Source organism: Sciurus carolinensis, chromosome 1, assembly GCF_902686445.1.
Source record: "Sciurus carolinensis chromosome 1, mSciCar1.2, whole genome shotgun sequence".
Taxonomy (NCBI): domain Eukaryota; kingdom Metazoa; phylum Chordata; class Mammalia; order Rodentia; family Sciuridae; genus Sciurus; species Sciurus carolinensis.
Window position 1 is genome coordinate 112356586 of NC_062213.1, and position 208203 is coordinate 112564788.

The 208203-nt window shown below is 38.3% G+C and overlaps 5 protein-coding genes and 2 pseudogenes across 5 annotated transcripts; 4 read left to right on the top strand and 3 right to left on the bottom strand.

Moving 5' to 3' along the window:
* Positions 1–2089: 2089 nt before the first annotated feature.
* Positions 2090–41885, top strand: Aknad1 (AKNA domain containing 1). The gene is given in 17 exon segments (XM_047562154.1): positions 2090–3076; positions 6186–6225; positions 6389–6534; positions 6631–6693; positions 12400–12454; positions 12457–12529; positions 16836–16992; positions 18648–18666; positions 18669–18853; positions 27946–28037; positions 31845–31942; positions 36108–36230; positions 36321–36422; positions 38654–38734; positions 40816–40851; positions 40854–40945; positions 41690–41885. Coding segments are annotated over 17 exon segments (2484 nt in total). The 3' UTR covers positions 41825–41885.
* Positions 41886–49161: 7276 nt separating this feature from the next.
* Stxbp3 (syntaxin binding protein 3) lies at positions 49162–112171 on the bottom strand. The gene is made up of 19 exons (XM_047517949.1): positions 112027–112171; positions 98554–98603; positions 97914–97995; positions 93707–93783; positions 90638–90716; positions 88955–89055; positions 84185–84339; positions 82277–82367; positions 78877–79001; positions 74767–74862; positions 74576–74633; positions 62535–62600; positions 61319–61399; positions 60016–60154; positions 59577–59683; positions 58585–58677; positions 56827–56912; positions 51710–51861; positions 49162–50383 (listed from the first exon to the last, which is right to left on the bottom strand). The coding sequence occupies exons 1-19, from the start codon at positions 112073–112075 to the stop codon at positions 50289–50291; spliced, it is 1782 nt and encodes a 593-aa protein (XP_047373905.1). The 5' UTR covers positions 112076–112171; the 3' UTR covers positions 49162–50288.
* On the top strand, positions 63022–64916 carry LOC124989002 (eukaryotic initiation factor 4A-I-like; annotated as a pseudogene).
* Positions 112172–116698: 4527 nt separating the features above from the next.
* On the bottom strand, positions 116699–145454 carry Fndc7 (fibronectin type III domain containing 7). The gene is made up of 13 exons (XM_047519032.1): positions 145392–145454; positions 144872–144890; positions 139229–139483; positions 137918–138178; positions 134856–135113; positions 133352–133606; positions 130946–131203; positions 129527–129781; positions 127219–127473; positions 124489–124749; positions 121310–121339; positions 116910–116971; positions 116699–116824 (listed from the first exon to the last, which is right to left on the bottom strand). Exons 1-12 carry the CDS (start codon positions 145452–145454, stop codon positions 116940–116942), a joined length of 2202 nt encoding a protein of 733 aa, XP_047374988.1. The 3' UTR covers positions 116699–116824; positions 116910–116939.
* LOC124960313 (60S ribosomal protein L36a-like) lies at positions 118584–118880 on the top strand (annotated as a pseudogene).
* A 10376-nt stretch (positions 145455–155830) lies between the features above and the next one.
* On the bottom strand, positions 155831–164043 carry Prpf38b (pre-mRNA processing factor 38B). The gene is made up of 6 exons (XM_047529809.1): positions 163484–164043; positions 160644–160712; positions 160210–160361; positions 159846–159906; positions 157382–157605; positions 155831–157038 (listed from the first exon to the last, which is right to left on the bottom strand). The coding sequence occupies exons 1-6, from the start codon at positions 163760–163762 to the stop codon at positions 156183–156185; spliced, it is 1641 nt and encodes a 546-aa protein (XP_047385765.1). The 5' UTR covers positions 163763–164043; the 3' UTR covers positions 155831–156182.
* Positions 163440–199211, top strand: Henmt1 (HEN methyltransferase 1). The gene is made up of 10 exons (XM_047529946.1): positions 163440–164088; positions 179203–179937; positions 180539–180648; positions 180752–180847; positions 184719–184847; positions 187075–187187; positions 188112–188246; positions 196083–196262; positions 196775–196952; positions 198477–199211. The coding sequence occupies exons 4-10, from the start codon at positions 180827–180829 to the stop codon at positions 198900–198902; spliced, it is 1182 nt and encodes a 393-aa protein (XP_047385902.1). The 5' UTR covers positions 163440–164088; positions 179203–179937; positions 180539–180648; positions 180752–180826; the 3' UTR covers positions 198903–199211.
* The last annotated feature ends 8992 nt before the right edge of the window (positions 199212–208203 follow it).

The window sequence follows — 208203 nt, forward strand, 5'->3', positions numbered from 1 at the left end:
TATGCCTCCCTCAGTGTAAGCATGAGCCTCTAAAAGTGGTTTGAGGTAGTCCTATAGGGATATTTTCCCCTTCGCCTCTGAACAGAGTACTTTTTGATTGAGTTCTTCAACACTGGCATCTACCTATGAACTAAGATTTCTATATAATGTTTTGCAGATGCCTTTACCACATTTAGTTTGTACTAATTTTTCTTGGAGAACTCAGCTCAATTTTTTTGTTGTTGTTCCAACATATTATTTTTGCTTTTGAGGTTAACTAATAAATCACAAGTTGACAGACTTATAAAAATTTGGATGAGGAAGGACCTTGGAGATCCATTCTCCCAAACCCATCATCAGATGGGTAAGGGAGGGTGGCCAGTGTCTGCGGTCATCCTGGGCTAGAAGACTTCAGAGCCTGGCCAAGAATTCAGGCAAGACAGCCTCAGTCACTCCACCTACAACTGGAGATAATTCTATGACTTCTAAGGAGTTGTACTAAAAGTTCACAAATCATGAGGAGACATTTAAGTGGGTGTTTTCATTTTTCTTTTTAAAAAAGAAAAAAGGACTCATACCAAATGGCAGCTGGCAGCTCTGACCCTTTTCAGGAGCATCCCTGAGACACTGCTGCCACCACACTGCCATCTGCACTATGGCAGCTGGCCAGCCTTGCTTAGGGAAAGGCAGCCTCTGACCAGGTTCCCGCCTGGTCTCTAATTAGAAGAGGGACATTTGGCTGCAGACTGACCTCCAGGTGTTCAAAAAACCTATTTGTTCTCCCTTGTCAGATTTCGGTCCATCTTCTGCTCTTCTCAGACACACAAGGGAAAATCAGAGGGAGGGGACCAGAATGCCTGGAAGCACAAGTGAAAAAAGCACCAGAATGAGGGGCAGCATGAAGGGAACTAGAAGACAGGCACAGGAAAACCAGTACCGCACCATCTCACTTACAATGTGGAATCAAAAAAATCGATCCCAAGAAGCAGCAAGCAAAATGGTGGTTACCAGAGGCTGGGGCAGCAGGGGGAGGCAGGGGTCGGGTTAGTGCAAAGTTAGGATAGGAAGAACGTCCAGGCGTTCTCTTGCATAGCAGGGTGACTGTGGTTAACAATGGTGTGTTGTATATTAACTTGAAATCACTAGAAGAGAGGATTTTAAATATTCTACCACAAAATAATCATGAATGTTTGAGGGGATAAACATGCTAATTAGCCTGATTTGATCATTCGATTTGATGGAATGATCATTTGATACTTTACATACTTATATTAAAACATCACATTGAACTGGGTGCGGTGATGCACACCTGTAATCCCAGTGGCTCTGGAGGCTGAGGTAGGAGGAGCAAGAGTTCAAAGCCAGCTTCAGCAACTTAGCGAGGCCCTGAGCAACTCAGTGAGACCCTGTCTCTAATAAAATCTAAAAAGGGGCTGGGTATGTGGCTCAGTGGTTGAGAGCCCCTGGGTTCAATCCCTGGTTAAAAAAAAAAAAAGGTGGGGTGCTGGGTATGTGGGAATGTGGCTCTGTAGTAAAGTACCTCTGGGTTTAATCCTCAGTACCAAAAAAAAAAAAAAAAAAAAAAAAAAAAAAATCCATCCCTTACTTACATTCCAAATTCCTATTCAGGGAGATCAAACTCAAAAAATATTCCCTAAGGGAGAATGATAAAGACTTGGTCGTTACCATAAACCAAATGTTTCCTTCAAAATTTAATGAATGAAGACTGAGGAGGGAGCTCAGTGGCAGAGCAAGCACAAGGCCCTGAGTTTGATTCCCACCCCTGAAAAAAAAATGAAAATTATAACATAGTCCTATTTTCCCTTCTTATTACATAGTATTTAGGATGAATTAGTTCTTGGCTGAGTTTTCTGCCTTCATGTTTATAACTGAATTTCTCTAAATGAAAAGCATCCATTTTGTTTTGGTATAGACATCAAAATAATCATAGTTTCTTTACATTATTGTAATATATTTAACAATGTGGCTGTTCTGATTTCCCATAGAAGAAGTTGCACAATGAAGACAATCAATGAAAACAAGAAGACCTATCATGACAAGAACAACAGGACCAGGCAGCAGAGGTCAAGAAACAGCAGGCTACCCAATCATGGACGAAAATGATTTTTCAGAAGATACAACTTATAAGCAACAGGAGGATTTACCTTATGATGGTGATCTCTCCCAAATGCACATATGCAATGAATACAAATTTACTTCAAATAATGTTACCCTTGATGTTATTCCCATAGGAGCTGACCCTCAAATAAACCCTTCACATGCTGAGACATACAGAAATACAGCCATGGCCATGACGTGGGATAAAATTACTGAAAAAGCTGCCAACAAAAAGTGCGATAAAGAGAATAAATGCACCATGTCTCTTCATGTTCCAGTTAATAAAGGAGCGACTTCAAAGTCAAACATTTCTGATACTTTACTCCATAATCTTTCCAAAGAGCAATTATTAAGAGGTCAAGGTATTAACTTTGAAACTTTCCCAGAGACATCTAATGCTAACTGTTTTGATGAAGCAGCTATTATTAAAAATATTATTTCATGTTATGTTAAGAATTCTTGCCCCAAATCACAAACCATAGAATTCACGGACCAACTCAACCCCAAAAGAGATGTTGAAAAAAGTATTAAGCCCAGTTGTTCTTCCATCATGACAAAAGAAAATACTTGTGATTTAGAAAAGCCAGTTGTGACTACAAATAGCAACCATCAAGAAAATTTAAATTTTCTAACTAAAATCAAGGATGCAAATGATAAACAAAAAAATTGCCAAGGGCAGACACCCCAGAAGCAGTTGACAGAAAAAGCAAGTTCAAGCAATGGATTCCAATATGGACAAGGTCAAGTTCATTACCAGCTGCCAGATTTCTCTAAAGTTGCTTCCAAAGTGAAAATCCCTAAAAATCACATAATTAATAAGTCACTTACAATAGCTAAACAAGTCAGTTTTTCTCCTAAATTGAGAAATAAAACATCAATTGTGCAAGATATTTTAGAAACCGTGTTTAGGTCAAATTATGTTGAAAAACAACATCCAGAGCAGAAAGGAGAGAATACAAAACCTTCACAACAAACACAGGTAAGTGAAAATAGCCTCCTGTAAATATATATTGGAACCGCTGGTCATCTCTATCAGGGTGGGTTTTTGGAGGGCACGTGGAGCTTAGTTCTGGTTCTGAGGTCTCATTCCCATGGTCCCAGAATGAGTGACAACCTTTCAGAAGCTCAGTGAGAGCTTCATGAGAAGAATCATGGAACAAATGCATAAAGATAAGCAAGCAGGTGAAATTCATATTCCTCAAGCGGAGTATCCCCTTTTGTTTCTGACTTCATCCCAACCTTCTAAACTCAGCATCTCCCCTGGGAATCCTCTTTGGTTACCTGGCTGGTCCTAAACCTCTTTCAGGCTCTGAATTTGCTGAGCTCCTACCTTGCATGGAGCATCCCATCTCTTCTTATCAAAGACCTGCTGGTTTTCATGGCCTCCTCCAATTTCCCCTGGATCATGTAAATTTTCAAATCTGCCAAGTCACAATTATTTCTATCCTTGCTTATTTAGTACTTCTGTCAGAGCTTTTATCTCAGCCTGATGTGGATCATAATAATTTGAATGTAACTGTTTCTCCCACTAGAGTTTAAGACTCCAGAGTGCAGCAACATTATCTTCATCTTTCCATTGTCTAACTTCCATATAAGCCATACAAACTTCAAACTTGTTACATCGGTAACCACATAGTACAAAACTTTGTTAATGCTTAATCTATGCTCTATCCCTTTTTCCATATCCCATTTTCTCATCCCTTACCCAACTTCCCAACGTGATGAGGCTCAGGATCTCACAATTTGAGGATAATTAGTAAGGTAAATTCACATTAATAATTAAAGTAGGCTGGGTGCTATGGCACTCACTATAATCCCAGTTACTCCAGACGTTGAGGCAGGAGGATTGCAAGTTCAAGGCCAACCTTGGAAACTGAGCAATACCCTGTCTCAAAATAAAAAATAAAAAAGATTGTGGCTATAGATCAGTGATAGAGTGCTTGCCTACCATGTGTGAGACCTGGGGTTTAATCCTTAGTACTGAAAAAAAATAAAATAAAATAAAACCCAGAAAGATCAAATTGGATATTTTAGTTCTTTGACACTTTTCCAGGACAGTATAAAATTTCTTTTCATCCTTATATGAAGGGCATCCTGGGCTGAATAGCAATATCTGTCGGTTTCTATTTCTATCCATCATTCAACCCAACACTGGGAAATTTGAATAGGAACCTCCTACACACACATCTGGAGCCAGCAGCCCACTTGGTTGTGATAGCAATCCTTCCCTAAGTCTTGGAGAAATCTATACCTCTCTGGTATTGGGAAATCTCAGGGTTACTTGTTCTTTTTTTAAAGAAATTTAATTGGTGTATTACATAATAGGAGGGATTCATTATGCTATATTTGTATATGCACATAATTTGATCAATCTCATTCCCCAGTACCTTCCCTTTCCCTTCCTCCTCCCTCCCCCAATCTTCTTTACTTATCTTCCTTCTGTTATCATTTTATTTAGGACATTATGATTATATAACTAAGAGGGATTCATTATGGTATGTTTATATGGGGATATAGCATAATTTGATAGATTTTGTTTCCCAGTATTTCCCCTTACCATACTCTCCACTCCCTTTTCTAACCCCTTCCTCTACTGTATTGATCTCCCTTCTATTTTCATGAGATCCCAATTTTTTATTCCTTTTTTTTTTTTAATCTCTCTCTCTCTCTAGTTTCCACATACAGGAGAAAGCACGACCGTCAACTTTCTGAGTACAACTTATTTCACTTAGCACGATATTCTCCAGTTCTATCCATTTACCAGCAAATGCCATAATTTCATTCTTCTTTATGGCTGAGTAAAACCCCATTGTGTATATATATCACATTTTCCTTATCCATTCCTCTACTGATGGACATCTAGGCTTGTTCCATAACTTGGCTATTGTGAATTGTTCTGTTATAAACATGTGTATGCATGTATCACTATAGTATATGGATTTTAGTTATTTTGGATATAAATACAAAGGAGTAGTATAGCTAGATAGTATGGTGGTTCCATTCCTAATCTTTGAGGAATTGCCATATTGCTTTCCAAAGTGGTCATACTAATTTTCAGTCCCACCAACAAAATATAAGTGTACCATTTTCCCACACGTCCTTGTCAGCAATTGTTATTTGTATTCTTCATGACTGCCTTTCTAACTGGAGTGAGATGAAATCTCAGGGTAGTTTTGACTTACCATTCTCAGGTTCCTGTCATGCTTGGGGGATAACAATATTGTTCTTAGTTCTCAGTGTCCCATAGTTAGTAGGAACGGAATGGAGATCCGGCTCATCTTTCTCTGGCAATGAGAGATTGAGATCAGGCATCTGATTTTTTTTTTTCCAGTGCTGTCAGTTCAGGCTGGAGAACTGAATGCTATAGGTTTCATATTCAGCCTGCACTGGAGATATTCATAATGACCAGAGCCTACTTTGACCACTGTCATTTCATTCTCTGGCCTCTGTGTATTTCTGAGCTTTATACTGGGAGCAGTGGGAAGACCCTCAAGGTGATTCACTGTGAGATTAAAACCTCTGTCCAGTAAGCCTGTGGTGAGCAGAAAACAACCACTATCTTAACACCTATTTTGGAATACAATGCACATTATAATTCCTAGAATGTGTCTGGTGTTAGCAAAAGCACCACAACAGAGTTGGTGCAAAGATCAACAATGGTTCATGCATATAGAGCTGACAGTCTAATTTTAGGTGAAATGTTTGAGTGTTCTACCTTTTAGTATCAAACGCTATCATAGTGACAGCTAAGATGTATTGCTGAATGATATTCATTCTGATACATGCCTGATGTAATGGTAAATATTTCACATTTAATTCTTATAGTAGATTCTATTACTATCTCCATTTTACTGTCAAGAAATTTGATGCTTGTAGTGATGAGGCAATTGTTTGCGTCACCCAGCAAATTAGTGTCATAGTGGAAGCCAACCCCAGCATCATGGTCCCAGCTCCTGATCACAGTACTGGGCTGCCTCTGTGATGACCAGAACACATCAGTCATCATGGAGGCAGCCCACTGTTCATTCTGATTAATGGTGTAATGGTTAATTGCAATGGTAATGTTTTCTTATTCTTTAACTATGCAGGTGGAGCCTACAGTAAACAACCACCAAGACTTTCTTACAGGTACTAGTGTTTTAAAACTTCTTTGATTTATATATGTGTTTTGAAAATTTCTGTTAAAATAAATAGCAAGTGGTGATAACTGCTATAGACTTGTTTTCAGTACTTAATAAGACTGAGCTGAGTTGAGATGCACAGATACCAAAAATCGTTCTTTCTTATGTAGGAATAAAAACTGAGACAAATTGCTTGAAGTTGTCATCAACCGCTCAGAAAGAGCCTTCCTCAAGTACTTACATATTTCAAAGACTATCCCAAGGGAAGCAGATGTGTCAGAAGTTAAAAGAACAGACTGATCAACTGAAGACTAAGGTAATATTTTTAAAGCTTGTTATAAACTTTAGGAATAACCAAATTTAAACACTAGAGACCATGCCATTAATGAAATATTATGTGTTTTTACTGCAGGTACAAGAATTTTCCAAAAAAATAAAGCAAGACTCTTTCTGCCATCCAAAAGACAGAAGAATGGTAAGCTAGCAGCTTTTAAACTATTTATTAGAGAATTTGACGTGGGTAATTTTTTCTACAGTGGTGGGAGTGGAATGTTCTGGTAGGAAATGTTTGACTGAAGATTAAGCTGTCTTAGTTTATAGGACTAAAAGAACTTAGAATTCTGTTTCTATAAGAATCTGGCTCTCTTTCCTTTCCAGAGGATCTATCACTTACCTCACCAGTCAACTCATAATAAATCTGGGATCATGGTATGCTCAAGAGAAGAACATGAAAGCCATTACAAAGAGCAAGCTTGTCCATAGTTCATGGGTCCTGGTGGACTTAGGTTATAAAAATTGCCAGTATCTGGCAACTCAATATAGGAGACTTTGAAAACTTAAGATTAAACTTGAGGCAATGCTTTTCAGGTCAAAATCTTTTACTTTCACATCCTTGCTTGTTATTACATTTAATCACTAATTTATGTTGTCACCCTAACAGCCTTGTTATCAGTGCCAGGGTCATGGGAAACATACATGGAACAATGAGGCAAGAGGCCAAGCTGGGAGAACCAGAGATGGGCTGAAGCGGAAGATGTAGTTCAGGCCATTGAGTCAGCAGCACGGCAGGTAGTGAGAAGCCCTGATGTGGGCAAGAGCAAGGTGCAAAGCAGGCTATGCAGTGGAAACCTAAAAGTATGGGCTAAACCCAGGAGAACCAGATGCTAAAAGACACCATTGATTATCCATTTACTCATCATATTAATTAAATCATTCGTTCCTTCAAAACCATGCATCAGGCACTTTTTTTTATGTCCCAGAGCCTGCCCCAGGCCTTAGGGATTTGGAAATTCAGAAACTCTTTTTTCAAGTGGCTTATAGTCTCTTACAAACAGGTTGGTGAACAGATCATTAAAACGCAACTTGAGAAAAATTACAGATGATACTCATGGCAGCCTAGCAGAAGCCCACCCTGACCATTGAAGGCCTTTGGAAAGTTTTTTGGAAGTGACTTTTGCCTTGGTATTGCAAGAGGAATAAGGGTGAGTTTGGCAGAATAGGAGGCAAAGAAGTCTTCTGGAAGAAAGAAAACCACAGATGCAATAGTGTGAGGCCAAAATACTGCCTCTAGTGTGTAATTTGTCAGATGGAGCTCAGTAATCATGAAAGGCCTTTAAGCCATGCTCAGGAGATCAGATTTTATCCTGAGTTTGCGTGATGCAGCAACATCAAAGGATTTAAAATCGAGAAATGGCAAGCACTAAGCACTATGTAGGCATAGATTGGTTAGGAAATCACAATGCAAGACAAGTTTTGAGATCTTAAAGGCTGGTGAGAAAGATGAAGAGGGGGACAAATCTATGTGTTTAAGGTAGTGGTGGCAGATTCAAGGGGTGAATAAAGAAAGGGAGGAGGCTTGGATGAGTTCCAGATTTCTGGCTTGAGTAACCAAGGTTAGGAATAAAAGTGGAGAATCCAGTTCAGAGGGGCATGGAAGGTAGGCAGGAGGCAGGACATCAAGTATAGTTTGGACACTTTTGAGTAAGAGGTTCCTAGAGGATATTCAAGTGAGGAGATCCGGTAGGCAGTGTGATGGGTCTGGCCCTCAGAAGCATTTGGGCCAGAAATGTAGGTTTGGCATAGTTGTGAGTTGAAGTAGTAGGGTGGTTGAGGTTGTCCAAGTGAAGCAGGACTATTGGGAAGTGAAGAGGGTCAAGATAGAGTCACCATTAATAGCAACCAGAGGGCAAGGGAAAGAAGAGAGGTCCAAAAAGGAAAGTGAAGATCAGGAGCCATCTGAAGAGGAAGAGCTGTTGAAGCCCAAGAAAAGAGGTTTTTAAGAAGTGAGGAGTTAGGGCTGGGGTGTGACTCAGTGTTAGAATGCTTGCCTAGCACAGGTGAGGCACTGGGTTCAATCCTTAGGACCACATAAAAATAAGTAAATAAAAATAAAGGTATTGTGTCCATCTACAACAACAACAACAACAACAACAAAGATATGAGGAGTTGGGTCACACCATCAAGCGTTCAAGGAATGAAGGAAAATAAGATGTACATTGGGCTGGAGATGTAGCTCAGTGGCAGAGCACTTACCTAGCATGTGCAAGGTCCTAGGTTCAATCCCCTTAACACAAAACAAAAAAGAAAGAAAAGTTGAAAAATCGTCTATTTAAAAAAGAAATGTGTATTGGACTTGGCAACAAGAGGCTCGAAGTGTCCTTGGCAAGCCTGGTTTCAATAGGGTGGTGGATCTGGAAGGCATATTGCAAGGGCTAAGTATTAATTGAGAGATAAAAGAGATCTCTAAAAGACAAGAGTATGGGCAACCGGCAGAACACAGAAATTTAGAGGGTTGAACAGAACAGAACTGGTTTAAGGCAACAGGCTTCAGAGGCCTCGACTCAGGAAGTTTCTTCTGATGGTAGAGGGTAAGTAGAAATTCCTGTTGGGATAGGGAGAACAAAAGATGGCTCCTGACAGTGTCAGCCTGTGGTCTGAGTTCCAGGCCCATTTGGGTCAGTGTTGGAAGAAGGCCAGACAGGGTAGAACCACCCTACTCAGCTTGAGTAGCACAACATAGTTGAAAGCATTTGGATTTTGGAGCAGACATCCTAGTTCTACTTATTGGTTATACATCTTAGACATGTTGTAGCATGTCTCCCATCTCACAGTTGTTCTGAAAATTAAAAGAGATATACTTATGACTAGAAAACTGTGCCCTGTCTTCTGAAATATAACATGATTTGAATTCCAAGATCCTCAATTAGAATTAGCAATTGGTTTTCTTTTCTTCTTATCCTCTTTCCTTTGAACATCTGATTCCCTCTCATGACTTTAACTGCTATTTGCATGCTACCAATTCCTAAACCACTGGTCCTAGCTTTTTAAAAAAATATTTCTAGTTGTTGGTGGACACAATACCTTTATTTTATTTATTTATTTTTTTGCGGTGCTGGGTATTTTATTTACTTTTATGTGGTGTTGGGGATTGAACCCAGTGCCTCACACGTGCTAAGCAAGCACTCTACCACTGAGCCACAATCCCAGCCCCTAGCTTTTCATCTTTAGTTCCAGCACTGGTGTGTCTTTTTGGGTATCCTGCTCTCCCTGCAACTCTAGTCCAGCACTGATATCTTCACTCAAACTTGCTAGCCTTCTCCAATTCCTCATTTTACTCAATTCTATCACATTCTTCCCACCTTCCAACCCAGAAACTCTAGTTTGTTAGATTTACAGTATCAGGGTCCTGGCAGGGACTAGATGGCTGGCTCAAATGAAGTAACTGAGGAGAGTTTAATAAAGGAATTCTTTTACAACAGTGTTAAGGGAAAGCAATAAAGGATGAGAAAGCCTCTCATGGAAGGAATGTGGGGAGCTGCTTCACCTGCAGACCTGAAGGAGCAGAGGAAAACCAGGCCCTGGAGCCTAAAGGGAGAGCTATAGCTGTAGGAGTAGCTAACAGGTTCTGTGGCTTTTGATAGACTGACATTAGCCAATCCATGATGATACAGGAAGGAGGAAATCAGAGAAATAATGACTCCCATTCCTACCTCATTGTCTCTAACTCTCTCCTACTGCTGTGTTCTGTTGGCTGGAAAGATCTGAAGCCAGGATAGAAAAGGACCTGTTGATACTGTTGACTCAAAGTTAGCCTCCTTACTGGGGCACAGAGAAAGAAAGAGGATGAATACCGGGAGGAAATGAAAAACAGCCACCAAACTCGTCACTATGTTTCTAAACTCTTGTCTATTCATTAATATTAACAAGAATGCATAATAGTAGTAACCACTATCTTTTGTATACGTATAGATAGTACCTGCCTTAGGATGATTTAATAATTTTTCGAGTTTATGATGATGCAAAGTGATACACATTCAGCAGAAATCATGCTTTGAATTTTAATTAATTAATTAATTAATTTTTGGTACCAGGATTTGAACCCAGGGGCGCTTAACCACTGAGCCACATCCCCAGTCCTTTTTAATATTTGATTTAGAGAAAGAATCTCACTGATTTGCTTAGGGCCTCCCTGAGTTGCTGAGCCTGACTTTGAACTTATGATTCTTCTGCCTCAGCCTCCTGAGCTGCTGGGATTACAGGCATGGGCCACGGTGCCCAGCCCACGCTTTGATTTTTGAGTTTGGATCTTTTCCTGGCTAGGGACATGGAATGAGGGTCCTCTCTCAGATGTTGGGCAGTGAGAGACAGCCACAGCTCCCAGTTAGCCTGCAATCACGAGGGTAGTTGGCCAGTACTGTGCAGTGTTTTGTGTTCAACAAAGTGCATGAGACATTCAACACTTTCCTTATAAAATAGATTTTGGGTTAGGTGATTTGTTCCAACTGTAGGCTGATGCAAGATTCTGAGTACATTTAAGGTAGGCTGGGCCAAGCTATGATGTGGTGAATGCTTTTCTGCTTGTGATATTTTTGATTTTCAATTTACAATGATTTTTTTCAGGATGTAACCCCCTTGTAAGAGAGGAACATTGGTACTATGCTCCTGGCATGATTATCTTATTTAATTTTCAGAAGGTGGGAGCTATTATAGTAATTTTATAGATGAGAAACTGAAGTTTCAAGAGTTCAAGTTAATTCAAATAATTCAATGAGTAGGGACAGAGTCTGAACTTGAATGCTGTTTTGTCTGCCTTGTGTCCCCATTGTGCAATATTTCTGCCCTTGGCAATACAGCTCCACTCTATCCCTTAATCTTCATTTTCATGAATACTGCCTCGTCTAGGCTCTCCTGAGCATCTTTAAACCAGACTTCAGTCTCACTTCCTCCATTGTGCCTTGGGAAAGTAGTCTAATACACAGTCTCTTTTCTCAGCGGAATAAAATCATTCAGACCAGACTGTTTCTGAGACAGTTTTTGAATCTCACATCTCTGGCCCAGGGCCAGACATAAGCAGGGCTCGGGGAATGTTTAGTGCCTGGGGATCTGGGGCTGAAGCCTCTACATATCTTCAAGACAGGACCCTGACCTGCACAGTTTAAATACTCATTTGCACAAAGCTGCACGTGGTAACCTCTGCAAGACCCACTTACTGCTCTGGCTAAATCTTGCTATTCCCTCCCCATTTCACCTTCTAGCTGCCATGAACTGAAACCCAGACTCTCTAACTTCAGATCCTTTTTAAGATCTGTGTGGCTTCAGACATAATTTCTAGAACTCCAGTTTCCTCCTCTGCAAAACCAGGATAACGAGGTCTCCTTTGCAAGATTCACAACATTGATGTGAAGATTAAATAAGATAAAGTGCTTTATAAGTGAAAGACATTGTGCAAAATTCAGGATTATGAATGTGCCACTCAGGAGGTTCAGAGGCCTCCAAGTGGATTCCGAAGGAGAAATCAAAAGTGACTGTATTTTTCAGCCATGTGCTGTGAGAAAGTTGCAAGTGCCAAGATGACTCTTGGGTCGTCTGTATTTAGATTCCAACAAAAACTACTGATGGTGCCAGGAGATGGAAGCTTCATTTGACACGACTATAGGGTACATTTACATTGCGTTTTGTTTTTTGGGTTTTTTGTTGTTGTTGTTTTACATAGATTTTAGTTGTAGGTGAACACAGTACTTTTTTTTTCTATGTGGTGCTGAGGATCGAACCCAGGGCCTCACACATGCTAGGTAAGTGTTCTACCCCTGAGTCACAACCCCAGCCCTTACATTGAGTTTTTGAGAAAACAACTACACGAACAGCTTACAGGTGAATGATTCCAGTTACTTCACTGCTACAGGTCCTAGAGAAACTTCAGGGACAACTTGAAGTGCTGGAACAGGAGTTTCTGGCCACCAGAAGCATCTGGCCTTGCAGGAGCAAATCCACAAGCATGAATGCCTAACTATTGATGACTTTGATCCAGGCAGGTCAGGCTTACACCTACTATGCAAGCTGTGAGGACCCAAGGTGGCCCCTTTCAGGTGGGATTCTAAAGTAGCCCCTGGCTTTGAGAGCTACTGGTCTAGGGTCAGCAAGAACTGTGTCACCAAAGGAAAAAAAAGCGACCATCCTCTCTTGCCACAGTAACTTGGAACTCCTGTGGTGTGTAAGGTGCTGTGCTGGGCATCAACCAAGGATACCAGTTGTCTCCTGGTACAGAGGTACTGTGCCACCACTTTGCATTGTGTTGGAGGATATTTTAATTGGTTCTGAGACCCAGAGGAACACAAGAAAATCCCCCAAGAGCTCTTGTGTTCATTACGGAGGGCCTCTCCTCTCCTGCACTCCTCAGCTCTTTCCTATTTCTCTCCACTCCTACCTTTGCATCCCTGCCTGGTTCTTGCCTTCTGTCCCTTTTTTTACCCCCTTCCTTTTCCATCCACTGACAGTTCTGAAGGGCGGTGGCAGGAGAGGATCATTGGTTGAGGTGAAAGACCTACAATATCCTGATAATGGAAAACTTAAAGCTTAAACAATTCCTGAGTTAATTCACGTTAGAAACTTGGATGCACACTCATATTGAAATTTCCAGCTGGCCATTTTTATGGAATCATTCTCTTCTCTCTTCACTCCAAGTAATTTTAAGATCCATTCCAGAACTCCAGGTTAAGATTATTTCCATTGAATTTCCTGATATGAATTAAAAGAAACCATTGAGCAGGCTTAATATTTGTAAAGTTCAACTCTTTCTACTCACAGCATTTTAATGTGGAATCATTCTCGATGCCAAAATATTTTAATGATTTGTGTTTCAGAACTAACATCCTGAAATGTTTTTTCCTGAGGTACAATTTACCTTTTTCAAAATGAATGGAACCTCTGTCTGCCTTTATTTCAATACTATATAATTAGCAGGGATGGGTTTTTAATATTGGATTTTTTCCCCAATGGCTTTTTATCCCTCTAGGGGAAAAACATCTCTACATTCTTCTGCTTTTTTTTTTTTTTAATTAATAGAGTTAAGTCATTTATTTTCCAAGGAATCTCTTGGCTGTCATTTTCAAGACAGGCCTCTGTGTGCATTGAGACTGAAGTTATGCAATGCCTTATTTATATCCTACTTACAACCACACTGTGCCTGGCACAAGAATAAATCAAAAGGGTTTTAACTGCAATTATATCCCATATATGGGAGAAGTTTTCAACACTGGGGCAAGGGAGGGACCCAGCCTTTCCCAAAACTCCCTTGGAGCCACCTCAGGACAAACAAAGGCTGATCAGTTCAAGACTGGTCCTCTTATTCTCATGTGGCTAATGTGGCAATGGGCAGAGGCCCCTAGAACCTTTAGGGTCTTGAAGTGTTGAGAACCTCGTAAGTGTATGTCAATAGCTGATGTAGATGACTTTCTGAAGGGGCAAAAATTCTGTAGATTTATTGAGTCTTATTTCCACTGACTGCTGTGCTCTTATTGAAAACTTATTATTACCTTTAAAAGGTAATATGGGGTCAGTGGTAGGGTATTCAAACACCAGTACCACACACACACAAACACAAAAAACAGTAATATACAAAATTTTTTGTTTGGATCTCTTGGATCTCATTTATCTTGTTCATCAGAATGTAGTTCAGTGGCCATCTGATTCTTTCACAAACATCAGAAACCAAAACAAGTCAAGAAATGGGGTTCTACTGCTGGGCACACACCTGTCATCCCAGCAATTGAGAGGCTGAGACAGGAGGAATGCAAGTTTGAGGCCAGCCTGGACAACTTAGCAAGAACTTGTCTCAAAAAAAAAAAAAAAAAAAAAAAAAATGGGGATCCACTTTCATCAATCTCTTCTCTCTGATATTCTCAGCATTACAGAAAAGATCATGGATTCCCTCAAAAATATCTTTTATCCATCTCCAAATCTCCATGTAGTCACCTCCTTTTTCTTCCTTCACTCACCCTCCTACCTCCTTGGACAACCATGAAGACTTGCTCCATCATTTCACCTTTTTTTTTTTTGTAAATCATCAGCCTCTCCTGTCCTCTACTGCATTCTCTTCTGCCTTATGCATTATAAATATTCTACAATATCTTATTCAACTATCACTTTAGCATTTCTTTGTCCTGCCATTTATTGAATAGAGCAACCTTTCTCCACTGGCTGAAAAAGACACTTAAAAAATTTATTAATTTCTTTTCCATACTGGGGCTTGCACATGCTAGGCAAGTGCTTTACCACTGAGCTACATCCCAGCTTTTTTAAACTTTTGTCTTGATACAAAGTCTTGCTAAGTTGCAGAGGCTGGCCTTCAGCTTGCGATCTTCCTGCCTCAGCTTCCTAGGTAGCTGGGATTACAGATGTGCACCACCGTGCCCGACGCAAAAGACATTTTATCAAATATAAAACCTCTGCATGTAGATGTGACAGGTTCTATTTCATTCTACTGATGTGTTTCTGTCTTTATGTTAACCACATGGTTTTTAAAAATATTTTCAGCTGAAGATGAACATGATACCTTTATTTATTCATTTTTATGTGGAGCTGGGGATCAAACCCAGTGCCTCACACGTGTGAGGCAAGTGCTTTACCACTGAACCACAACTCCAGCCCTGCCATTCTGTTCTCAGCATTTTATTGATTTTTACTTGGTTATCTTCATATTTTAGGTATGACAACTGTAGCATCTGGAAACAATGCCAGGCTTTTTCTCCCTAAATATTTATACTTTATTTCTAGTCTTCCTTCTAGTTCTTACATATTACTTATCATTGCTTTATTTCATTTGCTAGATTTTCCAGAATAATATTGGATAATTAGTACTCATGAAAGAACATTTTTGTGGGGGATACCAGGGATTGAACCCAGGGCACTTACCCACTGAGCCACATCCCCTGCCTTTAGAAAAGAAAATTTTTTAATACACATATTTTTTTGAGACAGGGGCTCGCTAAGTTGCTAAAGCTGATCTTGAATTTATGATCCTCTTGCCTTAGCCTCCTGAGTCACTGGGAGTCACCATACCCAGCTTCTTTCTTTCTTTCTTTCTTTCTTTCTTTCTTTCTTTCTTTCTTTCTTTCTTTCTTTCTTTCTTTCTTTTTTTTTTTAATGTTATTTATGTTTCTCATACTTTCAGCAGTTTATTTTGCAGTTTTTTGGAAACAAAAATGTATTTTATTGATTAAATTTTAAAAAGTTCTGCTTCTATGAATCCTTTCCTTTTCCTAGATGTACTTCCTTTTTCTGCCTTCCTGTTTTGAATATTTAGTCTATTGATTTTCCAACTTTTTCTCCTAATGCATTTTTAAGACTCTAAGGCTGGGGGCATAGCTCGATACATGGCCTACACAGACCCTGGGTTCAATCCCCAGCACCAAAACAAAACAAACAAACAAAAATAAAAAAGAAACATACCAAAACCAACCACCACAACAACAACACCAAACTCAACTAGGCTGGGTGCAGTGGTGCAAGCCTGGAGTTCTGGATACTCAAGAGGTTGAGGCAAGAGGATCACTTGAGCCAAGGAGTTTGGAAACAGCCTGGGCAACACAGAAAAAACTTGTCTCTTAAAAAAAAAAAAAGAAAAGAAAAGAAAAGAAAAGTATAAATTTTCTTCAAAATACTGCTTTAACTGCATTGGGTTGGTCTTCATATATTCTCTCATTTATCATCTACTTTTAAATTATCCCTCATTCCCATTTCTATTTTATATTTTACCCAAAGTTATTTAGATGAATATTGGGTTAAATATATATTTATAAATACATGTACATATAATCATAACAAGCTTACTAATTAAATTATTTTCATACTTTCATGCTCCTCCTCTGTTTTAATTGGCAAAATGATTATTTCCATAGCATTGCACACCTCAGAACTGTCAGGGATTCTGGTATCATCAGATCCAGAAAAACAAGATACATATAGCTGAGATACTGGAGGCCCAAAAAGATGAAATGATTTGGGGCTGGGGATATAGCTCAGTTGGTAGAGTGCTTGCCTTGCATGCACAAGGCCCTGGGTTCAATCCCCAGCACCAGCCCCCCTAACCCCCCCCCCCCAAAAAAAATGAAATGATTTACCAAAGAATAGACTGCTAATGGATGGCAAATGAGGCTCAAAGTCCAGGACTTGGAGTGAAACTCTAAACAGAATGCATCAGGATAGAGCTCACTTATCCTTCCTGTGTAAAGAAAGGCCACATTAATAATATAGATCAGTGCCATATTCAAGAACGGTTGTCACCAGTTAAGAGGCTGAGTACATAGCCCAGGAGATGCCTGTTTGTTTATGTTTACCCAGAGAAGTGGAAGGTGAAGTTTTCAAGTTGGAGGTGCTACTTGAAGATGTTAAAGAGAAAATTGACAAAAGCAAATGCACTTCAGCACGCTCTCTTCCTACTAGCTCTCCAGTCATCCTGGATGACTTGGCATCCACAGCCACTTCATCCTCAAATGAGGTAATGTAGCAACCTACAGCCTAATTTTGTGCCAGGAAAAATGGTGTTTATGCATGTGCGGACTCCTAATTCATGGATTCACTGGACTCCATTTTAATATTTAATGAAAACTGAACTTTCCAAAGTCCCATGAATCATATTATTTAAAATGGAACCAGCTTTTAGTAATTGGACGCTATTTCAAGTGTTGGTTTTGAAACATCTCATTAATTTTGGTAACATTGCAGTTTGAACTGATCATCCACAGAAGAGCTATTTCTTCTGCATGAATAGCAAAACTTCCGTGGACATGACTGGAAAAAATTTTTTTTAGTAGTTTTGTGCTTTCTTCTAAATAAAGACTAGCACACTCAGTGAAATAATCATTTTCTCTGAATCCACTTCTCCATTTTCCTTCTCCCAAGTTAAATTCTTTTGATTGTCTACAAATACCAGATTGGGAATTCAAATCAATCATCACCGTCTTTCTATGCTTTTTATTTTTTTAGCCTCAACTATCAGAACATTTCAGACTAAAATTTGGAGAAACTGAATCATCTAAATAATTGTCTTTAATTGACTCTATAGTTTCATTCAGTATTTGAAGACACAACCCGGGGCTGACATTCAAAATTCAAAGGAGGTTTTTGTCATAGCTAAGAACAAGAATGAGAAGCTTTATATAAATATTAGCCTTCCAAAGCAGTGTGTTTGCCTCCTCAGAATAGTTTGCTGCCTGGCAAAATCTCATTCACTCAGGCCCAACTTTGGACACAGGTCATTTCTGCACCCTTGATACTCAGCTCCCCACCTCATGCAGAATTCTTTACCTCAAGGTCATGTGAGTGAGCCTAAGGATCAGCCTAGCCATCAACCAGCAGCTGGATTCACTCTGCTTTTTTTTGGTCCCAAGTCTACAGCAACTGTTACAAAAAGATGAAAACTCCACAACTCTGTGATGAGCGGTAATGAAGAATTCATCTACTGCTACTATTATGCACTCATGTATTTATCCATCCAGCAATATCTATTGCTACACACTAGGCACTTTTCTAAGTACTGGGGATGTAACATAAGTAAGGCAGACAAATCACCCTCCTCCCTCAAGGTGCTTGCACACCTGGGAGGGAGGGATATACCTAGTCAACAGAATTGGAGTACAGAATGTAAAAAGTACTATGCAGGAAGTGATAAAACATTCCCCATGACTCTGAGGCCAAACTGCCTAGGTTCAAATACTGGCTCTGTCACTTAACAGCTTTGTGATCATGGGGAAGTTATGTAACCTCCCTGTGTCTCAGTTCCCTCCTCTGAAAAATGGGATATCAATGTCTGCCTCACAGGGTGGTTATGATGTTTAAATGAGTTAATACATGTAAAGTACTTAAACCAGCACATTACCTGGGTGTTAGCTGTTATAACTATTAAGTAATGGGACATGACCAAGATAACTGTGGAAGGGCGGCATTGCTAAGGGAGAAGATGGTCAGAGGTGACATTTGCATTGAGTCCTGGGATAAGGAGGCAACTTGGTGAGGAGTCTGGGAAGGGATGCTGGGAGGCATATTATGGTGCCTTAGGAGTGATAGTGGGGATGCTGACCTAATTTAGCGTCACATCTGGAGTTAACTCTGGTCCTAACGGCAAGACTCTTGGGTGCTCCCCGCCCCCTGCAGATAACCAAGGAGCACCCTGGTCGCCTTCTGGGCCCCAGGGCTGGCAAGGAAGTAAGGTGAGGGATGCCCCAGCAGGGTTGCTGCAGGGAACTGGCGATGCTGATGCAAGTCCTCCCCTGCCACCCTTGGCAAGCAGAGCCTGCGAGCAGCCCTTTGCTTACAGTGAGTTGCAAAGCCCAGAGCCCCACAGCTCTGCATGCTTCCTGGTAACCAGCAATCAGAGGCCCCACTAGGCCTCTGCAACCCTCTGGGCAGAGACCAGTGGGTCAGGACAGTGGGGGAAGGGAAGGAGAGGAAAAAGACCAGTGACTCATGACGTCCAAGCCACATTCCACCTTAGGGTCTCCTTCCCACTGCCCTGACCCGTGAGCGCCAAATCAAATTCCTAAAACCTCTTGGTGAGAAGCCAAATACTGCCCCAAAGAGGGCTTCCAGGTACTCAAGAACTGATTGTAAAATGCAAACTGCCTTTAAAACAACAAATAAGAAACAAACTCTTGAAAAATTTCATCCTGAGATGCCTGCTGGAGACTGGAAGCTCATTGTCAGAAAAGGTATTGGAAACCTATAGGGTCGCAATAAGTCTATAGGGGGGAAACTGCAATACCCCAGATCTGCACTGCTTGAGGGGAAGATACATGAACAACATGAAAAGGGAAGAAAATGATCCAAATAAACCTAGATTCTATATTAATAGAATCCACTGACAGTATGGTAGAAGAAATATCAGAAAAGGACTTCAGATTATACATAATTAAGATGATTGGTGAAGCAAAGAATGAGATAAGAGAGCAAATGTAGGCAATGAATGATCATACCAATAAGCAGTTGAAAGAGCAACTGCAGGAAGCAAAAGATCATTTCAACAAAGAGATGAAGATTCTCAAAAAAAAAAAAAAAAAAAAAAAAAAAAAAAAAAAAAAAAAACCAAACAAATCTTTGCAATGAAGGAAACAATAAACCAAATAAAAAACTCAATGGAAAGCATCACCCACAGACTAGACCACTTGGAAGACAGAACCTCAGACAAGGAAGACTAAATATTTAATCTTGAAAATAAAGTGGCCCAAACAGAGAAGATGGGAATAAATCATGAAGAGAATCTCCAAGAACTATGGGACATCATGAAAAGATCAAATTTAAGAATTATTGGGATTGAGGAAGGCACAGAGATACAAACCAAAGGAATGAACAACCTATTCAATGAAATAATAGCAGAAAATTTCCCAAACCCAAAGAATGAAATGGAAAATCAAATACAAGAGGCTTACAGAACACCAAATGCACAAAATCACAATAGGTTCACACCAAGGCACAATATAATGAAAATGCCTAACATGCAAAATAAAGATAGAATATTGATGACTGTGAGAGAAAAGCATCAGATTGCATATAGGGGGAAACCAATACGGATATCAGTAGATTTCTCAGCCCAGACTCTAAAATCTAGAAGGGCCTGGAACAACATATTTCAAGCTCTGAAAGAACATGGTTGCCAACCAAGAATCTTATACACAGAAAAACTAACCTTCAGATTTGAAGATGAAATAAAATCCTTCCATGATAAACAAAAGTTACAAAAATTTACAAATAGAAAACCAGCACTACAGTATATTCTCAATAAAATAATCCATGAGGAGGAAATGAAAAACAACAATATAGGTCAGCAAAGGGAGGAAACACCTTAAAGGAAAAACCATTCAAGAAGAAACCAAGTCAAATTAAAAACCAAAACTAAGCCCAAATGACTGGAAATACAAATCATATCTCAACAATAACCCTGACTGTTAATGGCCTAAACTCATCAATCAAAAGATGTAGACTGGCAGAATGGATTAAAAAGAAAGTCCCAACAATATGCTGCCTTCAAGAGACTCATCTCATAGAAAAAGTCATCCACAGACTAAAGGTGAAAGGATGGGAAAAAACCTACCATGCACACAGACTCAGTAAAAAAGCAGGGGTTTCCATCTTCTTATCAGAGAAAGTGGACTTCAAGCCAAAGTTAGTCAGAAGGGATAAAAAAGGACATTTCATACTGCTTAAGGGAACTATAAATCAGGAAGATATAACGATCATAAATATTTATGCCCCAAACAATGGTGCATCCATGTACATCAAACAAATCCTTCTCAATTCCAGGAATCAAATAGACCACCAAATAACCAATAATTCTGGGTTACTTTAACACACCACTGTCACCACTGGATAGATCTTCTAAACAAAAACCAAACAAAGAAACCATAGAACTCTAACACAATCAATAACTTAGACTTAACAGACATATATAGAATATTGCATCCATCAATGAGCAAATTCACTTTCCTCTCAGTAGCACATGGAACCTTCTCGAAAATAGACCAATGTGTTATGCCACAAAGCAGCCCTTAGTAAATGCAAAAAAATAGAGAATACTACCTTGTGTTCTATCAGATCATAATGGAATGAAATTAGAAATCAATGACAAAATAAAAAACACAAATTACTCCAACACCTGGAGACTAAATAATATGCTATTGAATGAAGCAAGGATAACAGAAAACATCAGGGAGGAGATAAAAAAATTCTTAGAGGTAAATGAGAACGACAATACAACATATCAAAATCTCTGGGACACTATGAAAGCAGTACTAAGAAGAAAATTAATTGCATGGAGTGCATTCAAGAAAAGAAAAAGTCAACAACTAAATGACCTAACATTACAGCTCAAAGCCCTAGAAAAAGAAGAACAGAACAACACCAAAAGTAGTAGAAGACAGGAAATAATTAAAATCAGAGCTGAAATCAATGAAATTGAAACAAAAGACACAATTCAAAAAATTGACAAAACAAAAAGTTGGTTCTTTGAAAAAGTAAACAGAATAGACAAACCCTTAGCCACAGTAACAAAGAGAAGGAAAGAGAAAACTCAAATTACTAAAATTCATGATTAAAAAAGAAATATGACAGATACCACTGAGATACATAACATAATGAGAAGCTACTTTGAAAATCTGTATTCCAGCATAATAGAAAATACCAAAGACATCGAAAAATTTCTGGAGATATATGATCCTCCCAAACTGAACCAGGAGGACATAAATAATTTAAACAGATCAATATCAAGCAATGAAATAGAAGAAGCCATCAAAAGCCTACCAACCAAGAAAAGTCCAGGACCAGACGGATTCTTAGCCAAGTTCTACAAGACCTTCAAAGAAGAACTCATTCCAATAGTTCTCAAAGTATTCCAGGAAAAAGAAAAAGAGGGAACCCTACCAAACTCATTCTATGAAGCGAATATCACCCTCATACCCAAAACAGACAAAGACACATCAAGGAAAGAAAATTTTAGACCAATATCCTTGATGAATATAGACACAAAAATCCTTAAAAAATCCTGGCAAACCTTATCCAAAAACATATCAAGAAGATAGTGCACCACGATCAAGTGGAGTTCATCCCGGGAATGCAAGATTGGTTCAACATCCATAAATCAATAAATGTAATCCATCGTGTCAATAGACTTAAGAATAAGAATCATACGGTTATTTCAATTGATGCAGAAAAAGCATTGGACAAAATACAACACCCCTTCATGCTCAAAACATTAGAAAAAATAGGGATAGTAGGAACATACCTCAACATTGTAAAGGCTATTTATGCTAAACCCAAGGCCAACATCATTCTTAATGGAGAAAAACTGAAGCATTCCCTTTAAAAACTGGAACAAGACAGGGATGCCCTCTTTCACCACTTCTATTCAACATGGTCCTTGAAATACTAGTCAGAGCAATTAGACAGACTAAAGATATTAAAGGGATACAAATAGGAAAAGAGGAACTCAAGCTGTCACTACTTGTTGATGACATGATTCTCTATTTAGAGGATCCAAAAAACTCCTCCAGAAAACTTCTAGACTTCATAAATGAATTTGGCAAAATAGCAGGATATAAAATCAACATGCATAAATCTAAAGCATTTTTATACATAAGCAATGAAATATTTAAAAGGGAAATGAGGGAAACAACTCCATTTGCAATAGTCTCAAAAAAATACTTGGGAATCAATCTAATCAAAGAGGTGAAAGATCTCTACAATGAAAACTACAAAACATTGAAGAAAGACATTGAAGACCTTAGAAGATGGAAAGATCTCCCATGTTCTTGGATAGGAAGAATTAATATTATCAAAATGGCCATACTTGCAAAGGTGCTATACAGATTTAATGCAATTCCAATTAAAATTCCTATGACATTTCTCATAGACACAGAAAAAGCAATCATGAAGTTCATCTGGAAGAACAAAAGACCCATAATAGCCAAAGCAAGGAAGAGTGATGCAGGAGGTATCACAATACCAGACCTTAAGCTCTACTATAGAGCAACAGTAACAAAAACGGCATGGTATTGGCACCAAAATAGACAGGTAGACTAATGGTACAGGATAGAGGAAACGGAGACATACCCACATAAGTACAGTAATCTCATACTAGACAAAGGTGGCAAAAACTTACAATGGAGAAAAGATAGCCTCTTCAACAAATGGTGCTGGCAAAACTGGAAATCCATGTGCAGTAAAATGAAATTAAGCCCCTACTTCTCACCAGCTACAAAACTCAACTCAAAATGGATCAAGGATCTAGGAATTAGACCTGAGATCCTTCACCAAATAGAAGAAAATGTAGGCCCGAATCTCCATCACATAGGCTTAGGACCAGACTTCCTTAACAAGACTCCCATAGTGCAAGAAATAAAAGCAAGAATCAATAAATGGAATAGATTCAAACTAAAAAGTTTTTTTCTCAGCACAGGAAACAATCAATAATGTGAAAAGAGAGCCTAGAGAGTATGAGAAAAATTTTTTCCACACACACTTCAGACAGAGCACTCATCTCCAAAGTTTATAAAGAACTTAAAAAACTTTACACCCAAAATACAAAGAACCCAATTAATAAATGGGCTAAGGAAATGGACAGAAACTTCACAGAAGAAGATATGCAGGTGATCAACAAATATATGAAAAAGTGCTCATCATCCCTAATAATTAGAGAAATGCAAATTAAAACCACCTTAAGATTTCATCTCACTCCAATCAGAATGACTATTATCAAGAACACAAGCAATAATAAGTGTTGGTGTGGATGTGGGGAAAAAGGCACACTCATACATTGCTGGTGGAGTTGCAAATTGGTGCAGTCACTCTGGAAAGTAGTATGGAGATTCCTCAGAAAGCTTGGAATGGACCCACCATTTGACCCAGTTATCCCACTCCTCGGTTTATACCCAAAGGACTTAAAGTCAGCATACTACAGTGATGCAGCCAAATCAATGTTCATAGCAGCTCAACTCACAATAGCTAGATTGTGGAACCAAGCTAGATGCCCTTCAATTGACTAATGGATAAAGAAACTGCGGTATATATACACAATGGATTATTACTCAGTCATAAAGAATAGAATTAAGGCATTTGCTGGTAAATGGATGAAGTTGGAAAATATCATGCTAAGTGAAATAGGCCAAGCCCATAAAACCAAAGGCGGAATGTTTTCTCTGATAAGTACCTGACAATATATAATGAAGGGGTGTGGTGGGGGGAAGAGAAGAATGAAGGAACTTTGGATGGTGTAGAGGAAAAAGGGGTGGAAGGGGGTGGAGGACAGAAAGATAGCAGAATGAAACAGACAGTATTACCCAATGTATATGTATGATTACATGAATGGTGTTAATCTACATTGTGTACAACCATAGAAATGAAAAATTGTACCCCATTTGTGTACAATGAATCAAAATACAGTCTGTAAAAATAAAAAAGATTTCAATTAAAAAAAAAAAAAAGAAAGAAAGAAACAAACAAACTCCTTACCTAAACAGGTGAAGCAGGGTTTGAGGCTACCTGGGACCAGTCAGATCCAAAGGCCAAAAGTCTGTCTTTTGATTCCAGGGTAACATCCTTCAATGGAATACTGACTTGGTTCTGCTGGCTCCTTAATTAAAACCAGTGCTGGTGCTGAATGTGACTCTGAAATTGGCATCATCCAGATCACCTGATTTTGTGTGCGTATGTACCTGCACACTGCTAGGCGTTGTACCCAGCACCTCTCCTTTGCTAAATTTCTGCTATTACACTAAACTACATTCCCCATCCCAGGCTCTTGGACTAATTGGCAGACTGGGTGTTAGGGTTGGTGATTGTGGCGATTGCTAACGTTTCCCATTCTTCCAGCTCTCAGGAGAAACTTGATTGAGGTACCTGGACCTAAATGAGGGCTTATTCAACTTCACTGTGTCTAGGAATCATCAACAGATCTTGTTTTTTTTTTTTTCTTTTTTTTCTTGGTTCTTTTTAGTTATACATGACAATGAAATTCATTTTGATAAAATTGTACAAGCATGGAATATATCTTATTCTAGTTAGGACCCATTCTTAGGGATGTACACGATGGTGGGATATGCCTGTTTCGGTGCCAATACCATTCTGCTTTTGTTACTGTAACTCTGTAGTATAATTTAAGGTCTGGGATTGTGATGTCTCCTGATTCACTTTTCTTGAGAAGGATTGCTGTGGCCAGATGAATTTCATGACTGCTTTTTCTATTTCTATGAAGAACAATATTGGAATTTTGATGGGATTGCATTGAATCTGATTAGCGCTTTTGGTAGTATGGTCATTTTGTTAACATTAATTCTGCCTATCCAAGAACATGAGAGTGGACATCTTTCCATGTCACTTGAGAATAAACCTACTTTTTTTTTTTTTTTTTTTTTTTATAAACAGTAATGGGGATTGAATCCAGGGCCTTGAGCATGGTAGGCAAGCACTCCACCACTCATCTATATTCTCAGACATTTTTTTTTTTTAAAAGGATCTCAGTTGCCCAAGCTGACCTTCAACTTGGATCCTCCTGCTTCAACCTCCCAAGTAGCTGCTATTCCAGGCGTGCATTACCATGCTCAGCTCTACAGCTTCATTTAATGAGCTTTTAAAGAAATGTATATGCCTCCACCTCACCTACTGTATCAGCATCACCATGGGTCCATTTCCCTATGTGGATGTTTCCTGATTTATTTAAATGGTCTCATTGATGGACATTGAGTTTTGTTTTTTTTTTCCCAGTTCTTTGATATTATAACCATGGTTTCAGGTAACATTGTATTACTTGAAACTTTTTTTTTTTTGTCCATAGTTGATTATTTCCTGAGAATAAAATCCTAATATTGCAGTTAATGGTTCAAACCATTGTGAAAGGTGACTGTTAGTAGCCCCCACTTTGCTAGTACATGGGAATATCAGTGTCTCCAACTTGAGCTCACTTCAATGTCATTTTCCTAACCTTTGCTAAAACAGTGAGTGAAAATGGGTATCTTATTGTTTCAATCTGGGTTTTTTTTTTTTTTTTTTTGGTACCAGAGATTGAGCCCCGAGGCACTTAACCACTGAGTCACATCCCCAGTCCTTCTTATTTTATTTTATGCTTTATTTTGAGACAGGGTCTCCTTAAGTTGCTTAGGGCCTTGCTAAATTGCTGAGGCTGGCCTCAAACTTGTGATCCTCCTGCCTCAGCCTCCTGAACTGCTGGGATTACAGGCATGTACCATCACCCCTCAATCTGATTTTTTTGTACTATTTTGAAATTCAATCTATTTTTATTTGCTTATTGGTCATTTGTAGTTCCTCTTTAACAACATGAAAATTTAACATGTTAGGAAAACTGAGATCACAAATTTTTAAAGACAAAAAACTGGGAATATATGAAAAACAAAGAATGTTCAGTGTTCAAATTGGTATCCTATCAAGTGCTCTGACAAATGCACAATGTGACAGAATTGGGGTTAAGAACAGGAGCAAATGAGTCACATGGTAAAGGTTCAACCCCAGCTCAGGTATTCTATGTGACCTTGCCAAATTGCTTAAATTGTCTAAGCCTCAGATTATTCATCTTTAAATAGAGACAACATGCCAGGATGATAAGTAATAAAGACTATCTAAGGCACATAATAAACAATCACTTAATACTGTAGTTGTTTCTATCAATAAAAGGATAATGAAGCCCCCCAAAAAAATCAATGGGCAAAAGTATGAACTGAAAAAGACACAAGGAGAAATGCAACCAATAAATAAGTATATGGGGAAATGTCTGTCTTCTTTAACAACGGAGGAGATCCTAATTAACACAACTTGTCCCCCTCCTTAAATTAACAAATACATTTTCAAGTGATAATTCCTGGTACTGAGAAAGGTGTGGTCGAACTGGGCCATCCACATTGTTGGTGGCTGTGCAATCCATGGAACCTTTGTGGAAAGCAGTTCAGCAAAATGTATCATCACATAAACATGTTCACAACCTTTGGCCCAGATGTTTCCTCAGGAAGTAATTCAAAATGTGGAAAAAGATGTGTTTAATGATGCTTATGCCAGCGTTGTTTGTAACGGTGGAAAAAGTACACTGATTTTCTGTTTATGCAAAAGGTAAGACCATAGTCAGAAATACACAGTGGGTGGCCTTAGCCCTTTCTGTTCAGTAGTGCAATTGTTTGTGTTAAAAAGTGCCGTGTAGGGCTGGGGATGTAACTCACTTGGTAGAGTGTTCGCCTAGCTTCCTAGAATGTGCGAGGCCCTGGGTTTGATCCCAAGCACAAAAAAAAAAAAAAAAAAAAAAAAAAAAAAAAAAAAGATGTAAAGACATAGAATCAATCCTGCAGGGCTCTGAGCAGTCCCTAAACCTTGTTCGTTTTAATTCATAGTTGAGTAGATTTCTTTGGAGAAGTTTTTACTGCTCTACTAACCTGTGATTGAATTGGTAAGATTTTAAATTTACCTTCCAGGCTGGGGTGTAGCTCAGTGATAGAGTGCTTGCCTAGTATTCACCCTGGATTCCATCTCCAGCACTGCAAAAATAAAATAAAAACAAAAATAAAATTATCTTCCAAAATTTGTTCATCCTCTGGTGGATGATGAAATAATTTGAAACTAAGTGGGGAAAAAAGAGGGAGAGTATCTTCTCAACTGAACCCCAGGTTTTAAAATCTGTTTGGAGAAGAGAAGGCCAGCCAGGGTTAGAGCTTCGGTTCTCTAAGCCCAAGCCATGAGAGGCTGAGTCTACACTGAGAGACATTAGAACTAAGGCCAGGCTCTTTTTTTCCTTCCTGATCTCCCTGGGCCTCTGCTTCTCAGTCTGTAAAGAAATGTGTATGTGAATGTCCCCCATCCTGATGTGGCAAGTTCAGCTAGGTCTGAGCAAGCATGCTAGGCTGGGCTGCAGCCTCCGGATGAGTCACATCCTCTCTCATACCACATCTGTGTGTGTTTTGTGATGCAGGAGGACCCCAGCAGCACCAGGGGAAGGCAGAAATGTGCAGAGATGATGACACCCAGTTCAAGCTGTACCTTCTGCAGCCGGCTCCTTGAATGGTGAGGGTTTCTTGCTGCTACATTCCCAGGATGGGTAGGAGGTGGTCCTGGGACCACCAGTAACAGTGGGTGACAGCTTTCTGAAGCTGTTATTGGCATTCTAGGCCAGAGGCCTGACCTCGGAGTCCCAACTAACCAGGTCCTGTCACTCAACCCCTAAAATTGAACAGAAAAGGTAATAGTGGAAAGCAGGAGAAGAAACCTTAATCAATAAAGCCATGTTGGGAAGGCAAAGTGAGATCCAGTGTCTCAGCACTGCCAATGGGTTGCTGACAGGAGCTTTAGGTTTAAATAGAGGAAGAACTAGGGCAGTGGGCGAGAGGTCTGCTTAATTAAGCAGGTCAAACCGTGGTCTCGTTGATCATTCCACTGCATTTTTCTGTATTGTGTTTCCAAAGACATCTTTATCACTCAAGGGGGCAATTTCCACTTGTCGCTCAGGATGTTTATCAGACCTGTGATCCTGAATGGGTGCAAAGATGGCAGACTTCCAGGCCCCACTCCAGGGGTCTGAAATAGGATGCTACAAATCTCCCTGCAAATCTGGTCGCAGTCTTGAAGGGGTACGAGATCAGTTAGGTAAATTTAGGGTTAAGAAACCTCGCATGACTAGATTTTGTATGGGCATGCCTTATGATTAACATGCCTATGTATAGAGCTGACCAGAGACCTGACCCAAAGTTTCAGTTAGCAAAGGAGACAGATGCAGAATGAAGGCCGGGAGGCCAGGCTTGATCCTGCTTTCTGTTACCCACAGGGCAGCTACAGGCCTAGGTAAAGAGTCCCTGCTTTTAGCAAAGGTACTCTTCCTAAGTCCCTGTTACAAAGCCACTGACAAGTTAGTTATAGAAGCAGGGATCTCAGGGTGGGCACAAAGCCCACTTCCTTCTCACCTTACAAATCTTCTAGCAGTGGTTCTTTACCTAGAGAACATCAACATAGCTGGGGAGTTTCTAAACTAATTCACATGCCCCTGCACACCACCCCCATTGTCTCAGCATCACCAGGAGCGGAGCTCTGATAGGCAGAGTATGTTCAATCTCCCCAGGTGATTCTGATAAGCACCCTTGGTGAAGAATCATGGCTACAGAACAAGGAGTGTGGTCTTGTAGGTTACTGGCACATCGCCCCAATGGGGGAATCATCCACCACATAGATCAGCTCCCTGTCACTGCTCTCTTTATAAGCAAAAGTCTTCCTTTTTGGGTCTTACCTGTGTCCCCCTGCCACACCCCAGTCTACTGGAAGCAAGCCTCATCCCTCTTTTCTCAGGGCTAACTTCCTCCCATTTCTAAGCAAGAACTCTTCCAGATCTAACAAGCTGAAAATCATGTAAAATCCTAAGGAGAAATCCTTGTGATAGGGCACGTGCCTAGCATGTGCAAGACCCTGAGTTCCATACCTAGCACTACAAAATAAAAAACCAAAACCAAAACAAAACGAAGGAGAACTCTTTAATGATTTAAACATTGATTGGACCAATCATGAGGCTTCTGAATCATTTGTAGCATCTATGAGTTAGTGACAGGTGCCCCTTTCCAGCTTACTATGGATTCAGCCAAAGCTTGGCTAACTTACCTTTGAAAGGTCAACAGTTATGGAGGGAGTGGCTATTAAGCAACAACTATTACAAATGCATAATGAACTCTAATAGAAGCAGATGACAAGGTCTGAAAGACTGAGGTTTCCTGTTAGAAAGCATTGCACCACGGGAATGGGCACTTGTCATAAGTGTTTTATTGAGTTTCCAACCCTACAAAAAGAAACAGCATGGAGTCTGTGCTAAAAATTACCATGTTTCGTCTGGCACAGACCATGACTCCAAACCACCATGCCAATCATCAGCTTTGAGCTCTCCTTTAAATACAAGGGGCAGTAATGAAGCTTGCTCACCAAGTCATCCCAGGCCTACAATTTTTGTTTGTTGAATCAAAGTCTAGATTTTGGATTTTTAAAAAAGCTTTAAGTATAATAAAAATGCTTTGATATTTAAAAAAAATTGTGATTAAGGACTCGAGGTACTAAATGTTTCTCTTCTGAATTCTTAGTCTAGATCCTACAGATCCATGTAAATAACAAGACAGGAACCAATTGTCCAGACTAAATGTGCTCTTTTATTTATAATGGACAAGATGGAAAAGAAAAGCACAAGCAAGTGTAAAATAAAATAGTGAATTCACTGCTGGGGAGTGATGAGGAGATAGACATAACCTATGAAATGAAATCTTGATAAACGGTATAAAACCCAAAGTGTTATTAATTGCAGGAAGAGCTATATGTTCTTCACTCTGTTAGAAGATTAGATCACCCTCTGATGGCATGTGTTCTTTATGAAGTTTGCTCACGTACATACAGTTTTCAGGGTATTTGTAAAAAAAAATACATATTTTTTCTCTACATATATATTATTTACCTAAATATAAATACCACTAAGCCTAAAATGTACATTCCTTTATGGTATTTCTGGCACAAAAATTTGGATTTAAGTTAGGCTGGAGGTGCACATCTGGAATGCCCATGACTCTAGAGACCGAGGCAGTGGATTACTAGTTCAAAGCCAGCCTCAGCAACATAGCGAGATCCTGTCTCAAGATACAAAATAAAAAAGGGTTGGGGATGCAGCTCAGTGGTACAGTGCCACAGGAATTTAACAGAATACTTTAGTTACTTTGTCTTGTTGAAAAACTACCTTCTCAAGGAGAACTGTCCTTGGCCATTAGGTTTGACCAGAAGATTTCAGTACACAAAGGATTTAAAAAGAAGTAGAAAAATGTAAGTCATATGTTGGACTGCACTCCCTTGAGTGAGATCCAAGTTTTCCACTTTGGAGAGCAGATGTTCAAATGGCCCAGAGGCAGAGGGCGGAGATAGAAAATGAGGTGTGAGAAAATGTGTGACTCAGGAGGAGAGCATGTTTTTCCAAGAGGAGGGAAGGGGCCTGGCTTCCCGGCCCAATCCCACCAGCCCCAGACTCAAGCCCTGCATCCCCTCCACCAGCAGCAGGGCCAACATGTGTGCCTTCGCTCAGCAACGCCTCCTCCTCCTACCCCAGGCCTGGACCTCTCACTGTGCCAGGACATCTCGGCAAGGTACCACACCAAGAATGAGCGACTTTCCCTGGGGACTACTACTGCATCCCAGTGGCTGAGCAGAGCTTTGTTAAATACTGCTATTCATTAGAATTCCTTTGGAGAAGTTAGAATTTCTTTGGAGAAGGGAGGCCAAAACTATAGATAGGTCAGAGAAGTCTCCTGACAAATGCTAATTGTAGTTCCTTCTTTCTGATGCCCCCTTGTGGCCTTAGAAAACTAAAATTAATTCCAAGCTCCCACAGCTTTTAGCCCCACACACTGTCAAACCCCACTTTGCTGGACTTCTTGGATACATTCAGTTTGTCCTTAAAGAGCCAAAGCCATGTGACCCAGTGCTGAGGTATAGCATACCTTCTTTCCCAGATAAGAATTGATTTTGAGGCATAAATATGAGGAAAACAATTTTTATATTTCCATACTTCAAGTTTCTATTTGTGTATGTGTATAGGATGATTAAGTATTATCCTTTATGGAATAAAATATTTATTTTTAATGTTTTGTAAATATATTCTTATCAGACCAAATTATGCTTTGTACAATTTCTCATAGGGAAGTTCTCAACCAGGAGGGGCAGAGGGGATCTCTGTGTTGAGAAGGACCGGCCACTCCAACATTGTTCCAGGCTCTGATATATTTAACATTGTAGTTTACTAGTACTTTTCCTTTCTCTATTAGAAATGTACTAAAAGTTTATGGGATATTGTGCACCTTTTAGGAAGCAAAAAATGGAGAAAAAAGACCACAGACAGATCGACTGTGGAAGGTTTTCAATCGTCATTCATGAAAGGACACTGCACCAACATTCAATTCACAGTGAGTTCAGGGGCTGCGGCTAGGGGTGCTCAGTCTTTGGTGTCCTTCACATTAGGGGTTCTGCTCACTGCTGCAGCTTGCTATCTGCCACTGCAATAGCATTGCTCTACACTAAGGTGTTGTATGTTATTTTTTTCTTTTTTTCCAAAATGCGACGAATCATTAATTTAGTAGATTTTTTAAAAGATGTGATTAGCATGTTCATAGCAGCACAATTCACAATAGCCAAATCAGTCTAGGTGTCCATCAATAGATGAATGGATTTTTAAAATGTGGTATGTATACACAATAGAGTTTTATTCAGCTATAAAGAAAAATGACATCATGTCATTTGCAGGAAAATGAATGGAACTTGGGAACATTATGTTAAGTAAAATAAGTCAAACTCAGCAAATCAAGGGTCATATGTGTTCTCTCAGATGTGGAAGCTAGAGCAGAAAGAGCAAAAGGAAGGTGGGGGGAGTCTCACGAAAATCAAAGGGAGATCAGTAGGACAGAGGAAAGGGATCAGGGGGAAGGAAGAGGAGAGGGAAAGGGGAAATACTATGGATTGATACTGGCCAAATTATATTGTTATATTGTGTGCATGTATGAATATGAACAACAAATCCCACCACTGTGTACAACTATAAGGCATTAATAAAAATGTGGGAAAAAAAGATGTGGTTAAGTAGGGTGAAGTGCCAACACCTGTTTCTAGCTGAAATCATAGGACTCCAGGGACCTGGTCGATCTGTCCATCTTTTGCCCAGCATGACCCCATAATTGTACCTGGTAACGTTAACAGTCACATGGGGGTTGCTGCTGACTTGTTCAAACACATTTCATAGAAGCAAATAAAGTTAGAACTGGCAGGAGACCCAGAGGTCCTTACAAGTAGGTGGAATTCAATGATTTTAGTCATAAGATCCTTTTCCCTAGGTTAGTGTAAGCAGAGAAACATTCCCTGGCAGAACTGCCCTGGTGAATAAAGCAGTGTGGCCAGAGGCCTGCCGGCTCAGGCAACTCCTGAGTTTGAACATCGTTGCTGGAGCCCGACTGTCATTGGACCCCAAATGTGAGGAAGCTGGAGGTCAGATGGCTGGTGTGACTGCCTTGCAATCACACACCCTGTTGCCTTCAGCTCCATACTATTAGGTCACACTCAGTTCTAAGCTGGCCTCTCTATAATGATACATTTCCAAATAATAGGTCTCATGGATTGAACACTTATATCAGGTGTTTTAACAGAGTAGGGGGTTCAAAGTGTGATCAGAGGGCCCCTAAAATTCTTTCAGAGAGGTGATGAGGTCTTCCCTTTTTCCAGCAAGGCCAATGTTGCCACAGATTGACGGAGAGGCAACTGTGGAATTCAGCTACCTGTTAAGTCAGACAAAGATAACTTGCCAAAGCAGATAATAACAGTACTCTTCTTAATTCTATTTTTTTTTTTTTTTTTTTTTTTTTATGGTGCTGGGGATTGAACCCAGGGCCTTGTGTGTGCTCGAGGCAAGCACTCTACCAACTGAGCTATCTCCCCAGCCCTTATTTCTAAAATATTTGGAACATAGTTTATTTTTATTAAAAAGATGTTATTTTGTTAACATGAATCTATTATTTTATTTATTTATTTTTTAGAGATACAGTCTTGCTGTATAACTCTGGCTGGCCTTGAACAGCTGGGTTCAGGTATTTTCCTGCCTCAGCCTCCCAAACAGCTGTGACTATGGACTTGAGCCACAGAGCTCTGCTTATTGTTATTTTTGGTGATGCTAGGGATTGAACCTAGGGTCTCTCACATGTTAAGCAGGTATTCTACCACTCAGCTACACCCTCAGCCCTTAATATTATTATTATTTTAAATTGTTCTTAGTTGTAGATGGGAGCAATACCTTTAGTTTATTTATTTATTTATTTATTTATTTATTTATTTATTTACTTATTTTTCCCTCCCCCCACCCCTTCCACCCCTCTTTTCCCTCTATACAATCCTTCCTTCCTCCATTCTTGCCCCACTCCCTAACCCTAACCCTAACCCTAACACTAACCCCTCCCACCCCCCATTATGTGTTATCATCCGCTTACCAGCGAGATCTAGTTTATTTATTTTTATGTTGTGCTGAGGATTAATCCCAGTGTCTCACATATACTAGGCAAGAGCTCTACCACTGAGCTATAATCCCAGGTCTAGCCCTTATTATTTGGGGACAGGGGGCGGTACCAGGGATTGAATTGAGGGGCACTTGACCACTGAGTCATATTCCTAGCCTATTTTGTATTTTATTCAGTGACAGAGTCTCACCGAGTTGCTTAGTGCCTTGCTTTTGCTGAGGCTGGCTTTGAACTCTCAATCCTCCTGCCTTAGTCTCCCAAGCTACTGGGGTTATAGGCATGGGCCACTGTGTCTGGCCTTAACTCTTATTATTTTAAATGACAAAATAATTTCTTTTAAAAAAACGTATCTGTTTAAAACTCTGAAAAAAAACCAAAAAACAAAATAAAACCCAGAAGCGTCCATTCAGTCTTGGGAAATCTGACTATAGAAATGATTGGCAATTTATTTATCAAGACACTTTTACCAATTCATCCACAGTTCACTGCAGTTATATGATAGCTCTACTCCAAATCAAAGGGATATATTTAACTTCAGGTATATAAACTTGTATATATTATGTGGTAGGTTCTTAAAAATACCCACATAAATACACACTGTGTAGTGTCCTCAATTTTAAATATAAAGGATTCCAACGTCAAAAGTTTGAGAGCCATCGACATAGTGTCATTTAGTGATTACAACTCTCTTCTAAGGTAGAAATTATCTTTATAGATAAGGAAATGAAGGCTTAGGGAAATTAAGTGGCTTATCAAGGTCAAAGAACTAGTGTATTGATTATCAATCATTGTGTAATCAAGTACTCCAGAACTTAATGACTTAAAATAATGAATCTCTATTATCTCACAGTTTCTGGGGATCAGGAATTTGGAAGCAGCTTAGCTGGGTGGCTCAGGCTCAGTCTCACACAAGGTTGCAGTCAAATGTTCACCAGAGTTGCAGTCATCTGAAGGCTTAACCGGAGCATGAGGAACTGCTTCCAAAGTGGTTCACACACATGGCCATTGGCAAGAGATCTCAGCTCCTTGCCAGATGAGCCTCTGCAATAGCCTGCTTGCATGTCATGACATGGTAGCCAGCTTCCTCCAGAGCAAGTGATCTGAGAGAGAGAGAGAGAGAGAGAGAGAGAGAGAGAGAGGAAACAAGGTAGAAGGCTTAATGTCTTTTATAGTCTCATTTTGGATGTTATAAGCCATCATTACTGCTTTATTGGTTTGAATTGAGTCATTAAAGCCAGCCCTCACAGAGAGGAATTAGGCTCCTTTTTTTCCCCATGTGGTGCTGGGAATTGAGTGCCAGGCAAGTGCTCTACCACTGAGCTACACTCCCAGCCCAGGATCCATCTTTTTAAGAGAGTGTCAAGGAATTTGTGGACATATTTTCAACTATCATAGGTAATAAGCACCAGAATCATGCTTTAACCTCGGGTCTTCAAACTCATTCCATTTGTGATTCATACTTAAATGCTCCCTGCCTTCCCCTGTGCTTTCACACTCTGGCCCTCCCTCAGGGACTTCACTGCCCAGCAAGTTCTAGACCTGTACCAGACATGTGCTCTCCATTGCTACCTAGCCTCTTAGGCTAAGAGGGCAAAGTTATCACTCAGATTCTCATATGGGCTTATGAATGCCACATAGAGGAAAAATTTTTTTAGTTGTGTAGAGGACAAAACACAAGCTCTTGGCCATAGCAGAGTCTGAGCTTAAGAATATGGATGTATCAGGGCAAGTCTAGAAAAAGAACTACAAATGCAAGATTGTCTGATTCACTGGGCCAGATTCCCACAGACCCACTCATTCAGCCGACCTTTACTACATGCATCTATATATGTACTAGACACATCTTGAGACTTTCATATCAGAACTGTTATTTACCAAAATATCTCTGTTGTCAGAAGGGGATCTGAGATGCTACTCTAATGCTAACACCCCTTGGAAACACAGTTGAGGAGGTGAACACTCTGGTGTCTAATGCATACCCTGTGTATTACAACTCTACTCTACTCTCCACACCACATTTAATGACTATACTCAAGAAACTCACACCTCCTTTGTGTAACTTGGGTTTTTTCAGGTTCTGATACAGAACCCAGGTTCTGTTCTGATTCTGACAGTGGGGTGCAGAGGAACAAATGTGAGGACTGTGGCAATAAGGTTCATAACTCCCAAAGAGTCTGCAATAAAGAACTACTGAAAGGTGAGACCAACGTGGGGGCCTCTGAAAGGCTAAGTAGTGAAAGCTATTGTTTCCAAGCAATGAATTGCATTTTTAATTTTTTCTTCTTAGAATTTCATTATAGATACAATACTCCAGGACAGAATTACTTAAATCATAGCAGAAGAGTTACCTCTGTCCAGTCTTCAGATGAAAATAAAAATTCTTCACCTTGTAAGTACATCCCCTGCATGATCCTGTCTACGTGGGTCACCCATGTGACATTGGCCACTGCTTCCCCCTAGAGAGCCCTGCCCCCTCCAGTCTACTGTCTGAGTCTCCTGCACTCACCTGACATTTCCAAATTTAGCCCTACACCTGGATGGCAAGAGGACAAGTGGGGGATGGGAAATAAGAAATCCTAGTGATAAATGACTTTGAAAGTTATTAAGTATTATATACCAGTGCAAATCAGTAACAAAGCATAAATGTTTGCTGAAAAAAATGACTGAATAATCACCAGTATTCAGAGTGGTTAAATCTTTAAATATATCCATTCTAAAAATCAGCATGTAGAAAAAACAGGCCATTTTTACATTCCTTAGACATCCTATAGCTAATTTTGAATGCCAAATTTTGCTGTCTTTAAAGAAAATTAAAATCCCACATTTATTTATAAAGATGACTAAGACATGGCTCCTCCCTTTCAAGCAAGGGGTTTCCAATTAGAGAAAGGAACTTATATGCACATAAGGAAAGTTCAAGACAAAATGTGGTAAGTGTACCATGGGAACATGAAGGAGGGAAGAAAATACTTCTTGTTTTACCTTAGGGACAGTCACACCTAATTCAATCACAGGGGCCACATCTTTTCCTTCATCCCTTCAGAACTCTTCCCCCGGGGACAGAGTACCAGGGAGAATGTTTCTTATTTTTCACTATTGCCAGTGCCCAAGACTAAACAATGTCATTTACCTGACTTCAGCTCCCCTACTCACCAACAGCTGCCAAATCTTCCCATTAGATGTATTCTCTCAAAGTCAAAGTCACTAATACTCTGCAGAAGCAGAGTTCTTTACTATCTATCTCCTCAGTCTTGGGAATTATTATTCCAGTACACATATGAAGAATACAACTGAGTCACTGAAACGTGATCTTGAATTCCCTTAGTAAACACAGTGGCTAAGAGGGTAGAAGTCACAGGAGGCAGCTCTTTTTCCAATGTTTAAAAGGAACTGTCCAGTAATTAGAGCTGATAGAAAATGGAGTGGGCTATTGCAGGCCTTGAGCCCCATCTGAGAGACAGTGTACTTTGTCTATGTTATAGATCTGTGGACTGGACTAGAACTGGACTTGATGACCCTATGGTCCTTTCTGAGTTTCTATGTTGCCAACAAAATCCAAAGTTACATTTGGAGACTTCCCAAAAATTACAATTGAGCTCATCAGTGCCTCTGTTCATCATGACCCAATGCCAGGTGGTCAGCATGATTAAAATTTGGACTTTTTGGCTTCTGTCCTGCCTTCCAAGTCTGAGGAACAATCTCTCCCAGTTTCCCTTGTTCATTGGGACCCCCTGGATGGGAAAAAAAAAAAAAAAAAAAAACCTGGCTACTAGACAGCAGTGAATACAGCAGACCTGGAGGGAGAAAGTGGGGAAGATAGGAAAAAGAGGAGGAGAAAATAGGGAAAGAATGGAGACAAAGGGGCCTCAGCAGATGTATTAGCTAATGACTTGTCTCTTCTTCCTTTTTCTGACTTTCTTCTTATCTTCCATGGTGACTTTCCTACATTCTTCTTCTTTTCTGTTTAGTCTTAAATTCTCTTTTGGGGGGCAGGTGTACTGGGGATTGAACCCAGGGGCACTTTGCCACTGAGCTACATTCCCAGCCTTTTTTTAATTTGAGACAGGGTCTAAGTTGCTGAGGTTGGCCTTGAACTTGTGATCCTCCTGCCTCAGCCTCCCAAGTTGTTGGGGTTATAGGTGTGTGTCACTGTGCCCAACTCAGAATCTCTTAACACAATTGCTAGTTTTTGACTCCTAGAATTCTCACTCTGAACTTGGAGAGGATTTCAGGAGCCCACTTCCAACCTCTTGGAAGCTATTATCTCTCCATTTATCAGATAAAGTATTTGAGTCACAGAAGTTGAACAACATGCTCAGGTCACACAGCAAGCACCCTGAGAATCTAAACTCTTGGTCTCTTGTCTGTTAATAAAATTCCTTTTAAAAGTTGCATTTCTTTTCATAAATTCAGAATACTTGATAGAAAATTCCTTGTTTTCTGTGTTCCCTTTATTTACATATTTATTAAAATTTCATGAAATATTTCATCCACATTGAAAAGTTCAGGAAATTATATACAGCCATCATCTGGGAATCATTTTGTTTTCAAATGAAGTTTATTTCAGTTTTGGGGATCATTTTTGAGGCTCTCAATTTAATCAGAGATAACAATTTTCAGTTTGTCCAAAACCAAAACGGATCTGTTCCCAGAGAGTGAATTCAAAATCCTTTCAAGGTGAACATGAGCCCACACCTGGAAAGTAAGTATTATTTTATTATTACTAAAAATCACAAAATTAGCTATTGGTTAGATGCATTCAATGTGCTTATCTGTGCATTAACCACCTACCCAAGATCATCAGATCCTAAGTAGTAGAGCTGGGTTTCAAACCTAAGCCTATCTAATTTTTTCAATCATTCACTTATTCATTCAACAAATTATTTGAGTGTCAAATGCAGGATGTTGTGCTAGGTGCTGAGAATACAATGACAAAGTCAACCACCATCTCTGCCCTCATGGAACTTTCTTTTTGTAGAGAAGCCAGTCTTTGAAAATGCCAAGAAGGGAACACATAGTGCTACTGAATGGGGGGTTTACAGAAGCTGAGCTCCAAATGATGTGTATGAATGAGCTAGTGAGGGGATGTGAAGACTGGGGTGAAGAACATGGCAGTCTAAGCAGTTTCCTGAAGGTGGAAGGGCCTTTGGCAAGTTCAGAAACAGTGTGGCTAAAGCCCAAAAGAGGGAGGGGAAGTGGGACAAGATAAGCCTGATGAGGAAAGGCTGCAGGGATGAGAGGGCCAGTTGTACAGGAGCCACTCAGTTACAGGAAGGACTTCAGACTCCTGGGAATGATGGGAAACCAAGGAAGAGAGTTTTGTTAATGTTTTAATCCACTTTGAAATGGATTAGAGGAGCCAAAGGTGGTGCAAAGAGGCCAAATGAAGAGCCTAATGCAGTTATCCAGGTGCGATGATGGTCACCTAACTAAGGGGTGGTAGTGACAGAGAGAGAGAACTGTGTGCATTCAAGAGGCAGAACCAATAGCAAGCAGGGTGGCTAATAGTAAAGTTCTGCAATCAGATCAACTCAGTCTGAATGTACTATCCACTATCATAGTACAGTAGTGTTTAAAAATGTGATCTTTGGAGACTTCTTGGGATTCCATTTTGGTTGTGCTCTTTGACTTCTCTGTGTCTGTTTCTCCATATGTAAAATGGGAATCATAATAGTGCCAAATTCATTGAGGACTGAGTCAATACATATAAAATACTGAGAATGATACCTGGTTCATAAAAAGTACTCAGCAAATGACAGTTGTTATTAATACTATTGAAAGTGATAACTGATTGGATAACAGGGTAAAGCCTATGCTCTTCCCACTGCACCATGCACACTGCCATCCACAACCCAGTCTTTTCATTAGCTAGGGGCCTCTAGTGCAGAATGACTGACGCTCCTCTGGAGGTCAGATCCAATATGCTAAACAGCAGAACCAACTAATTTTAATCTGGTAAGGAAAGAGGGATGAAGGGAGGTTCTGAGGTCACAAGTATCTGAAGTAAGACTTTCTGGAGATGATATTGCTCATAAGTGTAAGTACCAAAGGTAAGGCTTAGTAGAGGGGACGACGTAAGGGTGGATAGGCAAGTCTGTGTGACAGGTCTCAGGGCTACTTACTACTCATGGTTGAGAAAAGTATGACAACTGGCAGTACCCTTCACACATGCTATATGAATAACCCCCTGAGAGTTATGTAGTGTACAACCTGAATACATGGCCCTGGCATTCCAGTTACCCAGTGCAGACTTAGGGCCATCCCTCAGATCAGAATCATAATTATAGTTCAGTAGTGTAGGGGAACCTGTTGACTTAAAGAGGTGTTACTTTTATTTTTCTACTGCCTCAGCCTCCTTACTGCATAAGGTCACTGGTACTAGGATAAACTCTCTCCAAGGTGCCTACGGTTGGCAGTTTTATATGTGTATTTGTTTTATAAATATTCAGTGTATAAGGCTGGCCCCTAAAGAATGAAAAGAAAATAAAAATCTCTTTGGAGTCTTGCCTTTCTGTTCCAAAGAAAAAGGAGGCCAATTTTGGAAGAACGTGCCCTCCTGATCATGGCAACAACCTTGTTCCAAAGCTCAGCTGTGGTTTGTGGCTGGCCCATAGGTCACATAAGAGCTATGAAAGGTGCTGCATGTGTACACACATGTATGAATCCTTCCAACCTCTTGTCCCCACAGAGCCTTTTACTGAACCAGTGCTGAGTGGAACAGAAGGGTATACTTGAGGGTGGCACTTTACACAAGTATCAATGAATGTGCTTTTGCCTTCTGGAAAAAAATCTTAAGACTTTCATTACCTACAGTTTAGACTTGCAACACCTTTATTCCTTTTTCACTCCGGCAGGATTCCTGAAAGCAAATCCTTATGTGATTTTAATAGCCCTGAAGAAACAGAATCTAAGGTAAGGACTTAGAAAAAAAATTCTAGAATTCTTGAAGCTCATAAGTTTAGTCTTAATGACCACAGAACTACTAGCTTTTAAGTCATTACAGTATGGGATTTCAGAAAATGCTCTGTTAAAAGCATTTCGTGCTCAGCACTAACCTAGAGACCTGCTGGCCTTAGTAGCCATGTGGTTTGTATTATTCCTAAATTGGTTCCAAAGGACATTTCCTGGAGAAAGTGTTTTGTGGGTGGTGCCTAAGTTGCAGGATTCCCCTGGCTCAGGCTTGAAGGTCTGGAGTGTGTTCCAGTGACACTGTGGTTAGGGTTGCCAGCAGTTTCCTATTTTCCAGCCAGTAACACTAATCTCCAGGACACTTTCAGATGTTCCACATTTGCGGGTTGAATCCCTGGGTGGTCTCTCAGTGGTATGGCCCCTAACTAGGGCCCCTTCAATGCCCCCTAAGAACTTTTCTTTTTTCTTTCTCTGCAACAGGGAAAACGGCCCAGCAGGTTGCTGACCTCACCCTCTGATTCATGCTCATCAGTCACAAGTTGATTTTTTTTTCTCTCCCTTTCCCTAACAAATATATTCCATCCTACTGGTTTCCTAGGAAACCAATCCTCAAAAACAGAAATAAACTGTGTGGAAAATTGAATGCTCCAAAAATTCCATCTTGCAATGTTTAATAATGAGAGAAGCCAATTACCAGAAACATTAGTAAGTTTATGTAACTAAAACATGTGGACTTTTCCTCTGTAGATTTTAAACTCGGCTTTGGATCATGCCCTAAAGACAGCAACCATTTTGAAAAAAACTACTGATCAAATGATTAAAGCTATTGCAGAAGATCTTGCCAAAGTACAGAGATGGAGGACTCAACTGAAATACTACTAGTTCAACACAAAGCAACCAAGAATTAAAAATGGGGAAAAAAAAAGAAAGAAGGAAAATGATCTGCCCCCCAAAAGTATTTCACTTATTACACAATTTAGAAAGATTATTTTCTACAGAAAGCACCAAAATCATAACAAATGGTCAACAAAGTGTTTAAATGTAAAAAAGAACCTCTGATTCTTAAAAATCAAAGGCAACCAACAAATATTTATATTAAATAAATTTATGTCCTTCCTAACTCATAATAAAGAAAACAAAATGAAACAATAAAATTTACTTTCACCTATTAGTCTGGAAAAAATTAAAGTTTGACTTTGTGTCAGTGAAGATGGGGAGAAATGGGTGCTCTCATACAGTGTTAATGTAATTATAAGTTGGTGAAGCCTTTTTGGAAGGCAGTTTGTTAATACAGATGATCCTTGACTATGATGGAGTTACATCCTGATAAACCTATAGTAAACTGAAAATATCAAGTCAAAAATGCATGTAAAATACCTGACCTACTAAACACATCATTGCTAGTTGGGTGAGGTGACTCATGCCTGTAATCCCAGCAACTTGGGAGGCTGAGGCAGGAGAATCAGGAGTTCAAAACCAGTCTCAGCAATTTAGTGAGGCCCTAAGCAACCCACTGAGACCCCAATCTCTAATAAAATATAAAACAGGGCTGGGGATGTGGTTCAGTGGTTAAGCATCCCTGGGTTCAATCTCTGGTACCAAAAACAAAACAAAACAAAACAAAAAAGTCATTGCTTAATAACACATACATGGTAGAGTAAGTTGTTTACCCTGTGGCTGTTCAGCTAACTGGGAGCTGCAGCTGGTTGTCACTGCCAGCATTAGCAGAGTATTGTGCCACATATCACTAGTAAGGGGGAGGGTGTAGGGATCAAAATTCAAAATTTGAAGTACAAGTTCAACTGAATACATATCAATTTTGCACCATTATAAAGTTGAAAGAATATTGCAAGTCAGGGACTGTAGCTACCAAATTTTATAGATTCAAAAAGCATTTATCTTTTGACCAGCAATTCCATGACTTGGAATTTATAGTTAATTCACACAATATGTTACCATACAGGTACAAGAAGGGCCACTGGATCACTGTAACACCTTCAGGGGGAATTAATCTTAAATACCCTGTATGATGATTAATAAATAATACTCTGCAGCTACTGAAAAGAGGTAGATTATCTGCAAGGCAGACAATGAAGAAAAGATACCTAACAGTATATCCAATATGACCACATTTGTGCATGTTTTATTACAGGGTATGCACATTTGCTGGAAAGATGCACAAAATTCTTAAATGGTCTCTAGGAAATAAAACAGAGTTTTGGGAGAGAAGGAACTTTTCCTTTTTCTTTATTTATTGTACTGTATGATATTCTTAAAATATGCTTATATTATGAATTAAAGTTATTGTTTTAAGATCTCTTGAAGTCAACAATACATAAAAATGATGGTCCTAGATTAATGAGATTTTAGAAAAAGAAAAGACTGCAAACCAGGAATTAAGTAAATTTGTTAACATTCCCCACAGAATGCTATAGCAAGTTTTTTTTTTTGTTGTTGTTTGTTTGTTTGTTTTGGTACTGGGGATTGAACGCAGGGGGACTCAACTACTAAGCCACATCCCCGGTCCTCATTTTTTTTTTTAATTTAGAGACAGGGTCTTGCTAAGCTGCTTTAGAGCCTTGCTAAATTGCTCAGACTGGCTTTGAACTCTAACCCTTCTGCCTCAGACTCCTGAGCCGCTGGGATTAAAGCCATGCATCACCACACCCAACAATAGCAAGTTTTTGACTTGCTTCTTTAAAACTGATTTGTTACCTCCTAATGATAGAGTAGTAGATTACAGGCTCTTTCTTCCTCTCCTGAGGTCTCCTAACTTCATGCACTCTTTTAAATTTTTTTTCTAATTTTTAACTTGTTCTTTTTAGTTATACATGACAGTAGAATATATTTTGACATATTATACACACATGGAGTATAATTTCCCATTCTTGTGGTTGTACATGATGTGGAGTTACACTAGTTGTGTATTCATATATGAACATAGGAAAGTTTCCATGCACTCTTAACATTCAACAAGTTTCCCACCTCCTAGAATTTGGCTTAGCAGTGAGGAAGGAGTTGAATGCACTCCCACTTTAGATTTTTGTGCCAACTAAGGCAGCTGCTGTTTGTGTAGCCGGCTGGACAATGGGTTATTTTTAACTTTGGGGACTGAAAATTAGTTTAGGGTACCTTGGAAGAGATAATGGAGAGGCAAACCGGAAAGTAACTCTGACTTTGTGGCTAAATTTGCTTTAGGCTGTAGTACAATAAAAAGACAGCAGAGACCTATGGCAGTATTATAAAGAGAAAAAGGAGCTTAAGTTGTATATATTCTGTTACATAAAATTTGATAGCTCCCTTTTGTGTCATGTTCCAGTACTAGACCAAACCAAACTAGAATGGAAGTCATTCCTGCTAGGTGCCATGTAGTCAAACTAAACTTTAAAATGTGCCAGTTTACCTGGGTGAGGTGGTATATGCTTGTAATCCCAGCGTCTTGAAGGCTGAGGCAGCAGGATTAGAAGTTCAAGGTCAGCCTCAGCAACTTAGTGAGACCCTGTCTCAAAATTAAAAATAAAAAAGGCTGAGGATGTAGCTCAGTAGTAGAGATCCCTGGGTTCAATCCCCAGCACCCCCTCATCAAATAAAAACCCCTCTTTTATTCCAGTTTAAAAATAAATACCCCAGGAGATTCACATTAACTAGTCAGAAGGGGCCCAATCAACACGAGCTAGCACTATAAGGAAGTCCCCTTTAGCCAGATGCAGTGGAGCACACCTGTAATTCCATCTATTCCAGAGGCCAGCAGGAGGATCACAAATTCCAGGTCAGCGCTGCACAATTCAGTGAGACCTTGTCTCAAAATAAAAACAGGGCTGGGGATGTAGCTTAGTGTTTGCCTAACATGTGTGAGGCCCTAGGTTCAATCCCCAGTACCACCTAAAAGGTGTGTGTGTGTGTGTGTGTGTGTGTGTGTGGAACTGGATCATTAAACTCAATTTGTTGAAATTTTGTTTTCTGGCAGCTCTAACAGGCTACTAACTTTATGAAATAACTAAGTTTAATCATAACTTGATAGTGTTTTATATATCAAGTATCACTATCTCCAAATTTGAAATAACATAATTCTCTGACTTGGTTGAAGAGTTCTTAGATGATTCATTAGTCCTTAATCTTTTTTGAGGGGGTGGGTAGTGGGAATTGAATCCAGGGATACCTTAGCACTAAGCTATATCTCCAGTTCTTTTTATTTTTTGAGACAGGGTCTTGCTAATTTGCTGAGGGTTTCACTATATTGCCAAGATTGGCCTTGAATTTGTGATCCTCCTGCCTTCCAAATCTCTGGGATTACAGGAGTGTGCCACTGTGCCCAGCTAGTCCTTAATCTTTTTGGGGGTCATCTCTTGTTGAGAATCTGATGAAAGATATGGAGTTTCCCTTTCCCCATGCTCTGCCCTCCCATAGAAAAGAGATACGTGCATATACACAATATTTAGAAGTTCACGGATAACGCTGAAACAAATCCATGGAATTCTGGTTAGAAATAACTACCATTAATGAATATTCCTAATCCTTCAAATCAACCTTTATAGAAACTTGCAAATGTAATCATATTTGTATTTAAAAACATGGCTCATCTACGCCTTATTAAACCATATTCTAAATGTAATTTTACAGCTTTTTGATGATTGCGAATCATTACTAGCAATCACCGCAGTGTAGTTAATCCAAGAAATTAAGAAATAGGGCAATGCCAATCAGGAGTTCTGTTAAAGTTACAGGCTCTGATTTATAAGGATAATTTTATATTTACTTGGCTGTCTCTCATCCATCTGTGTGTCAGTTCTTGCACACTTTCTTCTAATTCTGTTCCAGTAATAAAGAAGAAAAACCAGCTTATTAAATAAAATTGGATCCCTATTGCTGTGAGTCAAAGGACTCAGCACTGCCTAAGGGCAGTGGTGCTATAAACAAACAGCTGGCAATCTTCATAGTGCACTTACTCCAAGGTGTAATTTGTGCTCTGCCTGCTGGAAGTTGCTGAGAAGGATAGCAGGATGAGACTATTGGAAGAAAGTTTCTCTTTAAGACAAAGTTTTGGTCATCCACTTTAGTTAAATATTAAACCATGCAAAAGAAAACTCACCTTTTTGTTATTCCTTTCTATTGTAATCTTATTAATGAATTATATAAAATAGACCTAATTTACACTAAATATGAATGTTTATGAATATGAATATACTTATATTTAATATTCCAATTATTTTGGTAATTTTATTGTAGGAGGAAGGCACTTCTTGCTCTTTCAATTTTAGAAGAAATCCTTGCATCCTGACAGGACTCACAAAGGGTACAAAATACCTAGGGCAGAACTGAGTTATGGAGGCATTGCATCTTATACAATAAACTGCTAGAATCCAAGCCCTCTAGGGTTCAAATCCAAGAATTTTCTGTCCTTGTGAATTGCTGCTGTGATCCTGGGGCAGTAGATGCCACGGGCCTAAGAACAGGATTGATAAAGATAATTTTCTTGTTTGTTTTTTGCTAATATGGTTGAACAATGTGAATCCATTGTATTTTATAAACCAAGTGAATTTCAACAGGAGACAACTACACTTTAGAGATAGTGAATGAGTGAATGATTTCAGTTAGTTGTAGTAGCAAAATCTTTTTCACAGACTTGATATCAGAACCAATCATTACTAATACGCGGGGGGGGGATCAACTTAAAGAGCTTATGAGATCATCTTTTATCTTCACGTTTGTTATGAGATTAAGTAAACAAAGTATCTTCGACATTTAAAATATACATAAATAGGCCAGTATTTGCTGGCATTACTTTCAATTCCATTTGTCACTGGGCATTGGATTAGTCTAAATATTCCACACAGATTCTAACCCTGGGCAGAGAGTAACCAAGGCATTCAAGACTCTCAGGTGAAATGAAGACATCAGAAATCAATTCTCTCACTGGAAAAATATGATTCTCATCAAAGATATTCAAAGAAAAGGGTTGTTTATTAATGCCAAGACTTTCCACATTCACATCTATATTCAATTACATAAATCTCTTGATGCCTCAGTTTTGTCACATTAAAAATTGAGATAATGGGCTGGGGTTATAGTTTGGTGATAGAGTGCTTGCCTAGCACATGTAAGGCATTGGGTTTGATCCTAAGCATCACATAAAATTAAAATGTACTGTGAAAAAAAATGGAGATGATGACAAGTAGTACCTATTCTCACAGGATTAAATGGCCTAATACAGGCACTTATAAACCACGCTTGGTATACTGTTAAATTGTATGCATGTATGAATATGTAACAACAAATCCCATCATTATATATAACCACAATACACCAATTAAAAAATCTGGAAAGAGGGTGCCAGGTGCAGTGGTGCATGCCTGTGATCCCAGCGGCTCAGGAAGCTGAGGCAGGAGGATCACGAGTTCAAAGGCAACCTCAGCAAAAGCAAGGCACTAAGCAACACAGTGAGACCCTGTCTCTAAATAAAATAGAGGCTGGGGATGTGGCTCAGAGGTCGAGTGCCCCTGAGTTCAATCTCTGGTACCCGCACCCCACACACACCAAAAAAATGTGGAAAGAGGAAAAAAAATTAGAACTATACAGAATTTTAACATCGACAACACTGCCTAGTATTAGAAAGCACTAAGTAAGCATTTGCAATATTATTTTATTAATAATACTTAAATTGCAAGTTAGGAAAATAATATATCAAAAATAAATTTTAAAACCAAAAATTTCTATATATAAAAAAACTATTTAAAAAGAACAGAAGAGGGCTGAAGTTGTGGCTCAGTGGTACAGCACTTGACTGGTATGTGTGAGGCCCTGGGCTCAATACTCAGCACCAAATATAAATAAATAAAATAAAAAAGAGCCATTGACAACTTAAAAAAAAAAAAGGAAGAAGGATCCAATCCACAATGGAACAACAAAAAATAAGACTATATGCAGTACCTATATAAAGAAACAAAGATTCTGAAGGTTTTAAAGATTTAGATAAAAATATTGTGCCCATGCATGAATATGTAACAAAGAAACCCATCATTATGTACAACTATAATGCACCAATTTTAAAAACTGGGGAAAAAAAAGAAGATTTAGACAGAGACATTCTGCATTTTTTTGTTTTTCTTCCAGCGCTGGGGACTGAACCCAGGCCTTGCACATGCTAGGCAAGCCTTGCTCTGAGTTACATTCTCAGTTCCTACATCCACATTATTTAGTATCAAAGTTAAAATACAATAAAAATGTCAATTTTTCCTAAATTACTCTATGAATTTAATGAAAATATCAAAATAACCTTTTGGGAAACTCAACAAAATGATATTTAACATTCATCTAGAAGAATAGAAAAAAAATTTTAAAATCTTAGTAACTTAGGTTTAGGTGGGAGAATTATTCCAACTACATATTAAAATATATCATGAGGGTTGGAGATACTTGCCTAGCATGTGCAAGGCCTTGGATTTTGGGTTCAATCCTCAGCAGCACAACAAATGCAAAGCAAAACAAAACAACAACAAAAAACATACCATTCATTGAAATAGGGAAAAAGAAACACAAATTCAATTTAGAAAAACCCAGAAATAGATACATAAAATACAAAGGTAACAAAGAAAGAAATGAAAATGGAAATTTATTCTACCATAAAGGTGGTATTTTAGATTAGTTGAGGAAAGAGATTACCCAATAAAATGTGGTACAACATCTACCCAGAAAGGAATAAAGTTGGATATATGTTAAATTATGCATAAGTCAGGGTTCTGTGCAGGAAATAAACCCCTCTAGATACTTCAAGTAGAAAGGAATTTAATAGAATTAGGTTTTACTAAATCACTAAAAAAGCTGCAGGAGCAGAAACTGGAGACTCAAGGTCATACTACCATCTGTGACTCAGGAAGCTAATGCTGCTGCCACTGCCAACAGCATTACCTCCTACTCAGGAAGCAGGTAACAAGACACTAACCTGGAATCTGGTTACTATAAACAATTGTCTACACTGGCACAGTCACAGAAGAAGATGGCCTCTGCCTCTTTTCTACTTTCCAAATCTTGACCAAATGTATATTATTGATAGTATCTAAACTGTTCAGAACCTACAAAGTCTGCAAAGCTTCACACTGGTGGGAGATATGGGACATAATGCCAAGTGCCAAGAAACAATACCTAATATATATATTCTTATATTAAAATCAATTTCAGATGAATGAAAATTATTTATAAAAAACTGAAATGAATCTATCAAAGAAACCATGGGTGAATTTATTATTTAAGAATAAGAACACAAGAAATTTCTGAAACCAAAAAGGAAAATTAATGGATCTATCTGCATAAAAATGAAATATAAGGCTGTGGGTATGGCACAGTGATAAAACACTTGCTTAGCATGTGTGAGGTCCTGGGTTTAATCCTCAGTACCACACTCACACACAAAGTAATGATATCTATACATTATTTATAAGAGCAAAACTCTGAACATGAGTAATACATAAAAATAAAGTCTATAGTCCATCAAATGACAGAACACTCTTAGGTCAAGTAAAAGGAGAGATTTGAAATGAACACATTAACAAACACATCTGCAAACATATCCTTATGTGATCTAACCTTATATATTGTTTTTTAAAAAGTCATTAGGAGTTATCTTGGTAGGAATTTTATGGAACCTTCTTTTTCTTTGTAACTCTGATTTAGAATTTTTAAACTTTCTAACTTTCCCCTCTTACTCAGAAAAAAACAAACTCAGATATTTTTGTAACTATATATTTTATTTCTTCTTAGAATATTCATGATTATTTTTGGTTTTCTAGTTTAAACATATATCACTTCAAGATTATGTAAAATTGTGTTCTTTAGAAATATCTAGCAAGACAGTACACTGTGAAATCACTCAATTAATGACTGAATTATTTTACACATAAAACCAAATTTCAATTGAAAGAAAAACTTCACTAATACGAAAGTTCTATCATACACACACATTTACAGTTTTTACTTTTATATCTTCATTTAATATCATTTTTTCCCAAAAAACTATACTTCTGCATGAGATAGTACTTAATACTTGATTAGTATATATACACAAGTGGCTGTGAAAATTACCCACAACTTTAAGATATTCTGCTCCAGAGGTTAAAAAAAAAAAGCACATTTTAATATTTTTTATCACCTATAAAGCAGCAACAATATTTAAATTATTAAAGGTGACAAGACCAACAACACATAATCATAAACAGTCCTTTAAGAAATGTATTTCAAAGTCATTGTTCCATAAAATATTTACATTGTTTAAATTACATGATAGCAACATTTTATTGTTTTATTTTTAGTTGAACATATTAATAAAAAAACCTCTAAACCACTCCTTCTGAAGCTATTCATCTTTAGTAAAGGAGATTTTATCCTTGGGTTTATTCAGCATCTTTATATCATCCAGCAGCCTTTTGGGTGTTAAAATATGTGTAGAACCTGGAAGAACAAAAGAGAAAAGAAATTTTCAGAGGCCAGTAATTAAGTTGATTTTCCGTGGCTTAATATTTTGACTTGTCCTTCAAATATGCAAAGTGCAACAGTTTTGGGGAAAATTAACATTTCTATAGACATCTTCCTGAAATATGTCTATATTGCACTAGTTCCCTGTCTCTGAACATGTTCAGTAACCCTTCAGAAAATAGTCAATTCCCAGTGTTCTATCTACTTTGTGCCACGTATTAAAGAGTAAAACTGAGAATTTTCTCTATCCTCATAACAGAACTCCAATAGTTGTCATTTATTAACAGAGAACCTCTAAGCAATACTGAAGATCAAGGCCTGACACGCAAATCCTGTACCTCCATGAGTCAGGAGAGTTTACCCATTAGTGGCTTTGACTGAAATTCTTTTTTTGGTATCAGGCATTGAACCCAGGGGTGCTTAACCAATAAGCCATATCCCCAGCCCTTTTTATTTTGAGACAAGGTTTTGCTAAGTTGCTTAGGGTCTCTCAAAGTTGCTGAGGCTGGCTTTGAACTTGTGATCCTCCTGTCTCAGTCTCCTGAGTTGCGGGGATTATAGGCATGTACCACCACACCAAGCTTGACTGAAATTCTTTTTTGTAGTTGTAGATGGACAGCATGCCTTTATTTTGTTTATTTTTATGAGGTGCTAAGGATCAAACCCAGTGCCTCACACATGTTAGGCAAACTATAGGCCCAGTCCCCTGACTGGAATTCTTAAAACTGAATTCCTCATAGGCCTTGCCTATGTGGCATTAATGCCCACAAAATGTCACATTCATGTCCACAAAAATTTGTTAATATTTCTGAAGTAGACAAGTATTTCTGTGTCCAAAATAATTTATGATCAGAGCACACAGAATCATAGAATATAATATTTTAAAGGAACAAGGTCATTTCCTCCAAATTAGAATATTTAAAAATAAAATTATCAAGTTGGGCACAGTGGTGCAAGCTTATAAGCCCAGTTACTTCAGGGGCTGGGGCAGGAGGATCACAAATTCAAGTACAGTCTGCGCTACTTAGCAAGACCCTGTCTCAAAATAAAAGGGGTGGGGATGTTGCTCACTGGTACAGTGCTTGCCTAGCCTGCATAAGTTGCCTCTGGGTTCAATCCCCAGGCTTATAAACAAAATAAAATAATAAAAAATATTGAATCAGATAAAACACATTTTATGGTCAAAATTTTTTTGCATTCATCAATTTAATCTTAAATGTATAACATGAGACACAATTTTGCATATATATTTTTGCATTTAAGATTTGTTTTAAAAAACAAAAAAAGGAAAACAACTCTTACCAATAATAACTTCACAGTATTTATGTGCCTGAGAAACTTCATAAGCACAACGCATTTCAGAATATGTAATTCCTCCAATTACAAAAACAATCAGCTTTGATCCATTTTTTCGGTCCAGTTCTAAATAATTAGTTCTAGGTTTCTGGCGAGCACTAAAAAGTAAAGGAAAAAAGTGAACATGTTAAAAGCATGTTAAAAGCATTTCCAAACTTACCCTGTTCAGATGTACTTAAAAGCCTAATTTAATCAAATTCAACTGTGGTACTAATTATATTGATTTTTAAAAATATTTATTTATTTTTGCTGTACTAGGAATTGAACCCAGGGGCACTCGACTATTGAGCAACCTACCCAGCCTTTTTATTTTTTATTTTAAGACAGGTTCTCACTAAGTTGCCTGGGATGGCCTCAAACTTAAGATACTCTGGTCTCCCAGATTGCTGGGATTATAGACATATACCTCACCTGACCCAAATATATTAATTTTAAGGAAATGACTTAACTATAATATGACTAGAGTTAGGCAGGATAGCCCTATTTCAGCATTTTAACCTTAAAGTAGAACTAACATCCTCCTTTATTTATTTCGTATGAAGAAATATATACATGAAAAGTCTGCAACTTACTGAAATTAAAAAAAAATTGGGAACTGGCACTGAAACAGTAAGGTTTTGAAGACATGAAAGGGAAGTGGGGCACATACTGATCTGGAGCTGATGTGGTGGTATAGGGATACCCCTTCCTGGAATTCAGCAAAGTATGATGGTAGGAGGCTGGGTTATAAAGTTAGACCCAAGTTACAATCCTTATTTTGCTTGCTTGCTTGCTTGCTTACTTATTTATTTATTTGGTACCAAGGATTGAAACCAGAGGCACATAACCACTGAGCCACATCCTCAACCCTATTTTGTATTTTATTTAGAGACAGGGTCTCAGTGAGTTGCTTAGTGCCTCACTTTTGCTGAGGCTGGCTTTGAACCTACAATCCTCTTGCCTTAGCCTCCCAAATTGCTGGGATTACAGGCATGTGCCACTACTCCTGGTTATTTTGTTTATTTTTGATTCAGTATGATTTTCAGCAAATTCCTAAACCCTCTTTAAACCTCAAAAGTTGCTTACGGAATAAATGAAGTAATGTAGGACATAGGTACTGAGTAAGCAGTGAAGAATAATAGCATTTACTTTGGTCATTTCTTCTCCCAAATTGTTCTAGATTTATACTGTTCAGTATAGTAGCTACTAACCACAAAGAGACTATCTACATTAATTAAAAATTAAGTAACATAAAAAATTCAGTTCCTTACTCACACTAGCCAGCTATCAAGTACCCCAAATCCACTATGAATAGTGACTATTATGCTAGACAGCAAAGACAGAGAACATTTCCAACACTGCAGAAAGTTTTACTGGATAGGACTGCTCTAGAGCCTAGAGCCTAAGAACTACTTTTTTTTTTAAATATTTTTTTTAGTTGTAGATGGACACAATACTTTTATTTTATTTATTTTTATGTGGAGCTGAGGATTGAACCCAGTGCCTCACTCATGCAAGACAAGTGCTCTACCACTGAGTTACAATCCCAGCCCCAAGAACTACATTTTTTGTTTACATCATCCACTGGCAAAAATTTTGAGCTTCTACCAAAAAAAAAAAAAAAAAAAAATCAACAACAAAAACCCAAATAACCTAAATAATAAATGGGCAAAGGAACTGACCATGTACTTCAGTGAAGAAGAAATACAAATGGTCAACAAATCCGTTCAACATCTCTAGCAATGAGAGAAATGCAAATTAAAACTACACTGAGATTCCATTTTACTTCAGTCAGAATGGCAAAAAAAAAAAAAAAAAAGGATTACAATTAACAATAAATGTTGGTGAGGATGTGGGGAAAAAGGTACATTCATACATTGCTGGTGGGATTGTAAATTGGTGCAACCACTCTGGAAAGCAGTATGGAGATTCTTCAGAAAACCTGGAATGGAACCACCATTTGACCTAGTTATCCCACTCCTTGGTATATACCCAAAGGATTCATAATTGGATTACTACAGTGACACAACCACATCAATGTTTACAGAAGCTCAACTCACACTAAATAAATTATGGAACCAACCTAGATGCCCTTCAACAGATAAATGGATAAAGAAAATGTGGTATACATACACAATGTAAAATTACTCAGCCATGAAGAAGAATGACATTATGACTTTTTGCCAGGAAATGGATGGATGTGGAGATTATTGGGCTAAAACAAATAAGCAGTCCTGCCAGGCACGGTGGCACATGCCTGTAATCCCAGAGGTTTGGGAGGCTGAGACAGGAGAATTGCAAGTTCAAAGCCAGCCTCAATAGTGAGTTGCTAAGCAACTCAGTGAGACCCTGTCTCTAAATAAAATACAAAATTGGGCTAGGGATGTGGCTCCATGGTTTAATGCCTCTCCAAAAAACCAAAGGCCAAATGTTCTGATATGCAGATTCTAATATAAAACAAAGGGGAAAACAGATGTTCAGTGGATTCGACAAAGGGGAATGAAAGGGAGTGGAAATGGGAAAAGGGAAGAGAGTAGAATGAATCTAACATAACTTTCCTATGTTCATATATGAATATATAATGAGTGAAACTCCACATCATGTAGAACCTCAAGAATGGGATCTAATTAGAATAAGTTATACTCCACACATGTATAATATGTCAAAATACTTTTTTGAGCTTCTATTTGAAAGGTATATATTTCAAAAATAAACATTTACACACATTTGTAAGTAAACATTAATTCATAAATTATGTATGTATACTAGTATATATTAATAAAGCTTAATTTCTCCTTTTGGAGGTAAAAATAAATACCCAATAGACCACTTGGAGGTCACTGTTCCAGATGACCTCTAAGGCCTTGCAATATGGGATCCCACAGTAAACTTTTATTAATGTTTTTAGTTTAGCCTTTGGCATGATCATTTCCATTGACCATCTGATAGAATGATGGTAGCAAACAAAGGAAAAAAATCAGTAGTTGGTTTTGAAAAATGAAAATAGGAACAAGACACACTCTTAGCTCTCACACACAATAAGGCTGATTTAAGAATTTTTTCAAGGGAGAGGAATAGAGTTAAGAAAGCAAAAGAACAGGAGATAAACTGCTCAAAATAATTATGTGACTTAAGTATACTTGAAAAATTAGTAAGAACTTCTAAAATGAAAAAACTGAAGAGATGGTTTAAATAGCTTAGACACAAATTTAAGAGACAACTAAGGCTTGAAAACTAAATTAGAAAAACAATTTGAAGAACATTTTTCAAAATAAAACACAAAAAGGAATTAAGAGATATTTAGATAGAATGAGAAATGGCAATATTGGAAGCATTTATGAAAGATGTGAATCCTCAAATTCAGGAAAACAAATATAATAACATAGAGCATGTACAGACTACCAAAAACAAAAAACAATCAAGAAGAAAAAGGAAATTACCCACAAAGGTGTGGCAAGGCTGAAAAAAAAACACATCCTCTCTCACAACTATCTCAAGACCTAAAACAGAAAATATTATCTGCAAGTGTTCGGTAAACAGAAGCATTTACTCTTAAATATCTCCTAACTTACCAGGTAAAGAAGGTGGTAGTCTAGGATTGCAACCTATTCTTATTGCTCTGCCATTACAGATGAGAAAAACTAGAGCTTTACTGACTTAAAACTGCGGGTAAAAACCAGTAAGGTGTGATGATAGTATAAAATCCTGGGCTGGGATTGTACCTCAGTGGTAGAATGCTTACCTAGTGTGTGTGAGGCACTAGGTCTGACTCTCAGCACCACATAAAAATAAATAAATAAATAAATAAAAAATAAAGGTATTATGTCCATCTACAACTAAAAAAAAAAAAAAGTACACAAAATACTGTAGCTTTGACAATTAAAACTGGTGAACCCAGTTCAGAGCAAGACAACCTATAGCTTTGGTGGCCTAACACTATTGTCTCAATTTGAGCTTGACAGTAAATCAGTCATTTTAGAAATTTAATATGTAAATCTTGAAAATGAAAAATCCAAAGAAGGCAAGGATAAAGCTCTCTAGACATCATTAACTGCTAACACTCTGTGCATGAAGGAGAAGCCTGAGAACAGTTTAAAATGAGATGGGAAAAAAAGGATGGGTGATTCAAGAACTGGCTATGTGGAAAAGTATTCCTTAATACACCCTTAGCTTGATTAGCAGAGGTTGGAAACTGTACATGCCTGAAGTGCTTAAGCACAATCTCTGCACAGATAAAGGCTGACCTCTAAATCATATAGAACCAACCAAAAACAAAAATAGCAATAAATAAATAAATAAATAAATAAACAGTTTCAGTGACCTTTGGGGCAGTGTCAAATCCTCCAATGTTTACATAATAGGAGTTTTGAAAGGAGAAAAGGAATGGAAAAAAAGTTGAAATCATGCCTGAAAACTTCCTGAATTTGATGAAAATCATTAACTTGCAGATCCAAGAAACTCAACAAACCCCAGGGAGAATAAACACAGAGAACTGTAATGAGACACAACATAAACTGCTGAAAGTCAAAAATTAAAAAAAAAAAAAAAATCCTGTAAAACACAACTCAAGACATTGTTTACAGAATACAAATATAGATAGAAAAAGCATAAAGACATACAGGTGAAAAACACAAAATTAAGGACAGGGAAGAAAGGGAAAATAATAAAAGTAGAGAGTAATATATAGGATATATGAATTGTATTTATAATGATTTATTTGTTAAGCTGGGTATTTGTGTATAAGGGTATGTATTATAATATTCTCTATATCGCTTTAAATGTTTCAAATATTCCATGATAAAGATAGTCAAAAAGTCATCTGCTATGTGAAAAGAAAGATGGGGGGACTTTTAAATTTATTAAATACATAAAATATATATGAAAATGTTTTTTTAAATAAAGTATATTTTCATATTGCTTACCTGAACTTATTTAAAATAGGTTATAGTTAAAGAAAAACTACCTCTGATGTGACTCTATGCTTCAAAGAGAGTTGCCAAATACAAGAATACCTATGTACTACTTTCAATTATTAGTCTGTAGCATCACACTGAAAATTTCACTGACTTTCATTTATGTTTTACCTTACAGCTCCAGAGCCATTCCATACTGCTGGACACTGAGAACAATACGGCCATTCTTTTGAATCTAATCTATTATCAATGGCATCCTAGAGAAGAAAAGAGTTAACACCATCAAAAAGATGTTATAAGTTCAAGACTTCTGTTTGTTTTGAGTGAAGGACAAAACTTATATTTATAATAAATAAACATTAAGAATATATAAACAGGGCTGGAGTTGTGGCACAGTGGTAGAGTGATTGCCTTGACATGTGTGAGACCCTGGGTTCAATCCTTAGTACCACCTATAAATAAATAAATGAAATAAAAGATCCATTGACAACTAAAAAATATTTAAAAAAAAAAGAATATATAAACAGATAACAAAATTGATCCTTTCTTGAAACTCAGTTCCTTCAAAAACACGCTATCATTTACTTAATTATTAAACAACATTTATTGCAGACCTATCTTTCTTCATTAGGAGTGTCCCTGAATTGGCATGAGGACCTTTTAACTATAGAGTGCTAGGGGTTCCTAAATACTATTCCAGTTCTGACATACCTTTGCTCAGTGTTGTACTTTATGATATACTTAAGTATAATGGATATGCTTTATACACAGATTATATATGCTTTATTAGTATATTAACCTATAACTTACAAAAAGATTCATGTTCACATTTTTTATAATTAGGTCTGTATGATCAAAAAAATTTGGAGCCAGGTCTGGTGGTGCATGCCTGTAATTCCAGTGACTTAAGAGGCTAAGGCAGGAGGCGTTCAAGTTCACAGTCAGCCTCAGCAACTCAGCAAGACTCTCTTGCAAAATAAAAATTAAAAAGGGTTAGGAATATAGTTCAGTGGTTAAGCACCCCTGGGTTCAATCTCTGGTACCAAAAAAAAACTGTGTTTCAGGAGAAATCCTAAAAGCCCAAGATTGTCATTGATTTAATAAGAAAATTCTTTTCAAAGTGTTGAGAAAGTCAATTCTTATTTTAAAAATACCAACTTAAGGTAAATCACTTAGTTTTGCATAATTGCTTGAAGGAAAGGGGGAAAAAACACATATTGCAGAAAACAAAGTTTAAGTTCTCTAGATTTTTCATGTATGTTTACACATGTGTGAATGAGTGAAGCAAAACAGAAAAATCATAGTAATATATACCAAATTAGCACCCAGAGGAAAACAGAAAATAGAAATTGAAGTTTAAGTCAAAGGAAAGTTGGAATAAATTACTATTTTATTGAGCTCATAAGGCAATTTTTAAATTAGCTTATTTTATAATTTCCTATAATTGAATACTGTTTCCTAAAAAACAAATAGTTCTAAAGGCATCCACATGTCAGATCTAATAGCAACTACAGTGAAGTTCACATTTTAATCACTAATACACACTAAAGAGTACTGGCATTTAATACTTTCTAGTAGTGGTACATATGTGAATGTTACTCTGTTCCATTTTCATTTACATAAATCACATTTATACTACATGTAGTTATTTAAAACAATAGTACTGCTTTTCAGAAAGCAGATGTGTGCTTATTTTTATTTACTTATTTATTTTGAGACAGATAGTGGTGTTTTTTTCTTAGCAAAGAATCTTCAAGAGCATCCTCTCCTTCTTGGACCCCAGATGTAGCCTTTTTTGGTGAATCCACCAAGCACTGCAGAAAATTCCTGCCCATTATACATGCTCAAAATGACAGCTAAACATAAAAAGAGTTCAAGAGTACTCTATAGAAAGCACTCAGAAGTAAGTAGAAACTTAATGATACTTACCTCCATAATATCTTTGATAAAAGGTGTCCATCGAGATAGTTGAAAAGTTTCTTCTGCAGACCGATCCTTTCTTAATGGTTTGCCTTGTTGAGACTAATATCATTAGATGAAAAAAAAATGTTTAAACCAGTAATTTTATTCAGTAATATAATAATCTTATGATGTTTCTCACAAAGATATTTAAGAAAATACTATATTGTATTTGACTTAAAACTAAGAGTGGGCTGGGGATGTAGCTCAGTGGTACAGGACTGAACCCTGGATTCAATCCCCAGTACCATAAAATGAACAAAAAACCAAAAGTGCAAGTATTACTTTAAAAAAATTGGAATAGTTATGGCCACATAACTTCACTGAACCATATTTGAGCTGTAGTACTAAAATTTATGATAGCATAAGGAAATATATTTATTTAAATAAAAGTATTATAAAAATAATAACAAAGAATGGGAGTCTTTAAAAAAATTTTTTTAATAGTAGACAAACACAATACCTTTATTTCATTTACTTATTTTTATGTGATGCTGAGGATTGAATCCAGTACCTCAAACATGGGCAAGCACTCTACCACTGAGCTACAATCTCGGCCCAAATGGGATTCAAAACAGAGTTCTTTCAAATTTGATTTTGAGTCTAAATTTTTAAAGCAAGAGAATATAATTACAATTATTTTTTGTGCTGTATTCAAATTTAAATGTATAACTAAAATGACAATTGCTATAAATGAATCATAAAGAGAAAAGAATAAGGAGCAAATTATAATAGAAGCTTCAGAATACAAATTTACTAGTAAAGTTTATCTGCCCAAAATACTCTCATATGGAAAAAGCAAGAAATCAAGAATTTTAAGTTTTAATTCCTTAATCAAAATCTATAGTATGAAATTAAGAAGACTACATGAATTCCCACATTAGATAAAAAAAAACATGATTAACTCAAACAACCACACACATACATATATGTAAGAATATATACAATGTAAGATATCTTACCTGGGGAACGATGGGAACACCAAGGTAACTCCAGTTACGAATCATGTCACTCTCATTTTCTATCTTTACATTCTGGATCAACCTGTCCAAATTTTCTTCCGTAGTTCCTTAGATAAGTAAAAATATGAGGGTGTACATTTACAAAATTGCTTCTGCAATCAATTCTAGGTTATAGGTAACATGAATAAAGCTTTTTAAAAACCAAAACAGTCCAAGAAAAAAATGAAGGGAAAAAAAAAAAAAAAAAGCAAACAGTCCAGTTATGCCCCCTTAAGTCTTCTACTTCCTATTTTTTCTTGTCTTTATCTTAACCAACTTAAGCCACTACCTTTGAGTTCCCAAAGAGTTTCTTAGGATTAGTAGAAAACAACTTATTAAAAAATGACTGCAGAACTGGGTACTTTAATACATTAAAGAAAATAAACAAAATATCAATTACCATTAGTACTGAAGATATAAAGTAGGATTGCTCTTATTTTATCACAACTGTCATGATTTTTGTTGAGCAAAACTGGAAGAAGTACTCGCATAGCATCTTTCACCTTCTGTCCTTCTGCATCAGTTCCAAGTGCCAGGTCCTTAATGAAAATAAAAAAGTCAGTGGTCTCCAATCCAAATTAATTTTTTAGTTAAAAATACCTATTATGAAGTCATCAAATTTTAACAGAACACTTACACACGCATTTCACAGGAAAATGTGGACATTATTTTACAAATTGTAAACTATTTTACAAAATGCAAAAGGTCAAAAAATAAATCAGAGAAAAATCATTGATCTAATCCAATGCTATCCAATAGAGTACCCACCAGCCACATGTGACTACTAAGCACTTGACCTGTGGTCAATCTGAATTAAGTTATGCTGTGGGTGAAAAATACCAGATTTTGAATAATTGGTGTGAAAGAAAGTAAAATATTTCATTAATAATTTTTATGTTTATATGTTGAAATATTTTTGGATATGTCAGGTTAAGTCAAATATATTTTGAAAATTAATTGTACTTTCTTTTTCTCTTTTTAATGTGGCTATTAGAATACTTAATATTTTATTCAGCTTGCATTGTTTCTACAAAGAGTACAATGATCTGAACAGTTGAAACATTATTATGCAAGCTTCTTAAAACAAGTAAAATGAGCCTATGCAGGGCTCTGCAGGGTGCAACATTCAATGCTGCACTCCATGAGAAAGTCCTGCCAATAACGCTATCCAGAAGTAATGCTCCAAAAACTTATATCATTCCATTCAACCAAAAATACATAATAACAGATTAGGAAGGACTGCTTACTAAGATACCTCCAGCATGGCACTACTGGGAAGCAGTAGAAACTTTAAGTGGGGCCTAGTGGGAGTTCAGGTCACTGCGAGTATGTCCTTGAAAGGGATGGCTTCTTTTTTCTCTCTCATTTGATTTTTGGTTGCAATACAGCTGCAGTTTTGCTCTGACATGCACTAATGCCATGTGCTGCCTTTACCACAGGACTAAAAGCAACAAGGTAAACTGATCATGTACTGAAACCTACAAAACTGAGCTGTACATGTGTAAAACCCAGTTTTGATCAACAAACCAAAACTCTGAAGCAAAATAACCCTTTTCTCCTTATAAGCTGATTGTATCAGGTATTACTTGTAGTAACAGGAAGTTGACTAACCCTAGTGGGGAATGATGTATTAACATGCCTATGCTGGTGTCCTCCTAAGTCTGGAAATTTATTAACATAAGTATTTCTGATTTTACTCATACCTGTTCGGTTTTGCAGAGCTTTTCTATATTAAGCTTGAACTTATTCATGCAATCTTCTGCTAAATTAAGATGGACAACTTGCTGAAAAACAGAGGAAATCAATCATTTAAAGTATTTTAATTATTTTTATGTAAATGGTAATATTAAAAGAAATGAAGAAAACCAAGGGCTTTTGTGAAAGAAGGTAAACTATAAGCAAGGGAAACAGCTTAAGAAAAGTAAAAATTAATGTGATCAATAGGGGATAATCAGGCCATGGGGGAGCTCTGGTACATGCTGCAAATGCTGCATATGGACTTCTGCTGCAATGTGCAAGCACTGTGCCACCTGTGCGTGGCCTGTATACTCCCTGCCAGTGCCTGGCCTTGTGTGCAGAGCACAGCATGGCCATGATCCCCAACCAGCTCCTATGCAGTCAGTGTCTGGTGAGGTCCTCTATGGCTCAGGGAGGTATAGCACCTTACCGTCATGCTGTTTTGGCTTTAAGCCCAATACTTCCACCCCACAGCCCACTGCTGCCACCTCTTCTTAACCTCAGATTTCCTGTCTGCACAATGGGGATAATGCCTGCCTAGCTACCTTACATTATGATTTTACACAGAAAGTGAAAGCAAGATTGATAACTGGATATTTGGGGGGAACAAAGCGGGATAACCAACAAAAATCAGAATGTAAGTGCTGAATTTGTGATGAATTTGAGAATAACAAAACATAAGGTGAGAAAATAATATAGTGAGATCCTAAAGACCAACAGTTCTTGACTGGGGTACAACATGATAAAAATGTATAAAAATTATTCTGACAGTGATTTGGAAAAAGACCTAGAATAGCAAAAAGAAAGAAAGAAAAAAAAAAAAAGTCTATCAGATCCCTTAAAACCTCCTTAATCTACTAATATATAACTACTAATGTACAGTAACATGTAGAATGACAAACACTGGTCAATCTACTGCTGAATTCCTATGAGGTTGACAATTACTAAAAATTATTCTGTTTAGCAGTTCAAGATAAAGACAAAAAGTTTATGCTAGATTTGAATGAATCTAAATAACATACGTAGAAATGTTACTGGGAAGCTTAGTTATTGGGATATTTCACACTTAAAGTTTTACAGGACAATGCACAAGAAGTGAAACTCACAGCTAAACTTAACTAAAGGATTGGATAGATCAATAAACTGATAATAATAAAGTACCTTACAGATAGCATTGCTTACCTTTGTAATCTGTTTACGGAAGTGGGGCATCTTTTTCATCAGTTGGGTAAGAGCACTAAGTGATGTCTAAGAAAAATAAAAAACATTTTAAGTAAACCTATGATTAATTTACTCTATGTTATAACTTTTTAATTCTGGAGTATTAAGTATTATCAAATTTAGTTAATTTACTAAACATTTGGCAAATTTTTATTTATTTATTTATTTACATTTGGGTACTGAGGATAATCCAGGGGTGCTTTACCACTGAATCACAACCCCAGCCTTTTTTATTTTTTGAGACAGGGTCTCGCCAAGTTGCTTAAGGTCTTGCTAAGTTGCTGAGGCTGGTCTCAAACTTGCAATCCTCCTGTCTTAGCCTCCCAGTTGCTGGGATTACAGGCGTACATAACCACACTTGGCTACATTTGGCAAAAATTTTTTTAAAACATTTTTTAGTTGTAGGTGAACACAATACCTTTATTTTTCATGTGGTGCTCAGGATCGAATGCTAGGTGAGTGTGCTTCCACTGAGTCAGAACCCCAGCCCAATATGGCAAAATTTTTTAAAAAAAATTTATGAAGCTTTTATTTTCATTCACAACAAAGTAGATGATATCAAAATTACTCTCCCCCCACAAACAAAATTAAAATGGACAAATAAATAAAACAAGAACTTTCAGGCAATGTATTAAAAAACAGTTCTGAGTGAAGGAAAGCATGAAGATCCTTGCATTCATCCTGCTTTCTCCCTGGAGATGTTTTTCAAACCACACTGAAAGTAAAGTAGGTAAACTCTGAGAAGAAGAAGACAATTATCTCTCTGGGCAAAGAAAAAAGAGATCAGTGTTTGAAGCTGCTGAGGTAGGATTTGGGGAGCAGGGTGCTAGAGAGAAAGGAACCAGCTAGAATATAACCCAGAAATGTACAGCATGGTTGCCTCTGGGCCTCTAATCTGCACACACACAGGGCAGAACTCTCAAAAGCCTAGTGGAGAACAACTACTGGTTTAACTACTGCACAGAGATCTGGAGGGGTCTTAGTGCTAAGAAAATGTTAACATTCTCAGATCCAAAGTAGAGACCTAACTGAACACCCCTAACATTTAGTCCTTAGTCTATGACTCAGGACTAAGTGCAAAAGTGATATACAGTCATCATAAACACCATCTAACACAAAGTCTTAATATAGTCAAGGTTATTCTTCAGCAAGTTAACTAACTGCCAGAACAAAGCTAAACACTCTCTGCAGAAACACAATCTAGAGCCTCTGCAATGTATTATCCACAATATTTAACATACAATTAAAAATTAATAGGTAGAAAAGGAAAGTGGTCAATACTCAAGTGATAAAAAAGTCAATTAATTCCTAAGGCTCATGTCTGCAAATCATGATTCCTAACAAAAGCCTGAAGGCATCATCAAAACTAACTGGAATGAAGACTGTTGACAACTTTGATGACACAACTCTCAAGAGTCCCACTTTCATGGAATCAATACCAATGGCTTTGAAAAGTTCTCTGAAATACAATAGCAAGCTCTTATTCCTTATATTAAAAGTTTTAACATGATGTGTAATGAGAATGTTCAAGATCATTCTGGGACTAGAAAAATGACATTTGTCATATTGATTCTGTAACAGACTGAATTAGATCTAAAGGCTACAGAGGCTGTGGTCCTGGATCCACTCAAGAATTGGATAAGGAGACATGGGTGGCCTTGGCTGTATGGATACCTTTGATCACATCTGCACAGGAGTTATCAATATATGTGTTGAGGTACAGAAACTACAGATGGAAGGTACCCATATCATCATGGGTACCCCTGACTGTGCAATATGCTTAATCAGAGATACCTGGCTCCCCATTGCTATGTTTGTATTGGACGAAGCTGATGAAATGGTAAAAGTTGTAATTCAAGGATTGTATCTATGACAAATTCCAGAAGCTCAATAGCAATGCCCAAGTAGTTTTGGTGTGAGCTACGATGCCTTCTGAAGTGCTTGAGGTGACCAAGAAATTCATGAGGAACCCCATTCAGATTCCTGTCAAAAGGAAAAGTTTACCCTGGAGGGTGTCTGCCAATTCATCAACACAGAATGAGAGAAGTGAAAGCTGTACAGTATGTGACTTGTATGAAACTCTGACCATCCCTCAGGCAGGCATCTTCATCAACATCTGAAGGAAGGTTGATTGCTCACTAAAAAGATACATGCCCAAGACTTCACTATCTCTGCCATGCAAGAAGATAAAACTCAAGAACGAGATGTAATTATGAGGGAGTTCCATTTAAGGCTCTAACAGAATATTGGTTACTGCTGACATGCATTAGTTTTCTTTAGTCATCAACTATGACTCTCACCAACAGGGAGAACTATAGCCACAAAATTCGTTTTGTTGTATGATTTGGCAGTAAGGATGTGGCTATTAACATAACAAGAGGAACCTCTTTGAGACCTCATGACATTCTAGGACACCTCTTAAGCAGATGCCTCTCAGTGTTGCTGACCTCATACATGAGCGCTGCCCTAAAGCCAATATTTAATCTTGGATGGGCAGTTTAAGAATAATGGAAGGGGGAAGAGAAAGAAACAAAGGGATGGATATTTTGTAATTTTTTTCTTGGAACAGATATTATTTGAGGCTAAAGAACAGAACTGTGAACATTTCAGACAACTGTTTCTTTGGGGTAGACACTTGTCCCAGGTGCTATATCTTCCCCCAAACACTATACCATTCACCTTTAGATCTCAGAGGCTTTCCCCATCCCAGCTGAATTCCTTGGAAATGACTCAAATCTACAGGGAGAATCCCTGAGTGAGGTTGCTCACTTGGGAGTAGGAGGAGGGAGAAATGGACGGAGGAAAGAGAGAGAAGGAAAATGGTAGCTATTTTTACATTATTTTGACAACATTTATTGGTTCAAAAAACAATCACCAAATTCAGAATAAAATGACTTGGAAACTCCCACATACTCAAAAGTGTCCCAAGAGGATCCAGATATTGGAATTAACAAAGATTTCAAAGTAACCATGTTAATATCAAAGAAAGGAAAAGATGGACTACATAGATCAAAAGAATATTTCGACAGAATTAGAATTTATTTCTTAAAAATTCAATGGATATTCTAAAACTAAATATAAGACTTTAAATTGAAAACACAATGAATGATATTCATACCCAGCTGGTGGGACTCCAAAATGGTATAGGATCTTTGGAAAAAAAACTTGGAAGTTTCTTATGAACTTCAGCATATGTGTACCATATGACAAAGCAATCCTACTTGTAAGTATTTACCCAAGAGAATGAAAGTATCTGTTCACAGATGTGAATGTCTGGTGGGGAAAAAACAATGTTTAAAGCAGTTTTATTCATGATTTCCAACAACTTGGGGAAGAAAACTCAAATATTCTAAAACTGGTGAACAGATAAACATCCATACAATGGGGAATACTACTCAGGAATACAAAGTAATGACTCTCCCATTACATGCAACATAGATAAATCTTAAGTGCATTATACTAAATGAAAAAAAATCATAGTATGCTATTTCAGTTATATGACAACTTGGAAAAGGTAAAACTATAGAGATAAGAAACAGATCAGGTCTGGGGTTGTACTCAGTGATAGAGTGCTTGCCTAGCACATGTGAGGCATTGGGTTCAATCCTCAGCACCACATAAAAATAAATAAAATAAAGGCATTATGTCCATCTATAACTAAAACAAAACAAAAACAAAACAGACACAGTGGTTACCAGCAAATGGGGAAGATGAGTTCAAAGACTGTCTACAAAGGGCATGAGGGGACTTGGGGGGATGATGGAGCTATTCTAATATCTTGACTGTGATAGTAGTTACATAAGAGTATGCATTTGTCAAAACTCATAACTGTATACTATGTGAATAAATTCTATATTAATACTCAATTAAACAAAGAATACAATGCATTTATTTACAACAAATACAATTCATTCACTAGGTTTAATAATAGCAAACTGGACCTAAGAGAAGACAGGAGGGAATTACTGAGGTTAACAGAAAATAGATTAATGGACAATATTCTATTACACAGGATGTAGGACTGGGACTATAGTGCAGAGGAAAAGTGCATGCTTAGCCTGTGGGAGGCCCAGGGTTCAATCCTTAGCACCACAAACCCAAATCAAATTTTAAAAAAACAAAAAAATAGGAAAACAGAAAAAAGAACAGAATGCAATATATGTAGAATATAGTTAAAAGACCTAGAATACATGTGCTTCAGTCCCAGAAATAGAGGGGAGATAATGGGACAAATCAAGATGTGAGGAACTAATGGCCATGAATTTTACAAACATGAGTAAAGTTATCAAACCAGTGATTATAGAAACTCAGCAAATCCTAGGGAGGATAAATAGTAAGAAAACCATACATAGAAAGAAAAGTATTATCATGGTCAAACTGCTAAAAATCAAAGAAAAAGAAAATATTACTAAAGGTACTCTATTCAGAGAGAAAAGAATGATACATGACAGCTGACTTCTTTAAAAGAAATTGTGGTAGCCAGAGGTAATATATTGAAATTATTAAATTGCTGAAAAGGGGAAAGGGGGACAAACTTCCCAACTATAAATTCTAAATCCAGCAAAAGTATACGAAAGACTTGCAAAACAAAGATGTCCTTAGATAAAAAAGAATGTTGAGAGAATTTAACCCAGCCCAGAAGAAGAAAAAACTAGAGAGCAATAGAGAATAAACAGCACCAGTCTGGATATATATGTGGGTAATATAAAAGTCTACTGAGTATTTAAAACAAAAAACAGCATATTGAGTTTATAACACATGCTTAAGTAAAATACATGAGATGATAGCACAAAAAAGGAAAGAGAAAAATGGAGCTAAACTATTACAAGGTTTCTGAATTATGTAGGACATGGAAAAAGGATACTGCAAAGAAAACTGTAATAAAATAGCAATATATTTTTAAATACCTAGTACAATAACTAAAAAAGAATACTAGCTGGGCACAGTGGTTCATGCCTGTAATCCCAGAGACGTGGGAGGCAGAGGCAGGAAGATCGAAATTTCAATGACAGCCTCAGCATTTTAGTGAGACTCTATCTCAAAATAAAAAGGGCTGGGGATGTGGCTTGGTGGTTATGTCCCCCGGATTCTATGCCCAGTACAAAGAATAACAACAAAAACAACAAAGAAAGAAGGATACTAAAAGGTAAAAACAAAAGTGTTTATTATATTGGAGATAACATGACGAAGTAATAAAAACTTCATAAAAAAAGAACGTGATCCTTCTGCCTCAGCCTCCTGAGTCACTGGGATTACAGGCATATGCCACTGTGCCCTACCAGGGGAAAAAAAAAAAAAAACCATGGAGGCAGACATCTTCAGCAAAATATTAGTATGTAGAATCCATCCAGCAATACAGAAAAAGGATAATGCATTGTGACCGAGTGAGCATATTTTAGAAAGGCCCAGATTGTTTAATGTTAGAAAACCTTTATTTTTAAATAAATGCAATTCACCCCAATAATAGAACAAAGAATTAAAAATACAATATTAAAAAAGCACTTGAGAGATCCAAGATGGCAGACTAGAGGGAGGCTGCATTCCTTGTCCCTCCAGAACTTAGGTTTCAAGCAGAGGTTATCTGTTTCCTTTGTGAGGCAGTTTTTGCTGCTTATCGATCCTCTGCTGTTCACCCCATTTGTCTACTGTGATCACCTGCAGTCTGCCAGCATATCGACTACTTTTTGAGGGCAGATTTCTCACTGTCTGGCACCTACCAACTGCCATTTGTCTGCCTCTTGCCTGTCCATCCCCTGCCTTTCACCTACCCATCATCCACGGCCCAAGGTTCACCTGCTGATTGTTTGACAGCAGCCAGCAGACTGACTGCAGTGGAGTGCCAGCTGCCTGCTGTTGCCTGGAAGTTCACTGTCACAGTACCTGCAGGTTTGGTTACATGTGGCTGCCACCATTTTGAGACAACAGCCAGGACCTGTAGGACCCCTGGCTGGACTGACTGAGCCCCATCTCCAGGATCCCACAAGTCCCACAGACCACTCCCCGCCTCTGGGGTCCTCAGACCGACTGACTGCTACCCACTGCCTGGACCCCCAAGACTGACTGCACCCCATCTCCAGGATCCGGCAACAAGACCGACCCACCCCACCTCCAGGACCCCTGCCCGACCAACCGCACCCTGCCTTTAGGACCTCCAGCCAGCCACACCCACACCCCAAGCTGCACTCCCCATTTGCCAACACATTTGGAAGCCAGAAAGCCATCTTGGATAATCCTGGAAGCCCATAGCTCCGATCTTTAAGTGGGGCAAAACTCATCCTGAGACTCCTGCTGGAGACTGGAAGCTCATTGTCAGATACCTATCATACATCAGGCTACTGAAGACTGGGAGGTTTGAATACTATATGACTGTTATAGTATAGATTTTCTTTTTTCTCCTTATTGAAAAATTTTAAGTTTTTATTTCTTTACTTTTCTTGCTCTATTTTCCTTTTGTTTACCTGTTCCCTCAGAGTCTCTTTCTCCCTTTTCACATGCTAACAACCAACTTCTTTTGATTACACGCTCACTGTTTCTATGATCTAGGACTTCTATATATTCTTTTCTTATCCCATTAACACCTACATCCTACACCTCTCCGCATCCTCTTTGTCCTCCATTAGAAACTGAGACCTCATTGCAAATCTCTTTGTTGTACTGAAGATAATAATTGAACTCATTCTGTTTATTATGACAATATTGTTCACGTCTCCATAAGGGCTATTTGGTTTCAAGTTGCATACTGTCTGAACTGGGCACTGCTGATATTGATCTCCCCCTTAAAGAAAAGGTTTTGGAAACCTATAGGGTCACTATAAGCCTATAGGGGGGAAACTACAATACCCCAGATTTGCAATGCTAGAGGGGAAGATACATGAACGACATGAAAAAACAAGGGAAGAAAATGATCCAAATAAACCTAGATTCTATATTAATAGAATCCACTGACAGTATGGTAGAAAAAATGTCAGAAAAGGAGTTCAGATTATACATAATTAAAATGATTCCAGAAGCAAAGGATGAGATTAAGAGAGCAAATGAAGGCAATGAGTGATCACACCAATAAGCAGTTGAAAGAGCAACTGCAGGAAACAAAAGATCATTTCAACAAAGAGATTCTCAAAAAAAAAAAAAAAAAAGGAAACAATAAACCAAATAAAAAATTCAATGGAAAGCATTACCCACAGACTAGACCACTTGGAAGACAGAACCTCAAACAATGAAGACAAAATATTTAATCTTGAAAATAAAGTGGCCCAAACAGAGAAGATGTAAGAAATCATGAAGAGAACTTCCAAGAACTATGGGACATCATGAAAAGATCAAATTTAAGAATTATTGGGATTGAGGAAGGCACAGAGATACAAACCAAAGGAATGAACAACTTATTCAATGAAATAATAGCAGAAAATTTCCCAAACCCGAAGAATGAAATGGAAAATCAAATACAAGAGGCTTATGAACACCAAATGCACAAAATCACAACAGGTCCACAACAAGACACATTATAATGAAAATGCCTAACATACAAAATAAAGATAGGATATTGATGTCTGTGAGAGAAAAGCATCAGATTACATATAGGGGGAAACCAATACAGTATCAGCATATCTCTCAGCCCAGACTCTAAAATCTAGAAGGGCCTGGAACAACACATGTCAAGCTCTGAAAGAACAGGGTTGCCAAGCAAGAATCCTATAACCAGCTAAACTAACCTTCAGATTTGAAGACAAAATAAAATCCTTCCATGATAAACAAAAGTTAAAAGAATTCACAAATAGAAAGTGTGCACTACAGAATATTCTCAACAAAATATTCCATGAGCAGGAAATGAAAAACAACAATGTACGTCAGCAAAGGGGGGAACTACCTTAAAGAAAAAAACAATCAAAGGAGAAACCATGTCACCCTGTACAAAAATCAACTCAAAATGGATCAAGGATCTAGGAATTAGACCTAAGACCCTTCACCAAATAGAAGAAAATGTAGGCCCGAATCTCCATCACATTGGTTTAGGACTAGACTTCCTTAACAAGACCCCCATAGCGTAAGAAATAAAAGCAAGAATCAATAAATGGGATAGATTCAAACTAAAAAATTTTTTCGCGGCACAGGAAACAATCAATAATATGAAAAGAGAGCCTACAGAGTGGGAGAAAAATCTTTTCCACACACTTCAGACAGAGCACTCATCTACAAAATTTATAAAGAACTTAAAAAACTTTACACCCAAAATACAAAGAACTCAATTAATAAATGGGCTAAGGAAACGGGCAGACACTTCACAGAAGAAGATATGCAGGTGATGAACAAATATATGAAAAAGTGCTCATCAACCCTAGTAATTACAGAAATACAAATTAAAACCACCTTAAGATTTCATCTCACTCCAATCAGAATGACTATTATTAAGAACACAAGCAATAATAAGTGTTGGTGTGGATGTGGGGAAAAAGGCACACTCATACATTGCTGGTGGAGTTGCAAATTGGTGCAGCCACTCTGGAAAGCAGTATGGAGATTTCTTAGAAAGCTTGGAATGGACCCACCATTTGACCCGGCTATCCCACTTCTTGGTTTATACCCAAAGGACTTAAAATCAGCATACTACAGTGATGCAGCCACATCAATGTTCATAGCAGCTAAATTCACAATAGCTAGATTGTGGAACCAACCTAGATGCCCTTCAATTGATGAATGGATAAAGAAACTGTGGTATATATACACAATGGAATATTACTCAGTCATAAAGAAGAATAAAATTATGGCATTTGCTGGTAAATGGATGAAGTTGGAAAATATCACGCTAAGTGAAATAGGCCAAGCCCAAAAAACCAAAGGCTGAATGTTTTCTCTGATAAGTGCATGACCATATATAAGGAGTGGGGGTGGTGGGGGGAAGAGAAGAATGAAGGAACTTTGGATGGTGTAGAGGAAAAAGGGGTGGAAGGGGGTGGAGGACAGAAAGATAGCAGAATGAAACAGTATTACCCTATATATATGTATGATTACATGAAGGGTGTGAATCTACATTGTACAATCATCAAAATGAAAAGTTGTACCCCATTCGTATACAATGAATCAAAATGCAAGTCTGTAAAAATAAAAAAGATTTTACTAAAAAAAAAAATGAAAAAGAAAAAGAAATCATTTGAGGTGTGTGTAGCACACACACCTGTAATCCCAGAGGCTTGTGAAGCAGAGGCAAGAGGATCGCAAGTTCAAAGCCAGTCTCAGCAACTTAGCAAGGCACTAAGCAACTTGGTGAGACCGTCTCTAAAAAAATGTAAAAAATGAGCTAGGGATATAGATCAGTGGTTGAGTACTGCTGAGTTCAATCCCCATTACAAATTTTAAAAAAAGAAAAGAGAAAGCAATAGAATCAATCCAACAATGTTTCCTTATTAAAAGAAAAACAACATGTAGCTCAGTGGTAGAGAGCTTGCCTAGAAGGTGAGAGGTCATGGGTTCTATCTCCAACAGAACACACACAGACAAACATATACATACATTTAAAATCTTGTAGGCAGAAAATGGATAGAAATTTGAGACCATTATGTTAAGCAAAATAAGCCAAACTCAGAAGGTCAAGGGTCGCATGTTTTCTCTCATATGTGGAAGACAGAGAGGAAAAAGGAAAAGAAAGGAGGGAGGTGATCACATGAAAAGCAAAGAGATCCATAGAATGGAGAAAGGGACTCGGGGTGGAAGGAGGGAAGGGTGGGGGAAAGTGCTAGGGAGGGATATTGGCCAAATTATATTGTTACATGATATGCATGGAAATGTTTTTAATCTTGATTTAGGTGGTAGTTTTGTAGATGCATCAGTAAAAAATTGTCCAGTATACAAATCCCACCCTATATACAACTCACAATGCACCAATTAAAAAAACAAAAAAGGGGAAGAAAAATTTTTAAAAAGAAACCTGCAGGCAAACTAAGAATACAAAAGAAGTTCCTTTGTCTCATAAAGGATTTAACCAAAATCACCTAAAACTAACATAATATTCAATGATGAAACATGGGCACATTTCCCCTAAGCTGGGAATGAGACAATATATCCAGTTCTATTCCACTTTATAGTAGAGGTCTGAGCCAGAGAGGCAGGAGATACTAACTACTAAGAAAAATTGTTTAATGTATATAAAGATTATCTGGAAAGGAAGAAACTCAATTTTCTTTATTCACAGATGATATTACTGTATCTATTAAAGAACTGAATCTACAAAGTATTAGAATTAAAAAATAAATTTAGAAAGATCATGGAATTCAAGGTCAATATACAAAATCACATATTTTATATATTAACAGAACAAAATAGAATTTAAAAAATTATCATTTACAGTAACATCAAAAAAATCAAATATGTAGGAATAACCAAAAATGCATAATACCTCTAGACTTAAAATTATAAAACAATGCTAAGAGAAATTAAAGAGTCACATGAGGGGAGCTATACTCCATTTTAATGGGTAAGAAGACTTGATATTTCTGTCAGTTCTTCCCAGATAGGTGTACAAATTCATGTAATTTAATAAAAATTTCAGTGAAATGTTTTTGTGGATACTGTCAAGCAGAATCTAAAATTTACATAAAAATGCTGAAGTCACAAAATAACTAAAATGATCTTGATAAAGTTGAAAGATTTTCACTATCAAATTTCAAAACTAATATAAAATACACTGACAGCACAATACTGGCACAAAGACAAACTGATCAAGGAAAAGAACTGGAGATCAGAAATAGACCCATGCATTTATGGTCACTTGATTAATAACAAATTCATTAGAGTCATTCAATAGTGAAAGGGTAGTGTTTTCAATAAATAGTGCTTGAGTAATTGGATGTTTATATAGAAATAAAATGAACCTAGACCCTTACACTTCACACACAACAAAATTACTTTGAGTAACTTACAGATTTGTAAAAGCTAAAATGATCGACCTTCTAGAAGAAAACACAGATGAATTTATTAATGACCTTGGGATAAGCAAAGACTTCTTATATAGGACACAAAAGCCCTATGAAAGAAAAATTGATAAAAAAAAATTTAAGTTAAGAACTTCTGTTCATGACAAGATTTATGTATAGGACTTGTACCTAGTGGTGAGAGTGCCCAGAGGTTCAAGCCCCAGTATCACACACACACAAAGAATGTATCCCTTTGTTAAGCAAAGCATGTTTGTGTATTTATAAAAATGGTATTATTACTACACATAAATGAAAAAAGTACTGAAAGATGTTAACATGTATAAATAACAAAAATGCCATGTTAAGTCAAAGAAGCTAAGCAAAAAATATCATATACCATAGATTCCATAATATATGAAATTCAAGTAAAGGCAAAACTAATCTATGGTGACAGAAATCAGAATAGTTTACCTCTGGCAGAGTGCTGACTAGGGGAGGGCGGAGGGAACTTTTAGAAAGATGGAAATGTTTTTAATCTAGATTTAGGTGGTAGTTTTGTAGGTGCATCAGTAAAAAGTTATCCAGTATACATTAAGATTTGTGTGCTTGTTGGGCACAGTGGTGCACGCTGGTAATCTCAGGAAGGTTGAGACAGGAGGATCATGAGTTCAAAGTCAGCCTCAGCAACTTAGTGAGGCCCTAGCAACTTAGTGACATCCTGTCTCAAAATAAAATATAAAAAGGGCTGGGGACATGGCTCTGTGATTAAGTGCCCCTGGGTTTAGTCTCCAGTTCCAAAAGAAAAAAAAAAAAGAAAAAAAAAAGTGTGTGTGCTTTACTTTTATGTAAATACTTCAGTATAAAAATCCCAAGAGTACGCAGAAGTTGACTATGTCACCTTTTAAAAATCAACTTTAATGAAGCAAGACAGACAAAATGCTGCTAATTTTTTATAAGACATGGGTACATAGGAGTTTATTTTCTCTACTTCAGTTAGAATGTTCCCCAAATGAAAAATTAAATAAATAAAAATTCAACACAAAGTTTAAAACTCACCTTTACCATTATTTTAAAAAAGTTAAATATGCTTCTTACCTTTCCTTCTGTTGCTTTTTTTGTTGATGAAATTTCCTTCATAAGCTTTGGAATTTCCCTGTAAAATTGTGAGGGAATTCTTTAAATTTCTCAGGTGGAATATTTTTACAGAACTATTTTAAAGTTATAATATTTACAACATATTGAATACCTAAGAAATATGGAATTAAAATTAAAATGGGCTCACATACTCTAGCACAACTGCAATATGTCGATGTCGAATTCTGACCCAGAGGTCATCATCTTCTTCAAGGATTGCCTCCTTTTCTTTTCCATCTGTTTTATATCTGCAAGTACACAAATGCAAAAACTTTTGGATTTTTTTTCCCCAAAAGTGGAAGAAACATTTTTATGAAAAATACTTTTGAAAAACTGAAAAGTACATATACTCAGTCCACTCTTTAAGGAGGATAGTGAATACCTACTCAAAATTAAAGGCACATTGCTATCTTTTTTTTTTTTTTTTTTTTTTTGGACTAGGGATTAAACCCAGGGGTACTTCCATGGAGCAACATCTCCAGTTCTTTCTGTTTTTTATTTTGAGACAGGGCATCACTAAGTTGCTGAGGCTGGCCTCAAACTTGTGATCCTCCTGCCTCAGCCTCCTGAGTCATTGGAATTACAGGTATGCCACTACATGCAGCCATACTGCTATGCCTACATTAAAATTCAGACTGCTATGCCTAGCAAGATATTTTTATTCTTAAATGTTAGGTTTAAAAAGTTTGGCAAAATGGTATCTTAGAAAGCAAAAATTCAATGTCCTATAAACTTTAAGAATAAGTCTGAATATACTAACCATTTGTGTTCCAATTGCTTAAAACAGTGTTAACAGATCACAGCACAACTATCAAATAGTCATTAAGAACAGAAATGTCAGGGCTAGGGATATAGTTCAGTTGGTAGAGTGCTTGCCTTGCAAGCACAAGGCCCTGGGTTCATACCCCAGCACTTCAAAAAAAAAATCAAAAACATCTATTATCTGTTTCTTTATTCTTCTACAACTCTATAATTTATATCTCCTTTAATGAATGGGAAAAGAAGTGAAAGACTAATGTAGTCATAAAAACACTGTGATAGTTTTAATGAGTTCTATTTAAGTGATCAGCAATTCAAGGGGCTCATGGAATACTCAAAATGAGATTCATAATAGTTTCCTTAGGGGAATTCCTAAGGAAATTCCTCCCTTTTTATTCCAGATATCACCTTTCCATTTGTGGAACTAGAGAAGATTCAATTGTCCTTGGGACTGTCAATTTCCTCAGCCAAGATCAGAAAGGACAATAATTGAGTTTTCCTAGCTCTGACTGCAAATAATTCCTGTAACTGTCTGCTATAAGAATATAATAATTTCCGTAAGTCAAAAAATTATAGGTCCTACCTACAAAGTCATTCACCTGTGTGGTCTTAATTATAGATGCCCAAAGATAAAAATGGCTGTGCTTTATTACAAGACAGCATTAAGGATAGGAAGCACTTTTGTCATTTAAAATACCACTTTGTACTTAAATAATACCTTTGACTTTTAAGTGATTTACAAAAATTAATCTAGCAGCAAGCCTGGCAACACTCAAAGATAATGAAATCCCTTAAGAGTAAATTTAAAGAGGTGACCAAGATGAACAGGATCTAGATACTCGGAATTTCCTGATTATTTTGTTTCCATCAAAACTTGGGTGGCGGATCAGCAAGGAGGTGAACATGGGGGAAGTAGCAGGCAATAAGATCAAATAATAATGGAAGAAGAGCATAGATGATGGTCTTGAAGACCACTGCAAGGGCTCTGCTTTTACTATGAGCTGGGAAGTCATTGAAAGGTTTTGAGAAGTGATCTGATACAAACTGACCTAGGTATTACCAAGATTTTTTTTTTTTAACATTGCATTGAAGGGAGACTGAAGATGGGCTGAAGAAGCAACAGAGACCATTTAGAAGCACACTTCAATAAACAATATGAAAAATTATATTGACTTGAACTAGCTTTAATTTCGGATAGATTTTAAAAATGTAGCCATAAAGATTTGCCAATGAATCCAATGTTTTTAAACTTGACTAACTGTTAAGACAGGAGAGAGATGACTGAAATTTTTGGCTTAAGTACTTTTTTTGGGGGTGGGGGTGGTACCAGGGATTGAACTCAGTGGCACTCAACCACTGAGCCACATCCTCAGCCTATTTTGTATTTTATTTAGAGACAGGGTCTCACTGAGTTGCTTAGTGCCTGGCTTTGAACTTGAGATCCTTCTGCCTCAGCCTCTCTAGCCACTGGGATTACGGGAATGTACCACAACATCTGGCTCGGCCTAAGTAACTATAACTGAGCACTAGAACATTACAACACTGAGAATGGAGTAATTAGGAAGGAAACTGTGAAAACTGACTTTTGGATTTAGCAACACAGAGGTTAACTGAAATATTTTTTATTTTTAGTAATAAACCACTGCCTATGTTAAAAAAAAAAATGCTGGGAACTGTGGTATCCACCTATAATCCCAGCTACTTGGGGAGGCTGAGGCAGGAGGATATCAAGTTCAAGTACAGTCTCAGCAACTTACCAAAACCCTGTCTCAAAAATAAAAAATATATGAAATAAAAGGGGCAGGATCAGCTGGTGTGATGGCACACACCTGTAAACCCAGGTCCACAGGGGACTAAGACAGGAAGATCACAAATCCCAATCAAGTCTGGGCACCTTAGCAAGACTCTGTCTTAAAATAAAAAATAAAAAGGGCTGGGGATGTAACTCAGTGGTTGAGTGCCCCTGGGTTCAATACCTGGTACTCTAATCAATCAATCAATCAAATTATGACAGAGTGCAAGGAGTTTATGCTAATCTGTGAATTTTTTTTGATTCAGGGAAAGGTGGTGTAATGTCTTAAAAAAAACTAAACCTATTTTAAATGCAAGGTTATAATTTATGTCTGTATTATTTATGTATATCAAATTTTTTTATTATCCATCAGTTTATTAATTTATGGTTAAATCTCTTGAGTAGTTTATAGATGTAGAAGAAAAATAGAGGTAAATAATACTCCTTCAGAAAATTCTAAATAAATAGCTAAAAATGACTTTCATATTAGAAAAAGAGCCATGTTGATTTTTCTGTTTTAACTAACATTAACAAATCACACAGAAAAACTCAGAAATCAGGATGTGACCAGAATGCAAATTAAAATACGACAGAAAATAACAAAATCATTTTAACAATACATGTTTAAGAAAAATCATTAAGTACTATAATTATCAAAGACTATTTGTAGAGGATTGGGGATGTAGTTTAGTGGTAGAGTGCTTGCCTTTCATGCAAAAGGCCCTGGGTTCAATCCCTGGTACTAGGAGGAAAGTTATTTGTACTTTTTTAATAAAACTACAAAATTAATTTAAGCATAAAATTTCAGAAAACTAATTTCCATTTTTACTACTGTACTCAAATAGTAAATCTTAGCTGAAAATGTCAATTTGAAAAAAACATATAATTAATGCATACAAATACATACCCACAAATGATATTGGAGGATAAATAAAACCATTGCTTGACAGAAAGACTATTTCAACTTCATTAGCTTTTTAAATGACACTATTTTTAAGGAAAATATGCTTGTATCAAGATTAAATAAATTAAGATTAAGGTTAAATGCCTATGTTTTTTCCTATGTTTTTAAAATTGTTCTATTTAGTTATATATGACAGCAGAATGCATTTTGATTCATTGTACACAAATGGAGTACAACTTTTCATTGGTTGTACATGATGAAGAGTCACACCATTCATGTAATCATACACGTACATAGGGTAATGATGTTTGTCTCATTCCACCATCTTTCCTTCCCCTTGCCTCCACCCCTCCCCTCACCTATTCTTAATAGTCATCCTACTTTGTTTTCTAGTATCTTAATCTTTTTAAATACATTATATTGACAAGACACTTTTGGGTGTATGATCCAGAATAATCACTGCCTAACCATTTTGAATACCATTTCCACTTCAAAAAATATAATAGTGAGCGTGATGGTTTACTTTTAACACAAGTGAAAAAGTCCAAATTCCACATGTTTAAATGCAGTTTTGCTGTAGACTAGTTAAGGAGGCAAACACATTCAAAAAGTTTCAAAGCAGTCAAATTGTACATTAACTGACAAAGTCAATATGTTTTATAAAGATTATGATTATAGGTGTAAGAGTAGTCTCTGAAGAAGAAAGGTTACAAGTTTTTCAGATTTCTGATCCTACATAAATCATTAAATGCTTATTATTCTATCCTACTTGTATACACCCTTTATATGCCCTTCAATTATACTTGCTTGTATGTATCATTCTCAATTGGTAGTAGATCATATGCCATTGCCTGAAAGGTCAGTTCATGCAGGACAGTGGACACAGGATCAAAGCCACGATCAATTATTAAGAGCTGGGAATGAGTTTTACCCTAGAATAACAAGATAAATTTATCTTAAGAGATTTCAATTTCTATGTGAACACATTTTTAATATACTTAGAAAATAAAAGCAGACTTTTCCTAAGTTCTGATCCTCTCCCCCATCAAAAACATACAATAAAACAAAACAAATGGTTAATTTCCTCTAAGAATGTGAAGTTATAGTAAAACAAATAAAAACCTGAGTGGTACACTAGGGGAAAAATACATATTCATATTTAGATTAAAATACTACTTTTAATATTTTCAAAATTTCTTTTAAAAAAGTAATATTTAACTTGCACTAAACCTATTTTCTTAAGAATTCAACTTGGTAAACACTAAAACTGATGTAAATTATGAATAGTAGCTACTATTTGAGCTTTTGTATTTGACATTTTTGCTAAACAAGAAATATATACATTATTTCATTTAATATATAAATTATTTCAGGTTCTTACAGCAACAACCCTGTCAGACAGGTAACATTATCTCCACTTGACAATGTGGGCATTAAGGCTTGAAATTAAGTAATTTGCCCAAATCATACAATGGAGTTTCAAACCCAAGTCAGTTCCATTCCAATGCTCGTGCTCTTAATCATTATGCTATTTAAAAGATTATATTGGTGCCAACTAAGATGATAAATCACAAACTTTTATTGTTAATTCACAAACAGCACTGATCACTAAATGGCAAATAAGTATTGGGAAAATTTATTGATAGTATTGTTCATATGTCATTTTTTAAAGTAGTAAATTCTTTGGCTTATTATTCAAAGCAATAACAGGTAACTACAACTCATTAGATAAACATTTTCTATTTATTTACATATATTAGGCAGAAGTAAATCATATGGGTTAAACTTTAATAAATATATTTAAATTAACAGTTCACTCCTTGTTATGGTTTATCATCTGGAATATCCCCCCCAAAACTCAGGTGTTGAAAAAAATGGTTCCTAAGGCAGAAAGGTTCAGAGATGGGGCTTTTAGGTGATGAAGGGTCCTGGCTCCACAATTTGATGAATGAATACACTGACAGTTGAATAAACTATTGGGAGGTGGGATGTAGGTGGAGAAAGTAGGATCACTGGGGCAGTGTCCTGCGTTTATCTAGTCCCTGGCCCCTTCCTCTCTCTCTGATGCCTGGCTGCTATCAGCTGAGCAGCTTTTCTTCACTGTGCCTTTCTGTTTTTCTTCACATTACTTCAGTCACAAAAGCAATGGGCTGGTCATAAACTGAGACTTCTGAAACTGTGGGCCAAAATAAGCTTTTCCTCCTTTCAGTTGTTTTTGTCAAGTATTTTGGTCACAGTGACAAAAAGGTGACTAATACACTCTTTTAGTAAACTTTGAGACAGTAATGTATAATATTTAAGAGAACAACCTTTGGAATCAGATCTGGGTTTGAATTAACCTTGATCACTTTCTTGATGTTATGACCCTGAATAAATTTCTTAGCCTACTCTTTTTATAAAACAAAATATTATCACAGAACATTTGCCTTATAAGATTTTTCTGACGATCAAACATAGTAATACCACGAAATACTTAGCACAGTCCCTGGCAATTATTAAGTTCTCAATATATGTGAGCTATGAGTCCCTGGAAAGGTTAATCAGAAAAAGACAATACGATCTTAGTGCTATATCAGGGTTTAGGACTTAGGACAGTATATAGGGGGAAGTATCACTTGGCATGAAAAGTCAGGAAAGGTTTCAAAAAGGAGGTGACAATTTTTTAACTTTTTAAAAAATATATTTCTATTAGTTATTGATGAATCTTTACTTATTTATTTGTATGTGGTGCTGAGAATCGAGCTCAGTACCTCACAAATGTTAGGCAAGAGATCTACCACTGAGCCACAATCCTGGCCCCATATCAGGTTCTTGAATGAAAGGTATCAAACATTTGAAGAGTGTAATTTCCTAGACAGAAAGAATGGAAAGGACAAATTTGTTTTTTGTGGATAAATCTGTCCTTTTTCACTGAAATTGTGAAAGATTAAACAGATAGATTTGCTAATACATTTTGTATCTCTTCATTCAGCAATTATTTGTATACTATTTATATGAAGTCATTCTATCTTCACTACAATCAGAATAACAGCTTTCACTGGATCTCCAAACCAAAAACTTTTAAAAGCAGCTAACACAATACCTAAATTTATATCCTCTATTCCAGTCAAGTTGTTAAGTTGTTAATTTTGCCTTTTTTCTCTATGCCTCAACCCAAGGAATCCTGTTCCTTGCAAGAAATTCATGCAAAAGACTTCCTCCTTTATTATGGTATACTCATTCTTGAAGCTGAAGGGCTTCTTCTTCTAGAATGCCTTCCAAGATTCCAGTTGAGAATAAGGTAAGTCCCAGTCCATGCTCCCACTGTACTCTATATATACTTCTCTCATTCCGCTTATTATATAGCACAGCAACTGGTGGTTTCCAAGCCTATCTCCTCTCCTAAACTATGGACAATTCCTTTCTTTCATTCTATAGCTATTAAATATGGCTTCCCAAGTCTCTAGCACCTCTGTCAGTTTCCTCAAGTTCTTTACTCTTTAACCACACCTACACTGGTATTCCCCAGGTTCCAACTTTAGTCTTTAATTACATTTATTTATTTTTATTTTTTTGCAGTGCTGGGGATCAAACCCAGAGCCTCACACATGTTAGGCAAGAGACTCCCAACTGACCTACATCCCCAGCCTTGATTACATTATGTTCAGTATGTTATCTTTTTAAGATAACAACTGCTATTTATTAAACTACCTTATGTGCTGAATACTTATATGTTAACGTAATCCTTATATCAACCAAACAAGGTAATTATTATCTCATTTGTTCATTAAAAAAAAAAAAAAAAACCCTCAAGGTCACAGAGCCCATAACAGCAAAATTCCTACATTTATTAAATATTAACTCAGTGGCAAGCATTACTTTATATGTATTACCTTGTTTAATTCTCTAACTTACAAAATAGGTATTCTCTTAATTTTTATTTTATAGCAAAGAAAACTTAGGTACAGAGAAGTTACATAATTTGCCCAAATTAGCTAAGAGTTAAATAGCAAATCCAAGGTATGGACATAGTCCTGACTTCAAAGCCCCTATCTTCTCCTTTAAACCACACTGGGATACCATTACTCTCTCTGCAAATGATTCTTTAATCAGTATTGGATTAATGGTTCCCAAATCAATATTAGAAAATGAATGAACAAGCTGTTTTGGCTTATAAAGAAATAATACAGATTTTATGTATAGGCACTATTTGCCTTTTATATATTACCTTTATCAGGCTCTTTTCATCAATCTTGTAGTAGTCTTCAAGTTTTTTCTCAACCAGATGTGCAAGTTTACTGGCATTATCTAGAGGTTTACTAGAATTGGAAAAGAATGTTCAAACAATTGTTTTTCTTTCAGGACATATTTTAAAAATCAAAAAGCTGAATTCTAACCAATAAAAAAAAAGTTGAATTCTAAAATGAAACAAGCAACTTATTTATAAAATGAAAAATTTTATAAGCTTGGAAAAGTTCAGATAATAAATCAAACATGTTACATACTATATCTGGAATGCAAATGCAAACCTTATCATCTATGCCTCAGATTTTTTTTTCAATATAAAGGGAAAAAATATTACATATAAGTTGCAGTTCCCTCTATCCCCCACCCAAGTCCTAATCAGTTCTCTCCCTTGGCGCTCTACCCCAACACTCAAGGGAACCATTACCACAAATTTCGGTGAATTCTTTGTCATTTCTGGTCTGTGTGTGCGTGTGCGTGTGCGTGTGCATGTGTGTATGCATATGTGTCTGAGATCTCTGTTGACACATATACCATATTTGTTCACTTTATATCATTTAGTATTCCATCATATGATTACACTGGATTCTGTATATTCATTCCCCCAAAGATGGACATTTCATTCATTCTCAATTTTTTATTTTTTGGGGGGTATTGAAGATTGAACCCAGGAGTACTCTACCTCTGAGCTGTATTTTCAGCCCTTTTTATATTTTATTTACTTTACTTTATTTTTGGTACTGAGGATTAAACCTATGGGTGCTCTACCACTGAACTACCTCTCCAGTCTTTTTTATTTTTCAAGACAAGTTCTTGTTAAGTTGCTCAGGCTGGTCTTCAACATACAATCCTTCTCCCTAAATCTTCTGAGTTGCTGGGATTACAGTCATGTGCCACTGCACCCCGCTAAACCTTTAGGTTTTAGACTTTTAAAATAAGCAAAGCAGCCTATATAAAAAGTGATTTATGCCAGGTACAGTGGCACATGCCTATAATCCCAGCAGCTTGGGAGGCTGAGGCAAGAGGATTGTAAATTCAAAGCCAGCCTCAACAACTTAGTGAGGCCCTGAGCAACTTAGCAAGACCCTGCCTCAAAATAAAAAACAAAAAGGGCTGGGGATGAGGCTCAATGGTTAAGCACCCCTAGGTTCAATACCCAGTACAAACAACAACAATGACAACAACAGAAATAAAACCCAAATTGTCTGGTGACACTCAGCAACATGGATGAGTTAAAAAATAATGTTGAATAAAGAACTTTAAAAAAAAAAAAACATGATTCCATTTATATCAGTTTGAAATCAGGTAAAAGTAAACTATATATATGTTACCAGTTGGACAGAGGTCATCTCTGGGAAGAACAGGGGGTAGTGACTGAGAGGGATCATGAGGAAGGCTTCTACGATGCTGTTTATGTTCTATTTTTTATCTTAGTAGGGTTAAATGGGAACAATCATTTTGGAATGAACTATCAAGCTATATACATATAATTACAATACTTAACAGTAAAAATCACTTTCAAAAAGGAGAATATAGTTATACAGCATGAAAATTAAGCCTTACCTTTAAAAAAATTCTCAAATAGTAAAAATGATGAAACATTAAATGTAAGTCTGTATTCCCTACATAATAAAGACATTTCCTCCAAGCATTCCTTAAACCAATGAAAATCCATGTCTATAAATAGTACCAACTTTAAGCTCTAAAATTCAGTAACAGAGGCTATTACTGAAATTTAAGCCTTAAATTTTAGATCTCCTATATGCAGAGATGCTAACTGTACAAGAAAATTATATTTTGCAAAATAATACAAAAACCACAGAGATTTCCCTTGCCTCTACACTGGACAGCAAAGAGAAGCATAAAACGTGCAAACACTATTATGTCTTACCTTTTATATCGTACTCCAGGATTTTCATCCAAAGTGGCACATACTGTAACTATCTGCTCAGCCATTGCTTCCATAATGGCATCTTTTCCATTGGCATTGCCAGGGTCTGGACTATAACAGTAATAGAATGCATCTGGTACATCAAGTGTATACACCTAAGTTAAGTCAAAAAAAGGTTACACTGTCAATCTAGAGACTTGATTTTAAAAATGTATCAAGAAAAACACAAAAAGAAAAAAAAAAAGGAATGCAGCTGTGATTTGAGACATTAAAGAAAAAATACTTGCACTAACCATGCTGTTTCCTGAAACAACTGTGTCTTTACCTCAATCAAATCATGTCATCTTGATTTCATCCTTTATTTCTTTTCTCACTCTCCTTTCCTGCTTAGACTACCTCTCTCCTTCAATTCTTGTTTCATAAAGAGATTGTACAGTTTGCTTTTCACTACCTGTGCAACAGATGAAGGAATCTGAGGTAGTCAAACTAAAATAAAAATCTAATACCTGGTAGAAAGAAATACAACAAAGCCAAAATTTGCCTACACACCAAAGATTAAAAATCTTAACCCATTAGAGAATAACCTAGAAATTTCCCACAGTTTATATATGTCTTTGATTCTTTAGACTTTCCATACCTTTAAGATAAATATTTTCCAAAATGACAAGCTACTGTGTCAGAAACAAGTCTTACCATAAACACAATGAATCCTTAGACACATTCATTCATTTGACTAAAACATTTACTGATATAGAAAGAACTGGATTGCAGGCTTGTTATTATTATGCTATTTGAAGACAAAAAAGCAGTAGCTTCCTAATTAGTACTGAGGAATCCCCATTAAACCTATGCTTTAGGATTAATAAATAATGATAGTAATCCCTAATAATTTATGATAGCATACTGGGTGTGAAAGCTGGCAAGTAAAAAATAGTATAAGTTAAATAATGAATTATGAAAAACTACCTTGCATTTCCTTCCACAATCATTCACTTTTCTGAACATAACCCATCACCAACAGCAGCTGCAGCCTGAACATGGACTGAGATTCAGCTCTGGTCAATCTACTTCTTTTAGTGCTGCTCAAGGATTATATTGCTGTGTTAATTACCAACAAGCATCCTACACCTGAACTATAACTTTCTCATAGTATACTATCCCACTGCAGTAAATATTATTTGTTCAAAAGTATTAATTACCCTGTCCTAGAAGCCTTCTCCTTATGATTGTGTATTTCCCATCCACTGACATAAGGTTGACTATAGTCACTGGAATGTGAATATAAGAGACAAAAAGTTTAGTAACTATTGTGTGGGGTTGGGGGTATAGCTCAGTGATAAAGCACTTGCCTGACATGTGTAAGGCCCTAGGTTTGACCCCTAGCACTGCAAAATAAATAATTAAAACCCCAAAACAAAACAAAACAAAACCCATAACAACAATAACAGAGCCCCACTGTGCGGCTCCAATGTTTCCTCTTTTCCCTCTGCTATGTCCCAGACTACCCCTTCAGCCTCAGTCCCAGAAAGCAGAGAACACAGAAGTCTGGGGACAATGGACAATAACACGAATGAGAAATAAATCTTTGTTACAAGCACTGAGATTGTAGAGAAGGGTCTTACACTGTTTAAATAAACCCATTTAATATTCCAGTGCATCAAATAGAATTTAGGGGCTGATTTTCATTCTATACTCACATTTCTTCTTTATCCTGCCCTCTCCTCTTCCATTTCACTTTTCCATCACCACCATTAAAAGTTCCTTTAGACCACTACCACATTTCTTCATCTTTATAACTTACAACTATTTCCTTAACTACAGATTCCCTGCCTTCCTCTACTCTTCAGCTAGTTGACTTCTACCAAGATCTCTTTTAGCATCATCCATTTTCTTGAGTGCTTTCCATCTACTTGTCTTAATGTATATGTGATAGCATTACTTACCTTAAACCCTCCAGAGGGCAAAGAGATCTTTCTTTGATTCCTTGATTCATTAAATTATATGGACCTCCTCAGTTTAACCTCTAAATGTGTTACATGGTCAATTCTACTTCTTTGAGGCACTACCATATCTAACATTATCAACTACTCCCCGATAATCTTTTGACTTCTGGGACTCTCATCTATGGCCATCCCACCCTGAACATGCCTGATCTTGTCTGACTTCTAAGATTCTACTTTTCCCTAAAAACTTTAGGGCCAGTCCTACAGTTTTCTGTACTCCATTATTTTTTGCCATTAAACGTGTTGGGAGCCTCCTATAATATAGTCCCAACCTAACTAGAGAGGGCCTTTATACTAGCACTCCTTATAATCCATATTCTTGCTGCTCCCTTACACTCTTCTGCTCCTGTATCTTTGCATTCAGATTTTCATCTTATAGAATGTTCTCTTTTCATTACTACTTTATGAAATTCTATCCCTTCTTCAAAAGTTTTCCCAATCTCCTAGTAAGAATTAGCATCTCTTTTTGTAGCAAACTGTGAGATGTCTCACCCATAAACATATTCCCTTTTTCAGTAACTGTACTCCAATTCATTAGGAGGAACAGCAATATATGTTTGGGCAAGACTACATTTCCATGAGCTTAGGTAGAGTCATATGATTAAACTTTAGCTAATAAAATATAAATGAAAACTGTTCCTTCATTCTTTCTCTCTTTCATCCTGCTTCCTCAAATGAGAATTAATTCTATAGTCATATTGGATCATGAGGGTCATGCCTAGAAGACCAGGTTCCTGAAAATTCTGTGCAGTAAGCATATAAACTTTATGTAGCTTATTTCTTCCCATCTTCTTTTGTGTTAGCAAAAAATATATTTTCTTGTTGTTTAAGCCAACACATTTTCTTGTTGAGATTTTCTGTTGTATGCAGCTAAACCTAATCCTAATTGATAGTTTTTTTGGAAGCTGTATAATAATTTGTATCTCTTTTATAGTATTCAAATGAGGGTAGGTCACATATTTTGCTTATTATTTCACAGCAGACTGCTTTGAATCTAGCAAATGATACTCACTGAACATGACATCGATAAATGCTCATATGGGCCTCTGCTCACAGCTCAAAGCACTTAGCAGTATTTCATTTATATCTTTACTTCAAACAAACAAAAAAATCCCATCTATTCTCACCATCATTTCTCCAAAATAGTTAAACTTATTAAGCAAATTCTCTTAAGATTTTTATCAAGGAAGTAAATTAAAAGGACCTTATATAATCACATTTCACAAATACTGGTTAAGTAAAAACTTCTCATGAGATTTCTCTGTATGCATGCAGATAGGTTACTGCCATAGTTATCAAATTAGTCAGTATCTACATAAATCCTTCAAATATAGAAACTGTAGAATTTTAATGCATTGTGGGGCTAAAACTATATTTATCTGCCATGAAACAAGATGTTCTGAAAACATTTATAATGTTTATTATGCTACTGTTTATATCTCACATGATTTTAGGAAACCTGTTTTCGTCCTATACTAAAATTTACGTGTCATATTAAAGAAGTCTTTTAGCTAACGTCTCAAAAAGAGTTTAATGCTAAGCAGATATCTGAACAGTTTGCAATTTGATCACAACCTTTGTTGAAAAAAGCAATGGCTTCAAAGAGAAATCCCTCATCTAGGAATCTTTCTGTACCTCAGTACTGAACCTCAGTTCCAAATAACATTGAACTAACAATTTCAATTCTGTAAGATGCTAGAATCCAAATACAAAGAGAGCACAACAAACCTGAATAATTCATTAGCTGTGTGACTTGTGTAAGTTAATTATCCTCTTTGATTTCTGATCTTTAAAATAGTTTCATAAAACTATTGTAAGGATTAAACGACTAAATTTATGTAAAGCATCCAAGTATCTGACACACAGTGAATATTACATAAAAATTTACTACTATTATCCTCATTACTATTATCTTATTTATTTCTTTATTTGGCAGTATTGGGGATTGAACTCAGGACCTCATACATGCTAGAGAAGGGCTATACCACTGAGCTACAGCCCCAGTTCTTTTTATTTTGAGACAGGGCCTCACTAAGTTGCCCAGACTGGCCTCAAACTTGAGATCCTCCTGTCTCGGTCTCCTTAGTAGTTATGATTATAGATGTGCACCAACACATTGAGTTCATCATTACTATTATTAATCAAAAACTCATTAACTATTCTGAAGGCAAAATGAACAGAAACCCTTTATTGTATAAATTAAAAATTTATTAGAGAACATTTGATTTTGCCAGGTGTGGTGGCACAGGCCTGTAATCCCAGCAAATGGGAAGGCTAAGGGCCATATGCAACTTAGAGAGGTCCTGTCTCAAAATAAAAAATAAAAAACAGGCAGGGGATGTGGCTCAGTGGTAAAGGCCCTTAGGTTCAATCCCCAGTACCCACCCCTGACAAAAAGAAGCAGCATTTGTTTTAATACCACAATGGTTACAAAAGCTATATGAAATGTTTCTGTGGCCTTATCTACCAAAATTATGCTTAGAAATCTCTTGATTTCATAATCCAGTAAGGCTGTAATTTGATTTTGTGGCAGATATGAAATTTAAGTCTCCTTTTTTTATTATTAATGTCATATTCCAATTTTTTGCTCATGGTTTTCCCTTTATCAAGAGGAGTACTTATTTATGGATTAGGCACAAAATTCACAAATACATAAATAAAACATATTCACAAATACATAAATAAAACATCTTAAGAATATGCTTTATTATTAAGCTCATAAAATTATATTTAAAATCCATTACAAACTATAAAAAAGAGAAAGTACCTGAGATTCATGTGGAATAAAGGAAATATTTATTTCTTTACATCTTCTTATTGACTTGGAGCAAGATGCCTTAATTTTATTAAAGAGACTATCAGGGCAAACTGAGAAGAAAAAAAAAATCAAAGCATATAACTCCATCTAAAATCTTTATTACTTTTGAATAAATCATCCCAACGTTCAAGAATTTTTATACATAATTAATGGCTTTCACAAAGTAATTTACATAAGTGTTCTTTACAAATATATTCAAATCAAAAGAACCGTAACACAAATTCCATTTTCTCCCATTCTCATTCACCATAATCTCTACTAGAGATCTGTTAATAGAGCAAACTAAAATTGTTAGAAAGGAAAATCACATCCAAACTCATGACTTAATAAACTTAACAACTTCAGAACTGTTTATAACTTTACTTTTCCAGATTGGCCAGTAAGTGAAATACCATGCCACACAAACTGTTAATTAGTCACTGAATTAAAGAAACTTTTCTAATGTCCAGAAATTCTAAGATTCTAACTAGTTCTAAAACTTAAGAGCCTATAATTTTACCCCCTTCACCTAAGGGCTTATAGGTTCCATTAGATGTAGGTTGGAATATCAACTATTAACTGTTAAGGTTGATAAGAGATATAAATCATTGACTCTTAGAGTCTTTTTTTTTAAATTGGGGGTCTCACTATGATGCCCAGGCAGGCCTTGAACTTGTGATCCTCCTGCCTCAGCCTCCTGAGTGGCTGGGATTACAGGTGTGTGCCTTTATGCCTGGCTTCCTAGTGCCTTTTAACGTATGTTTTACCCTCAAGATCCTTAAGTTTGGGCAGGGGATGGAGCTCAGTAGTAGAACGATGCCTAGCATGTGTAAGGCCCTGGATTAGATCCAAAGTGAGAAAGAAGGGGAGTGGAGGGAGGAAAAGGAAGATGGATTCCTTAAGTTAGAAGAAGCTTCACATTCATTAAATTTTATCAATTCCGTATAATGAAGTTCTATATAATAAAGTTATTTAAATGACAAATATTTATATGACTTTTGCAAAAAAATGCAAACTACTACTGGGCAAGGAAAATAATATTATACTTAAAGTAAGGAATCTATCAGTAGAGACCAAGACTTAACTGTGGTACACAGTATTTTTATTGTGAAATACAGTTATATGACATATTACAACAAAATGGAAATGTATCTCTGAACTTTTTTTAACATTTCTTTTTATGTGGTGCTGAGAATTGAACCCAGTGCCTCACACATGCTAGGCAAGTCCTCTACCACTGAGCCACAACCCCAGCCCGTATCTCTGAACTTCTAATAGTACTTTAGCTGCTTTCTATTTGAACATAAATATAACAGGTTTTCTTCCTTAAGGGAAGAAATGAATGGCTGTTTTTTCCAAGGGCTCTTATTTTTTACAGTGTAATCAAATCCTCAATTGAAACTGATTAAAAATAATTCTTCCTACTACCAGAATGGAATTTCAGGGATAGTCCTCTCTACCATTTGCATACCCCAGTACACCATCAAAATATTTCTATCACCAAACATGAATTAGAATCTTGTAGTTTTAGTTTTCTTTTAGTCTAATTACAATAATGATTTTAAAAAATGACTAGTACCCAAATAGTATAAAAAGCAGACACTTTAACAGGATCTTAAATGATGAAGTAATAACTTTTAAAAAGATACTTACAATCAGTGAAGTATAAATATGCTGCTTTGTATTTGTTCTCTGATTTACTTGAAAAATCTCGTAAGAAACAATCTACAGACTTAAAAAAGGTTAAATGTTAATTCACATTTAATACTAATTTAAATATGCTAGCTTTAAAAAAATAAATACGCTAGCTTTTGAAATAATTAAAATTATTTCAATGATAAAATAAACTTTACTGGCTAAAAGTTTAATTTATAAACTGATTTTTTAAGATGCTAGGTTCTCTAGTCAGTGACAGTTAACAGGTAACAAAGAGTAAGGTAATATGGATGAACGAGGTGATCTTATTGGCAATGAAGAGGTCTAGGAACTAAGCTTGAAGCAACATAGGAGATAATATTACTGAAAGATAACAAATCAAGGAACTGAAAATCCAACATACTAGAAATATCATCTACATAGATAATGAAACCACCAACACTTATGACAGACGTGTTAAAGAATGTGATGCTGAGCTAGGAGCTAAAATTTTCAATTGATTAGTATGAAGGCTGAGCTTGTTAGATAACTTTGAGGAGGAGGAATAGCAGGTAATATAGGTGGCAGTAGGTGGTTAGTAGTATATGTGGTTGTTTTTAGAAGAAAATCATCTGGATGCAAAAATGAAGAACAATGAATTTATTATCTCTCTATTTTGTTCCTTTTTCTCCTTCTGGAAGTCCCAGAAATATACTTCTGTTAGATCACATGGATCGTTATCTTTTCCTCATGGTTTCCTGCCTTTTTTCTTTCTTAAAGACATTCCATTTTGATCTTACAGGTCATTAATTCAGATTTCAATAGTGATGATCCTCTCCTTCAAATTAACTGTTTAAGAAATCACACTCTGAGCTTTAGAAACTACTTAAGGTGCTATACTTGTTGGTTTTCTGTTTAGATTAGCATTCTCTTCAAGCAGCTTGATTTTGCTAGCTATTCATTTTCTTCATTTCACTAAACTTCCTCTCTCTCTCTGGTATCTAGACCACTTAGCTGCCAACTTCTTGTCAACTTAGTTGTGGCTTAGGCTTAGTTCTTGAAAAATCCTAAGTAGACGCAGTTCCACAAGGGAAGGAAGGAAAAGAGGTTTCTCATTCCAAAGCAAAACCACCAAAGCAAAGCAGACAGACCACTAGACATGCAATTGATCCTTCCCCTGGAGTTTACAGATCTCTTATAGCAAACTCTTTCTAAAAATCTGTCACATTAGGATCCCTGTTTGGGAACTCTTGTACTGGTCTCTAAGTACTCTCTCCCAGGTCATGAGGATCCAAGTCTCACACAAGGCCTCATGTGCACAGAGGCCTATAAGACCCAAGAGGCATTTGATTTAGGACAAGGGGAGAAACTTGAGTTGACTGAGGCAGGTAGGGGAGTCTATTAAGGCACCATCTTCTCTAAATCCTTTGCTCCTTTACTGAATATACAATCTTATATCCTGCTTTTATCATTTAATATTAAAAATAAATTCCTAGGTCATTAAAATTTCCTACAAACCTCATTTTTTAAAATATTTTTTTAGTTGTAGATGGACCTTTATTTAATTTATTTATTTATATGTGGTGTTGAGGATCGAACCCAGGGCATCACACATGCCAGGCAAGTGCTCTACCACTGAGCCACAACCCCAGCCTCCATATCTCATTTTGAATAATCACTCATACTATGTTTTATTAATTCTAATAATTTAACTTGACTTTTTTTATTCCTAGGAACTTAATTTGACCATTTATTTGATTATTTTCTTACTATTAGTTCCGAAATATGGAACACTCTTTCAAGATTCTTAAGAAAGAATGGCAAATTATTTTTGAAAAAGGTTATATCAATCTGTATTTCTGTTAGCAGTATATGGCAGTTTCTGCTTCATTACCCATTAACAGATAGAATAGCTAAAATGTAACATACATATGTATATAGATAGTGTGTGTGTGTGTACTGTGGGTGTAAGAATGGATGGATGGATGGATGGATGGATTGACTGAGAAACTGACTCATTTGCTAGGTAAAGAATGGTTTGCTTTTTGTAGTACCGGGGATTGAACCCAGAGCCTCGCCTATTCAAGGTAGGCACTGAGCTACATTTCCAGCATTTTAAAATTTTACTTTGAGATACAGTCTCTTGCTAAGTTGCCTAGATTGGCCTCAAACTTGCAATTCTCCTGCCTCAACCTTCTAAGTACGTGCTATTACAGGTGTGCACCACTATGCCAGGAAAAAACAGTGGTTTTTAATTTGCAGTTTTTCTAATCATGAATTTTCTTCTATGTAATTACATCATGAATAAATTATAAAATGTCATTAATATCCCTTCTGTACAAGTACTACTATGTAAAAGCTAAATAGTGAATATCTGATTTTTTCTCCCCTACCATTGCTAGAGTTAGAAGTGAAATGAAACTGGGCTCACCAAATGATGAGCATCCTAGGTGGGAATGAGTGAGAGGAGGTGTTGGAAAATCCATTCTCAGATACTAAACAGAATAAAGGAGGGAATCTGACACTTTATTTGGCTCTAAATTTGGCTTAAAGTATGAGTTCAACCATACAGTCAGATTATAAATGGAAAAAATTATTTTGAAATAAAATACAAAAACACACAGACATATCTATATGCACATATACAAATACACATATGCTACAGGAAAGTCACTATGATAAATAAAGGATTAATCCAAGATGTATTTATTTTACCTACATTTCCATTTTCCCAAAAATTATGGGAAATTATGCAAAGAAACTCTACCATCTTATACAATTAAAAGAAAATCTTCCACTTAAGTTTGCATTGGGAAGAGAACAAATAAAACAATCTTCTAACAGAAAAAACTTTGCTAAACAAAGTAATTTATGGCAATATTTTTCTAAATAAGGAGTATTTCATTACTTTTAATCTTCTATTAGCAAGTCATGGACAACAGTAAAAATACTGAAGAATATACTTTTTATTTTACATTTTTTGGTGCTGGGAATTGAACCCTGGGTCTTATACATGCTAAGTACTCACTCTACCACTGAGATATACCCAGGGCCCAGGAATCTACTTTTTAAAGACAAAATACTCACTTTTGATGTTGGTGCAATGAAATAAAGAGCTTTCATTTGTCGGACAGGTTCACGATTCTTATAAATATTCTCCACGACTAACAAAAATAACAAAAAAGTCATTTTATATAAGCAAATATTTATGCACTTAATTTTTAAATAAATTTTGTTGTACTTTCCATTACAATAATAGAGAAGCACATTTACATACACTAGGTTTCATCTGATAAATTAAAAAATCATAACAATGTGTCTCCCCTGAGTCTAAACCATAGGCTATATTGCTTTCTATATATTTTATATTGTGAGAAAAAAAGATAAAACAGTGATTTCATAGTTAGATAGGTTTACCAGAATAACCAATCAATATGACATGAAAAAAGAAAATGCATTTAAAAATTAAAAATTTATTTCCTTAAAAATGTTCTACTATAATAGCAAATATGATACAAGTTTCACTAAAGACTTTACATAAATTATTTATTAAACCTCATAACCACACTATGAGTACTTTCCCCCAGTGTTGGGGACTGAATCCAGTGGGTTGCCCAGGCTGTCCTCAAAGTTTTGATCCTCCTGCCTCAGCCTCTGGAGTAGCTAGAATAATAGGCATGGGACACCATATCCAGTTAGAATGAGTATTTTAAAATTGAGGATGCTATTCTTTTAAAATCACACACTTACATTTATAAAGTATTTTTTCAACAATAAAATGTCACTAGAAATTAGGTAAATTTTTATTGTAATTAAGAAGTTTATGAAATTGCCTAACATAAAACAAGGTGAATGTAAAACCAACAAACTGTAATTGTCAAATTATTTAAAGCTCTTTAAAAAAATAAAACTTAAAAGTATCCTACAAATCAAGAGAACCATATTTCAAGACTCGTGTTGACAAAGGACTATTAAGAATTAACATTTTGTGACATGCAATGAAGGCTACTGTTGAACTTTTTTTTTCCCCCCAATACGGGGGATTGAATTTGGGGTTTTGTGCATGCTAGACAACTGCTTTACCACTAAGCTACATTCCTACTCCCCTGGACTTCTCACTTAAATATGGTGATTTCATTTTCTCATTCCTAAATTAATGTAACTAATGTGCAGGTTTATTATTAGATATCAAATAAAATTTCTAAGGGAAAATTTCAAATATTTTAGGTAAAAATTTGTAATTCTTATATAATTCCAACAACCATGATTTTTTACCTTTAGAAGATTGAGGTTCAGGAGGGTAAGGGTAAATTGCTGGTCAAGTACATGCTAATTGTTAGCATGCCTGAGGTCCTAAGTTTAATCCCCACAGTTCCCCCCAAAATGATTAAGATTCAACATAAATGTACTTCCAGTGGTTAATACTCAAAATGAAGTATCTAACAATCATCCTGTGCTATATGTATTATTATTCTTTGGTGAATAATGTACAGTTATAACACTATAAAAATGAAATATCTGTTTAGCAATAGCAGAAAGTGCTACTTCTCCAATTTGCTGAAAAGTGTATACCTATTAAATGATAAAGAAAGGTCTTCGATAGTGACAAAGTCTAATTCCCAATCTATTTTTAAGGTTTTTACTTGCTTTACCTACACTGAAATAGAATTTTATATTTTTAAAAAATAACAAGATACTACCTAACATTTTTGAAATGACCTGCATGACAAAAGAAAGTCTGACCACTAAACATACCAATGCCAAGTCTTAAAAAGCTTTTCAGAAGGACTAATATAATATTTGAAAGGGCCATAAGTTCAAGCTAATAGATAATAACTGTGATTAAACCAGAGCAAACTAGGTGACTCTGGAGGATATTAAGAATATTTCATAGCACTGTGCTCTATGACACAGTCCTGTGAATCATTTCTTAAAAGAAAAAAAAACAAAAAAGAAAAGAAAAAAGCATTCTGTAGTCAAATAAGCTTAAAAAATAAAAACTACTATTTTTACCCAGGGGATCTACAAATATGTTGGTCTTTCAAGACTGGGCACACAGTAAGAAAAACAATGGTCTACAAAAGGTAATTAAAAGCTTTTTATAGTGCTCTGTAGTTTCACAGTGCTTTCACACATTTACCAAATGGTGCTCATCCTAATTTAAGACCAAAATATTCTCTGGGAACTTGAAAAACTTACATGCCTTAATCAACAGTTTACTTTTTTTAATAGTAAAAAAAAAAACTTAAGCCTTTAATCTATTTCTAGTTTATAGCTTTTCCATAAAAATTATAGGTTGAATATATAACCAATGATAAAAGATTATTTTATACATAACTATCAACACATAAATATTAGCTGGATGTGGTGATACATGCCTGTAATCCCATCTACTCTGAAGGCTAAGGCTGGAGGATTGCAAATTTGAGGTGAGCCTGGACAATTTAGCAAGATCCTAACTCAAAATAAAAAGGGCTGGGAATACCCCTCAGCAGTAGCATCCATGGATTCAATCCCTAGTACCCCCAAACCAAACCAAACCAAACAACAAACAAACAAACAAAACCCCCATAAATATTATATGGTAAGGCTTTCTAGAGAACATTGGGTGTACTTCTGAACCTCACAAGAGTGACAGAAGATACATATACTACATGAGGAACAAAATATAAAAGAACCGTATTTGACTTTGAGTCTGTTTCTTCACTGCAAATGGAGGTATTTAATATCTATCTTTACAGGGTTATTATGAAGATCAATTTTAAATAAATGAGTTAGGGCTGGGGTTGTAGCTCAGTGGTAGAGCACTTGCCTAGCATGTGTGAGGCACTGGGTTGGATTCTTAGCACCACATAAAAATAAATAAATAAAATAAAGGTATTATGTCCATCTACACCTAAAAATATTAAAAATAATAATAAATAGGTTAATGGATGCTGAGTTAAAAAATAACATGATCATAAATATTATAAGATGTTGGTATTTCCTCCAGAAGTTAATAAAGATTAATACAACATAGCTTCTTGTAGCGCTGTAATTTTTTTCCAAAATCTGTATTTAAATTTTTTTATATCAGAACTGATCTAAACTTACAAATATTTCATTTCTAGGTAATAAAGAGAAATTCACAAAATCAGGATTATATATTTTAAAACATGTACAAATGTTGATTTTATACATCTTAATCTCCACTGAAAAGCAATACAAGTAAATGACAAGGGCAGGAGGTGTCAGTCAGTGGTATGGTGCTTGCCTAGCACATGTGAGGTTCAATACCCAGCACTGCAAAAAAAAAAAAAAAAAAAAAAAAAACCACCCCAGAAACATTAATAAAACCACTGAGTAAACAGAGAGTGCACTCTCTCTCTCTGCTTCCTGATCACCATGATGTGAGCTGCTTCCCTCCACCACCCTCTCCCACCATAACATTCACTGATGTAAACCTAGTGCAGCGGGGCTGGGGAGATAGCTCAGTCGGTAGAGTGCTTGCCTTGCAAGCACAAGGCCCTGGGTTGGATCCCCAGCACCACAAAAAAAACAAAACAAAACAAAACCTAGTGCAGCAATAAACAAAAACAATTAAATATGTTTAAGAGGGAAAAAAATGAAAGAAGAACCTCAACAAAGTAATAGACTTAAGTCTTGGTTAGGGCACTTAATTAATTATATGTCTCAGGGAAGAAACTGGCTGACAGAGGTTATTTATTGCTATAGTCATAATAAAACATAACCTCCTCAAAAATAAAATTACTGTAATTTTTTTATAGTGCTGAAGATTGAACTTAGGGCCTCACACATGCAAAGCAAATGCCCTACCATGGAGCTATATCACCAGCATTCAAATTTCTTTTCTTCCTTTCTTCTTTTTTTTTTTTTTTTTTCTCTCGTGGTGTTGGGAATTGAAATATAGGGGTGCTCGACTACTGAGTTATATCTCTACCCCCCCTTTGTGTGTGTGTGTGTGTGTGTGTGTGTGTGTACATACACACATACAATAGAAATAGATATATTTTAGTTGTTTATGGACATTTATTTATTTACAGTTCTGAGAATAGAACCCAGTGCCTCACCACATGCTAGGCAAATGCTCTACCACTGAGTTATAACCCCAGCCCTCTCCAGCCCCTTTTTAAAATTTTCTTTTTGAGACAGGGACTCACTAAGTTGCCAAGGCTAGTTTTATATTTGTAATCTTCCTGCCTCAGCCTTCAGGCTCCCAGCACCAAAACTTAATACTTTAAATCTTCCCAATCAGAATAAGAAAGTATTCATGAGAAAAAATTGTAACACCTACCAGTTATACCTTCTTCTAGAAGATCTGTCATTTTGCAACATGATGCCAAAAGCCTAGTGGTGAATTCATCTAAAAGCATTATCTTAAAAGAAATACAAATTAAGATACAGTATAAGTATGTGAATACCAAGAATTCACAAAAGAATTTTGGCCCTTAAATCTACTCAAACTTATAGATAATTTATAATATAAAATTAAAATTAAAATATCACTTGTAAGATAAAATTAAAATTGGCAAAATGATCTCAACTCATGTTTTAACTTGCATGATCTGAAAATTCATTTTGTCACTCGACATACACATAGTACTTATATGTAAGCACATGAATAGAAATATTTCTATTTTAAGGCAGGAGTTTGTTTATTTTAAATGTCTTATGTTTAACATAAGATTTTCTTAAAATCACAAATCATCACTTTCATAATAATTACACTTAATTCACTTAATATTTATAACTACCACTTGAGTTACTACCTTCCTTAGTTTATAGACAGAAAACAAGACGTAGAAACAGTTATTAAGAGGTGAAGTTAGGATTTGAAAGCAAACAGTACAAGTCCAGATCCTATTTCCTTATAGAAGTATCCTAAGTAGAACATACTGAAGTCCTCAATACAAGAGCAAAGTATGCAATTTTACCTTCCATTCACCTTCTTTCTTGCAGTCATCAAACACTGTTGCTTTTATCTCTAAAAAAAAGGGGGGGGGGATGGGAATTATTTAGGAATATAAATCAACAGTTTGTAAATACAATAATATGACAACTACTCAAAAGGTCCAAAATGGTTTGGAAAATTCCAATTTGAAAATAAGATAAACTACATTAAGAGCATACACATTTGTTGTAACCTAATGTAAAAAATCCCAACATCTTTAATACCTAACATATATAGTAATTTCAACTACAGTGTTTTTAAACTTTGAGATAACAATTATAAAAATGGTTAATATGTTTAAGTATATGAACATATATAAGTATATGAACATATTTCTGAAATTATTATCTGTTTCGTTTTTTCTATTCTACTTAAATCTTAAGTAAACAAGATGAAAACGAAAAATCCACAGGACAATCCTAAACTAATTCATTGCTAAATTACATTCAATAATGGAATCTGCATAAACATTTTTCATCCTGATTTACATTATGTTTTGCAATTATATATATCATTAAATTAGGATAAAAACTTTGCCTTGATTTATTAAGAAATATTAATATGATCTTTTAAATCATTTTCAAAATTAAGTATTTTATAAATTAGTTCATGGATTTACAAAACTCCTCACATAATAAAGAAAACATGCAAATAATTGACACAAATTCTATTTTACAATAAGATAATCTCCCATATTTAATGTTTTTATTAATATCCAATTAAATTTGAAAACTGTAGTAATATTTGTACATAATGAATAAAAAAATGTAAATTATGGTAAATCTTCTTTCACTAATTCTTGTTAATGAGATGGTTATACAATTCATTTAAATTTTTCTATTTTTCATTTTTCATTTAAATTTTTCTATTTCATAACGAAATTGTTTTAAGTTAATGCTTTTGGAAAATTTACCATCATGTTCTTCATATCATGTTAAAAAATGATAGCTCTTGTAACAAATGGGATATAATTAAGAGGGGTTACTATGGTGTAATACAAAAAAAATTAGGTCCTTGTTCCTAATTGCTGGCATACAGCTTCTAGAGTCCTTGAAATCTACTGAGCGAAAGAATGTTTATGTTAATGAGAGAACTCTTGACTGAAGGGCTCCTAGATGGCTTTGGGATTGAGGCTGATCACCGAAGAAAAGACCAAGACATGACCTCCAGGGAGGTGAGAGGGGCAGAAGATTGAATTCAATCACCAATGACCTATGATTTAATCAACTGGGTCTACAATAAGGAAATCTCCATTAAAAAAAATTTTTTTAAGGAAGAGTTTGGAGAGCTACTGAATTGAATATTTATCTACATACAAGGACCCAAGCAGTACAACGAACTCTGCTCCTGTGCTCCAGACCCTTCTGGATCTTACCCTATATACTTCTATATCTGGCTGTTTATTTGTATTCTTTATAATAAGCTAGTAATAGGAAGTAAAGTGTTTTCTAAAGTTTTGTGAGCCATTTCAGCAAATTATTGAACCTGAAAGGGAAGGGGAATTGTGGGAACCTCTGATTTTACAGCCAACCCAGAGAGAAGCATGGGTAACCTGAGGATTTAGGATTTGCTAACAGTATCTGAAGTTGAGAGCAGTCTTGTGGGACTGAACCCTTAAACCTACAAAGTCTGACATAGTTAAGTAATACTAGGTAATGTCAGAATTGAAGTGAATAGCAGGACACCCTACTGATGTCCACAGAGTTGAAGAATTAGAATGGGGGGTCATATTTGGTGTCAGAAGTATTGTAAGTAAAAAGCTTAATACCTATTAAGAATTGTGAAGTAGAAGGCTTTACTGTGACTGGGAAGAGTTAAAACTGTTAAGAAGCACCAGTTAAGACAATTATATATTGCTTGCTAGGAGGATTATAATGTTATCTGAGAACTGTAGTAAAAAAATCTGACATTTAACCATACTTTAATCCAAAAACACCAGTTTCTAATATCCTACAGGCAAATAAACAATTTTCTCAGGCAGAGCTCAGATACTGAAATATTATGCCACTTCCCTTTCTAAATTAGCTTCCTTCCTGATACCTCAAATATGTTCAAATCTAAGACAGTTTGCTTGTTTTCAGCAAATTTACTTGTTGTCTTTCTCTTAAGAAATGAATGTTAATGGAATTAATGACAGAGCAGATTGGAGAGAGATCCCAGGTAACCTGACAGTTTTACAGCTGAATTCTACAAAACATTTAAGGAAGAACTAATACCAATTCTTCCCAAACTGTCCCAAAACACTGAAATGGAAGATACTCTTTTTATAAGGCAAGCATTATCCTTATGGCAAACCCAGACAAAGACACAATAAAAAAAGAAAACTACAGACCCATATTCTGAAGAGCACAGATACAAAAATTCTCAAAAAAAAAAAAAAATACTAGCAACCTAAATTCAATAGCATATCAAAACTATCATACATCATAATCAGGTAGGATTCATCCTAGGTATGCAAGGACAGTTCAACAAATACAAATCAATAAACACAATACAACACATCAACAGAATGAATGACAAAAATGCTATGATCATTTCAATAAATACAGAAAAAAGATTTTTAAAAGATTCGACAAATTGAAATGGTGGTATATGCCTATAATCTGTGACTTGGGAGGCTGAGACAGGAGGGTCACAAGATTGAAGCCAGCCTAGACAACTTGGCAAGACCCCGTCTCAAAATATAGAAAGGGCTAGGGATGCAAGATCAGTGGTAGAGTGCACTTGGGTTCAATTTTCAATACCACCAAACCCAACCAACCAATAAACAAACAACAACAACAACAAAGAATTAACATTCCTTCCTGATAAAACTAAACAAATTAGGTATAGAAAAAACAAATCTCAAAATAATAAGTGCTACATATAAAAAACCCATGGCTGAATGGGAAAAACTGAAAGCAATTCCTTTAAAATCAGGAACAAGACAAGGCCTTCCACTTTCACCACTCTTTTTTAAAAATACATGTTTTAATTGTAAATGGATATAATACCTGTATTTTATTTTTATGTGGTGCTGAGAATTGAACCCAGTACTTCACACGTGTGAGGCGAGCCCTCTCCACTCTTATTTAATATATAATATTGGAAGTCTGAGCAAGAGCAATTAGGCAAAAGAAAGAAATGGCATCCAAACTGAAAGAAATAAAGTTAAATTATCCATATTTGAAGATGACATGATTCTATACACAGAAAAATTATTCCATTAGAAAATTGTTAGAACTTACAAATAAATTCAGTGAATACAAAAATCAATATACAAAAAGTAGTACATCTATACACAAAAAAAGAACTTACAGAAAAAAATTAAGAAAACAATCCCATTTACAATACTACAAAATAAATAAAATAGTAATAAAACCAAGGAAGTGAAAGAAATTATAAAATACTGATGAAAGAAATTTAAGATGACACACACAAAAAATGGAAAGATAGCCTGTGTTCATGAATCAGAAGAATCAATATCATTAAAATAACCATACTACCCAAAGTGATCAATAGATTTAGTGTAATTCCCAACAAAATACCAATGACTTTCTTAACAGAAAGAGAAAAATCAATCCTAAAATTCATTTGGAATCACAAGACCTAGAAGAACCAGAGATCCTGAGAAAATACAAGCGCGCGCGCGCGCGCACAGACACACACACCTCTATTCCACTAGACTGAAGGCATTACAACACCTGACTTCAAAATATACTACAAAGCTACAGTTATTAAAAAAAAGTATGGTACTGTATAAAAAACAGACACATAGACCAACGGAACAAAACAGAGAATCCAGAAATTAATCCACACTCATACAGTTAATTGATTTTTAACAACAACACCAAGAACATACAATAAAGAAAGGACAGTCTCTTCAATTAAAAATGCTGGCAAAACTGGACAGGCATCTACAAAAGGAAAATAGATCCCTTTCTCTGAATCATACACAAAAAACAACTAAATATATATCAAAGTCCTAAATCTTAAACCTAAAACTATGAAATTACTATATGAAAACAGACCAGAAACACTTTGAAACATTGCTATAGGCAACAATTCTTTTTAGACAGGACCCTAGAGTCATAGGCAACAAAAATAAAGACAGGCTTACATCAAATTAAGAAGCTTCTGCACATCGAAGGAAATGACAGAATTAAGAGACAACCTACAGGAAGGGAGATATTATTTGCAAAAGGTACGCCTGATAAGGGATTGACATCCAGAACATGTAAGGAACTATAGAAGCTGAACACCAAAACATAGTCCAAATTAAAAAATGGGTTTAAGAACTAAACAGACACTTCTCAAAAGAAGGTAGATAGCCAACAAATATGTAAAAAAGTGCTCAATTTCACTAATCAGAAAAATGCAAATTAAAATCATAATTAGGTATCATCTCATTCTAGTTAGAATGGCTATCGTGAAAAAGACAAGAAATAAATGCTAGTGAGGATGTCAGGAAAAGTGAACACTTACACACTGGGTGGGAAAGCAAATTAGTACAGCTATTATGGAAAACAGTATGGAGATTCTTCGAAAAACTTAAAAGTACAACTATCATATGGTTCAACAATTCTGCTCCTGGGTATATATTCAAGGAGATGAAATCTTAATACCAAAAAGATACTTGTGCCCCATGTTCCCTGTAGCATTATTTACAATAGCTAAAATATGAACTCAACCCAGATGCCCCTCACAGGATGAATGGATAAAGAAAATGTGGTATATTTACACAACAGAATACTACTTGACTATAAAAGAGAATGAAATTCTGTTATTTGTAGCAACACGGATGGAACTGGAGAACATTTTATTGGGTAAAATAAGCCAAACACAGAAAGACAAACACCATATATTCTCACTCATTTATGAAAACTGTTATGGTTTGTATACAAGGTGTCCCTCCAAAAGCTCCTGTGTTAATACAGGAATAGTCAGAGGTGAAATGATTAATTATTAGAGCTATAACCTGTATTAATTCATCTGATGGAATAATAATTTGAAAGGACTAACTGCATAGTAACTATAGGCAAATGAGGTATAGTCTAGAAGAGGTGGATCACAGGAGATGTATCTTTGGGGATTATATCTGTCCCTCTGGCTCCTCTTCCTCTTTGCTTCCCAACAGCCATGAGATGAGTAGCTTTCTTCTACTGCTGCTCTTCTACCTCATTTCAGGCCCAAAGTGATGGAGTCAGTGACCATGGTCTGAACCTCTGAAACCACTGAGCCAAAATAAACTTTTCCTCTTCTTAAGTTGCTCTTCTTGGGTACTTTGGTCACAGTGATGAAAAGCTGACTAAAACAGAAATCAATAAGCCAATCTGGTAAAAGTATGGAACAGAACAGTGGTCACTGGAAATAGGAAAGGGTAGTGGGTAAGGGGTATAAGAAGAAATTAAGAGGGACCTCTAGACACTGGAAAGGATACAGGGTGAGGGGGCTTGAGGGTGAAAGGCAGACAGACATGATCAATGTACAATGTGTGCATATATGGAAATATCACAGTGAATACCATTAATCTGTACAAGTAATATACATTAATAATTACAGGTTTTTTTAAAAAGAGGTCCCTGAACAGAAGTCATCTTTACAATATTTGAAATTTTATACCTACACCATCCTAGATAATAGACACTAGTCACATGTGGCTATCAAGCACTTGAAGTGTGGCTAGTCTGAACTGTGATGTCCTGTGAACAAAATACATATGAGGGGGCTGGAGTGCAGCCCTATGGCAGAGCACATGCTTAGCATGTATGAGGCTCTGGGTTTGAACTCCACTACAAAAAAGGGGATGGGGGACTCTGAAGAAAAAGAAAGGAATATGAAATATTTTATGAATTTTTAAATTATATGTTTAAATTATAATACTTTGAATATATCAAGTTAAACCAAATATTGATTATTAAAATTAATTTCACCTGTTTTTATTTTTTTAAATATTTTCATTAGTGCACTATAGTTTTACACATTAGTAGGGTTCATTCTGAAATAATCACACATGCCTGGAATATAATTTGCTCCACTTCAGTTCCTTTTACTCATTTTAGTGTGACTACTAGAAATTTGATTATATATGTGGCTTGTATTACATCGTTAGTGAATAATGCTGCCCGAGAATCTGAAGATACCTACAGTCATGGTGTCAGCATCTTAAAACTAAACAATAAAAAACCAATTTTGCAAAAACATATTAAGTATCCATGAAAAGTGATGAAGATAAGGTACGTTTACAGTACAATGAAAGGAAACCTCATCAACTACTATTACAGAACTAAAAAGGTATTGTTCTGAATATTAACCAAAATTATTTGACCCTATATCCATTCCTCTGGCATCCTAAATATGGACATACCCCAAGACTTAATTATTTTACCTTTGCTCTGCCTACTCTACACAATCTTCCTCAAAGGCCATATCACCAAACTTTCATCTATCAGATCAATTCTTCAGTTTTTAATTATCTTACTGTCCATCTCTCCTTAGACTTCATTCAATTACACAATACAGGTTTAAGCACTTTAATGCAGGTTTAAGGCCTCAAATTGAAATTATAATTCCCTAAAAACTGCTCTAGACTTCATTTCTATAAGTTTGTTGTATTCTTAGTCTTTGACTATTTCTTCCTTCCCCCAAATTCAATAATTAGGCAGTATTGTTTTTTCTGGATCTGGCCATTATGTTTTACTGCCACTGGCACCAGCAATACCTTAATTCTCAAATTACTCACAGAACTACTGCAAGAGACCCTATCTAGATTTCCTGCTTTCCACCTCCAATCCCTTTACCTTTCCAATTCATTTTTTTACACTGCTCAGTTACCTTTCTGAAACACAACACCTTGTTTAGATTACTATCTACCTCAGGTCTCATATGTTCACTCTTGCCTACCAAAAAAAAAAAAAATCTACTATTCAACATTCTCCATGAACTGCCTTCTACCTAATCTCTACACTGATCTTCCACTGGTACCAATACTACTCAAATAATTACCTATCAATACCAACTATCCTATCCTTGCTCATTTTGTTTTTCTGAAGCACAAAAGGAAATATATTTAAAATTGTAAGGCCAAAGAAGTGAAATTACTGAAAGGAGAAATAAAAGAACTACCATAGTACACAACAATATGAGCAAAGCTGAAAGTACATTTGTATACCTATCTTAAATTACAGAAATTGTTAATAAACCTGATAATAATGCAATAGAAACTGATTTGCTGGAAAATAGGAAATAATCTATGAACAACAATTTTAAAAGAAATAAAAAGATCAAGCAATGTGGAAATCATCACGGAAATGTGGGAAAAAAATTACCACTACTACAAGACAATTTCAACACTGACCTGCAAAAGTTACCTTATTCTTTTATCTACTCTGCCTTCCCTAAATCGATGAGTCCCATCATATGCTGTGTCCTAAATCCTGATCTTTTCATTCAGCTCCCTTTTCTGAAATGTATACTTATTTACCTCCAACTGCTCCTGGACACTGACTGGCACTGAAAATTCACTATGTTCTAACTCTGAACTATTTTTTCCCTCCAAGTCTGCTCCTTTATTCCCCTCTTTATTGGTAAACAGCAACAACACTAGTCTAGACTGAAATTTTAGTCTAGGATGACCCTCCCTTAGATTATACCTTATTGAGTCTACCTCTTAAATCAATCTCTCCTTTTCTCATTCATCTTCTCTTTACCTCCCTTGTGACACTTTAGCCTTTTCTCCTAAACCAACACAATACATAGTCTCTTTGCCTCTCATTCCCATTTTTCTTTCAAATAAATGACCCTTCCCTCTAACCTCTGAGTGTAATAACCAAATAATTACAAAAGGGAATCAACATAACTCACTTTCTTTATTTCGCTAAACTTACATCTTGGATATCCTCCATGTAGAGTGTGAACATACAGATAACTCTTTTAACAGCTATAAAATATTCTTTAATACATACACACCCTAATTTATTCAACTATTCTATATGACAGGCTGTCATTTTGTTTCCAATTTTGCCACTGTGCTGCAAGAAGGATCCTTAAACATATATCTGTGTTTATCATTATTTTTTTTTCTCTTAAATCCACCATTTTAAAAATGTTATTTGTTTGTTCATTTATTTACTTTTGGTACGGGGGATTGAACCCAGAGGTGCTTTTACCCCTGAGTTACATCCCCAGCCCTTTTTATATTTTACTTTGAGACAGGGTCTCCCTAAATTTGCTGGAATTTGAGATCTTGTTTCAGCTTCCTTGGTCACTGGTATGATAGGCATACACCACTGCACCTGGCCTATTTTCTTTTATTTTAACATATTCATAAATGCACATGAGACATTTTACTCCATTTAAATCCCCAGTACTACTTCCTTCACTTCCCTCCTCCCTCCCCTGATTCCTTTTCTCTTTTCTATTGGTCTTCTATTTATTTTTAAATTGATTACTGTTATACATAATAGTGGCATTCACTGTGACATATTCACATATGCACATAGCACAGTCTGGTCAGTTACATTCCACAGTTCTTTTCTGTTTATATTTTTAAGGACAGGGTCTCACTAAATTGCCCAGGCTGGCCTTCAACTTGTGATCCCTCTGCCACAGGATCCTGAATAGCTGGGATTATAGGTGTGCACGAACATGCTGGACAATAGAATTTTTTATATTTTTGATCCACATTTGGTTCAATCCATGGAAGTAGATCTGTGGGTTCAGAAGGTCAACTGTACTTTATAATAATAAAGGATCTAGAGGGTTTCTCTCTTAGCATAATATCATAAAGGTAAAAGTCACTATTACAAAATGATTTGGGGGTGATATAAATCAGAATAGTGGTTATAATGGGGTGAGAAGGTGGGGTTAGAACTGGGAGGAGTAGACAAAGGTGCCAAAAACATACAATGGAGAAAAGATAGCCTCTTCAACAAATGGTGCTGGCAAAACTGGAAATCTGTATGCAGTAAAATGAAACTAAACTCTATCTCTAACCCAGCACAAAATTCAACTCAAAATGGATCAAGGATCTAGGAATTAGACCTGAGACCCTTCACCAAATAGAAGAAAAAGTAGGCCTAAATCTCCATCACATTGGCTTAGGACCAGACTTCCTTAACAGGACCCCCATAGCGCAAGGAATAAAAAAGCAAGAATCAATAAATGGGATAGATTCAAACTAAAAAGTTTTTTCTCAGCACAGGAAACAATCAATAATGTGAAGAGAGCCTACAGAGGGGGAGAAAATCTTTTCCACACACACTTCAGACAGAGTACTCATCTCCAAAATTTATAAAGAACTTAAAAAAACTTTATACCCAATACAAAGAACCCAATTAATAAATGGGTTAAGGAAATGGGCAGACACTTCACAGAAGAAGATATACAGGTGATCAACAAATATATGAAAAAGTGCTCATCATCCCTAGTAATTAAAGAAATGCAAATTAAAACCATCCTAAGATTTCATCTAACTCCAATTAGAATGACTATTATTAAGAACACAAGCAGGGCTGGGGAGATAGCTCAGTCGGCAGAGTGCTTGCCTTGCAAGCACAAGGCCCTGGGTTCGATCCCCAGCACCGCAAAAAAAAAAAAAAAAAAAAAAAGCAATAGTAAGTGTTGCCGTGGATGTGGGGGAAAAAGGCACACCCATACATTGCTGGTGGAGTTGCAAATTGGTGCAGTCACTCTGGAAAGCAGTATGGAGATTCCTCAGAAAACTTGGAATGAACCCACCATTTGACCCGGCTATCCCACTCCTTGGTTTATACCCAAAGGACTTAAAATCAGCATACCACAGTGACACAGCCACATCAATGTTCATAGCAGCTCAATTCACAATAGCTAGATTGTGGAACCAACCTCGATGCCCTTCAATTGATGAATGGATAAAGAAACTGTGGTATATATACACAATGGAATATTACTCAGTCATAAAGAAGAATAAAATTATGGCATTTGCTGGTAAATGGATGAAGGTGGAAAATATCATGCTAAGTGAAATAGGTCAAGCCCAAAAAACCAAAGGCTGAATGTTTTCTCTGATAAGTGGATGACAATATATAACAAGGAGGGGTGGCAGGAGGAAGAGAAGAATGAAGGAACTTTGGATGGTGTAGAGGAAAATGGAGTGGAAGGGGGCGGAGGACAGAAAGATAGTAAAATGAAACAGTATTACTCTATGTATATGCATGATTACATGAATGGTGTGAATCTACATTGTATACAACCATAGAAATAAAAAGTTGTACCCCATTTGTGTATAATGAATCAAAATGCAGTCTGTAAAAATAAAAAAGATTTTAATAAAAAAATGAATAAAGGAAAAATAAATATTATACAGATGAAAGAAGGTAAGAATACCACGGTAGATTTGGGCCAGATTACAGATCTTCAAAAGTAGATTCTGAAATGAACTTTAGGTATCTGGTGGTCTCTGAACAGGAGAACCACACAAGCACAGAGCAATACTATTATAGGAAAATCAGTATGGAGAGCTACTTGTTGGATGGACGAGAATGAGAAAAAGCAAGAGCTTGGAAGCTCAGTTATGAGATTGATTAGGAGCCTCCTGCAATAGACAGGGCATAAAGTAAGACACTAAACTAAAGTTTAAAATTATGGAAAGTCACAGATAGGTCAAACAACTCTGCAGGGAAAAGAAAAAAAAAAAAACAACACTAAGTGTAAATTCTAGGTCTAGATTTCATAGCTGTTACTGGCATTTTTTATTTTTATTTATTTTTTTTGGTATTGGGGATTGAACCAGTGGTGCTTTACCACTAAGCTACATCCCCAGACCATTTTTTTTTTTTTATGTTGTGATAGGGTTTCACTAAGTTGCTGAAATTGACCAACTTGCAATTCTCCTGCCTCAGCCTCCCAAATTGCTGGGATTACAGGCATGCAGTACCACATCCCCCTATTGGGGTTTATTTTAACATCATAACTGAGATACAATTTGTATACCATACAATTTACCCACTAAAAAGTGTGCAATTCAATGGTTTTCAGTATATTCACAAAGTCATGCACCCATCATTGCATTACCACAAATGTGAGAATATCTTCATTACTCCAAAAAGAAATCCCATCCCTCCAAATAAGCAGTCACTTAATCTACTTTCTGTCTCTATAGATTTGCTTGTTCTGGACATTTCATATATGTGGAGTCATACAGTGTGAATGTGGTCCTTTGTGAATGGATCCTTAGCATAATATTTTCAATATTTTGCCCTATTGTAAAATATATTGGTATTTCAGTTTTTAAATTTATCCATCTATCAGTCCATGGACATTTGAACTGCGGAGTGTTTGCTTAGCATGTAGGAGGTCCTGGGTCGAATCCCCAAAAACACCAAAGGGGCGGGGGAAAGAACAAAGAAAAAAAGAAACAGTAGTACCATTTTCTTTACTTACTACTTTACAGGCAAATTAAAGGCTATTAGCTTTCTACCCTCACCTATTATATCGTCAACATAGTAAAACACCTCTAAAAGTATGATTCTGATTCTCTTATCTCTTCAAAAATTCCTTCAACATCTCTCTCAAATTCTTTTTTTTTTTTTTTTTTTTCCTGCAGTACTGTGGATTGAACACAGGACCAAGCACATGCTAGGCAAGTGCTCTACCACTGAGTTACAATCCTAGCCCTTTTCTAAGATTTTTATTTTGAGCCAGGGATCTCTAAGTCATCCAGACTGACTTCAAACTTGTCATCCTTCTGCCTCAGCCTCTCTGGTAGCTGAAACTACAGTGTGTATTACCACACCCAGATTTTTTTTTTTTTGTACTGGAGACTTAATTCAGTGGTGCTCTACCACTGAGCAACACCCCTTTATTTTTATTTTGAGACACGGTGCTGCTAAATTGTTGAGGCCAGCCTCAACCTTCCCATCCTGCCTTAGCCTCCCCAGCCACTGGGATTACAGGCATGTACCACCACACCCAACTAGATGCATCTTTTGCTAACAGAACTCTGAGGCTCCCTCTTCTCAAAATATATACTTTACTGAATAAATGCTGAATGACTATTATCTTGTCTTTTGGTTATGTTTCTATTTACAAAAAGTTTCAAAGAACTATTTTACAACCCTATATCGTTTTCCTTTCATTTTGTCTGTTTATTTTACTCTCCATCTAGAAAGTCTGATGTTAACCTTAAAATAATAGCATAAGTTAGAAATTTGGTTATCTCTACACTCTCCCTCTTGCCTAGTTTCATGCTATCAAGATTAGCATTACCACCACTAATCTTTTCTCATAAATGCCAGCATATATCTTGGAAATTTTTATACAATATACTTCACTACTGATTTTTATACAAATGTATTTAAATGCCACTGTGTTTTTAATCACCACCAAATCCTTACCATTTTAAGCATGTTAAAGTCCTAAAAACAAAATGACAACCTTAAAATTAACTAATTCTTAAAAATATAATTTCATACTCCTTTATTTATAAACTCAGTGTCTGCTATATATAAAGTACTAGCCCAGTTACTGATTTGGATTTTTTATACAAGAAACGTAACTCACAGATTTCCATCAACCAATTTCTGTTCTTTGTTCAACAAGTTGGAGTAAGAACTACTAATCAGAAGTTACTCCCTTTCCACTAGTAGGCCATAATTACTTTGAACCCAGCGATGCCAAACAATGATGGTTCTTCCTGTTTGGTGGGTTCATTCCTTCCCTAACATGACGGGCCTAGGTTTCGAGTAACTTTTATGAAAGTCAAGGATGATAGGTCAGTAACCAACAAGTAGCAAACTTCTAACAGCAGAAAGTGGTCCCAGAGTGTAAAGGGAAAGGTGAAGGTGCAGCTTTGCCCAGGTATGCAAGGAGCTGTCATGGGTAGAGATTTAATTATGGCCCCTTCTCAAAAACTTAGCAAGTAGGCTCCTCTAGGAATCGTGGAAGAAGGATCTGTTTAACAGTGAATTTTTGTTTTGTTTTCGTTTTTAAAGGACACTGAAAAGTACAGGAATAAAAATCCTTGATACTAACACGAAGGAGAATAAGCATTTTCTGGAAGCTCAAGTGCGGGGAAGAGAGGGCGGGATAGAAAAACACAGAGCCCAGATTGTCACGGGTGGAGAGACATCCCCGACTGGTAGGGCCCCGGCACCAGCCGAGGAGAAGGGAGCGCGGCCGCGGACGTCGGCGGCCCGGGAGCGAAGCGGGCCCGGGGCTGCTCAAGCAGGGCGGGGCTTGGGGCAAGACCCCGCCGAGGTGAGCGAGTGCCTGAAGCCAACCAGAAGGCCGCGTCGTAATGCACCCTGCCCATCCCGGGTGCAAGCAACAAACCCGGCTGGGCAGGAAAGCAGGAAGAAGTTCAATCCAAACACGGGTCCGAAGCAACAAGTGCCCGTGGCGGCTCCAAACTAGACTGGTGGGCGGAGGCAAAAAAACAAGGCCAGGCGCGGCGGTGTCCTAGCCTTCTCCCTGTCAGCCCCTACCCGATCCCACTCACTCTGCCACACGACGCTCTTTAGCCCCCGCTCGGTCACCGGTGGCGCCATCTTCCCAACGCTGTAGAGCTGCACCGACGCCCCACACTCGCAACCTACTTCAGCCCAGTAAGCGGCGCCGGGTAGCCCCACCCCTCACTGCGGGGAAAGCCTCACCCCTCTACGGACCGCGCCCTCCGGTGACGTCAGGCGCGTCAGCGCGGGGATTCCCGCCCCTACCAGGACGGAGGCTGCGCAGTGCACTGTGGGCTGAATATCAGTGGGCAATCGGGCGCCTCCTTGCGGAAGGCCGCTATAGCCCAAGATTCGGTTCCTACGACGGAAAGCAAGGGTGACCAAGATTGTGAGCCAATGTAATCAAGAAATTATGAATACGAACATACATGAAGATGGTGGAACCCTTCGTCTTACAAAAGGACTCTTCACTTTGCAAAGCGATTCTTTTTTTTTTTTTTTTTTTTTTTTAGAAAATGCAATAACAAATTTTATTGTTTAAAATAATAATTGCCTCATGTAAAAAACCAGGAAAAATAGACAAAATAATTTTTGTGCTGATGATATGAGTAAAATCTTGAGAGATATAAAGGAAAAACAGAACAATAAAAATTAATGAGACTTTGGTTCCTAGCTAGATTGCAAAGCGATTCTTAATACAAGTCACTCAGTAGCCAGCTCAACTACAAATGGAAAATCTACTTTCCCCCCAAAGTTTTTTTTTTTTTTTTTAATTCATTTTTCAAGGACATAATGGTTGTGTGGAACTATGAGGTATTCTCCAGTGTGCCCAAAATTATGCTGGACTTTCAGGAAACTCAAAGAAATGAGAGACCCACTTCTCTGAAGAATTTATAATATGATCAATGAGCACAATTTCTGGCATTCTATAGATAGTCAAAAGTTGAAAACTGAATGCCTTAAGGATACAATATAAGTAAATGAAACAATAAAACAATCATTCGTTCAATGAATTTATGCAACAGATGTATGGGAGGGACATAAATGCTTTAGGATCTAAAATTATTGTTGAAAGCTGATTAACAGAGATGATTTGATCTCAGACTTTGAAGATTTATTTACTGAGAGTTCTGTGGGAACGTGAAAGCAAAGTAAGCAAGTATGTACTAGAGAGACCTAACTGTGAGACCTATGCTGAGAGACCTAACTGTGACATAACCATTGTATAAGCAAACAAACAAGACTTTTAAAGATTCAAGTTGATCACATAGTTGATGGTTAGTGAAGACTACTGCTAAAATGTCCAGTAATTATGAAGTACTTACTATATGCCATGCATCATGCAAAATGAATTATCTCATTGATCCTCAAAACAATCCTTACAGATAAAAAAAAAAAAAACAGACAATGCAGTTAAATTAATTGCCAAGGATGCACTTTCAGTGCTACAGGGAATCAGAAAGCAGTAGAGCAGTTCGTGGGATAATTTATAATTTTTTGGAGAAAAAAGAAGAATGAAGACTAAAAAGAGTCATCAAATTGATTCAGGCACAACCTGTGGCATGAATTTTTTTTTTCTTCCATTTGAGGTTTATATGAGAATAGAAGCTGGAGCCCTGGCCTCCCTTAATCTACTTTAAATTGAATCAGTTGTTTGGAATTTTATATAAATGCACATATTATTTCCCCCTCCCTTTTTAATTTTAAATCAGGTTGTGCTAGTATAGTAGGGTGAAAACCAAAACCATGAGAAAAATTCAGGACAACATAGACTGACCGTTCTGAAGTAGAACTGTTGCCCTGAAGGGTCAAACCAAGAGGAAAGTGTGGCACTTCCATCTCTCATTTTTGAGGAGAATAACTAGGTGCCAGGAAATGACGCAAAAAGGGTTGGAAAATTTAACTTTGGACACAAGGAATGCAGTTGTGGTTCATACTCCTAAAGGCCAGATTCCAGGATGGCAGATGAATAATGGAGGAAGCATGGGCTTTATCTACATCTTGAAAATTCTGACTCTGCTTCTTACTAGCAGTGTGACTTCAAACACCTCAGTTACATTGCACTTGTGTGATAAATTATCTCAAACCTCACAACCACCCAGCAAGATGACAACCTTTGTTGCCATTTGACAAATGAGAAAAAGGAAGATAAGAAAGGTTAAATACATCATATAAAATACTAGGATAGGCTAGAATTTGGATCTGGTACCAAGAATATTGACCTTTCTCTTGTACCAAATTGCTTATTCTCCCATGCTCCTCCAATTTTGCATAACCACCTTACGTGTTGTCTCTAAATCTCCCCTAGTTGACTTTCCTGGGCAAATTGAAAAATGAATTTTGATTCCCTGGACATGATACAGCAAAATGAAGGTAAAATCCACTAACACTGGCCAAAGATGAAAGGCTGCTTCATATAATTCACAGAGCAGATAATAGACAAAAAAAAACAAGGACTGAATGCATAGGTACTGGAGTTAGGACAGATCACTCACTCTATCCTATTCTCAAGTCATATTCACCAATAATTCATCATGACAATCTAAAGAAATATTTTCCATAAAGAAAACATTGATTAGCAGGTCTAAACAATGCCACTTACTTAGCTCCCTTGAAGTGTTTTACACTGATTAGTTGTATGAATGTGGGTGAACTTTTTGACCTTTCTTTGTCAAAGGTGATAACTTCATTACCCAGCTTGTAGGGTTATTATGAGAGTCGAATGAGTTTGTGGAAAGCACTGAGAAGCACATAGTCTGGGCTATATACGTGTCAACTAGTTTTATCTTTACTCAGTGTAGACCACATTGTCTTCCATGGAATTCTGATCAAGGCAGCTCAGCTATAGATGACCATTTCATTTTCTGTGCTCTGATATTTGCAGGATATTCATATATTGGTCCCAGTTCCCTGGGACAGAGATTCTGTCCTTTTCTTTGACTTTGCCTGGGCTCTTTGGCTACTCCAGTCAGCCAAGAACACACCACCATCCAGAAGGCATACCTTGCCAGTGACTTGACTCAGAAGATGGTCTGACTGGGATCTGGAACACACAGTCACAGTTCTACACCATCAGTGTTTCCCTCACAGGGCCTGGGCCTTCTCTGAATGCTTCAGATCTCACCAGTCTTTCCTCACAGGGCACAGGTCTCTATCTTCCCAGCCTCCCATCACTGAAATTTTGCTTCAAGGAGGAACTTACATGGCAAGGTTTTGAAGGCTCCCAAACCTGGAGTTGGGGAAGTAACTCAATGACAGATTGCTTGCCCAGCATGCCTAAAGCCTGGGGTTTGATTTCCAGCACTGAAGAAAAAATTCCCAAACCTGGCTAGTCAGAATCACTTGATGAACTTGTTAAAAATATGGATTACCAGGCCCCTCCCAAATGTAGTGAATTTGAACTTCCAGGGTTGATTCTCAGGAATCTATGAGTAATGAGTTCTCTGAGCAATGGTGGTATACCTAGCCCAACCCACCCCCTGTTCACTCACTGGTGTTTAAGACAAAAGTGAACTAAATTCAACCCTCCTCTATGTGTGCTCTCTGATGCATCAAACTCCACTTTTAGGGACCTTTGTCTTTGATTTGTTTTAATGTGCAAATGCTCTGGGAAGGATATGTTATCAATGACACATTATGCATCTCTGATTATTAGTCATTCAGAGAAAGCATGTCACCTTCTCCCTTGGTTTTGATAAGTTAACTGAGAAAGGGAAAAGGAGACATAGGAAGGGAATTTTACCCTCCTTCGGTGCTGACCTCAAGTCTAACTCCATACGCCCAACTCCCTCTGGACAATGTTTTATGGTTGTTCCCAACCATGGACATTCTTGGTTCCATAGCCATGCTTTTGGGGAGTAAACACTGTAGTGTGTGTCTCTCTGTGTGGGTGTGTGTGTGTGTGTGTGTGTGTGCATGCACGTGCGTGTGTTGCACAAGTTCTATTCACACTTTTAAAATTAGGTGACGGGCATTAAAAGGACAAACATTTTTCTAGGTACAACAGATTTATTTCTATATCATAGCCTTTCCCCTCCAAAGATGAAAAAAGCAGTTACAATGTGAGCGTGGAACATAGCCAACAAGATTGATGTTACTCCCCCCAAAAAGATATGTCTATGTCAGTCTGCCACAGTTTGAGTCTCTGCCTTTGGCTGCTGCTCCATCTGACATCTTTGCCACTCAGAAAGCATGACCACAATCCTTTTCATAACAGTCCAGAAGCTCTGCTTTCCCAGATGCTCCCACAGATGTCAAATCATGTGATGTTTTGGCTCAGCAAACCCTGTAGGCAGCTCAGCTTCTCCCCTAACTTGCAATAAGGGCATTTGTTACCACAGGTTGCCCTCAAAGATGCTGCTATCCAACTGAAGTCCTGATGGAGGTTTGTTCTGGGATGAATGCTGTCCTTGCATGGGTGACTGGACTTCTCTGGAAGTGAACATCTCCAGCCCCTGAATTGCTAGGGTGCTGCATCGTAAGTGCTGGTGTTGATGAAACATGTTAAGTTCTGGTGTTGATGAAACACTTAAGTGGACGTGTTGCAGTCTGTGGTGTGTCTGGATGGGAAACCTCTGAATTTCTGCTAAAATAAAGCTTTTATGCTTCCAGGGCTCTCTTCTGATGTACTGTGGCAGCCTTCCAGAGGAATTTCTGGATCCTTTTCTCTAGAATCCTCTCCACAGTTGACCTTGAATTCCTCTGAAGGTGATGACACACCTGACCTTGCCCTCAGGAAGAAGTCAGAGTTACTCTTGTAAAGGTCAGAAGAACTTTTTCTATCCTAGAGGAATTTTATATTCTAATAGAATCTTTTCCATCTCTAGTCTAACAATTGAGACAACTCTGCAAAAAAAGAAATGGGAAGAATTTTTAAAACAAACACCAAAGTTTGCTGTGGATTCACACAAAATCAATTTACATTACTCACTTAGTCTCTTCTTTTCTGGGGCTTACTGTATCATTCTGCATTCCTCTTCCCTCTGTAAATTACTGGAAAGGAGAGGAAGGGAAGAAGCAGCAAGACACATTAAATATGCATTTTCTTAAACTAAAGAGCACAAATGTCATGTTTTGATTTGAAATGCAGCAATTCACAGCAAGTAAAGAGGAAACTGAGACAATCTGACTAGTCAAAGGGCAAAGTATTCAAACTGACCAGCAGTTTCTGACTAACCAGGGTGATCTCTGTCTTTATGAAACGAATGCATCTAAAGAGTCTTTCTGAACTCAAACTACTGGCTCAAGACAAGGAACTTTCCATCCATTGGCCAACTTGCTGTATTCCACAGGGAACTCCAATATTTCATTCATTCAGGGAGTTGAGCAGCGGGGAACATAAGACTGTCCAACTTCTAAGCAGTCGTGGACAAAAAACTTCCTCAAAGTTCTCTGGGGATATGCAGGTGCCACCCACGTGGGCAGGCTACTGAGGATAATGGATGCCCCATGAGGTGATATCAGGCACAAACCCTCCACCTGTCACTTCAGATAGGTTGTTTTCCTCTTCCTTTCAATGTGCATCTAATTTCTAGTAACAAAGTAACTTTCCTGAACTGTGTTTTTCAAACTTAGGGTGTATCAGAATCTCCCACAGGGCTTGTTAAAACAAAGATGACTGGGCCCAGCCCTAGAATTTTTGATTCTGTAGGTCTTTGGTGGAGCCCCAGAAATTTCATTTCTGAAAACTTTTCAGATGATGATGATGTTGTTGGCCCCAGAACCACACTTTGAGAATAAATGAGTTAAGATATTATGAGAGTATTATGAGGGCTAAGGTTAAAATGTAATTACTGTAGTTAAGAGTAGCATGTTTAAATCTTAATAACTGGTATATACAATAATAGAGTATGATATGAGATTAAATTGATTCTGAATTAATAACTACCATTTATTACTTACTATGAGCCTGTCATCATGTTCAATAAGTTACATTTCATTTAATCCTCATTAGGTTTTATGAAATTAGTATTTATTCCAATTTTCAGATGAGAAAATGTGGGCTTAGAGAGACCTGAGGCAATTTGACATAATATATATGTAAATATAAAATAATAGCAGCAGGATTTGAATCCAGATATGTCTCTTAGAAAGTCAATTCATGCAGGTGACAAACTTTATGATAATCCAGGAGTCAAGGAAGACCAAAAGTCTTAGACCAACAACATTCCCAAGGCTCCTCAGAGCATATCCAGAGGCTCCACATCAGCCAGGGTCCTGATTTGACTTGTCTTGTGTACAGGGAGGAGGATACTAATCTGGAGACAATTTAGAATTTCCTCCTATGTATAATGATATATATGTATATGTATATGTATAATGATATACATACATCCATATGACAATAGAGGCCTTCAAATGACCTGACTTAAAGGTTTTGAAAGATCTTGCAGGATTTCTACAAGGATTTACTTCAAGAAAGGGGCCCATTTCAGACTGATGACAGACTTGTAAGGAACCAGGATAAGCCGCAGCCCAAAGACACAGAAAAGGGAGAGTGGTGACCTTTGGCAGCACTTTCTCAAGCTTTGTATAGGTCAGAATCACCTGGAAATGTACTAGAAAATACAGCAGAGCTTTCTGCAATGATAATGCTTCTGCAAACATGGCGAATGTTCCTAAAACCCACCGGATGTTCTGTAGGAAGTATGGCAAGCACCAACCCCATAAAGCGGCACAGTACAAGAAAGGCAAGGATTCTCCACATGAACAGGGAAAGCAGTAGCTATGGTGGGCAGACTAAACAAATTTCCCCCAAAATACTAAAACTACAAAGAAGATTGTCCTGGAGCCTGAGTGTGTTGAGCTCAATTGCAGATCTAAGAGAATACTGGCTTTTAAGAGATGAAAGCATTTTGAACTGGGGGAAAATAAGAGAAAGGGTCAAGTGATCCAGTTCTAAGCTTCATTTTTAATTTTCCTAAGACAATAAAATCATGGGGTTCAAAAAGAAAATAAAAATACAGCAGCACTTCAATGGGCATAGGACCTGGGTCCCTGTGTTCCTTATTATTTTTTTCAGGAGATTCTGATACACAACAAAGTTTAAGCACTACTACCTAAGCAGGCCTTCTCAGACTTGAATGCACAAACAAAAACCTGAGGATTTGGTAGGTCAGAGTGGGGCCTGAGACTATATATTTGTACCAAACTTTCTGGGGATGCTGAGTAGTAGCGATGTAGGCGCAATCAAATTTGATTTGCATTTTACTGCACTGGGGATTGAACCCAGGGGCATTTTACCACTGAGCTACATCCCCAGGCCTTTTTATTTTTTGTTTCAGTATTGGTTCTTGTTAAGTTGCTTAGGGCCTCACTAAATTCCTGAAGCTGACCTTGAGCTTTCCCTCCTCCAGCCTCAGCCTCCAAAGTGGTTGGGATTATAGCGTGTACCACTGTGCCCAGCTTTTTTTGGGGGGGAGGGAAGAATGTGGGGGGGTTGCTAGGGATTGAACCCAGGGCCTTGCACATGGTAAGCACACGCTCTATTACTGAGCTACATCTCCGGCCCCTAAAGTAATTTCTTATAACTAGAAGTTTCCTCAGTTTGCTTTCACTAAGCTGGATCTGTTTCCCTATAGTTATGGGAAACAAAAACTCTTGAAAAATTAATAGGGACTGTGCTTATTTTGGACCTGCAGGTGGGTCAGGAATTGGAAAGTATATGTATTTCTGTGCTTAGAGAAGCAATGGACTAGGAGAAGAAAAGGAGCCCAGGCAGAGAACAGGCAGTAGAGAGACACTCTAGAACACCCAGGCCCTGGCAGTGGAAGGTGTTGGGTGGGGAGCTGGCCACCACTGGAAGGCTGGCCATTGTTGATTGCTGGCTGGGAGGCTTCATTTCTACTCACACCCTCTGAAGCCAGCCCTGTCTGACTGGGATCAGGAGAATTTGTAGTTTGGGGTTGATTATATTCCATGAAGGGTTTTCCTAAGGTCCCACAGCAAGCTGTTTCCTAGAGAAGTGTGGCAAAGATTCCTCAGGAAGCAGTTTATGCTACTTACTGGGTCAGCGCCCACATGTGATCATCTCCACTGTTCTTCCCAAGAGTAACCTCATGGGGGCAACCAACATGTCCTAAAAAGCATCAGCCCTGAACAAAACTGTGAAGGCACTGAGGGTTACCTTTACTCCAACTTCCTTTCAACATCCCCTTTTTCCCGCTGGGGATACCACCCATGCAAACCAGAAGTAAACATCCTAGCTCTCTGCAGGCTGTTAATAGATTCTCACCTGATTACTAAAAGTGTGGTCAGAACAGTAACATGGTCATCACCAGTATCATCTGGATTTTGTTAGCAATGTACAGTCTTGCACCCTCCCATACCTGTTAAATCAGAATCTGACTTTAACAAGGCCAAAGTGATTTGTATACATAAAAGTTTGAGAAAGCTGGATATAGTGGTGCACGCCTGTCAAACTTAGGAGGCCAAGGCAGGAGGATTGAAAATTCAAGGCCAGATTCAGCAATTTAGCAAGGCCCTAAGCAACTTAGCAAGATCCCTGTGTCAAAACAATTAAAAGAGCTGGGAATGTAGCTCAGTGAGAAAGCACCCCTGGCTTCAATCTTCTGTATCAAAAAAAAAAAAAAAAAAAAATTGAAAATTGCTCTAAAGCAGCAGTTCTCAGTCTTGACTACACTTTAGAATCACCTAAGAAGCTCTTGAAAATTCTGATGCCCAGTTGGGCACAATAATACATGCATGTAATCCCAGCAACTTGGGAGGCTGAAGCAAGAGAATCACAAGTTTGAGGCCAGCCTTAGCACTTTAGCAAGAGTCTCAGCAATTTAGCAAGACTCTTTCTCAAAAATTTTAAATAATAAAAAGGACTGGGGATGCATCTCAGTAGTAAAGTGCTCTTAGGTTGAACTCCCAGTACCAAAAAAAAGGGAAGAAAAAAGTCCTGATGCCCAGCCTTCACTTCAGACCAATTGAATCAAACTTTCTAGGGATAGAGCGCAGGCATCAGTTAATTTTAAGCCCTCCAAAGATTCCAGTGTACAGCAGGGTGGAGAACAATTTTCTAAAGTAGGAGGGTTTAAGGAGGAGACTCTCCAAAAAACATTTACATTTTTCTGTGGGACCCCAGAAGACTTTGAAGAGTTCAGAATCCAAAGGAATTCATTTCATTTGGTGGATCTGAAGGACACTATAATAGGAAAGAAAATGATATGGGAGGGAAGAGCAGGATACCCTGATATCAAAGAAAGAAAGCATTTGCCTCTCTCAGACTAATTGGAGCATTGCCTTTGACCCTGATTTCATTAAGTAACCCAAATGCAATAACAAAAAGTCCCCTCTCTTTTATCCACAAGAAAAACGACTTACCCATTCCAAGTGTACTTCCAGAGCAGGTTACTGTAATAAACAAAAACATAAACACTGAAAATATATTCATTGATGTATATAAGATGGTGAAGATATAATTTAAGGAAAAATAAGAGGAAAGTGAACCAAAGAATAAATAAGGAAAAATTTGGGTAATAGGAGATACCTATTAGCAGTATGACCTTGGGCAAGTTACTTCACTGTGTCTCAGTTTATCTGTAAAGTGAATAAGAATGCCAACCTCACAGGTTTGTTATAATGGCTAATGGAATTAATACACATAAAGTTCTCAGTATTGTTCCTGGCACATAGCACTTGATATTTATTATTATCATTTATGATATCGTTCTGATTATCAGAGTAAGGCATCACTGATGTTGCAACAAACATGGAAACATCTCAAAAAGTCATGTTTTTTGCCAAGGAGACTGAATAAAGGTGAATTTCCTAGCGGAAGTCTAGGTCCTTATTAAGGTGAAATGGAGTCAGGTGCAGTGGTACATGCCTGTAACCCCTGGGTTCAATCCCTGGTACAAAAAACAAAAAACAACAACAACAACCAAAAAAATAGTGGAAAGACTGCAGGCTTGAGATGACACCCCAACAAAGAATTCTGACTAACAAAGACTTTTGGCAGCTAACAAGCCATCAGAGGAATGACTCTCTCTAAGGGCTGACTTACAACCCTGGATCCCTGGATCAAGAAAACAAACGACAAAGGGCTTTCGGTACTCATTCACTTAGCTGTGTGATCATGGGCACCTCAACTGGTTTATTCATTCTTTTTTTAATTTAAAACATATTGAGCAACAGTTATGTGCTAAGTAGAAAGAGTCAAAGAGATTATTTATTAAGGGACTCATTCAATTCACAGTCATATGCTATGGCAAAGATAAATGTGCCCTGAGGTTATAAAGGAGGAAGAGACAACACTAACTTGCCCTATGAGAACTGGAGAAGGCCAACAGAAAATGTGAGCTGTTATGGGGTGGGGGTGGAAAAGAATATTCTTCCAGTCAAGGGGAAGAGTACTGCATTTACTCAGTAGCATGGTTCATATGTAGGGCTGGGGCAGGCATGTGTGAAGGGATTCCATGAGATAAGACTAGAGAATAGCATCCTTTCAGAAGGGGTGCTGGGGAATGAGCCTACCATTTTACTGTCCACAACATTAGCTACTCACCACCCATAACTATTGAGTACTGGAAATGTGCCTAATCTGAACTAAGATGTGCTATGTGTTATAAAATGACCACCAGATTTTGAAAAAAATGTAAAATATATTAATTTTCACATCGATTAGATGTTGAAATATTTCAGACACATTGGCTTAACTTAAATGCATTATTAATTTTCCCTGTTTCATTTTACTTTCTCAATGTGGCTCCTAGAAAATTTTAAATTTTCATTAATGACTCACATCAAATTGCTACTGGACAATGAAGATGTAAACAGATAGGGAACAGAGCATGAAAGAACACCATGCTTAGAGGATCAGATTTATCATACAGAGCAATGAAAAACTTTTGAAGATAATTAATCATAAGACAACTGGGCCAGGTACATGCTTATAGTCCCAGCACTCAAAAGACTGCTGCAGGAGGATCACTTGGGCCCAGGAGTTTGAGGACAACCTAGGCAAGAGTGAGACCCTGACTCAGAAGGAAAACAAAAAGAAAGTTTTAAAGCCTAAATAAATAAAAAGTATGCTCATATGGATTTAGAGATGAAGAAAAGAGAAGGGTTGCAGATGAAAATTCTGTAGCCTCTGCACATGTTTCCTTGTTTATAAATTGGAGATAATAAAATCCATTGAACCAGTCGGGCAAGGTGGCACATGCCTGTAATCCCAGCAGCACTGGAGGCTGAGGCAGGAAGATGGAGAGTTCAAAACCAGCCTCAGCAAAAGCAAGGTGCTAAGCATCTCAGTGAGACTCTGTCTCTAAATAAAATACAAAGTAGGGCTAGGGATGTAACTCAGTGGTCAAGTGCCCCTGAATTCAATCCCTGGTAACCGCCCCCCGCAAAGAAAATCCATTGAACCTACCTCTTAGGATTATTTTGATCATTCACTGAGACACGGGATATGAAAACACTTGATAAATTGTAAATTATTATTCAAAATGATGAAGCATTGTTACTGAGCATCGTAGGCAGGTCCTCTTCCTAAGAGCTCATCCTCACCCCAAGAATCTGTTCCTATCTCTTCCCTGCCTTGGGCCAGCTTGTCTTGTGGAAAAGATAATGAAAAAACAAGGAATCAGAGCGTGACATCCAAGGACAGTGAGAATACCCTTTCAGGAGGCGCTGGCCTTGTTCCATCACCAGGAACCACCTCAGACTTCTTGTCACCTACTTTTAATTGGACATTTTGAACTCTGGATATCAGTAAAGGTTGGGAACCATTTATTCCTCTTCTTGCTTTTGCCTGTGAAAACTAGGGTTTCATCATTTCTTTTCTTTTCTTCTAGAAATATAGGAAAAATACATGACTGTGCCCTGGGCAAGGTAGCCGAGCATGTTGGAACACAGAGTCAGAGAACTGTAATGTTTTTCTGCCAACGCTGATAAAAATGATGGCATCCCTAACAGCCATGTTTTGTGATCAGACTGTCTGCCTACTCATATTTCTAAACCTAGTTTATGACTTATAAATTCATTTTTTCTGATCTTCCAAATTTCCCTCAGTCATGATTCTCAGTCTGTGCAAATAAAAGTTTAAGTTTCTTAATTTTCAGCATACTAGGGTATCTAGCCTTATCTCTAAGACTGTGTTACAATTATATCCCCTAATCTTGAATCTTTTTAAATTTTCTTTATTATTTAAGCAGTAAGCATCTGTTCTTTTTTCTGAAGGGTAAGAGAGGGACTGAGAAAATAAGAGCACTTCAAATGGAATAATAGATAATAAGACATCACAATTCCAAAGATGCTTAGGGGTCCCTTGAAGGGTGTAGAAATTTCATACATACCAAATAATTCACAGATCTGAGTGGAAGGTTAGTTTGTTTTGTTTGTAGTTGTAGATGAACAGCATGCTTTTATTGTATTTGTTTATTTTTATGTGCTGCTAAGGATCGAACCCAGTGCCTCACAAGTGTTAGGCAAGCACTGTGCCACTGAGCTACAGTCCCAGACCTGAGGGTTAGTCTTAAATAAGGGTTCATAACTTGCTTTACCTGAATATATTTTTTTGGGGCAAAAAGTAAGCTTCAGTCCTGTTTCAGCAACCGGTGAGACCATCACAGTATATACATCTCCACAGGGTATTTCAGTAACATCACAGAAACTCAAGCCAGCACTTGGGGTGCACGTGAAAATGCCTTTGGAGCCATAGAGGTCAGTGCTGTAGTTGGCAGAACCCCTAGAGGCTTGCCAGTAGATCCGGATGCCATTAGGCCCCAGTCTATATAATTTCACCCCCAAAGGGCAGCAGGCATCTGCAGGATAAAATCAAATGAAGTCACTTATTACACACAAACATGGCCTTTATTACTGCAGAGGAAAAAATGCAAGGAAACTATTCAAAATGATATGATTAATTACTGACTAGAACAGAGCAAGAACTGAAGGGATGTTTAAGTTCTTCCCATGCTGAGCCACATGATCAGAAATCTGTGTGTAAGGGTGGTATGGGGTGTGAATTTTCAATATTTAACAATGGTGATTCAAGAAGTTCCACCCTTGGCAGAGATACACTGTATTGTACATGACTCAAACTGAGTTAGATGCACAGAATCCTATCAAGGTCCCTCAATGTCCCAGTGTCATTTGATTTAAGTGGGATGAAGTTTAAATATAATTCATTGCATTCATCTCTAATTGAAAAGCACCATTTTGCTGAACTAAGTAGCATGATACCTTAGGAGCGGCCCCTTTGACAGGCTTGTGGCCAGGTTGGCTGATCCATATTTCATCCATGCTAAGCTGGTTAGGTACTTTTTGGATCTTTTCCTAAAATTCTTGAGTAGAACACATATTAGATGCACCAGATGGTAGTCCTCAATAACTAAAGATGCTATTGTGCTGGGTGTGGTGGCGCACGCCTGTAATCCCAGCAGCTCAGGAGGCTGAGGCAGGAGGATTGCGAGTTCAAAGTCAGCCTCAACAAAAGCAAGGTGCTAAGCAACTTAGTGAGACCCTGTCTCTAAATAAAATATAAAATAGGGCTGGGATGTGATTCAGTGGTTGAGTGCGCCTGAGTTCAATACCCAGTATCCCTTGCCACCCCCCAAAAAAGATGCTATTGTGTATTTTGTAAAAATTCCTACAGATAATCAGTCTCATTTGATTTATTCTTCTAAAGGATTTTTTTCAGGTGTGAAATAAGCAATGGGTCATATTCCCAAAACTAATTAATGGAATTAGTAAAATTAATGGAAGATAATGGGTCAAAATAAAGTATAATCCAGCTTACATAAATTGAAGCCTACTGCACATGCTTTTACTTTTTGATTTGATTCTCAAAACAACTTTGAGGGATAAGCTAGAAAAATATTATTAATTCTTTTTTTTTTTTTTTTTTTTGGTACCAGGGATTGAACCCAGGGGCTCTTAACCACTGAGCCACATCCACAGCCCTTTTTATTTTTCATTTTGAGACAGGGTCTTTCTAAGATGTTGAGGCTGGCTTTTAATTCATGATCTTTCTGCCTCAGTCTCCTGAGCAGCTAGGATTACAGGCATGTGCCATTGTACCTGGCTAATTTCTATTTTTTCTTACCAATGAGGAGGCAGGCATTGAAGATAAGACCAACACAGCTTATCAGAAACCATGTTTAATTTAGACTCCCTGCTGAAGACCTTTTCTACTATCTCTGGGATGCCAAAATTACATTTCAACCTTCCTTTTGCATGCCCGGGCAGACGTAACTAATTGTCATTGTACTCTTTCTCCTCAGGCCTGGGAGACATCCCCAGGAGTTTTCAAACAGTTCTTCCTGCAAGCAGCCACTTTAGTGGATTAGGAATCTTATTTGCTAGACCAGCACCACTTTTACTTCCCCTTGTTTTTCCCTGCTGGTTTGGTCTTTATGAAGATAAGGAACAAAACTGTCAGTAGACAGATGTCTTTGCTCTCTTAGTCTGTTGAAATAAGAAATCATGGGAGGAGCTTGGGAGGTTTAGAAGAGAGAGAGGTGGGAGCATAATAATAAGAAGAAAATAATGCAAACCAAATAGAATGTATGATCTGCTTTCTGAAAACTCTGCCATCCTGAGTTACCTTCTGCTGCAAGTTTTGGTGTCATATAAAAATATGTCATCCCTTCAGAAAACATGTACCTGGGGCTGGGGATATAGCTCAGTTGCAAGGCAAGCACAAGGCCCTGGGTTCAATCCCCAGCAGCGGAAAAAAAATATATATATATATGTACCTGAAGATTGTCAGCAGAAGAAGCAATTCACCAAGTACTCACAGAAGCCTCAGAAGCATCTGAAGCTCTGAGGTCAAGGGGAAACTGTAAACATTTTAGAAAGTAATCTGAATTTACAATGCAAACAGGGTGGAGAGGCAGCATCTTTTTAAATGAGAAGAAAGGGTTGTGCCTGGCCTTGGAAGAGCTGAGTCCTTACTGTGGTGTTTGATTGATATCTATGGCCATTCTGAATAAAGAAGAAAGGCAGAATGGGAAGAGAAACTCAGATTAATCCCAGTCAATAAGAGATTCTTATTTTATTTCTCCCAGAAATTTACAAAATGTAAACTGCTGCTATAAGCATAGTTCTTGTACAAAAATATCTTCTCTCTATTACAATAATGAATACCACTGGACACTTCATTAGACACTGAGTAATTAGCATAGCAAATGAATCATTAATGCAACATGGACACATGTCTATTTTACCTTGCTGAGCACCATCAATTTATATAAACTGTATAATTTAAAAGAAAAAAAGAATTCACTTACTAGAGGAATAACTTTGGTAGGCACAGTCTGCAGTCAACCCAGTGGCACTAATTGCTTTTAATGTTACTGTGTAGTTGATGCCACATGTGATACATCCCAGGAGGCAGTGACTTTGATGGGTGTGACACTTAGACTGTCCAATGTGTGATTCCAGAACTGTCACATAGGTTTGGGCTGCCATCCCAATAGTCCAGCTCACATTGATTACTGATTGGGTGACCTGAGTTACTGTCATGCCAGTTGGACAGCATGGCACTTAAGTGGGGAAAGAGAAAAAGAATCAGGGTTTTATTTCCACTGAAGATTGTTTGTGAAAAACAACTAATAATGGTACTTTGCATTTCACTCAATATCCTACATTTCTCAATCTTACTATTGTTAATCAAATTTTTCCTTGCGTTCATGCCTTCTGATACATCTTGTAACATCAACTCTATATAGTACTTTCCCCAAGAATGCAGGGCACTAACAGGCTGTGATTAGTGTGAAGCTTTCCCTAATTTTTTTCTTTCACAATAAAAATGAAATCCTTTGTTGTTCCCCAACTTGAACAATTCTAGTCGCAAACTGCAAAGCAATGGATGCATTCATTTCTTCTCCCAATAAAACATCTTTTTTTTTTTTATTGTACACAAATGGGATACATGTTGTTTCTCTGTTTGTACATGGCGTAAAGGCATACCATTTGTGTAATCATAAATTTACATAGGGTAATGTTTGATTCATTCTGTTATTTTTTCCCTCCTCCCCACCCCTCCCACCCCTCTTTTCCCTCTATACAGTCCTTCCTTCCTCCATTCTTGCCCCCCTCCCTAAACCTAACTCTAACCTAACACTAACTCTTCCCACCCCCCATTATGTGTCCTCATCCACTTATTAGCGATATCATTCTTCCTTTGGTTTTTTGAGATTGGCTTATCTCACTTAGCATGATATTCTCCAGTTTCATCCATTTGCCTGCAAATGCCATAATTTTATCATTCTTTATGGCAGAGTAATATTCCATTGTATATATATACCACATTTTCTTTATCCATTCATCAATTGAAGGACATCTAGGTTGGTTCCACAATCTGGCTATTGTGAACTGAGCAGCTATGAACATTGATGTGGCTGTATCTCTGTAATATGCTGATTTTAAATCCTTTGGGTATAGGCCAAGGAGTGGGATAGCTGGGTCAAATGGTGCCAATAAAACATCTTATAACATTTGCAAGAAAATGTATTTTTCCTTTCTTGAACTTTTCTTAGTACATCACTGATATAAAAACTTGATTTCCTACACTGGGCTTATGGTTCAGTGGTAGAGCACTTACCTAGGATTCGATCCCTAGCACCAACAAACAAACAAACAAACAAACAAACAAACAATCAAAAAACTTGATTTCCTAGCCTCCTAAGATACCATGGCCATCTCAATTTTTCAGGGATCCTTTATATAGGTTACAGAAACTTGTTGTGTATTTGGCCATTTTCCCTGTTCTGCTGCTTTATTTTTTTAGATGTTTCAACTTTTATAGTCCAAAATGTCATCTGTTATGTATAAGAGAAAATAATGTGCAAAGATTTTAAATAATTTGCCAAATATTCATTCATACAATGCTATAAAGAAATAGCATTTTTCTTTTCTTTCGTTCTTCTTTTGTACTGGGGACAGAACCCAGGGGCACTTTACTACTGAGTTACATCCTCAGCCCTTTTTATTTTTTATTTTGATATAGGGTCTGACTAAGTTGCTGAGGCTAACCTTGAACTTGTGATCCTCCTGCCTGTGCCTCCTGAGTTGCTGGGATTCCAGGCCCAGCAATAGCACTTTCCTTTTATGGAACTCTTACTATGATCAGGTCATATGCTAAGTGCTTTGCACCTTTAGTAAATTTAATACACACTACCACATAAGGCTATTATCCCCCTCTGATTAGGAAACTGAAACTCAGAAAGCATTTTTTAGAGAAGAATATGAAAGAGCCGAACCAAAGAGACAAATAATAAATCAGTTCATTCGGTTACTTGTTAGCTGTTTTGACAGATTGTACCCAGAGAGAATATAAATTCTAATAAATGTTTTTGTAGTGAATGCATTGCTCCTTTGATGCCAATGTAAGATGATACTAGAGTCTTTTGATGAGATTTTTACAGTGCATATAAAATGCTGAAAGTTCGATTTTTTAAGACTGGGACTCTTTGGAAGGGTTCTGAGTGTACTGTATTTATATCACACTTAGGGTAGAACAAATAAAGTCCATATCTTAAAACATATCCTAAAGACCTCCCAAAGTCAGTGTTTGGTCTGGTGTTTGCTACATACCTGTTTCCAGGGGCATGCTGTAGCTGGGCAGGCTCCATCCTGCCCGTGTTTCGGCCACAGCAGTGACAGAGAACACTGAGCCACAGGGCAGGCCCCCCATGGTACAGGACTCTCCTGTGCTGCTGCACTGATACAGTCCCTTCTCCCCCTGGGCAGTCACTGTGTAAGTGGCATCATCGTTGGTGGATCGCCAGTGCACATGAATCGTGGAGAAGGCATCCTTGGAAATATTTATTATTTCAGGACTGCAAGGACCTAGAGATTTTAAATTATTAATTGAAACAGTTTAGGTCAAAAGTATCACATGTGTGCTAGGTGTGGCGGTGCAGGTTTATAATCCCATTGACTTGGGAGGCTGAGACAGAAGAACCACAGATTTAAGGTCAGCCTCAAAAACTTGGTCTCAAAATAAAAAATAAAAAGAGCTAGAGCTGTAACTCAGTGGTAGAGCACCCCTGGGTTTCAACCCTCCTATTGGGGAAAGGGGAATACATGTGTTATTTAGTCTAAAATGCATTTTTGCCAGGCACGGTGGAGCACGCTTGTAATCCCAGTGACTCTGGAGATTGAGGCAGGAGGATCAAAAGTTCAAGACCAGCCCCAGTAATTTAGCAAGGCCCTAAGCAACTTAGTGAGACCCTGTCTCAAGATACAATATAAAGAGGGCTGGGGATGTGGCTCAGTGGTTAAGTGGCTCTGGGTTCAATCCCTGGAACTGGAAAAAAAAATAATTTCCCCCCCAAAGTACAATTAACATAGGCTGGGCACAGCACACACTGTAATCCCAGTGATTTGGGAGGCTGAGGATCCCAAGTTCAAGACCAGCCTCAGCAACTTAATGAGACTCAAAATAAAGAATAAAAAGAACTAGGGATATAGCTCAGTGGTAGAGCACCCCAGGGTTCAATCCCCAGCACCACACAAACACACACACACACACACACACACACACACACATCATCACCATCATAGTTTTCAACAATATCATGCATATAGGCCAAATTCATAGAGTCTTTGTGTGGAAAACTGTTGACACTGACATAAGGTATTGGGTTCTTATAGGGTAGAATCAACTGGAAAAGGTTTAAAAGCATTTTTAATTCTGAAAGCAAAAGTAAGACAAACCCTTGTGCACCATGAGCCTGTGTACAGGCAGGTCCCTCGAAGGCAGAAGGAACTGAATGACTGAGTGAGTCAGTGGCAAAAACCTTCTCTCCTCGTGGTTTCCCTTTTGTTCCCCTTTCCCCCACTTTCCTCCTTCACTTTCTCTTCTGTCTCTCCTTAATACAGCAGGAGCTCTACTGGTCCCTACAAACAGTGGTTAGTGGGAACCTTCTTTCAGGTTTTGCTGAGAGTCTGTCCTGCGGCACACAGAGGGTGAATTGGACATTGGTGGGTAAAAGCATAGCTGTACCATACCTGTGGTGATAAAGCGTGAACGGCAGGATGTGTTGATACCCCGGACTTCACTGAGGGAATATACTGTGACGCTGTATGTGGTGTCACATTCCAGAGCTGAGAGAGTGCAAGCAGGGGCCGTGTCGTTGCACTCTACCACATTGGACCCAGCCACAGCCTTGGTTTCGTAGAGTTCAGCACCACGAACAGGAGACCAGACAACCTCTACTCTCTCACTGGACACCAGCACTGGGTTAATGTCACTAGGACAACAGGGAGCTGAAAGCAGGAGCCCAGAGGGAATGAGGTCACTGCAGGAGCAATGCCACCAGAGGGGGTCCTTGAGGCCAGACCTCCCCATGGCCACAAGCTCTGTCACCATTCTCCTATGCTACTGCAATAACTTCCTACAGGTATGTTTGTTACCTACCCGACTCTGGTCCGGTTTTGTCTGGGTGACCTAACTGAATTTTTACCATGCCCTAATCTTTCTTATACAAGGCCAGAAATTCCTCTTCAGCTGGGCTGGCTGAAACCGGTTGAATCATCTAAGCTGGCTGCCAGGGTGACCACTGGACAACCTCTAACCTCATAATAAAAGACATGAGTATTCTTCTCCCTCGTTTCATTTACCCTGTAACTCCTGACCCCTAAGAGATGAGAAGTTTATCTTCCACTTCTCCTATTCTTGGTCAAGAATATAATCTCCTTCACTACTCAATCAGTGCTCAATATTGTTATTGGTTCTGTAATTCAAGAGAGAAAAAGGATTAATTTTTATGTGTGTATGTTCAAAAAATCAGTTATGTGGCCAGGCATAATGGTACATACCTTTAATCCCAGCAATCAGAAGGCTGAGGCCAGGAGGATCACAAGTTCGAGGCCAGCCTCAGCAATTTAGCAAGGCCCTAAGCAACTTAGTAAGACCCTGCCTCAAAATAAAAATAAAAAGGTCTGGGGAAGGTAGCTCAGTGGTTGAGCACCACAGGGTTCAATTCCTGGTACCAAAAAATAAATTAATAATAATAATAACAATATTCTCTTATGTGTTCAGGTCCAACCTTGGCCTTACTCTCACTACATGAAGGATACATCCTCAGCATAACATTCAAGGTCATTACAAGTTATAATATTCACATGTCCCCTCCACATATATATATCAGACTTTTCAACTCTCCACCTGTCTGTGCTCTCACGACTGTATGTCTTGAAGACTGTGAACCCCCTGTGAGAAAGTCTTTCCCCTCTTCTGGCTGACAAAGTCATACTTAGCCTAACTTCTCAAAGGCTGTCACTCTTTCCAGACACTAAACCAGATAAAGCTGGTGATTGTATTAGCAGATCTTAGAAGAGACCTTAAGAGCCCTCCTAACAAATATCTAACTCAGCTTGGGGTTTCTCTGAGAAGTTCTTGCCCTACCTACATTCCATCCATTCTAAACTCCAGCTCAAGGCCACTCCCTTTGGAAACCTCTCCTGTATTCTTGAAACCTTACTGATAGCCACTTACTCCAAATTCCAAAAGCACTAATTATTTGGATCTTTCAAACTGGTAAAACTTATTATAATCCAAGCAAATATTTTATATAATCAGAATATTTTTATTCATAAATATAGTTAATTAATTCTATTTCACTCCATTCATTCTCCAAAAACTGAGCATCTCCCATATGCTGATCACACTATGAGAAGCACTAGTGACAAATAAATAAAACATAATCTATGACCAATATAAGTTCCAAGCCTCACAGAGGAGAGTAGTCATGGTAATAACCATGTTCATGAAAATATTTGCATTCTGCTTTATCACTTACAAAGGACTTTTTTCTATTTTTGTTATTATTATTTGACCCACTTTTAGTGAAGGATACTAAGGAAGTAGCAAGATAGACATCATCATCCCTTGACATGGTCAAGTTAGAACTTAAAATCCAGGTGTTCTACTTCAAAGCCCTCCACACCACATAGCATCTTGGCCATTGCATCTGTCTCTCTGGTCCCAGGAACAGAGTAAACTCCTGAAATGGAGAGACTGCACTCTCTTCAGCATCCAGGCCTGAACCCCAAGTAGATCTTTGCGGAATATGCAACTTTTCAGAGCAGGCTTGAGCTACATTCTTTTCAGGATCTCATTAAGTTGCCCAGGCAAGTTTGGCCTAGAACTTTCCATCTTCCTCACTCAGCCTCCCAAGTCTCTGCGATTACAGGCATGAGCTGCTACACCTAGCTAACCTTGCATTTCTGTAAAGCTTGAGTTCACAAAGCCAAATTTTCCTAGTCTGGAAAGATTGAGACGAGATATTCACTTTGTATTCCCGGTCCTAGAATGATTCCCAGGTGGCAAGTTGGTAAGTACAATAGGTGATCTACTCTGCCGCTGAGTTTAGTGAACTTACACTCCCTGTACAAGCATCAAATACAACTTACCTGTTGTGTAATTGAATACATCACCCAAAGGACTCTGCCCTGCCTTATTATAGGCAAAAACACTAATAAAGTAAGTGAAGCCACACTCAGATAAGAAGCTGCACTGGGTGGTGGATGTATTGCAGTGTACTTCCCAGCCATCATCGCTCTTCACAAAAGCCACATAGTAATCACCCAGATCTACATTGGACCAAGCCACAGACAGGTGCCCAGGGGGATCTTCTTGGATCATCACCCTTCCAGGTGCACAAGCCACTAAGAAATAATCAATAATAACCAATTGTAAGACTATTGCAGGAGATTTTTCTTTGCATCTTTGCAGTTATCCAAGATTTCTAGACAACCCAAATCGGCAACTATGAGTTTTTTAATAGACTGAATCTGGTGTACTAGAAATGTTAGAAGATTTTCTTTAGAGAACCAAAGTCTATGCTATAGGGCCCAAAGCACTACAGCAAACCACAAAGACCTATCTACATTCTCTAATTATATAAGAGAAATGATGGGCCACCAGGGTTTGGTAGTCATTTTAAAATACGGGGGTTTTGCTGAACTTGGTGACACAGGTCTATAATCCAGCTACTTGGATTCAGAACTAGAAATATCCTACCTTCATCTTAAAAAATATCTCCCACCTTGGGAGACTGAGACAGAAGGATCATAAGGTCAAAGCCAGACTCAGCAGTTTAGCTAGGTCCTAAGCAATTTAGGGAGACCCTTTCTCAAAATAAAATATAAAAAAGGCTGGGATGTGGCTCAGTGGTTGAGTGCCTCTGTGTTTAATCCCTGGTACCAAAAGAAAAAAAAAATCTCCCACCAAGTCTCTCATGACACTTGATGACAAGAAGAGACAGTAATCTGTACTGCACAGTTAGAGCTGTGTGCATAACCCCATCAGGCCAGGCACAGTGGCACATGCCTATAATCCCAGGGATTTGGGATGCTGGGGCAGGAGGATTGCAAGTTTGAGGACAGCCTCAGCAACTTATTGAGACCTTATGCAACTTAACAAGCTCCTGTCTCAAAAGTCTCAAAATAAAAATAAAAAGGGATGATAAAGCTCAGTGGCAAAGCGTTCCTGGGTTATCTCCAGCACCAAATAAACAAACAACCCCCCAAATGGATTTTAGAATCTTCATAACTTTAAAAATGAAAAAGAAGCCAAGAAGCTGAGATAGGACGATCACTTGAGCCCAAGAATTCAAGGTCAGCCTGAGCTATACAGCAAGATCCTGTCTCAAAAATAAAATAAAATAAATAATGAAAAAACTAACTAATGGAAGATCTGGAATAGAAGCCAGGCCTCCAAATATTTAAAGCAGTGCTTTTTCACAATTCATAAAACCTGATTTCCCTATTCATGTTATTCAAATTCATCAGGATGTCCAACTCAATGCTTTCATTTGGACCAGGCTTTGGTTTTGACTGCTTCCAGAGTGTTCTGAAATATTGTCAGGGACTTTGACTTGCCAACTCTGCAGGGTTTTCACTCTTGTTTGCATACCTGTTTTCAAGGTCACTGATGAAGAGGACTTGCTAGATCCAGCATCATTACTTGCTAAAACTGAAATCAGATACTCAGTTCCACACTGGAGGGAAGAGATGCTGCAGGAACTGAAAGTTGTACTGCAGCTCCGCTCAGAAGAGCTACTCAGAGCCATCACAGTGTAGTTGAAGGCTCCTTCTGTCGGTGTCCATGACACAAATGCCTTCAGAGCCCCACTATCAAAAGAGACTTGAATGTTGGCAGGGGCACGAGGACCTATGTTTTTGAGAAACAATTAAGACTTTTACAACCACCAAATGAGATATAGCCTAACAATATTAAGGGGCTCAGTGGCTAAGATACACCAATCATTGTATAAATACAAGTGTTCAAAGCATAAAATTGAGATTTAGGAACTGGCAACACATCTGCCATTAACTATGCAAATTCATAATTTCTATGTGACCCTGGCCATATTATTTCATCTATTTGTTAATTTTTTTCACATCTACAAAATGGATGTAAGATTGGTGTCTATACAGATGCTAAAAAAATATACTTGTGTACATGCACACATGTATGAATATACTATTTAACAAGTGGCCAGGCATGGTGGCACAGGCCTGTAATTCCAGCTACTTGAGAGACTGAGGCAGGAGGCTCTCAAGTTCCAGACCAGCCTAAGCAACTTATCAAAACCCTGTCAGAACAAAATTTAAAAAGGGGATGGCCTAGGTATTCATCAGTGGATGAATGGATAAAGAAAATGATACATATATGCAAAATGGAGTTTTATTCAGTCATAAAGAAGAAAGAAATTAAGTCATTTTGCAGGAAATGGATGGAATTTGAGAACATTATGTTATGCAAAATAAGCCAAACTCAGAAAATCAAGGATCTTTTGTGTTCTTTCATATGTGGAAGCTAGAGTAGGAAAAAAAGGTGGCAGGGGATCTCATGGAAATTGAAGGGAGACCTGCAGAGTAGAGGAAAGGGACCAGAGGGAGGGGGAAGAAGAAGAAAAGGGGAAATACTGGGGAATGACTTTGGCCAAATTATATTGTTATATTGTGTGCATATACAAACATGTAACAATGATTCCCACCACTATGTACAATTATAATGCACCAATAAAAAATATGGGCGGAAAAGAGGGCTCAGGATATAGCTCAGAGGTAGAGTACCTGTCGAGCATGTGGGAGGCCCTACGTTCAATCACCAGTACTTCAAAAACAAACAAAACCCACAAGCGATTAAAGAATAAAATGAGATTATAAATGGGGGCACAGCCCAGACAGGTGTGGTGGCACACACCTGTAATACCAGCAGCTTGGGAGGCTGAGGCAGGAGGATTGCGTGTTCAAAACCAGCCTCAGCAACATAGTGAGGCCTTAAGCAACTTAGTGAAAACTTGTCTCAAAATAAAAATTAAGAATGACAAGGGATGTTGCTCAGTGGTTAAGCACCCCTGGATTTAATCCCTGGTTTAAAAAAAAAAAAAGGGAACCAACTCTACCAAACACCTAGGTTTCAAACTTTGCTTCCACAACCATGAAACAATCAATTTCTGTTATTTAAGCCATCTGGTCTGTGGTCCTTGGTGACAGCAGTCCTAGCAATCTAATACAGAGGCTAAATTTAAACCCTCTAAGACTTTTCAAAACATGGGGAAACAAGTAAAGGAGAAGACTTCAAGAAACTAGATGACTGTCTCAGTCCCCCAATCTGATACTGATGCTCCCTCCTGTGCCACGGTATGTCTGTGCACCTATATCAAAGCACTTGTTACACAGAACAGTGACTGTGGATTTATGCATCTTTAGATACAATCAGATCTTTGAGTGGGATTGTGCTTTATTTGATGTCGTATTCCCATCAACTAAGTTCTGCCTAGCAGAGTGAGCCCTCAAGAAATGTTTGTGGGAAGATGAGGGTAGGTGGTGTGGGGTGGGGGTGGGGGGGCGGAGGTGGGTGCAGGGAGGAAGGAAGCAAGCAAACCAGCGAGCCTAGAAAAAGATCCAGGAGACTGTCACAAATATTCTGACTCATCAAGCCCATCACAAATAACCTTGGGGCTACTTGCTACAGTTTCTCTTAGAGAAGTAGTATACAAGGCAAATTCTTCTCTCAACATTTCTGTCTTGGCCCGTAGACCATAGGGTTTCCATTCCCCTCCAAAAACTAAAGAGAACATTTCTGGCTGGTTTCTTCCTAATCTTTCCTTGGTCCTCCCCCAGGGGATATAACAGTTAATCTTGTTGATCTGGTTGGTAAGAGTCTGGCATCTATTTAGGTCACATTGCCAGCAGATAGCTTACTCAAGAGAGGAAAACTGTCATATTCTCTCTCCCTCTCTCCCGCTTCCTCCCTCACGCCCTCTCATTCTTCTGGCTCACCCCAGCAGCTCAGTTTGGATTTGGAGTTTTAAGCTGCATATTCTCCCAGCCAGGTGTCCCTGGGGTGGGGATGGTGAGAGAACGGAACCCCGCACCCTGCAATGCAGCATCTCTTCCTACAACTGGAGGAGAGGTGGTGGGAAGTGGTTGGCAGCCCCAGGGCTAGGCGGAGGCCTTTAGAAAACACATCTAAAACACTGGCTTCCAAAACAGCATAAAGCACCAGGAAAGCAGGAACTCTTGTCTTGTTTGCTGCTGTATCTCTGCCCTGATGCTGGCACGCTCTCACTGAATGTCTGTTGAATAAATGAATTCCTGTTTGGCCCAATTCTTTTTGTTTAGACTATTGGCCTGAACTCAGAAAGAGACAAGGGGTGATTGGTAAACCTAACAAGAATCATCTCCTGTGATATTGAATGCATATTCAACCACTAAGTTAGATTTCAGAGGGGGAGGTGCCAGGCTCCCTGTGTTCTCTGCAGCATTTCTTTATCCATGCAGTAAGCATTTAAACTGCCAAGGAGGAATAGTCAAGGCACTATAAATAACTTCATAATAAATTTAAACAGCTGCTGCCAGCTGCTCTGTACATATCACTTAACATTGCTTTTGATGGCAGCAATGCAAAGCCCCCCTCATTAATCAAAAATGAGATTGTTTGAGGCTGAGCTGAGAAGTCCTTACTTGTTCTCTGATTGCAGGTGGAGTCATCCCCAGGGATTCCATTGGTGTTCCATGCATAGGCTTTTATGGTGTAGAGAGTCCCGGCATTTAGACTGCTGAAGGTCAAGGAGGTATTTGTAGTATTTTCCTTCCAAATTCTACCCAAGCCATTGGCTTGCATAATGGACACAGAAAATCCAATTGCCATGTATACAGCTTCCCATTGCACAAGGATAGAGTCTGGACTTGGAGAGCTTACTTCCAGAATTGGTGCAGCCAACACTAAAGAGATAAAAGCAAAATCAAAAACTGCATTTGTGGGGCTGGGATTGTGGTTCAGTGATAGAGCACTTGCCGAGCATGTGTGAGGCACTGGGTTCAATTCTCAGCACTGCATACAAATAACTTAAAAAAGAAGTCCATCAACAACTAATAAAAATATTTTTAAAAACTGCATTTGTGTTATAAAAGTTCAACAGAAGATAATTCAAATTATTTAGGAGTAAGGTCAAGTTGATTTTTGATTTTCATATTATAAAATAATTATTTGCTTTATAAAGTTATTAATTGCAGAGTTCCCTTAAATAATCACTATTTAAGTGTGTATTAATTGTAAGTGATATGGCAGGGAAATAGGGAAACTCTAAATATTAGATACCACTTTCAGCTGGAAGTTGATCAGAAATTATACAAAATATCCCTGTAATCATAATATAAATCACCGATTAAAATGAGAGTTCGTACTATTTTAATGTGCATATAACTTTTTAGAAATATGTCTAGGTACAATTTTATCAAATCAGTTTAAGTAATGCTGATGATAAACTCCAAATGTACACCATGTGGTCAAAGTGTGGGAGAAACCCTTCTATATATTCTTTTTTTTATTGGTGCATTATAGTTGTACATAATGATGGGACTTGTTACATATTCATACATGCATACACCATAACAATATAAATTGGCCAACATCACCTCCTGGCACTTCCGCCCACCTTTCCCTCCTCCCTCCTCTGATCTCTTTCCTCTACTGATCTCTCTTTGCCTCATACGTATTCTTTATTCAGTATGGTTAAAAACAGAAATCCACTTTTCAGATGTGTAAAAGCAGGGATACATTTAAAGATGCCTAGAAAGGGTTTTATGTTCAAAGCAAAACATGAGGCATTTAAATACCACTTTCTCCACAGATATCTGAGTTGCCAGAAAATATCATTTGGTGATTTTCACTTCTGGTCCCTGAATTGTGACATTCATGTGACACTAAACTGCATTGTGCATTTGTAGCATCATTGTAATTGGTCCAGGTCACAGAAGATGAGCATCAACTACCTGTTTTTGCCTGCTTTGGAAGTGATGCCTGGCTTCTGCCAGTAGCACTGATGGATCTGATGGTGATTTGGTACAAGGTTGCAGCCTTCAGGCCTGTCACAGTGCCTGGGGAATTAGTCACCATGGTTTCGATGACTGTATCCCCATCTTCAGCTGTGAGCAGGTAACTGGTGGCCCCTGGCACTGTAGCCCATTCCACAGTGATACTGTTGCTGATTTTTGAATATGCTTGATCAATAGTGGGTATTTCAGGAGCTGAAAGAGATTTTGAAGTTGTACATTAGACAGGCTATCTGGAAGGATTGTTTCTTTCATCATTTTCTTCTTCAAACTGAATCATCCTCATGCCATCCTTTTTAAAAATTATTTTTATATAGGTTTTAGTTGTTGATGGTCCTTTACTTCATTCATTTACTTATATGTGATGCTGAGAATCAAATCCAGTGCCTCACACATGCTAGGAAAGCTCTCCACCACTGAGTCACAACCCCAGCCCTCATGCCATCCTTTATACATAAACTTTGCCCTCATTTTCCTGATCAAGATAAGATACAGAGAAAGAAAGGTCTGGTTGTTTTCCAGAAAAGAGTCGAAGTTCAAACCTTTCACTCAGGGACAGAATTTCAAAGGTCTGCCCTCCGCCCCCAATTGTACTTATTTTTTATTTTATGTTTGTACTGGGGATTGAACCCAGGAGCACTTTACCACTGAGCTACAACCCAAGCCCCTTTTATTTTGTTATTTGAGAGAGGTCTCTCTAAATTTCTTAGGGTCTGGCTAAATTGATGAGACTGGTCTCAAACTTGCAATCCTCTGCTTCAGCCTCCTAAGTCACTGGGATTACATGACATGTGTCATGGCACTTGGCTACTTTGTGAACTTTCAAATAAGTTAAACAAGCGTGGGAAGTGATTGTGCGTACAGCTCTGAAAAGAAGAGAACATGGAGGGGCTTTATTCCAGAGGATTCCACTTTAGTTTGGCCCTTTGAATTTCCCAGGATGCTTTTGCCATTGATGTTCCCTCCCTGTCCCAAAATTGGCTCCACTGCTTCCAGCTGGAACCACCTCCATCTCTAGCTCCCTGGTGGCTCTGGTCACTCAGGCACTTTGTACATCTCCCTAATGGCATTCATTCTAACAGAGGAAGGAGAGAGAATTTAATTTGCCATTATTACTTCACAGTATGTTCTTAATAGAGGAGTATAACCATTTTAAAATTCATCTACATAAAATAAGAAACTTTATTCTCCTTTTCTCTATCAAAACATCCATCTTGGGCTGGGGTTGTGGCTCATTGGTAGAGTGCTTGCCTAACTTACATGAGGCACTGAGTTCAATCCTTAGCACCACATAAAACAAAAATAAATAAATAAAATTGATTTAAGAAAAACAAAAACATCTGTCTCAGCATAAAAATGTAATGCTGTGGTCTCTCCTGTGGGCCTGGCCATGGTTTTCCCTGGGGATGTAAATGCATGCATCCTGAGCTTACACAAGGCATTCCTATATTTTGGGTACAGGATAGAAGACATAGAACAGTAATCATATTACCACTTAATCAAATCCACAGACACAAAAATATTCTGGATGTAGGAGATCCAAGTGGAAATAAAGGTCAAATGAACCTAACTGGGGGTTAACAATTAATTAATTGTGGTATTGGGGGTGGAAGCCAGGGGCACTCTACTACTGAGTAACCACCGACCCCCCAGCCCCTTCCTTCTTCATTTTTTTTTTTTTTTGAGACAGGGTCCTACTATGTGGTTCAGACTAGACTCTAATTTGCCTCAGCTTCCTGTGTTGCTGGGATTACAGGGGTGTACCATTATACCTAGTCATAGCTAAGTTTTAAATTTGAAGTTGGCTCTTGGCCTTTTATGTTTAATGTACTCCATTTGATGTACAAAATCACAATATGCCAAATTCAAAACTAAATGGCAAAACAAACAAGTACAAACAAGTAAACTATAGGGCAAGGAGAAAGAAAGAATAAATACAGACAAGTGATAGCCAGTATCAACTCTTCCCCCTTCCCTCCAACCAAACCTCTATGTGCATGATACAGACAACCTTTCTTTCTTTACCAATGACCCAGAGAGTTGGTTTTGGCAGCATCTCAGAAATAACCATGCTGAAAACGAACAAAGTCTCCACTGTGCACTGGCCAGACATTCCTGGAACATCACCCAGGGCTGTCTCTTCTGCCATTGAAAGAAAATCATGACAGATAAATATGCTGAGGGAAGATGGAGACCTCACAGCCATTTACCAGTGGAAGCTGATTCTGTAGGAGGGGCCTATGTCCCCTCCCACCCCTGAGAAGTAGAAAGCCCCATTAGGGGATCCCCCTTTCACTCAACTCTGCACCACATCCCTCTTCTGCTTCTCCAGTCATTCTTCCTGTGGTCTATGCCTCCTTTTCTCTAATTTTCTGGTGTCTCTCAATTCCTGTTGCCCCTGTCCCCATAGTTTATCTTCTCTCTTATGGTAGCCAGTTCTGCCCATTGGAATGAACTCATTTCCTGGGAAAATGATAATCAAACCAGGGTCAGACATAGGAGGCCTGACAGTGAATTCATAGAGTGGATCTAAAAGGTTAGCATGTCACAGACTATTGTGGGGTCTGAGGACTCTAGACAACTTGCCCTGTTAATTTGAGTTAAGAACGGGGTTCAGTTGAGTACACCTGTAATCCTGTGACTTGGGCAGTAGAGGCAGGAGGATCACAAGTTTGAGGCCAGCCTCTGCAATAGAGTGAGACCCTCAGCAACTTAGGGAGACTCTGTCTCAATATGAAAAAAGATTAGGGATGTTGTGATGGGTTTGGAAAAGCCAGACCTTGACACTGACACACAGTGAGGGTGGCAGAGATAGTGAGATTCTAGGGAGTCTAGGACAGGCAAAGGCTGAATACAGGTTGCTTGTTTTATAGTTGGCTCTCAGCAGGCTCTGAGCACACTGTCCATGAAAGCAGATCAAAACCTCTGAACCATGTACCCCTGTAAAAGACAAAAAGCAGTGTACAAGGTTCCTTGAGGGTATGTGGGGAGGACTCCTGAGTGAGCAGAGCAATCTGAGTGGGAGAACTCAAGTGTGTCAGTGGCTGGTGGGACTGATGTAAGGAGGAAGTGGAGGGACCATCAGCTGTAGAGTGAATAAGTCTGACTGCCCAGCCCTGATGTGGCAAGATGAGAGGTGGGACCAGCCTTTGGGGACATTTGTTTGGCAGAATGATTGAGGTCTTTGGGATCATTCTAGTTGTATAGGTCTAGTCTTTTTCTTTTCTTTCTTTCTTTTTTTCCGTAAGAGATAGGAAAGCTAACTTTTGTTACCCAAAGACCAGATATTTTAAAAAAAATCACTTATAAGCTGAGCAAAGTGTCACATGCTTGTAGTCCCAGAGTTCATTGTTTATATAATCTAAATAGCAGGAGGTAATATTTCTTAAAAACCTGCTGTATATGCATGGACTCTGTAAAATTTTATGGCTCAGTTATATACCTGTATCAATTTTTTACAATCATCTTAATTCTACTTCCTTTTCTATGGCGTAGACAAAATAGTAAAAATTGTTCTAATTTATGTTGAATCACTCTGAGAATTTATTGTGGATATAGTTGATATTATATTGTTCGACAGATCATCTAAATCCTACTAAACACAAATTTCCATCCTGGAGACTTAGATTTTTAGAATGCATGATAGAATCCAGGACCTGGCACAAGCTAGGCAAGGGCTCTACCCCTGGGTCATACCTCCAACCCAGCTCAGGGCTATAATCCTGAAGCTGCCATTTTTAGAGTACTTTCCACGTGATTGAGGAAAAGTTCATATTATTCTTATTATTAAAGTCTGGCGAAGGCTGATAGAAATTATGAGAGTTCTACTCCCCAACCCTTTCCACATTCTAAATGGTGTGACTAAGAGACTTGAGTGACAGCTGTTGGGCTCCATAAAGTAGCAGCAGTTCTGTACTCTTTCTTGCTTTTATGTTTAACCTACTTACTGGATTGATGAAAGAGAAAACCCTAATCCCTAGATGTGCATCTAACCACTCTGATCAGTCAGAAATGAAACCCTTTGATTCTTATCATCTGTGCATTCTACCAACTCAGAAATCTAAATTAGCCCAGAGGTCCCAGACACACATAAACAGCTGATCCCAGAGTCCAAAGGAAATCAGAACTCACATACCCAAGATGAAGCTTTTCATATAGTACAAATCAAACACATTCCGTCAATTGAAAAGCCAGAATGAATCAATTAATGGCATCATCATATCTTAGTCTGAATCTCTGTTTCTCTTGATTAGGGTGGATATTTGTTGACTAAAAGTGGACCCATTCTTAGGACTCAGCAAGTCCTGGGTGTGCTGGGACCTTGTAAGAGACAGCAAAGCTAGATTTTGTTATCCACAAATTATTATTATTTTTTTTTTTAAATCACATGTAAGCTAAGCCCAGTGGCACATGCCTGCAGTCCCAGTTACTTAGGAGGCAGAGGCAGGAGGATGGCTTGAGACCAGGAACTCAAGGCCAGCCTGGGCAATATTGTGAGATCTCATCACAAGCAAAATAAAGAAATAATTAGAAAATTTTAAAAAATCACTTTAAATGTGGCCAGTCTTTCCCATGGCTTCCTGGCCAATCTTAAATGTTTCTCAAGTATTAGGTATGTAAAAAATAACAAAATAGGCCATAATAATTTTTTTGATGGTACTGGGAGTGAATCCAGTGGTGCTCTACCACTGAGCTACACTCCAAGCCCTTTTTATTTTTTATTTTGAGATAGGGTCTTACTAAGTTGCTGAGGACCTCACTATGAGAGTTTACTGCTGAAATAGTTGATGTTATATTGTTCCTACAGATAAGCTAGATCCTACTAAATGTAAATTTTCAGCCTGGGGACTTCAATTTCTGTAATGTCTGAACCAAGATATGCTTTTAGAGAAATTATTTTTGCCTTCGATCAATTATTCAAGTAAAATGGTGATTGAATCTTTTTATTTTATTTATTATTTTTGAGACAGGGTCTTACCAAGTTGCCCAGACTGACCTTGAACTTGTTCCTGCCTCAGTCTTTCAAGTCACTGCAATTACAGACAAGGGCCACCCTAAGAACTGGATGAAATCTTTTTACAAGAAAGCCTTTTTTTAGTTTTGAGTTACCATTGTCTATATTTAAACATGTAATTTTAGAAGTCTAAAGTTCCTTTTGATTAAAGTAGGAGATCTTGAAAATTTAATCAAATACAACATTTCTAATTTTCTTTTCAAATTTCCCAGAAGACAAATAATGAACTTACGTAAGTTAGATCTTCACTATTGTAACTTAGATTTTATTTCTTTGGCTAGAATGATGATCACTGTAATATTTTTTTTTCTTCCCTCATGGCTGTTTATGTATATAGTAATCAAAAAGAATGCCTAATAAGGTCTTGTCTTTTAAGTTTGATCCATTTATTTGTCTTACCAGTTGTTGTCTCCCCAGTACCTGAGATAGTAGTTAGCACCCAGTGTAATGCTCAAAAAACGTAGAAATTTTTGCTGGCATAATCTTTATATGTCGGGGTAGCCCATGAATCAATACTGCCAATAAAAATCAAACATGAGGAGGGAAATTTGCATGTCAGAAAATTTTACCTGTTTTGGCTGAAATAACCTGAAAAGGAAATTTTAGAAAATTAGAATCATGAAGAAAAACACCACTTGGGGAAATGTAAAACATAAATCAGGAATAAATTAACCACATTTCTATACATAATGTGAGCAATCTTTTAATCCATATGAGTATTTATCTGCGCAACTCTTCCCAGTGCTCAACCCTACCACAAAGCAATCCTGAGTAGAATTTCCAGGCTGGGAGCATATCGCGTTACTACTTCATTTTTTCCTTTGAATCTGCCTATTGAACTGAGTCAGAAGTCACTGACAGATTTTTCAAAAATCTTTGTTCTTAAAATAAAATGATCATCTTGTTTTCTTTTTCTATTGTATCACATTAAATTTCCAACATAGAAACACATACAATCTTGGAATGATCCTTAAGTGCTTCAACTTCTATCTTCCCCAGCCCCCCAGTCCTTCAAAAAAAAAGAGAAAGATAATGAATGTGTCTCTTTTTTTCTCTAAATAGCTGCAGATCTTTGGAAGGTGAACTCACCACTTTAAGACAGATGAGACTGAATCCAATCAAAGACAAACATTTCTTCCATCTGCCAGCCATCCTGTTGGGCATAGCATTCACATGGTACAAAACACAGGAATCAGGGTCTTCTTTGGCCCCCAGGCGGGCAGCACCGTAGTAAGGCACTCGGATGTGGGGCTGTGATGCTGGGAACAGACCCTGGGAATTTGCCCCTCCCCTTCGGTGTGGAGCTTACCTGTAACTAGGGACAGTTGGAGACAGGCAGGGACAGGTACTACCAAGAGTGAAAAAGAGTGTTGGAAAAAGCCACAACAAGCAGACTGAAAAAGCTTTGTAACCTTCGTTTCAAGGTAATATGTAGAATGCGCTCCTTTTCCTTCCAATTTTTTTTTTCTAAATAAAGTTTACAAGTTGTACAGAAAATGATTAATATGGTGGCATGATCGTTTGATTTTAGTTTATTTTTATTTTGAACTGGGGATTGAACCCAGCCACAGGTACTTTACCACTAAGCTACACCTCCAGCCCTTTTAATTCTTCTATTTTAAGACTAGATCTCACAAAATTGCCCACGCTGGCCTTGAATTTGTGATCCTCCTTCCTCAGCCTCCAGAGTAGCTGGGATTATAGGTGTGCACCACCATGCTGACCTGGAATAATCATTTTAAACTCAGAGATCCTAAGCGGTTTTACTTTTTGTTCTTCACCTTTATTTGTTGTTCTGCTTGCTGTTGCTTCAGTCCAAAGTGATCAGTACCACTGTTAGAAACAACTGGTTACAAAGTACACGATGTAAGATATAAGATGTGGTGGCACACAACTATTATCCCAGTGACTCAGGAGACTGAGGCAGGAGGATCACAAATTCAAGGTAACCTAGGATAATTTAGTGGGACCAAAACAAATAAATACAAAGAGATGGGGATATAGCTCGGTCATAGAGCATCCCTAGTACCACCAAAATAAATAAATAAATGATAATGATAAAATAAAATAATAGCTGGGCTGGGTGTGTTGACCCATGCCTGTAATCTCAGCTACTTGGGAAGAAGGATCTCAAGTTCAAGGCCAGCCTTGGCAACCTAGTGAGATCCTGTCTCAAAAATTGTAAAAATAATAATAATAAAATAAGAGGTAAGATGAAAGGGCAGGAACATGTCCTGGAAAAGATAATAGAAGTTCCCAGCTGAGTATATTAAATTTTCCCACCTCCAATGCCATGCTGCCATTCTAGTATATTTTGTTTCTAAAGACATCTTCCCAGTTCGGTTTTTTTTTTAAATTTCCTAGTTGTAGATGGACACAATATCTTTATTTCATTTATTTTTATGTGGTGCTGAGGATCCAACCCAGTGCCTCACACGTGCCAAGCAAGCACTCTACCACTGAGCCACAACTCCAACTCAGTTCAGGTTTTTTAATACTAATTAGTATTAAATCTAAGCACAGTAATTTTTAATTCTAACAAAATACTAATACGTAAATAAATAATAAGCATCATCGACTGACTTGCCTGAAGTCACATAAGTATTAAATTGTTGAGCTGGGATTAAAATTCATCAGTCACTGGGGGTGTGGCTCAGTGCTAGTGTTCACCTAGCATGTACAAGCCCTGAGTTCAATCCCCAGTACCACACACACACAGAAATCAAAAAGTAATCAGTCTGATCTCTGCTTCCAACAAAGATAGGTTGATAGGGACTGAATTTATCCTCTCTAACCTCAAGATATATTATAAAGCTACAGTAATTAAGACAGGATGGTATTGGCATCAAGACAGACAAATTGGTCAATGGAACAGAGACTCCAATAATCTACCCATATATTGACTTTCAGCAGAGGGGCAAAGTCAGTCAAGTGTTACAGAACTCAGGTTTGGGGGTTCATCCCATGGAAAAACCAATGTCTGAGGGATGAGTGTTGGGGAGAAAGTCTTTATTCAGTAGCCTAAGAATGGAGTGCAGGAACTTTGTTCACAGTTCCTGACTTCAAGGGATTGAGGAAGTTACAGATTGAAGATTGGAATAATCAGGGAGAAGACTGATCAGGGTAACAAAAGGAAAGAATATTCTCTCTTCTGAGTCAGAATAATGACTTTCCAGAATCTCAGGTTACACCTCTTTTCACTCCTTTCATGGTCTGCTGATTTTGTTCACAGTAGTTAGGAGGCTTTAATCTTAAAGGGGCTAGACAAAGTCAAGGTCAAATTAACCTTGTATTATAATGTTGGACAAAATATTTTTCAAATGTTCAATGGGTCTACATGCAGAACTGAGTAGAATCTGATCCCAAAGTTTAGACAACAAAGGAGACAGACTCAATATGGAAACTGAGATGCCAAGCCTTTTCATCTCATGTCAGTCACTGATGGGATATCTGTAGGCCCAAGTGAAGTGTTGATGTTTTCAGCAAAAGCAGTCTCATGTCCCTGGAGAGTAACCTAGGCAACTCTTATTCCCTACACTCATGTCAGAGGGGTTATCTACAGCAGAGTTAGTGGGAGACTAATAACATACTGCCCAACTATGTGACCTCCAAAGTTACTGATTTTTAAGGCAATTAAAAGTAAGTAAAGGGGCTGTGATTGTAACTCAGTGCTACAGCACTTGCTCGCATGTGTGAGGCACTGGATTTGATTCTCAGTACCATGAATAAATAAATGAATAAAACAAGGTCCATCAACATCTAAAAATTTATTTAAAAAAAAAGCAAGTGAAGCTGGGCACAGTGGTAAATGCCTATAATCACAGTGACTTGGGAGACTGAGTCAGGAGGATTGCAAATTTGAGGCCAGCCTCAGCAACTTAGCAAGGCTCTAAGCAACTTAGTGAGACATGGTCTTAAAATAAAAAATCAAAAGGGGTGGGGATGTAGCTCAGTGGCAAAGTGTCCCTGCGTTCAATTCCCAGTACCACACCCCCAAAAAAGAGCAAGAGAAACTAGAGGGTTTATTTTGGTTTAGCCTCAAAAATTAAAGGAGAAAGATATACATTTCTATAAATGATGGTGGAAAAAATTGGATAACCATATTTGAGGACCTGAGTTCAATCACCAGCAACAAAAACAAAAACAAAAATAAAACATGAACTTTGATCCATACATTGCCCCAAATTATAAAATTAACTCATGTTGAGCATGGTGGTACATACTGGAGTACCAGCTACTAGGGAGGCTGGAGCAGGATCATTTGAGCCTACGAATTTGAGGCCAGCCTGGACAACATAGGGAAAACCCTGTCTCAAAAAGAATTAATCAAAATGGATCATAAACCTAAATATAACACTAAAACTATGAAATGTGAAGGAAATATAGAAGAAAATGTTTGTTACCTTGGGTTAAGCGGTGATTTCCTAAATGCAACACTGAAAGCATGGTCCGCTTTAAAAATTGATAAATTGAGTCAGGTGTGGTACACACATGTAAAGTCAGTGACTCAGGAGGCTAAGGCAGGGGGATCACAAATTCAAGACTAGCCTGAACAGTTTAGTGAACTCCTGACTCAAAAAAAGCAAAAAAATAAAAAAGGGCTGAGCAACCGGGGAGATAGCTCAGTCGGAAGAGTGCTTGCCTTGCAAGCACAAGGCCCTGGGTTCAATCCCCAGCACCACCAAAAAAAAAAAAAAAAAAAAAAAAAAAAAAAAAGCTGAGCAGTGGTACAGCACTTGCCTAGCATGTGTGAGACCCTGGATTCAATCAGCAAAAATAACAAAATGAAAAACCATGAATATTCATAGTAGTAGTATTTTTAATAATTTCAAACTACAAACAAACCAAACCAAATGTTCAACAATCAAGATAAATGATCAACAAAGGGAATATTTCTCAGGAAAAATAAGGAATGAACTGGGTGTGGTGGCACATGCCTGTAATCCCAGCAATTTGGGAGGCTGAGGCAGGAGGTCCTAAATTCGAGGCCAGCCTCAGCAATTTAGCAAAAACCCTAAGCAACTTAGTGAGACCTTGTCTTAAAAAATAAAAAGGGCTGGATGCAGCTCAGTGGTAAAGGACCCCTAGGTTCAATCTCCAGTACAAAAAAAAAAAAAAAAAAAAAAAAAAAAAAGCCAGGCATGATGGCTGCACACCTGTAATCCCAGTGGCTTGGGAGATTGAGGCAGGAGAATCTCAAGTTCAAAGTCAGCCTCAGCAAAAGCAAGACAATATGCAACTCAGTGAGACCCTGTCTCTAAATGAAATACAAAATAGGAATGGGGATGTTGCTCAGTGGTTAAGCACCCCTGAGTTCAATCCTTGTTACCCACCTCCCCCAAAAAAGAAAAAGTAATGCACTATTATGTACACAACCACATGAATGAATCTCTAAATAATTATACTGAATGAAAGAAGCCAACCCTCTCCAAAAAAAAGAAAAAAGGAAAAGACTACAGATGACTTGATCTACTTACATACATATCTTCCAGAAAATGCAAACTACTCAAAAACAGAAAGCAAATCAATGGTTTCCTGGAAATGGAAAAGGGTGGAAAGAAGGGATAGCAAAAATACAAGAGGAAACTCTTAAGAATGGAGGATATGATCATTATCTCAATTGTGGTGTTGGTTTCAAGAGTATATACATATGTCAAAACATGTTGGCATTATGCATTAAATGTGTGATTTATTGTATGTAACCCTAGACTCATTGTATTCTCTCCAGTTGCTACCTTTGCTGCACCTTCAACAGGTCACTGTTGAGGTTATGGTCGTGCATTTAAAGAGATGCCAGTCTGCACAATTGTCCTTTCTCTAGTCACGTTCATTTGTGTGCAGGCACAGAGTAGGCTAAAAGCTGTATTTAAGTTGGATGGGGATATTATTAGACAAGTGTGCTATAGAGAGAATGCAATGAGGGTTGAGAGTATTTACAAGGAAGTCACTTATAATAGTGGACAGTGGAAACCAAACTAAGCAAGGACTAAGTGTGGCTTGTAAATGGAGGCCGAGGGGGCTGTAGTGGAGAGCGACAGGGACAATAGACTGGAGGACCCAAAGAATTGTTGGTCAGGATATTGTTAAGCAGGAAAAATAGGAGTTAATGATAAGAGAAAAGGATGTTTAAAATGGAACATATGGAGAAGTTTCAGTTATTGATAATGGCCAGTTCTATGATGATGCCCTAGGAATTGGCAGCTGAGGTTTGGTGGAGGAAAAAATTCCACTGGAGGTCAGAGGATCAAGAAATCGAGACATGTTGGGCATGGTGTCGAACACCTATAATCTAGGAACTTGGGAGGCTGGAAGGTTTGAAGGCAGCCTCAGCAACTCAGTGAGCTTATAAGCAACCTTGTGAGACCCTGTCTCAAAATAAAAAATAAAAAGGGCAGGGAATGTGACTCAGAGGTTGAGTGCTCCTGGGTTCAATTCCTGATACCAGAAAACAATTTTTTTGAGAGACCCGAGTGTTGGAAAGATTGAAATCTTTAAAAATTATGGCAACTGGGTGCAGTGGCACATGCCTGTACTCCTAGCAGTTTGGGAGGCTGAGGCAGGAAGATCACAAGTTTGAGGACAGTCTCAGCAACTCAGCAAGACCTAGTTTCAAAGTGAAAATAACCAGGGATGTGGTTCAGGCCCTAGTATTTCCCTTCCACACCAAATGGCAGAGGGACCAGAGGTGTAGCTCAGTGATTACCTTAGTAAGTGCTTACCTTGCATGCTAGAGGCCCTGAATTTGATTCCCAGTACTGGGGGCTGGGGGGTTAGAAATACAGAAGAATACGGAGTAGGATTGATTGTCCAAGAAAAAAATGGGAAAGTAAAGATTTTTAGTGACCCTGATTAATATTTTAATCTTCCATCATACCCCTGCATCTCTCTTCTGCCTGTGGCAGACCATTTCTACCAAGGAAAAGGAATTGTATCTAATTTTTTTTGACTTGTTAAGTCAAATCAAGTGAATGATACTGGTGCTGAAGATAGATAAAATTTTAATCTCAGAGCCAGGCATGGTGGTACATGCCTATAATTTAGTGACTTGGGAGGCTGAGGCAGGAAGATCACAAGTAGGAAGCCAGCCTTGTCAACATAGTGAAACCCTGTCTCAAAATTAAAAAAAAAAAAAAAAAAAATTCAATCTCAGGAAAATATCAGAAAGAATCTCACCGATCAGATATTCCTGATGATTATAATAAAGAAATTAGATTTTGGCTTCTAGTTCCAAGGAAGAGAAACTCAGGTCATCTGAAAGAAAACAAATAGCAAGAATATTTTCTGACCAGACTGGAAAAACAAAACTAGAAAAACATCAGGAAGCCAGGCAGCTTCAAGTTAGGGTACAATGACTTAAGCATTGTGGTATCTCTTTCACATGGTCACCCTTAAACCGCAACTATGCAAATCTGGTTTAGGCTTCTAACGACTGGTCAATTCTTTTTTATTCTTAATTAGAATAAGGGAAGGGGCTTGGATTGAGCTCAGTGATAGAACACTTGCCTAGCAAGGGTGAAGCACTACGTTCCATCCTTGGCACCATATTAAATAATTTCTTAAAAAAAAAAAAAAACTGGAGGGAACATACTGATTCTCTTATATAATTCTCAGCAAACTTATTGGGTTGATCCCTTTATATTAGACTAAATCAGAGGTCACAATCCAGCTCTCATTATTGGTATCATCTTAATACCAATCATCTTAATAATATAATTCAGGGTCCAATCAGTATTCAGAAAACACAGTGATTTCAACAAGGAACATTTGACACAATGAATTCTTAATCAGGAACGGATTTATTACTAAGAGTAAAGAGAACTCTGGAGAGAGTGCAGCTGTGGCCTTCCATTTGTTGAGATATTGAAGGCTAAAACTAGAAAGGACACTTCCCACTGGAGTACTGCTTTATAGACTCACTGGGAAGTTACTTGTGGGAGCACCAGCAGGGCTTGCTGGGAAGCTGGCAGAGCAACCTGTAGATTTGCTAGAACTCCCCTTACTTACTTCAATGAAATGCCACTGAAATTTGCTGGATGAGTACCGCTGGGTGTCATACTGGCCACTACACAATGCTGATGCAAGAAAACCATGGAACCAGAGCTCCTGCCTTTTGTAGCATTCCTCAGGTATCCTCTGCCAATAAACCTACCATTATGCCAGCTAGCAAAAGAGAAATATTTAAAAGGCTCAGTTCCAGAATCACAAAGCAGGGTATCAACTTGTTTGGTGAAGCAAATAAAAATTGATAGCTCAGTGGTAGAGTGCTTGTCCAACATCTGAGGCCCTTGGTTCAATCCCCAGTACTAAGGAAAATAAAAAATAAAACAGTTTAACACTTGTGCACAAACCAGTGACTGTCCTGCACAAGGTGTGGCATAACTCAATTCCCAGGGCTGGGATCAGATATGGAATACTTCTTTCAGAAAAAAAAAAAAAAAAAAAAAAAAAAAAGTTCACCAAACCAGTATCTGGACTAATTGGGTAAGTTCAGCACTTCAGAAATATCTTCTATTAGTAGTTGAAAATTCAGGATACTGGTGACTTCAAGCATTGTTTTCATTTAGTTATATTTCAGATATTAGGGGTCAGAGCAGATGCAATTTGTGTTTGGGGGGTAGAAATGACTAATTCCAATGATCCAAGAAATTAATAATTCGGCTTTAGAATGACCAGGTCTGCCAAGTGCAGCAGCAAATATCTGTAGTCCCAGTGGCTCAGGAAGCTGAGGCAGGATTCCAAGTTCAAAGCCAGCCTCAGCAATTTAGTAAGGCCCTAAGCAACTTAGCAAGATAGTCTTCAAGTAAAAAATTAAGGGTTGGGGATGTAGTAACTCAGTGTAAAGCACCCCTGGGTTCAAACCCCAGTACTGGGGGAAAAAAAAAAAAAGAACCAAGGAATCAACTTGAAGATTGGTAAAATTTAGAGGTAACTGCAGATCAAGGAAGTTTATGTGAGAATTGCCTTGCAATACATACATACATATACCTATGTGTGTGTGTCCCAATCTTTGAGACAAAATCTCATAGCTTGTATGCCATATAAAATGCTTTTAACTTTTACAATAGGCTGAATACATTTTACCTGAACACACCTGAATATATTTTACCTGTGCACTATAGTAATGGTTACTTACTAGAAATTATTGCCAGGAGTGGAGGTGCATGCCTGTATTCTCAGTACTCACGAGGAGGCAGGAAGATCACAAATTCAAGGCTAGCCTGGGCAATTTAGGAAGACCAACCCAGAAAATAAAAAGCTGGGGATATGGCTTAGTAGAAGAGGCTTTGCCTCTTCTAAGACACTAGGTTCAAACCCCTGGTACCAACCCCCACTCCATATGATGTGACTACAGATGCTGAGAAATGAAGCGGATTTTAAGTTAACTATGATGCTAACATTTTTTCAGTAGATCGTATTCATACTGTCATGTTCCCTGCAATAACAAATGTTGCTAGACAATGATCCTAAAGTGAAAAACGTCATTTTGGAAGTATTTACAAAGCTCTGTTGCATCTTTTAGGATGGAATGCCAAGAGGAGAAATTGCGGAAAGTGACTATCAGGTAGCATTTCCTTCCTTCCCCATAAAATCAGCTCCAATTAAGAGGTCCTGGAATTGGAGCTTAGTTATAGCTCAGTGGTAAAGTGCTGGCCTAGCAAGCAAGACCCTGTGTTCGATCCTGAGCAACACATACACACACAAATCATTGCCTTATGACAAAGAAACTAAACCAGACTCAAATGGTTATAAGTAACATTAAAATGGACACTATATTAAAATTTTAAGATTGATAATATTCTAGCCTGTATATAGGGTTTAATTGCAAATAGAACATTAAAAAAGATGCCAAGATTAACGTACGGAAATGTGAAATCATTTCAGTAAAACTGATGGAGGCCTCTATTATATTAAGCTCCATAAAATCCTTTCAAGCTTTCTCATGTTGCAAGAAATGGTCCAGATCCCTGTCACTTGTCTTCCCAGTCTTAGGAAGACACTCTCCATATAAAACATGCACATGTATCAGAGTTACATCTCCTGTCAATTTTGAGACAGGGTTTCTTTGTATTGCCAAAACTGGCCTTGAACTTGAGCTCCTCCTGCCTCTGCTTCCAATGCAGCTGGGATTACAAGTGTGTCAGCAAGCTTGGATAGGGAAGCCTCTTCCTAGTGGACTTATTTGTTCTATTTAACACTATTGAAAGGTGGCTTCTGAGCAACCTTCGGTTAGCCAATATAATCAGTGGATTTTGACAAATGTTGGTATGTGTACAGAAAGATCACTAAACTGTCAAGAACAGGAACACTATTAGTCCTGGCACTGATGAAACCTATCACTTTGGGCCTCTATCTTCTGTTCTAAGGAGAACTAGAGGGCTATCTTATTAAAATTTCTTTCAAGTTCAGATTCTGAAGTGATACTTAGAATCCAAATGAAATTATCTCAATAAGCACCCTTTATGTGGAACAAATTAATCAAAAGATCATCCCAGTGACACATAACATCCAGAGAGGGAACTGCCATTATTAATAATAATGAGGATCACTAGATCACACGTCCAATCCCCCTCTCGAGTTTAAAATCCATTTGTTGCCTGGGCACTGATATTCCTCTGCACAGTATAACTCTACTGACATTTTATCAATTTCCACAACAAAAATACCTTTAAAAAATGTTAACAAATGGGGGAAAAGCCAACACCCAGGAAAAGGATTTAATCCAGTATTTATTCCACTCATGATGTTCTTTGTAATCAGAATACAAGTCATAAGAACAATCTATCAAATAATTTGCTGATAGTCTTAAATAATGCAGCACAGCATTACTTTTAATACTTCTCAGTTCTAGATTGTTTAAAAACTCAAATAGCAATCTTCATTATTGATAAAAAAAGTTTTAAATTTTAAAAAAAGGACACTATATCAAGCTGTTTCATAATTTAAGTATTTTTCCATTTATAAAAATGCTTTGGAAGCTTGAGGCTTGAATCTGTTTCTCTACTCATCTGCCCCACCCTCTCCCAATTACAAGTTAGTATAGGGTTGCTGCAAGAATGCTAGGCTTTAGACATTAATTTTTTTCTTTAATATAGTACTTTAAAAATCTGAGAAAGAATTCAAGGAAAAAAGATTACATGTCATGTATTTTTTCAAATAAAAAAGGAAAACTAAATGAATAAATTTTAGGCATACTAACAGTGTCCCTTTGAGGTAGAATGCTAAAAGGACTTTTGATCAAATCACAGCCTAATTTAAACCTCTGCATCAGAAACTAACCTCTCATAAATTCTCTCTAAAGTTAACTGTGGAGAATAATTAAGTATAACATATTAACAAGTCTTCCAAGATAATGTACAGTGGACAAGAATGTTAATCCTACAACTGCTGCCTTCATGTACATTGAAAGCACACAATTCTCCTATAGATATCCAAGATCCATTCCCAAAGTCTTTAGCATCCTATTACGAAAAGCACAGCCATGCTAACTTCAGTACACAAACCATAATCCCACACCTACAAAACAAAAATAGAATTAGTGGCAGTTTATTGCCTTATACAAATTTAACCAACATGGCAACCATGCCAAAGGAATTAAAACATTTTCAGGACATATGTACAGACTGTACATTTTAAAAACAAACAATAAAAATGCAAGAACAATCTTGTGCATCATGTATCAAACTCAACAATTGGGTGAAAACATCAATGCAATAAATGGGATTACAAAGGCACTTCCCTACACAAAAGAAGAAATGAAAATGCAGCCTACAGGGAGGTTGAAGAGTGCGTAACTACTGCACAATCTCAACTCAGGGGAAAAAAAAGCAGATTTAATCAAACATTTATAGGATTCAATGTGATCCACTTTTACAAAATTTTTCACACAGTCTCATCTTTTTTATGTTGTTTTTCTTGGCTCTCTTGTTCTACGCTTTGGCTCCTCTGGCGATCATGTTTGTCTGACTGGTCCTTACTATCACCATGATCCCGTTTGTGGGAACGTTCTTTGCTTCTGCTACGTTTTCTAGATTTTTCTTTGCTGGGGCTATGTTCCCGTTTTTTTGATTTTTCAACACTTTCAGTTCTTCCTTGACTGCCACTTCTACTTCGTTTGTTTGATTTTTCTTTACTTTCATTTTTATGTTTACTTGATTTCTCTTTGCTTCTGCTTCTACTTCTTTTCCCTGCATTTCTACTTCTACTTCTACTTCTGTGTTTCCTTTCTCTGCTTCTACTTCTACTGTGTTTTTTCTCTTTCTTGGACTCTTTTTTGTCATCTCTGTGCCGCCTATCATCTTTGTCTTCTTTATGCTTCTTCTCTTCTACCTCACCCCTACTTCTCTGTTCCTTAGACCGTTCTCTTGATCTTTCCCTCTCTTTTTCTCGGTCATTCCCTCTTTCTTTATCATAGTCTCGATCTCGTCTTCTACCCCTCTCATTTTCTTTCTCTCTTTCCCGATCCCTGTCCCTTCTATCCCCTTTCCTATCACGACTTCGACTGCGACTTCTGTGTCTTTCCCTACTCCTACTACGCCTGCGATCTAACCCCCGATCAATACTTCGGGATCTTCGCCTTTCTTTTTCTCTTTCTTTGGCTTCACGCTCTAGTCGTTGGCGCTCTTTCTCTCTTTCTAATTCTCTGTCAAAACTAGAAGACCCATGGCCCTCACGATGATGACTTCTACTTCTTGATCTTCTTGGGGACCTCCGTGGACTCAGTGATCTCCTTGGAGATCTAAAAAATGGAGAAGGAAATTCCAATGAATAAAACATATTATAAGGACTGAGAATGTAATTCAATGGAACAGCACTCTATAGCATCGTCAAGATCCTAGTTTTAATTCGCAAGACTGCATAAAAACAAAACAAAACAAAACAAAACTCTGGGTGCAGTGATGTATATCTACAACAATCCCAGCTACTTGGGAAGCTAAGGTAGGAAAATCACAAGTTCAAACCAGCCTTGGCAACTTAGACCGTCTCAAAATATAAAGAGCTGGGGATGTAGTTTAGTAGTAGAGCATCCCTGGATTCAATCCCTAGTAATAATGAATAAGTTAACAATTTGTTGTGTTTACCTTGAGCGTCTGCGTTCAACATGTCTGTCTATTTCCTCAGCACCTTCCTTTCCATCTTTCTTGATTTTTCTAGGTCGAGTTTTAATCTGTTGATCAATATTCTTCTGAACTGGAACTGGAATTCTTGGAAACAGGGTAGAAAACCACTCCAGTTTTGTGAGAAAAGACCGCAGCATTTCTCCAATGGTCATTACACAGCCTCCACCAGCCTTCACATCTAGGTCCTATGAAACACAAAAGATACCCTAATGGTCAAAAAAAAAAAAAAAAGTATCTCAAAACACACATGAATACTAAAAAAACACATTACCATCTTTGGAATCAAGTACAAAAAATTCTAACAGAAAACTTTCAATTTTGTATCCTAACCTGGTAATGAATGACATTGAGAAGTATTTGGGCTTAGTGTATACATGCAGGTGAGAACAAATCCTGCAGCCTCATGGGCATAAAGGGACCTGATCTCACTCAGGTAACAATAATATGAAAAAGCACCTTACACTACTAAACTATGTGGAACAAAGGACTTAAATTTATATTCCACATACCTACTAAACATATATTTCAGTGGATACATTTGCATACATCATACCTAGCACTGTAACCTAGCTATATATGAACTATGTCAGACAATTTCTGTCTAAAGGTTATCTTTTAACAGCTGTAATATAAAATGAAGCCCTAATAAAACTGGAAGCAATAGCAAACCAACTGCCATGAAGCAGTGAGGTTTCTAATTTAGTTATGTAGAAAATAAATAAATGAACAAATAATTGGAAACGCATAATCCATGATGACCATTGTCTCTGAAAAGGGTCATTACCGCATGAAGGCCTTCTTGCTATGCCCTCTCACAGCTCAGGACATGTTAGTCAGCTATTGTCAGTCCCAAACCTATAGTGCAAGCACACAAGGAAAGTGAGATTTGTTATCTAAACAGGAAAACAAGAGCTAAAGGTAAAACTGCTTGCACTCACACACATTTAAGTGTTCAGTTATACAGTATTTCCAAATATAATCGCTGCAGATATCTAAGGAAGAAAACATAAGTTAGCTTAAACAGAGGACCTCAGATGTGTAAGCACAATAAAAAAACAGATTAAACAGAAGCATTCTAAAACAAACCTAATACAATCAAAAAGAGGGACATGCTTTTTTATAGACAGAAGGGAGAAGTATTTTGGTCTTAAAAATAAAAAAAGCTCTTACAGGGCTGGGGTTGTGGCTCAGTGGTAGAACTCTTGCCTAGCAGGTGTGGGGCACTGGGTTTGATCCTTAGCACTACATAAAAATAAATAAATAAATGAAGGTATTGTGTCCATCTACAACTAAAAAAAAAAAAAAAGATTGTGATTGTTTCCCTAAAACACTTTTTGTGCCTTATGATTATCAAGCAGCTCAGCAAACAGGTTAAAAAAAAAAAAAAGTAGAGAAAAATTAAAATTCTTTATGTCTAAATGAGTGTTATTTTTTTTTGGTGTGAATGTAGTAAAGAACAAAAATATTTCCATTGGACCCATCCTTTGACAAATTCTTTTAACTTTTTAAATAAGACTATTGATTGAGAATCTACTTTATGAACCTCAAAATACATAGTAATGGGGAGAAGAGATTTATGGGATAATACTTGGGTATATTTTGATATCCTGGACTTTAATATGTAAGCAAATTAATACAAGTAGGATTTAAATCTGACTCAGTCAAGTTTTCTAAAGTGACTTTTAAACATGCTACAGGCTCAAGATGACAAACTGGATTTAGAATTTTTAAAAATCTAGAATAATTTAAAGAAAAGTATTGTTTTGTTTTAAATGTGTGGTGTGCTAGAAGTCAAAAAGCTAGATTTAACAGGGCATGGTGATAGCAAATGCCTGTTTTAGGATGCCGAGGAAGGAAAATGGGGAGTCTGAGGCCAGCCTGGGAAACGTAGCAAGATCCCATCTCGAAAAGGAAAAATCCAGAATTAAAAGTACTTGTTTTGTCACCTTTAACAAACCATCTAAAATCTCGGGCTATTTAAGTCAAGCCTAGCTCTACAATTCTGTATTTCTATGCAAGTGGGAATATTTGTATTTGGAAGAGGTTAGAGTGAAGAACTAAAAGTTCCACAAGAAAAAAGGATTACACTTGGTATTCTGTGTATAAGCCTTTTATCACCTCAATCTGGAGCATAGCCCACCTTAAAAAGTCACTATCAAGTGTAAAAGTTAGGATCAATACAATACACAGAAACTAATTAGGAAGATAAGTTATAAAAACACATTTAAGTAATTTAAAACAAAACTAAAACTTACTAAATTAAACGTAAGATATATAAAATCCACCAAAGTCTTAGTAAAAGGACATTAATTCTGAAAGTAAGAAAATAACTACAGAAAATTCTCAAAGACATTAAACCTCTAATAAAAAGATATTAAGAATAAGAGTAATTAGAAAAAACTAATTATTACCCTTGCTGACATACCTCTTCATCATCAAGGAAGGATTCAAACCAGTCCCATAGATCTGTAGGGGGCTGTGTATACCTAGAATTACAAGTAAGATTTATTAAGCTTATGTGAGTCAGGCAAGGTGGTACATGCCTATAATCCCAGTGATTCAGGAGGTTAGGGCAGGAGGACTATAAACAAAGCCAGCCTCAGTGACTTAGTCACAATTAAGCAAAACCGGTCTTAAATGAAAAATAAAAAGGGCTAGGGATACATCAGTGATAAACACCCCTGGGTTCAATCCCCTGTACCCAAAAAACAAACAAAAAACAGCAACAAAAAAACTTATGTGAACTACAATGAAATATTTATTAAAAACACTGATAAATGCATGCTCACCTTATATACATAAATCCAAGGGCTCTGATATATGGAGAGTCTGTGTGTGTTATAAGACCCATCACTTGTTTGCGAGTTAATTTTAGAGTAAATAATTTGTACAACAGGCAAAAAGCTGTAGAAACAATTCCTCCTGTTCCAACACCTCGAACCTTTGAGGGAAACAGTTAAGAAAAAAGTAAAATAATTAATAGATGACTAGCACCCACTAACTAATCCTGTTAGGATTGATAACAAGACATAATTCAGAACTAAGAATGGAATATTAACATTAACAATAACACTTTTGTAGCCCAGTTCACTGGACTTTTTTTTTTTTTTTTTTTTTTTTACAAATTTAAGAGTCACCAACAAATTGTCACTTGAATGTAGTTTTCCAATAAACTTAACTATCAGACACAGAAAAACTGAAAAATGCACGTACTTCTACTTACCCCTCCGCACATCCCTGTCTGGCCAGCTGTTTTCCTGCTTCCTTTTTCCCAAGGTTCAACATGTGTGACCTGAAAATAGAAAAGAGAAACATAACAAACATTCATATCCTGAATTTTTAAAAATTCTGAGTAAGCCCAAGTCCATAACAGAACAGCTCTTCCAAAAATACTGTTTACTCACATTAAGTGTGTAAATTATCTTTGGAAAAACTTCTTAGACAGTTAAAGAATACCAATAAAACTACTAGGCTTCAACAAAACCTCACTGTGTTTGCAGAGCAGAAATCCCATTAAACTAGCTTTATGCACAGCTAATATCTACATTATGTGGGAGTCATGAAATGTCTAGTTTTCATAAATTTGCAAAATATATTTAATATTATTCAGTCTTTTAATTATAAATTGCTTAAAATCTCATTGTAAAATGAAATTTGAAAAAATCTTTAAAATACCCTCAATGTTGCTATTTTGTGATTTAAAAATCTGTATTAGTGAATAAAATAAAATGCAAAATAATGAAACTTTCATTTGCACTTTTTTTCACCAGAATCAGATTTATTCCTGATTAAAGACAAAACCACAAAAGCCACACTTACACAGAAATCATTCTTATAATTCATTTTCAGTCTAATTATGTGAATCAATCCATTTTCCCCCCCAGAATATAAACTGTATCAGAAATGGAGTGTGAACAGTCATTAATATACACTAAGTATAATCAAACATGATACAATATCATCTTTGCTAAAAGGACCACCCTACAAAAACAGCTTTATCAAGAAGAAGAATATTAACTCTGAAATAGAGGCCAATAAGTCTTTTGGAAAGATCTTACTTTTTGTTAAAAAACAAAAAACAAAACAAAAAAACCTCTTTCATTCTATTATGTATTTCTAAACACACATTTCCACACACACATGGTATTATTTTATATTGCTTTTCAGAGACTTTAGACAGAAAAACCTGCACTAAAATTTAAGTACTACACTGCTTTGCTCAACTCCTGGGGTGCTTAACTATTTCCTTTTCCCAGCTTGCTGTGTTAATGGTGTTTCAATTCCTTAAAGACTAGTCAAGGGATAGAAGCAAAACAAATAAAGTACTCCAAAAAAATAAAATAAAAAAGGGCTGGGGATGTGGCTATGTAGTTAAGTGGTTCAATTCCTGGCACCAAAACTAACTAAATAAATAAATAGATGAATAAATAAAGAAATAATAAAAGTACGAAATTAGAAGCCTACATAGTTCAATGATTATTTGACAAAAAATGTATGAATAACAAAATCTGGGACTTTAGTTTTAAAACTTAATTTAAAAATAATTCCTGGTAGATCGTTAGTTGTTTCAAAACACAACATTTGAACTTAAAATAAGTCTTCCCCCTACTATATTAACATTTGCCTAGATTTTAAAACAGAACCTGCCACAAATGGAGCAGGAATCCAATTTACAGCTGTTCAAAGTTTACTGCATAGAATATCGGGTTAAATATTATTCGACATTGCATCCATGTTGAAAAGGTCTTACCTTTTAAAAGCTAGTTAAAAAAAAAAACTAGTTCACAATATTACAATTACACCTACTAAAGACTGTTTTAAGAGAATATGAAATTTACTTCTGTACTTTATGTGCCCAGAGTTGAACTGTATTCCTCAAGATGTTGTGTACAAAAAGCAACTAATATCTCAAAATCCTTCAATAACCTAAACAACTAATTGGGGGGAAAGGTAGCAAAACAAATAGAGAAATATCCTTTTGTTAACATCTCCACATGTGTTCAGATGACAGAAAATAGGTGGTCTGTCTCAAAGTTACAGACAAGAGGCTGTAAATGCTCTAGCTAAAACGTCTGTAAAAAGCTGTTGAGGTTATTATTAATATTGTTTAAAATAAAAATATGTTTGGAGGCCTGGAAGGTATTTTTTAAGACTACATAATTGCAGGGAAGTGGAGAAAGTCTATCTACTGATGAAGACCAAAACCAATGGCCCAAAAAAAAAAAAAAAAAAAATCTAATTAGCTGTTCATTTAACCAGGGAAATGCATTTATGGCGATTGAGCATGATTAATAGTGCATACCTCTACCTGCGACCCTGGGCTGCTCCGAGCCTCGCTGCAAGACTGAGTCAATCCTGCTAACGAAACAAGAACTGAGACAAGAGTGCAGTGAGGAGGCGCCAGGTGAGCTCCCCAGCACAGCCAAGCCAGCACCGACCCTGCCGCAGAAGCCCAGGGCCCAGATAATTCTAAATATGCCCAATGCACAGGTGGCTGAGACCGCTTACTCCTGACTTCCTGCTGGGAAAATTTCCAGGCCTTCTGTACACATCTTGCACTGGCACTTCTCCACCCTCATCCCTCCCACCCCACCCGACACACACGCACTGACCATGTCCCTGTCTGGATTGGACAGTACCAACAACACGAGGCCCACATTGAAGTCACTACATGCCCTGGCCCGGTTGAGCGAGAGAAGCACCAAGTTGGCGCCTAGTAGATCCACGTCAAAAGGAACAAATTTAAAGCTGTGAACTGGAAAGGCTTCTGTTACTCATTTCTCCTTTCCCCTATCCCTCTTGCCCAACATCCCCCAGGGGTAGGCAGGAGGTTGGGGAAAGAGAAAGATCGAAAGTGGCGGGCTCTCCTGGCTCTAAAATCTGAAAAGGAAACGAGAGGGCGGCCCCAGCCCGAACCCTCCCTGACAGGCTACAGGCCACAGCTCCCCTTCCTCCCAACCTTCCCCCACCCACAAATCCTGAGATCTCGGGGGCCGCCTCCGCCAGTTTCCTCCATACCTCTTCCGAACTTACCCCCAAGCCCAAGGCCTAGAGGCTTCGTACCTTAAAGTAGATCTCGTCCACCACCTCGTGGTAGGTCTTGAGCTCGTAGAGCTGAACTTTGAAGTAAGGCGACGACAAGATGTTGGTCAGGATCATGGGGTTGAGGTTCATGGTCTTCTCGTTGCCCCACAGCGGCAGCACATTGCCCTGCTTGCCCGAGACCGCCGGCTTGGTGGCGCCGGCGCCACCGCCGCACTGCTGCTGCTGCTGGGCCGCGGCTGCGGCTGCCTGGTGCTGCGGCTGCGAGTTGCCTGTCAGCGCGGGGCTGTTGTTAGCCATGTTGCGACGGAAGGAAGGAGGGAGGGAGAAGGGAGGGGGGAGGGGGCCAAGCTCGATCTCGCTCTTCGGGACAACGGTCCGGGACCCTACTCCATGGAATGCCGTCAGAAGAGGGGGCCGCCTCGCTGTGCCCCAGTCAGGCGAGGGAAGGCAACCCGGACCCCGAAAATGGACCCCGGGACGAGACAGACGCCGAGACGCGGGCTGCGAGAACTCCAGGAAGAAGGCAAGCCGGCGGCCAGGGAGCGCGATCTCTTCCGCCAACTGCCCCTGGGAACAAGATGGCGGGCTCAGCGGATGTGACGTCATACGCCCAGCGTTCCAAGGTAAGCCAGCGGCCAATCAGAAACACTTGGGTGGGCTAGCTATTCCTCTTCCTGGTTCCGCGCGTTCTTTGGGCGCTGGGCTCGTTGAGGTGGCCTCCTTTGCCCGACTGTTAAGATTTCCCGGGAGAATTTGGGGACGTGGGGTAGGACGTTTTAGACCCGATTTGCGTGTTTTAGTTTGGGCTGGGGAACCTGGTTTCTTCTCGCGAGAGTCGGGCAGGAAAGAAAGGATTCGCATAGCTGCAATGGGCTCCCTCGAAGTATCCGAGGTCTTCTCCGAGTTCACGGTTTTAAGGACCTTACATCCCCATGTGTTTCCGATAAAAGGGGTTTCTGTTCTTTGCCGGGCTGTAGTGAATGACCTGAGGTCTTAATGTTTGAGCCTGAATGTTCATCTGTAAGACTGCGGTAACATTTTGCTGGGCTGTTGTGACCATTAAAGGAACTACTTAATATGCTTGTAGATACCAGTAGAATGTTTGAGGCATCTGGCTCAGGCCATTGCTTTTTTCCCCAGACCTTTCAATTTTAACGGATGCCCTGTGCTAGACATAGCGGTGTTACCGGTCTTGGAGATGAGGATCGGGTCCTCGAAATGAGCCTTCATCTTTCTGACCCCATTATTTAGTCTACGCTGACTACCTGTCCTTTGCCCTGTTTCAGGGGCAGGGAGTGAGGTAGAAGAAGTGAAAAAAGGGTGTAAAAATGATCAGTTTCAGCCCTTAAAAGCCACTGATAACAGAAGACTCCTGGTGTTTGAGAGCTAAGAGGAAGTTACAGAATAATACCTTTGGGTCTTATTTTTACCGATAAAAAAGAATGAATAGACCCTTTTCAAGTTACATTTATTACCTCTCCCACTTATATGCTTTCGAGTATACAGATATGTGTTGTGGAATATATATATTTACCTCAAACAGTATGTTTTATTAAGAACTGAGAGGTGGGGCTGGGATTATAACTCAGAGGTAGAGCACTAGCTTACCTTGTGTGAGGCACTGGCTTCGATCCTCAGCATCACACATGAAAAAATAAAGGTCCATCGACAACTATAACAAATATTTTTTAAAAATAAGAAATTAAGGTAAGAAGAATGAAAATGATAAAAAAATCCACATGGATATTTGAGGGACACTGATCAAATTTATTTCTTGGAGTGTACTGTTCACATTGCAGACTACTGCATTTTCACTTTTTAAGGACTCATTGAATTTCTTGGGTATTCCCAATGGGGTGGTAAGGAGAATTTAACTCTATAGATTGAGAATATTTTTTTTCAGTTTGCAAAAAAAGAAAAATGAGAAGGCTACAAAGAGCACTGATGGTTTTATAAATGGCAGAGAACAGCCTGAACATATACAGAAGCAGGAAAGATCAGACTTACAGGTGGCAAATAGTCCAACTGACATCAGCTGAGAGGTATATTTATAGGGGAATAATGACTTTGAAGTGCCTGGAATGCTAAGATGAAATATTAGGAATTCAAGACATTTAAATTTAAGGGTTATTTCATGTCTCCAATAAAACAGAACAGTTGGGATTGGTATATGCTTTAGAAACAATCAGGCTCACAGTGTAGCTCAATGATATAGTTTGTGCTTATCATTTGCAAAGTCCTGGATTCAATCCCAACACCCCCTCAAATGTCATTATTGAACAGGGACTGGGGCTACAGCCCAGTGCTAGTGCTCTTGTCTAGCATGCAAGAGACCCTGGATTTAATTCCCAGCCTTGAAAAAAAAATTCATATACATGATTATATCCATGACCTCAAAATCTAATTTTAAGATACTAATATTGCCAATATTTTCTGGCTTCAATCATATTTTCATAGATTGTCAGAATAATTCAAAAAATGCATCATCATCCTTCTCAAAAGCCTTGGATGGCTTACTGTGGAATCCTAATTGCCAAAACCCAGTGACCCTTATTTGTTGTTGGTGTAATGGGGTTGGAGCCCAGGGCCTCAAACATGCTAGGCAAGTACTCTACCACTGAGCTATGTCCCCAACCCTTTTCATTTTATTTTGAGCAGGGTCTTGGTAAGTTGCTCAGGCTGACCTCAAACTTTTGATCTTGCTTCAGCCTCTAGAGTACCTTGGACAACAGGTGTGTGCCACCATATGTAGCTTTTACTAGAAATTTTTGACTTGGGAAATTTCAAGGTGGCAATCTTAAATTTCAACAACAAATACACAGGAGGAACAAGGCATTGGAGCACACTGTCTCAAAAAAAAATTAAGGTTGTGGGTGTGGCTTAGTTGTAGAGAACGTACCCAGCTTGTGTGAGACCCTGGGTTCAATCTCCAGTATCACAAAAAGTAAATAAAAACTTTTTTAAAAAGTGAAAAGGGCAGGGCATGTATCTCAGTGTTAGTTCTTGCCTAGTATGCATGAGACCCTGGGTTCAATCCCCAGTACCAATAAATAAATAAAATTTCTTGCCATTAGAGCACTTGCCTAGTATGTGTGAGGCACTGGGCTCCATCCCTAGCACTACAAAAACATAAAAATGAAAAAAAAAAAAAGTCTGTTTAAACAGTGTGTATATGCCACTACTTGGGAGGATAGGTGGGAGGGTCATTTGGGCCCACAAGTTCCAGACTAGACTGGGCAACACTACAAGACCCACATCTCAAAAATAAAAGTCCCTCAAGTAGCCTATAAGAAACATTACATATAATTTGCACTTGCCTAGCATTTTTGAGACCCTGAATTTGATCCCCAGCACTGCAAAAAATAAATACAATAAATAAAATCAATCTGCCTAAGATCAGTGGTATAATACTAGCTCTCTGTTCCTGCCTCCTCTTCCACAATAAATCTCCCACTGTGCAAAAGAAAGGTATACATCTTACCATGCAATTTTTTGTTGTTTTGTTTTTCGTACTGGAATTTAACCTAGGGGCAACTTTCCACTGAGCTACATCCCTAGCCCTTTTTTTAAAAAATATTTTTATTATTTCTTGATAAACCTTTATTTATATGTGGTGCTGAAGATTGAATCCAATGCCTCACACATGCTAGGCAAGAGCTCTACCACTGAGCCTCGACCTCAGTCCCCCAGCCCTTTTTGAGACAGGGTCTTACTAAATTGTAATCCCAGGGTCTTACTAAGTTGCTTAGGCCCTTGCTAAATTGCCAAGACTGGCCTTGAACTTGTGATCCTCCTATCTCATGCCTGCTGAACCCTGGGATTACAGGCATGTGCCACTGTGCTGGCAAAATGCCATTTCCTAAGTGTTGGCCTTGGTGTTTAGAAAGTGAATGACTGAAGACTAGCCAGAATTTTCTCTTTTGAACTGGGGGTGTAGCTCAAGTGATAAGAGCATATTCTTTGCTTGGCCCTTGGTTTGATTCCCCAGCATCCAAAAAATATTTTTGTTTTGTTTTTTAAAATGAATGTGTAGGGATTGGGCACAATGGCCTATGCCTATAATCCCAGCAACTTGAAGGCTGAAGCAGGAGGAATGCAAGTTCAAGACCAGTCTGGAGCTGGGCATGGTGGCACATGACTGTAATCCCAGAGGCTTGGGAGGCTGAGGCAGGAAGATTGGAAGTTCAGAGCCAGCTTCAGCAACATAGGCCCTAAGCAACTTAGCAAGACCTGGTCTCAAAATAAAAAGGGTTGATTATGTGGCTCAGTGGTTAAGAGCCACTGGGTTCAATCCCTGGTATAAAAAAAAAAGAGCTGGGGGATGTAACTCAGTGGAAAAGTGCACCTGTGTTTAATCCAGTACCCCCCCTCCCCAAAATAGAGCAAAAAGAAAAGGGTTTATTTACTGAAATGGAAATAATGTTTAGAGGCATGTGAAGCAGCTGCTTCCAGAAGAGGAACTTTGTATCTTCTGTGTTGTGGGCTTTTATGGCCTGCCTTGCATCCTATGAATTATTTATCCAGGGCAGTTTTTGTGTTTTCCTGCCATAGATTAGTGTGCCTGCACCAATTTTGTCATGTTGGATATTTTTACAACATATCCTATCCATTTTCTCCAGATTGATAAGAGCTATACAACCACAAGAAGGCAGTCCCTATAACAACCAGTTGGGTGCCATCCAGGGGCAGAGCTTGCATTTCCTTTCCCCACGTCTTGGACTGCTTATCTAGCTGCCTACTCTAACATTACCCCCTCAAAGAGTTGGAACTCTGAAACCCTACAGCTTTGAGGTGTTACATCACCACTTGGACTGCTTCCTGCTGGATGGGCAACCATTTCTGGGTCCGGATCCTTGCTAACTGTCAAGGGGTTTGGATAGAGAGTTTTAAGACTCCTAGCTTTAGCCAAAGAGTAGGCACTTGATGGCAGGTGAGCTCTGAGAAATCTCTGTCCCACTTGATCTAATAGAGATTCCATGGCAGCGGGGCCTCAGGCACGATAGGTTGATAGTATACAGTAAAAGGACATCTGGAGGTTGGTGGCTTAGTGTTCCTACAGCAATCAGAGCCAGGTCTGAGTCATGGCACCATATGTGTTACCCCTGGAGGTTCCTTGGTCCTTTGTCTTCCCAGAAGATTTCAGTCAGGATACAATTATAAAAAGTGTGAAGGGGCTGGGTGTGGTGGCACATGCCTGTAATCCCAGCAATTTGGGAGTCTAAGGCAGGGAGACTGAAAATTCAAAGCTGGCCTCTAATTTAGCAAGACCCTGTCTCAAAATAAAATAATAAAAAGGTCTGGGGCCCCTGAGTTCAATTGCCAGTATCAAAAAAGAAACAAAAAAATGAAAAAGCACAAAGGGTTTATTCAGTGAAATGGAAGTAACGCTCTGAGAAATGTGGAGCAGGCCGCCTCTGAAAGAGGAAGAAACAACCTTCGCCGAATACCTTTAAAATCGTGGAGTAGACAGATACACACAAATACATACATACATCTCTTGCCATGTTATGCCTTGGGCCACCCTGGGACTCTGTCAGCATGAATAACACTACCAGAAGCTGAACCAGTGGGCCCATTTAATCCTGATGCAGCCAAGAGGGGTCTCACAAAGCCTGTGCCATGCTGTGTGATCTTTCAGCCTGCAAAACTGTGAGCTAAATAAATTTTCCTTACAAAAAAAAAAAAAAGGAGCAAGTATTATTTTTAAATGTCAGTATTTGTAATGCATAGCAAAGTACATCCTTTATAACTACTTAAACTTTTGTTTGAGATGGGATCTAGATATATTACATAAACTAGTCTCTAACTTCTATCCTCTAGCCAGGCTTGGTGGCTCACGCCTGTAATCCCAGCAATTTGGGAGGCTGAGGCAGAAAGATGGCAAATTCAAATCTAGCCTCAGCACTTAGCAAGGTCCTAAGTAACTTAGCGAGACCCTGTCTCAAAATAAAAAATACAAATGGCTGGGGATGTGGCTCAGTGGTTAAGTGTCCCCTGGCTCAATTCCCTGGTCCCCCCCCAAAATTAACTAGCCTATTTAAAAATGGGCTAAACAAGTGGGCAGGGATTTGGAGGTTATCTTGTGTGAACCTAGGACAAAGACCAAATGTATTCTTTATATATATATATATATTTTTTTTTTTTTTTTATTATTTTTTTTTTATTTTTGCAGTTCTGGGGATTGAACCCAGGGCCTTGTGCTTGCAAGGCAAGCACTCTACCAGCTGAGCTATATCCCCAGCCCCTTTATTTATATTTTGTGGTGGTACTGGGGATTAAATCCAGGAACACTATAGCACTGAGCTACACCCCAGCCCTTTTTATTTTTTATTTTGGGATAAGATCTTATGAAATTGCTGAGGCTGGCCTTAAACTTGTGATCCTCCTTTTTCAGAGTCCCTAGTCACTGGGATTATAGGCATGCACCATACCTAGTGGTCCTCTGAAGGTTTACTGGAATAAACTGACAAAGATAGATTAATTGGAGAAAAGACACACAGGAAGCAATAACATAGTGTAATGACCCACTAACTGAGTATAATTCACAAGCTTATACACTCCTTTTTTTTTTTTTTAATAGAGGAGGGGCAAAATGGGGAATGTAGCCAATTTCGAGGGGTTGTAATGTTTGCCTTCTTTTTTTCCCCAAGACAGGAGTCTCACTTTGTTGCCGAGGCTGATCTTTAACCCCTGGGTTCAAGTAATCCTCCTGCCTCAGCCTCCCAAATAGTTGGTATTACAGTTGATACCACTGACCCTGGCTAAAATGATTGATTGGAGTTTGCATGAGCCAAAGGCACAGACATGATCTTATAGTGAGATAGATACTGGGATTTCAGGTGGGGTTGGAAGATAGTTGTTTTTCTGTTTTGCAGGGTTTTTTTTTTTCCCCCTCAGCGCTGGGGATGGAACTACCCACTGAGCCCCAAGCCACATCCCATTTTAATACAAACCCAGGCCTCTTATCATTTTCCCCACACATGCTGGAGAATTGGTTGTTTTAAAAAATGCACTTTTGCCAGGCAGGGTGACACACCGCTATAATCCCAGTGGATCAGGAGGCTTGACAGTTCAAAGCCAGCTTTAGCAACCTAGTAAGAGCCTGTCTCAAAATAGAAAATAAAAAGGGCTGCGGATGTGGCTCAGTGGTTGAGCACACTTGGGTTTACTCCCAGTACCAAAAAATAAATCAGTAAAAATAATAAATACACTTTTAATTGGGTACAGTGGCGGACAACTGTAATCCCAGCAGGTCTGGAGGCTGAAGCAGGAGGATCAAGGCCAGCATCAGCAACTCAGTGAGACCCTGTCTCAAAATTTTAAAAGGGCTGGAGATGTAGCTCAGTGGTGGAGCACCCCTGGGTTCAATGTACAGTATCACAACAAGCAAACAAAAAAGTTTGTTTTTGCTGGAAAGTTAAGCCATGTCTGTTAACTTCAACTTCCACTTGAAGTTAAAAATCATAACTCAGGAGTTGAAGGTGCATCTCAGCAACAGAGCAAGTGCTTAGTAGGTGTGAAGCCCTGGGTTTAATCCCCAACATACTCACAAAAAAAAAAAAAAAAAAGTTACTCATATAAATAGAGAATGAACACACAACTATTCAACTTACTTGTAGGAAAAAATAATATGGGGCTGTGGTTGTAGCTCAGTGGTAGAGCCCTTGCCTAGCATGTGTGAGGTACTGGGTTCGAGCCTCAGCATCACATGAAAATAAAGAAAATAAAGGTATTGTGTCCATCTACAACTGAAAAAATTTTTTTAAAAAAGTAATATGATAAAGCTAATTCAGAGGGGAATTTGAACCTAGGCGTGGTGGCATACTCTTGTAATACCAGATATTCAGGAGTCAGAGGCAGGAGGATGGAAAGTACAGGTCAGCTTAGATGACTCAGCAAAACCCTGTCTCAAAATAACAAGTACTAGAGCACTTGCCTCGCTTGTGTGAGACCCTCAGATTAATGCCCATTACTCCCCAGGCCCCTGACACACACACACACATGCATAAATAGTGTGTACCTGTCAAAGGAAGAAAATCTTAGTCCCTAGCAGCTCCAACCAGAGCATGATGAGAGCCAGAATGATCTGGGTTTACAGCCCAGTTCTGCTGCTTATGGAACTTACTATGATCCTGAGTAATTAAATTTGTTTCTCATCTGTAAAATGTAATTAATCAGCTTGCATATTTGTATGAAGATTAAATGAGTGATATGAGAAATGCATTGTTTAGCAAAAGTTAGTTACAATGAAGTACTAATTGTTGTTTCGTTACTATTTAATTCAATTAACTGTTATCTGACTCTTAACTCTTCCTATGGCTTTTGAGGCCAGAGACATAAAGGCATAGTTTTCTTCCTTTTTTTTTTTTTTTCTCTTGTGGTGCTGGGTTTAATCCGAACACATTTTAGGCAAGTGCTACACCACTGAGCCACATGCCCAGGTAGAAATCATGCCATTTTTTGTTTTGAAGACCCTCCTTACATTTTTGTAATTTTCCACATGATAGTCATCTTCCCACCTCTACACCCTAAAAAAATTTTAGGTCCCACGACCATTTTTTTTTTTCTGGTACTGGGAATTGAACTACTCAGGGGTGTTTTACTACTGAGCAACATCCCCAACCCTTTAAATTTTTTATTTTGAGACAGGGTGTCGTTAAGTTGCATAGAGCCTTGTTAAGTTGTTAAGACCGCTTTGAACTTGCAATCTGCCTGTCTCAGCCTCCCAAGTCACGGGGGTTACAGGTGTGCACCACCACTCAGACCCTGCTTCTCAATATGTTTTTAAAAAGACAAATTATATAAAGTCATCCTGGTCCTACACTGACATAATAGCCCGAATAGCATATTATTCACAGGACTGAGTCTTATTTGCACAAGACTCCTTCTTTGATAGCAAAAAGATTGCCTTGATCAGAGACTAGAGAGCTCAATGGTCTCAAGGTCTGTGAAGTCAAGTTCCAGATAAGAATCGCCTGATATAGGCAAGGATGAACAAAGTTGCCTTTAGGCCCTTGGCATTTTATTTAATCTTATTATAAATTTTCATCCTTGTGGGTTTTGCTTGGACACTCATGAGTAAGACATAGGCAATAGGGATTTAAAAATGTGATCTGTCAATCTTTGGCTAATAGGTGGTGTTGGTGTGGGACTCTCTGGAAACTGCCCCTTAACTCCAATAAAATCTGGGAAACAAAGAAGGGAATTTTCACTCTCCTAAGAGCACCCTTGAGGGTGCTTCCTCCCTTCTTCTTTTCTAATAAGTTTTGCTACACTTTTATTATGCCTCGTGTCTTGCTTGGAATCTTCTCTCAGTTACAAGAGCTGAGAACATAAACCACCAGGAACAATCCAAGATGCTTGCAGTGAGGAATAAGCTAGGCTCAATCCATTAGATACTTGCATATGAGAATTAGATTCAGAAGTGAGCAATGCTTGAAGGTGGCCCCATATCCAGAAATTAAATCATAGTGGTGGAGATGGTAGAGCTTCTGACTTCAAATAGGAGGATCAGAAGGGCCAGGATGTGAGGGTGATCTGGCCACTTCTGCCCCTTCCTCCCTCACCACTCCATGTATATCTTTCCAGAAGCTGTGCACTTACTGAAAAAAGACAACCTTCCTTAAGTAGGACTGATAGGTCAAAGGTATACATGTAGCTGTATTCCTTTGCCAGAACTGCCAAGCAAGCACTTGGGGTCCATTGGGAGGACCAGTTGTTGTGGTGGAGGTATTCTTGTTAAAAAAATCTCCTTAGTGCTGGACATGGTGGCACACACCTATAATCCCAGCAACTCGGGAGGCTGAGGCAGGAGGATCACAAGTTCAAAGCCAGACTCAGCAATTTAGCAAGGCCCTATGTAACTTGGCAAGATCTTGTCTCAAAATAAAAAAATAAAAAGGACTGGGGATGTGGCTCAGTGGTTAAGTGTCTCAGGGTTAAATTCCCAGTACCAAAAAATAAAATAAAGTTAACTGAGAGATTAGGTATGCATATCCTATTATAAAACACTTGTCTGCTTAAAATAATGTGAGTGAATTCTATTGTTTTCAACTAAGAACCCTGACTGAACACTTTTCTAGAAAACCTTTTCCTTCTGCCTACCTTATTTTTGTGACCAGATCACCAAATTGGTGTTATAGGGTCATGTTGACATTTAAAAAAATTTTTTTTTAGTTGTAGGTTAACACAACACCATTATTTTATTTATGGTTCTGAGGATCAAACCCAGTGCCTTACACATGCTAGGCACGTGCTCTACCAAGCCACAACCCCAGCCTTGACCTTTTTTTTTTTTTTTTTCCTGGTGTTGGTGATCAAACCCAGGAAGTCCCAGTGTTGGGGTATGGCTCTGTGGTAGAGTGTTTGCTTAGCACATGTGGGGCCCTGGGTTTGAACCCTAACACTATAGAAAAAAATCCCAGATCCTCCCACATGCTAGGTAATGTTCTACTACTATATACCCTAAGCCCAATACATTTATTATTGTCATTCTATAGATAAAGAAACTGAGGTTCAAAAAAACTACTAAATATGCTAAAAGGGAAAGCTTAGTAATTCGGGGCTCCAACGTGCTTGTTATATTTCTAGTCATCCCTCTGAGATGTCCCACTCTCATAACACCAGAGAAAAAGCAATACACTCCTGGTGAGCCCAACCATCTCCTCCACTTTTACATGTGATTGAATGAGGAATGGAAACTTGGTCGAAATTGGCTTAACTGGATTATCTTTCCTGAAAAGTAGGACCTGGACAAACAGAATACATCTGCTGAAGTTGAGCCCTGTTGCAACTCCAGGGCTGAGGAAATCATTAGCTCAAAGCACTGTCATACCGTACTGGGAAAACAGAATCGTGATGGCTGATTTTATGTGTTAACTTACCTGGACCAATCTGCCCAAATATTTGGTCCAACATTAATCTGAAAAATCCTGTGAAGATGTGTTCTGAATGAGATTAAAGTTTAAATCAGTAGAATTTAAGTAAAGCAAACTATTCTTATATAATGTGACTGGGCCTAATATAATCAGTTGAAATCCTTAATTGAACAAATACTAATTCCTTCCCCACCCTATCGGTCCTCCACCCAGCAAAAGGGAATTCTTCAGCTGATTGACATTGGATTTGAGCTGCAACTCTTCTCCAGGTGCAGGCTACATATCAATCCTGCAGATTTTGTACTTGTATCTGTTTTTTTTTTTTGTTGTTGTTGTTCTTGTTTGTTTGATGGTTGCTAGAGATTGAACCTGGGGTACTTTACCCCTGACCTACATTTTCAGTCCTTTTTATTTTTTATTTTGAAACAGGGCTCCTTAAATCTTTTTTTTTTTTTTTTTTTTTTTTTTTTGGTACTGGGGATTGAACCCAGGAGTGCTTAACCATTGATCTACATTCCCAGCCCTTTTTATTTTAATTTTAAAACAGGGTCTCAAGTTGCTCAGGACCTTGCTAAACTGGTGAGGCTGGCTTTGAACTTGCGATTCTCTTGCCTCATCTCCCAAACTGCTAGGAATACAGGCATGCACTACCATGCCCACAACTTAAATCTTATTTCCAATATATTACAGGGAATTGGCACGAGGCCATGCACGGTGGTGCATGCCTGTAATCCCAGGGGCTCAGGAGACTGAGGCAAGAGGATTGCAAGTTTGAGGCCAATCTCAGCAATTTAGGAGGCCCTAAGCAACTTAGGGAGACCCTGTCTCAAAAAATAAAAGGAATGGGTATATAGCGCAGTGGAAAAATAATCCTGGGTTCAATCACAAGTACAAAGAAAAAAAGTTGACTCAAGTAGCCAACTTCTTATAATAAAAATCTCTCACTATGTGGGTATATATAAAAATATATAGCCAGGCATGCGTGTAATTCTAGTGACTTGGGAGGCTGAGGCAGGATTGCAAGTTCAAAGCCAGCCTCAGCAATTTAGTGAGGCCTTAAGCAACTTAGCAAGACCCTGTCTCAAAACAAAAAATAAAAAGGGCTGGGGACAGGTTTCTCAGTGGTTAAGCACCTCTGAGTTCAATCCCTGGTATAAAATCCCTGTGTGTACTGTTGGTTCTTGTTTTTTATTTGTTTTTGGTGTTCTAGGGTTTCACAGGGATGCTTTGCCACTGAGCTATATCTCCAGTTCTTTTGTTTTCATTTTGAAACAAGGCTCACTTAAAGGCCAAGGTTGATGTCCAACTTGGAATCCTCCTGTCTTAGTCTCCCGAGTAGCTGGGATTACAGGCATGTGCCATTGCACCCAGCTTTTTTGTTCTGTTTCTCTGGAGAACTCTAATACATACAGGATTGATCAGAGTAATTGTGCTGTTGTGGAAGCAGTTTTCCTCAGATCTTGATCTTGGCAGTTCAGATGCAGTTTTTTTAGGGCCTCACTAAATTGCTGAGGCTGGCTTTGAACTTGTGATCCTCCAGTTTTAGCCTCCAGAGCTTCTGGGATTATAAGCGTGTGCCACCTTGCCCAGACAGTTTTTTTTTAAGGGCTGAAGCTTATACAATGTGTTTCAGAAAAAGCACAAAAATTATGCATATGAAATTACAATTACAGGCATGTGACACTGTGCCTGATTACCCCCAGACCTTTTTAAAATTTTTCTTATTTTAAGCAGGGCAAGGTGGCACAAACTTGTAATCCAGTGATTTGGGAGGCTGAGGCAGGAGGATTGCAAGTTCAAAGTCAGCTTCAGCAACTTAGTGAGGCCCTAAGCAACTTAGGTAGACCCTGTCTCAAAATAAAAAAATACAAAGGGCTTAGGATGTGGCTCAGTGGTTAAGTGCTCCTGGGTTCAATCCCCAGTTACCTGCCCCCCCCCCCAAAAAAAAAGAAAACAACACAACAAAACAAAAACAACTCATATAGATTTAAAAGGATAAGAAATAGATCACAGGTCTCAATAGGAGTGTCGAAGAATTTATGGATCTTAATCTGTCACAATCTTTCCTCTGCTATCAAGCTATTTACATTTCTCTTACAAGCAAAAATACAATCACTCTTTCCCAAGACCCCCAAACATCTCATCCTATAGTGAGCATAATGTTCAAGTTAACATCAGGATAACTTTTTTTTTTTTTTTTCCCTAAAGACAGGGCAGTCCAATCTGGCTTCCAATTTCTGGGCTCAAGTGATCTTCCTGCCTCAACCTTGCAAGCAGTTTAGGACTACAGGTCCTAAGCCTATCCTGAGCCTGGCTCAGGATAACTATTTTTTTTTAATTATACTGGGTTGCAGGCCATATAGCTGATCTCGTAGAGTTCCTGCCTCCCATGCTGGAGGCCCGGGTTTGAGTCCTCAGCACTGTGCGATTGTGGAAATTATAAACAAACAAAACCAACCTTAATTATACTGGGGATAGTACCCAGGGGTGCTTTACCACTGAGCTACACCCCCAACCCTTTTTATTTCATTTTTAAAATTTAGAGACAGGGTCTCACTAAGTTGCTAAGGCTGGTTTTGAACTTGCCATCCTCCTGCCTCAAATCACTGAGATTACAGGATTACAGGCATGCACCGCCATGTCTGGTGTCCTGTCTTTTTTAATTCAAACCAATATTTGATCCATAATGGGTGATCTATATACCTATTTGCCAAACTCATAATCTCATTTCTTATTTTTCACTGAACAAACAACAGCAACAACAAAACAAAATTCTGGACTTGGAATAGGTAAATTTCCAAATGTTAAGGAGTAGTGTCAGTGCTTAAAATTAGTACTTAGGCTTTATGTGACTTCAAACTTGTGTTGATACATATCTGTATCTCAGTGGAAATTATAACATGGTGGAAGATAAAATGAGTTATGGTGACACAAATTAGATGACAAAGGCTAAACTTAAGTACTGACTGTTGGAAAGAACAGATGCATGTGACAGCTTGATAAGGTCAAGTTTGGTGATTGTCCAAATATGGGAAGGGCAGAAGTGAAGAGAGCCAAGGATGATTTTTAGGTTCTGTGACCTGACTCAGAGCCTGGAAGGAGATCAAGAGAATGGTGAAAAAGACAAATTTGGAGGAAACTGATCATCAGGAATTCAAGTTCATAAATGGGCCATCTAGCCGGTAAGGAAGAAACTCTAGATCCAGGACTCCAGTATAGTTCACTTATTAACTTTTAAAATTTCCTTGGACTGGGGTTGTGGTTCATTGGTAGAGCACTTGCCTAGCACGTGTGAGGTACTGGGTTTGATTCTCACCACATAAAACAAATAAATATAATAAAGATATTGTGTCCATCTACAGCTAAAAATATGTTTTAAAAAATTTCCTTAACTTGGGTACAGTGGCATATTCCTAAAAATGCAGGGACTTGGGAGACTGATGCAGGAGGATTGAAAGTTCAAAGTCAGCCTGAAAAATTTAACCAGATCCTGAGCAATTTAGTGAGACCCTACTCAAAAACAAACAAATAAACCAATAAATAGGGCTGGAGATGTAGCTCAGTGGTAAAATACCCCTTTGTTCAATCACATGTACAGAAGGAAAAAAAAAATGGCTCAATGAGTCAATTCCTTATAATAAATCTTTCTCGGTACATGTGTTTCTGTGTGTATATATAAAAATACATAGCTGGGCATGGCTATATATTTTAAGAAACATATAATCCCTGACATTGGGATGACTCTGCATCACAGAGTTTATTCCACTGTATGTCTACACCACATTTTGTTTATCCATTCAGCCATTTATGGGCATCTGAGTTGTTTCCACCTTTTGGCTTCTGTGAATAATGCTACTATGAACTTTGGTTAGAGATATGTTTGTTCCCTCTTTTCAGTTCTTTTTTAGTAGATACCCAGAAATGCATCTGTTACTTACTTTTAGATATTTAATTTAAAAAACATCCTGAGCGGGCCGAGGTGGTGCATGCCTGGAATCCCAGCGTCTTGGAAGACTCAGGCAGGAGACCCTAAGCAATTTAGTGAGATCCTGTCTCAAAAAAATTTAAAGGGCTGGGGATATGGTTCAGTGCTAAAGCACCCCTGGGTTACATCCCTGGCACCAATAAAGAAAGCCAACAAACAGATAAAAATATCCTATAGTTAGGAATTGTTCCTTTAACAGTTTTTTTCAACTGCAGTTTCCCTGGGCCAACAGGAGTCTCTCAAATGTGATGTGACATCATCACTGTTCTGTGAAGCTTACCTTGAGTTATACACTTTTTTTTGAGTTATACACTATTTTTGTCTATAAGACTCCAAATTACCAAAGAGAAGATTTGTGTAATTTATCTTTGTGTTGCCCCCAAACTATTAGCACAATGTTTTTGCATATAGTAGGCATTAAGTATTAGAAAACACAGTTTCAATGTCATTTATGGTGTGTAAATATACATACTAACGTGTGTGTGTATGGTACTGGGGATTGAACAGGGAACTGGCGCATGCCAGGTATGCAAGCCCTCTACCACTGAGCTACACCCCTGGACCGTTATGGTATAATAGTAGGCTATTAATTTAATGGTAGACACCAACAACTTCTGACTTTTAAAATAGGAGTAAAATTTCTTCCAAAGACACCGTCGCTCCCTTCCCCCCACCCTCTTTCATCACCAACAGGTAAGTGCTGTACTTATTTGTATATAAAGCATCAAGGTAAGTGTCCGAGAGAAAGGAAGAAACAATATAAAGTTTCCTAAGAGACCAGACGTTCCTTCCAGTCTGTGTGTGTGTGTGTAAAGTTGCGGGTGGTGTGGGTGGGAGTTGAGATGGGAGTTGAAAGAACATTTTTCTGATTTTAGATGTTTTCTGACCAACTTTACCAGCCTAGCAGTCACCTAAATCCGTCCTGCAAATAACTGTTCTGGGATCAGAGCAGCGGCTCATTTTGCAGTGGATGCCGGCAGGCTCGCGCTGAGGCCGGCTGCTCCGGTAGCAACTTTCCATTGGCCAGGACTGTTTTCAGGTCTTTGGGACACACCGAGAGCCTAGCACCGGGAGCGCCACGAACCGAACAGCCGCCCAAGTTGGTCATTCTGCTCCCGGCCTGCGGACGAGCTCAATGCAGCGCTCTCTCCATCCAACAGTCACGGGACCCGGCCGAGGCGGACCGCAGCTGCGCGAGCTCCGGATGCAGCGGGGCGGAGGTCGTAGGTGCCCCGCAGGGTTCGGATGAGGTCCTTGAAAATAGCTTCGGGGCATGCGCCACTGCGGCCGTTAAAAGACCCAAAACCGACGCCTGGGAATCGGGAGCATGGTGGGATGGGGCAGGCGCACTGTGGAGCTTCGGACGCCGGGACGGATCCCAAGAACCAGTACAGACACCGAGAGTACACAACTCCGACGAGCACCACCGGAGAACCGGAGGCGCAGGTGTGAGGTGCTCAGGTGTGGCCGCAGGCGGGTAACGTCACGTAGCGAGGCTGCGCGTGCGCGGCGTCGGGGGCGGGGCCTGGAGTTAAGTACGACTGCGGCTCTGCTTATCCGCTCAGTCCTCTGCGCTTTGCTTTCCAGCTTGATGTGCTTCCTACTCGAAGGTAACAGATGCTGGGACCGAGGCGCCACAAAGACAGAACCTTGGCTCGCATGGACAGGCTTTCGTAACACGAGTCAGGGAATTATTAAAAACTAGTTGTTGACATGGTGCCTGAATTTCAGACTAAGTTCTAGTTTATGGAGACTCGTGCTTAGAGAGCCAAAAGTTTAAATTCAAGTCCGGTAGTAAACTGGATCGATGTTGCAGTATCTTTTTGACTTACTGAGGGCGCTTTTTCCCCTCTCAACATTTCATTTAACGATGTTTGATGAAGTTACCGAAAGCAATTTGAATAAGGGTGAGGATCTTAGCAGCGAAAACAGGCAGAGGTAGAACTCAGGAGTTTGTTTCAGTGTGCATCAAATTAAATAGCAGTAAAAAGGAAAGAATGGGTGTTATTATAATTAGCTGAGTTTGATGTAGTGAAGTTAGGATATCCTGACTTGTTTGTTAATGACTGAAACAATACTTCCTGGATAAATTTTGTGGGCTACATAGCAACACAAAGGAGAAAAATCTGCTTTCTTCACATCTGGGCCAGCTGTTTCCTTCAGGGGTCTTTTTTTTTTGTTTGTTTTGTTTTGTTTTGTTTTGTTTTAAAGGGTTTTGGCTGGGCGGTGGCGCATACCTGTAATCTCAGTTACTTACCTGAGACGGGAGAATCGCAAGTTCCAGGCTGGACTCCGCAATTTAGCAAGACCCGTCTCAAAAGGTTAGGGATGTAGCTCAGTGGTAGAGAGCATCCTTGGGTTCAATCCCCAGTATCGAAAAAACAAATGAATGAATAAATAAAAGTAAATATTTTGTATTTACAGCTGAGTTGCTGCTGATCCTCAGATACAGAACTTAAATGATATATCTGTTTTTTCTCCACAAAACCTGGAAACAAGATGGAAGAAATGAATGGACAGGTAAATGCCACACTTGCTTGCCTGTAGTATTCTTAAGAATTTTTACAGTGGTGGGCTGTGAGGAAAGTGCATGCAAAATCCATCACATTTAGTCTCTAGCATTTCTAGGGGTCTTAAACTAAACAAGGATATACATCGATGGAATTGTCCACAGTTGGTGCATATAAAGTAAAAAAGTGTTTTTATCATCAGTTGTTACTTATTTTTAAAAACTGCCTCAGCTTGGTGCTAGCATGTAATCCCAGCTGAGGCAAGAGAATCACAAATTTACGATACCCTGTTTTAGAATAAAAAAAAAAGGGGGGGGGGTGGGATGGGGATGTAGCTCAGTGCTAAAACTCCCTAGGGTTTAATCTCTGGTATTGAAGTGTGTGTGTGCAGGGGGAGGGCAAAACAAACCCAAACACCATCTCTAAGGTAAATGTGTGAATGGATCACCTGGAGATGTTTTTGTGCTGGGGATTGAACCCAGGCGTGCTTTACCACTGAGCTATATCCCCAGCTCTTTTTATTTGAGACAAGGTCTCTAAATTGCTTAGGGCCTGGATAAATTGCTGTGACTGGCCTCTAATTTCTGATTGTCCAGCCTCAGGCTCCAGAGTTGCTGGGATTACAGGTGTGTGTCACCAGGTTTGGTTTGGCTTAATTACTTTTGCCTTTCCTACCTTTGCCTTCACCAAAGTTGTTTCCTCTCCCCTAATCCTCTCCCAAGGTTTTCATTCCCTTCCTTTTGCCTGGTATTCTAAATTCTAAAGAGAAGCCCCACCCAAATGTTTAAGATCTTAATATAGTAACACTGAGCTCAAATGATTCTTCTACCCTGCTTCCCAAGCAGCTAGGTCTCCAGATTGTGCTACCACCTTGGCCTTCTATAAATATTTAAAAATTTGGGCCTTTTTTTTTTTTTTTAATACAAAAGTAATTCAGAAATACTATAAAAGCCGGGTGTGGTGGCATATGCCTATAATCCCTGTGAATTGGGAGGCTGAGACAGGAGAATGGGGAGTTCAAAACCAGCCTCAGCAATTTAGCGAGGTTCTAAGCAACTTAGAACCTGTCTCTAGATAAAAAATAAAAAGGGCTGGGGATGTGACTCAGTGGTTAAGTGTCCCTGGGTTTAATTCCTGATACAAAACCAAAAACAAAACAACAACAAAAAACTTCCATTTCCATTCCTGGAATTGACCACTGTCTGGTTTTGAGGATGTTACATCCTAGGGTTTTTTTGTTTGTTTGTTTCTTTGTTTTTGGTACCAGGGATTGAACTCTGACCGCTGAGCCACATTCTCAGCCCTATTTTGTTTAGAGGTAGGGTTTCACTGAATTGCTTAGTGCCTTACTTTTGCTGAGGCTGGCTTTGAACTTGGGATCCTCCTGCTTCAGCCTCTGGAGCTGCTGGGATTACAGGTGTGTGCCCTGCTATATTCTTGTTATGGGAGAAAAAAATGCCTTCAGACAAGGGTCCAAGGGGTTCCCAGTGGGTATCTTGGCATATGTGATGGAAAAAGAATTTCAGCACAACCAGACAAAGACATAGAGGTTTATTTAGGAAGTAGATACACATTCAAGGGAGAATGCAGACTGTCTCATGAGTGAGAAGCTCCTCCTTGGGTTGGGGGTGTTCAATGTTTATAAAAGAACTGTAGTTAGGAGCTGGACTGAAAGTGGAGCTGCACAGTTTTGCACCTGAGCATGTGTATTTTCCTCATTTTTCAAGGGCTCAGGCAATAGCATGCCACTGAAAATTTACAGCTGGGCTTTCTGCATCTTAGTGGTTCCTGGGGGTTTCTTTTAAGTCTCGGTATGTCTTTTTTAATCCTAAATCCCTATCTATGTTTCCCCACTCCAATCTTGCATGATCTAAGTGATCTAGCTAAATTTCTAACATGAAACTGGTTGGACCTAAGGTGGCTGCCCGAGTAACTAACTCCTAGATATCTTCATTATAATACCATCTGCATGTGCTGGAAATGTAGCTCAGTGGGAGAGCACTGGACTAGAATGCCCTGGGTTTTATCCCCAGTACTGCAAAAACAAAAGAATGAACATACCATCTGCATGTTAAATGACACCCCACATCCCAGAGTGTCTTGATAGTTAACAGTTACCACAAGGATGACTGGAAAGGACCCTAATGGGCAAAAAGAGATGGCACCTGAATTCCCTGAGAATCTCTCCCTCTTATCAGCTTGTCCCTTCTCCATCACCTGTAAATTTTTTTTTTTTTTTTTTTTGCAGTGCTGGGGATCAAACCCAGGGCATTGCGCTTGCAAGGCAAGCACTCTACCGACTGAGCTATCTCCCCAGCCCTCGCCTGTGAATTTTAAACAGCAAATTGTTTGAGGAGATCTGAGATAAGGTCCAAGAAAGTGTTTTTTTGTTGTTGTTGTTTTGTTTTTGACCGTAGTACTGGGGATTGAATCCAGGGCCTTCCACAGCATCAAAGCAAATACTCTACCACTAAGCTATTTGCCCAACCCTTTTCTTTTTGAGATGAGGTCTCCTATATTGCCCAGGCTGGCTCTGAATTTTTGATCTTCCTGCTTCCTGAATAGCTGGGATTACAAATTTGAGGAACCTTGCCTGCTAAGAATATGCATTTTTATTGTTTCCAGGTGGAGATGCCACTTTTTTGAAGTCTATACTTGCAGTACTTAGGCTTTAGATCCCTGCTGTCCAATCTATACACATGGCAAGTGTGGCTAGTGCAACTGAGGAAGGAACTGAATTTATCTTTAAGTTTACAAATGAGTATTTGGGGCTAGGACTGTAGCTCACTGGTAGAGCTCTTGCTAGCTGGCATGTGTGGGTCCCTGTGTTGTGGTGCAGGGGATGGAACCAGGGATTCATATGCTCTAGATGAGTCCTACCACCATACTAAATTCCCAGCCTTGCTTGTATTTTATTTGGACAGTTACTTCAGATATTAAGAACCTTTCAGTCTAATGCTTTATTGGTATATAGGAACAGCAGTAAAAACTTTTACTGATTAATCTTACAAATTCTATTTTTCCCCTTGGGGTCTGTTAAAGAAAAAAGTTATTTAGAACTCTTGCAATAAGTGCACTGCCGACAAGGCTTAACTCTGAATATGTACACCAAAGGCAGCTGGAAATATGTATCTAAGGAGTAGAATGTGAGAGGATAGGATAGTGGATGGAAAGGAGACATCAGGATGGGGTGGGGGTTCTTGCTAAACAGACTTGACAAAATTCTTGCAGAGGGCAGGCCAAGGGCTTAGACATATATTAAGGATAGGGAATGAAGAACTTGATTGTGAGGGTGATTAGATATCCAGTGGGTGAGATTCTTTTAACCATTTTAGCAGATTCTTGCTAAAGATTGAACTGGGACTAAGGGTCAAATTTGGTAGAGAAGGGCTAGAGATATAGCTCAGTTGGTAGAGTGCTTGCCTTGCCAGCACAAGGCCCCGGGTTCAATTCCCAGCACAGCAAAAAAAAAAAAAAAAAAAAAAAAAAAAAAAATTGGTAGAGAAGTAGTCTTAGAGGTACTTGGATATAAAGTTTACTGGAGAGAGTCTTGACAAACATTTTCCAGTCTTCAAATTAGACCCACAGGCTTTGGCAGTTGACTCCATAAAGGCCCCCTGTGGTTAGGAGGTTGTTTTTATTAAATGCATAATTTAGTAATGCTCCCTTCAGCTGAAACTAAGCTAGGGGAAGAATCTAGCCTGATTCTTTCCTGCTAAAAGGTAGGAGAGGAACCATGGAGGAGGTGGAGTGTTGCCTAATGATTTTAAGACAGGGGACTTGGATAGCTTGTTTGTTCTCCATAATGATATTTTCCCTGGATTTAATTTCTGAAGTCATGCATGATTAAGAACTCTTCTTTTTTATTTACAAACTTTCAGTGCAATAGTGTGGTTGATGGTAATTTTGAAGAAGTTTGCCCTGAGAAAGTAATTAAGTTTAAACCTCCATTATACAAACAACGATATCAGTTTGTTAGAGATTTTGTGGATCAACATAAACCCAAGAAGGTAGGTATCTTTTTGCCAACATTTAACTATTAAGACTGTCCTATTGTATTGCCAATTACACTAGTAAGGAAAACCTTTTTAAATTTAATTTTTGTAAGAAAAGGGGCTTGCTGTATTGCCTAGGCTTATTTTAAATTTGTATGCTTAAGTGATCCTCTTGCCTCAGCTTCCCAAAAATTGAGATTACAGTTGTGCTTAGTAAATCCTTTTTTTTTTTTTTTTTTTCTTTTTCTTTCTGTCTTGCAGTAATGGGGATTGAACCCAGGGGTATTCTACCACTGAGCTAACCCCCCAGCCTTTTTATTTATTTGAGGCAGGGTCTCACTAAGTTGCCCTGTCTAACCTCAAATATTGATCCTGTCCCAGCTTCCCCAGTAGCTGGGTTAACAGATATGCACCACCACACCTGGTAGGAGATCTTTTTCAAAGGGATTGTTGCAGGAGGGAAATGCCTTGACGTAGAGATTCTATGTCTGAGTTAAGCAAAAGTGTTTTTTTCTTTTACAGGAAGGGAGTCAAGAAAGCTACAAAGTGGGGAAGTAATTCGTAGTAAGAAAGGATAATAGGGTTGCATATGTGACTCAGTGGTAGAGCACTTACCTAGCATGTATAATGTCTGGGGTTGTGTCCCTAAACTGCAAAAAATTAATAATAACACTAATAAAGAAAATTTACCCTGAGACCAGGTTGATTATGGGAAGATAATCTTGCATTTTTTTTTTTGTTTTTTGTTGTTGGTGGTGTTTTTGGTACTGGGGATGATTGAACGCAGGGTTGCTTAATTTCTGAACCACATCCCCAGCCCTTTTTATTTTTTGAGACAGGATCTCGCTATGTTGCCAAAACTGGCTTTGAACTGGCCACCCTCCTGCCTTAGCCTCCCAAGCCACTGGGGTTACAGATGTACACCACTGTACTGAGTGAAAATCTTGACTTTTGCAGTTGGGAGTGAAATTGTATTTCCATATTTCTAGAATGTCTAGTTAGAACATCAGGAAAACTGGTATTGTGACCATAAGTATTGTGGGTCTTTTAAATTAGATGATGGTAAGTGAGCCTTGATGGTGTAGTCCTCTAGTTCAGTCATTCTGGAGGCAGAGACAAGGACAGCAAGACCCTGACTCAAAAAAACAAACAAAAAACCCCCCCAAAAAACAACAAAAAGAAACAGTAACAAATAGGATGATAACAGGCTTGCTCATCAACCTGAGAGGAAATTCATGATTTCAGAACGTATATACCTGTTACCATCCTAATGAATTTGATGTTCTGACTATGGTCTAGATGCTGGTAAGGTGAATTTCTAGAAGAAAGTTGTTTTTTTTCCATGCTTGATGTTGAAAACAGTTGAAAAGCCCTTACTTTAACTGTACTATAACTGTTTCTGCACATGCACACAAAGGTGCAGGTATTATATCTTTGTAGTCATGTAGGCACATGCGTTCAATTGAAGCATCTGAAATGGCAACTCAGAGTTCAGTTTGGGATTTCATATGATTTGTTAGCTCTCAAATAAGTCCTACTCAGAAATGAATGAAAGCAAGTTTTAGAAAGCTTTGTTTGCTGAAGCAGGATACTAAGAATATTTTAAAATCCCAAGTTTTGATTCTGAATGGGAAAACAGTATACCTAATCTTTCTGCCTTTCTCATTAGTCAAAGATAGTTGCAACCGTTCTGGAGTAGGAATGGTACTATTTGACTTTCATCAAACAAATACTTATTTGTGGTAGAGGCTGTGGCTCAGTGGGAGTAGCACTTGCTTTGTTAGCATGATTGAACCCTGGGTTTGAACCCCAGCACCACAAAACAAATAACTAGAAATACTTATTTGTCTACAGGCTTATGAAATTCAGATTATTTTGTTTTTTTTGTGAATTCTATTCTTTCTTCTCTACCCGCCAGCCTGTATTAGGGATTGAACCCAGGGTCACTTTACCACTGAGCTACAAACCCAGCCCTTTTTATTTTTTATTTTGAGACAGGATCTTGCTAAGTTGCTGAGGCTGGCATCAAATTTAGGATCTTCTTGCCTCCTGAGTAGGTGGTATTATAAGCATGTGCCACCATACCTGGCTTTGTGAATACTGTTCTATCAAAAAAAAAATGGTTCTGCATAATGGTTTCATTGTGGTTTTATTACTGACACACAATCCCCCAACCCCAGTATTTTTGTTCATACTTTTCGGTTACAAATGTCTTTGAAGTGACATTCTGTCTCATCCATAGGTTGCAGACCTGGGATGTGGTGATACAGAGCTCCTAAGGCTGCTAAAAATCTACCCATGTATTCAACGGCTTGTTGGAGTAGATATTGATAAGGAAAAATTACAGTCGAATGGGTAATACTTAGTGCTGTGGTTTGGATATGGTTCGTCCCCCAAAGTTTCATGTGCTGGAAGGTTGGTCTGTAGGGTGGTGGTGCTGAAGTGGAACAACCATTAACAAGTGGGGCCTAATGGAACTCACTTAAGTCATGAGGACTCCATTCTCATGAATGGATTAATGCCTGTCTGCTCGCCCAGGGGGTGAGCTATGTCTCATGATTGAATTAGTTCTGAGGACGGGTTTTGAGGCCAGTCCTTTTACCTGGCCCCTTTATGCCACCATTTACTTTTTCATTTCTCCTATATTTCTGTTAGATTTTCACAGATTGTTTTGAGAATGTTTTTCTTCTGAAGAACAGAAATCACTGATTTAAAATGATCCAGAAGACCAAACATATTAAGAGAGAGAATAATATCAAATACTCAAGATTCTGTTCTCTTTTTTGGGTGGGGATTACTGGGGAATGAACCCAGGGTGCTTTACCACTGAGCCACATCCCTACCCCTTTTTATTTTGAAATAGAATCTTGCTAAGTTACTGAGGCTGACCTTGAATTTGGCATTCTCCTGCCTCAACCTTGGAGTCAAAAGGGATTACAGTGTGTGCTACCATGCCTAGCCAAAATCTTTTTCTCATTGGCCAGTAATTTCCCACTATGAGAGAAAGTTGCCCTGTGACCTAGTGTTTAGTACAGGAAGATGAGGAAAATGGACTGAGTCAAACTTAGATGAATGTAGGTAGAAGATGATTATCTGAGGATTTGAGTTCTCTCTCTGGGGAGAACTTTTTTTTTTTTTTTTTTTTTTTTTTTTTTAAATCAGGTGCTAGGAATGGAACCCAGGGAAAACACTCTACCATTGAGCTACATCCTCAGACCAAGAGTTTCTAAATAGACCATGTTTAGAATGTTTCTTACTTACATGACAATTCTTTTGCAGACATCAGCTGTCTCCCTATTTGGGGGAGTTTGTAAAGCCTCGAGATCTGGATTTGACCGTTATCTTATATCATGGCTCTGTTGTGGAGAGAGATTCTCGTTTGCTTGGATTTGACTTGATAACATGCATTGAACTGTAAGTTTTAAACTATTAACTCATTTTTTAAAAAAATAAGAAAGCCTGGCATGGTGGTGCTTGCCTGTAATCTCAGACAATTAAGAGGTTGAGGTAGGAAGATCACAAATTCTAGGCCAGCCTGGACAACTTAGTGAGACCCCATCTCAAAAAAATAAAAGGGCTGGAGATGTAGCTCAGTGGTAGAGTGCCATTTAGTTCAATCTCCAGTGTCAGAAAAAGAACTAGGCTCAGTAATCTTGGTGTGTTTCATTTTTTTTTTTTTTGTACTGGGGATTGAACCTAGGTGCGCTTTGCCACTGAGCTACATTCCCAAGTTTTTTTTATTTCTTAATTTGAGACAGAGTCTTGCTTAGTTGCCCACGCTGACCTTGAACTTTTAATACTCCTGCCGCCTCACCCTCCTGAGCTTCTGGGATTAAGAGCTTGTGCCACCATTCCTGGCTGGTGTTTCAAATACTTAGGCCTTAATATTTGTAGAGAAAAATGTTCATCAATTAGGAATATCTTTTACTTTCATTCGGCATTTTAGTTGGAAATTCCAAATGTGCAGAAAAGTTCCCAAAAAATAGAGTACCAAGAACACGCACATACTCTTTATCTAGATTAACCTATGAACGATTTACTCCTTTTGTTTGCATTTTGTAACTTTGTATACTCTCTCCACCTATCCAGTTTTTTGTGGAACTAATCAAGGGTAGGTTATACACACCATGGCCCTTTGCTTTTGATAAAAACTTAGTTTTGTTTGTATTTCTAAGACAAGGTAAGACAAGGGGTAGTCTATAATTAGTCTTTTTTTTTTTTTTTTTTTTTTTGCACTAGGGATGGAACCCAGGGGCACTTTACCATTTAGCCATATCCTCAGTCCTTTTTATTTTGAGACAGGGTCTTGCTAAACTGCTGAGCTGCTGAGGCTGGCCTTGAACTTGTGATACTCCTGCCTCAGCCTTCTTTTTATTTTATTAAAATATTTTTTATTTTTACAGACACATTTTGATTCATTGTACACAGTTGGGGTACAACTTTTCATTTCTATGTTTGTACACAATGTATGTTCATGCCATTCATGTAATCATACATATATATAGGGTAATACTATCTGTTTCATTCTACTGTTTTCCCATTCCCACCCCTTTTTCCTCTATACCATCCAAAGTTCCTTCATTCTTCTCTTCCCCCCCGTGATCCCCCTTCGTTATATATTGTCATATACTTATCAGAGAAAACATTGGGCCTTTGGTTTTTTGGGCTTGGCCTATTTACTTAGCATGATATTTTCCAACTTCATCCATTTACCAGCAAATGCCATAATTTTATTCTTCTTTATGGCTGAGTAATATTCCATCGTGTATATATACCACAGTTTCTTTATCCATTTGTCAACTGAAGGACATCTAGGTTGGTTCCACAATCTATTGTGAATTGAGCTGCTATGAACATTGATGTGGCTGCATCACTGTAGTTTGCTGATTTTAAGTCCTTTGGGTATAAACCACGGAGTGAGATAGCTGGGTCAAATGGTGGGTCCATTCCAAGCTTTCTGAGGAATCTCCATACTGCTTTCCAGAGTGGCTGCACCAATTTGCAACTCCACCAGCAATGTATGAGTGTGCTTTTTCCCCCACATCCACGCCAACACTTACTATTGCTTGTGTTCTTGATAACAGCCATTCTAATTAGAGTTAGATGAAATCTTAGGGTGGTTTTAATTTGCATTTCTCTAATTACTAGGGATGATGAGCACTTTTTCATATATTTGTTGATCACCTGTATATCTTCTTCTATGAAGTGTCTGCCCATTTCCTTAACCCATTTATTAATTGGGTTCTTTGTATTGGGTATAAAGTTTTTTAAGTTCTTTATAAATTTTGGAGATGAGTGCTCTGTCTGAAGTGTGTGTGGAAAAGATTTTCTCCCACTCGGTAGGCTCTCTTTTCACATTATTGATTGTTTCCTGTGCTGAGAAAAAACTTTTTAGTTTGAATCTATCCTATTTATTGATTCTTGCTTTTATTTCTTGCACTATGGGGTTTGTTAAGAAAGTCTGGTTCTAAGCCAACATGATGGAGATTTAGGCCTACTTTTTTTTCTATTTGGTGAAGGGTCTCAGGTCTAATTCCTAGATCCTTGATCCATTTTGAGTTGAGTTTTGTGCAGGGTGAGAGATAGGATTTTAGTTTCATTTTACTGCATATGGATTTCCAGTTTTCTCAGCACCATTTGTTGAAGAGGCTATCTTTTCTCCATTTTAAGTTTTTGGCACCCTCGTCTAGTATGAGGTTACGGTACTTATGTGGGTATGTCTCCGTGTCTTCTATCCTGTATCAGTGATCTACCTGTCTATTTTGATGCCAGTACCATGCCGTTTTTGTTACTATTGCTATAGTAGAGTTTAAGTTCTGGTATGGTGATACCTCCTGTATCACTCTTCGTGCCCAGGACTGCTTTGACTATTCTGGGTCTTTTGTTCTTCCAGATGAATTTCATGGTTGCTTTTTCTGTTTCTATGAGAAATGTAAATGTAAGGGATTTTAATTGGCATTGCATTAAATCTGTATAGCGCCTTTGGAAGTATGGCCATTTTGATAATATTAATTCTGCCTATCCAAGAACATGGGAGATTTTTCCATCTTCTAAGGTCTTCCTCAGTTTCTTTCTTCAATGTTTTGTAGTTTTCATTGTGGAGATCTTTCACTTCTTTGATTAGGTTGATTCCCAAGTAGTTTATTTATTTTTTTTGAGACTATTGTGAATGGAGTCGTTTTCCTTATTTCCCTTTCAGATGTTTCATCGCTTATGTATAAAAATGCTTTAGATTTATGCATGTTGATTTTATAACCTACTATTTTGCTGAATTCATTTATGAGGTCTAGAAGTTTTCTGGAGGAGTTTTTTGGATCCTCTAGAGAATCATGTCATCATCAAATAGTGAGAGCTTGAGTTCCTCTTTTCCTATTTGTATCCCTTTAATTTCTTTAGTCTAATTGCTCTGGCTAGTATTTCAAGGACGATGTTGAATACAAGTGGTGAAAGAGGGCATCCCTGTCTTGTTCCCGTTTTTAAAGGGAATGCTTTCAGTTTTACTCCATTAAGAATAATGTTGGCCGCGGGCTGAGAATAAATAGCCTTTACAATGTTGAGCTATGTTCCTACTATACCTATTTTTTCTAGTGTTTTGAGCATGAAGGGGTGTTGTATTTTGTCCAACGCTTTTTCTGTCAATTGAAATAACCATATGATTCTTATTCTTAAGTCTATTGACATGATGGATTACATTTATTGATTTACAGATGTTAAACCATTCTTGCATTCCCGGAATGAACCCCACTTGATCGTGGTGCATGATTTTCTTAATATGTTTTTGGATACGGTTTGCCAGAATTTTGTTAAGGATCTTAGCATCTATATTCATCAAGGATATCGGTCTAAAATTTTCTTTCCTTGATGTGTCTTTGTCTGTTTTGGGTATGAGGGTGATACTAGCTTCATAGAATGAGTTTGGTAGAGTTCCCTCCTTTTCTATTTCCTGGAATACTTTGAGAAGTAGTGGAATGAGTTCTTCTTTGAAGGTCTTGTAGAACTCAGCTGAGAATCCATCTGGTCCTGGGCTTTGCTTGGATGGTAGGCTTTTGATGGCTTCTTCTATTTCATTGCTTGATATTGATCTGTTTAAATTGTGTATGTCCTCCTGGTTCAGATTGGGAGGGCATATGTCTCTAGAAATTTGTCAGTGTCTTTGGTATTTTCTATTTTGTTGGAATATAGATTTTCAAAGTAGCTTCTCATTATGTTCTGTATTTCAGTGGTGTCTGTCGTGATATTATCTTTTTCATCATGAATTCTAGTAATTTGAGTTTCTTCTCTTTGTTAGTGTAGCTAAGGGTTTGTGTATTTTGTTTACTTTTTCAAAGAACCAACTTTTTGTTAATTTTTTGAATTGTTTCTTTGGTTTCACTTTCATTGAGTTCAGCTCTGATTTTAATTATTTTCTGTCTTCTACTTTTGGTGTTGTTCTGTTCTTCTTTTTCTAGGGCTTTGAGCTGTAATGTTAGGGTATTTAGTTGTTGACTTTTTCTTTTCTTGAATGCACTCCATGCAATGAATTTTCCCCTTAGTGCTGCTTTCATAGTGTCCCAGAGATTTTGATATGTTGTATCGTCGTTCTCATTTATCTCTAAGAATTTTTTTTATCTTCTTCCTGCTGTTTTCTGTTATCCATGCTTCATTCAATAGCATATTATTTAGTCTCCAGGTGTTGGAGTAATTTGTGTTTTTTATTTTGTCATTGATTTCTAATTTCATTCCATTATGATCTGATAGAACACAAGGCAGAATCTCTATTTTTTTGCATTTACTAAGGGCTGCTTTGTGGCATAACATGGTCTATTTTCGAGAAGGTTCCATGTGCTGCTTAGAAGAAAGTGAATTCGCTTGTTGATGGATGGAATATTCTATATATGTCTGCTAAGTCTAGGTTATTGATTGTGTTATTGAGTTCTATGGTTTCTTTTTTAGTTTTTTGTTTGGAAGATCTATTGAGTGGTGACAGTGGTGTGTTAAAGTCACCCAGAATTATTTTGTTTTGGTTTGTTTGATTCCTGGAATTGAGAAGGATTTGTTTGATGTACATGGATGCACCATTGTTTGGGGCATAAATATTTACGATCGTTATGTCTTCCTGATTTATGGTTCCCTTAAGCAGTATGAAATGTCCTTCTTTATCCCTTCTGACTAACTCTGGCTTGAAGTCCACTTTATCTGATATAAGGATGGAAACCCCCGCTATTTTACTAAGTCTGCATGCGTGGTAGGTTTTTTTCCCATCCTTTCACCTTCAGTATGTGGATGTCTTTTTCTATGAGGTGAGTCTCTTGAAGGCAGCATATTGTTGGATCCTTCTTTTTAATCCATTCTGCCAGTCTATGTCTTTTGATTGATGAGTTTAGGCCATTAACGTTCAGGGTTATTATTGAGATATGATTTGTATTCCCAGTCATTTGGGCTTAGTTTTGGTTTTTAACTTGGCTTGGTTTCTTCCTTGAATGGATTTTTCTTTAAGGTAGTTCCTCCCTTTGCTGACCTACATTGTTGTTTTTCATTTCCTCCTCCTGGAATATTTTGAGAATATTCTGTAGTGCAGGCTTTTTATTTGTAAATTCTTTTAACGTTTGTTTATCATGGAAGAATTTTATTTCATCTTCAAATCTGAAGGTTAGTTTTCCTGGGTATAGGATTCTTGGTTGACAACCATGTTCTTTCAGAGCTTGAAATATGTTGTTTTAGGCCCTTCTAGCTTTTAGAGTCTGGGCTGAGAAATGTGCTGATATCCATATTGGTTTCCCCCTATATGTAATCTGATGCTTTTCTCTCACAACCATCAATATCCTATCTTTATTTTGCATGTTAGGCATTTTCATTATAATGTGCCTTGGTGTGGACCTGTTGTGATTTTGTGCATTTGGTGTTCTATAAGCCTCTTGTATTTGATTTTCCATTTCATTCTTCAGGCTTGGGAATTTTCTGCTATTATTTCATTGAATAGATTGTTCATTCCTTTGGTTTGTATCTCTGTGCTTTCTCAGTCCCAATAATTCTTAAATTTGTTCTTTTCATGATGTCCCATAAGTTCTTGGAAATTCTGTTCATGATTTCTTACCATCTTCTCTGTTTGGGCAACTTTATTTTCAAGATTAAATATTTTGTCTTCATTGTTTGAGGTTTTGTCTTCCAAGTGATCTAATCTGTTGGTGATGTTTTCCATTGAGTATTTTATTTGGTTTATTGTTTCCTTCATTTCAAGGATTTCCATTTGGGTTTTTTTTTTTTTTTTTTTTGAGAATCTCTGTGTTGAATTGGTCTTTTGCTTCCTGCACTTGCTCTTTAAACTGCTTATTGTTGTGATCATTCATTGCCTGCATTTGCTCTTATCTCATCCTTTGCTTCATGAATTATCTTAATCATGTATAATCTGAAGTCCTTTTCTGACATTTCTTCTACCATACTGTCACTGGATTCTGTTACTGTAGAATCTAGATTTGTATGGATCATTTTCTTCCCTTGTCTTTTCATGTTGTTCATGTATCTTCCCCTCAAGCAGTGCAGATCTGGGGTATTTCAGTTTACCCCCTATAGGCTTATAGTGACCCTATAGGTTTCCAAAACCTTTTCTTTAAGGGGGAGATATTAGCAGTGCCCAGTTCAGACAGTATGCAACCCTAGACCAAATAGCCCCTATAAGGACGTTAACAATACTGTCATAATAAACAGAATGAGTTCGATTATTATCTTCAGTATAATAAATAGATTTGCAATAAGGTCTGCAGTTTCTAATGGAGAACAAAGAGGATGCAGAGGGGTGTAGGATGTAGCTGTTAATGGGATAAGAAAAGAATATATAGAAGTTCTAGATAATAGAGTGAGAGTATAATCAAAAGAAGTTGGTTGTTAGTATGTGAAAAGGGAGAAAGAGACTAAGGGAATAGATAAACAAAAGGAAAAGAGAGCGAGAAAAGTAAAGAAATAAAAACTTAAAAATTTTCAATAAGGAGAAAAAAGAAAATCTACACTATAACAGTCATATAGTATTCAAATCTCCCAGTCTTCAGTAGCCTGAGGTATGAGAGGTACCTGACAATGAGCTTCAAGTCTCCAGCAGGCGTTTCAGGATGGGATTTACCCCACCTAAAGATCGGAGCTAGGACTTCCAGGATTATCCAGGATGGCCGCCCTGGCTTCCAACTGTGTTGGCAAATGGGGAGCTGCAGCTCTGGGTGTGGTTGTGGTCGGCTGGAGGTCCTGTAGGCAGGGTGTGGTTGGTCAGGCAGGGGTCCTGGAGGTGGGGTGTGGTCATCTGGTTGCAGGATCCTGGAGGCGGGGTGCAGTCAGTCAGTCTGGGGGTCCTGGTGGTGGGGAGCAGTCAGTCGATGTGAGGGCCCCAGAGGCAGGGAGTGATCAGTCAGCTGAGGGATCCTGGAGACGGGGCTCAGACAGTCTGGCTAGGGGTCCTACGGGGCCTGACTGTTGTCTCAAAATGGCGGCAGCCACGTGTAACCAAACCTGCAGGTACTGTGACAGTGAACTTCCAGGCAACAGCAGGCAGCTGGCGCTGCACTGGTGGTCTGCGGTCAGTCTGCTGGCTGCTGTCAAACAATCAGCTCGGGCTGTGGGTGATGGGTACGATGGGTACGTGAAAGGCAGGCAAAGTACAGGCAAGAGGCAGGCAAATAGCGAATGATAGGCACCTGACAATGAGCAATCTGCACTCAAAAAGGTGTCGATATGCTGGCAGACTGCAGGTGATCACAGTAGACAAATGGGCTAAACAGCAGGAGATCAATAAGCAGCAAAAACTGCCTCACCAAGAAACAGATATCCTCTGCTTGAAACCTGTGTTATGGTGCAACAAGGAGACAAGGAATGCAGCCTTCCTTTAGTCTGCCATCTTAGATCAGCCCCCCTTGCCTCAGCCATCTGAGCTGCTGGGATTAGTGGCATGCACCAGTAATTCTGACCCTGCCCTTCATTTCTGAAGTGATGTGTACTTGGTGATTTATATCAGGGAGGTACAAACTCAGATAACATCTTTTTAGGGGTATGATAGAATCCCACAGAGCACAGCAAAGAACCTTGTTTAAGGGAGCACCATGGGTAGAGTTGTAGGTGGGGAAGGATTAGGATATGTGAATAATTGTTTCGTTCCTAGGTCATAGCATTATTGCATAGTCAAAGAATAGAGAGATTGATTTTCCAGATGGTCACTGTTTAAGCTAAATCAATTTGGAAAACATTTACAAGTGAAGCTACATTAATCATCTTTCCCATTAACCATTTTAGAATAGAACATTTGGATTCAGATGATCTGGCCAGATTTCCCGAAGTGGTATTTGGGTACCTATCTCCAGCCATGATTGTCATCAGCACACCAAACTCTGAATTCAACCCCCTGTTTCCCACAGTGACCCTAAGAGATGCAGATCATAAATTTGAGTGGAATAGAATGGAGTTTCAGTCCTGGTAAGTTCATCAGGGTTTTTTTTTTTTTTTTTTTTTTTTTTTTTTAATTCTAATGGTTTTTAAAGTCCTAGGTGGTAAAACCTGATACCTAAATTTTTTCTTTTTTCTTTGGTACTAGGGATTGAACACAGGGATGCTTAACCACTGAGATACATTCCCAGCCCTTTTTATTTTTAATTTGAGAGAGTCTTGCTATTGCTTAGTACCTTGCTAAACAGCTGAGGCTGGCTTTGAACTTGTGATCCTCCTGTCTCAGCCTCCCAGTGTGCTGGGATTACAGGCTGTACAACTATACCTGCTTGTCCATATTTTTGTGGTAACTTGGATACTGTCCCTATGTCACTGCTTCTGCTTCATAGAAAAAGTGTGGCATTGTGTGGTAGTGTAGGGATGTGTAACAAAGTATTTTGACTCATATATTCATCTATAATACTAGGGACTAGAATAACTTAGCAATAATCTATTTAGCAATAGCTTTATGTTTAGTAAAATGATTTCTATTTTGATTTCAGGGCTTTACAAGTGGCAAATCGTTATCATTACTCTGTGGAGTTTACTGGGGTAGGGGAACCACCTGCTGGAGCTGAGCATGTTGGATATTGTACCCAGATAGGTGTCTTCCAGAAAAATAGTGGGAAGGCAACAGAATTGTGCTTTTCAGAGCAGCATGATCAACACGTTTATGAAACTGTGAGTATTTGTGAGGTAGCCATCAGGGAAGAAGTACATTGATGCAAGTAAGAGGCCAACCTCAGTAACTTGGACCCTCAGCAACTTAGTGAGACCCTGTCTCAAAATAAACAGGGCTGGAGATGTAGCTCAGTGGTAGAGTACCTGTGGGTTCAATCCTTAGTGCTCCCCCAACACAAAGGATGTTGAACTTTGATTTTGGTAAGTGTCCCCAAAGTAGAGATAAATGTACATGATCTTATTTTTTCCTGGTACTGAGGATAGAATCCAGAGGCTTGCACATGCCAGGCAAGTGCTTTGCCACTGAGTTATATCCCCAGCCTTTATGACCTTATTTTGAGGCTCACTCTAGAAAGATCCTTGAGGACTCTCGAATGCTAGTAGAGTTGGTCTAAGGCTTGTCTAGCCTCTTAGCCTTTCTCAAAGTATGCTACAGAGAACAATCTTCTGCTGGAGTCTTATTAGAATACTTCAAAAGCCTCATTTGTAATCTCTCAGGGTTATCAGCAGTAAAGAGAAAGGCAATAGTAGCTTCTCTTCAATCAGGAGATGACTGTTAGAACTGAGCCTCCCTTGGGTTGGGGTTGTGGCTCAGTAGTAGAGTGCTCACTTAGCACGCGTGAGACCTGGGTTTGATCCTCAGCAACACCAAAATAAAGGTATTGTGTCCACTTATAACTGAAAAAAAAAAAAAAAATTTTTATATATATATATATATATATATATATATATATATATATAAAAATATTTAAAAAAATAATTGCACCTGCGTAACTGTGGTGGCACACGCATGTCATCCCAGCAGTTTTGGAGGCTGAGGTAGGAAAACTGCAAGGTTGAAGCCAGCCCAGGAAACTTAGGAATACACTGTGTCAAAATCAAACATAAGGGCTGGGAATAAAGCTCAGTGGTAGAGCGTCCCTGGGTGTAATCCCCAGTACTGCACAAAACAAAACAAAAACAGCCTCTGGGCTGTGTACTCAATGGTAGAGTACTTGCCTTGCCTGTGCAAAGCCCTGGGTTCTCTTGCCAGCACACACATGCACACAAAATACAACTGATCCTCCCAAAAAACATTTTTTCACTTTAACTGAACCCTTTCTTTCCTCTTCTTTCTACTGAACCCTTTCTTTCTTTTTCTTTTTTTTTTTTTTTTTAAAGTCAGGGTCTTGTCCTGCCCAGCATGGCCTCAAGCTCCTCCTGCCCAGCTAGGACTACAGGCATGTGCTGCCATGACTAATTTGAACCATTTCTTTCTTTCACCCTTTTCCTTGTAATACTAAGTAGAAATATTGGGTTAGTATGAATTGGTAGGACCTGGCTAGGGGACAACTGGGCATTAGAATTGAAAGTAAACAAGATAGTTAATGTCAGTGTGTAAGTTAGTTTGACCCCATTATAATTGAGTCATTTACAATGAGGATCTAACATACATCCCATTTACACATATAATTAATTCTCATGTGACATAATCACTGATGGCTTTTGAAAATTTTCCTGCATTCTGGCTTGTTTTCTCTTCAGGTTTATAAGACCTCCTACCCAAGTTTGCAACAGGAGAAGATGCTCAAATTTGTATTGGTTGGGGAAGTGTTGATACTAGTGGAACGACTGAGATTGAGACAGCAGCGAGTGCTGCGAGAACAGAAGGACTCAGGCACTAACCCAGGCAGCACTGACTCTTTGGGGGCCCCTCAGATAGTGTTGGGAGCAGTCTTCACAGAGGCTGAAGAAGCCAGGATAGAGAATTCTCCAAAACCCTTCTGTGAAGGAGATAAGTTTTTTGTACCCCTGCAAAGACTCCTTGCTTATCCCAAAGTGCACCGCTTACGTGTGGACGAAGAGAGGATGAGATCACTCATTGCTGGCTCGGTGCAGCTGAGCATCGACGGTTCTGCAGTCGTGGACGACCTGTATAAATCTTGGGATTATCGGTTTGAAGATTATTGATCCATCTACATTTCCTGAAGTTCAAGGACTCCGTGATAGTTGGGCTGACTTAGAATTTAAACTTTGCGTTGTCATGATTCAAGTAACTTTTAAAAAGTTTTAACACGAGACATTCCTAAACTGGTGGATAGATGCCTGACATGTAGGCCAGACTGCTCTCTACCTGAGAAAGGTTTTAGGGTTTAACTAAAAGCAGTGTGCTTTCCTTTTTAAGTTGGAATTTTTCTTTGTGTTCTCAAGAATGAAGAAATTGGATATGGTAATGTACTAATTTTGAACTTACCCATATTTTGGTGTTAGAGCCATGTGTTGAAGTGGCATTAAAGTGTTTTTAAATGATTAAGTACACTGTTTAAAACCTTTTCCCAGGGGTTATGAGTTGCTTTAAAATATTTCTAAGATTCTTTGGGCCAAATTCTTCCCCATTATCATTAGCCTAAAATGTCATACAAAAAAAAAAAAAAAAAAAGAATTCAGGTGCTTGAAGGGTGCAGAAGTCTCTTCATGATGTCACCACTGTCCACTACTTCCAATGAGGAAGCAGTGCCTTAAATGAGTTTTCTACCTGGGGCATAGGAATCCAGTGGTAAGTCAACTAGGTATGGCCACCTCTGGGACCCCAGTGTCTGTGGTGTTATTGTGGTTTACTTAGCTACCTTAGCAATAGAAACAGAGGTTTGACCTCCAGCTACCACTTGTATTTTCCATACCAGCAAAAAAAGAAGAAAAGGGAAGAAGTGGCGTGCTCGCAGCCCACTATGGTTTGCTGCAAGTTGGGAAACACACTTCTTGTTGGCCAGGAAGCTGGAGCGTATGTGGTCTGTGTTCTGGGAGGCCATGGGTGTACTTGGTGGTCTTTCCAGGAATAAGGGGAGAATGTACCCTGTGGCAAATGGTATCACACCTGGAATATCCTGACTACCCCAAGATGGGCCTTGTGGCAGTGCAGAGTTGTTCCCTGGGCAAATCCTCCTGTGGGTAGTCCTCCTCGAACTTTGGAGGGTTAATCTGGAAAGTGGATTTGGTGACAGTGGGGAGCAAAGAGGGATTCTGGAAAAGTCTTAACCACATAACCACTGCTAACCAGCTGATTTCTCCTTAAATTTCATAAACTAATCTCCACCCACTTCCCCTATGTTCAGATATGCACATGATTTAGAGATTTGCATCCTTTCCAACCCCATCCCAAACTCCCTCTGTCTTTACCTTTCTAGGCTTCTACACAAGTTTCACCATAGGGCTCCCTTCTTTGCTCTGCTAGGGCTACATTTTCTAGCCAGGGTCAGCCGTTTCATCTTTCTCCAAAATTGACTAAAATTCATCCAGAAACTGGGGGTACTGGGGTTGAACCCAGGGGCACTTAACCACTGAGCCACATCCCCAACCCCTTTATTTTTTATTGTTTTGAGACAGGATCTCACTAAGTTGCTTAGGGTCTTACTAAACGGCTGCAGTTGGCATTGAACTTGTGATCTTTCTGCCTAGCCTCTGGAATCACTGGGATTACAGGCATGTGCCACCATTTCTGGTGCTTACCCAGAAAATTAAGTGCTCAGGACTGCCATGCGGGTGGATCTACTTTTTCTCCTGGATACCCCATCTCTGTACCTCCTGTACCTACATTCTGCCCCACTACCCAGGGCTTCACCCATGCCAGGTAAACTCTCAAACTGAGCCACCTCCCTAGCCCAGACCATTGTTCTAAACAGTCACACCTTTGCCCCTAGAGCAGTATAGAAATGGTGGTCTTTGTAAAGGGGAAGTAACAGATTAAAATCACGCCTGTAAATGCAGAAAGCAGCTGGCTGGAGTTCTAAGGGAATTTTACCCCATTTTATGTGTAAAATGGGGTAGCAGTTCCACATCAAAGTTCTTGTAAACACTGTCAGTATAGTGCTTGGCCCGGTTAAGTATGTCATCTGATGTATGTCATCTGATGTGGCTGTGTTAGTCTCATAGCAGTACATATTGCAGACCTAAAGAGTGAGGATAATATTTTGCAGGCCTGGGAACTGAGCCTGGGGATGCTGTACTGTTGGGCTACATCCCCGGCCTTTTTGTTTTCTATTTTGAGACAGGATCTCACTAAGTTGGGGAGGTGGGTCTCAAACTTGTGATCCTCCTGAGTCACTGGGATTAGAGATGTGCACCACATCTGGCAAGCATTATCATTCTTCAGGATGGTTTCTAAGACCAGATAGTCAAACCCAACAGGCTTAAGCAAGCAGTGGCACCCCACATGTAAGCGTGGAGCCCCCTGTGCTCTCTAGAGGGTGAGTCACATATAGCTTGCAGCCTGATTTGTCTGAAAGACACTAGAGTGGGGACCTACTGAATGAAGTCTCATTCAGGATTTGCTCCTGTTAAACCCATCGCCAGCTGTCCCTTCATCCCCCTTCCTAAGGCATTGAACCACTCCTTCCTGCCCCATGATGAGTGGTTTCTCTGCTTTCCTACCTCAGTTCTGAGATTGCCACCCCCACACCCTAGGAGCTTCCTAAAGAATTGAGACACAGGACAGGAATTCCTGTTTTTTTTTTTAAAAAAAAAAAAAAACAAAAAAAAACACCAGGGATTGAACCCAGAACTCAGAGGTACTCAACTCCTGAGCCATATCCCCCGCCCTTTTTATTTTTTGAGACAGGATCTCACTGAGTTGCTTAGGGCCTTCCTAAGTTGCTGAGGATGGCTTTGAATTTGTGAGTTTCCTGCCTCAGCCTCCCAAGCTGCTGGGATTACAGGTGTGCACTACCATGCCTGGCTCCTTCAGTTCTTAATGTCTTATGCTAACAGCACATCTGGAATTTCACAATTATGCTTTGTTATAAGTGAGATTTTTAGGCCCTTATCTGGAGAAGTTTTTCCTCTTTTTGGGTGATGAGGATTGAACCCCAGTCCTTGCATACATGTGCTGCTGATCTACATTCGCAGCCAGATTTTTTTTTTTTTTTTTTTTTTTTTTTTGTAGTGGGGATGCTTCTTACAGAAGGGTTGGATTTTATTTTATTTATTGTGGTGCTAGGATCAAACTCAGGGCCTTAAAAATGCTATGCAAGCACTCCACTACTGACCTACATCCCCAGCCAGGTTTTCAATGCAATTTGTTTTCTTTCATTTGTTCTTTTTGGGGAACTTTTTCTTTTTTTCTTGGGTGGGGTTACTAGGGGTTGAACCCAAGAACACTTTACCACTGAGCTACATCCCCATTTCTTTTGTATTTCAAGATGGGGTCTTGCTAGTTGCTGGGGGTCTCACTAAGTTGCCCAGGCTGGCCTTGAACTTGTGATCCTCCTGCCTCAACCCCTGGAGTTGCTGGGATTACAGGTGTGTACAACGTGCTTGGCTTGTTGGGGAACTTCTGATAATATATCATCTGTTACATAGTGTATAAAGCATGTTCACTGCGGTCACAATCCTAGTGCTCAGTACTGGTTTTAGATAATATGATCTGAAGAAGCTTCTGGTTGCAGGGGCTGCAGGAGAGGAAAAACACATTTTCTCTGAAGTCTAAGTTCTGGGTGAACTTTAAGATGTCTGGGACCTTGGTGGAGAAGATAGTTGCTGCTTTTACTTCCAGTACCTCTTCAGAAAAAGCAAGCAACCCTAAATGCCTTTTTTTTTTTTTTTTCTTCCCCAGAACTAAGAATCAAATCCAGGGTCTTGTGCATATTAGGCAAGAACTCTACTGCACAACGCCAGCCCTCCAAATCCTACTAGTTATCTGAAAAAATTTAGGGGATACTGGGGATTGAACCTTGCGGGGTGGGTGTTTACCACTAAGCTACATTCCCAGCCCTTTTTATTTTGAGACAGGGTCTTCCTAGGTTGCTGAGGCTGGCCTTGAGTTTGTAATCCTCCTGCCTCAGCCGTCTCATTGGGATTACAGGCATGTGCCACCACACCTGGTAAGAACTGAAAACTTAAAAGTAACCTTAAAACTTATATTACAAAAGTAAAAGACTAAGATAGTTCAGGACTATATAGAATTCAAAATAAACTTTGTAATACCTTATGTGACATTTTTACGTCAGCTTTTTTCCCCCTCTAGTACTGGGAATTAAACCCTTGGGTGCTCCACCACTGAGCCACATCCCCAGCCCTTTGAATTTTTTGAGACAGGGTCTTGATTAAATTGTTAAGGCTGGCCTAGAATTTGTGATCCTCCTGCCTTAGCTTCAGTAATATATATACTTTGTGTTTTGTGTGTGTGTGTGTGTTGGGGGGGGAGGAGCACAGTGCCACTGAGCTAGATTCCCCAGCCCTTCCTTTTTTTTTTTTTTTTTTTTTTTTTTTGAGACAGGATCTCATTAAATTGCCCAGGTTGGCCTAGAACTTGTACTACACCACCTCAGTCTCCCAAGTTGCTGGGATTACAGATGTATGCTCTATACATATATACATACATATGCTCTATACTATACCTGGCTCAGCAATATACATTATAAATGCATCTAAATGTACTCCATTCTTAATTACATATGCTTTTACAAGACATTAACAGTAATGCATTAAAGTTCATGCTTTAAAAAAACCCAAATTGTTAACTGGGTGGGATGGTGCATGCCTGTAATTCCAGGAACTCAAGAGGCCAAAGTAGGGGAATCACAAATTTGAGACCAACTCCAGTAATTTATCAACATCCTGTCTCAAAAAAATAAAAAGGGTTGGAGATGTAGCTCTGGTAAAATGCTCCTGAGTTCAATCTCTGGTATGAATAAATAAATAACCCTCAAATTGTGCATAGAAATGCAAAGAAATTAAACGTCTCTCCACATTTACCCCTCCCCCACCCCATGACTTTCACCCGAGAAAGACAACTAGCAAACATTTCTTGTTTCTTCCCAGTTCCAGTTTTGCAAGAACTGGTGACCCTTTGGGGGACAGGTGGTTCCTTTTTTTGTAGGGGAATGACTATTGGGCCACGCAGTGTATAAGGCAGAGGGTCTAAGCACAGTAACTTGTCTTTGCACCAAGCAATTAAACTGCTGTATGAAAATGAAGAATGTGGTTTGGTAGGAGGCAGAATTTTATCTGCAGATTTTTCTTCCAGAGTTTCCATCACTGCCAGCACACCAACACCCTCAGACTAAATGTGAAATGTGTGTTACCAGGTTTTGCCTCCAACTTCTATTTCCAAAGGTCTGGGCAGTTTCAAAACTGTTAGCTTTCCACTATTATAAAAAGATACCTGGAATAGTCAGAAATTTTATTTAGGCTTAGTTTGGGAGGTTCCAGTCCAGGACTGGATGGACTGTTGCTTTGGCCCTGTGGCAAGGCTGCACACCATGACAGGAGCACATGGAGGAACAAAACCACTCACCTCAGGGCCAGAAGTGAAAGACAGGGTACCCCTTCAAAGGCATGCTGCAAATAACCTGAAGACCTTTCACCAGGCCTTACCACTTTCCAATAGCACCATTCTGGGAAATCAGTCTTTAAAACTTGGGCCTCGGGGGACAGTAAAGATCCAAACCATAGCAAAAACTTTTTGGGATTTCTGTGAATTCCTAGCAGCAGTCTTCACAGCACTCCCTGCATTCAAGTTCAGTTTCCATACCACTGAGATCTGAAACTTGGCCCCTCCAACATTTTTATGAGACTCCCCCCCCCAGCATAGCAGCCAGCTCACATCCTCCCCTAGATTCTCTCACTCCTCCTGGCCCATTTCTCTCCTCTCTGCTCTAATGTCTAACCTTTCCCTCTACGGCATACCTAGTAAGCAGTTTAGCTTCTTACAAGTGTTCATAGCCCTCAGTCCTGTTAATAGCTATCAAGGAATAATTCCAAAGGAAGGCAATTTCCTTCACTGGTGTTTTGCTGCCAACAAAAATGAAAAAGCGATCACACATGGTCCTGTGCAAACTGTGTTAAGCAGTTGGCTGGAAGTCAGGGACTGAGCACCATTTACAGTGCAATGTGGAATAATGGGGTTTGTGTTTTTCGGTTTGTGTGATATTGGGGATTGAATCCGGTGCCACTGAGCTACTTTCCTAGCCCTTTTTGAGACAGGCTCTCACTAAGTTTCCCAGGCTGGCTGCGAACTTGCAATTCTCCTTCTCAGCCTTCCAAATGGCTGGAATTACAGATGTGCACCACCACACCAAGCACAGTGTAGACAGAATCATTTTTTTTTTCTTTTTTTTTGTACCAGGCATTGAACCCAGGACCACTTGGCCATTGAGCCTCATCCCCAGCCCTTTTTATTTTTTTGAGACAGTTCTCCCTAAATTGGTTAGGGCCTCACTAAGTTGCCGAGGCTGGCTTTGAACTTGCAATACTTCTGCCTCAGCCTCCTCAGTCACTAGGATTACAGGTGTGTGCCACCATGCCTAGCTCGGGTGGAATCTTTCAAAGACTTTGAGAACAACAGATTTCTGCCTTGTGGTAGATGCTAAGTGTTAACTACAGTAAACACATCTTTGGAGATATCCAGAAAAAGGGGTTATTTGGGAATATTGGTGAGATCTAACAAACAAGCTGGTAGGAGCTGGAAATTATAGAAATTTGTACAGTGAATGTTAAACAGTTTTTGAAGCTGACATGTCAGCTACCTCCGTTTTCTCCTGAAAATTAATACTTTAAGCCCTGTTAATGATCTTGCCAAATCGTATGTAACTCTGCCTACATCCCTTTTGCCGCCTCTGCTGTAATTATCTTGTTTCTACCTATTTCACTTCATCCTACATGCTGTGACTTTGGCTAGAACTAGTCAAATCAAGCTGTGGACTTATTATTGCCTTTCCCAGAAACACTGCTGCTGCTTCCACACCTCATCCTTGACCCACAGGACCACTGGCCCTATGTTTTTCTGCTGCCATGTCTGTGTCCAAACCTGTCTGCATGCACTTAGTCATGCTGCTCTTCTAGTCTTTTCTGGTAGAAATCCTCATGGAAATGCAATTCCAGAATCTTTCTTTAACCCCACACTGAAGGAAAAAAAATAAAGTGCACAATGCTGTAAAATCTTTTTTTCAAGTATTTATTTTAAATTTTACTAAAAAAAAACTCCTACAAAAATGTTTTCCTTTTGATTTTAATTATCATGGAGTATATGTCAAAGAGAAGCAGTCACAGATCACTTGGGGAAAGCAGAGTGCCTGAATCACTGGCGTTCAATGCCAGAAGGTGGCACACTTTTCCTAAAGTAACTGCACACACTTGCCATCTAAGATGTAAACAAAAACCAAAAAACTCAGAGGCATGCCCACTTGAGGAGGTATCTCAGGCTAGCCAAATTGCACTGCGGAGCAGTTGGGGTCTAAACTGATCCATACAGGAAGGTCTCTGGCATCTTTCACATGGGGTAGAAATCTCTGACCCAGGGAATGTCTAAATTTGAGTCTTTCCTATTTGTTTCCTAATTTTTTGGTTATATGTCATATAACAGATGGATAAACTCCATTCATGATATCCTATTATACAAATGGACAGATTTCATTAAGTGCTGCTACCAGATAAATGATACATAGGGACAAAAAGGGAAGAGGTGGAAATAGGTGAAAGAGAAAAAGGAAGGAGGGATAGAGGGAGAAGGGGAAAATCACTAGGTGTTGAGGTACGGTGGTTTAAGTCATAACAAGAAGATGGCCTGGGAAGCCCATGCTAGAGATGTGGACAAGGATGTCTGAGGGCAGATCAGATGTCCTGCCAGGTTCTGCTGTGATCTCTTACAAAGTTACCCTGGGCAATCCTGTATGGGGAGGGGTGCTGGAAGGGGTTTGGAAGATCTCTCCTAGGGCTACACCCTACCACCTTCTGCCAATAAGCATAGTGCTTCTGCCTTCGTCATTCAACCTTTCATAATATGTGCTATCCACAAAAGACCACCAATCTGTAATTAAAGGGAAGAAAAGCCTGTACAAGGTATGGGTGACACCAAATCTCATCTGTTAAGTGTTCATCTTAAATTCTATTAGTGGCACATTCAATAATCATTTGTGTGCCCAAAATGAGAATCACTATATGCATGTAGATGCTACTAAAAAACTATTTTTGGTTTGATAAAATACTGAATGAGCTGGGTCTCGTGGCACATGTCTGTAATCCTAGTGACTTGGGAGGTTTAGGCAGGAGAATAGCAAGTTTGAGGCCAGCCTGGGCAACTCAGTGAGACCCTGTCTAAAAAAATTAAAAGGGCTAGGGATGTAGCTCAGTGGTAGAATACCCCTGGGCTCAATCCCCAGTACCAAAAACAACAAAATAAACACCTTGTGCCTACTAAGTGGAATTTTTTTTTCTTTGAAAATTTATTTTCAGTTTTTCATATTTTGTCATACTCTTAATACATACTATTCATCACAACCTGACAGTCAATTGTATTATTTCCATTCTAGATGAGGATACAGGTTCAGAAGGCAGTTTGCGTTCAGACTCAGGTTTGTCTCACGTCAAAGCCGATGCCCCTGCATGGGCGGCCCGAGGGCTCAGAGATGCCTCCACTGGGGGTGTTCAAGTCAGATACTACATAGTCACAAAAGTTGGATTTCTATTGTTTTCTTACCCTGGCACAGTTTTATGACAGAACTTTATTTTAAAATATAAAGAACATCTAAACTTTTAAGATATATATTTTATTGAACATGTATGAGATTTGTCTTTACATTACAAACACTTTACAAATAAATTTTTTTTGTTAAAAAAAGAAACTTTTCCTGGATTATCATTACACAGTTTGAAACAAGGAAATATATAAATATGAAGGTCATTCTCCAAGTATTAGAATACTGATGGAATCACTTCAACAACTTTTTTTTTTGGTGGCGTTGGGGATTAAACCCATGGCCTTGTGCATACTAGGTAAGTGCTCTACCACTGAGCTAGTCCCCTGCCACCGATAGCATTTTTCATAAACATTTGCTTGATTACCCACAACCTGTATTAACTTTCAAAGGATCAAATAATACACAAGAGGCAGGTGATTCCCAAATAAGCTCTATTTCAAAAAAACAATAAAATCTGTATATACTCTCAATGTCTTCCCTTGTGTGGGATTTGGTCAATGAATATCAGCAAGAGAACTTTCTGTTATATACATAAATAAACATGAACATCTGAAAATGCAGAATAGATTGTCTGTAAATTAAAAATTTTATCAGCTTTGTCACATGGGGAGACCACCCACATGACTATTTAAAATATACTAAGTATACATTATCTTATGAAAATCACATATTTAAGGGAACAAGGCCTTTATTTCCAGGGCAGTCTTAAAATAGGCTTAATGCAGGAATATTTTATCTTTTATAACATCTCAGCTATTAACATTATGCATAGTACCTAAGCCAACATATGAACGGCAGCT

Bases quoted from the DNA above. Each gene is read 5' to 3' on its own strand.
- Stxbp3 (XM_047517949.1), bottom strand. From the start codon at position 112,075: ATGGCGCCACCGGTGACCGAGCGGGGGCTAAAGAGCGTCGTGTGGCAG. The intron at 82,368-84,184 runs GTAAGACATAAT...TTCCAATTCTAG, and splicing joins CCTGGAGTACGATATAAAAG to TAAACCTCTAGATAATGCCA. The intron at 79,002-82,276 runs GTAATATATAAA...TTGTTATTCTAG, and splicing joins ATGAAAAGAGCCTGATAAAG to GGTAAAACTCATTCCCAGCT.
- Fndc7 (XM_047519032.1), bottom strand. From the start codon at position 145,454: ATGGCTGGCAGATGGAAGAAATGTTTGTCTTTGATTGGATTCAGTCTC. The intron at 127,474-129,526 runs GTATGTAGCAAA...TCCCCACTTAAG, and splicing joins CAGCATGCCCCTGGAAACAG to TGCCATGCTGTCCAACTGGC. The intron at 124,750-127,218 runs GTAAGTGAATTC...TTTATCCTGCAG, and splicing joins CTACCAAAGTTATTCCTCTA to ATGCCTGCTGCCCTTTGGGG.
- Prpf38b (XM_047529809.1), bottom strand. From the start codon at position 163,762: ATGGCTAACAACAGCCCCGCGCTGACAGGCAACTCGCAGCCGCAGCAC. The intron at 160,713-163,483 runs GTACGAAGCCTC...TTCTATTTTCAG, and splicing joins TGGACGAGATCTACTTTAAG to GTCACACATGTTGAACCTTG. The intron at 160,362-160,643 runs GTAAGTAGAAGT...TTTCCCTCAAAG, and splicing joins AGACAGGGATGTGCGGAGGG to GTTCGAGGTGTTGGAACAGG.
- Henmt1 (XM_047529946.1), top strand. From the start codon at position 180,827: ATGGAAGAAATGAATGGACAG. The intron at 184,848-187,074 runs GTAGGTATCTTT...TCTCATCCATAG, and splicing joins ATCAACATAAACCCAAGAAG to GTTGCAGACCTGGGATGTGG. The intron at 196,953-198,476 runs GTGAGTATTTGT...TTTTCTCTTCAG, and splicing joins ATCAACACGTTTATGAAACT to GTTTATAAGACCTCCTACCC.